The sequence below is a fragment of the Falco cherrug genome, chromosome Z (assembly GCF_023634085.1).
Source record: "Falco cherrug isolate bFalChe1 chromosome Z, bFalChe1.pri, whole genome shotgun sequence".
Lineage (NCBI taxonomy): Eukaryota > Metazoa > Chordata > Aves > Falconiformes > Falconidae > Falco > Falco cherrug.
Window position 1 is genome coordinate 13,296,281 of NC_073720.1, and position 288,358 is coordinate 13,584,638.

The 288,358-nt window shown below is 39.2% G+C and overlaps 6 protein-coding genes and 1 long non-coding RNA gene across 19 annotated transcripts; 3 read left to right on the forward strand and 4 right to left on the reverse strand.

Moving 5' to 3' along the window:
* Window positions 1-5,039: 5,039 nt before the first annotated feature.
* RAD1 (RAD1 checkpoint DNA exonuclease) lies at window positions 5,040-12,244 on the reverse strand. 2 transcript variants are annotated; one of them, XM_055698509.1, is made up of 6 exons: window positions 12,007-12,244; window positions 9,483-9,576; window positions 7,606-7,864; window positions 7,151-7,249; window positions 6,620-6,799; window positions 5,040-5,760 (listed from the first exon to the last, which is right to left on the reverse strand). In XM_055698509.1, the coding sequence occupies exons 1-6, from the start codon at window positions 12,199-12,201 to the stop codon at window positions 5,742-5,744; spliced, it is 846 nt and encodes a 281-aa protein (XP_055554484.1). In that variant the 5' UTR covers window positions 12,202-12,244; the 3' UTR covers window positions 5,040-5,741. The 2 variants fall into 2 exon arrangements, with proteins under 2 accessions (XP_055554484.1, XP_055554483.1); XM_055698508.1 differs by having other exon boundaries at window positions 9,483-9,591.
* A 40-nt stretch (window positions 12,245-12,284) lies between these two features.
* BRIX1 (biogenesis of ribosomes BRX1) lies at window positions 12,285-17,064 on the forward strand. Its single transcript, XM_055698507.1, has 10 exons — window positions 12,285-12,467; window positions 13,323-13,434; window positions 13,818-13,861; window positions 14,495-14,565; window positions 14,928-14,977; window positions 15,077-15,150; window positions 15,245-15,295; window positions 15,593-15,694; window positions 16,254-16,382; window positions 16,688-17,064. Exons 1-10 carry the CDS (start codon window positions 12,333-12,335, stop codon window positions 16,955-16,957), a joined length of 1,038 nt encoding a protein of 345 aa, XP_055554482.1. The 5' UTR covers window positions 12,285-12,332; the 3' UTR covers window positions 16,958-17,064.
* Window positions 17,065-20,134: 3,070 nt separating this feature from the next.
* DNAJC21 (DnaJ heat shock protein family (Hsp40) member C21) lies at window positions 20,135-35,487 on the forward strand. Of its 2 annotated transcripts, none has more exons than XM_055698938.1 (12): window positions 20,135-20,343; window positions 20,674-20,767; window positions 21,802-21,925; window positions 22,844-22,966; window positions 26,779-27,083; window positions 28,359-28,510; window positions 28,864-28,951; window positions 29,194-29,349; window positions 29,732-29,771; window positions 32,434-32,624; window positions 33,016-33,091; window positions 33,794-35,487. In XM_055698938.1, exons 1-12 carry the CDS (start codon window positions 20,247-20,249, stop codon window positions 33,956-33,958), a joined length of 1,611 nt encoding a protein of 536 aa, XP_055554913.1. In that variant the 5' UTR covers window positions 20,135-20,246; the 3' UTR covers window positions 33,959-35,487. The 2 variants fall into 2 exon arrangements, with proteins under 2 accessions (XP_055554913.1, XP_055554914.1); XM_055698939.1 differs by having other exon boundaries at window positions 20,136-20,343; window positions 33,019-33,091.
* Window positions 35,488-35,889: 402 nt separating this feature from the next.
* AGXT2 (alanine--glyoxylate aminotransferase 2) lies at window positions 35,890-49,983 on the reverse strand. 3 transcript variants are annotated; one of them, XM_055698941.1, is made up of 14 exons: window positions 49,919-49,983; window positions 48,447-48,532; window positions 47,843-48,027; window positions 47,403-47,526; window positions 46,213-46,307; window positions 44,987-45,080; window positions 43,807-43,900; window positions 42,668-42,768; window positions 41,509-41,601; window positions 40,554-40,686; window positions 39,792-39,880; window positions 38,152-38,301; window positions 37,692-37,790; window positions 35,890-36,151 (listed from the first exon to the last, which is right to left on the reverse strand). In XM_055698941.1, exons 1-14 carry the CDS (start codon window positions 49,971-49,973, stop codon window positions 36,041-36,043), a joined length of 1,509 nt encoding a protein of 502 aa, XP_055554916.1. In that variant the 5' UTR covers window positions 49,974-49,983; the 3' UTR covers window positions 35,890-36,040. The 3 variants fall into 3 exon arrangements, with proteins under 3 accessions (XP_055554916.1, XP_055554917.1, XP_055554918.1); XM_055698942.1 differs by lacking the exon at window positions 41,509-41,601; XM_055698943.1 differs by lacking the exons at window positions 44,987-45,080; window positions 46,213-46,307.
* Window positions 49,984-51,441: 1,458 nt separating this feature from the next.
* Window positions 51,442-174,311, reverse strand: PRLR (prolactin receptor). Of its 9 annotated transcripts, none has more exons than XM_027811122.2 (16): window positions 138,068-138,338; window positions 120,546-120,723; window positions 119,757-119,847; window positions 79,595-79,661; window positions 74,081-74,194; window positions 72,912-73,044; window positions 70,624-70,793; window positions 69,657-69,823; window positions 67,916-68,057; window positions 66,337-66,469; window positions 64,951-65,120; window positions 63,514-63,683; window positions 62,386-62,530; window positions 61,423-61,522; window positions 60,409-60,478; window positions 51,442-59,779 (listed from the first exon to the last, which is right to left on the reverse strand). In XM_027811122.2, exons 5-16 carry the CDS (start codon window positions 74,148-74,150, stop codon window positions 58,754-58,756), a joined length of 2,496 nt encoding a protein of 831 aa, XP_027666923.1. In that variant the 5' UTR covers window positions 74,151-74,194; window positions 79,595-79,661; window positions 119,757-119,847; window positions 120,546-120,723; window positions 138,068-138,338; the 3' UTR covers window positions 51,442-58,753. The 9 variants fall into 9 exon arrangements, with proteins under 9 accessions (XP_027666923.1, XP_027666916.1, XP_005432945.1 ...); XM_027811115.2 differs by lacking the exon at window positions 120,546-120,723 and adding an exon at window positions 128,757-128,929; XM_005432888.3 differs by lacking the exons at window positions 120,546-120,723; window positions 138,068-138,338 and adding an exon at window positions 174,189-174,311.
* A 17,256-nt stretch (window positions 174,312-191,567) lies between these two features.
* Window positions 191,568-198,194, reverse strand: LOC114016873 (uncharacterized). The gene is made up of 3 exons (XR_003561618.2): window positions 196,726-198,194; window positions 196,182-196,266; window positions 191,568-195,934 (listed from the first exon to the last, which is right to left on the reverse strand). It is a non-coding gene; the product is annotated as an uncharacterized LOC114016873 (long non-coding RNA).
* Window positions 198,195-198,506: 312 nt separating this feature from the next.
* SPEF2 (sperm flagellar 2) lies at window positions 198,507-285,737 on the forward strand. Its single transcript, XM_055699863.1, has 35 exons — window positions 198,507-198,615; window positions 199,382-199,484; window positions 206,752-207,004; window positions 208,169-208,339; window positions 209,922-210,062; window positions 211,116-211,195; window positions 212,069-212,285; window positions 218,647-218,835; window positions 220,014-220,201; window positions 221,911-222,079; window positions 225,646-225,865; window positions 226,296-226,426; window positions 226,642-226,720; window positions 229,323-229,396; window positions 230,195-230,298; window positions 231,153-231,400; window positions 233,190-233,298; window positions 234,111-234,271; window positions 236,481-236,635; window positions 238,085-238,212; window positions 238,321-238,459; window positions 242,593-242,730; window positions 245,163-245,323; window positions 246,105-246,288; window positions 247,048-247,210; window positions 249,516-249,638; window positions 252,368-252,506; window positions 255,124-255,353; window positions 269,280-269,374; window positions 271,242-271,424; window positions 274,818-274,910; window positions 275,623-275,796; window positions 278,876-279,064; window positions 279,187-279,313; window positions 285,730-285,737. Exons 1-35 carry the CDS (start codon window positions 198,558-198,560, stop codon window positions 285,735-285,737), a joined length of 5,124 nt encoding a protein of 1,707 aa, XP_055555838.1. The 5' UTR covers window positions 198,507-198,557.
* The last annotated feature ends 2,621 nt before the right edge of the window (window positions 285,738-288,358 follow it).

Below are 288,358 nucleotides of genomic sequence, written 5' to 3' on the forward strand. Positions count from 1 at the left end.
CCTCTGGCTTGTTGGACCTGGTGACAGGATCCTGAGGTGGTGTGTCACCAACATAAGGCTCCTCTGGTGGTTGGCTTTGCCTCTCTGCACAAGCAGTAGAGGTTTGTGCTCGTAGTCCTGCAGACGCTACTCCTCGGTCCCACCAGTGGCTTCAGGAGGGTCTGTTTTGTAACACAACTTGTAGTTCCTGAGGCATTTTATGGCAATGCATCTGTCACGGTTTATGAACCTTTGGCTGCCCTGACAGACTCTCACTTGATGAGTTTAACACAGGTATTGACACATAACCAGTTTTTCAGTCTATTACTTTAAAAGCCTGCTTGTGTGCTGATCTTTCCAGATTTGCAGCATTGGCCCTCCTCATACGTTTTCCAACAGCCTGAAATGCTCAGACGGTTGGTAATGGGGCCTCCTACCAGCAGCTGGAGATTGGAAACAGGCACATCTGGTGACATCATCCCTTGCAAGGAGCTCAGGGCTGCAGCCCATTGCCCCGTGTCCTGGCGGCAGCTGCCCAGCTTGGTCCCGCACGCTCTGTGCTGGTAACCCCGCCAGGGAGCGATGCTGCAGCTGGTGCCCTGTGCAGGGCACTTCTCGGGAGGCAAGTGTGTTTGTTGCTTCAGTGTGGTCGCTTTTCCCTTCAGGATTAGCCAAAATGCTCCTTGGTGGTGGCTGGGCTTGGACCCACTGCAACTCTTCTGGCATCCCCTGTCCTAAAGCAGCAACAGTCCCATATGCACACAGCAACCCTGATGCACATTTGGAAACCCCGGCCAAAAATGTTTGGATGTGTTTGCTTCTCTGTAAGCATTTTGCTGCCCACCAGGAGGCATCCCCCAAAGAAGAGGCTGGGGAGCAAGGGGGGAGCTGGATTAAGCTGCATTTTCCGGTCCCAAAAAGAAACGTCCCTGAGAGCTAAACCTGGTGTTCCTTCCCCTCCGAGCCTCTGCAGCTGTAAAACAGTGCAGGGGGTGAAGACGCACAGCACAAAGGTCTGCACAGCCCCACTCCTAGGAATAGCTCCTCTGGGCTCCTGCTGTTCAGAGTGCTGCATTTATAGCAGTGGGGCCACAGCTGGGTGTGAGCACAGCTGACCAGGTGTCGCAGGGCCAGGTGCAGACATGCCTGTGCAGATGCTGCAGAGCTGGGTGCCTTGCTGGAGGGTCACAGTGGGGGGACAGCAGCGACCCTGTGCCCGAGGGGAGGGCAGCACGCTCCCCGCTCCCCGGTAGTGCCCCTTCTGCCTTCTCCCTCACAGCACACATGCAGAGGGTGTGGGAGCAGGGCTGCCCCAAAGCTCTGCGGCACCTCAGGGTGGCTGTGTGGTATCCGCAGCGTTTCTAAAATTCCTGCTCTTGCTGCCATGTGAAGAAATCACGTCACCATCCAAAACCTGGCAAGGGGCAGGCTGGCAGAACTTCCCCCGCAGATGCTTTGGATGATGGGTCTCTAGCATGTTCCCTTGCAAGTATCTGCATAATTAAAGCCATGCATGATTGCCCAGCCTGGGTTGTAGCATGGAAAAGGAGGGAGTGCAGCTACACCTGCTGCCCTTGAGCAGCTCTGTGCTCCCCGGGGAGCCTTTCTGCGACCACAGTCACCTCCGCAGAACGGTTCCTTGCAGGGGACATGCTCCCCTGTGCTTCAAGCAGCTAGCAGCCTAGGTTTGCTCCAGCTCCTCTGGGACCAGTTCCAGGCCTCTAATTAGGAGAGTGAATGTCTCCAGGCAGCTGATGGCAGCGTTTGAGACAGAGCTCTGTGTCAAGGTGGACAGCATATTGTAAAACTGGAGCAAGAAAGGTGTTCTTGGTGATCAGGCTACACCTATAAAAGTACACCTCGTAGCATCAGGCTACACCTATAAAAGCGGCTGGGAACATTCTCAGATGCTAGAGTGAGACTACGCCTATCACTGCACCGCTTGGGATGTGCCCTACCGTGGTGCTAGCCCAGGCTCACTAGCAGCTTTTGCAGGTGACTGCCCAGCGTGGCCCTGGATCAGCCCACTCCTCTCTGCAGGGCGCCCTGTACCTCCTAGGGTGAGGTTTCCGCAGTGCACGCCCCGGCTGCACAGTACCCCGACCCCTCCATGCCTAGGAGCATCCCATGCAGTGGGGTTCGTGGGAGCAGCTTTGCACGGAAATGCTTGTTCCTCTGGTTTCTGGACTGCGCTGAGCTGTGCGTGAAATTTGTCTCCTTGGACAACTGTCCAGTTCTCAAGCAGAGGCACTGCAGGTCGGTGTTGCTGCAAACCCCCCTGCAGGTACTGCCTGCCTGGGTGGAATGGCTTCATGCCTCTCGGTGCTGCAGATCCCTTGCTGCATTCCGTTGGCATTCATAGGGTAAAATCCACACATATGTATAGATAGACTTGTCGTATAATTAGGTAAGTACAGGAAATACATTGAACCCAGCTTTCTGCTGGCTTGCTCATTTCTTGGTCAACCCCATGGTGCTATCTGAGCTGGAAGGGTAGGAGGCTGCTGAATTCTCTATGGAGAGCTTTCATCATCCCTTCCATCAGCCTCACACCAGCAGACCAGAAAACCCAACACCCCCTCCAGGCTCGTCTGCAAGAGCCAGCCACCAACAAAGCAAGTTTAACATCTACTTTTTGACCAGTGGCTCACTGGGGTTTTGGTTTGCGAAACAAATGATTGGCCTCAGGGGATTTCCAAAGTGCTGACCCAAAATCAAATGCTTGCTGCGTGCCATTGCTCTGGAGGGAGTGAAATTCCCAGCATCTCTCTGCCCTTCGGGGGGCGGATTTTCAATGGCTTAACAAAAGGGGAGCCTTTCCTGGATTTCTCTGTCGTGCAGTTCAAATCTTTCCAGACTGCCTTTGGGTGTATTTCTCCATGGAGGCCCAGGGCACTTGCACAGAACGCCCTTCACACTCGCGGTGGCCACCAGAGCCTGCCTCTCACTGTCCTGTTGACTCTGCGAAGAGACCAGAGCTGTGTGCACACCCCATCACATTTCTGTGCAACACCCACTCCCTGGCGGAGCCCCTACAACTGGATTTAGCAGGGCTAACACGCTACCCTGTTACTCGTTGGAGCCCAGCTAAGGAGAGATGCTGGGCAGAAGAAGCCTTTAGCTGCCTGCTGTGGCCCTTAGCGTCCATTTATGCCTAAGCACCCCTGCCCCCACTCAAAGACAGTCATATAAAAAGTGATCTTCAACAGGAAGGCATCAAGCCTTTATTCTGTAATAGCTCCACTTCTAAAATAATTCCATACTTGTTCAGTTTAATGTTAGTGTTCTATCAACAAAAGCACTGATTAGCGTTACTGTAATTATTTATACAATTTCTACGGATTTTGGCAAGACCCACCTGCTGGATTCTTAGGGGTGTACAAGCTACTACCAAATGACGTTCAAAACAGACACCTACAGGGAACAGCGTGTGGCTTATCTAAACTTTTCCAACCACTCTGCTAACCTCACCTAAAGACCCGTCTCATCAAGAATACATTTCCTTATAAATCCATATGTAATCACATATTAAACAACTGATTCTTTTCCATGACTAACTTTGAAACAGAGGTATAGAACTCAATCCCTTTTGAGGAATTTTGTGCTCAACAGCCTTTACAGACCCACACGGTTGTGGATAGGCCTCAATGATGTGAAAGCAAGAGAGACACAAGAACTTCCCAGCGTGTTGGGAGGCAAGAGATAATATCAGCACTGGTGTCGTTGCTATTTGGCTGCATAAAGATTGTCAGGACCAGGAGTCAGTCATTATTTTGGCTTCCTGTATCCCAGCAGCCCAGTGGGACCCAAGGCCTATTGGTAGTGGTTTGCAGGTAGCATAAAGAAGTAAGTGCCTTCTTGCAGACCCGAGGTCAGTTCTTTCTCTGAAAAGCACAAATCAAAACAACTGTAGAAAAAGTCACTTGTCATTTTGTGGCCTCTGGATCTGGATTGACCAGAGCCCCCAGTGCAGTAAATCACAGCAGCCAGGCAGCACCTACCACAGCTGTATTGAACCTGGGTGAACAATGCTGGTTCCAGTCCCCACATCCAGGAACTGTTTTTAATTTACACCACCAGTAATTCTGAGTACTTATTCATACCATTTTATAAGAACACAGGTGTGCAAAATCAGAGTCATGACAAGTCCGTTCTGTGATACTACCAAAAGAAAAAATATGAACTAAATGTTTCTTCTACTGCAGGTTTCCCACTATCTGCAAGAGGAAGACCTGTCAAGCAGAAGAGCTAAAACACACTAAAGGTAGTCTCCCAAGTTCTGGATCTCATACAAAGTGTTGTAGGAAATGAAGTCTAACCCAACAGTTGAGGTCTGCAGATTTTAAGCAACTTTCCAGGTCAAAAAAATGCACAGCGATCTTCCAGTCATTCTGCCCATCACCCTTTCTACTTCATAGGTGGATCCTAAATCCACTCCTTATCTTACTGCAAGGAGCCTGTAGCCCAGACCTTCCATGCTTTTGTCCACCTAGAACCATATCCAGAGGTGCCAGGTGCACAAGCCCTGCCCCATCTTTGTGAGCCCAGGCCATGGCTTAGTCCGGCTGGGGCACAGACGTGCAGTCTCGCACAAACCATGCCTCCCGGTCATAGCTATTAATTATGAAATGCAACAGTTACTTTCTGGTATTTTGTGGTCTTCTAACTTCTTAGGATATTATTTCTATGATCACTGTTGGTAGATTACTGAAGAAATTGTTAAAAGTACTATTTTAAGATGCAATGTAGAACATCTGTAGGAAATTATATAAAAGTACAAATGTTAAGCCACAGTAATGTCCTTGAACACAATTCAAACAACTTTGATCCTCTAAAATAAATCACACTAAGAAAGTGATGCGCTTTGCTTCATTTTTGTATTGTCACCAGAGATTGTGTAAGTCATTCTTACCACTCAGTAGTCAGGGATAATATTAATAATTTCCAAGTGAGACCATAGTAATTTTTTTTTTTTTCACTACAGGAAACTGAGACAGTAAGCCAAAAGGAAATTCACCTATACTGAATACTTAAGTTTGAGGAAAAAAAACCCACCACAGTAAACAAGAGTAATTTAGAATCTTATTAGGTATCTTTATCAGTCCTGTAGTTCAAAGATTTGTAATTGTTTTTCAAATCTCAAATTTATCACAATAAATGGATGCGCTGCACAGAAGACAACAGAAATGAACTGCTGACACTGTGTATTCTGAAAGTATACTCTTGCTTACATAAGCAAGAGGTGAAAAATGGTCAACAAAAGCATTTTAAACTTAAAATAAACCCAAAGGACTTGGATTCTGTTGAATTGTGGAAAAATCAACTTCATAACATATGAACATACAGTTTTCCACATGTGCAAAGCAGGACCTCATCTTCTGACAAACAACACAACTCAGCTACAGTCCAAAGCTGTAGAAACTACCCGCAGATCGCCAACGCTTGGGCCACATCCCACAGCAGCAATGCAGGGAGAGTTCAGTCCCTTGCAGTATGATGTGAAGTTTTCTACACCTGGTCCAACACCCAGCAGCTTCAGTGTACCTCCTGTTTTGAGCAGGTTGTTTGCAACAGAGAGGTGTGAAAGAAGAGAGGCAATTTTTGATTCTAAGTACAGCCCACCTCACTGTTTTGCCAAGTTGGCTGCTGAGAAGACTCCCCAGAAACGGCACTCCCTTTTCAGTAAGAGGTTAGGCCCATTGTTAGCAGTGATATGAATACACCACTCCAGGGGACGCCAGCAGGCATTCCTTTACTTCAGTTTAGGAGTCCCTCCTGTGGCTGAAAAAGGCTACTGAGATGAGAAGGTAAACTAATTTCACAAATAATTCCAAAATACAAAACTTTTCCGATTCTTAACAGTGCTAGCAGAAAGTAGCAGGGTAGGAACGGGGACGTGTATGTACAGAAACATTTCAGCAGTGGCGTTCTTGCAGATATGTAATAAATTACTAGATAGAAAACAATAATGCTGCCAGAACAGTTATGAGTAATGACTAAGTAAATCCTGGCTCCTATCTTCATTTACCAATTCATCACCAGTACTGCAGACAAAAGGGTAAATTGGTATCAGATGAAATTCCAAGGAACTGAGCTACATGAAGAATTAATCAAGATGCAGAGAAGCCTAGTGGCTTCACCAGCAAAACATGTTACCATATGCCAGAAAGAAACCACCTGCTGATATTAAGAAATCAGTTTGAAAATGTCATCTGCTTTCAAGACAAATTTGGTTTTATTTTTAAGTCATTTAACTGGCTATCATACAGCTGAATATTCAGATTTTCCCTTGTGTAATTGCTTAGAACAAGCCAAAGACAAAAAAACAAAGCACAAACAAAAATTCTTGGAAAACACTGTAAAAAGCAGCAACATATTACACAAACACCACTGTAACATCTGTGCTGCAATCACTGGCTATAGAAGATCAATTCCCCTTTCTGCTTCTTCAGCTTCAGTCTTCTGAGCCAAGGCTTAGGAATGTTTGCAAGGAAATAAAAAGGAAGCCTTCATATTTCTAATTCCAGAGTTTAACAAAAAAGGCAACACTGCCTATTAATCAGCTTGCACTCAGTTTTATAAAAAATATAGTATTTTATATATCCATAAATATAACACAGACATCAAAACATACACCTACAGTCTTGCTTCAGTAATATCCTCATCAGGGCAACAATAGTATTCCACAAAACAGATCTGTCCGTCTTCATTCCTAATCATATACTGCAACGAAAGAAATCCTTGAGCATCTGTTCGAATGGACACTTTACAAGATAAAGCCAGTGCCTTTGTAGATGGTTTAAGCAAAGAAATCTTGTACCTGCAGGGGGGAAAAGAAAAGAAGAAGGAAAAAAAAAAAAAAAAAAAGTAATTTGAAAAAAAAAATTGTGCAGAGAGGAGCTGAAACATTACTCCCAATTAAAGCCACAGAGTAACTGAAAAACACCTAGCAACATGCTAATTTGATCTTTTCCTGGTAACAGCAGTGGACAGACATTGTTATCGCTTAGCTTTTGATCACAGACAGACTTTTATCAGATGGGAAGTATTTCCCCGCGCCCCCCCCCCCCACAGTGAAATAAATGTTACAGTAATGCAAAATCAGTTTTTTAAACTTTCCAGCAAGAATGCATGACCTGCCACAGAGGGCACTGAATACAGACTTCCTAACCTGTTTGTCTGAGTCTGGCTACAGTGGAATGCTTCCATCAAATCAGAGTCTCTAGGGTAGTCCAGATGTGCACTTCCTGCATTTCCAAAAGTGGATAACCTGGAAGACAAAGGGCACCATCTCAAAATACCTGATCACAGCTCTCTATAAACTCATCAGAATCAGTTACCCTGCATATCTCAATGGCTGCATCACAAAACACTACTGATTTTTTTTTTGCTTTATTTAATTAAAGATGTTAAACTGTCCATATCAGTGTCATACTTACCAGGTTGTGAATAGAGTCATTACTATGTTGATTAATCACATACTGTAATTTTCTATACTCATTACAATTCTTCTTGAAATAAAGCAATATTCTAAAATAGCTTTCCCCTCTTCACTCTGAAAATTTCCAGTTCTTACCAACAGAAGCCAAGCGTGAACATTTCAGTTGAAAGCAAAGTTTCCAGTACCTGAAGTAGGGTTTATCTGGAGATGTGGTAATCTGCAGAACTTCACTGGTCATATCCAGTTCAGAAAATGCTTCTCGTAGCCCCTCTGACTGCAGGATGATTTTATTGACAACATTTGTACTGCAGAAATCAAAGTCTAACAACTCAGCAGGTTCTTCAGTGTTAATTTTGCACACTGTCACTACTCCTCCTTCTTCCAAGAACAGCATCAGTGGACTGCCATAACCACGGTAACACATCCTAAGGGCTGTTGATGTTCCTGAAAAGAAAAATGAAACATACATTCTCCACAGAGCTAGCCAGCACATCTGATCACTTTAGAGAATTCACATTTTACTGGCACATGGGACACAGATCAATCTGATTTAGCCTGTTTGGTCCAGCCTCCAGTACACTAATTCAGTATGCTTAGTGCAGTCTCCTAGACGGCCTATGAAGTGTTAACAAAGTGTTAACACAGCAAAATGAAATAATTTGTAAGTAGACACTGATTCAAGTCAACTCATGTCATGTACCAAAAGGGTAACACTAGCTGTGACAATGAAGCTGGATATGCTACAAGTAGTTTAGTGGAACTGGAAAATCCTCCACAGTCCTGAGGCTCCCTCTGGCTCACACAGTCCTGCTTTACTACTCTTGTTACTTGTGCAACCCGAACTGAAGTTAACGCAGCTTAGCCTGCATTACAGTCACATCCCCCTATTGCTAGGTAATCAAAATCTGAATGTTTCATTTCCCAAAATCAGAGCACCGTTTAGTAGTTGATTTCGGTCTTTAGGTCAATCACAACAGAAACAGCAGGGGAATGTGGAGTTCAACACGCAGCAGTTAACGGTAGAACTGCCCAGAAAAGCTGTCATGGTATCACTCAGCTCCACGCCGAATACACAGCGTGGCCTGTAGCACCCATAGAGTCATGCTAACTTGCAGTTATTTTTGCTTGTGAAATTATGTTTGAACAGCCATCAAATTACAAAAAACCCTAAAAAACTTATTTATAGTAAATAAAATTCACTAAGACCTGTTTTTTTGTTTAAACAAACAGGCTCATGTCGTTCAATATTTGTATGCATGATTGTAAAGGCACCTTCCCATGCACCTCTGTCACTGAAAAGACTACAAACAGGATCAGTTACACAGTCTACTTGGTATTTGTAATTCACACACTTGATAAGCAAGATCTAAAGTGCTCTGATAGCACCTGAGGTGCTACGCAGGCCAGCTTCAGATTTCTGTGAGACCTTAGGTAAGTATCATTCCTCAGCACCTCACTTGCATGCTGGAGATAACACTCACAGAACAGATGCAGGTGAAGCCTGAAGAAGGGAAGGAACAGAGGGTGCCACATAACAAATTTTGCACTGGGAACAGAACAGTGAACTGATGGTGCTACATGGAACCCCTGCAGGCTTCTTCAAGCCCAGTAAATCTGCACCCGAACATTTCCTAATTCACATACATGCTTGTCAATATTTCTGAGGTAGCTGGATGTTCCTGGGTGGCACAAGGCACAGAAACAGTGGAAAAGAGATCACATTTATTATTGAGTTGATACAATCTTTTTTTGTTAGCCATGCAAATTTCAGCCTCTTTCAGCCTCTCCTGCTGCATCAGTGCCTGACACACTGGCTAGGCTCACATCCATCAGCTCCTTTCTTCTCTCCATCAACTGTTATCACAACACACACTTGTATGAGCTTAAGTAAACAGGACGGATCCTGCTCAATAGCAAGAGGTGGGTGCCATGCCCAGAAGGACTTAAGGTGAGGAAGTTAGAACTTTTGCCAAGACTGGAAATCTCCCTATAGCTATGTAAAGGTTTCCCTATGTGATTATATGCAATACACATACACTGTCAAGGTAAATATGCATCATACCTGGCAAAGAACTGGTACCAAAAATGGTCAAGCAGTCAAGAAGAACAGATAAATTGATCCGGAACGTCACTGCTTCCTCCTGAACAGCAAATTCCTGAAAAATTTCTGCCTGTGAGATTAAGAGAGGGGAGTTTCCACAATTATTTTACATTTTACAGTTATTTCCCTAAATACAGCACTCTCACTTTCAGAGATCAGTGCAATGCAAAGTGATTTCTACATGCAACACCGTATCGATTAAAGAAAAACAGTCCTCAAAACTAGTAAAATAAAATCAAGTCACAGCTGAAACAAAGTAGCATGGCATAAACATGAAAACATAGCCACTTGTCTTTATAGTTGAAGAACAAGCTACAAACCTTGAAGTTCAAAGATGCCTACTTTTGCAGCTGGAATGTAAGCACCACCCTTCTCCAGAAATAATACTTATTTACTTTTTCACTCAGAGCATGAATAAACATTTTGAATAATAAAAATATGTAAGAACAGGATAGAACAGTGAGTTCACCTCACTGAAATGTGTTAAAACATGCGTTTTGACTAGTCTGATGGGGGTAAACTACTGCAGGCTACACTGTGTGCCACCAGACACTAGCTGCTTCGTGGTAACTGCACTATTTCAGAAATAAAGCAGGGTGATGTGAGCTGCTTTTGAAAAAGCAGTTAAACATTTTTACTGGTAGTCAAGAGGGCAAACTGCACCCCAGGGTTCATCAAACACAGCATAACCAGCTGGTCAAAAGAGGTCGTTATCCTTCTGTATTCAGTGTTGGAATGACCTCACCTTGGATACTGTCTGCAGTTCTGAGCCCTGCAACTTAAGAAGGCATGGCCTGCGCGGGGCGGCTGAGGCTCTGGGCTCGTCTGGTTTGGAGCAAAGGGGGCTGAGGGGCGACCTCGCTGCTCTCTGCAGCTTCCTGGGGAGGGGGCGTGGGGAGGGAGGTGCTGATCCCTTCTGCCTGGGATCCGCTGACGGACACGCGGGAAGGGTTCAAAGCTGCGCCAGGGGAGGCTCACACTGGACGTCAGGAAGCACTTCTTCACCGAGAGGGTGGTCAGACACTGCAACAGGCTTCCTGGGGCGGTGGGCGATGCCCCAGGCCTGTCAGTGCTTCAGAGGCATTTGGCCAATGCCCTTAGTAACGAGCTTTAACCCTTGGTCAGCCCTGAAGCGGTGTCAGGTGGCTGGACTAGGTGCAACTAGAAGTATTGTATACGTAACAGCTCAACACTCTCAAAGGAACCACCTCCAGTCACTGCTGCTCTGCTCCTGCCCACATGTGCCGACTGCTTAACTTCCACTAGCAGATGCTGGCCACCTCATGAACCAGCTTAACTCACTGAATACCAGAAAGCTAACCTAACAAATACAGCACCAGTATGAATGAGGACTGTGTAGCCAAAGTAGGAGAAAGCAAGGGGACGTGCAGGAACAGGGAGACTCAGGCTTCTCCTATTTCACACACAGCTCAGGCTGCAGTTTCACAGACAGCAAAGACACAGATTCTAAAGGACAGAGGAAACATCAGGTTTGAATTACTACCACAGCACTGCTCACCCCTTCCATTTACATCCCCACTATCATACATGTTTTCAAAACCAGGAACCAGCACAAACTTTGTTCTTATGAACAAAGCATTTATGAGCTGGATATGAGTTAAATAACAAGAAGCAAACAAGCAAAACTACTTGGAAAGGAGACCATAGTTAAAAGAAGAAAAAATTTAAAGTGCAACTTAAAAAATTCAAGTGATGCGAAGCCAAGAGTCACAGCTACAAAAGAGGTGGAAGGAAAGCAAGCACGGGTGCTTTTGATGTTATATTAAATGCAAGTTAAGAAGAAATAATTTAGATTGCTATTTAAAGCTGCCTATATGGACAGTTCAGCATAGTTGAGATCCCCTGTCTATGCGTAAGCTCTCATGCGCCCTTTCAGGACAAAGCTCAGGACAGGCAGGATCAAAGAGCGAAAGGTGCAGAGCACTGTCCCAGTCCTGTGATGAAGCACACACTCCTGCCCCGTGGTGGAAGCTCTCAGCTTAGCCCAGCTGATATGCTGTAGATGAGGGTCTGTGAATTTACACTTTCAGAGCTGGCTTTTTGGCTTTGGGATGAAACATAACAAAAGTACTTAAGGGTAGGCAGATAATTCATGAACTTGTTCACGCATCTAAGAGTGGCATGGTCCGAAGGAGCAGCGGCCTGAGCAGGTGCCAACACATTAAACAAGGGTGCAGGCTCATCACACAGGCATGAACAAACCAGCTACCGAGCTCGGCCTTTCAGCGTCCCATGAATGACCACGGCCTCCCCGCAGCACATCAGCTCCGCAGCTACGCCGCGAGTTCAGCAGTTTCCCCTTCTCCACGGGTAAATCTGCCCTGCGCTCCTCTGCCACGTAGCCGGGACCTTTCCAAGGCCCCCAACAGCTGCCCCAGCCCCCCCGCCCTCGCCAGCGCCGCGGCGGGGCCGCCCCGGCAGCAGCAGCCGGGCCCGGGCCCCGGGCGGGGGACGCAGCCCCCACCTGGATGAAGGCGTTGGCCTGGATGCACTTGGCGTCCTCCACCGTCACCCTGAGGCCGTTGGCCGTGGCGAAGCAGGTGGCGTGGTCCCGGAAGTGGACGGCCCTGAGGAGGCTGGAGAGGTGGCGGGCGTTGTCCAGGCTGGCGGTCAGCACGTACGGCTCCCCGCTGGCGGGCGGCTGCGCCGAGAACGGCATAGCGGCCTCCCGCCGCGCGCGCACCGCTTCCGGCAGGGACCGGAAGTGCGAGCAGCCGGACGTGGGAACAGCCGGAAGTGCGAGCAGCCGGAAGTGCTGGCCGCCGTGGGGCACGGCGTGGTGCGGCTGAGATGGCGGCGGCGAAGAGGAAGCGGCGTGACCCGGCTGCGCAGCCGAAGAAGCGCGCTAAGAGGGCCCCGAGCGCGGCCGAGCCGGATGGCAGGCCGGGCCCGGAGGAGTACAGCATCCCGCCGCCGGTCTCCCAGGTACCTCCCAGCCCCCTGCCCGGGGCGGAGCGGAGTGGGCCGAGCCGGGCGGCCCCGCTCTGCTCCCTGCCCGAGCGGCGACTGCCCGTAGGAAAGGCAGCTCGCCTGCGTGTCTGGCCCGCGTGCTAGGGAGGTATTCTCACCCCAGCGCGGTGCCGGGAGCCGGGGTGTCGGGGGGGTACCCGGCTGCTAAGCGAGGGTAGAGGGAGGCTTATTTATAAATTTTTTTGTAATCCCAGCGCAAATAAAAGCAACGTGCAATGGTATGTTATGTTTATGAAAATACACAAAGAGCGTTATTCTGGTCGATGTGAGTACAATGTGTTACCATCATCTCAGAGGTACGTTAAGGAGTTGGATGATTCTGTTATACAGAGAGATTATATGGAAATTATGCCCGTTTCATTTAAAAATTAACCTGAGGAGGCTTCAGTAATTACCTTGTAGTTTGCTTTAAAAAAAAAGATGAAAGTCTTGAGATTTCTGATCACATGCCCATTGGTAGGAAAAGCCGAATTGTGCTCTGAGACTGCAATTTAGCTCATTTTGCAGGGAAGGAGGGGTGCCTTTTGTAACTAAGAAATGCTATGGGCTTTCTTAATACTTACTGGTTTTGTACAGCTTTGCACAGGAACATACTGAAGTATGAAGGATATTTCTTCATATAAAAAGTGTCCCTGCATTCTGTAGGGAAGTCATCACTCTTGCTGAGAGTGATTCTGTGCGGATGGGCAGATAATGTCAATAACAAATAATGTGTTTTACTGTAATTACACTTAAAACATTTATCGTTGCTGTGTTGTAGTAGCTTTAAGGCTAGAAACATCATGTTTAACTTTTGTGTCTTTTTCTTAGGGTAAATGGAAAAACAAGAAACGAGTGCTTATTTTCTCTTCTCGTGGAATTAATTTCAGAACAAGGCATCTAATGCAAGACTTAAGGACCTTGATGCCCCACTCTAAAGCAGGTAGGGTTGAACATTGTCTCTAACTTATATTTAAGTTTCAACAACCTGTTCTTTTTAAAAATGTGGTACATAACTGTTTTGATGAAACTTTTATCTTAAACAAACAAACAGCATGCTCATTTCAAGCCAAGAAATACAGTGACTGTGGTAACTTGTATTTTAATAGTTTCTAGGAAATTACTCCTATGGCCTCAGTCCTGTAAATGCCCAGATACTTTTGTTGCTGTGTTTACCTGTTGCATAACATGGCTGAAACAACTTGATCGTTATTCCTGCTCTTTCATGTATAACCAGCAAATGTTTTGCGAAAGGACTGACTGTTGAAAGAACTTACTGTGTTAAATTGGTTTTCCAGCCTTCTGAATGTTGTTCTTGTCTTCCAGATACTAAAATGGACCGTAAAGACCAGTTGTTTGTAATTAATGAGGTAATCCTGGATTTAACTGGTGCTTCTTTTTTATTTTCTCTGGAAATCAAATGTGCCAGAGAAGAGGGCAACCAAGTTCAAAGGATCTCATACTAGTTATAGGAGTTGGATAGCTTCATAGATGAAAAAAAAATATTTCAAAAAGCGTTCGTCTTAAAACAGGGAGTTGATTTTTGATTAATAAAACCAAATGAAACCTTTAATTAAATGTAGACGTTTGTTGTGAAGAAATAAAATGGAATGTGTCTTTCTCTATATAGCTGAAAGGTGTCTTACAGGTTATACTTGGAGAAAGCAGGGAACAAAGATGCAGCCAGGCCAAACAATGTAGTAAGACAGTGGCAGTTCCGAAACTAGAACCTAGTGTCACAGCTCCTGTTCTAATGTTTATATACTGGATAGCTTATCAGATTGCTTGCAGCTTTAGCAAAGTTACTGCTCCTCTAATAAATACATGAAATTTTTCAACAAGTGCTTCAACTAGTTTGTGGATCAGTAGGTGTAATTTATTAACACAAGACCTTTGCTTTTGAACTTGCATTTTGGAGGGGGAAAGATACTAGAGATTAATGTGGAAAGTTTTTTAAACTCTTGAGAATTTTGTAAACAGCTAATTTGATGTGTCTTCTGTAGGTGTGTGAAATGAAAAACTGCAATAAGTGCATCTTTTTTGAAGCCAAAAAGAAACAGGATCTCTATATGTGGTAAGGAAATGTTTTCTTACATTTCTATACATAGCTGGGGGTGCTTCCATTCTGTCTAAGTTTTCTTAATATAATAGTGAAGATGCTTGAAACAATGTTGCTTAGTTAAACCTATATTAATCTTGCGCTTCTGTGGGTAGTGCAGGTTTACAGTACATGACCAGCTTTTATAGACTGTTGACAGAAGCGTTTCAAAAACTGGTTTAGAAAGAAAGTATTTACGTTAATAACACTATGAAAGTAACTGAAATCACTTCAGTAAAGACATAACTGGTTGGAGTGTACTGCAGAAATCCAGCATACTTTCTGCCTGCTGTTGACATTTTTGTTTTCTCTTTTCCCCCACTACCTGTCCTCGGCAGGCTTTCGAATACACCACAGGGACCATCAGCTAAATTCTTAGTGCAGAATGGTAAGTTGGTTGACAGTATTATGTTTGGACTCTTTCTCTCTTGTCTGTACAGTTTTCTGTAAATACTAAAATGGTCTTTTTTAAAAAAAATCACTGTAGTTCACACACTGGCTGAATTGAAGATGACAGGAAACTGCCTAAGGGGCTCACGGCCCCTTTTGTCTTTTGATCCAGTAAGTATAGGTTTTATTTTATTGAGTATGCTTTCGTTTTCTTTGTGTGACTGCATTTAGCTTTGCATGTACATTTACATTTTTTTCTTTGTAGACATTTGACAAGGAGCCACACTATGCCCTGCTAAAAGAATTGTTTATTCAGGTCAGTCTGTAGTTTTGCTGTCCAATGTTTCTTCTTCATTGGAAATGTTTTTGGGTTTTTTTTACAACATATTTAAAAATCTCAAGTGTTTTTTTAAGTAGTAGTTCTACAGTTCTGAAATTGTAAAAACTCTTCAAAGCATTAGGGTCATGTGCTTAAAATTACTGGGACACTTGTTCTAAAGTTTTGAGTTTTAAAACGTAACCTGGGATTGGGATCTTAGCAAATTAAAATTAATTAAAAATGAGCCAGTCGTCTTAAATTACAATTATTTAGAAATGCTGCCTTTTATTACAGATATTTAGTACACCACAGTATCACCCCAAAAGCCAGCCTTTTGTAGATCATGTTTTCACCTTCAGCATTACAGATGAGAGGATCTGGTTTCGGAATTACCAGGTTGGTGGTTTCTTTTGACTCTTCAAGAGATGCTCAGTGGAGTCATTTCATATCACATCCATTAACTACAATAATACTAGAAGAATAATTATGATCAGGATATGCCAGCACCTATTGCTTACACAGAATAATTACAGTGTCCTAAAATGACTTACCTTCTCCCGTATCTCTGGAGAGAGCTGGTTTTGTGTACTTCAGCTTGCATTCTGTTAGTTGTGACTCTGTGATGGTTGCCTCAGTAGCGGGAAGCACTAGTCAAAGCCTAAGCTTTGCTTGCCTTTTAACCTTACTTGCTGCTTTGACCCAAAGTGTGCTGGAGCTTACTTTCTAAAGGAGGAAATCACAAATACCTAGTACACTCTAAGTGCTTGCTTGAACCTAAAAGAACTGATTTATATACAGAATTGTGTTTATACAAGTCTAGTTTAATCAGCTTTGGTGGCGTCATATGTTGGGATTTTAAATTCAGTTGTGTATCACCATATGCAGGGTGCCTGCAAGGCTATATACTTTGATTTGATTGATGAGAAATGAAGACAGTATTCTTTTTTTATTGCAGATAATAGAAGAATGTGCATCTCTAGTAGAAATTGGTCCTCGTTTTGTCCTGAACCTCATAAAAATCTTCCAAGGTAGCTTTGGAGGACCAACTCTGTATGAAAATCCCCATTACCAGTCCCCAAATATGGTAAGCAGCTTTGTCTTCTCTTTTCATTTAGCAACTGATTTTAAAACTGACCTTGCAGTCTGTTTGTGGAGGAGAATAATGCATGCCTTTCCCTGGGACCCTTTGTACAAAGGAGTGCCACAGCTGATCACAATTTGAGACAGAGTAATTTTGTAAAAATGGAATGAATGCAAAATTCATGTCACTGAAAAGACAGCATTACACTGAAGATTTTGAACATTAAGCAGAAAAACTACCACCTGTTCCTGTAATATCTGACTTCCTTCTTGTTTATTCGAAACCTGATTAAATTCTTATTTTTATAGCATCGACGGCTGATCAGATTATCAGTGGCAGCTAAGTTTAGAGAGAAACAGCAAGTGAAGGAAGTCCGAATGATTGAGAAAAAAGGGACCAAAGTGCTTATTGAAGAAGATCCCACTGAGGTGGTCTTTGAAACTCCAGCTGAAGAACGGCCAGTGGAAATACAGCTCGTGAAACCAGAGTCAAAGCCAATTGTTAAGGATAAAAGGAAGCCACGCAAAATTCAGAGGAAGAAACAAAAAAAGCTTTTTAGAACTGAAGCATCAGCATAAATGTTACAAGTGATGAAACTAGCTATATTGACATAATTTTGTAAATATTTGTTTTTACAGGCAGAACTTGACTTCAGTTTTAAATAAACAAAATATCAGTCTCTTTATTAGGATTGAGTTTGCACTTTTATTTTCTTCCAGTCTTTGAGAGGATTCTGGGTTTTGAAAACAGCATGGCAGCAGGGAAGGGGGAATAAGACTCCAAATATGTCTGCTTTTGAGAAATGGCCTCTTACATTTGAATACCTCTGGGAAACAGCTCAGCATAACAGGTGCAAGGAATAAAAATAACTGGTCATTGGTGCTCATCATGAGTTGCAATTCAAAAGTCAGCTTTCCTAGTCTTAACAGCAGTAGAAAATCCTTTAAGAGGTTTCTTCTGAGGAGTGGTGTTGATTTTTTTTTTTTTTTTTTCCTCTTCATAGTCCCTAGGGAATGCAAAGAGTTACAGCCTCTTAATTGCTTTTTTTTTTTTTAATTGGTAGTAAAAAAGGCTGCTGCTTTTGACTGTGGTAACTCTTCTGCCTAATAAGATTCACAGGACCTGAACAGCTATGGGGGAGAAACAGGCTAACTTCGGAGTCTAGCCCGTAATACCAAATTCATTGCAGGTTCCCTGAAGACAAGAGGTTGGGTATCAAAACCATACGCAGTGGCCTGAAGTAGAATTGCCCATGATTCTCTGTTACAGGAACAGTGCTTAAAAGCATGGATTTTAAGAAATGTCTGCGAGTCTGCCCTTTTGCCAGAGTAGTTAAATGAGTTCACTGCATTTGTAAGTTACTAGGGCAGGAAAGGAGCATACAGCCATTCTCTCACAGAAAGCCTAATGGCATCAGCCTCCAACCAGACTAAAAAATCAGGTGAGAATTTCTCTGTAGTGCTCAGCTAAAGTCTTGATTCCAAGAAACATTTCTTGACTAATGTTAGCAAACTATTATAGACCTCTTGGGGAGCCTCCAGTTCCAGACCTTATGACCTGGTTCTTCCACTGATTCTAGTGCTGTCTCTCTGTCCGCTCATCCAGCTTCCCTGTGTTTCAAGGTATTGATTGTGCCCTGTTCCTACTTGGTTCTTCTTGGTTTCAGCCTCTGGCATCTTGGTGCTGAACGGGCACAGCTGCAATGAGGTGGTTTGTGTGCCATCTGATTGGAAAGGCTGGTAAATAGAGGCAATTGTTCAGTTCACGTGGTCTGATACATAGAATCAAAGAATATCTCTAGCTGACACTCATGAGGATCAAGTCCAGCTCTGCTCAGAACAGCCTAACACTAAACCATATGACTAAGATCACAGTCCAGATGCTCCTTGAACGCTGGCAGGTTTGGTGCTGTGACCAGCTCCAGGGACTGACCACCCTTTCAGTGAAGAGCCTTTTCCTAATGTCCAGCCTGAACTTCTCTTGATGCAGCGTCATGGTTTAACCCCAGCTGGCAGCTAAGCACCGCACAGCCAGTGGCTCGCTCCCCCCCTGTGCTGGGATGGGGGAGAGAATTGAAAGAATGAAAGAGAAAAGTCATGGGTTGAGATAATTCCAGTTCAACAATTAAAGCAAAAGCTGCGCACACAAGCAAAACAGAAGGAATTAGCTCACACTTCCCATGGGCCGGCAGGTGTTCAGCCATCTCCACCAAAGCAGGGCTCCATCATGTGAAATTGGGAAGATAAACATGGTAAGTCTGACTGTCTCCCCTTTCCTTCTTCCCCCAGCTTTGTATGCTGAGGGAGAAACAACGTATGGAACGGTTCTGAGGTCAGCTGGGGGCAGCTGTCCGGGCTGTGCCCCCTCCCAACCCCCTGTGCCCCCCCAGCCCCTCGCTGGTGGGGTGGGGTGAGAGGCAGAACAGGCCTTGGCTCGGGGTGAGCGCTGCGCAGCTGTAATGCAGACAGCCCCGCGTTACCAGCGCTGTTTCCAGCACAAATCCGTAACACAGCCCCACACCAGCTTCTGTGAAGGAAATCAACTCTGTCCCAGCCAAAACCAGCACACGCAGCTTCACTCCACCCCCCGGTGCCGGCCGCTGCCGCCAGAGAGGGATCCCGGCTCCCCCTCCGCCGCCGGCCCTGGGGAGGCGCAGCTGCCATGAGGCCCCCCTCAGCCTTCTCCCCGCTGACCCAGCCGGGTGCCCTCAGCCGCTCCTCCGATGCCTTTTGCCCGGGAGGCGTTTTGCCATCTCGGTTCACCCTCCTCTGGGCACACCCGAGCAGCTCCATGTCCTTCGGACACCGGGGCGCCCAAACCGCACGCAGCGCCGGTGGCCGTGGCGAGCGGCACGCTCCGGGGCGCGGCTGGCCCGTATGGCTACCGGGGCCCGGGGCTCACCCGGCCCGGCCGGCGGGGTGGGAGGCGGCAGCTGCCCCGCGGCGGGCGGGACCGGGCTCCGCAGCCGGAGGAGCCGCAGAGCGGCGGCGGTCATAGCAGCGCCGGTGCAGGGGAGGGGTCGCTCCTCCCAGCCTGCCCCCGTAATTGTACCCGTAACACAGCGAGGTTGGTTAGTTCCGCCCTAAGTCTACACCTACTAACTAGTTATTGGTTAGTTGCCGTCTCACCTCAGTTTAAAGGTACAGTTCATTTTAAATTCACTACCCATGCTCCCCGAGCGGGCATCCACCGTCTGGGGGGGGGATTTGAGTAGGAGGTCGCGATCTCCCACCACCACAGTTCCTTTATCCTAGTGCCCTTGAGTCTTACCTCTTCAGCAGTTGGTTTTTTTCTAGCGGTTACCAGTCCCTGTCGGAAGGCTCCTTATTTACATTCTCGCGGAGCTCATCTACATCGGTGCTAACCGTCCCTTGTGAAGCGCCGGGTGGCCCGAGCCCCGGGCCTTCTCCGGCAGCCCGCGAGGCTCCTGTCGCGGGCTGGTGTCTCTGTCACCTGTGCAGCTCCTGCCCGCAGCAGTTTTAGGGTTTTCACCGTATTTTCTCGCATCGTTTGCGCCCCGCAGCACTCAGGCGACTCTAGCACAAGGCGCTTGGTTATGTCGCATCGGGTGCCTGCGAGGCCGGCACGGCGGTAGGACGGGCACGGCACCCCCCGTGTGCCCCCCGCCGCCGCCAGCCCGCCGGGTGGTACCGGGTGGGCACCGGGTGGCACCGAGAGGCACCGGGCGGCGGCCCCGCCCCCTCCCGCGGCCTGCGCCCCGCCTCCCGCCCCGCCTCCCGCCCGCGCAGCGCTGCCGGCGGGGGGCGGGGGCAGCCCGAGGCCGAGGGTGCCGCGTGTGGCGAAGCGCCGGCCGGCGGCGCGGTACGGCGCGGCGCGGTACGGTACGGCACGGCCCGGCCCGCCGCCATGAAGTGCCACTACGAGGTGCTGGGCGTGAAGCGCGACGCGGCCGAGGAGGAGCTGAAGCGGGCGTACCGCCGGCAGGCGCTGCGCTGGCACCCAGGTATGGCCGCGCCGCCCGCCCTCCGCGGGCCCGGCAGCAGGCCTGAGCGGGGGGTTCGGCCCGCCTCGGCCTCGCTTGGCCCCGCCGGCCGCCGCCTACGCGGAGAGAAGCCCCGTGTGCTCGCAGGCGGCTGCGCTGGGCGCTGCGGCGGTGGCGGGCCGCGCCGGGTCTGTGGCGGCGGCCGGCGGGGAGCGGGGCCGGGCCGGGCCGCTCGGTGCTCGGCGGCAGCGCTTCCGGCTCGGCGTGCCCTCCGCGGTGGCCGGAGGGGCCGTGGCGGGCGCCGCCGTCGTGCCCTGAACCGTTCGCAGGTTTTCTGAAACTGTCTTGCAGATAAAAACCTAGAGAACGCGGAGGAAGCAGCGGAGCAGTTCAAGTTAATCCAGGCAGCGTACGACGTTCTCAGTGACCCCCAGGAAAGGGCCTGGTGAGTCGTGCGTGTCGGGTGGCGGCCGGGGAGAGACTTCTGTAGTGCTGGCTCAGCCAGGACTTTGAATTTGCTTCTCACTGGGCCTTGCTGCAGGTCAGCACGGGCCTCGGTGGCAGGAGCAGCCGCTTTGGTTCTGGTTTTGAAGGGCCCTCGGTGGCAGCAGCGGCCAGTTTGGTTCTGGTTTTGAAGGCGCTGAGCACCATGCGCAGCGCAGCCACGGGGAGGCCCAGCCGCACCCGCACCTTCCTCGCAGTGCTTTGGCAGGTGGTTGGGCTGGGCGCTGAGGAACACTCTGGAGACAGGCCAGGTTGGCCTCTGTTCCTTCCTCCCAGAGCAGGTGGCAGCTTGCATGTTAGCGTAGGCATTCCCCTGGTCACAGTCCTCTCTGCCTTGAGGGGGAAGAGCCAGCACCACGCCAGGGTGCCTGTAGATGTTTAGTATGCTACTGACTGCTGCAGACTGTAAGCCTTAATGACGTACATGGTGTCGTGTTTCTGTAATAGGCCTCATTTGAAACAGCACACACGTCTCTCAAAGAGATTGCTACTTTAAGTGTTCTGTGTCGCTTGTTTTTCAAACGGGCCGGAGCGTCTACCAGATTATGCAGCCAGAGCCACCTGTACTGAGTGTGCCTTCCTTGAAAGGGAAGTACTGGTTTTCAGTTTTTAAATGCTAACGTATGACGTGGGGTTTTTTGTGTGTGTTTTTAAAGCACGTGATGGTATAAATAATGTCCTACCCATTTCTGAAAGCTTATTGATGCATATTACTCAAATGTGTTTGCTAGCCGCCCATTAAGAAATTGCTGCTATAGATACTGCAGTTAGAGTAAGACTAAGTAAACTGAAGGTCAAGAGAGAGTATTTACTGAGCCTGTCTTTTTTTTTCTCTCTGAAGACTTTGATATGAGTTGCAAATTCCAGACACTGGGCTAAGCTATGCATCGAGGTGATACATGTGCTGTATTAGCTCACCAGCAATGGGAAATGTTCTGTGGCTGTACAGCCTTGATACTGTGAATTTTTTGATAGGTATGATAATCACAGGGAGATTCTGCTGAAAGGAGGACTTGATGGAGACTATCAAGATGATAGTTTAGATCTGCTGCGCTACTTCACTGTTAGCTGTTACTCTGGATATGGAGATGATGAAAAGGTAATGAATTAGTTCATCTTTAATGAACAAGTTTAAATTTCATGAGAAGTGTTGGCATTTGCTTCATGTTGGAAAGCTATGTGTGGAATTGTTTAGCACAGGTAGTAACAATGCTTACGCAAATCTTTCTAGGACAAAACTTATGCTGTATGCTTAGGGAAGATCTAATTCCTGCTTATTGTCCAACAGTTACTTAGTCATAACTTCCAACTATACCATACAACTGCGGAGTGTGTGTATGTTATTTATTGAAGTTATATAGTGAAGCATTCCAATGTTTTGCAAGACCATCTGTTTATTCAGAAATACCTTTTAGCAAGCTAGGATGCTTCAAACTGGGGTGGGCGTGGCATGGGAAAAGCAATATAGCAACAGTCCTCAGCAAAAGTGTGCTCCTATAATTGAATTCCTTCTTGGATTTTAAGATACTCACCGTAACTTAAAAAGGTCCAGGTGATTAGAAAAACCTCTGCCAGAGAAAATTCCTATCTGTCTTCATGTTACTATACTAGGAATGAGTTAGAAATATCTTAATCTAAAAAGATAGGGTATTTAATATTGAATTTTATATTTGGAACTTCTTCAGAACTCAATCCTGTGTAACCAGAAACTTACCAACATCTCCAGCATGCTGAAACTTTTTTTGTGTGTGTAAAGATTTGAATACAGGTGCTTGATATCTGAGAGGGACAGAGACTACACGGAGGAGATGGAAATAAAAAGAATGTGAGAGATTAAGAACTTTGTTAAATAGAAGGGACTTGCTATCTATGGCAAGTGCTTACAAGGCCTTTGCCCTGATTTTTGAGCCACTGTTCCAGAGTTGCGATGTTTATCTAACACTACTGTAGCTAAGCATTTGTACATCTATGATTGAGCTGTGCAAAATGAGTTGAAACTTTTTTTTTTTAATATCAGGGATTCTTTACAGTCTATCGACAAGTTTTTGAAAAGATTGCAAAAGAAGAGCTGCAATATACAACCCAAGAAGATACTGAAGAATTCCCTATGTTTGGATATTCGCAAAGTGACTATGATACGGTAAGAGCAAGAATAAATCTGAACTGAAAGTAATACGGTTAAGTCATTACTTTGTCACACACTGAAATCGAAGGAAAGGTTCCTGCTGATCTCTGAGGTGAATCCAAAACTATGTAGCTGCTGTCTTTTCTACTGCTTACTACTGCTAGACCATCCATTACTATAAAGGAAGTGCCTGTGTTCTGATTCATAATAATTTAGGTGATTTAAAATTGGTATTTCCTGTTGGACTATATTTTTAGCCAAGCTTTTAGGGTAGGTTGTCAGACAAACACTTAACAGGGCTAACCGTTAATTATGCCAATGGAACTTAAGTGCAGCACAAGGCCTGTAAAACAAAAGAACAGATTTGCTTTGCGTCCTGGTGAGAATGATTTACTGGTGTTTTAATGCACCTTACATTACAAAAAAGGATATTGAGGTAATTTTTTTTTTTAAATACCATGTACTGTCTTGTTTCCTTTAGCAAAACTGCATAGCACTGCATAACACAGCCTTTAGAAAACTGGAGATGTGTGTCGCGACGGAGGGAAGACACAGTCACTCAATATGAGTGATCAGCAGACTTTGTTTATTGTCCCTTACAGTCACCTTTTATGCCTTGTTATAATTAGCTCATACATATTACAAAAGTTAAGCTCATTATTGGTTAGTTGCCTAAATACCAAGCCCGCCCCTAGTTTCTCTTCTGTAGTTATCTGTTCCCACCTGCAACATTCTTTTCCCACCGAAATCTTCCTGTTATTGTCTAACAAGAACAGCCAAGGACAGTGTATTTTGCTTTACTTCAGATAAGCTGAGAGCGATGTGCATTTTTGTCCAGCCAGCTGGACTATGTCTATGAGACCTTTTTTCAGCTAGCCAGTTATCCACAGATGTGGTAATTGACCTGCAATGTGAACTTCCACTGTGATGCTCTTGTCACCTACGATTATTCTGTAGTAAGATTTAATTTCCAGAATATTGCATGCTTTCCTTTGGGAAGCAAGAAGAGAAAATGTGTGTGGGGTGTTTGAATTCTTGTTAGCTGGTTTGCCAACTATTTGTTGTATTCTGTCAGGCCTACAAAGTTTTTTGAAGTTAGCGGTATTCCTGTGTTGAAATTAAATAGTAAAGCAATACCACTTACCCCAGTGAATAACTGCACAATATCAAGAGTACTGAAATGTTTTTTGTAGACTGCTGCTTCTCCCTGTCACTTCTAGTAGAATTGTACTGTATGACTAACTATTTATGAAGTTTAAATTGATGCATACCTGAAAAATTAGTAACTTCAATGGTACAAAACAACTCTGGAGTTTGAAACGAAGTTACAAATCAAACTGAAAAGTGTCACAATGGGTGTTTGAATGTCAGGTAAAATTACAGGATGGCTTAACATAATGGAAATCTTTCCCTGGAAGAGAATATTTAGTGCCTCTGAAACTGCTAAAATCCCTCTTTTAATGGGGTTACCTTGAAACATCATTTGGAAGCTGTTTTATCTGAGGCCATGGGATAGATAACGATTATAGATGCAGATTTGTGCTGTCAATAACTGCAAAAATGGCTGGAATTCTAGCACCAGCATGCTTTGACATCTGCCTTGTTCACACTGTTTTGGAAGCAGCACTTTTTTGCTTAAGGGGATTCATAAAGGTATTTCATTTATGAATTCAGTTAAATGGGAATGTTGTCATCTCTGTTATATTCAATCACGAAGACATTACACTGTCAGAGGATCCCAGCATTACAGTGCCTACTTCTGTACTTGGTGGGAGTACCGTGGGAAAAGAGTTTTAGAAGGGGGCTACAAAAACTCTGCAGAGGCTTCAAAATCTGTGATGCGAATGACCTCTGGTTCAGTCTACTGAGTTAATTCGCAAGAAGCCTGAGAGGCAGCTAGATCAGTGCCAGGCAGCCAAGGAAGATATACTTAAGTCTGTGACTCTGCAGGTCTTCATGGGGAGAAAAGACTTGTAGGTCAATTAGATGCAGAAACAAAAGCGATTGGCTCAAGATATAACTAGTAGACAAAACAACCACCTGGGAGTTTGGCAAGAGCTGCTGTACAGTCTTCCAGAGAATGTCAGAGATGCGCTTGTATTTCAGGTAGCTGCTGAGGAGGAGGAAAGTCTTAGCTCATACAGCTGGTGAAGGGGAGAGTGATCCCTGTCATCAGTTGATGGCCAGGCAATTGATCTGCACAGAAGATAACCCCTTCTGAAGCAGAAGTCTGACACAGGGAGTCTTAAGCTCGCTTAAGTTATTGGATTAAATATTCATATTGATTGGTTATTATAGAGCTGGAGTTTTGTGATAGCAGGGAAAAACCGTAGTGACTTAGCTGCCAAAGGCCACAGCCATGAACCTTTGCTTATAGATAGGCCATTAGAACTTAGCGTTGAGGTGTTGATAGTTGTAGTCCATTTGAATACTAGTGGCAGGAGGAGAAGAGGGGATACTAGAAGAAGAGATTTTAAACTGTTAGGTTAAATACTTCTATGAGGTATTAAAAAATACAAACAGTAGTGCAGGTAGAAGTAAGTCATAAAAAGGCAGCTTAATGTGGCAAGTAATGTAAGAAGGGAGTTTACATCTATCTTGCTTCCTGAATATACAAAATGCAGAAGGTTAATAATTACTTGGAGAGGAGTAGAGAAAAAGACCAAAAAAATAATTATTATGCCATTTTATTAATACAGCATTTACTTATGCATAGTAAAAGGAAGGACAATTGTGGATAACTGGCTAGCTGAAAAGGGTCACATAGACATAGTCCAGCCGGCTGGACAAAAATGCACATCGCTCTCAGCTTATCTGAAGTAAAGCAAAATACACTGTCCTTGGCTGTTCTTGTTAGACAATAACAGGAAGATTTCGGTGGGAAAAGAATGTTGCAGGTGGGAACAGATAACTACAGAAGAGAAACTAGGGGCGGGCTTGGTATTTAGGCAACTAACCAATAATGAGCTTAACTTTTGTAATATGTATGAGCTAATTATAACAAGGCATAAAAGGTGACTGTAAGGGACAATAAACAAAGTCTGCTGATCACTCATATTGAGTGACTGTGTCTTCCCTCCGTCGCGACAGAGAATAAGGAAAGATCATTTAGTGTTTCTGTTACATTCAGAGCTAGAGGGCATCATTTTAACCTTCAGTGCTAAGTTGCTAACAGAACAGCAGTTAAGTGCATCTTGTCACATTATTATATTAATGCAATTCATGGTTCCTTGCTATTGTATGTGCCAACAATTTACATGGGTTAATAAAAGAAATATTAAACAAATTAATGAAATAAAAGTCCATCAAGGGCTATTAATTTCTGTTTCGCTCAGAGACGGAGAGAATATACAGAGACAAAATAGCATTATGTGCATGTATTTATTTTATTGCTCTTATTGTGCTGGTCTTTGGCTGCTGTTGGAAACGAATGGCTGACCTTTGGTGTAATTTAGTATGGTGGTTCTTGGGCAATATGTGCATATGCCTGCTTGCAGACAGTAGTGTATCTGATTCAGTTTGACAGGAAAAGTACAGCACGGCTAAGTAACCAAGCACTAGAGTCAGCACGATTCAATCCTATGAGGAGATACTTTGTAGAAGTTGCAGTTTGGAATAGTTTAGACAAGGCTGTTGATTTGGCATGGTTTGAAATTTTAAGAATGATATTAGAGGTTTCTCTAAACCTTCATGTGGTTTACTTACACTCTGAGGGAAAACTGTGGCCTGTATAGAGGACACAACTCCTACAAAAGTCCTGAATTTACTTGGTATGGTTTTTGTCCCTGCTCCTAACTTGTTCAATTTTTTTCTTTTTTTCTCAACAGGTAGTCCACCCTTTCTATGCATATTGGCAGAGTTTCTGTACTCAGAAAAACTTTGCCTGGAAAGAAGAATATGACACACGACAAGCCTCAAACCGCTGGGAGAAACGAGCTATGGAAAAAGAGAACAAGAAAACAAGAGATAAAGCCAGAAAAGAGAGAAATGAACTGGTCCGTCAGCTAGTAGCCTTTATTCGTAAAAGGGATAAAAGAGTACAGGCTCACAGAAAACTTGTAGAACAACAAAATGCAGAAAAAACTAGGAAAGCAGAGGAATTTCGGAGGCAGCAGAAACTCAAACAAGCCAAGTATGTAAATATGGAACAGATCTTTTCTTTTAAACTTGGAGAAACTATCCATGGGGATACTGTGTAGACTTAGATTCTAACAGTAGCTCCATTTGGTCTTTTACGTCCTTGAAAATATTATGTATTTGGTTTTGTAATATATATTAGTCTCAGGTCTCAGCTTTTTAAAACTTGAGTGTCTCTGCATTTTATTGACATGTAGAGATATGAGATAACCAGGGAGTAGTTATCTGTGTGCTGCAGGTAACTGGCTGCAATAGCACAGAATCCAGCATGATCTGACTTCCCCACTTAAGTAAAAGTTAATTGTTATCATTGTTACTTCAAAGAAAAAAGAATGTATGCTTTGAAATGAGGGAGAACAGGACTGTGACAGCCTGGACTTAGATCAGCTTCATCTGCCTTGGAACTGCACCTGCTAAAAAGAAAGTGAAAAAATGAATTTAGTTTTGCCTTTCTTTATAGCTCTTCAGAAATGACCCTTTCATTGGACTAAATGCATTTTTTCAATGCTTTTATTTTTCCCAAAAGAGGAAGAGACAATCTCCCAAGTGTAAGCACAATTTATTCTTCCAACTAGAAGAGCTTTTTTCCTGCAAATGGGAGGAAGTAGCTTAAATTTTTAATAAGAATGCACTTGCAAAATAATTGCATATTGAAGAAAATTATGTAATAATAATGTATATGTGATAAGTTACCTGTATTTTATTTTTACTGAAGGGAGAATGAAGCAGAGCTATGCCTTTACTGACAAATGGCTTGATAATTCTGAGTCCAGGAGCCAGCTGAAGCAAATTCAGCTGTGCTGTGGTGCACTGATTGATAACGCGGGCCACACTTAGATTTGGAAAACTGAGCTGGTACATTTCCATAGCACAGAGTCAAGGAGTAATGTGCTGGTGGCTTTTGTGGTCCTATACTGTTTGTGGATTTGAATCTGCCAGCAGGTAAAAACAGCTATACTGCTTTGAGAATTGAGCTTACCTTCCTGCTGGCAGCTTCATATTGACCATGGTGCATAAGCACTTCCTGCCTGAAATTCAAGCAGGACCCACCTGTGCTAATACCTCTTTATTTGCACTGTAGATGTGCCCATTGACATCACAAATTAACTGCCTAAATTTCCAGGCCCTACAGACAATTTTTTGCTCCATCATATGTTCAGAACTTTCCTCCTGAAATGCCAAAGAACAAGTTTTCTTCTAAGTAATACTGTTTCTGTAATTCCCATCTCATGGACACAACATAGAAGTTACTGTATTATTCTACTTGAAGGCTTGCTGAGCACTATGAAGAGCAGAGCTGGATAACGATGTCAGATCTGGAGAGAGGGTTGCAAGAGATGGAGGCACAATATGAAAAGGAATTTGGAGATGGATTAGATGATGAAGATGAATTAGAAGAACAGGAGACAAAAGGCATTGGAGGTATGGGGTGTAGGGGGATGATCTGTATTGAGTTGTTGCAGCCAGAGTATTGGCTCACTGTACTTAGAGCCCCTGATTCACAATTCTGACCGTAGTGCCACTCCCTGCCTCCAGCTGAGGGGTGCCAGGCTAGAGTCTGACCCTCTCTGGTGCTTTCCATTGAATATGAGAAGACATCAAACTACAATGGTTAATTTATGCTGATGTATGATTTGGTGAGATGGTCTTCTGCATGTCAGTAATATAAAGAAGCTGAATGTCAGTGTTATGACTATTTGCTAGACTTTTAAGGGCAGCTTACTCAAAAATCACTCGTCTGACTTTGTCTTTCTGATCCCCACTGATCTCTTTAGACAAAGTGAATGATGAAACTGGAGAAGCTGAATTTGTTGATGGTCTGTACTGCCCTGCTTGTGACAAACGGTTAAAAACTGAGAAAGCGTAAGTGCTTGTGGTTGGGGATTTGGGGGTGAGGCTGTTGGGTTTTTTAACATTTTAAAAAATGTTTTGTAAAGACTTTTTAACTTCATAACAGTCAGTATTGTCTTTCTAGTAGAGACATTGTCAGAGCAGAATTTTCCATACTTGGTAGTGCTGGATAATGGGCCTGTTGTTAATTTATATGTAAGTAGAACAGTGTTTGCTCAGAGCTACCTGCAGTAACAATCTGCTGGTCTTCACAGCATGAAGAATCATGAAAAATCAAAGAAGCATCGAGAGATGGTAGCACTGTTACGACAGCAACTGGAAGAAGAAGAGAGGTTTCCTGTGTCTTTGGATGATGCAGATGAAATACATACCAAAGAGGAGGAAGAAACAGAAGATGTGTCTAAGCAGAAGTACTTTAAATTGGTTTTAATTTTACTGTGACTGATGATTTAACAAGTCTGGAAGGGCCTCAGAGGGAGTTTCTGATATTTTATAGTTGTGTGGGAACTCACAGTATTGTGTGATTTAAAATATTTCCTAGCATCAGAGTTCCAGTAAAATGCATGCATTAGTATGACTGGATTCGAATGTTGTAGGATAAGTATCATATTTTCTCTGCTTCTTAAAGTTAGAAAATGAAGGTAAGGAAAAGCAGCAATTATTATTTTTCAAACAGGAACTTGCACAGGGCCAGTGTTTATTGATTAGGTATTTTTTGTCAGTTGGATGCTGGCATACATAGAAAATTAATGTGATTGAAAAAGAGATGATTTTAAATTCTTATCTTTGTAGATTGTCAAAGAAGCAGAGGAAGAAACAGAAAACAGTGATGGTATGTAGTCATAATAATATTCAGGGAACTTTACAACCCAGTTCTGTTATCTCCTAACTAGTTTTTTTTTGTCCTGAAAAATAAGAACTTGATATTCTACAGAACTTGAAGAGTTTTTAAATTTGTAATTCTTTGACTGCAAAATAATTTTTTTACACTTACAATCGTATTTTATGATAATCATCTCATAGACTTCACTTTGTTCTGTTTGTGCAGATCCTAATAAATGTGGTGCTGGATCTAAAAAGGCTACACTCTGAAGTGTAAGGAAAATGGATGGAAATGGGCAGATAGGGAGAATGCAAGGAATTGATCAGAAAGACCAGCAATGGCCTTAGTGTGTTAGCAGCTCCATTTTGTGTTGGTGGTTTTCTGCTTCGGTTGCTAGAGTTCGTATAATGTATTATTTGCTAATCTCTAACGTGGGGTGGGCGAAGTAACACAGTATTGGCATCCTGCCGACACTGTAGTTGTTGGAACAAACACATCCATTCCACCTTTCACTTGAATTGTAAACACAAGTAGCACCCATCTGTTGTACTCTAGGTTTTGAGTCTATGCAGGATTTGACAGATCTGTGCTGACGGCAACAGGGTGAAATTCAAGAACTGCAAGCTGTTTCAGGCTTGAGTGGCAGGAGTGCCATAGTGAGCAAAGTTTTCTGTCAGCCTTCCTCAAGTTTGATCCTTTTCAGCTCTTACCTGCCTGCTTACTAGCTTAATCCTAGCCTTGTCCCAGTGAGATTGTCTCCCACGTTTGATCACAAGCTCTTCTGCGGCCCGGACAGTAGGTGCCACTCTTGCCTAGCATGAGCTAGAATCTTGTGCAGCAATATTCTTCTGGAAACATAATCTCTGTCCTCTACCAAGCTTTATGGGGTGCAGGGAATCGCTGTGGTTTTCGTTTTCTTTTCCTGAAGGTAATTAGCCAAGTTTTTTTCAGGTAGCTGAGACTTACAGGTGATAGTGTTGCGTTAATGTAGTGTTAGGCCAAATGTGTTATCCTGCTTTTGAGAGCTGTGTTTTGCTTCAGACAGGCTCAAGCGTTGACCTTTTGCCAAGTCTACCTCTGTCTTCTGGTACATGGAAAAGACTGCCAGTGTTTCTAATGTTAGGGAGGGAAAGTACAGTGTGTCTAGCTTCAGTCAGCTCAGTTATTTTGGCTTAAGTGTCCTAAAGCAGGTATTTAGTCTAAATAATTAACATTTTGTAGAACTGTTGTCTCACAAATGGAGTTCGTTACTCAGTGTACAAAGAGCCAATCTCATATGCAGAGCCGAGATCCCATTTATCGCATGTCTGTGCAGAGGTGGGTGCTGGGTTGTAAATCCACAAAGCTGCACCTCTTAACACTTGCTAAAACATTTTATATACTTTGAACGATTGTTAATAATGACATTTCGTGACATTTAAGTTTCACTGGTTCTTACCAGTCTTGTCTCCCATTAAAAGGTACAGTATTACTTTTTTCACCTGGCATGTTCTGTGGGGAGGGGGCTTTGTTAGCTGGGGGCTTTCTTTGCTCCAGGGTGGATCTTTTAGTATGTTAATTAGGCTGGTTCACACACGGTTCAAGTAATTTTCTGTCTGCTTTCATTAACCATTTGGTTCTCCTTGAGCTTATCTTGTTAGGCCTTAGATTGATGTATTTATGGTGCCTGTTCCTTCTCCCAAGGCCTGTCTTACTATTTTCAAGTTAAAAAACAGACCGATCTGTTAACCATTTACATGCGTATGTTTGATCTAATATTGAGCTGATTGACTACGAAGTTAGAAGAAAAGCCACTATCTTGTCATGTGAAATTGCAGCCAGAACAGAATGAGCCCTGTGTGTAATTTAAAGCTACCTTCATTCTCCTCTTGTGTGGTTTTAGAGGCTGTTTATTGGTGTTTCTTATTGTTGTCTCTAAAGCAGAAGTCTGTTCCTGGTGTGCAACAAGCCAATCTTACACACGGAGACGGGATAACTGTTTTATTCCAGAGTTACACAGGTCAGGATGCTGGCGAACACAGCCAGCACACCGCAGTACAAAGTTACAAACACGGTATGCAGAATCTTACTGCACTTTCCCTGCCCAGAGGGATTTGCTACACATCTGCATATCCATCACCCAACTTATTTTACGACTACACTTGCTCTCTGAGGAAGGGTCTTTTAGTGGGCCTGGGACTCTCCCTTAAGGGGTGTGATGTTTAGTATTGCTAGTGAGGATAGTTCACTTCTAGGGTGAGGCTAAAGACCTTGAGAGCCAACTAACTGGAGTTTCACACGAACGAGGTAATCTAAGTGCGTACGGCTTGCCCGGCAAGGAGAGGATGCTCTTTGTCTTTCCTTAGGCTGACCCCCTTCATTAGAAGTTCTTTCATTCATCGTTCTTGACAACTCTAGAGGGTCGGCCTGACCTAAACTCAGTGCACATATAGTAAAACACTCAAGAGTTCAAGGATTCAGGAGTTTAGACAACATCAACAACAGATGGCTGCATCTTTCACATCTGAACTAAGGTTTTAATTGTTACAATCTCACTGAAAACACAGTAAATTTAAGAGGATCCATGGCTTTATTCTCCCCACCCACCCATTTCAGGTGAACGAGTGTAATACTACAAACATATCACTAATGAACTTGAAGTAGTTAACTTGCGTTTCTTCTGTTTGGACAGACTTATGAGGACTCTTTTGATAGAAGTACTGATGAAGAAACAGCTGAACAAAAGGAGGTGCCCAGCATGGACAAGGACAGTGGCTCAGCAGAGGAGCTGGTAAATGATGGCCAAAGATGTGCCATGTCAGAGGATGCAAGTGCTACAGAAGATGTTGGCCAAGTGAATGAAGCAACAGCTGAAGTAAAAAGGTGCGCTCACTCTCAATACTGCAGTCACTGTTGTGTTCTGTGTTGTTTGATTCTGTCAAGTCTAGATTTACTCACCAACGTGAATGGGGGGCTATGCAGTTGAATAAATGATATGAAACATGGGGTGTTAGGACCTACTCCGGAAATGGTGTTTGACTGCAGTTCCCTGCCACATCACCTACCAGTACCTGGTTGATCATCTAGCTGCATCTTGAGATCAAGAATTGATCATATAAATTAAGTTGCTTTATTTTTTTGCTGGAAGCACTTGTATTGTGTTGTGTGAAGGAAGAACAAGGGAAAGCAGTGGAGACAATATTCAAAAACCATTGGAAGCTCTTAAATGTTGAACGTTCTTGTGCACTGATCTTGGTTTCTGTTTGTCTGTCAGCAGTGCTAAGCTTAAAGGAAAAAAAGCCAAGGATGCAAAAAAGTCTGCTAAGGCATCTTCAGAGCACCCAACAACGGTATGTCAAGTCACATTATTTAAAAGCTGGTGGTCATATTACTACAAACAAGGTTAGCTGGCTGATCACCTCCAGTCCACAAATTCTGTTTCAGTTTTCTGCTTACTTTTTAACTATACAGGTATTTCTAACCATGTAATTTTAATAGAAGCTAGGAGACTGGAACATCAGCTCTTGTTCTCTCAGACGAGCAGGACTACATTTCAGTTCTAGGGGTTGCTAAAGCTCCATATCCAAGGCAGTTCAAAGCAAACAAATTAAACAACTGCAGACAGAGCTGTTCTCATCAGGCAGGTGACAGGCAGTACTGTTTTGCATCTTTCCCGATATTGATGCTTCCCAGAAAGAGCAAAATCTTGCAGTAATTACAACCAAGACATATTAAATTCGCTAGATCCGAGAGCCTGAAGTGTTATGTATATAATCAGGTGAGACCAAAAGTATTATCTTGAATTAGATTTGCAATGCTTCTATTTTTCTTCTGGGTTCTACTTAGTACTCTCCCAAATTTCAAGAAGTTATACTTGTGATTTTTTAAAGCCACATATTTAGTTGTTAATCACTAATGGAGTGTCTGTAATAGAAACAAACAGCTTATTCACATTTTGTTGTCTTAAGAGGAACTGTATGCAACAAATTGTTGTATTTATTACGTGTTCCATACAAATATGAAGCATTGGGGTTTTTTTTTCCTCATTGCAGAACGAAGTTCCCATCTACTGTGTAACCTGCAACTGTGCATTTCCATCCCGAAATAAACTGTTTGAACACCTAAAAGCCACAAAACATGCAAAAGCCACACAAGCACCGGCTGTAAATGGAGCTGTAAACACCAGAAACAAAAAAGAGAAACGTAAGAACAGATAGAACTTTGTTACAGTGACAGTCTTCAGAACTGTACATGAAAACTCTCCCAAAACTGAAGGGTGCACACTGCCTGTGTCCAGAGTTAAACAAGCAAGACTACTTATGGGAAAAAAAGGAAGATGCAACAAAAAGAGTATTTTCTTGTGAAGGAACCTGTGCTTTCTTCTGGTTTTATCTGCCTTTCTTTAATTACTAGATTTGACCTGTCATCTCAGCCGCTTTCACATTGGGGGTGGAGAAACAGTAAGTCACAGCTACTCACCTTGTATTCCTGTAGAAACTTTCCACACACAGAAAATAATTTCTTCTTTTAACACTTGCTGCCTTTCTTTGGAGATGGCTGAGCTCAGCCAACAGAAGGGCCTGTGTTTCTTTGATCATTTATTAAAGACGAAACATCACCAAGACATGGAAAACCACAGGCTTTTCTTCTGCCATCCCCAAGGGCCCTTTCAAATTACTTAATTACATTATAAACAGCAGACAGAAGGGCAAAAGAGTAAAATGACAATGCTGGTTAATCAGTTTTGACAATTCCTGTTGGTTTTGTACATCTACCTGCATGATGTGTTGCGAAAAAACAAGTCTAGTGGAAGAGCCTTGCTGGAATAAATGAAGGTAGAAATAATAAATAAATATGAGTGAATAAATTAAATTTGTTCTGATTTCTAGTGAAAAACACAGGAATTGGTATTGCACTCTGTTCAAGTGCATGATCTACCTGATCTTGAGTAGCACAAAAAAAAAAAAAAAAACAAACATGTTTTTCAAGTGGAAATGGGTTTTACACAGGAATTGTCAGTGCAGTTGGAGAAGGCAGTGCTCAGCAAGGCCTGTATGTTGCTTAGCAAGCCCGTAGAGTGAAATTTTCCAGACTTGATGATCTTGCATTAACTAAGTTCCTCTAAAGTTTCAACTCATCACGCAAAATGGTAGAATATTCTCCTTCACCCACAAGTTCACATGTAATATTTATTTAGTCAAGGAATTATTTAAATGTTAGAATTTGAATGAAAGTGGAATGATAAATGTACAGCTCTTACTGACTGTCCACAATGCAATTTTTTTTTTTTTTTTTTTTTTTGGGAAACTGGAAGAAGTAATTAACTGAGACATTAAAAAAAATGATTATGTGAGAAAGAAACGTGGCATCCTATTTCACCAGCCAGAGTTTTCATCTTTGCTAAATGACTAATAGATGTGCTGTGCAATCACATAAACAGCAGATGGAAAAGAAAAGCCTGTGTTGGAGAGGATGATGACTGGATTAGAGTCCCATGAGAAAAATAATTACTGTAATTAGAAACTTTTCAACTTTGTGAAAATTTATTTTTTTTTCATGCTCTAATTACAGTGTATCCTTGCAGTCAGGGTAAACAGTTTAAACTCTGAAACCTCCAGTTATGTTCTGCTCAGGGTGACCGGCTATGCTTATGCAAGTGAAATCTTACAGACTGAACCCTGCAGTATTACTTTTTGACTTAATTTTTTTTCTTATTTAAATAAAAATAAACTTGTGTGTTTTGCAAGTGCTTGTATGTATTGAGTATATACGGCATGGTTTTGGTTGGTAGTGGGGGTTGGGGCAGCAGCAGTGGTGACCACTGTGGAAAGCCATCAGGGACTACCCTGCACCAGTCCCAGTCAGCTCTGCAACACCCAAACTGGCAGTGCACGGCGTGGTGGAAGGGCCCACAGCCAGGGCAGCAGGAGGCAGTCCCCTGCCATGCTGGTACCAACCCCACGGGGAAAAGTCCAAACAGTGTTCCAATTTTTGATATGAATTTCCGAGATGAAAAGACAGACATATGTTCACCTTTCATCTGATACCCAGTTAATCCGGTCGGGGCTTTTTATGCTGATGGTAGAACAGGTGTGCAGATTAATACAGACCACCACTGTACACCTGAACTACACGGTTACAAAACTGATTAGAGCATATTCTTTATTAAACACTGATCTGTGCTCTTACAAACAAGTGTTTAATCTTCATCTTATGATTTTCTCATCCAGTGTAGACAGTGCTGAGCCAGGATGGCAAGTATCAGGGGTTCTGTATGTGTCTCATGTAAGGAAACAAGCCTATTTTGCAGCTGCTCTTTCCATGTGTCTCTGTAAAGCAGTATGAAATACTTCCACAGCAAAGTCGACATCCTTTTTAGTAATGCACATAGGAGGTTTAATTCTAAATGTCTGATAGAGGGAAAAAAAAGACAAAGAAATCCTTAAAATTGTACGGAAAGGACATTGTTTCTAGCAGCCTATCTAGGTCAGCACTCACCTTCTGCCTAAAAGAATCTAACCAGAAGCATGAGAAATGGTAATGTAGGAGGAGAACAGCAGAGCAGGGACTGAGGCTTCTGATAAATGCACTCCGAAGTGGGGCAATTTTGGACTTGACTACATCCAATTCCCCACTTGACTCCTGTGACAAAGCAACTGCCTCCAAAAGAGACCTGACTAGAGCAGGTCACGCTTGCAGCTCTTACTCCAGACAGCGCTAGTGTAAAACCTTAGATGGGATTGTACTAAGAACAGAGGCATAGATGTATTTTCCTTTCTGGTAACTTTGCCGCAGGGAAAAAGAAATCTCTACTGAGAGTAGCAGCCTCTTGCACTGCATCAGCTGATTTGCTGTTGTATTACAGGCTTTTTTTAAGGCTTCTAAGAGAGCGTATTATGAAAGAATCACTGAATGCCAACTTTCAGTTAGGGTATATATTAGTGTATACATATATATATATACACACTATAGCTTGAATGTATGTTGATCAGGAAGGGATATATGCATAGTTTAACCTGTCAAGAAGGTAGGTCCTTACGTCCAAATGCATGATCAATATTATGATGTTTCCAAGAGTAATTATATTCCGTAAGATTCTTAATCTTTCAGTTTAAATTTTTCTGTTATCATACCACAGCAGTTGATGCAGCAAGAGTGGAATAATGGTCTTATTATTCCATGCACAGCCCCAAATGAAGTGAACACTGACACAAACAGCACTCTTGTAAGACAGAAATTGCATTTTACCACACTTGTGAGGTGCAGCCTGCTACCCATGTTCTGGTCTGTGACTTGCAGAAGAATCAATGAGGTGAACGATGCCATGTCCTATTTATTTTAGCCACTGTCTGTTCATCTCATGCAAAAGCTGCTTCCTCTGTGTCAGAGAGCTTCACTGACCCGACCAGCCCTCAGGCAATTCTCTGCTGTTAGCTCACTGCTGTAAGAAGGCTGGTGACAGGGCGCGCTTCGCACAGCATGCTGCATCTTCAGCTGGTGTGGACTAATGCCTATTCACGTGCGACTCTCACTTCAGTGCTGCGTTGCTGAACTTGCTGTTAACAACTCTGTTTTAATTGCCTATATAGGCAGAATGTTACCAGCTCTCCAGGCTAAAAGAACTAGCAAAACCAAACTTGTTCTGTACCCACAGGTCAGGGAATAACCTGAAGAGCAGCCAAGACTTAGCAAGCCTGAATATTCTTCTAATTTACATAGGCTATAGTACATCGCTTTCCAGGGGAAGTTGTCCTTCTAAAGGAAAACTCCAAGCTTAGAGCTAGTTCAGCATACTTGAAAAGAATCAAACTGCTCCTGCCCAATTTATAAAATAAGCAAAATTTAACAGAGATAGTTCCTAGGAGTATATGTTTTCTAGTTTATTTACTAAACTGAAGTTAACTCGGACAGGAAATAAATACAGTTTATGTATAACCAGAGGTTTGGTACCTGACTGTACAGTCCTCCTCTGCCGATCAGAACTCCCATGTCTTTACAGTCCTCCCAGATCTGATCAATTTCTTCAGCTGGAAGAGGGTGGCGACTGTCCTAAGGGAAGCAAACATCACATTTCACTTGGATACGCTAAATCAGTTCTATGAAAAACATGTATATTCCAGTCTCTCCAATAAATCTTACCCCCATCTCTGGCTGAAAGCATTAACTGAATAATTCACCTGCTTTTTAAGATGGCTTTATACAGTTAAGGTACCCAAGTCACTGCTTACTCAAAACTTGTGAAATATTTGAAATGCTGGAACGTTCTGGCTCATTTTTAGCCACAGCAGTGTTTTGTCACTTCACTAGCTGTTTTTTAATAGAAAATCTTCCCATTATTTCAACTGAAATAAAATGAGATAAAACTTTTGATGGCACTGTAAATTGAAAGGAATATAAGTAAATCACTAACCTTATCTGTCACCATTTCTACTCCAATCATAAGTCCCTTGCCACGGACATCTCCAACAATCTCAAATTTATCCCGTAATTTAGCCAACTCGAGCAGCATGTATGTTCCCACATCCTCACTGTTTTTTTGTAGACCATCTTCTTCAATAGCCTGTTTAAAATGATGTACTATGTGTTGCAGGAAAAGCTTCCAATACAGTTAATCCATATTCAGCTTGATTACATGTTTATTTCACTTCCTTGCAGACTGTGTTCCTTCACCACTATGGTTCTTACATTTTTCTTCTCTTACAGTCCTCTTAACGGTATCACAGTACAATTGAACATAGTATTTCGACGTTGCTGTGGTGTTTTTCACATTTTCCTTATTACTCCATAAACGTAATCCAGTAATTCACACTCACATATAGTCATAACTGAAAAATACCTGACCACAGCATTATTTTCAAAATCTTACCAGAAATATTTTAATTCTTTCTCGGTATCACGAGAAGGACATAATTTGACAAGGCATACCTACGTATACTAGGCAGCCTTTTTGGGAACAACTTGAGTGTTTTAATTAGATTAATCAACACCATGCTTTTTAATCACAATCTTTTTTTTGTTACTTAACCTACTCTCCTTAATATAGTTCTGACATGCAGCCAGACTGACACTGACACGCACAAACCATTTTATGAAATTAGTATCTAACGTAAGAAAATTGACATGAAAAAAACAAAAAATACAATTGCAGTAGTTAAAGTGGGTGTTTCTCCTTTTTCTTTTCTTTTAACTCAATTTTTTTTCTTCCTGACTGTGACAACCTCCTTCGACTTAACTTCAGATCCAGGCTCCATGTTACTCCACAGCCAAAGAAACCCAAAACATGGGTTCAGGCTTTCTTATTTGCAACTGTTTTTTCAAAATCAGTTATGTGATCAGCCATTTTACAGAACAGTTTTTAAAAAGCCCCAAAACACTCAGGAAAGTAACAGGAATAGAAAAAGTATCTGCTGTAATAAAGTGAGATTCAAGGACAAATGATCTGTATATGGTAAAGACTAATTAAATGGTGACCTACTGCCCACGGACTGATTTTCTGCTGGCTATTAAGTGAAATATATTGCAAATTTTTCTATTGTCTTTGTCATGAGGCATTTTTTTTTGAAAGGAATTCTGACCTTAAACATTTTTAACTATCTGGCTGTTAAGGGTTTTTAGGTATAAGGTAAAAGCTGTGGAGGTAAAACAATTTTGTTAAGCACATATGCCAGAGAATAAATGTGGTTTAGCTGAGGATTTGCATAGTCCTATGACAAAGTTAGCTAAGGCTTTTGAGAAAATGCTTTCCTACATTTCTATTAATAAAGCAAAGAACATAAGGGACAAAATGAAAGATGATTCTGAAAACATGATTAGAGGACTCCTATTCTTGCTAGAGGGATGCAAATTTTGCAATGGAACTAATCAGGAGTTTTTCCTATACATGGGGCACATTGGCCATTTATGCACAATACCTGCATATGTTTATGTGTTTCATACAGTTTAAAAAATTGACCACGTATAACTTTATAGTAAAAATAAATGTAAACATTTCTCATCTTTTCTTACAAGAAAAACTGTGAGATATATAAATTTATACAACGTTCACCCTACATCAAGAACTGCAGCTCCGACTACGCAGGCCAAAGGGCTTCCTCCAAATGTATTAAAGTGAAGGTTTTGAGCCAAGGAACTTGCAATCTCTAAAAGAAAAAGAACAACACTGATTACTCTTACAGGTGCCTTATGTTTGGTAACAGTACTTATCTGCTTTAACTTAACTGTTAAGTTAAATTTGCTGTGCTTTAACACTGATTCTGCTGGAGACAATGCCATAGGAAGGTTTTTTTCCCCCCTGCAATTAGTCTGTGCAAAATATTACTATTTCCAAAACCTATACTTTTAGCATCTGCTAGACAACAGACTTTTTTTAAAAAAGTCACACTTCTTACATATGCTGTTGTCCCCTTAAACAGCCTTCTACAAGTTTTCTTCACTAGATTCAGCCAGTCATTTGTATGAATCAAGTAGTTGGCTAACATGCTGCCTTATGTGTTTCAGTACATCGATTAGTGAAACAGTGAATTCAGTGAGAATTTGCAGGATCTATTACCAGCTCTACCAATGACTCACAAGGTCATCCCTGCTTCAGTTATACAACTGACCCCATTTAAATAACACTTTGCACTGGTATAGCACAGCACTTAGGAAAACAAGTGAGTAATAAGAACCCAATTCATTTGTCAAAAGAGATTGAGACAAAGATTATTAATAAAGCTCAGCTGTTTGAACACACATCTCTCCAGTAAGTAATTACTGTATCGTGCATTTTGTAATTGCTCTGTTGTAACTCTTAGCAGAACAGAACACTTGTACCTTTTGTTGTAACAACAGCTGCCATTGGAAAGCCATTACCAATTCCTTTTGCCAAAGTAACAATGTCAGGGACTACATCATGTGTTTGAAACCCCCAGAAATGGCTGCCTGTCCGTCCAAACCCTGTCTGTACCTTTCAAAAGAAAAATCCATGAAAACGACCATCACTTTCTCACATTTTACAACATGGTTTCTTTTTCTTGTCTTTCTGTTGTTACTGATTTGCACTGAACTGCAACTACATCTAGAATCAACTTATATTAGGACCCTTATTCAGACAGCTTTGCAAAATACTGTTTATTGTAACGGGGTTTTTCCTGTATGAAGAAGACGACATGTCACCATGTCTTAGGCATGGCGAGATGCACAAATGAGCTGCAACTTCCATTTCAAAACAGAGAGGAAATGCAGTTGCTTATCACATTTCCAATGCAACCCCACAATCGCTGATTTCTACTGCTGCAATGCTTGAGGTACTATCACCATCACTTTGAAGTGTTTGCTACTATTTCAAAATAGCTTTAGCTAAGCAGGTACTATTTCTAAAATGTATTTGCAGAGGTACAGCGATCAACTCCCTTCTAGAGCTTATGTATGCCAACACCACTCATAACAGTCATAACAGGAAATGTTACTGTGACAAACCTCACATCACAGCTGACGTTTATTAGCTGCATATTTGTGTAAATTTACTGGTCCCAAAAGGTAAGGACTGAAGTCTGCTACTAACATTACTTGCATCTAAAATCAGAATACCACATAGCAGAATAAAGGCAGTAAAAACCGGGAGGCTCCTACACTTGAAAAGATACACTGTGTTAAACTTAAGCTATTAAGTGTGTAGCATTTCATTTAGATTATTTCCAGGCTCCCAGTCTGCCTTCACTTGACTCTTTTAAGATGACTTTCAGAGGTACCCAAACTCTAGAGCTCTTACGTAAAAAACCCAACTCACTTCATCTGAAATACAAATGCCCCCTCTTTCCCGTACTAGCTGGTAAGCTTCCTGTAAGAAACTTCTTGGATACTGAACAGCTCCATTAACACCCTGCCAAGACAAGAAAGACAATGTCTTCAGGAACAGAGAAGGAAACAGGAGTTCCACTGTGTGACTATCCTACAATAAGAAAAAAAGTAGCAGCAGCCCTCAGGTAACAGCAAGACTGTTGTCTCAAGTTTCTGGCATCAGCACTGGAACTGCTTCAGAAAGTTCCTGCTCAGGTCACTCATTCCCATTCCACAGCGCAGTTTGCTGTTCCGTTAGTTGTGCTGGTATAAATGTCAGGCCATACTGTGCCATCACTGTAAGACAGAGTCGATTAAGGACAAACTGCCAAAACAAGTACCTTGAAAACCTACACACTAAGAAACCCAGAAACTGTGATCAACAAAGTTAACAAGAGAATTCACATCCCTTCTTTGGTTAATTTGTTTAAAATGTTTGTTTCCTCAATTTCTGTTCACCTTGCCAGTTTTCATTTGCATCAGAAATTCCACTCTACACCTGGACTGCAATGGCTTCTTAGACTTACATATGTAAAAGCTTAGAAGATAGCAAAACCAGAAAACAGCTCCAATATTCTCTGTTGTCACAATTCTCACTTTTTTTCTTGCCTTTTTTGTTCCTGGGATATATTCTCCATTCTTCCTATTTAAGACCCACATACACAGCAGTTCTGAAACTACAGTGAAGCACCAACAAAATGACTCCTGTGGCCACCACTTGCTGGAGAGCTCCTAAAAATATAGTGGACAACATGGCTGGGAAGAGGTGGAAGGGGGATTGAGTTATGGTTTACAGAAACAGTAAAGAGAAAAGCAGTATGAAATTTGGAAGAAGGTATTAGAAACTAAACAACATGCAGAATAAATGTGTATGTTTAATCATAATTCTGTTTAACTTCACAAGCAAAATTCCAGCTCCATTGAAATCAGTGACAAAAGCTGAAATTTGAAGACTGCATCCATTCTTTCAGATACAGAAGGTGTTTAAGGCATTACCAAAAAAATAATAAAAATCAGAAGTCTATGTTTAGGATGTAGCTAAAGAATATCAGATTTGAGTGTTTCACCCTATTTGTGCTATCACAATTCAGAAGTGGCAAACTACCTACTTGAATTGGTTCAGCGATGAATCCAGCTATTGTCTTTGGCACGCAGGTATTCAGAGTATCCTTGAACTGTTCAATGTACTGGTTGTTTGCATGACATACACCTGTTTACAGGGGAAACAGTTTAAAAGAAATTTACTTAAAATTACACAAAGCTAGCTTCAAAACATGAAATGACACATCTAAGCACCAAGTATTATCTGACTGCATGATAAATACCACCTTTCAAATACACAATAAAAGGCTAAACATTAAAGGAGAGTGTCCCTTACTTTCTCTTAAACTATTTATACTAAGGAACGCCAGTTCCAAAACAGCAAGGCAAAGCTGCCAGACAGTGTTACACATTATACAGGTCAGGAAGCTGTAACTCTGGGGAAGCGTTTGTGTATCACCTACATCAGCCGAAAGAGTAAACAGACATTTTCTCAAGGGTTAATAAACATCAGCATAAGACGTAAGGAATCATCAGGTTAGTGCAGGTATGAGGATTCTGGAGGATACAGCTGCCTATCAGTCTATACTGAAATAAAGAACAGAGCAATTAGTACACCTAATGTTCCCACTCACTACGGAGGGCAAAGCTAAAAGAAAACCTGTGATGTATGCATGTGAACTGAAATACTAAAGAATGCTTGTTGAAACAGTGGAAAAAAATTACTGTCATGGCTGTTAATGAGAGCAGCAGAGAAGTTTTCACATTGTGCTGCGCATGGTATGTTTTGCCTCATTTAAGATTTTCCGCCTATCACTGGCTTCAGGTTGTCCTTACTATTCATATTACTCCAAAACAAAATCTGGAGAGCTGTCAAAACTTCAGAAACAGCAGAAAACAGCAATGAACATTTCTGGTCTTCCAGATGTGCTAAAACTGAGTTCCACAGCTTCCACAGTTGATCATGACAAATGCTGGAAAAAGGTGGGGATTTTAAGAAATCTGACAATATGATGTGGGTGTCACCTGCCCCAAATTTTTCTCTGTGGAAAGCAGGTGCCTGAGATTCTCTGCAATATTTTCTTTGGTTGCCCTTGCAAATCCTAACTAGAGGTCTACCTTTCTTGAGGAGATAAACATAACCTATTTCCATAGCTCTCTAGTATTCTCTAATCTAAAAGCCAAATATTTCTTGCCATTGACCAACCTTCAGAACAGCTGCATTTTCGAACAGTTTGCACTGGAGAATCTCTACAATGGCTGCCTCCCCATATGCCACGAAACACATCTGGTAACATTGTCTGTCAAGCATAAGAGAAATAGCTATGGATTTGATGACACCTTTCTAAGAGATGTTTTGATCATACTTAGGGATGACAAATCAAAAAACCTAAAAAGCATCTGTTAAGAGTCAAAGGACATACCTAGTTCAAGCAATTTCTCTGAAGAACACTTGTGGAATCACACCAAACTTCCCTCCCAATAAATGGTAGAACAGAGACAGTTTTGGAACCAACAAGTTTAGACTACTCCAGCAATAGTCACTTGGCTGATTTCCTTTGTGTTGTTCTTTAAATTAGTCAGCACTTTTGGTTATCTAAGATTCATAGCAACATTTTTAGAGTTGCTGGTAGTACTTCAATAATCCAATGTATGATAAAAATCTGCAGAATACAGGGAGGCAGGCAGGTCTGTTACAGTAATTACAAGCTGGAACTTTGGAACTCCAGCCTTCTAATCCTAACTGCTGATCAACTACTACATGACCTCATTCACTGAGCCAGGCTGAGAGGCTGCTATAAAGGAGCCTTCCTATAGCTCAGCCACAGCACTGGCTATCATCAGTACAGATCAGAGTAGCCAAAGCCAGCTTCTAGCAGACAGGAAATCATTCCCATCTGTTCAAAGGCAGGGAGATAACGTGTTGCCATCTATCCCCAGTGGATCTCCTTAACAGATATGTCTCCTGTTTTGTGTAAATGGGGGCCACCACAGGGTTTTGGTTTCTTTCATTCCAGGGGAGGATCTACTTCAGACCAGCTGAAAGCAGCTTTGCACAAATTTGCCAAAAGAATTTGAGAAAGGGGTTCCAAGCGTTATTATTTTGCACCTTTCATAGACTTCCATGCAAGCACCATGCATGACTACAGAACTGTAAATCATGACCATGCATGTTATGGCTGTCCTGACTCTAAATTAGCAGAAGTGACTACATGGAGAAGGAAAGGGGACTCTGGCTCTTGTGCTTACACAGCAGGAACAACTACACTGCAGTTTAGTTAGTGAACCATAGAGTGCTTTGAGGACAGAAAACATACTAATTGTTGAAATATTCAAAGAAACTGTTTGTTACCCAGATGATTTAAAAAAAATAATAAAAATCTCACTGTTGAACAGCCAAAGCCATTGGCAACACCATGCTTATAAAGACCAATAGATGTCAATCCCAGCGTGTAAGGGCTGCCTCCATGGTATGCTCCTCTGTACAAACAAAGCAAGCACATGAACACCACTCATTTCCAAGAAGAGACTGTAGCAATATTAGTTCTGACAAGGCGTGCTTCTGAGCTACAAATTATTGGGGAAAATTTGCATGGTTACACTAAACCCAAGAAGATTCCTACTGCCATTTTTTGCTCTGGTTCTGGAAGATCCAAGACTGCCCATCTGTACTGGTTTCCCAAAATTTCAAATGTTAAAATCATTAGGTAATGTTTGCAAGGAGAAGAGAACAATGACTGGAACCAACAGCAGTTCAGACAGTGCCTCAAAAAGTTCTGCTGTAGCACCTGAGCCCTACAGGGCAAACATCTCTGTTCTTTGAATCTTGGGAACTGCTGCTCTCTCCAACAGATGCTGCCAGTCATTGAACTACATGCTGGTTTGATGCCAGTTCTATACAGAAATTAAAAGTTCATTAATGAGAATATACAAACAAGTTGGGTACCCAATGTTCTGTGGAACAGAGTAACATAAAAATACAGCTCTTCATAACGAGGCCTTTTATTCTAATATTTGAGGCCACCTGGGATGCAGAGTAAAGAGAGCTGCTTACACTGTCCTTATACAGCACTCACCCCTGCACCACCTCTGTTCTTAGGCCAGAAGAGCTGTCTGTGTACCTGTGAAGTGAACTATGGTTCAGGGATCTGGCAGAAAAACAAGGCAAAAGAACAAACTCATCAAAACAAATTCTTCCACCAGGTTAGCCTTCAGCCAGAGCCATGGTTCACCGCACCAGTATTCCAGAGGTAGCTCTGTACCCTCACAAACAGGGGCACCACAGATATAGAACAACAGAAGAAACTAGGAGTTGCTGAAGTCCGTTCTGCCCATGAATGACGGTCCACCAAAGCACACCCTGAACACAGAGACCAGACCTTTTTCTAAGTAAAAAATGCAAAAACTGCAGGTTGTGTTTTGTATGCAACCTAGTCCTAATATATGTATCAAGTCTTCAACTTCTGTTTTACTCTGCTTTGCATATAAAATAATTTTATAGCATTCTCCTCAGCAGAACTGGCGTTAAAGAGTCCTCTCTTTTTTCTTGGTTTAGGCATATAGACACTGATCACATACACAAATAAGTTTTGTAAAGATCTATCACCATTACCTGAAAGAGATGATGTCGAAGTTACGAGTATATAGCCTTGCCATGAACATAGCCAAATCATTGGCTTCTGACCCACAGTTGGTTAGATAAACCACCTACAGGAGAATGCTTAGGATCAGCACAGTGCACAACCTTCTTGTTTGGCATCAGAGCATGTAACTTGTTAACATTATGAGCTATAACCCATCACTACCACAAGGTGACTTCACCGCAATAAACTTAGTGTTGCCTATACAGTATAGATGAGAACTAAGATCAAGCTGATCTACTCAGTGGGAGTACAGAAAATCTGTAACATTGAGTTGGAGCCTTCAGGTTTTCCTAAGATGGAACAGTGATTCAAATAAAAATGAAAGCACTGGGTCAAACTGGGCAGGACTGAATAGAAATAACCTTAACACAGATAAAAAGGGCTGTACAGTGTCCCTGCATGCTAGTTACTAGGAGTGACATACACAGACACAACTGTGGAACAGAAGCGGTAAGCAGAGTTTGCTTACTGGGAGCAGATGATGATTAAGAGGATATCCTGAATACAAGTTTTCAGATTTGAAAACAGCTCAAATTCTACTGTCAATGCTTTTAAAGTTCATTTTCAGAAGTGACTGAGATTCTCCACTGCTTAAACTACGCAGCTGCTTTACATTTTAATTTTATTTTTAACTCTCCTTCCATTTTTAAGATTGCGATAGCTTCATACTCTTCTAGTAGCCCAATTTTATCACCATTATTTTACCTGAAAGCAAAACAATTATCTTTTCTTCCTGTTTCTGAGCATACAAAACATGATATTTATGTGGTTTATTTATTTAAATGCCATTAAAGCTCACTACAGAAAGTACTGTCAAATAATTTTCACTGTGAGTTTTCATGAGATCAAGCAAATCAAAGTTGGCTACGTGTAAGAACAGTCAACATCTTAGTTCCCTCAGTAATTATTAAGCTGCCAATGCTGCCCCTTCACAGTGACAACTGGAGGGAGAGAACAAACAGAACTTGGGCTTGGGATATTATGGTTGCCTACATCTGGGTCGAAAGAAAAGGCCCTGAGGGTCATTATATTCTCTTTATCGGACAATTTGTAGTCCCCATACACGTCTTTTCTCCATACATATTGTGGCTCTCATTTGTTTATTTAATAAATAAAGACACCCCCTTCACCAGCCCCGCTCCTGAAAGAAGCAAAGTACCTTAAGTGGATCTGGGAAAAGAGAAGTTAGCTTTTCAGCATACTCCTGGATTGCTGGGTGCATGTAGATATTAGTGGTGTGCCACAGGCGAGCAAGCTGTTTCTGGGTAGCCATAGTTACTTTCCTGCACATAGCACAAGAAGAAACACAGGGATTCAATTCTACACAGGTGTGCATTCATACATGCACACACCTATCCGTTATTAATCCTGAAAATGCAGACACTGCACCATTCGCCAGACGGATGAACAAGTAGACAAAACTAATGAATTCTTCAAAACACTGTGGCAACTGACCTTAATATAAGTGATACATGACAATTCAATGAATTATATTTTGGTCTTAAGCTCAGTGTCACAGACTAATGAAGAACAAAACCAAACCAACATAGGTATCGCTTCCTGTATTTTATAGCATAAATCAAATAGTAACACACTTACGGGTGACAATGACCAACACTGACAGTGACAATTCCAGCAAAGAGATCAAGGTATCTCCGTCCTTCATAATCAAACAACCACTGCATATGTCCTTGGTGCAGCAACAATGGCTTCTTGTAATACGTTCGCAGTGAAGGAGAAATATTCTTTTCACGAATCTTCCGCATACGTTCGTATGGATAGGACTGAGCGGAATAAAAGTCAGTATCCGTTTATGCTTTCTAAAGATCCAGACTAATGGAGCTGTAGTGGATCACAAAGATTACACAGTTGCCTACAGTGGCTGTTCACAGAACTAAGATTTTAAGAAATTCTGGCACACAGAAGGTTCTACAAACCTCTGAAACTCAGTCTTTGAAGTAAGTCTGCTGTTCTGCACTTACCTCTTCCTTAAAAGTTTTTCAAATCAACAATGTAGCCATAAGTTTCACTACTGTCACACTGGTACATCTGGAGGTTATACCCTGGTTGTAACAGAATTGGTGTTTGCCCAAACAAGCAAATTTTATAATAATATTTAATGCACTATTTATTGCAGATCAGCCTATCACTCAAATCTAATAATGCAGTCTTACTTAAATCCAGCGCAGTATGTATGACTTACTTTGTATTTTTCAGGTACAAAATCGCAAGGAGGCATCTTTGCTTGTGGGGAGACAGAGCTTTTCCATTTCTGCTGCCTAAAGGCAACTACAAAATAGTGAAAGAATTATCGAACACTTATCAAAGTGCACATATGAAAGAGTTTCTCAATAAACGTGTTCAGAAAACATGACAGCTATGGTCAAAACAAGCTTTGGTTGGTTGGTTGTTTTTTTCTTGTCTGAGGGATTTTCTTAGAGGGTAAACAATAATTAACATCTTTGTGAAGGCAAAATATATGTAGATTTAAAAAAAAGGCACTTCTCTTATTCACTAAAACTCAGTTTTCAGTTTCATGTGGACTTTAATCTTGACAGAAAGAGACTTAAAAAAAAATAAAATCAGTTTTAATAGAAATTCTTTTCTGGGAGCCGCAAGAGCAGGAATCCTCTACAAGGGTGTAAGCCAGGAGCCCAGGGTCACCACCACTCTGGTGGTGCTCGCCGGCAGCAGAGTACAGTCCCTACAGACCCAAACCAAGTGAGCAAAGCAAGGTCCACTGAGAGTGCCCCACGTCAGTGGAGGAGATGATCAGGTCCAGGGTCCACCCAGGGGGTCCAGTCAGGGAGCAGCAGCAGATGGGGCCAGAGACAAGGCTGTAATTCAGGTCCAAAGTCCACGCAGGAGACTGGGTCAGAAGCTGGACTGGTGGCGCAGCTGCCCCTCATGGCACAGCTGGGCCAGGGGCTGGAGGCTCAGGGCTGCGCTGACACAGGGCTCCAGGGCTGCAGGCCTGTGCCCGGGGAGGCTGCTCAGGAGTGCTCGGGCCCTGGCAGCTCCCACCGCCACCTGTCCTGTCTCCAGAATCCTACAAACATCCCGCTGTCCCACCTTTCATTTAACTGGAGGTGTGATTAAGCAGGTATCAAACAAAATTACCGTTTAAACACACTCTCTTTCTGCATCCCTAACATCTCTACCGAGAATGACAGATTTCTTTTTTCAATGTCTTAAGGTTTTAAACAATTTCTAAAACACGTTAAAATATAAATGAATGAAGAATAAAGTTTCCTGAAATAAATGAGACAGACTCACTTCCCTTACAACCACTTTCAGCACTAACGAATTAATAATCATCTGCAGTGTCCGGTCCCAAGAAATAAACTAAGAAGTTAGTAAGTGAGAGAAGTTCTGCCTTCGGACCTACAGTTACACCGAAAGGGCTTCTGCCCGCCCCCCCGCCATGTACAAACATGGCTCTGCAGTCAATCCCCCGCTTTCCCCGGGGGCTACAGGGAGGCATGCCGACCCCCGCCAGGCCTGCCCCGGCCCGCCCAGGGCTCCGCGCACAGCAGCAGACCCGGAGGGCGAGCCCCCGCCCCCCCGGCCGCAAGAGCCACCGTAGCGCCTCACGGCCCCGCGGAGCGGCTGCCCCCCCCCGCCGGGCCGCGGCCGCCCGAGCCGCCTCCCCCCGGCCGCGCCGACGCCCCTTACCGCCGCCCAGCCGGCGCCCGCAGCCCCGCAGCAGCGGCCCGAGGCCCCCCGCCATGCCGCCCGCTCCCGGGGCAGCATCGCCCCCGCGCCTCGCCCCGCCCCTCGGGGGCCGGCCCCGCGTGCCGCCGGGTGCTGCCGTTACCGCGGCCTCGCGGGCGGCCGTTGCCGTTCGCTTTGGTGTAAACTCGGTTCTGTCCCACCCTGAGGCATTTTCTGGAAAAGCTGCTGCGGCGGCTGGCAGCGAGGGGCGCGTTGTACCCTACCGAGCAGCCATGTCCGTGGGGGCGCCGGCGCCCCCCTCACGGCCGGCCCCCCCCTCACCGCCGGGCCCCCCCTCACCGCCGGGCCCCCTCACCGCAGGGCTCCCCTCACCGCTGCCCCCCCCCTCACCGCCGGGCCCCCTCATCACAGGGCCCCCTCACTGCTGGGCCCCCCCCCCCTCACCACAGGCCCCCCACACACACACTGCCGCCCCCCCCCTCACTGCCGGGCTGCCCCTCACTGCCGGGCCCGCTCACCGCAGGACCCCCCCTCACCGCAGGGTCCCCCTGGGGGCAGCGAGTGTGGGGCACGCCAGCAATACAACGGCTCGTCAAGGGAAAAAAACCCAAAAATAACCGAAACAGAAGGAGGTTTTATCTTTAAATGCAGCCAGATGGTTAGGGAGAAACTGAAAAATGTGAGGGGTATAATTGATGACCCATTTCTTCCCCTTTGTTTTTCTTTATTTTTTCCCTTCCTTAGCAAAGAGTACTAGCACAACCTCCTACAAGGGTGGGAAGAGCGGGAAGCTGTGTTGCCTTCCTCCATGACCCTCCAGAAGTTCCCCATAATACTAAAAACAGATGTGTGATGGTGTTCCCTAGGACAGTAATGGGCATACACCTAACTAGATGCAATTGCCAGTGAAAGGTATTTCACAATGGTCCTGGTGACCCTAGCTGTTTCCTAAGGCAGAAGGCTGGCGATGTCACCCACCCTGAGGGGCAGCCCCAGTTTTGCAGCAAAACTGCCTGATCCTGATGCAATGCCTCAGAGATTTGTACTTTCTGCTAGCTAACCACCACAGTGCTTGCATGCTTTAGGAGTCCCAAATGCTCAACCTTTCTCAATCAAACTTTACTTTTTCTAACTTGAAATTCTGAATTTCAGTGATGAAGATAATTTTCATCAACACAAAGATCCATAAAGAAGCGTGACTACAGCAGTTGTGACCTGGTGCATGAGCCATCAGTGCTAATTGGTTCAATTGCGCGGTGCATGCAAAATGCATTAAACACATCTGTCACAGCACCTTCCACATGCAGAACAGGGCGAGCCCAGCCTGCAGACTGTGCTGGATGTCTAGCTTTTCCTATTTATATATTCTATGCTGGAACTGCTATATTTCATGGAGAAAGCTATAATTTGTGAATTTTATTCAAGAACTTCTATTAAATTGAAATGCAAACACCATTGCAAAAAGATTTTACAATGACAAAAGATTGAAAAGCCCATCAGAAAAACGATATTGATCTTACGAGTGAAATTGCTAGTAGATTTTATTAAAGCCAGCATTTTCAATATTAAGAACTTAAAAAATGCATTTTAAAGCATTGTCCTTCAGATACACTTAGAAACAATGAAGAATTCCTGAGTAACTATTCTTATACCAGTATTCTCCAACCAATGTACATACTACATATGAAATCTACTTTCTATAGTTTTTTTTTAAATTTTGGAAATTTACAGAACATTTGGATCTGTTTCATAAAATAATTGTGCTTCAAGTAATTCTGTTGCTACAGCAATGACACTACAATAACTTGAATGTTCCAGATTGCATACAAATTCTGAAACTGTAATGGAAAAAATGCCTAGCTTGTATTGCAAAGCTAGCAATGAAATGATTTATGCAAATGGAAGTAAGTTTGCATTAAATATTGGATCACTTCTTTCTCTGCTGGGAAGTATACCGTTTATTCTGCATATTATTCAGAACATGCAATTTAATTTATAAATATGTTTCTTTGTGAGAATTGCTGGCACAATAAGGCAAGGAGGTTCTACAGACTGTTCCCTGCACTTAATGCCATGACAGAAATTTGAACAAATGCAATTAGTTAATGGCTGGTGACAAATTTTTTCTGGGTGGTACTTTTTCAGATCAGCACCCTCTGTACTGCTGTATTTTACACAATGACTAAAAAAAATATGAAGCACAATATAAAGATTTCAGAAGCCCAGATAGTGCTGAGTATCTCTCAGCAATATAATGCATATATGGAACAGATGGTTGTGTTATTCCAGATGATGAATGTTTTTTATAGTCAGAAAAAAAAACAACTTTCCAAGATGAAAAATAAACAACACTAAAGTAACCCAAGAGCTGTGAGTGTGGCTGAGCAGTAGTTTCCACTTACTTTTGGAATGAAGGACATGGGGATGAGAATTAAGAGTAGTCTACAGCATTATGAACATTACAAAGTACAGTTGGACATATTTCTGCACGGAGAAAAATCTGCCTCTTCCTAGACATATATAATTTTCTGTCCTACTGAAAGGGTATGTTCTACAAGTGACTTCTATGAAGATTTCCAGCTTCCTTTACAAATTCTACTCTGTAAAACAGACCTTTGCAGTCTTTCTAGGAATCGAAGTGAAATTTTTCCGTTTGTACTGATGTCAAAACGAGGTAAAGGTACCCAGCAGCTCACAAAACCAGACCCAAAAGCAGCGTTGGTTTTTTTTTTTTTAAAAAAAGACAAATTCCAGGACAAGCAGCATCACAAAGTAGAACAGGATGTTAAACATTCCAGAAATAAAAGAGGAAGATACAGAAAAAGACTTCCTTATACCTAACTGCTCTGCTCACCAATGTCTTGAGTATAAGCCCAGCTTTTAGCGTATTAGCACTACAAGAGGTCACACAACTAATTCAGGTATTTTTCTTCATTACTTTTGACAGCTATAATAGTTTCTCTTAAAAACTTAGCTTAAATGGGATAGATGTATTTTAAGCCTGACTTCGTAATTTTCCAAATCTATCACCAAGACAGGGACTTTCTGATTAAGGAAAATGTTAACAGATACATTGTCACAGATACAAACTAAACAATGCCCAGAAATGCCAAGAGACCAATTAGTGGTATCCACGAAGTCCTTTTTTCTCTTGGACCTTCTAGGTCATTACATTATCTTTAATAAATAAAAAATAGAAGAATGCTTAAGAATGATAGGCATATACGTGAGACAATGTAAATGGATAAATACCGCTCATCTGTAGATCTGTCTTACTAATTGAAGGTTGCTTTTAAAAACAGTGTAGTACACTTTATTTCTCTTGATTTTTTTCCTTAGAAATATAGGAAATGCAACAGCAGATCGGATGAGGGGTCTAGCTCTCCAAGCATTCTGTTTGCCCAGGACCAGCATCAGATACGTGGAAGAAAGTCCTGTAACTGATAGAAAGTGCATGACAACTTCTTATGTACAGGGCTTTTTCTACACGTATATAATAGCTGATCTGTAGTAGCTGGTTTCAGCTTTTTACCACTCTTTAGTGTTTAATAAGGCTTTACTGCTTATGTGGACCGTCTCAGGTAGCTGTGCATATCCCCACTTCTGATATCACACTATTTTCTTCTCTTCCTTTTTTTTTGCACTGACTCATTTATCACTCCTCTCAGTTCTACTACTCATTTTTTCCTGTCTACTCTTACATTTGATCCTTTTGCTTCCATTTTCCACTCTCCCTCCCTCTGTCCTCAGCTGTAGTGAAAAATGCATGTTTATCTGCTCTGATTTCTCTCATTATCTACCTATGTACCTCCTATAGTGACTGTACTCCTCTTCCATTCTGCCACAGACACCATGTCCCTCTTCCCATCATTAAGCTTTTTCTATCCCCATATATTATGTATTTCTGTATTTATCTTTGATATATATCTTTGATCTTCTGCTTGACATACGCAGAAAAGACAAAGAAATTCCCTTATTTGTTTCAAAATTGTTTTCAAGGCAGGGCACAGGATTGTTCCAATTAATGTAATTCAGTCCATCTTTCCATACCCACAGGAATGTGAGTCTGGAGGGTTTGGCATAGTTGAGAGCAGGGCTAGTCTCCATATTCACTCATTTAGGGACAGAATTTAAAGATTTACTTCTCAGGAACTCAGCTGAAAACAGGTCTTTCTAAATAGCAAGTACGGATAAATGCTTAGTTCCATTGCTGAGTTCCAGAATGAGAGCATCTCTGACAATGCAGCCCATTCAGTCCTAGAGCACTGAACACACAGGCAATGGCAAAAAACTTTTCAGCCCAGGAAAGGAACTGGCACTTGGCTGCCAAGCTGGTTAGTATGGCTTTCCCTGCAAGATGGATTTTTCTTTGTTATTTTTTCATATTAAAATATTTCATCTACACATCTGAAACTTCCCATCCTAGTACTACCAGTGTGAGACAAGTGATGATTCCATGGCAAACTGTTAGTTAACAAAAATAATTTGACCATTACAGATTTTTTAAAATCTTGATAGAATGATTCACAGTTTGACACACAATGTAAAATGCTTTTGTCTGCCTTTTTAAAGGGAGCAAAAAAAAAAAAAAAAATCTGAGGTAGCAATTTTTGAGAATATGATGCCTGATCTGATGACACTTTTTCATTTCATTTGTCTTTATGGCTTTGTAGAAGATGTCTAATATCTATCAACTGGCTTAGATGACTTCTGCTTCCTTGCACAACAACCTCAAATTGTTTACAGTTAATGAAAAATTATTAAATACATTGACGTGAACCCCACATATACAATGCTTCAGAGATCACACATTCTGCTTATTCAGTTTGAACACCTGCTGTCACTACACTTTGAATACTTAAATGACATTTAAAGCAACTGTATATTTTCCAGCCATTTAAACAGAGACAAAATCAGCTATAGCACAAAATTCACTGCTCTAACATAAATCAATTACATATTTGTTTTACAGTTTATTCTATAAACACATACATCCTTTTACTTGTATTATATAAGGTCAGTTTGCTGCATTTTTATTATATAATCTTTGTAGTTACACAGTATCATCATGATCATCCTTCAAGCCTGCATCTTATGTGACAGTGAGTTTTGGGAGCACATGCCCTGCGTCAATAAATCCTATTTCTTTAGAAGTCACTGAGACACTAAAATTATACATCAAGTCTGTCTTTGCTGAGGAAAAAAGTCTTAATCAGAAAATTTAGATAATGAGTCATATTTGTCAATACTGAAGAAAAACTGCTCATAAAACTAGTCTGAGTCCGAAGGAAAGGTAATTTATTAAAAAAAAATTGATTTCATGAATTTTATAAAATCAATTACTTCTGAAGAGCCTTTACGCTTCCTTTTAGGGCTTTTATGCTATGAAAAGTAATTCATGCTTCAAGTGACACATGCATAAATTTGACATTGAAAACATCATTCAAACTTTTCAAATAATTGTTCCAAGTGAGAAGGTTGACTAATAGTGCAAGAGCTAGAGGGCTAATCCCTGTTCCTCAGGTAAATTCTGTTACATAGTTCATTTCTCTATACATCAAAGGAGGTGTCCACAGCCTGTTATTCCCCAGTGGTGTGTCATAATTTTACAATGTGTACAACTGCTGCAAAATCTCATCTATTTCCTTATAAAAAACTATTTCTTAAGAGCTCCAAGCAAAAATATTGTTGCAAACAGAAAGAATGAAGTATTTGAACATCTAAAGGCCCACACACTTAGCTGAAGGTTATTCTGATTTTACAGAACAGTAGTTTATTCCCTTCTTGATGTCCTTTCAGATGTTAAAGGGCATTTTCAGGTATTGCTCCCACCTTGGGAGCAACAAGGTGTTTTGGAAAATAAAATCAGATCCAAGGGAACAATAATCAACCTGCAGATTGGTCCAGCTTAAAGAATGGAATATGTTTATGAAAATTGTGTTCAAATTGTGTTTAGCTAGCAAATCCCTCAAAAAGCTTAGCTACCTGGGAGCAATGAGCAAATGCGCCTTTTCCACTCTGGCTGAATTTCCCCCTTCATAGAAAGCCATGTCTTTGGCATATTGAGACATTAATCAGCAAAGGTGGGAGAGAATCTACACCTCACAATGTAATTTAGGCTACAGCTATTTTGCAGCTTCAGTACCATTTTATGGCAAAGCATAGAAAACCTTCCACTCAGTTCTCTTTCTGTGTGAATTACTGGAGGTATGCTATAGTTACCAGCAGGTAGTCAGGATGAATCACACACTTAAAATCTGCTAAAAGTTGTGTCTGTTTGCCTCAGGTCCAAAGTTATCAATATGACAGGAACAGCCTGCTGCTGACACTTATCCCCTGATTTCTTTGGTTTACAGCATCAGTGTCATCCCCTGTGTTTTGTTTTACCCTAAGAAATCCACTGCATAAGGAAAATCTTTGGGCTGTGTTTTGGTAAGATTCTATAGCCTCTATGCATCACAAGATGCATCACAGAAGGCCTGTAGCAGCATGCCTTTATGCGCAGCATTAGATATAGAAAACAACGGCTTGGCTCAGATATGGCTATTTGTGTAAATAAAGAGAATGTGCCTGAACCGGATCAGCTCTGCCAGATTCAGTCAGAAAACAGAAGTGTAAATGAAGCTCTGTCGGAAAGAGTATATTACCAACTGACATACATGCACGCACACAAGTTGCTGCCCTGCAAAACATTCCTGATTTGTGATAAGTTGGTAGTTTCTTTGCAGTACTTTTAGCATCTGTAGAAAATATATGAGATATACTACAAATAGTATATCTACCGGAAAATTGTCTTGTTAACTATAACTGAACAAAATTTTACATTTGGCTGCCCTCTGGAGTAGCCACTTCATGTCTTCAAGTGTTAAATAAGTGGCTGAATTAAGAATCTAAGACACCTCCCTACACATTCAGCAGAGCAATGAGATTGCTCTGATCAAGCTCTGGAAGTGGGCAGTATGTTGCCTGTGTAGAGGAAGCAGACTTGAAATCTGATGCCTAAAGTAAATGTTATAGTATACACTAACACATATGTTTACAGACACACAGGTAGCTAGTTGAAGTCTAAAGTCCTGCCAGCAGAAGGGCTAGGCAGCTCAGCTCAACTGATCTGTACTTGAGCGATTCCATGGCCTGATGGTACAAGGCAAGAATCTGATTTGCCAAATTAGATTGGCCACCTGGGACCTTCAGAATCTGAAAGTCTCTTTTGGCTGGGTCTGCAGCAGGTTACCTGATAGTGCAGGAAGGCTACCAGTGCGTAAAATCATGAAAAGCTGGAGGAATTTAAAGCTGTTCAGGAAGGACAAGTACAGAAGACAGCTTACCTATAGTAAATACACTTTCCTTCACACATACAGTACCATTCCCTTACCTTATGTTTCCAGTTTCCCCTGAAGCTAGTGATAATGGCTAAATACTTGGTCCGGTTTTAATCAGGCATCACTTGGTCATACTTTCCTGGAGTAAATTAAACTTTTGTTTCAAGAAGGAAGGACCATTGAAAGTTCAGAGCCATTCCAGTATCATTGTGATTCTGCCTTCCGTTACATGGAATATGAGGAATCCTCACTGTTCCCACTGCTGTTTCGGGGACATCTGTCCAGCCCAAGTACATGGACTCCCTTCCTCATTCCCACTGCTATTTCAGCAGAACTCTGACTCAGACTTTATGCCTTCTATCTTTGACTTTGGAGGCTGGATTCCAAAATTAATGTTGATAAGTTCATTATGAAAAAGTTGACTTCAAACTTGCATTCCAGGCTCAAAGAAAAGTGCAATGCCTTAAGGATGCAGGAGAACACCATTCCATTAGTGATTAGCATCAGAGTACAAATTCAGTGGAAAAGAAGCTTTGCTCTCAAAACCGAGATTCTATTCTAATTTTATAATTACAGGTGATAAAAACATGTGAAACAAATAATTTATAATTCAAATAGTAATACATCTGCAATATATTAGAAATATAGTTTAAAAATTACTTCATATTAATTAGTATAAAGTTTAATTTTATGCTTTGTCTAGAAATGGTAGCTTTACTTGTTACTGCTCTCTCAGCAGAAGGGAACAATAAAGTTCCTAAGTAGCTAGATAGCATTGGGAAATTAAAAACATTTTATTTTGCTTTGCTTTTTTTTTGATAATAGAAAAATAGCCATTAAAAATACATTGTTAAACATATGGACTTGTACTACAGTAGATTGGTATATTATGTACACTAAGGCAGTATATAAAATACTGTCCTGCTATTTTTTTTCGAGGTTTGTTTGGAGTGGGATATGAACGAGATGGAAAGTTTTCCGTCAGATTGAAACAAAGCAAAAATATATTTAGAAGGATTTGTTATTTTACTGTAATTTGTTTCTTTTTTATTTATGATTTCTATATGACAGCTCCTTTTTTCTTAAGGATTGAGGAAAATTATAAAGAAAACTTAATCTAGTGTCAGAATGTGTTCAGAAGAAAATACATTGTAGATGAGAATGCTGTTGTGCAATGATTTATCTATGGTGTACTGATTGACTCATGACAATTTTTATCTTTGTTGAATCTGCAGTATTCACTCAAGTTTAATCAACTAATAGAAAACCTGCAGTGCTGAATGATTAGCTTACAATGTATTTTTCATAGCAGGTAATACCCATTGCCTTATTTCCCTGTGTCAGAAATGTTTAATGATTCAATGTTTACTTCCATGATTATTACCTAAACCCACAGTTTGTTTTATTCTTTGTATAATACACATAGGAGGCTAGGCTTTTTTAAGGTACTGTTTGCTATGTGGTTTTGTTTTACTGTACCTAACTACTAAGTACGTACTGTACTAACTACTAATTATTTAAAGGAGGGCATAAAGGAAGATGGGTCCATATACTCTGATCCACTGGCCTCTCTTTTGCACTCGCTTGGAACTGTCAGACAGTAGCTCATATTTTTCTCAGCTTGACTTTGCTGAATGTTCCAAGATGTTTCCATTGCAGGTTCTTGAGAAACAGATGTGTGTTGCGTGCGTGAGTCTGGCATTAATACTAGAATATTATGGTCCACAACTGTTGAGACCTTGGTGTATTCTTTGCTGGTTCCTGGAACAGTGTATTTTTCAGTCTTTCCACTATTTTCTTTATGTTTCAGTACTACTGCTGGCTCCTCATCTTGTCTGACTTTGTGAACTTCTACATAATCCATTAGTTTAGGATTCAAAAAAGGTGACTTGTCATTAGGTCTGCTTTGTTTGACCTGCACTGTGGTTTGGTCAGTTTTGGAATGCAAATTTTCCATCTCTCTTTGCTTTTCCATGTCATCGTAGACAGTTTCAGTGATAGGATATTGTGACTGATGCTTTTCTTCATTTCCCACCAAAACTGGTGCAACGTTCACATTTGTGGTACCCAGTGTTATCTTAGGTGCATCTACAGTACTGTGGTAGGCAAACACAGGAGGCTGATTATTAGGTAACTGAGCTGCAGGCCATGTGGATGATTTTGTACTCTCATTGTTAAAAAGGAGTATTTTCTGTTCTGAGGCTATACATTGAGTTTCCCAGCTCCTTTTTCCTCTTTTATTTTCTTGGATGTCTCTTAGGTCTTGTCTTTGAAGTGTTGATGGAAGGGCATGGGACTCCCTGCACTTCTCAGAAAGAAGAGAAGGGCTGTCACAGCTCCCTCGGCCTGAGTCACTGTCTGTTTCCTTGAGTATCATTTTTGCATTTTTACTGGGATGACCATTGCCATGGCTTGGCATGAGTTGCTGATCCTCACTGTCCTCTACCTCCAGATATTCTATCAGCAGTTCCTCACAGTCTGATGTTGGAGGGAAACCATGGCAACCAAGGGCACTCAGTAATTCTTCAGATTTTCCTGTCTAAGGGCATAAATAAGATATATTTTTTCACTGTTAACCTTAGGGTTTATCTGACTAGAACAATTGTAAGCAACCTACATATTTAATATACAAATACTTCAATAGTTATATCACTAGACCTAAGCTGGATTTCTACTGCTGCAGAGAACAGTGGAAGAACAGAGGAAAATTTCTTTAGTTCCCTCACTGGGGAGCCATAATCCCAGAATTCATGGTTCTAAAATGGGAGGACTAGGGAGCTTTCAGCAGGTAGGAATCTCATGGGTTTAACAAGATGGAAATGGAGAATGATACAGCATCCATGTCCTGTGTCCCCAGCATGGCAAGAGACTCTGGAGAGTAACTTCCATGAGAACTGGTAGGAAGATCACACAGGCGTTGGCTCTTGTGGGGACCCAGGGAACAGCTGAGATCACCAACCCCATTCTCAAATCTCCTCCTTGCTAGTGCAAGCCAAGACTGCCTCACACATACCATCCACATGATCAACCTAAAAGTGTCACTTATTTAACATTGATTAAATTAATTGAAGCTGGTTTATACTTTATTATGGTAATAGTGTTTGCTAGTACATAATTTCGAAAAGTAAGTAATGGTGAATTCTTTTTGTGGTTATCAGTGCTACTCACCTCTAACAGATGTGTATCTATACCTTTTATCTTTGGTCCTGGAACTGGTGGTAGGATAAAGGCTATCATTCTAAAAAAAAACAGAACAAATACACAAGGTGTAAGTATGGCTCTTACCTCTCTATTTTTTCTCCCATTTCCTTGGAATGTAACTGACATTTTAAACACTTCTCCCATATCTGATACCTCCTTGTTGGACCTTTGTTTCCCGTCCACCTCTCAAGCCAGATAATTTATAAATCCAGTTACAGTTCATGTTATGTATGTATCCTTTGATGTATGTATAAGGAAGAGAGCAGTACAAAAGTTATTCAACTGGAAAAGTAACACTGCTAATGTCTTTTTATTATCTTTTGTCCCTTAACCTACGGGTCTCTAGTATCCCTGTAACTTCATCACTGGCCAAGAAACAGCTTTGTGGGGCACAGTTCAGGAGGACTAGTGAGCCTGTATGTACATACTTGACTGTCAACTGACTATTACTAAACAGGATTTATGATCATTGACTTCTGATGGCTTTTCCATCAACAGCTTCTATCTCTTTCTTCCACTCAGCCAGTATTTTTTGCAAGACTTGTACAAAAGTGATAATCTTTGTGACAACTTTCTCTTTCAGATTTGATTGAATTTAGCCAGTCTTCTGGGGAACTGACAGACAGGTGGGCAGAAAGACAATTTTATAATACAACCTTGTTTCCTTTAGGAGATCAGGGCAAAACCAAAAGGCATGTCTTCTACAGGAGCAGGGATACTCCAATGTTTGCAGAATACTTACATAGCTAACCAGGGTGGTCAGAACTAATAGAGACATGTCTTTACCAACCGAGAATTTAGCCTGACCTCCCTAAAGAACAGAAATACCACTTCATCAGTTGTGAATTTGAAGTCAAATAACTGTAATTTATAGTTTATAAGAGAACACAAAACCTATAGGATATTGACTGAAATGTTAGAAGTCTGTTTTTGGAAAGTTTGCTGAGATTTTCAGCTCCAATTGTGAAATTGGTGACTTACCTGTACCCTTTCAAAACCATTGTCCAGCTCATGATTAAACATATAAGAGACGACAAGACACCAACGATGATCCACACAACCATATCTTTTACTCTAAAGTCTAAGAAACAAACAGAATTATTTAAGGACACACATCTAGCATATGCATAGTCAGCATGTAAAAAAAAGTCTCAAATCACTTTTATTTTAAAAATTGATCTAAACTGCCAAATTTGGTATTGAACCTAGAGGCCTTTACTAGCATAGATGGAGCTCAACAGTAATTATAATACCTGGTAATAAATATACTTTTTATTATGGCACTGTACAGGAAATAAACTCTCTTGGAAAAATGGTAAAAAAAATGTATGAAGAGGGAAATTTTGTCACAGCCAGTCATAGCAATTGGGTTCAAACCCAATTATGCCTATACTTCAGTCATTTCATTATCAAATACATATCACAGAATTAATGAAATGACGGGTTAAATGATATAGGACTAAATATTTTTTAAGTATTTCTATTGTAATGTGACACTTTTTACATTGAGGTGTTTATTTCAAATTCATTCCAGATAAAGAATAGTGAAGAGCTGTTACTGTCTGAAGGCAGTCACTCTTTGTTGTCTATGTATCAGTTTTAATGCAGCCACTGGTATTCCTTTAATGAAAATGACTTAATTGAAAACTACTTAATTAAGTACTACCATGATGAGAACAAATGAGGCAATAAACAGAAAGGGCATGCTTTTAATAAGAATCAAAATCGATTCACCTTCTTAACTCCAAAAAGTAATGAAGTGGAAAGTTAACTGGGTGTGGTACAGGGACTCTGAGAATTCCTGTACCTTAGCAATGATGTTCTTACCTGTTCTAGGGAAATTCTGGGATGTCAATCTGCATAGGTGCCACAAACAGCTAACAAAAGTGTAACGTGAATTTACATGTAATAAAACAGTTACTGAAGGGATGTCTGGCCACTCACCGGTAGGGATCTGAATATACTTTTCTGAGCTCCATTCACTCCATGATCCATGGTGGTCTGGTTTGCAATGAATCTGTACAATGTACTTCTTTCCGGGATTTAAACTAAACATTCTATATTGTGTTTGCTGTCCAACAAAAATAGTCTGGAAATTAAATAAAAAGCATAAAATGCACATAGAATAGAGACATTTTCCTAGGAAAAAATCACAGCTAGGTTTAAGTCTTGATATTGAAGGTGGGAATATAGAATGAATCTGGGTAGCTTCTTAATAAATGTTATGGGGTAATCATACATTTATTTATTTCTGTGGTTCAGCTTTCTAACATAATTCAGTGCTAATGAGATCTGGCTCTGATATACTATGCAAATTAAACTACTACAAAACCACATCATTAGTATATGGCAAATAGGAACGAACTGTGGTAATGGTAAGAACTGCAATCGTGAGGAGAAGGAGGCAAGAAAGAGAGATGGGGGAAGAAAATGTAGAGAGAAAAGAAGGAATGTGGAGTTGGTGGAGCTGTGCAGGACAGTAAAAAGTGAATCTTGCAATGGCCAGGGGGCTTGGAAGTGCAGTGGCAGAGGGAGGAGAGGGGGAGATACAGAGATGGCTGGTAAGTATTGCCGCAGCCAAGAAGGGGATGCGCCCAAATACCAATAACTGGAGTCTTTGGTTTGGCGCCCTGTTTAAGTTGCAGATCCTGACTACAGAGAATTATTACTATTATGTGGCAATGCCAACTATCACCTAATGGCCATTTGTACAAATTTCAATGATTTTACATAATGTCACTGAGCTTTCTGTTACCTGAGAAGTGCTTGTGGTTGGGAACAAATTATCACAAAAGAAACCTGACTAAATGAGAATGAACAATTTAAACTGTAATGCCAATATGATTAATGTATAATGGCCACAATTAAAAAGTAGTACTTTATCACCTGCTATTGCACAACAGCATCTGAGATACCTGTATTCTCAGCAGGAAATTGTAGATCACAGAAGTGCTTTTGAAAAATGATGAACTATTCAGTGTGTTTACTTCATTATATTCAGGCATGGGACCTGGATGACAAAATCTAATTGATCAGGAAACATCATCTAGCACAAACTTGAAACATCCTTACTTCCCATTCCTCTCCTTCTTCAGGCTTTAGTCGCAACTCATATTCAAGGGTAAGCCATCCAGATCTGACATCAGCCAGCGGGGGTGGAGACCATGTCAAGACCAGATATGGTTTTCTATTTATTGACTTTTTTAATTCCAGAGTTACGTTCACAGGAGGATCAGGCTGTACTGTTAAAAATCAAACAAATGACAAAAGTCTAAATGATTTTTTCATTGCATCTTAGGACGAAACACAAAATGGTGTGAGTGGTGAGTTGCCACCTCTGTTGCACCTGTCTAGTAATTTAGAACTGGTGCTGGCATACAGGGATCAAGCGTTTCCTGATAAAGTAAGCATGGATTTATGAATTTGAAGAAAAAACTGAAGAACAGTAAATATGTTGAGTTCATGTTGAGATTTCCCTTAATCATTTATCATCAGAAATATTTTTTTCTTGTATTACCATTTATTGTTGCTTTTCCCCACAACAATGTTTCAAAGTTAACAGCTTTAATGCTGTGTTATGAAAGCTGGGGTTTACCATAATCTTATCAAAATTGCTGTATATATTTAGGAATGCTTAAGCCACAGAGGTAGCTGATGAAACTTGCCCCCTTCATCTTTCACATTCAGAAAATGCAACAGCATAATGCCTACATGCATAGACAAGGATGTTTACAAATAAAACAAACCAGTAATATTAAAGACCTGCCTATATCTTAAAAATAAATTGAAATGGAATCCAGGTTTCTGCTACAGTCAGTCTTGCAGCTTAGTTAGTTCAGAGGTAGAGCTTCTGCATATTGTGCATGTATTTTGCCACTTGTCTGATGCAAAGCTTCATTGAGTAGTCAGGGCATAGAGGTAAAATGTAAAACTTGTTCTCCAGCAGCTCTTTTCCAGTTGCCAGACTCTAGGCAGCCAGATCCTCGATAACAAAATAGTTCTCTGTCATAATATTCCACTCTTTCAGAAAAAAAACCCAAATACTTGTCCACAGTCAGTCTGTGGAAAAAGTCTGAGGAAAGAGATTATAAGTACACTGCTATAAAAAGCACTAATTTAGCTTTGCTTGGGTCTGGAAGTACTTTTAGGTAATCAAATTTAAGTATTATTAGTTAAAAGATCAATTTGATTTCAGTTGCTGGTAAAGTGGAAAAAGATTTTAGCTAGATGATGTTTCTTGGGGCTTGACTGAAAGAAATACGGAAAACCAATAAATAGTTATTTGAATGCAGCTTTAAAGCTTTTTGTATTTTTAGGCTTCCTTTGAAAATAAAATGGCAAAGGGATGAATATTGATTTATTACTACAACATATAAGATCTTATTTGTTCTTATGAGTTTTTAACTTGGATATAATACTGTATATGAGAAAAAGCTGGAATTAAAATTCTTGGGTCAAAACCCGTAACTTGAATGATTTGGTTCCACAAAAATACTTTTTATCTCTTACCTATGTAAGTCACATCCACATAATGAGGATCAGAGACTTTACTTCCCATTTCATTAGTTGCCTTCACAGTAATATTGTATATGGTCCAGAAAGATGTATACTTTTTATTGAAGTAGCATGAATTGGGGCCTGCAGTTCTGTAATCTGGACATTCATAAACCTGTTCTTCTCTGAAATGAAAGAATCACGGTGATTAGGTTACACAGACTAAACCACCCGATTTGTTTACCAGTAATTTAGCATTATTTAGGGCTGGATCAGATTTGTCATGCCTAGCAACGTGAAGGAAATCAGAAAACTACTTTCGGACTAAGGAATCATTGGACAATTCCAGACACCGTAGTAAACATTTTACCCCAAAATGAACACTATAAAACCTGAAGAATTTAGGCTGTTGTAGATGCAGCAGTGGGCTGGTAGTGCAGCCCTTACTTTTCTGAAAGCCATTGTCCATTGCATAGCTCTTACAGGTTCCAGAGAGCCAGTACAAGTGATTGCTGAAGTCTTCTAACCTAGCTGTTAACAACTGAGTTATTTCCAATGTTCATTTCACACTTGCATTAGTTCTGCATGTTAGATTAATATGCTTTCAGAATCTATTTTGGTCTTTCATCACCTGTTCCTCAAAAAAATCTACTTTGTACCTGTCCTCCAAATCCATTCCCAAGCTTCCCAAAAGGAGTATGTAGTACTAGTTCCCAAGCTCCTCTGAGATGCGCAATAACAAAAAGAAAGTTGTGGATATGGACCTCACACTCTGTCCTGGGTGGCTGGACCAGTACCTGTCTTTTTCCATAGAGTTCCAGAGAGTTTTTCCTGGCTCTCAGCTGACTAGTATAGAGCTTAACATCCAGTTAGGACAGTGCAAGGTTTACCAGCGCTGGGTGAATGAAAAATAGTTCACAGGACCACCCCAAAAAACTGACTACGTCTTTAAAATGAATGTTTAGCACTTGATCTGAGTTCCAGGACCAAAATTACTGGATGGAGTTAGGAGACATTCATGGCCTGTGAATACTTATACAAAATAAGCATTATCACAAGATGACCCAGTATCTGGTCATTTTGGAAAGCTTTATATCTGGGGCTACATGGGCGAATTGCTACAGGACTGTGCATTTGTATTGTGTCCTATTATGCAGTTGCTGTGCATTGGCAACTTTTAAGGCAGTCTATATTTCAAGGCAGAAGAATCCACAGAAATAGGAACCTAACATAAAGAGATCCTCTTTCAACCTTAAATGTGTTGCTGCCAGTGCTATTCCTGAATATGTCACTTGGAAAAAAACATGTGGTATGGAAAACAACATCTCGTAAATGTCAAACCAATCAGGACTGATTTTCCAGGTCCTCCCAATAAAACACTAATTATACACAGCTTATTACCCTTCTTTGGTGTAAAGCAAAGTGTGGTTAGTAGGATGTCCTCCATCCGCACCAGGTTTCCACCAACAAGTAAATGTTTCTTTTTCTGGAGAACGGCATTTTATTATTGTAGGCTTTTCAGGAAGTGACTCTCCTGTAAGAAATAAAGAAATTAACTACTTAATAAGTTTAATGCATTAGGTAAACCCTGAATTCATTAAACAATGTCAAGCAGAGCACAGGAAAATATTTTTTTCTTTTCTACAAGGAAAGGCAAGATTTTGCTTCATATTAGCATGAGAAAGGAAGAACAGTTCAGTGGCTAGGGCAGAAACTTGCTACTTTAATATGAATTCAAAATCCTTTCCCACTGCAACTATGCTGAGGAACTATGTTTTTGTTCCCTGACTATGGCTCTTCTGTACCCCCAAATCTGATGCGTGCTCAAATACTGTCATAGCAGGTTCTCTGCTATCCAATCTATTTTCTACATAAACCATTTTTTCTTCAAAAAGTGTGTTTTAAGACACTTCTGACTGTTTAAAAATATGCTGTCATTTGTTTTAGCTTTTACAGGAAACAAATGAAGACCGTATGTGTTTGCCTATTTGCTCATGTCCCTGCCAGTAGTTCTCTTCTGAAGTACCTATGCTGATCTGCCCCCAAAGATACAAAGCAGCAGCTCTCCTATTTCCTTGCAAAGCAATGTTATGCTCAGTACTCAGGCTACTGGATTCCTGATGATGTTTTTATAGACTCAGGCAAAGCACTTAGAGTAGGGCAGAGGAAAATGCTTATATTTTCAATAAGATGATGCCAGTCAAACCCTTGATGAGACTGAAACATTTTCAGTTATGTATTTGTGGCAAAATATGGCCCTATTACATGAGTAATAGATATTTTCTACTATGTAGAGTAGGGGCATTGATTTTCCATATTTCTAATTGCCTAAGGCAGATTTGAGAATGTGACATTTAAGAAATATCTTTCTTCAGCAATCTCCCTGTCAAATAATGGACAATACAATTAGTGACAGCAGAATATTTGAGAAAACCTGCCTAAAGTGTCTGAAAAAAAGATATGATGTCATGCATATTTAATGCGTCCACTCAAGCCAAACAAAACACTGATTATTTCCATGTGATGGTCGCTGTGAATGTTAGGCTCTGTTAGACACAGCAGTGCTTTCAGTCCAGTGACTAATGAACAAATGAATGATTCTTATACAAATACCATTACCTGACATCTGTAGCTACAGAAGAAATCAACACGATTTTTAAATAGAGGGATGAGAAGAGTAAATTATTTAGGCACATCTGTATCAAAAGTGACTTCCTAGTAAATCCCAGCCTGTTTGTCATAGCCAGTTTCAAGCAGAGGATCCTGAGCAGGTCAAGACTGAACATGCAATTACACACAAAGGTCAAGACTGAACATGCAATTACACACAAAGTATGGTAAGAGACACTGTTCCTCCAGCACTGCGAAATGTCTGTCTGTGTGAGAACCAGGTTTTCAGGGCTGCCATTTAGGCACCTTTCACAATACTGAAAAGGCGAGACTTTAAAAACAATTAACAGAATAGCAATCATCCACTCACCATTGGGGATCTGAATGTGTTTTTCAGAGCTCCACTCACTCCATTCTCCAAGGTCCAACCTGCAACGCACCTGAACAACGTACTTCACCCCAGCTTGCAGTCCAATCAGTTTGTACTGCGTCTGCACTCCAACAGATATTGTCTGGAAAAGAAAATTGACTGGAAAAATAGTAAAGGATTGTGCCATTTTAACAAATAAACCATAAAGGATTAGGCTTGTGTCACTGACACCAAAAGGCAAGGGATTAAGTTATAAGATGTGAATTACAAAGAAGCAAAGGTAGTAACTTAACAGAAAAACTCACTTCAGTGACACTGAGATTCTGATACTCTAGAACGTATTTAATTGTAGACTTTCTGTAAATTAGTATTCCACCAGATCCACAATGCAAGGAACATTATAGGTAGTTCAATTCACAGATAAATCCTCTGTGTAACGTTTCTTAGTGACTAGTTTTAGTGCTTATTATTAAGTGCCTTCCTCAGGCCCTTTGAATCTCTCTTCAGAAGTCTTTCAAGATGCATTGATTTCTCCATTATTAAGGCATCAGCTGTTCAGGTGGCATTGAGGCCACCTGACTACAACCTCAAGAATGGTATTTTATCCTGTTATCTGTGGAAGTGCTGTGGCCCGCTCCTAGCAAAATGGCAACAGCTGGGAATGCTAATGGAAATGGGGTGTGGGTGTGTGTGTGTGAGAGTAGGACACCCCAGACTTTCTGAGAGGGGGGGTTGCCCTCAACTGGTGATGTTGAAGAGGATGATGACAACTCTTAACCCGATTAGATAGTAATTAGGGAATAAATGAGAGACTTCTGAAACAAAAAGGGTCAGCTTGAAAAGCAGTACCAAAGAAGCATGAAAATTTGTAATAGCTGGGGAAGACTGGAAAAATCAGCAGTAGCCAAAGTTTAGTCTGATGCTGTCAGAAACTTCTCTGGTAGCATCATGGCCTCTGCCTGAGCCAGACAGGGCAGCCTCCCTCTCTGATGCTATGAGAAGCTGCACACCAGACAGGGTGGGCTGAAGCAATCAGGAAACCACACCTGGGTGCATGCATGTGACAGTTTGGGTGCTTTCTCACTAATATGTCTTAGTAGACTGTAAGAAGGGAGGTGGATTCACATTAAGTTAAAGCATGTATGTCCGCTGCAGAAGTGGGTGTAAATAAAGGAGTTTGTACCCTCAGGAGGCTGGAGTGTGGCTGTAACCTACTTTTCCTGGGACAGGGGAATTTCTCTATATAGCTTATTTCTGAAATTAGTTATAGAAGTGTGTTTATAAATTTGTAGGTGCCTATTAACATTTTTAAGTGCCCAGTACTGTGATTTACCTGTTGTATTGCTGATACTGTCCTTGACTGCATCGTTAACTGATTGCTTGTTAATTACATCTTAATGAATCAATAAACTGCTTTCATCCTTGTATGGTTTAAACTGTATGAACTGAGCAGTTTCTTAGGACACTTGGGAACAGATGCATGGACAAAAATTCCAATTAAATATTGTATCAGTAGACTAAATAGGGTTTTTTTTAGTATATGACATTAGCACAATTGTACAAATACCTTCAATTTCACTGTCTCCAAAAATCATTACAATATTTTTCTTTCTTTAGTCAGACTTGGTTACATTAATTTTTCTACCCTTATGGAAACTAGAGTTTTTATAATACTAGTTAAATTCAGACAAGAACACTCACTGACAAGAGCATTTACACAATAAATATACTTTTCTATTACCTCCCACTCTTCCTTTTCCTCAGGTTTTAGTCGTAGCTCATAGTGATACACATGTGAATTAGAGCTGACATCAGACAATGGAGGTGGAGACCATTTTGCCCAAAGGTACTTCATGCTAGCAGATGTTTGTTTTTCTAGAGAGAAGTTCACAGGAGCATCTGGCTGAACTGTATAAATGAAAATTTTTCCGTTAGTGATTTAATTTTACTCTCAAAAAGGCACCTCCTTTATGGTTTTGTATTTCATCACATTGGTTTCGGATCATACATGCACTTCTATAAGGGAACAGTACCATAGCCTTTTTTTTCCTTTCTCCCTAATAATGTTTAACTGGCTACCAATTTACCACAGTATCAGCAAATCTTAGACTTTACTATGAAATTGTCGGGCTAAGGAAATACAAATCATAATTTCATTAGGCCACTTCTTGCAAAATTAGAACATCAGATATTTCATAGCTAAAAAGACTAAGTATATATCATTACAATGTGTAGATTATGCACATGCAGAAAGCATGATGGAGTTAGGAATATGAAATGCTACAAAAAGCCCACAGAGTGCTTAGGCAGTTACTTTTACCCTCCCAAGACTGCAGTGCCAGCATCCAGAAAGATGTTTAAATGTTAAAAATTTAGGTAGCTTAACCTAATTTGAAAGTTTTATAATCTGTAGTGCTAGGAACCTACAAAACGGTCATTGAGTCTAATGGAAGTACTGGAGATAACTAGAAACTGGAGCCATTTTTTTTCAGATAAATAAATAGGTAGTTACTTAATTTATAAGTAAAATGCAGTTTTCACTTGAATTAAAGATGCATATTTTAGATCAACTGTAGACAAAAATTCCCCTATAGCAAGTCAAGTTTCACATAATGAGGAAAGAAATCTCTCACCACTGCTTGTTCTGGGATTAAAAACCACATACATCTCCAACTAGTTTGTTTTCAATTTCATTCTTCTCTTCTTACCTATGGAGGTTAGATCCACATACTGAGGATCTGAACGGTTACTTCCAATCTCATTCATTGCCATTACAGTGATATTATATGTTGTCCAGGGAGTTGTGTGGTTTTTATCAAAGTAGCAGGAATTGGGACCTGATGTTTGGTAGTCTGGACATTCATAGATGTCTTCTTCACTGAAATAAAATTATTTAAAAAGTTAAAAGTTTAGGAAATTAAGCAAATCAGATAATATTCTAGTAACGACCTAGATTCAGCAAAAGAATTTGAAACGTTTAACTTTAAACCTATGTGTAATCCCACCTCTGGGGAACATTTTGATGAGTATTAAATGCTATTATCGTAAGTGCTTCATTGCTATTCTTACTGCAGTTGTTCAGGGTGAGCACTTTTGTCCTTTTTTATACATAGTATGTTGACAAAAGAATGGAAAAAGAAAATTCCAGAGACAGCATAGAGCAATATTTAAAAATGTTCAAAAGCAAGTTAAAAGGCAAATTAAATATTCATTTTGACTAAAGAAGAAAAGTTGCTAAACATCTTCTTTACATATTTCCTGTGGAAAGTAACCTGATGGGACCTATGGCAGAGGAGTGTTTTATTGATTATTTTGTTTTCAGCAAGATGTTAATTTATCTGCTTTTTAACATGATCATCATCACAACTGTCTCAACAAAAATTGATTAATTTGTGATCTCTTACCTATTAACTTTATATGGGTCTTCAGCTTTTTTAGGAGAGGGGTTGTTTTTACTCAATTAAAACTGACCTGGGTGATGTACTCAAAGCCAATCCCAGGTGTGAAGAACTGCACAAACCCAAAGCACCAGCTGAGATGGTTCAAGGATGCACTTTAGTCCCACTGTTATGTTCTATGCATTGCTAATAACAAGGTCTTTTATTTTTTCCAGGCAGTTTTGTCCCAGATCACAAAGAAAAGATGCGAGTAAGGGGACTGTGCCTGGGAGACAATGAGCTAAGAAAGGCAACCTTGTCCCAGATCTGGAGTGCTTGTCAGTACCTGGTGTTCAGCAGATTTAATGAAGTGCTCCTATCCATTCCTAAGCAGGACTGTTCTGGGCTGTGATAAGTATGACTTAAAATGTTCATTAAAATTTCTGTTTTGATTAAGATTTAAGCATTTGGACTTCCATGAAATAAAAGCTCTTTGATCATTGCTGAGCACAGTAGCTTCATTAAAGGCCGCATCTTTCCTGACCAATTAAGAGCAAATGATTTGGAGTTTATTTAACTGATGCAGGGATGTCTGAGGCTTTACCTTATCCATTCTGAACATCACTGGATTTATTCAAATGAATTTAATCCCTGAGCCTCCCTGTTTACTTGGCCCTGTTCAGAGATGTCTTGTTTTCAGGGAGAAAGAGCAGTTATACAAAGAAGCACAGGTTAGGCGAAGTTGCTAAATATACACATATTTTATTCTTGAACAGGACAAGAGAGTCACAGACTTTACCCCAACAGTAACTTTTGAGATGCAATACACACATATGATTTTACGCCATTTTGGGAACCATGAGGCTGGCGACAAATCAAGAAGGGGAAGCCAAGCCTCTCTATGGGTTTTCTCCAGATGAGTGTTTGCAGTGCAATGTAAATGGACAAGCCTCTCAGCAGGGCCCTCAGGGCACCGCCTGCCCCCGCTGCCCCACCAGCCTCCCCATGCACTGCCTGTGTCCCAAGTCCCCATCTGAGCCCACCACAGCAAGGCTGGTCTTCAGCTCCCAACAGCCCTGCCCTTGCCAGCCATGCCCACCCCAAGCCAGCCCCAGTCTGTGGGCTGATGTCCTGTCCTAGCCTGGCATCAGCCCACCCCTGTCCCCCAGGAGGTGGCCGATGCCCCCGGCAGAGTTGCCCCTAGCCTGCCCTGCTCCCTGGCAGGGGTGGGATGGGCTCTGGATGGAGGCTTTGCCCTGCTGCCCCAGGGGAGACCCCGTGGTGCCTTGATGCTCCCCTCCGCCGAGAAACATGCCATTCAGCTAAAAGCTGTCTGCCTCCTGGTAAAAGGGACAATCTACACCTTTCCCAGCACATCTTTAGACCAGTGGGTTTTAGGTCAGATGAGTTTCAGTAGGGACAGGCTGAAGGTTTGGGACTGAGAGCGGTCATCCTTTCTTCCAGTAAGGGAAAGCCATTCATCTCATGTAGCCCTTGCTGGCTATCTGAGGTTTAGCGTGGATTCATAAAATTACCTTTATAAATTAATGTTCTCATTTCCTCATTCTGTCATAATCACCACTTAATCACTTACAGAATATGCTTGCACCAGTTGTTACCTGTCCTTGCTGTAGAACAGGGTGTAACTGGTAGGAAGTCCTCCATCTGAGCCAGGCTTCCACCAACAAGAAAAGGTTTCCTTTTCTAGAGAACGACACCTTATTATCTTAGGTTTTCCAGGGTGTGATTGACCTAGGGAAGTGCAGAAATCCAGCTAGTTATATTAGAGTTGGACAATATTTTTGGTTGTTACTGTTGAATGATAGATTCAGCAAGGAATGCATTTTTGAGGACAATAAAGTTACCTGAAACTACGGACTGAATTCGGCAAATAAATCTGCCTGGAAAAAAGATCAAAATTTTCAGAAAAGTAAATATATTTTACCTCAATTTACTTCTAAAATAGCTACTAAAATTATTTTACTTCCCTTTTTCAAATAAAAATTTCATTTTTACCTAGACTTAAAAAGTGTACATTTACCTCCAAATTAAATTAAGAAGCCTGGAAGTAAATGTATAACCTTTTGTTTGTTTCCTAAAATGTCCAAAATGTTTATCTTCAGGTCATCTTAAAATTAAATTTCAACTTTGCAACAGAACAAAAATTCCACTATTTGCACATATTTGGGGTAAATTATAGGTAAGAAAAGTAATGAAAAGAAGGAATCAATGGGCTGGATGGATGATTTTGTGTATTAGCAACCTGAATGTATTCATTAATTATTTTAATATTCCCTAATAATCCAAATACATTTAAGACTATTCCCTCTTAAGACTACTTGTCATTAGCTTCTATCAAGAACATAGACTATAAATTTGCATACATTTTAACCTGAGAAGCATGTGGCTTTTCAGCCTAAGCTTACCTTTATTTCATTACAGTTCCATACCATTATCTCTAATAGTGTTACTATTCATATGATCCTAATTCCCAAGAAAGTGACAAGCAAGGAGTGAGTGCAGGGATGGAGAGAGTGCAGGGATGGAGAGAGTGCAGGGATGGAGAGAGTGCCTTTCATCATCACCACCATATAATTGTTAAATCAATAATATAAAAAGAAAAAAGGATTCAAGCCATTTTCAAAATCTCCATACAAAACTTAAGAAGAAATTAATTTAAATATGTACAGGCTCCAGTGGTGATCAGGATAGATCAGGTAAAGCCTCAGACTTTTCTAAAGAAAGTGTTTTAAGGAAAAACAAGTGTTTCAGGAAGTGGTATACTTACCAGTCAGACCCACTGCAGCCACAGCGAGCAGCAAAGTAATTTGAACTGATAATGTCAATTTCTGCTTCATGATGTCTGCTTCTCCTCAGGAGGAAATATCAGATCAAGGGGTCACTGAAAAATATACCATCATGCAAAGTCAGTAACAATGCTTAACATATAATAAGCATCACTTTGCTTGATCAAAATCCTCTTTGAATTGCAGCTAACTGATTCTTGTTCTCTCTCAAAAAGGTGCAGAAACACGTACAGTTCCACTTCACAAACAGAAAACTTGAATCACAGAGTAGTTGGTAGGTCTTCCTGAAGGTCTTTGAATGGTTAGCAGTGCTAGGATTAACATTAAAAAATCCTGCGTATTTATTTGGCATCTTGGGATACTGGGTGCTTTTCTTAAAGCTCTAACTTTTAGACTCATTAATCTACCTGAGATATCAGGTTTTTAGTAACAGAAAATACATCTTCGCTGATACAAAGAGCTCAACATACTTGGACTCTGGAACTCCTGAAAAGAGACGGCAAGTAGAAAAAACCAAAAATTTCATTAGAAGTTTAAGATTGTTGTGCCAATGTCATGACCTCTAAATATTTGGGACTGGCAATATTGAATTCAGGATCACCTGAGCTGAAGAATGCTACTCTTTCTGTGCATTCAACTCGCTGTTTTTACTGCATTTGATTTTGCAATTAATTTATCAGGTGAAAATGTAAGATGGGATGCAATTATTCCTTTTTCTTCAACCTGTGAAGGCCAGAGGCAGTGTTGCAGAACTCAGCTGAAATACAAAGGTGCAAGCTGGAAGCCAGCCACCAGATGCGGACTCAGTCCCTGCAGTGGTCTTACACCACCAGATGTCCTCAGAATTCAGGTGTAGCTCAGGGTGATCGGGAGTCCCCGTTGCTGCTAAACCTGTTCGCTCAGTCTAAACACAGAATGATTTAAAGCAAACCTTTAAATTGCGAGCGGTGCAAGAGGACAGGGAAAGGGGCAGCGGTCGGTCCATCGCAGCTGTCCCCGCCGCTGCTGCCCCTCAGGGCCGGGGCTCCTCGCCCCCTGCCCGGCCCGGCCCGGCCGCCGCGGGGGCACCGGCCCTGCCCCAGCCCGGCCCGGCCCGGGCTCCTCTCCCCGCGGGGCCACGGGCCCTGCCCGGAGCTGCCCCAGCGCCGCTGCCCGCGGGTCACAGCCCCCTGCGGGCACCCCCTGCCCCGGGGGGGGCCCTGCCCGGGCTGCGGGGGGGGAGCTGCTCCCCCGGGGGCTCCGCGGGCTGGGGGCACGGCCCGCCCCGCCGGGGGCCGCCCCGCGGGCTGGGGGAGCCGCTGCTGCGGCGCCTGGAGCCCCCCGGCCTCCCCCTGCCCCGGCCCGGGGGCCGCGGGGCTGCTGGGCTCGCTCGCACGTAAATACACGATCTGAAATACACGGTCCCTGCGGCTGCCACCGGCACCGACGGGCTCGGCCTTGCCCAGCACCGGGCCCAGCTCGGAGCCGGCTGGCACGGGCTGCACCGGGCACGGGGGCAGCTTCTGGAAGCTTCTCACAGAGGCCGCCCCTGTGGCCCCCGCCACCAAAACCTTGCCCTGCAAACACACTACATGGTTGGATTTCTCCCTTTTAACACAGCTCTTACAAAGTATTCAATAGCTGCACACTGCACCCCAGAAAACAGTGTGCCTTGATGGAAACTGAAATGATTACTGGCCTTTTCGAATGCACAGAAGTGCTAGATACTCCTGTAAAATAACCCTACTCTGTAATTAATAACTTTATGAAATTGTAGGTTTGAAAACTGTGTTTACAGCAGGGGCCCTCAAACTACGGCCCGTGGGCCAGATAAGGGCCCCCCAGGGTCCTCAATCCTGCCCCCGGTATTTACAGACCCCCCTTGCCCTCCCCCCGCCCCCCCACTTCATCTGTGCACCGGCCCCCTGGTTAAACAGTTTGAGGACCCCTGGTTTACAGTGCTACTGGGTCAAGATGAAAGTTAAATACCAATATTGAAATCAGTTGCAGTGGAGCAGGGTTGAGGTAAAAATATCCTAACAGAGTTCTAGTTCTTAGATTATTTTCTCTGACTTTTTTTGCGCTATGCTGATGGATAAATTTCTTGAGATTGACAGTGAAGGCTACTCAGTTCTGCACAGATGGAAAAATTTCCTACCTGTAATGTTTTAAGGCTTGCAGGAATGGCAACAGCTGTATAGCACCCATGGGCAACTACATTATGTCCACCACAAGCTTTCCTTGTGCTAGAGAAATTTACCAGTCTGTACTGAACAAGATCCACGTTCCCACTAGTTATGACGATAAACAGTGTTTATCTCTCAGGCCTGGGAGAAGGCAGTTTAAGGAGTCTCAAAACACCACAGTTCATTAACATCTGAAAGGCTGAACTACAGCTGTATGAAACCAAGTACAAATAAAGAACTTGAGGCGGTTTCCTCTTGCCCTGTCACTTGTCACCTGGGAGAAGAGACCGACCCCCCTGCCTACACCCTCCTGTCAGGCAGCTGCAGGGAGCCACAAGGTGCCCCCGAGCCGCCTCCTCTCCAGGCTGACCCCCCCCAGTTCCCCCAGCCGCTCCCCACCAGCCTTGTGCCCCAGCCCCGGCACCAGCCCCCTGCCCGTCTCTGGACACGCTGCAGCCCCTCTGCGTCCCCCTGGCAGTGAGGGGCCCAACCTGAACACAGGAGTCGAGGGGCGGCCTCGCCAGTGCCCAGTGCAGGGGGACAGCACTGCCCTGGCCCTGCTGGCCACGCTGTTCCCGGCACCAGCCAGGGTGCTGCTGGCCTCCTTGGCCACCTGGGCACACGGGGGGCTCATGCCCAGCCAGCTGCCGACCAGCCCCCCCAGGCCCTTTCCCCCCAGGCAGTTCCCAGCCCCCTGCCCCCAGCCCGCAGCGCTGCGGGGGCTGGTGTGACCCACGGGCAGGACCCGGCACTCAGCCTGGTTGAACCTCACACAACTGGCCTGGGCCCATCGCTCCAGCCTGCCCAGACCCCCCTGCAGAGCCTCCTGCCCTCCCGCAGATCAACGCTCCCCCCAGCTGGGGGTCACCTGTGAACTCACTGAGGGGGCACTCGGTCCCCTCACCCAGATCGTTGGTAAAGATATGAAACAGGACTGGCCCCAACACTGGGCCCTGGCCACCAGCTGGATGTAACTCCATTCCCCACCTCTCTCTGGACTCAGCCGGCTCTTAACCCAGCACAGAGCACACCCACCCAAGCCACGAGCAGCCCGTGTCTCCAGGAGAATGCTGTGGGAGATGGTGTCAAAGGCTTTACTAACATCCAGGTAGACAACATCCACAGCCTTTCCCTCATCCACTTGGTGGGTCATCGTCTTGTAGAAGGAGATCAGGTCCATCTGCCTTTCATAACCCCATGCTGGCTGGGCCTGATCCCCTGGTTGTCCTGCATGTGCCACGGGATGGCAGCCAGGATGATGTGCTCCATAACCTTCCCTGGCACCGAGGTCAGGCTGGCAGGCCTGTAGCTGCCTGGATCCTCCTTCCTGCCCTTCTTGTACCTACAAGACTGGTGTCACGTTGGCTGACCTCCAGTCTTCTGAGACCTCCTCACTTAGCCAGCACTGTTGATATATGATGGAGCGTGGCTTGGCCCCACCAGCTCCCTCAGTGCCCTCGGGTGGATCCCATCCAGCCCCACAGACTGGTGTGTCTCAGTGGAGCAGCAGGTCACTGACCGTTTCCTCCTGGACTGTGGGGACTCCATTCTGCTCCTCCTCACCCTGTCTTCCAGCTCAGGGGCTCAGTACCCAGAGGGAACCTGGGCTTGCTGTGAAAGACTGAGGCAAGAAAGCATTAAGCACCTCATCCTTTTCCTCATCCTTTGTGGCAGCGTTCCCCCCCGCATCCAATGAAGGATGCAGATTATCCTTGGCCCTCCTTCTGTTTCTCATGTATTTGTAAAACATTTTTGTCATCTTTTACAGCAGTGGCCAGCCTGAGTTCTAGCTGGGCTTTCTCCTCTCCATCTTCCCCCTGCATAACCTCACGACACCGCTATAGCCCTCCAGGGTTGCCTGCCCCTTCTTCCAAAGGTGGAAAACTCTGCTTTTTCCCCCTGAGTTCCAGCCAAAGCTCTCTGCTCAGCCAGGCTGGTCTTTCCCCTGGTTTGTCTTTTGGCACATGGGGACAGGCTGCTCCTGAGCCTTTAGGACTTCCTTCTGGAAGACCGCCCAGCCCTCCTGGACCCCTTGGCCCTTCAGAACTGTCTCCCAAGGGGCTCTGTCAACCAGCCTCCTAACCAGGCCAAAGTCGGCCCTCCAAAGTCCAGCCTCTTCCTTGCTTCTCCGAGAATTAAAAACTCAATCATCTCATGATCGCTATGCCCAAGATGTCCTCCAGCCACCACTTCACCCACCAGTCCCTCCCTGCCTGTAACCAGCAGGCCCAGCAGGACATCTCCCCTGGCTGGCTCACTGACCAGCTGTGTCAGGAAGCTAGGGAGTTCAGACATGTCCTGATCTGAATTTCTTGTGACTGATTCCAGGTGGCTACTTTTAGCATGTAGGTTTTGTGGAGTGCTCTGTGAGGATGCTTAGTTACTGCTGTTGGCTGTGTAGGGGAAGCTAGACATCCAGTTAATTTCTTGGGACCAAGCACTTCACATTTCTGTGTTGCATAAATTGGAAGCACCTACAAGTTCTTTTAGATTTCATGAAAAGCCTGTATAAGCGTTTCTAATATATTTTCCCTAAATTTCTCTCTTAAACAAACCTCCAAATAACCCTTTGTAGTCCTTCCTTTGATTAGCAGTCAACACATGACAATGAATCGAACAACTTCTCTCACACATGGAGATGTGCTTCTCAGTATGAAAGACTTCAGTCATTTTTGAAAACAAAAAATAATGAAACTCCAGATTCTTCAAAGTAGACACTTATTTTTCCATCCAAGTGTTTATGTACTCAACTCATATTGATTTTACAGAAATGACCCTGCAACTTTTAAAACTCTCAACATCTAAACCGACAAGAAAAGCCAAGACAAGAAAGCATCATCATCCCTGCTTTACACATGGGGAACCAAGTCACAGAATGATCAAGTACTTTGCTCAGACTTACGCTAGAAATGTAACAAAAGCTAAAACCTGATCCTTTCATACTAGATTTTTTTCCTTTTTCTCTTCTGAGTGCCATCTCTACTGTTTTCCCAATAAAATATATTCTAGCTAATGATAGCAATCTTCTTCTATCGGTCTCATGGATCCTGAATTTTCTTCCCTGGTGATCTGTATGTTTAGCCATAATTTCAGGATTATTATTTTTATAGCAGTGTTTTACAGACAAGAAAAGCATAAGCTTTAAAGAGTAAAATTTTAGAGTTTGAAAGTTGGAATTCACATTAGAACTTGAAAATTGCTTTTGAAATATGATGGAAGTTAATTTCTACCAACTACCAAGCCCAACTCCACAATCCTTATCTTGCTATAATAATTTTAAGTAAGATTTATATATAGCATAGTCATGAAATATAAAGTCCAGTTTCCTACCGAAAGGATTCATGTGTGTGAGGAAGATTTTTGTTCCTCTTTCATGAATGTCAGATCACTTGATAATCTGCAAGAAAAAAATATTCCAGGGTTAGTATATCATTGCAAGTATCAGTAATTTATTCCTAAAACACAAAGAAAAAGAAATTACTCCTTATATTAACTGATTCAGATACTGACAGTCTAAGTCAGTTACATGTAAACACTGACAGCAATAATGACTATGGTAAAATAGTGTGTTACTGTACACTCTTTATCTATTTCAATAAAAGCATAACATTTTGTAGCAAGTTAGGATGCAGCTTAGACTTACCAGAAGACTGTGCTAGGCTATCTGATTAAAGGCTAATCACCATCTACAAAAAGGCCATGACAGGATCAGATAAAAACTGATGGCACTGGGGGAGGAACCTTAGCAGCATAATGGGGTGCAAGGAATCAGCTATGCCAGACTGCTAAAGCACAGTCAGACCACTGTCCCTTTGCGTCTTGTGTGAAACCTACCAGGAGGAGCCAACCTAACAAACCCCCTTCCCCACATCCCTCACAGAAAAAGCAGGTAGAGCAATCGTTAAGGGAGGAGTGTGGGGAGGAAAGGAAGGGATCAAAGTGGACTGGGGAGACACACGCATGGGAAAATAAGGTGAAAAGGAGAAGAAAGGGGTCAGTTAAGTGTAACTGGTGACTTGTCTGACCGAGGTATGTGCCTCATCACTGCAGCCTGCCCTATATTCTCATTAAGCCCTATTTCTAACTACCTTCTGTCTGGGTGTGCTCCGTTCTGAGTGGGTGCATTTGAATGCTAATGAACTTTCAGCTGGATTAACCACTGAGGAGTGGGACTGCAGGACTGCAAACCTCCAGGCTCCTATGCAGCTCTCCTACAACTGGGGAGACCCCAGATCAGGGGCCAGCTACCGGGTTGTCTGAGCATCTAACACCAGCTACTAGAGTGATCCGGTTTTGGTTTTTTTTTTGGTGTGCAAATACTCACATACGAATGTGTAAATGTCTACATTTTGTCTTTGTTGTGTCTGACCTCTGTGTGTGTTTCTTGTGTCTGTGTGCTTATCGTCAGCTTCACTACTGGCAGAACCTGAGGATATGGACATAGAGCAGCCTCACATACGTGGACTACCTGATTCAGCTCCCTCTAACAGACTGAAAGTAAATGTTTTACCAAAAAAAAGGCCACTACGTCTATGTCATAGTTAACCCCAGGCAGCAGCTAAGTACCATAGAGCCATCTGTTTACTCCTCCCCTCCGTGCCCACCCCCGACCCCCGCCCCTTCCTCCAGTGGGATGGGGAGGAGAATCAAAAAAAGTAAAACTTGTGGGTTAACAACTTAATAATTGAAACAAAGTAAAGTATAAATACAACAACAACAAAACCAACAAGAATTGTAATGAAAAGGGAGATAACAAGAGAGAAAGGAATAAAACCCAAGAAAAACCCAAGCAATGCGCGATGCAGTTGCTCACCACCCGCTGACTGATGCCCAGGCAGTCCCCAAGCAGCGATCGGCAGCTCCCAGCCAGCTCCCCCCCAGTTTATACACTGAGCATGATGTTCTGTGGTGTGGAATAGTTTGGGTCGGCTGTTCTGCTGTGCTCCCTCCCGGCTTCTTCCACACCTGCTCCCTGGCAGAGCATGGAAAACTGAAAAGTGCTTGATTTAGAGTAAGCGCTACTTAGCAACAACTGAAAACATCAGTGTGTGATCAATGTTATTCTCATACTAAACCCAAAGCACAGCACTGTACCAGCTACTAGGAAGAAAATTAACTCTATCCCAGCTGAAACCAGGACAGTTTAACTAGCTGTTCTTTATCATCCTATCTGAATACACTGCTGTGAAGAAATAATTTAGATGAGGTTCAATGGGCAACTTACCTGCCACAGCAAGAAAAACTACACATTAAATTACTAACTTTGAAGTTACTAACTTCATTTTACTATTTCTTACAAAATCTCTCTTTAAACAATTTGAAACAAAGTAGAATATTTTTACAACTAACGTTAAGAATGGTCTGTATTGCCTGGAGACCAGGTGGGAAGCTGTATTACTCAGTTACCAGGGTATTCTTTTGTTTGGCTCCATTTCAGTAAAGCTACTGAGAACAATAAAAATACCATGAAATTATTTGGCAGCTAGACATTATGCTGTTACAGAGGATCAGATTTAACTGAGGGTGATAAATGGTTTCTTTTTTATGTGCATATATAAAATGTCATAGAGAACATACAACTGAATATGGCAGAAAATGTTTGCAGTGAAGTTACTCAACTATGACATAAGGTGAAATGTATTTTAAACACGGAGCTCAATAAATGCTCCCTGTTTTAGAAAGGACAGAAATCTGGTTGTCAGTGTGCATGCTGGGAACAGTTTGTCTCAAGACTGGCTAAATGGAATTCTTCCAAAACACAAACTGCCTTGTAGATTTAGATCACTTCACAGAGACATTTTAAAATTATGCAATTGTTCCACGTTTAAAAGGAAGGGTAGTTCTAAAGAGAAAATGTATGGTTATGATCACTAGAGAAAAATAAACTTTCCCCTACTTCTGATTTCTATTACTTATTTCTACATCAAAACATACAGTTCTAGTCTACCAGCAAATTTTATTCTGCTTTCATGACTGCTTTCTTTGGGAAGTGACATCATGAACTGGTGACACATCTCTACATAATATGACTCACATAAATTGTGGTATTTACCAAAGCTGCAGTAGTGCCGTAAGCACTAGCTTGCTCCTATCGGTGATCAGAATGGATCATGGTAGAATTGACCTTACCTCCTGCATTAACCCAGGCAATCTCTCACCCAAGTATTTGATATGAAATAATCACTATTCAAATCATATTTATTATGACAGTCCCGAGAACAAAGATAGAATACCACTGCTTTAGCTACTATCCAAAGAAGAGCTTCTGCTCTTAAGAACTGAAAAATGTAAACAACCAATTAATAATACAGAGTGGAAGAAAGGGATATAACAAGCAGGTCAGAACTTGAATAGTTTTTGATTGAAACTAAAGATTATGTTCATCACAAAAGATTTTCATAAAATCACACAAACTGGAAGCTGACTATGAAGAATCAGTTTTAGAAAATTCAGTTCATAATGAAACTTTACTGTCACAAATTCTTTTTCAACTGATGCCAATGCATGCAAATTTTCAAAATTCCAAAATGAAGAAATAACACCAAATATCAACATGAAGCATTTTGTTTTGAATTTTCCCAGTAGAAAATCCTCGGAAATTTAAGCCAATAATTGCAGTTTTATTATAATTTTTTTCTAATGAAAACATGTTGCAATGAAAAATTTCCCATAATCTTTAGCTATACACAGAATTTCAATGAGCAACACAATGGCACAAAACGTCTTGCTATTATGACATTTCTGGTGGAAGATGTTGGTGTAGAGGTGAGGAAGTTTATTGTGGAGAGATTAAAACAGACTTTGAAAGTAGTACAGGGAACACAGTAACAGAGAAGTGTGAAAGGCTTATGGAGTCAAACTGAGGAAAAACAATTAGGAAGGACACAAAAGGGAAAAAGAACAAATAATCTGTGGTACTGGGCAGTAAAGAGTCAGATAAAGTTGTGATTTTGAAGGTATTCCAGTACCCCTTTTGAATTTCAAAGCTCTATTCACTGGATGCCATCCCCAAATAACCTTTTCTTGGTGAACACAGGGGATGAGGTTGGGTGGAGGGGAAGCATCTTCCGCATCCTAGTGCCTGCCAGCATCAATCGGGTAATGAAGAAAACTGTGACCTTAGCTTCAGCACAGTTTCCTTATTCCCTCCCACTGAGACAGTCGGTTTTGGCTAAGTCTGTGTCTGGAGGCTCTCTTCAAAGCTTTAGGACTGTGGTAAGACTGTAACAGAAAGAACCTGGCTGCAGTGGAATAAATGTTCTTGTTCAATCACAAGTATGCTCAGCAATTAACAGTATCAGTGGGAGCTGAGAAAATTATTGGACAAATAATTGTTTTCTGTCTCAGTGTTCCCTTTTTCAGGAGGTCCTCACTATGAGGTCATAGAAGTAGCTGTTTCTTTGTCTTTTTCCAAGTACATGTTGTACATTTAGACTTGAATTGCCTAAGTGACTGTAGAATTACTCCATAAAAGAACAATTACAAAAAATTACTTCTCCAATCAAGCTGATATAGACACTCAATTCCTATTATTTGTGAACATGAACATTTCTCAAACATAATCCCGAGCTTCAACCTTGTTGATCGAAGAACTTTGTGGTTGCAGGCTAAAGGCTACCACTAATGCCATACACAGGTCAAGCAGCACACTGGTTAGCTAAGGGAATGAAACAAAGTTATCCAGGTAATCCAAAACAGAGCGAAAAATCTTGTGTCACAATTACTTGAGAGAAATTGCTGACGATAATGGGAATAAAACAATATTTAACCTTCAACCTTCACTTTCCTGAGCTTAAAATGATTGATCTTTTTGGCACTTCTAACCTAGGGCATGATCCTCCCTTTAATATAGAAATATGTGGATATGCAGAGAAGTATCTTTACCATGCCTAGCTCTAATCTTGGTGGCATTTTGTAGAACTCCTCTGGTACCTAATTCCTGAGTAGACTACTGCTATAATAGATTTTATGAACAGATTATTTTCTACAGGTTTTTACCTAGGTGGCATTAATGTCTAATGTCAGTAAAAAACCACACAGCTTCCTTATGAGGAGTGCCTCATTACAGAAAGTCAAATGTTCAAACTACTCTGAACTCTCTACATGCCAAACCAGTAACATTACCAATACTGCTGTATCACAACCCTGGTAAGTTCCACACAGATGCTCATCTCCCAGAAAAAAAAAAAATCTTTATTTAATTACAGTTTTGCAGTGGAAGAATACTGAAGCCCCCAAGAGCTGCAACATGCATTCTGAAGGAACTGAATTCACCCTTTGATCAGGAGTACGACTTTCCCTTCTAATTTCTTCACAATGAATATATAAATTGAATGAAGTGTAGCACTGATCTGATCTACCCCCCATCTTCATCCCAGGCTGCTGTTCCTTGGACATTCTCAGTCATGGTGAACTGTGCTTTAGATTTTTTGTGTTTTGCAGTATAAGGAAATGACCCTGAGGTTGCAGACCATAGTCTGTTATGTACTTGTTTACAGCATAAGGACTTACACTGTGATCTCTGGAGGTTAAAGGTAAATTTATTAATGTATTCATTCATTAACCCACTCATTCATTAACTCACTCACTCTGTTCCTTAGAAACTTCAAGGACAGTATTGTGTCTCCTACTGATGAATCCACTTCTAACAGGTAATATCTGCATCTCTGACAGAATAAATAAAATGTGTCAAGAAACAACTTGAAGAAATTAATTTTGCAGAGAGAAATCTTCATTGTGCAGCAAAGGCAAACACATGGCTTAACGAATAAAGATTAACTTAATATGGGATATTAGGTTTCAGGCTATGGATGTTGTTCCATTTTAACAAACTAAGGACATAAGGATGCCTCTCCCTTACCTCTGCTGTAACACCAAACATGTCCAATCAGTTTTAACATGAGTATTTCAGTTCACCCTACTCCTCTGTGGAGTTTGCATACTTCTTGGTTAAATAATGAAGAAATAGGTACTCAACAGAATTTGGGGAAGAAAAGATTTCAAGGAATAAAAAAATATATTCTGTACTAGGGCAAGATCTATTTTAACACTGTTCTTCAATATGTTCCTGGTATTTGGTGGAAAGACTCAGAATGAAAGGAAGAACTTTGGTTATAACATGTAGCAGTGCATCTGACTACATCTGTTTTTTCAGTAAATGTTCTTGGTTCACTTTTTATTATATAGCCTCAGTGGCTTTGAAATTTTTCTTTCTTTGCACTGAGTCTCAGATTCGATCTACGATGCTTAGTAGCCTTAATATACTGTGTAATGACATCACCTTGGAACACTGGAGTCAACACTGGAGTCCTCTGCCTTTGAAATGGCATACTTCTTCCAGATTATAAAACCACTATCCAATTAAGGGCCAAAGGGGAAGGTATGAAGATGGGGTGTTGGAGTGGTCAATTCAGAACTGCTTGCAATCAAAATCATCTGATTTTCACCTTAAAGAAAACTCTGACCAAAATTCAAAAGTTTCAATAACTGCAGGCAGATAAAGATGACTTTTTATGACCAAGTACCTGAAATGTCAGGTCTGCACATATTTTAATCAGACAAAGGCTATCTAACAAAAATGTCAAAAAAAGAAAATTTGAAGGTAATAAATCTGAAACGTCAATGGGATTTATTTTAGAAGTATTTGATATTTACAAGGAATCAAAGAAAAGGCCTAAGTGTCAGGAACCTTCATGCTTGCCCTCTGTGTGGTGGACTTCAGGGTAAATTGCAGCAAACTAGCAGATCTTACTAACAGTTGAAATAATTTTAAGCATGGTAATTTAAATAATTAGAAAACAATGATCGGCCTCTATAATTAACATCAACCAATTTGATTCTATATCCCATTACAATCTACCTTACTTAGTAATATTTTGTAGGCAACCAGTTACACAATCATAACTCATATAGTAAAAACATGGATTTTCTGTCTAATCCACAATATTTCTTCCACAATCCCTGAAATAAAAACCTTATGCTGACATTTATTAAATGGCAGGAGGAAAAAATGCCATCACTGTAGGAATTACTTTAGGTAATAGCAACACAAGCTTTTAAATCCTTACTTACATAAAGCCTGACCTTTTCACTTGATATAAAAGTCATTTTTATTGAAACTTGGATCCACACTTCAGTTATTAATGTTACCTGTATCTTTTCAAGTTGCCTTTTCAGTGATGCCTTTCACAGTCATATGCCTACACCTTCTTGGCTGTATGCCCTAGGTAGCAGGATATTTTATATAATTTAAATGGAAAAATCATTAAAGAATAATATAGTCATGTTTTTAATTACTCTTTTATTTTAAATCTTGAGTTGCTTCCCTGACAGCATGTTGAATATATGATCTGATGCTGCTTAATAGATACTGGTAACAGCCTTTCAAATCCAATCCAGGTCGATTAACTGGGCATGGTAAGAACTTTGAGCCAGAACAGTCAGATCTCTGCCTCCCTTAAGCTCTTCTTCCACCTGAAATTTGTGCATCCTTCAGAGTGCATGAGAAGAAGATGCTTACATCTCTAACAAGGCCACCAATGTAGCAGTCTTGGGGTGGCTGTCATCAGCATGCAGAACAAAGCATCTGTGAAGCAGCCTAAGCACACAGAAACTACTAGGCAACTAAGAACCAGCCACAAATTGGGTAGGAGAGGCACCTTTCCTTCCTCCTCCCTGGAGTTTTGTCCCAGGTGCAGGTCAGAGAGTGCAGGATGAAGAACTCACTAGCTGGATGAAGAACAGGTTTTGAGGGCTGCCTTGAGATGGTCTTTCAAGACAGCTCAAATAGCAATAGGACCTTAAGAGGGCACGTTAGTTGCAGGCAATATGGATGGGTAACTGGGGCATTTTGAAATCTTTAGATGTAAACATGCATTTTAGAAATAAGTAGACCAACTGAATCATAGAAGTCCACTGGGTTATAAATACTGTTTTTCTGCTTTTTTTGCTCATATGTCTTCAAACTGATTTCTACCTCAGTTTCAGAGCACTAGCTAACTTTAAACATTTGCTGTCTTACTTTTCATTTACATAGCTATCTTTTATGTAGTATGCTGACTGGTATAAAAATTATTAGCTGTTCAATAATACAGATCAATTCTTCCTCATGGTAAAATGCTGCTGAATAACATACACTAATTACACACTCAGTTCAACAGCCACCTCTGACATGTTCCTAAACTGCTTCAGATATCTATAGACAACGAAGCAGCATGCCGAAGCAAACCTCGTTTCTCCAACCCGGACTATAGTGTGAGCTACTCAGGACAGGCATCCAGCATCACAGACTGGGAGTCCAAGTAGTACAGATCTGAACACACAGCTGCTAACCTGACATATGGATACGTTACTGCCCTTTGACAGAAGCTGAAAGTGCAGTCAGAGTGCTGTGCTATCCTATACAGACAGGAGACAGGTAATGCTCCAGTTGTGGGAAGGTTAAATAAACACAGTAACATTTAGCTGCTTGTCACAGCCCATTCTGATGTGAAAACCAGATCAAGAAGACAGGCTTTTTAATAGAGATTCCTCGTACATCCCTCCTCCAGTGGTGCAGAAGAACACTAGATCTCTGAGTTGTTGCTGTTCATTGCATTTCAAAATCTACTCCACTATTTCAGTTTCCAATCCTAATTTCATTGTTCAACTCTTTAACTGCTTAAACAAAATTAATTCTTTGGAAGGTGAAACTGGTACCTGAAAATACTGATGTATACTTAGAAGCACAGGAAAGGAAAAGCTCACAAGCTCTTTTTTACACCTCAAGAGCTCTGATTTGAGCAGAACTGCTTACTTTTTATACCTGCATATGCCCGGAATAGTTTCAAAATTATTGGTATGCAACAGTATAAACAAACAGAAAATCTCCAAATCAAGGAGTGCACGATAACAACCACATTGCTATCCAGAGTATGACCATTTGTTCTCTTTATCTATTTATTAGCTTAAGCTTACTCCTTTTCATTTTAATTCTCAATATTGAATCACCTTGTCCTTCAAGTGTATTCATTCAAATTCACAACATTCAAAACATTCGAAACACAACATTCAAAAACGTAAACAAATGTTGTGGTTCCTTTTACAGGATCACATTCTGAGCAGACACATCTGTGAGACTAGATATACATGAATATTTTCTTTGAGCATAGTATTAAAGCTCTATTACATGTCAATGATGTATTCATGGGACAACTGCAAATAGCAGATGCAAGAAGGAAGCAGTCTTAAGACCGTTTATGTGGCAAAAGCAGGACTCTTCTACTGAGGAAAAGGCTAAGACTACTGGTGATTCAGGAATCATTCATTATCCTATTTTTCCATGTGATGGCTTTTTGTGTCATTAATACTACATTTTCTTCACATGCTCCATATCTGATAATTTCATCTGTTAAAACTCACTTACTTTCATGAGAATTTCACAGGCCAGCAGATCTATTTTTTTGGTGTTATTACCAAGCATTATTTCTAGGCATGAAATGTTTGCACTTCACAACACTCAGCAATCAAGGATATGGCCTTAGTCCTTTACTATGCTGTCTGTATGAACCTCTTTACTCCTTTGAGAGTCCTATATATATCTAAAATTTTTGAGATTTCTTAGTCTTCTCTGTGATGAAGGTAATGGGAGTCACCCACTGCTTTATTCAAAGTTTTCTTCAACCCTAGGTATTGTAGCATCTGAGGATTTTTTTATAGTATATTTTATATAGTATATGAATTGCTAAATGTAAAATATAAAATATTAAGCGCAGTCTTAAAACAATAGCACACTAAATGGATCTAAACTGAAAAATTATATGGAGTGATTCCTGACTTAACGCAATTTTTTCTGAAATTCTTCGGGAAGCAAGTATTTTCCTGCAGGAATCTGAAGGCTTCGTAGCAGCTTCTCAAGGTCAGTTTTGTTAATGGACTTAAATTCACTAGTATACACTCTAATATGAAAACAATTTTATTTCACTGAGTTCATGCATTTTTGCATTCAGTGAATTAAATACTCAAACTAATCCATTACTAGAAACTACAAACGACAGGAAACACTTCATGCTTTTGGCACCATGACACGGAAAATACTCCAGGTTATGGGATAAATGCATTGATTATATATGTAAACAATCAGCAGGAAGCACTGCTAGCACCAGTAATATCATTATTATAAAAAACTGCAGAAATACAGTGGGCAGCTGTTAAAATCAGAGGCATTTCAGCAGGCTGTTTGCAAGTGAAATTGGTAGGAATGTCCTCTCCATTGGTTCAAGAGCTTTAAAAGTAGGCACTCTGCTGCTACTGTGTAAGACCTGATACTGTTTTTACTTTCCTCAGTGAAAGCACAGGTTCTGGAGCCCAAATCTGTGGATAAGAGGAGGAAAAAAATTACCAAGGGCAGAGAATCACGGAGGATACAAAGCCTTCCAGGTACCATCCAAGAAGTGGGGAACACAGAAATAAGTGTCAGAAAGCAGGTGTATGTTCTGCTGACAAACAGGAAGAATTAGAACTCAGCTCCAGAGTTCTGGTCCCATCCCTACAAATAGGTCAGTCTCTGACATCTTGGACATCTCTTGCCAACCTGCAAAATGGGCAGACACTAAATCTCACCAAGAGGTGTATCATTTTAACTACACTTATACTTATCATGTTAATTGAAATTAATGTTTCCAAGATGCTTTGAGGACTTTCAATTGAAGGGATTATCCATACGCAGAATTGCTAGTAGCAATTTCATTATAAATAATTTAAACAAAAAATATCCAAGTGGCAGGAATTTTAGTAAACATTTAAAACGGTCAAAGAATGGATGAGGTTGGAAGACCTTTGGAGATGCTCTAGTTCCACCTTACTGCTCAAAGCAGGGTCAACTAGAGCAGGCTATCCAGGGTCATGTCCAGCTGGGTTTTAAATACCTACCAGGACAGCAATTCCACCACCTCTCTGAGCAACGCTTTCCACTGGTTGACTGCTCTCACAGTAAATAAGTTTTCTCTTATGTTTAAGTGGATTTTCCTATACCTCAGTTCGTGCTCGTTTCTTCTTGTCCCTTCCCTGGACGCCACTGAGAAAAGCCTGGCTCCATCTTCTTTACCCCTGTCAGGTATTTAACCCCATTGACGAGACTCCCCAAGCCTTCTTGTCTCCTGGTTGAATAGTTCCAGCTCTCTCAGCCTCTCCCCCTGGGAAAGATGCTCCAGTCCCTTAATTACCTTAGTGGACCTTTGCTGGACTCACTCCAGTATGTCCATGTCTTTTTTCTACTAGGGAGCCCCAGACTGGACACAGCACTCCAGGTGCTTTAAACTTAAGACTGTCTTAACCCTCCAAGACAACACTTGAAAACCAAAGTTAAAATACATAACTAATTCCATTCATTGAGAAAGGGAGACATTATGAGGCCCGTTCTGAGAAGAACTTTGCGTTCTCTATGCTTATTTTCCACTGGTGAGTATGTATAAGAACTGGCACTGGCGTTCAGGAAATTCTGGTTCTAATCCTGAATCTCTTTTTGTTTTCTTTTATATGATATTTTTCCATTAGTCAAAATCTGATTCCTTTTTTAGAGGAACTGTGTTCATAACAAAACCAGCAGCCAATGACCAAATTCCTTTACAAACCACTTTATTTTTTACTTTACAGCCAAACCATTAAATAAGTCACATAAATTCTCAACCTGGGAACAAACTGTCATTCTTCAGAAAGTTCATCTATTTGTGTTTGGCTAAGTGCATGGAAAATAAAAGCTTTGTCATGTCTTGGGTTGTTGGTTTTTTTTTTTTATTCCCTCCATTAGCATGCAGGTTGGTAACCCGTAACAAGAATTACATGCCTGGTGTTTCTATGAGTGACATTTTCAGTTACTGCACTGAAATTACATCCCAGAGCATTTTAATGATTATCACTTTATAAAAAGCTCAGAGTGACAGCATATTTCTCATTACTGAGGAACACGAGGTTTTGTTCTTTTTAGCATCTACAAAATGTGCAGGTCTGTGTTTTTCCTGCAGCTGTACTCAAAGAACCATGTTTGACATTAAAACCCAGCAAAGCCTCCTACTTACATGATGGAAAGTAGCACTAGGTTATGAGGTCCGGGTGCAGTGCCTGACCGTGGTGGGCTGGCTGGGGCCGGCTGCCAGGAGCCCACCCAAGCGGCTCCATCCCTCCCCTCCTCAGCTGGGCAGGGACAGAAAATCCACGGAAAGGGTCTGGGCGGAGGTGAGGGCAGGGACAGGGGCAGGGGCAGGGCGCTCGCCCGGGCAAAACAGGCTCGAGTCGGGGAAAATGAATTTATCACCAATCAGAGCAGAGCAGGATCATAAGAAATGAAAACTGAGCCTTGACACACCTTCCCGCCACCCTGCCTTCTTCCCAGGCTCAGCTTCACTCCTGACTTCTCTCCCTCCTCACCCCTCGTGGTGCCGGGGGATGGGGAGTGGGGGCTGCGGTCAGTTCACACCTCGTGTCCGCCGCTCCTGCCCCCTCGCCCCCTGCCCGGCCCGGCCCGGCCGCCGCGGGGGCACCGGCCCTGCCCCAGCCCGGCCCGGCCCGGGCTCCTCTCCCCGCGGGGCCACGGGCCCTGCCCGGAGCTGCCCCAGCGCCGCTGCCCGCGGGTCACAGCCCCCTGCGGGCACCCCCTGCCCCGGGGGGGGCCCTGCCCGGGCTGCGGGGGGGGAGCTGCTCCCCCGGGGGCTCCGCGGGCTGGGGGCACGGCCCGCCCCGCCGGGGGCCGCCCCGCGGGCTGGGGGAGCCGCTGCTGCGGCGCCTGGAGCCCCCCGGCCTCCCCCTGCCCCGGCCCGGGGGCCGCGGGGCTGCTGGGCTCGCTCGCACTTAAATACACGATCTGAAATACACGGTCCCTGCGGCTGCCACCGGCACCGACGGGCTCGGCCTTGCCCAGCACCGGGCCCAGCTCGGAGCCGGCTGGCACGGGCTGCACCGGGCACGGGGGCAGCTTCTGGAAGCTTCTCACAGAGGCCGCCCCTGTGCCCCCCGCCACCAAAACCTTGCCCTGCAAACACACTGCACTAAGACACTGAATTGAGGTGATGGTCTCTGTGCCAGCTGTGAATATGGCAGCACAGAGGAAGAGAATACACATTCCTGTTCTTGTAATGATTTATGTACCATCCTTCTCAGGCCAGGAGATGAGGTTTGAATTACAGACAGCTAGTATGAAACAAAATTATCTTCAAATAATTTCATTCCACACAGTGGTATTGACCTACGTTTAACAGTGCCAGGGCGCGATGAGCGGCTTAAAGACATTGCTTATCCCTTACACCCTCAGTTGCATTAAACGTTGGGCACTGCTAACAGTTTGTGCACTTGAATATAAGTCTGTAATTTTGTGAGAACAAAAGCTCTTTCAGGGACAGTTTTGCAATACTGAGTCAACAGGAATGAAGTTCTAAACAGTGGCAATAGCACATGATTAAAGCTGAGACCAGCCTGGAAAAAAACCCATGTTCTCCTGTGAGCAGTGGAACTAATGAAGGCTGATTTTCTAAGAATTTGTTTCACCCTGCCACTGTAGTGCCAGCTTCCCACTTCCTGACATCCTCTATGATGCTCCCTTGACAGAGAGACTGAAAGCCTGTGGTTGGACTGGAGATAAGCTTACAACGATGGGGTGGCTTCTGCACAAGTGCACTTCAATGGCCAGCATGCATATGCTGGTGGTCTAATGGGCTTTTGCCAAATGTTAACTAAATGTAACTAACTTTTGCAATGTTAACTACATTTTGCACAATTTTCCTTCCACACAAGGAGACATGATAATTAAGGTCTCTTTTCTCCATTCATTTGGCAATTTTCAGAGAAATTGTATGTTTCTATTATCTTTGGGAATTCTACTCTCTTTTAAATGTATTTTACACTCGACAACTGGATAATACAATATTGGAAGGAACGGGACCCATAGATTGTGAGATCAGTTAGCCTCACTTCCTTAGTAAACCAAAAGCAGTTTCACATTTCAAAATCTCCAATGATTATTTTGTAATTTTAGATCAATTTTAATTTTATTTTTCTAGCAAGTCTGTAACATTGTTTCTGTTCACTGTGATCACGCAGTTCTCTTCTATGGGTTGCCACCTGAGCAAACAGGGCATAGGCTTCTAAAAAACGTGTGGACTACAAATTATTGCCTCACTTGGATAAAAACAGACCTGCTTGGTCATTTGCCTAGAAACCAGGAGGCATAAATTAAATTACCATCTCATCCTAGGGCAATTCTATCCCAAATCTCTTATTTCTTATGGCATAGAGTAATCTGGGCTAGAATTTTCTCTACACCTCTTGTTTCCATTCAGGCTATGAATGCAAGAGTTACAGGGACAGAAATAAGATAACCAGCACAGAATGGGACTGTAACTTACTGTTTAGGGTACTTGGTTGGGAAAGAATGAGGTTGGCTTGTTCCTTGCCCAATTTTTCTGTTTATTGTACAGTGTCTGCTTAGTGTAAAATACACAAAGAGATCTGGTGGGCAGGAAACACAGTATTTTAGCATAGCAACACAAAGGAATGTGCAAGACAGCTTGGATCTGAATTCAGAAGTGAAAAGTGATTTGCTTCTTAACTGGTGGTGAGGATCAACTACAGTTTTCTACAGTAGTTGAGGAAGAACATGAAAAACAAAGGATTAGCATGACTGATCAGGAATTGCCCTTGAGCCCTGTCTACCTTGCTTTGCTGGTGACAAATACACAAAGAAATGTCAGAGAGATAGGCCAATATTTTTATTTGGACAAAAGGCAACAGGAGAGGTTTGGAGATGTAGATTTATGGATAATCACCACAGAGACGACAGATGGAGTTGTCTATTCAAATGAGATGAAGAAAAAGATGTGGAGGGAAATGAGAGAGGATCAAGAGTAGACACCTGCAGAGAAAGAAGAGAGAAGACATGTGGTAGTAGTCAGGAGAATTATGGAAGACAGAGGTAAATAGGAAATTTCTGTCTCCTGTTGTGTGTGTCTATAAATGCAACACAGAAGGGAAGGGAGGCTGAGATGAAGACAAGAGAGTTGTAGGGGAAAAGGGACAAAGCAACTTGTCTCTTGCAATTATTTTTAGAGAGAAATCAATTATTTAGCAATTTAATTGATATTTCACAAGCTGTGTATTAAATAGCAAAAGTTTGCATAGGGAGAGCTTGTGGAGCCACCATCCTTGGAGACTGAAATTAGCCACCTATCTGTGTTTATCAAATTAGACATGCAGAAGCATGTCCATTCCAAAGAATTATTCTTAAAACAGTCTTGAAGAGCAAAGCAATGGCATTTGCCTGAACACAAGTTAAGAAACTCAAAAAAGCTAGTTGACCTTAACTCTAGAGGTACCAGTATCTATTTAAGTTAGGCAAGTGGAAAACCAAACACCACATGCTTGTTTAGAACTATTTTAAGTGCTCTGAACATGTGGAGCTACCTAGTATGCAGTGAACAAACCTGCAAGGTTTACAGTTAGGAAGCACGGCGTCCACATATTCTCCTGCATGTGTTAATTACCTGAGCTAGATGTGGCAGGTAAGTCTTATCACCATGACTAAAAAGATCAGTTAAGTACAAGCTGCTGAAGTTTTACTCCTTATTGGGGCGCTGCTAGTGAAGAATTTGAAAAGCAGAGGTAACTGTGTGGGACATGCACACATGAATCACCAACTTCAGGAAATGCTGCACACAGAAAGAGACTGTTTCTATGGAGGCAGATTGTAAGAAATGCACTAAAAATGGAAAACAAAAGCAGTAGAAAGACCTAGCAGGGTTACCTAAATTTCATGGGACCAATTAAGGTTAAGTAGAACAGCACTGAATGACAGAATTAAAGAATAATTCAAGTTGGAAGGGAGCCTGGGGATCTCTAATCCATTCTCTGCTGAAAGCAGTTACCTGTGAGACCAGACCAGGTCGCTCTGGGGTTATCCATTTGGAAATCTCCAAGGGTGAAGACTGCACAACCACTCTGGGTCAACATGTTCCACTGCTTGACTGTCCTTAGTGTGAAAAAACAATAGCTTACATTCAGCTAGAACCTCCCTTGTTTCAATATAAAGGCTGTCATGTTTTGTCCTCCTACCATGCACTGCAGCAAGAGCCTGCCCTCACCTTCTCAGTAACCTCCCTGCAGGTACAGGAAAACTCCTATCAGGAAAATGCAGGCCCATCTTTTCTTTTCTGTTTCTAGCACTACTGTCCAGTTGTTGCTTTCTGCTGTATTCCAAACCTTTTGCTCTCAGAACACCTGAAATTTAAGCTGACTCTCTGATGCAATCACTGCATATTAATTCTATGGTGTCTGTGGCCCTTTGCTCCCTCTTAGAAGCAATTGAAAACGTTGTGAAACAAAAACCTGCAGTTCCTTCAGTTAAATTGGCTAAGTACCAATGATCAAGAAAAATAAAAATGCACTTGACCTACATAAAAAAGGGTGTGTCAGCACCAACTCAATATGAACATGTATATTTCTAAAAAAGGAAACAAAACTAAAATATGTCATGAAAATGAACTGTAGTAAGCTACTGCTGTTTCTTCATAGCAGTCTTAACTTGAAATGATAATCTGATTAATTTTTCTGGAATGAGTTGTATTAAATAAAATAAACCTCATCAGCTCCCGTAGAACTGTCAACTGCGACAGTGAACAGACCTAACCCCCCCCCCCCAAAGTATTAAAAATAGGTATGTGTGAGGTAATTACCCAGCTGTATTTTGACACTTGACTTAGCCTTGTTACACTGTGCATTTTGATCATCCCTCTCTTCATGTCTTATGTGTATGGATGCAGTTAAAACCTACTTTGCTGCAAATAAACTAGGTGGTCTCAGTAGGGAGGTAGAGTAAACAGTACCAGGAGTTCAGCAAAGAATGGGAACCAGCCTGAGGGCTCTCACACTCTCAGGAGAAATGGCTGATAGTGAAACAGTCTTGAAATTAGGGATTTTGTTATGGGTTTAGAAAAGGACTTTACATTTTGACTGGTGTAATATTATCAGCCTTCCCTAGCTAGTTTGGGATGATGAACACTCCAAAAATTACAGAAGAATAAGTGGCACAAAAACCCCCAACTCACCGCTAGAACAAAACCTATCCAAACTGTGTGTGAAAGAAATGGTTCAAGCCCATTTCATACTTATGGAAAAAGTACCTCTTGAAGCCGGTTAAGATTAGAAAGAGCTTAGCTTGGTACAGCTGCCTATTGTTTCAGATGAAAAGATTAGTATAGGTAGGAATTAATTTTTCATTGTCATTTTCATAAGAGCTCCATGTTCCCAGGTCTAGTCATTCCTTTCAATGTCACTGCCTCCTTCCCTGCAGATAGAGATACTCTGCAAGTGCTTGTTTAAACCCACAGCTGCAGAATAAAAGACAATTTACTGGGTAGCATTAGCATTTTGCTAAACTGACCTGCATTGGAAGAATGGAGCCTATTAAAGAAAGACTGCCTATTAAATAACATCACTAGACAAGAAATGTTCAGGTTTAAAACTGCATCTATAACTAATAATCAATTTATTGTTCTTAATCCCTAAAATCCTAATGCTCCAGATGCCTATCCATGGCCCTGGGAGCACATACACTATTCTCTCTACAATGGCAAGAGACTGAAGTTACTTCCCCAAGGAGAGATACAATAAAGTTTTATGTGTAGAGAAAAGACATCATCTTGCCTTTATTCAGCAACATAAAATACAATAAGATTTCGAGATTCTCATGTGCATTCCCACTTTTTTTTTTTTTTTTTGGCTTGTGCTTACATGCTGTAAGCCTTGCAAGTTTTGCTGTTGTTGATGGATTTTTTTACTTGTAAGTGGAGTGCAATGTCCTTTTTCTCATGCAACATGCATGTATAAGTAGCTTGTAAATACTTGAGAAAAACTAAAAAATTTGTACTCTGACTCCAAACATATCCTAGATGTAAGACTTTAAATAAACCCATACTCTTTATACGGAGTAAGTCAGGAAATGGGCTCAGAAAGATTCTAATATAATAATGCATCAGGGCTTCAGTAGTACCTTCAGTTATTAAACGGATTTGACAATAAAAATAATAATCTCCCTCTTTTTATGTATAAACAGCTGAAATTAAAACCCAAATGCAAATTATTAGTGTTTCCCCATCGTCTTAATAAATAAACCATTAAGATCCCAGAGCTAATTCAAATTAAACAGAAAACTCCCCTGAAGCTAAAATCAGTGAGATTAGAATCTCACTTGAACAAAAAAGTCATCCACATTGGATTTAATCTTTTCTGATTTGTAAGACAACCTGTTCAATGCAATGGAAAGATAATCCCTGGCACCTTGCACACTCACAGAGCTTTCCCTATTTAACAATTCAAAATATTCTGTACTAAGTGGATATCTTGGCGCTGCTTGACTTCTCCTATCACCTGACTGATGAGAAGGGTCCCAGTGCACTGGGTATTTGTGTTGTTCACATCTGTCCACCCTGAACTGATACAGCTTTGACAGAACACTGTTGACCTCCAAGGCATTCCAGTTCTGGAACAGATCCTCTGTTTGGACAGATCAACATGCAAAATCATTTCAGCTTCACACAGGGAGACTAAACACATCTTCTGTACTCAGATGGCATGAAAAGAACAAAACTGGAAGAAAGTATCAGATCCTTTAATATAATTAAGAGAATTTTGCCCCAGGACTGTTTCATCTTAGCTAGCTGTAAGGTCTGTCCCACATCTTAACAAGCTCAAACTTAACGTAAAACATTCCCTTTACTCCTTGTAGGTCCCTGGGATTCCTCTCTTGACACATCTGCCTAGTCCAGTTTTGAATGCCAGATACATATTCTTTCAGTTCTCTGGCTGCATTTGTCTACTCCGCATTTTCTGAAAAGACGCTGGAAGAACTTACAGTGTCAGCTGCTATAATTCTGCAGGTGCTTCCCCTGGATTCAGGTAAATAAGGAACTATTTATATAACAGCTTATAATACCTTATAGTAAACAGCTGATTTCAACTCCACTGAGGTAATTCCAATATAAAAAAATAGTTGGAACAATTTATAATTTCCCCTGCAGATTTCACAATAGCTTCATAATTTCTTTCACACATCATAAAAACATGCAGAAATTACTGTTATTTCCATTTTCTGTGAGGTCATAGTGAGTGAAATACATTGAATACAGACGAAAATAAAACTTGGAAGATTATTTCACCATCAAAGCTTTATGGCAGATATTGTATGTTGCTTCCTACATAAAAAAAAAGATTAAGTAAAACCATAACATTTCCTTTAAAAAAATACTTGTTTACTACCTTTCTTCAGTCTGTTTTTATGATGGTGTATAATTAGATGATTTTTAAGCATTAAAATGAACTAATGGAAACCATTGTTGAACTACATAATAAAAAAGCTACTGATAAAAATAATTTGTATAACATTGCGTTTTTACATGCTAGTTTTCAAGTTTCAGATTAAGATGCATTCCAATGGCTAATGCCTTACAAGCTAATAAGGATCAAGCAGAAAGTCAAAAATTAGGAAGGAGCTTCTGAAGTGTCGATGAAAGTATTCTTGGAAGCCAAGACCAGAGAGACTAATTCCTCCATAAAAACCTCTGTGAAAGAAGTAAACCTGAGTATCACAAAACTCAGATCATAAATTCAAGCTTTTACTGCCTGTCCCAGAAAGATCAAGTATTAACTTGTCCCTCAATTTTTTTTCATACTGAGGAAGGAAAGAGGAAAAACAAAGTTTACAGTTTACATTACATACATTGACCTAAACACATTTGATTGAAATAGGCACAGAACAATAGCACAAAAGAGGGGGAGAGTGGAGCCACAGGTTAGGGAGGGCTTGTATGAATAACTGCATTGAGACTGTATAGTCCTCGAGGGTGAGGACAAGCTGCTTAAATTCTCTTTAAGGAAATAAAGGGCCTGAGTGGACTGACTCCAGGAGAAGAGGGTGAAGCAGGAAAATAAGATTAGTTTAAGCGGATTCTATGCATGAGCTGCTTTTCAGTAGCTGGATTTGTCTATAAGGAAAAGGAGTATTTATATTTTAAACAATTACTGTATGTATAAATATAGGTACATACATATAAAATACAAAATTCCAGATGTCATTTTTGCAGCTAGAGACGAGGTATTACTGAATTTGAACCTTTACCAGTTTTATGTTTTGCTGTAACCACAAGCCCTAGGAAAAAGTAAGCACTACTTACTTAAAACGTAAGCTGACTGCTCGACTACACATACTCTTCTGTTAATGATTTACACATCCAGGAAAAGAAGCCCTCAGATTTATGCACAGCACTATTGTAAAGCACATTTACAATAAATTCTGCAGTCATGAGGTAACAAGGAAAGTATTTTCTTTTACTGATGTGACTCTACAAAAGCACTGAAAAACCCTGCTCAACCCCAAAACATCTGGCTGTCTGCTCTCACCAATCCAAGCTCCTTTAGAGTAAGGCGAGCACCTCCGCTCCGTCACAGGGTAATGCAAATCAACAAGGTAAGAACAAGAAGAAACCACCAGGTGTCTGGGTAATTCTAACGTCCTACTGGCCAAGAAAGGCCACGAAGACAAACGCAAAGCTGAAAGCAAGACAGCAGACCAAATCAAGGAAGCTATGAGGAAAACTAACAAGAAAATAACTTAGGAAAGACTTCTAGAAAGTAGATCTAGATAAAAGCATACTTGAAACTCAGAACTGAGACTGATCATACTGTAAAAATGCCATGACAAAGTGAATCTCAGCAGCAGAGAATTCTGCGCTGTAAGTGCAAACCTTCACCTCTTTCCACAACAGAAAAGATGACTGCTGCCTAAAGCACAGGGCTGAAAAATGTTACATCAAAAAAGTGGAATGTATCATTACAGGTAATAATTGTTAGGGTTTTGGTTTTGTAATTTTTTATATCCAAAAGATCTCCTGTAAGTTTTATGCTACAATCTGTGCCTGGATCACACATTGAGGCACTCAGCTAAATCTATTTTTTCTTAAAAAAATCACTGAAGACTATTTTAATGCAGAGGAATAGTGTTTGAATACAAGAACTCTTCCAGCTCTGAATACAGACATTTCCCAAACAGGTGAAGGATATAAAACACTTGTGAATGAATGAGCTTGCAATAACATATTTCAGTTTTAATATCATGACATCCAGCCTTTCAACCATTCTTGTTTTCTATACAGACAGCTGGCACACAGAAGAGGAAAAAACATGGGCAAGCTACTAAGAGAAAAAATGTTACTTAAAAATAAAGGAGGCATTATTAGGGGCAAAATACTCAAGTCATTGAATGCCTCATTTTCCTAAAATCCTTAGAAAATCTCAATCAGTATCTTGTTAACCATGGTTTTATTTAAGATTACAAATATGAGATAAACTAGGACCTACTGATACAGAATATGTAACTGGGCTTTAATTAATATAACAAGTGCTTCTTAAATACCAATGAAACAAAGAGCTTTTGTTGGCTGACAAAGCAAGTCTCACACACTCTTGAAGAAGAGGAGATAGCAAGTAGTTTTGGGACTGGAAAATAAATTTCAGTTTCCACTTTTCCAAAAATTTTGTGGACTTTAGATCCCACTGTATTACAGGTTGTGCAAGGCAGAGGACGAGCTGCAGCAAAGGCAAAGCAACAAAGGCTCAGCAGATGGATACAGGTACAGATCAAGCTCATCCTGCATCTCCTGCTGTTAATGCTGCCCAGAAGGAAGAGATCTCCAGCCACGGGCTAGTGAGGCAGCTGGGGCTGCCAGAGGAGTCTTGTATGTGGGGGAGGAGAATTGTGCTTTATTTTTGTTACACTTTTGCATGTAGGATCCAAGGCTTGATCTGCAAACTTCAAGGATATGGTAAGAAATTACTTTGGGTCAAAAGCACTCCTAAATAAAGAATGTATTTTATAAACGAAAAAAAGAAAAGCTATACTGTTGGTATGAATTAGGCATGTTTTCAGCATCATGAATAAAGCCAGTCTAGCTACACCAATGGCACACACATGCAGATGCTGAAGCTTAAACACTTAGGGAACTCACAAAATCAAAGCACAAGCACCTGACAGATTTTGCAACTGATGGATTTACATCCTTTGATTTTGCCTAAGTGCCACATTAAGCACCTACAGACAGCTGGAAGTCTCACAGGAGATGGCTCAGTAGACCCTTCCTATCTGAAGGCAACATAGCCTGTTAGACACATACAGTGCTTTGCACTGCAACTTTTACCTGCTTCTTCCTGGTACTTTCCACAAGCTTGCAATCATCTCCACCTTGCTGGATCTTATTTTTAATTTCAGTAGCATATTAACTATGAAATCTAGACAAACTTCTTATTATCTTGCCTAAAGCCAATTAATTTGTCCCTAGGAATTCTCTGACACTTCATAATTTAGTTACCCTCTTCTATTCTGCTGGATTGTACTGATACCTAATATTGAGATTACCAGGAAAAGTATGGATTCTATCTAAAATAATTATAATTAAAATCGGTGTGACACATGATCAGGATACCTGATCTTAGATGAAGATTTGAAGGAGGAGAAGTTTAATTATGATATTGCTTGGCTGAAATGCCCACATGTTTATAATGTCTTAGAATTTGTCTAATGTAATTTTTTCCACGAATACAACTGTTATTTATTAATAGCATATTTAAACAATAAATAATGTTTATTTCCTGGTTCTGTGTTAAGAATACAGATTCTCCTTCTTGCTCACTCTCTTGCCAATTAAAGCTAAATATCACAACTGCTTCTGACAAAAGAAGTGTTTGCTTTGGCTTTGAAGCACTCTTAGACCAGAATAGTGGTTGCACCAAGTAGAGCTCAGACACACGGTAGTAGTGACACTGCAAGAAGCCTGAGTTGCCTGTAAGACTACTTACATAACTTGCAATACTGTCTGCAGTAACTATTGCTGTCAAAATCAGTGTTAGTGAGGAAAAAAAAGGCAACTCAAGATGAAATAGGAAAGAAAAATTGCTAGTAATATATAAAGTGAATATGTATATTCAGTATCTTCTGACCCAAGATGAAACTCCTTATTTACAGAATTATCCCTTCCATGACATGGCCAGGATCCACTTTTAATGCCAAACACCAATTTCACTATTAAAATATTCTGTGAATCCTAAAAAAGATCTTCAGTTTTAACTTGAAAATAAAACAAATTCCAAAAGAAAAGACTTTGGTGTCTTCATTTTTCCTTTTTATAGTGCAAAGCATTGACTTGATTTGTTTCTCATTTTTAGTTCAGTATTTTCAGTGTCCGCAAATGCTAGCTTATGATTTTTCTATAAGGAGAAGTAGGATACAGAAATGACACCAGCAGTTGGTAAGCATAGGCAATTAAGCCAACTAAAATTTGTAATTAATGTGTAAAGAATCTGCAATACTGAACTTTGGTTTCATCAGTCCCTTGTGAATACAGGGAGGTGGGGGGTGATGAGGGAAGCGGAAAAAGTCACATACATTTTTCTTTTGTAAGTCACTGTACTTTCTCTAACTGGTTAGACAAAAACTCATGAGCCATTATCTTATCTTTAACAATAAACAGTAATAAAAATAAGGCAAGCAGTCCTCAAAATTAAATACTGAGTTATTTTACCTATTACACTAGCTTCATGTACACTTCAAACTCTTCTTTTACTCTACATTGTCCACATTCAGACAGGTATATGCAGAGAAATCTCACTGAATTTAGCGTCGGCTGAAGATACACACAGTACATCTGACTTCCAGTAGCTTTCTGTGTCATCGGGCAAAATATAAAATACCCACAAAACTCAAATTAATAGGTTTTCCATCAAATGGAATGCATCGAAAACTTGCATGATTAAAGAAAAACAAAAGCACAGTGTTTGACAGAAGACCAGGAGTATGTCCCTGATCTCACTCCCACTTGTGCCAACTTTAATTGGAATAATTCTAGCATAGTTAGCAGGGATACATCTTCAAAGAAGACGAAAAATGTGATGCAAGTAAAAAGAAGAATTCCTCAGCAATTAGGAAACAAACGATGTGAAGGCTGCGCCCATATCAATGTGTTCAAGGTAAGCCTTGAAAATGAAACTGTATTTTCTAATTAGAGTGGGATTTCAAGCAGCTTCTTAAGCTTATCAAGTTGTTTTCTATTTTATGGTAATATCATCAAACTCCTTCTCATTCTAATGAACTGTAATTCATAAAAGTTAACTATAGAGGAGTTACTTATGTAAAGGTTTAGCAAGTGAATGATGGGTTCAATTGTTTTCATTCAAGAATGGCAACACTTTGAATATTTGCCATAGTTATCTTGCCTTTACTTGACAACCAAACTGAAAAATTCGTGTCAGTTCAAATTATCAGGATTTGATTTTCCAGATACTGATTTAATGTGAGACTTCCCATTTATTTAATTGTGTTTACAGATACTTCAAATCCCAGCACCTTGATGATTGTCATACTGTGGTCCAGGATCAAATTGTATCTCAAATTCAATTCCACTTTTCTCTAAAGGTAGAGTTGTCTTCTACTGTAGCTCTATGGCCCGGTAAACACACTATTTTCCTTGCTAGCAATGGGCTGCAGGCTGTACTGGCTTTGCAAATCCACAGAACTGAGGGTTGTCAGGCTTACTTCAAACATTTTTTGGCCTGCCTGCACCTTTCTGGGGGGCTTGTTTAGGCATAATAATAATTTTTCAAATTTATTCTACTTTTACTTCTCTTTTTTGTACATATAACTGTTTTTTTTTTAATATGTGGTAGTAACCCATAGTTATTCTGATACATGAAATATTCAATAATGGTATAATGGTGCAGTGTAGAGTAATACAAACCTGGTCTGATAGCAGAAACCTTAAGGATGTGGACACAGGATGTGGTACAGAGAAGTTTAGGCATGGGTTGATGAGTGGGACAAGCTGACACTAGAAATGCAAGGGCTATAAACAACTCACCGATGGTCAACTAAAGAATGCCTACACTGTGCCAAGCAAAATGGAGGTAATGAAGAACAATATTCAAGATATGTAAAACGCACCAAGTAGAGCAAACTTGGATGTAATGTAAACTGGTAGACCAATGAATAAATAGCAAGGTGCAGAACATTAGCAAACATATAAAACCGACTCAAACTGTATCCTAAAGAAGGGGACAAAGAAACCATAAACACCAGTATCACATTCCTCCTAGCGAAGAAAATTACGTAAACCCATCATCAACATTTTACTCCTCTCAGTGAAAGACTTGGAGGACTGATGGTTGGCTGCAGTGCTCCTCCTTCCTTTCTGCTCGAGGCACAGTAGCATTATTGACCTTGGGACACAGAAGTAGCAAAAGGATAAGCAGAGAAAAAGAGGTGGATACCAGGAATCATGTGCGAGATGGTTTCAATTGTATTATTATTTTTTGAGATTTTTTCTGAAATCGTATTCTTTATTTTCTTTTTCTGTAACAATGAGATCTGGACCAGTAAGAATTCCTTGATTAGACTCCTCTATTATAATAAAAATAAATCCACAGCTTTACATATAAGAAGTGTTCCCTTTTTTGCTCATATCAAAATTTAAAACACATTACCCCTTATCTAGAACTTATTTAAACATTCAAATTTTATTTTCAGTTTCCTGACTAGTGCTCCTTAATATCTCATGTTTTTTCTCACAGGAAGGATGTTTTAATAGCTTAAATATTAAGCTTTTAATAGCTTAAATATTAAATATAGATAAAATCTCTCTACTTCATTTTCCTACAATCTGTTTCATCCTATTATATACATAAATAAAAAAACCCCAAACCATCCAAAATACAGCAATATCATGTGATTATCACAGGTACAGGACACAGGCACATAAGTTATCACAAAGAATTTCTGGTTCTCAGTTTTTACTTACCTTTGAAGCATGGTTTTTTTGCTCATTTCATGCATATAAAAAATGGTGTATGTACTTGCATGGACAAAGAGGAGGTGAGGAAAATTTGAAAGGCTTATGTATGAGGCTTAATATACATATTCAATTCTAAACCAAATAAATGGCATGCTTTCTCATGCACATTCTTCCACTGGAATTGCTTATATAGTCAATTATCTGTTTTAGCATTTGTTTCTAATAGTCTTCCTAATGTGTAAACCATGCTTTAGAAACAAGATAGCTTCTGGCCTGGACTACTGACTAATGCGTAATTTAGTGTGATGTTGCTACAGCAACCAGAAAGATGGACTAGCATATCATATATCATTTACACATTACTCGGAAAGCACAGCTTTCTAAAAGCCATTAACCAAGCAGAGGTGCTGTGATGGAGGAGACAAGGATGTCTTAAAGCATTCTGAAATAGTTTCCATTGTTCTGAAGCGCCAGGGAAGAAAATCAAAGTAATAAGCAGCACAAATAAGAGTTTAGTATTTAAGAATAAAACAGCCTTCCGTTTTTAACACGTTATCAGCATTTCTCAGGGTCCAGTTGCCAGAAAACGCTTCTAGATCACTGACATACTACCTAGACTTCTCAATTCAGACTTGTAAAAGTGAATGTTTGTGACCCACATCATGGCATGCAGAAATCTTGTAGACCCCATATTATGTACAGCAAACCAGCTGTTAGAACGAATGCTTGAGAGGTTGGCAAAATGGGGGCTATGACCTTGCTCCAATGGACCTCCTCAGCCTTCATTAAAGGTAGTCATGGTCCTCCAGTACAAGCCGATTACTTTTCCTACTCCTTGCAGTTACATAAACTAATATGAAAACAAAACCAGTGTGTGCTTGCATGGTGGTAGTGGTGGTGATGGTCACATTTAGCAGATTGATTGGGAAAATTTGAAGTAGTGAAACTATTCATGCATTGAGTTTGCAAGTGATCTGGAAAACATGCAGTTTATAGTAGCACTCTGAAAAAAAGTACCCATGATTGGGTTAAAATTTTAGATTCACCAACAGGGTGCACATTTTGGATAAGCAAGTGAACAAAACATCTGGGAATGAGTCTGGGGATGTTTTCCAGACCACAGCAGAAAGATTAATGACTAAGTCTGTCAGGCTAAAATGGAAGCTTACAGAGAGACTGGGTAAGGTTTTGATTTAAGAAAAAAAGAATAATAGTACAACAATCTATAGAGTGGATAGGCCTGCTGCTCATTGTCAAAAAGGGTATAACTCTTTGCTTATGTACAAACACAAGAGAGTTTCATAATTGTGTCAAAAAAAGGAACATTTTGTACTGCCAGAAAAAGGAGAAATTCTGTAAGCAAAAGAGGATGCCCAGTCTTTTTCTACATCTGAAGTACCAGAGAGTTCCTGGCAGTCACATTCAGAGGATGGACAAGTTTCTGCATGTTCAAGACACTCCCTGAGAGCACCTAACAGTGAAACCCCAAGTGCCCAATACTTCCCACAGCATCATCCTGCACAATGGAGAATATGCTGCAATACATCATTTCAGGGCTGAAGACAAAAGCAACACGAATCCAGGTGGAATACAGCACCTTCCTTATTTTAAGATGCTTGTGTAGGTAGGATCAAGTTTTTGAAAATGCTACCACTGGTGGCACCATGGACATCACTGCCTATATGCCATGAATGTACTGGACACGAGCATAAGACAAAAATAAAGAAACAGTGTCTATCAGAAATCTGAGGACAGGGACAACTGGAAAAGAAGTGGGGAGGAAGAGCTCTTGTTGGAGATCCTTACTCCGGGGAGAACTACAGAGCCTGTAACTGTGCATGAATTCATCACCATAATGGGATAGAGAAGAATAAAAAGAGTCTTCAACCAAAAAGGTAGTGGCAAAATTTCTGTTCACACAGCTGTCGGTTTCCTTTTCCCATGGTACACCACTGTTCCAACAATATCTTCCATGGCCATCAACTCATCTAGGTTTACAATTCAGAAACAATGAGATAGAATTACCAGCTAAATCCATCCAGCTGGGACACCCCTTCCTCCTTCTGGCAAGGAATATTGATGCTATTGAGCTTATTGGCCTCTACCCAGACTGTTAGTTGGCCCACATACAAAGAAATCCCCTTCCCTCTGGAAGGATCTGGCTGGCAAAATTCAGCCAATGACAAAAGAGACCAGAGCTCCATTAAGTCAGTTTCATTATCACCTAATACAGAGAACAAAGATCCCAAGACAGTGCAATAGATCATAGCTCTGAAAGGAGTTCCTAAATATGTCACAAAGGAAAGGGCACAGTCCTGAATCAGGACAGAAGCTCAATGCTGTGCCTCATCATGATCTTACAGTGCAATCTCTGTTGCAATGCTTGCTGAGCGTGCTTTGAGCTACTAAGGAAAACCACGTGTGCTAGCAAGTAGACACATGCAAGGCTGTCAAAGATGTTCTGGCCAAACGGAGGAGGCTGATCAGATCAACAAGGACTGGCAGCCTTGCCCCATGCTTTTTCCAAAGAATTATTTCAGATGGAGGGCAGGGATCCTGTCATATCGTGCCATCTTTTCTTGTAAGGCATTCCCAAATGCAGGTGTAATGTCTTCACTCAAACACTGTTATCATACTGCCTGGCAGAGGCAGTCCTGGCTTTGGGTGAATGCATCATGAGCTGAATTAAAGGCAGGCCTGCAGTGTGCTATAGAAGACAGGGCAGCACCAATTGTATGGGCTAGAAATTGCCGTGGGAGAAGGTACAAGCAGCAGAACAGGGTTACACAACATACGGACTGGAAAAGGGGAATCTGAATTGGGTCTCTACTGAGGGTCAGCTTTCATAAAAGCTGCTCATTTGCCCTTGACAGAAAAGGAACACACAAGCAGGAAAAGTCTGGGCAACAATAAAAAGGACTTATTGAAAAAGTAAAGAGGAAAAACTCTGCTGGCCCAAGTTATTGCAGGCAAAATCTCGTTCAAGTACAGCTGCATGTCCTGTGTATCCCATTAGACTATACCTTAGGCTATCTAAGCATAAGTGTTGAATCCAAGCAAGTCCTCTTGCTTACCATAAAAAGGCTGAAATAAAACCCATGAGAAAGCCTTGGTTTTTTATTACCATGGTGGGTTGACCTTGGTCAGCTGCCAGATGCCCACCTAGCCACTCTTACCCCCCTCTTCAACAAGAAAAGAGGCAAAAATAAGATGAAAAAACCTTGTAGGCTGAGATAAAGACAGGCATATCACCTCCCAAGTGCCATGCCAAATGAAACAGATTCAGCCTGGGGAAAACTAACTTAATTTATTGCCAATTAAAAGGATCAGGATGGTGAGAAGAAGCAAAGACAAAATTAAAACAACTTTCACTCACACACCTTTCTCCCAGGCTCAACGTCACTCCTTCATTCCTGATAACTCTACTGCCCATGACCAAAGCAGGTCAGGGGGGACCAGTGGATTATGGTCATTACACAACGGCTCATCTCTGCCACTCCTTCTTCCTCACGCTTTTCCCCTATACTATTCCCCTGCTCCAGCATGGGTCATTCCCTTGAGCTGCAGTCCCTCAAGAACTGCTCCAGTGTGGGTCCTCTCCAGAGGCTGCAGTCCTTCAGGAAAAAAATCTGCTCCTGTATGGGCCCTTCAAGGGCCACAGTTCCTGTCAGGAGAACCTGCTTCAGTGTGAGCTCCTCCACAGGCTGCAGCTCCTCCATGAAATACCAACCGGCTCCAGCATGGGTTTCTACATTGGCTGTAGCGTGGGTATCTGCCCCACTGTTGTCTCCTCCACTAGCTGCAAGGGAATACCTGCTCTGCCACCTGGAGCACCACCTGCCTTATTCTTTTACCCGATGCTCACACTTGCTTCTTGCACTTTCTTCCCTCATTTGTCACATTGCCCTGCAATGTTTTACCCTACACCTATTATTTTATACCTTGCACATTTTATATGTTTTATACCTTATTTATTTTATACCCTATTTTATCCCCCTGCACTGGGCACTGGCGAGGCCGCCCCTCGACTCCTGTGTTCAGGTTGGGCCCCTCACTGCCAGGGGGACGCAGAGGGGCTGCAGCGTGTCCAGAGACGGGCAGGGGGCTGGTGCCGGGGCTGGGGCACAAGGCTGGTGGGGAGCGGCTGGGGGAACTGGGGGGGCTCAGCCTGGAGAGGAGGAGGCTCGGGGGCACCTTGTGGCTCCCTGCAGCTGCCTGACAGGAGGGTGTGGGCAGGGGGGTCGGTCTCTTCTCCCAGGTGACAAGTGACAGGGCAAGAGGAAACCGCCTCAATTTACGCCAGGGGAGGTTTAGATTGGGTATTAGGGAAAACTTCTCCACTGAAAGGGTGGTCAAGAGTGGAGGTGTTCAAAAACCTTGTAGATGTGGTGCTTAGGGACATGGCTTAGTTGTGGACTTGGCAGTTTTGGTTTAACGGTTGGACTTGATGATCTCAAAGGTCTTTTCCAACCTAAATGATTCTGAGATTCTATGATTTCTCCAAGCTTCATCTTTCCCTGAGAGCCAAGGACAGCCTCAACTGCTTTCAGATACTTCCCCAGGCCCTGAGACTGTTCCAGTGAGAACATCACCTGACAAGTACATCATCCCCATTTCTTAATAAAAAAAATTTAAAATGTATTTAGTGCTCTTTTTTCTTATTTTATTCTCAGAGTTGACTATACAAATACGTCACTCTGCCAGAACCCTGGAAGCTCACTGCTATAAGGTAAACATGATCCTCAAACGCTTGTTTGGAAGGTGCTAATTTCAGAAGACAATTATCTTCAGGTTTATTCTTCTCACAGTTCCTATAAAGCTTGATGAATGCACACTCACAATAAATTCTTAAAACCCAATCTATAATAAATGGGTTTTATTATATAAATGGCTAAGCATATAAAGTATTTATAAAGTCATGACATTTTTAGATTGTTGTTTAGCAGTCCTCTAGGTATCACCTTCTTTCCCTGATACAATAAAACTGGAAACTGGGACACTTCATGTTTACACACAGGAAAGTGGAACAGTTGCAGACATGGCAAGGGTTGCTGCTGACAAGCTCATGTCAAATCTGATTGTGAATTTAGAGGATGGCAGCAATGAGCAGGTATTTGCAATTGCTTTAGAAAGACCTTTTTTTTTTCTTTAGAAAGAGCCCTTTTCTTGTTGTTACTAGTGCAATACAGAATAAATCTGATCTTGATGATGCAGTTCCAGATCCCCACTGAAATTAACTTTTTCGGAGTTTATAAAGATTATGAAAGATGTTTCACACTTCAAAGTTTTCTATCCTAACTGACAAAAGCAAAATCAAAGACTTTGTACCTCTAAGTGAGAAGTTATTTCATCCCTGTAGACTAGAGTGAGTTGAGTTAGACAATGAAAGACAATGATCAAAAAACTGTTGCTTACATGAGAGGGAATAGGAACAGAGAGGAGACAGCAAAAAACCACTTACAGGTTAGCCTACCTCTGATTAGAGGTGTTCCTATGGAAATCATAGACAGTCACCATGCACAGGAGGTCTTGTAAATTTTGGTTTTGCATAAACAGGAGTCTTAAAAAACTCAGAATATCAAAAGCTACCTTTGCCCACACATTGAAATCTCATGCACAGGGACAGTGATTTTGAAAAGATGAATATGTTTTCACCTTTAGAAGCACAACAGAGAAGAGGATCTATGTTTTAATTTTTGTTTAAACTGTCTGATCAAATTAAAGCAGCCATTACTAATCTAGCTTCACTTCTACCTGTCTACTAGTGACAGTCTTAAAACAGAACTGAGTGACTAAAGCAACAAGATCCCAGTTTGTACAGGAAAGTATAGAGAGAAGGGAGTTCCTTTGAACTACACACAATTACATATTATTTCTATTTAAATATACTTTTAAAAATTACACACATTTTATAAAATTTTAAAGAAATTATGAAACCTCCAGAATATTTCTTCCTTATAGACATATTCTGATTTTATTCTCGTTACAGAAATATCAGGTGCTTTAACTGTAGTGAAAATTTAATATTAATCACCTACACACGCACACTGCTAAGAATGACTCAAGCACAACCTTTTTATTCTACCATCATAATCTAGCTTTGGCTGACTTGCAGGATACTGGAACAGAATGTTGATCTGGAAACAATCTTACTGAACTCAGGACAGCAGACAGCATGAAAGAAGAATTACATCAGCAATATTCTGTAAGACTAGGTCAAGACCGCTGATGGACAGCCACACAGTTATTTACTAAGTGATGACAGCAGGATTTAAAAACTGTTCTTATTTAATGCCAGCCAAATACAGTTTTAATACGTTAAAGCAGAATAAATATAAGAAAATCTTCAATAACATTAAGTCAGCGGAGAGCTCTGATCACCCAAAGACATTTCAAAAGACCAAGTATATTATTCCAATTTACTTAAGAGAATAATTCCACTCTGAGGACAAGTTGTCCTGGTTTCAGCTGGGATGGAGTTAATGATCTTCTTAGCAGGCAGTAAGATGTTGTGTTTTGGCTTTGTTGTGAGACACTTCAGTTTCTCAGGTATTGTTAGAGAAAAGGCTGGAAGAGCACAAGGCATTGGGAGGGGACACAGCCAGATCAGCTGGCCCAAACTAGCCAAAGAGGTATCCCATACCATGGAATGGCATGCTTGCTGTATATATACTTGAGGGGTTGGCTGGGGTGGGCAGATCATTGCTCGGGGACTGGCTGGGCATCGGTCGTGCATGGTGAGCAGTTGTGTTGTGCACCAAGTGTTCCTCTCTTTCTTTCCCACTGGATTTTATTCTTTCCCTCCCTCTTTTCATTATAACGGTTATTGTCATAATTGTTATTATTGTTCTTTCATTTTTATTCTATTTCAATTATTAAATTGTTCTTATCTCAACCCTTGAGTTTTACATTCCTTTCCAACTCTCCTCCGCATCCCTCTGAGTGAGGGGGGAGTGAGCAAGTGGCTGCGTGGTGCTTAATTACCAGCCAGAGTTAAACCACAACACAAGTACAATCTTCTTGTAAGGCCAGAACATTTTAAATGTAAGCTGTTTGTAAACAGGATTTTTCTCTAAATGTCGTAATGAATTATTTGTCATTCATTAACCATGTCATTGTCCTGGATATGCTAATTGAGTAAAGGATAGAACCAGAAATTACTAGAGATACATATTTTCTTGTTTTATACGTATGATTTTTTAAAGGCTTAATGAGCTTGAATTAGAACTACAGTCCCATATGAACTGCTATAAATTTTGTTGTGTTTTTTATGTCTGTTTTACTAATATGTAAAAGGGAAGACCAGGATCCTATAGCTTAGCTTTCCCATTCATTGCTAATACAAAGCAGAGCACAAGACTTGTTACTATGAATGCATAGCGTAGCTCACCTATGGGAATTTTCCATTTATTGTGTGCGAAAGGACATACCATAAATGATGCTATGGCCCCTGTTCATTGGATAAATCCAACTGTAAGAAAGTGTCTATCCTTCTCCAACACACCATCTTGTTTCTGGAGAAAGCAATGGTGTTTACAGTTAGTGCCCTATTTGATTCTCTATCTACACTATGGAGAACATAAAAATCAGATACTGTAGGCACTGGAAGATACAAAGTTTTGCACACTCACTCCCAGCCCCAATCATAACATCTATTACCTCACTGTCGTTCTAGCTCTGAGCTAATGTGTGTTTTTATAAAGCTGCCACAGCTCTGAGCACACTCCTACCTTCCTCCTGGCCAAGGGTTTGGTTGCTTGGGCTCAGGATCAGCTTCAATAATGGTGCAAGTGCAAGTGCAAATGTCTGCCTTTGAAGACGGGTCTTCCAGAGAAAGCTCTGCTGAGAAGCCTCAGTGAGTGCTCAACCCCATTTTGCTCTGCAGTGGCTTTTAAGGTGAGGGCTTCATGCTTGGCCCCCACCTGAACTACACTGCAGCTGTGTTGCAGTCATGCCTGTGCCAGCCCAGGCACCCCACTGATCTGGATGCTGACCCTGAACATTGAACTTGAGCACCTGGCCTGATGCCTGAGCCATCCCATCTCTGCGGACTTGTCTGGCCACCTGGGATCATGGCAGAACCTGGCTACCATCACCAGGCTTAATCAGGCACTGCAGGGATAAGCTCTTGCACATATTATGAAAACACACAGACTTTTGCCTCTACCTAGTTTATTGCTAGGCAGCATACCATGTGTCTGAGACTGCAGCTGGTGCATTTTGACAATATGGCTGAGTGCATCAATGAAGCAGGGAGGTCTCACTCTTCTCACCTTCCTTGCTTCTGGACATGTGCTCCCACTTCCCCATGTGCCAGCTGAGCTCCAAACTGACAAACAACTACTTTGGACCAAAAACTTCTGTCAGGTTAGAGAGTTAAATCAGTTTCATAAGAGGTCCAGTGAGCACCAACGATGGTGCAAAGGAAGTAGTGCTCACTGGTAGGTAGGAATAAGAGCAGAGGGAGGAGTGGGTGAGCAAGACCTCCACTTTTACAGAATTGTTTGCTAGTTTAACTAAGCTGCAGCATCAAACCCAGTCCTAAAAAGTTATAGCCAGCTGCATGACCCATCTCTGTACAATCAAATTGTGCTATGCTACATTTCCTTAGGTTCATGAAGAGTATGCACAAATGCACGTGTTCTCACCAGGCTTTCTAGTTAAATCCTGCATAATTTCTCCATATTTTATCAATATTCCTGGCTAAGTGAGGAGGTCTCAGAAGACGGGAGGTCAGCCAACATGACACCCTTCTAAAAGAGGGTAGGAAGGAGGATTCAGGGAACTACAGGCCTGCCAGCCTGACCTCGGTGCCAGGGAAGGTTATGGAGCAGATCATCCTGGCTGCCATCCCGTGGCACATGCAGGTCAACCAGGGGATCAGGCCCAGCCAGCATGGGGTTATGAAAGGCAGATGGACCTGATCTCCTTCTACAAGACGATGACCCACCAAGTGGATGAGGGAAAGGCTGTGGATGTTGTCTACCTGGATGTTAGTAAAGCCTTTGACACCATCTCCCACAGCATTCTCCTGGAGACACTGGCTGCTCGTGGCTTGGGTGGGTGTGCTCTGTGCTGGGTTAAGAGCCGGCTGAGTCCAGAGAGAGGTGGGGAATGGAGTTACATCCAGCTGGTGGCCAGGGCCCAGTGTGGGGGCCAGTCCTGTTTCATATCTTTACCAACGATCTGGGTGAGGGGACCGAGTGCCCCCTCAGTGAGTTCACAGGTGACCCCCAGCTGGGGGGAGCGTTGATCTGCGGGAGGGCAGGAGGCTCTGCAGGGGGGTCTGGGCAGGCTGGAGCGATGGGCCCAGGCCAGTTGTGTGAGGGTCAACGAGGCTCAGTGCCGGGTCCTGCCCGTGGGTCACACCAGCCCCCGCAGCGCTGCGGGCTGGGGGCAGGGGGCTGGGAACTGCCTGGGGGGAAAGGGCCTGGGGGGGCTGGTCGGCAGCCGGCTGGGCATGAGCCCCCCATGTGCCCAGGTGGCCAAGGAGGCCAGCAGCACCCTGGCTGGTGCCGGGAACAGCGTGGCCAGCAGGGCCAGGGCAGTGCTGTCCCCCTGCACTGGGCACTGGCGAGGCCGCCCCTCGACTCCTGTGTTCAGGTTGGGCCCCTCACTGCCAGGGGGACGCAGAGGGGCTGCAGCGTGTCCAGAGACGGGCAGGGGGCTGGGGCCGGGGCTGGGGCACAGGGCTGGTGGGGAGCGGCTGGGGGAACTGGGGGGGGTCAGCCTGGAGAGGAGGAGGCTCGGGGGCACCTTGTGGCTCCCTGCAGCTGCCTGACAGGAGGGTGTAGGCAGGGGGGTCGGTCTCTTCTCCCAGGTGACAAGTGACAGGGCAAGAGGAGACAGCCTCAAGTTACGCCAGGGGAGGTTTAGATTGGGTATTAGGGAAAATTTCTCCACTGAAAGGGTGGTGAAGCATTGGGACAGGCTGTCCAGGGTTTTACTTGAGTCACCGTCCCTGGAGGTATTTAAAAAAAATGTGTAGATGTGGTGCTTAGGGACATGGTTTAGTGGTGGACTTGGCAGTTTTGGGTTAACAGTTGGACTTGACGATCTCAGAGGTCTTTTCCAATGTAAATCAACTCTGTGATTCTATGATTAAACATGCTGATAGTTTTGGTAGTTTAGAAAGAAAAACAAAGGCTGCACATGGAAGCAAATTAAAACAAAAAAGACCAATGCCCTACTTCCCATCAGGAGGCAATGTCCAGCCACCTCCTGGGATGTAGGCCCTCAGTATGCTTAGAGGTTGCTCCAGAAGACAAATGCCTTAATAATTACTGCTCCCTGCTCTCTTCCTTAGCTTTTACTGCTGAGCAGACATAATATAGTATGGAATATCCCTTTGGTCATCTTGGTTCACCTCTTCAGACTGTGTCCCCTCCCAAACTCTTGCCCACCCACCGCCTACTGGCCTTTGGAGGAGGGATGTTGGAGAGACAGCCTTGATGCTGTACAAGCACTGCTCAGCAGTAGCCAAAACACTGGTGTGTTACCAACATCTTTCTAGCTACAAGGATTGCTATCCCCTCCTAACTAGACCAAATACACTCACCCAACCCGACCCTCCCTGAACTTGCCAATGTCAAAATGCACTCTGCAGAACACAGACAAGCTGCTTGACCCACCAAACTACAGGATCTCACTACATTTTGATTATTAATGCTTATACAATTTTCTTTAGTGAAGAAAATTATTACACAAGGGCTCCAAGAGGTCTGTGGGAAGTACATAAACACCAGAAGTGTTTATTTAATTACCAGTCCCGCTTGAGTGCACATTGCAGATTTCGACAGTGTTTGACACAGCCAGGAATATTACTGGATGCCTGATTAAAAAAATTGGGTAAGAAACTAAGAGAACAATATGAAAATATCTTCATTGTACAGAGCTGGGTGACAGAAACAAATACGGCACTTCTTCATAGTCCTCTATTTAGTTTGGTGGTTAAGCACGCACGTTTCCTCAGCAAACCTCCCAAAAACCTTTAGCAGAGGTTATACACATGGAAGAAAAGCAATAGTGCATAGAAAGAAAAGTGCAAATTCAGGGCAATTGCTCTGCTTACCAATGTAGCAACTTGCAACAATCTGAGCAGGAGGTCAACAAAACAGGGCTTTATAAACTCAGTAACAGTTACCACTAACATGGGCAACAGTGACTTTGAAGAGGCATCTGAAAGGTGGGATTATACCCCTTGGTCTTTTCCCTCTCCTGCCATTTTTTCCCAAGGACTTCCCTTCACTTGCACACGTCAGGAAGGACAGTCAGGAAAGCAGTGGGAACACTGGCCAGACCTGTCCTGCAGGTGCTGCCCAGCCATTGTAACATCGGTGTTTGAGGGGATCACAGCCTGCTCTTAAGTGCCATAAAGCACATCCTTCCCACCACAGGCAGCACCTTAGCTTCACAAAGGCTAATTAAGCTTTCACATTCATCACTGATCTGTCAAAAGCTCAAGAGTGAGAAAATCTTAATACCCCTGCATACACAAACCAGCTGACAACTGCCCAGACCTGCAATGAAAATATGTGCTGCAGGCAATGAAAATAATAGCTGAACCACACAATTCCAAAAAACTAACATTAGTGCCATGGTCCAGTCTCAAAAAATCATTTTTGAATTAAGCTAGATCTGTAATATGTCAGGGATCTGTCATCCACATACTTCTCTACAGATCCACCCTCACAAGAGCCAACAGCCTGGAGCACAGGCTGGAAGAAACCACCAGATTCAGACAAGCCACCTGCTATTATGAATAACCATATTGCAGAAGCTTGTTAACGAATTAATCAAGATACATTTTAAAAGTAGCTACTTCTTTGGCTCTGACTGTTTTTATTGGGCGGTGATCCAGCCTTTAATTGCTTTAATGGGAAAGAATCATCTTCCCATTTCCAGCTAAAGTTGGTTCTCTATTTTAGATCTACTTGTTCTTGTGGCCCAGATAGTTCAGAGTTTTGTGTTTTCTTCTCCTCTCTGTCCTTAGTGTTACAGTGTCCCATTGGCATTCTTCCTCTATGGTACAATATGTTGAGGAGAGATTCAATATCCCCTCTCAGACAGCAGACAAGTTGAATGGGGCTTTGATGTCCCTGCCTGTGGTAGGGGATGTTGAAAACTGGTGATCTTTAAAAGGTCCCTTCCCACCCAAATGATTCTGATTTGAAGATTTTATTCCTTCTCAGACTTTTTGCTAGGGTAAAGATTATTTTTGAGGTATCTTCTTGTAAGAAAGGCTACTAGAATAGTAAGAATAGAATCTTTCTTTGCATCTGCTCCAATTTTATTTTATGTTTCTTGAATATGAATGAGTAGAACTTCACAACTTATTTTGATGTGTTAACTAGAACTTTGCCTAACATCATTAACACTCCCCTAATTCTGCTGGAAATAATTCAGCTAAGACAGGCCAAAGCTTCTAGGTTTTTACTTGCCAATGCAATTTTCCTGTGTTTCCAAATAATGAGCTTCTGGCTGAAACAGTAATTTTTGTTACTAGTCTATTCTCAGTCCTTGCATTCTGTTCCATTAGATTTGCATTTTGTACTACTGGATTTCATCCTGTTTACATTACTGTAGTTCCCAAGGTCACGTAGTTCTTCCTGTACAGCACTTTGATATCGGGAGTGCGCTTTGCATAACCGGGAAATTTAATCAACGTATTTCTAGCTTTTGTGTCCAAGTAATCAAAACAAGTATTAAAGATTCAATTCCAACACTCACCCTGTGGAATTTCAAAGCTAACCCTCTTCTACACAAGAGCTTTCCTTTCATTGCTAGAGTTATTATCTACTGAGGTACAGCCCTACAAATCCTTTTCTAAATCCCACTTTTCAATCCTTTCAATCCTATAGTTTCCTATTTGTCAACAAAAGGTGTGCTTTACTGAAGTTAGATGAGATGTACTGCACTTCTACATATACAGGTATCAGACTAGTATAGCTCAAACTACTTCAGCATTTCATTCTACTCTCCTCTATTTCTGTATTTGTCTTTACCTTAAAAGAACTGTTCTAAAGTTCTGCATGTTTTCTAAATTACTCTGACCAGTGTATAGCTGCCTGGATCTTGGTCTCCCAGCCTCCCCTTTAATATAGATTCTATGTGCACAACATTCTTGAGTCATCTCGTACTATTGGAGAATGAACAGACTTTATAATTACATGTTTTGCTTTCTTACACCGCCTCCACACAGCTATGTGATGGAGGTTCCCCATTCCTCAACATTAGCAGACAACTTGGGAACTCAACAAATCATTTGCAAAAGAAATCTTGTGTGAAACTTGAAAAACAAAAGTATCAAGTGATTTATAACTGTACAAATGAATGAAGGAGAAATGTTAAACATCTACTGAAATCTGTATGAGTCTATGAAATGAAGAACAATGTTGAAACCGGCCGCTGATTGTTGCTGTGTATTACCAATTTGAGGCACTGTTCTCAGATCCGTAGGCCGTACCTTCTGTATTAGCAGCCTGGCTTTCTGTCGCTGCACCCTTGGTTTTGTGGTTCTCAGATCTTAAAAATTATAATCTGGTCTTGTCTTACAAAGACTGGCTTTAGCCCAGATGCTTGTCAGTTCACTATTTCAGCTGCTTTAAAAATGTTCTGCAATTTTAAAAGCAAATGTGTTGGTTTTTGTTTTTGTTTTTGTTTTTTAACTGAAATACCTCATTTCTCACATACATAGTTTCAAGTTACAAACTCAGGATTGTTTCTTCTATTCAGGGACTAAGATTCTCAGAAAAACCATAAAGTTATACGTATTCACATCAAAATGAAAATGCCAAGCAAACACACAGAGGTCTTTTGAGAACAAACTATTGTAAAAAAAAGTAACATTTTTTGGGTTTTTTTCCTTGTTGATACTGATTTTTAAAGAAATACAAAGTTTTCAGATGGCCTTTCAGTGTTTGCTTGTCCAACTTCATCCCATAAACCTCAGAAAAGTACTTGAAAAGAAATTACTCACATAGATGTTGCACTAAGTCTAGCTGAAAGAAAAAAAAAATAGCGAAAGAACAGTCCTAGTTCAAAGCAACAGAGTGTTTCATTCTATTAAATGAAATTGACTTGAAAATATTCTTTTTAAGTGGACTCGATCCTAAATCTGCTTCTTAACAAAGTCTGAAGTGTTTTTGCCAGTGTTTCCTCTGAAGTCTTTACTTTCTCCTCTGTGTCTCTTTTCCTTAAACACAAAACCTAGTGGGTATTTACTAACATAGCAGTTGCTTATTCCAATACTTAAAACTGTGGGGCATGTATATTATTTAATTTAAAACACTAATGTTCTATGTAAAACTCAAATTCAAAGATTAAATACATTTTTGGTAATAACATGACACAGAAATATTCTATAGCTCTAAACTAATAGGAATTTTACATCAGCAGTATTTTGTCCATGGCGTAAGTTTCTAATGGGATACTCGCAGAAGGGCTCTGTCTCAGAACCCCACATACCCTACTTCTTATTACTTAATTCCCAAGTTATTTGCAGACACAGAATTCAAGGAAAAATCGGAACATCTAGCACCATTTCCACATCTGAGGCTAATACATTCCAGCCGTTTAACCAAATAATTTGAGATAATATATATCATCCTGAAAAAAGGGCAGACATAACAGTGTGACATTACCAGGCTCAGTTCTCAGGCAGCCTCCACTGATTTCAGAAACCTTCTCTGACGCCAGATCTCCTGGTTGAAGTGCAGTGTTGTGGTTTTTCCCCTGTCAATTGACAAAAAATATGTTGTGTTGATTTTCAGCTTATGCCTTGTTTCTTCCTTATGGATATCTGCCACAAAGGTCTTACTTGGACATTATCCCTGGTAACTTATCTTGGGGAGAGAATCATGCTACTGAAAGGGTACTGTTAACTTTCAATTTTAAGTTTTCTGGTTATAGTTTCTGGTGATCTGTTCCTATTACTTTAACACCCAGATGAAAAGGCTTTTAGTCTTCTCTTTATACAGTTACTTAAAGATTAAGTCATCTGCTCTTTCTGAATAACCAGACTGAGACCCTGATTCTCCTCACATTAAGACAGCAACTTCAGCTCCCCCACAAGTACTGCAGATCTCTGCACACCCTTCTATTTCTTCAGCCTTCATAAAATATAGGAACATACTGAATACATGAGAATGCCTCTTGTAATAGTGTACAGAGACACTGCAAACAAAATTACCCTGTCATGGAAGCAAGCTTGTTCAGATCTCATGTTAGCCTACAGCATAAAACTGACAGTACCTAAGTTGCTCATCCTCTCTGAAGCCTCAGTAGTTCTCAGAATTGGTGACACAGTCTCCACTCTGTAAAAATTACCTTCATTACTCACTACTTGCTATCTACTGTTTTGTACCTATCTTTAATGCACTGTATGAATGGCTCTGAGCCAACGTGTGACCAAAACTGCCATATATGATTACCTTCTTCTCATCTTTGTTGGCCACTTTACTTTGGAGTGATTTCATTATTTGTTTCGTCATCAAGAATTAATCATGCAGAAGTGAATACAGCATTGCTCTGTCCTCTAAAGAATCACTGCTGGAGATTTAGCATGTATTTTAATCCATTTTTGAAGCACAAACTGTGTTAAACATAACTCTGGAGAGAAAAATAAGATGCTTTTCAAAGAAAGTATATTTTCCTTAACATTACACCATTAATGCAACTCAGACCTTCAAGAACCCTTACAAAGAAATCTTGCTTTGGGGTTTAAAGTGGTCCCTACAGCTCAAGAAAAGCTTTAGGATTCTTTCCCATTTTGGATTTCCTGTGGTTAACAAGCATCAAATTCAGAACCAACTGATGTAATCTAAGTTTCAGCTATCCTGTGTTAGATCCTGTGACCCATTCTGATCAAGCAAAGCCTGAATCAGCCAAAAAAAAATCTGGCTTGTCTGTGTTCTTACACTGAACTGAGCAGAACCACATCTACACCTAATGCCTCTGCCTGCTAGATCATGTCTATTTTCTGTGGGAGCTAAGATTAGAGGATATAATTATCATACAGAAATATCAATGTATATTTGAAACAAAGAAAAACACTAAAGAACATGGACAAGATGAAACTGTACTAGTACTGGACCCTTTGAAAAAGCTTTTGAAAAGCCCTTTGTCTATTAAAAAATCTGAAATATATCTACATTCAGAAGAAAAGCAGTGTTTTCCTGTGAAAAGAATTTGTGGAAAATTGTAAGACCAAACAGAAATCTTCAGGATAGAATTATTTCTCATTTTGTTTTTCTAAAGAACTAGAACTAAGATCAACCCTCAGAACTGGCCTTTAAGAGTCACCATGAAATATTTTTTAAAGAAAATGTAGTTGTTTAAGTGTACATGCTTCTGACCAGATTTATCCTTGTTGACTTCTGGTCAGTTGTATCAGGATCAGGCTGTTTTTAAGTTTTAGAGATCAGCTGAAGATTATATAAGCTAGAAAGCAGAAAGCATACCTGTAAATAAGTATTAGTTCAGTATGTCACCAGGAGATCTCTATGTTCAGCTTTATTGGACTTTTGAACAAACTGCACTTTCTGTGCACCTGCAATTTTCGTTTTTTTGGTTTACTGTACCATGTACCTTGCCTGTGGAATTCTCCAAAAAGGCTTTGCTTGACTGTAAAATTAACAGAGACTTGCCAATATTTTTAACTTCAGCAGTCTATTTTAGGCAGCAAAGAAGACAGCTTCAGTGCAAGTCATGTCACCTGACTTCAGTTTACGTCTTACATGGTGTCAGATCTGCTTTGTAAAACACCCCAGAACATTTGCATTAAGAGACTCTCTAAAGAAAAATATGACCAACTTTCGAAGCAAATCTCTTCGGCACAGCTGGGGACCAAGTCAATTGGAAACAAAAGGTGCACAGGGGCATGCATACCATGTGGAATGCTGTGCTTGGCAGGCCAGCAAGCTGCAGTGACAGACATGTTGCTGCTTTGCATTGTTTTCACATCCCAGGTGCTGGGAAATGCTCATGCAGCCTTAGCTAAGAACTAATGCTTAAGCTCCTCTGCAGCTTAACAGGATTGTGCTGCCTGATTAACAACCTCATTCTGCAGACAAGGATGCCTGAACCTGAGTTTCAGGGCAGATAAAAAATTAGCCTCCAACCAAGCTAAATGTGAGAGGTTCCCTGTGCGGAAAACCAAGGAGACAGGAGGCAGTTTTTAATCGACCAGTGCTACATCAAACCTGACTAAACTGTTTTTAGCACAGCACTGATTCACAAAAAAGTTTTTTGCTTCAGCTTAACCCTCACTAGTGCCTACACTAGCAGGCTGTGAACTGGATTAGTAAAGAAAAGCAAATAAATTTAACTCTATTAGAATTATGTAGCTAAAATGAAAAACAAATAAATGGTAACAAACTCATTAATTCATTGATTTAAACTCTATAATTTTTCCCATGAAGCAGTTTATATGGGAGGTAATGAGCTGCCAGTCGTCAGTCATTGGACACTGCTCAACATACAAGAGGCTGATTGAACAATATTTCATTCTGGCAGCACAACAGGATTGACATTATTAGTTAGGAAAGAGACTGAATATTTTGAGCAAAGGAGAGGCCATCATTCTAGTTTTACCAGTCTGAAGTTATTCTCATAAAGCTGACTATAATATTAGCTTTTCCTTATATGGATTAGAACAGAGGAAAATACTTAAAGCAAAACTAAAACAGGGCATAAACATGCAGTTACTTCAGCTTTAAAACAGAAAAAGGGGGATCAGCATGGCTAATGGATATCTACTATCTTCTAAAGAAATTTCTGTGTATATACAGATTGTTAGAACAACCTCCAACCTACTTACAAATTACAGATGTCAACCTATGAAAAAAAAAGTTCACATTTTGTAGTGCAGTATAATTTTCTTCTAGTCTTTTTTCATAACTCTATAGCTGTTAAGTCCATTAATATAGTACAGTTTTATAACTTGAACTAACTTCAGCAGTCCTGCCCAATAAAATCCAGATATTCCCACCTTCACTGTAGCATCATTTCCAGTACTCACCTGAACCTGCAATGAATCAGTTCAAGGAACTAAAACCAATCACTCTTCTTTCTGTAGAGCTATTTTTTTGTTATCTTAGCCCTTTGAACAATGCAGATGAATATCAAAGAACAAAGGAGGAGGTGGAGATGGTTTAAAGTCTTATTCAATCACATTTAAACCCAATCTGTTTAAAGTACTCTTGCTTCAAGTGAACACTAAGAATAATCCATGTAGAGTTTTGACTCAAGCTTCCGGATGCAGCTAGAAGTTAACATAAAGGTGACAGTGTAAAAGCTAATGAAAAACTAATTTTTTACTGATTACCACCTAAGGATTATTAAAATATGTCTCACTGTTCTCTGTAGCCATTAAGGCTGGCCCTACATAGTCACTGACCTGTTGAACTTTGTAAGCAGTCTGTTAACAGCAGTTAGCTGAAAATCAAAACACAAGAATGGACATACAGTAAAGGCATTTTTCAGGTACTCATGAGTATCACTTATTACCTGCAACAAGTTTCCCTCATGCCTGTCTGAATGAAGACAGCTCACGCTACAAATCCTAGTTCAGCTGTAATAATATGCCCAGACTTTCGTGGAGCTACTAGGCAAGTCATAGAAAGAGTCCATCACACAACTGAAGAAGAGCTTCCAAGCCTAGGCTCAACCACCTGTCTCCGGAACCACAGAAAAGAGCCACACACACTCCTGTGAACTGGAAAAAGTTACTTATTTGTGGGAACCGAGGAGAGGTTTTCCTGAGAGGGTTAAAATCAGCTAAATACACAAACAGCAACTGTTCTCAAGTATGTTTGTTACAATTATGTAGCAGTAAGATCTCCATCCATGCACTGGGATAGCATGATCAAAGTCTGAGAAGTGAAAAATTTGGGAACATGATGTTGGTCCTTAAGCTGTGGCTATCAATCTTCCCTTAGTCAGAAAAAGAAAGCTTTAAGGTCTGGTGGAAACAATGGTAATGGGGTGTGTGGGGACACAAAGTCCTACAAACTCGGTGAAAATTATCTCCTATTTAAGGAATCTAGTCTGTACACTAGACTGTATCTACCTGACCTTGGATATGTAGTACATATAAAGTTGTGATTTCTTGTATAAATAAATCTGAAATTTCAGGTTTGTGTCAAGAACTGCCTGTTATCAGCGGTCAGAATGAAGATGGCAGTTCCCCAGCTAACACAGTTAACAGTCTTCAGCTCAGACACATTTACCTCAGTAAGCTCATCCCTAATTTACGCTACTGTGAAATCATATTTGGGTTTCTTTTGTCTGAAACACAGAATTGAGGGTCTGTCTACCTGTCAGTATCAGTGCCATCCACAATCAAACTAGTTCTGAGTCAATTAGCTTGAGCATTTAATTAGTATCACTGCATTAATGTAACCCTCCACAAGGGCTACAATATTCTGCTTTTTAGTATTGCATCATGTAGAAAATTCCTCTTACAGTTTTAGTAAATTAAAGACTCTTTTCCACATTTTCTTCCAAAAACTGATGTGTAACATTACTGTGTGCTATAAATAGCTTCCCACTTCCATCTGCTGCCTGAAATGTCTTCTCTGAACTGCTTCAGTTTGTACAGTATTTGTTTTGTAGTTCTTCAGGATAAAACATTTGCTAGATTTGTCATACCGTATCATCTCTTCTAGACTACAGCTGCCACGAAATACTGGGCAGTGGCACGTACATGCTATACTGTTAGTACAAATACATTGTTACTAGTTCAAAACAATCCAAAACAGTACTTAAGAAAAAAATCATTTTAATGAAGACATTTCACAACAGATTGGACATCATTGATTTAGGGAGTATTCCACTTTATCAAAGGGCTGACCCACATGGCCATATTAGTATCTGCTACACTTTTTACGGTAGTATGGCCATTGGTGAGTAGCGAAAAGCAGTAAGAAATCCAAGAGCCCTGGTTCAGCAGCACACAGTGTCATTAATCATCTGAGCTGAGTAACTCTTGCTCAGCGCTCTGGGAGACAGCAAATACTAAAGGCCCCAACAAATATGGGTAACAATCATTCTTGACTTAGATTTGGTTTGTGACTATAATGACAAAAACATATGAAAATGATAAACTAGAGTTTATCATTGCTGGTTTCTATTACAGATCATTTAAATCAAACTACAATTTTTACCTATACCAGTCACTGTCACAGTTTCCAATAAAGTTCAAATTAGCCAAGAAAATTTGAACGATGCTGGGTAATTCTGAAACATGGTTGTGTTGTGTTTGCAGGGCAAGGTTTTGGTGGCGGGGGGCACAGGGGCGGCCTCTGTGAGAAGCTTCCAGAAGCTGCCCCCGTGCCCGGTGCAGCCCGTGCCAGCCGGCTCCGAGCTGGGCCCGGTGCTGGGCAAGGCCGAGCCCGTCGGTGCCGGTGGCAGCCGCAGGGACCGTGTATTTCAGATCGTGTATTTACGTGCGAGCGAGCCCAGCAGCCCCGCGGCCCCCGGGCCGGGGCAGGGGGAGGCCGGGGGGCTCCAGGCGCCGCAGCAGCGGCTCCCCCAGCCCGCGGGGCGGCCCCCGGCGGGGCGGGCCGTGCCCCCAGCCCGCGGAGCCCCCGGGGGAGCAGCTCCCCCCCCGCAGCCCGGGCAGGGCCCCCCCCGGGGCAGGGGGTGCCCGCAGGGGGCTGTGACCCGCGGGCAGCGGCGCTGGGGCAGCTCCGGGCAGGGCCCGTGGCCCCGCGGGGAGAGGAGCCCGGGCCGGGCCGGGCTGGGGCAGGGCCGGTGCCCCCGCGGCGGCCGGGCCGGGCCGGGCAGGGGGCGAGGGGGCAGGAGCGGCGGACACGAGGTGTGAACTGACCGCAGCCCCCACTCCCCATCCCCCGGCACCACGAGGGGTGAGGAGGGAGAGAAGTCAGGAGTGAAGTTGAGCCTGGGAAGGGATGGGTGGGGAGGAGGTTTTTTTAGATTTGTTCTTGTTTCTCATCGTCCTCTGGTGTTAATAGGCAATAAATTAGGTTTTCCCAAGGCAAGTTGGTTTTGCCTGTGACGGTAATTCCTGAGTGATCTGCCTGTTGTTACCTTGACCCACGAGCCTTTTGTCCTCATCTTCTCATCTCCGTCCAGGTCCAGCTGAGGCAGTGACCAGTGACGGAGCGGCTCGGTGGGCACCTGGCAGCCAGCCAGGGTCAGCTCACCACATCATCGACAGCACAGTGACTCACAGTTTTACCATTAGGTTCCAAAACAACATGCTGATTAGATATCATTATCACTATAGTTTCGATAATGACTACAGTCTCTAGCCTTGGATTGCTCGGCTGTGCACTGTACAAATACAAAAGGTATGGTTCCTGTTTCAAAGAATGAGAAACCTAACAATTTAATGCATAAAAGTTTCTCAATAAATCATAGATTAGAAGAGGTCTCAGGAGGTCATCTAGACCATCTAAATGCCCCAAGGAGGAACTAACTGCCAAATACATTCCTGAAATTTTCTTAATCTGTTCTTAAAAATTTCCAATCAGGGGAATTTTACAATCTCCATAGGCAATTTAGGCTACTGGTTTATTATCTTCATTATTAAAATGTTCTTAATATCTGATCTGTATCTTCCCTGCTGCAACTTGATGCAAGTACTTCTTTCGCAGTCTAAAAGCAACAAAACAGAGACTACCCTTGTCTCTCTGCAGTGCTAAGCAATGCTACTTTGAAATCACCCTTGTCTTCTCTTATTCAGATTTATCAGTCTTGATTCATTTTTTTCATATGCCACACTCTCCAGAGATCTAAGTCTTCTTGTTACTCTCCTGCAGACTTTCTGTCTATCTTCCGTGAAGAACCTTGCCTCAGAATGACAAAGTATTTTAGTTGTAGCCTTGAAAATACTGAAGGGAATAAAAGAATCGCTTTGCACACCTCAAACCAGACTTTTGTTGATAGATCCTGGCAGAGTATTGGCTTCTTGCACAGCAGGATGACATTAGTGACTCCTGTTCCTCTTGCACATCATTACAACATTTATACAAAATACCTTCTTGAATCCTTGTTACCTCTTTCATGTATTTGTGCAGTTGAGTATCTGTGTTTAAGAGCAGCACCCTGCTCTTGTTTCTACTAACATTTTTTTTATCAGAAACAGTACAGTGACATACCAAAATAACTGCTTTCTCTTCCTTTTCTCCGGTAAACTGCAAGTCCCTCTCCTTTCACTGTTGTCTAGTAAATACACTTGGTATAACATTATCCACATCACTAATGAAACGCTAATTAGTTGCTGTACCGAGGAGTTAATCTTGTGCACCTGGTTCCAATCTGTCCTTTTACTGACAGTGACTCACTGATAACCACTTGTAAGTGGTTCTCCAAGGACCTGTGCATCCAGCACAGTAGTTTCATCTCGTCTGCTAGCTTTCTAGTTTCTAGGTTTCTAGCTACTTCATGAAAATTTCATGAAACTGTATTGAAAGTCTGACCACAGTGCAAATGTATGACATCACTGCTGATCTTCTGTTCTCAAGACATATTGGCCTCCTTTAGAAGGAAACCAGTGTTTTGAGAAGACTTCCTTTTCAGTGGGAGCCTGTGTTGCTCCTACTTATCTCCATGTTCTCTCATATATTAACTTCAGTGTCTTCCAGCAGTTCGTAATCAATCGGACCACACACGGAGGGTACAAGTGTCTCTGTTTTAATTGCCTAAAAATGGATAATTCAGGGAAATCTGTGTGGTGATCATAAAAGCTGTTCTTCACTCTCCTGCCCCTAAATAATTTTAATTATTAAATTTAAAAATAATTTTTAAAAGTTAAATTTAAGTTTTGTTATAAATTTTTCCTTCTTGTGCCTAAGCTGATCTAACAGTTAAAAAATCTTCACACAAGAGAAGTGCAGAGGTACTAATTGCGAACAGACTACAGAAACTGCTGAATGGGTATTCTGCTGCCTGAAAGAAAAGATCTTGTCCCCCTTTCCCCCGTCCTCTTTTAGGTTCTGGGAAGAGTCAGGACAGTGTCACACAAGGTAAGACAGGGCATGCTTGCCCTCTCCTACTGCCAGTCCAACCCCTTGTGACCACGTGTGACCCCTCTGCCCCACAAACCCTCTCCATTTTCCCATCATCTCTCCAGCTTATCGCCCCTAACTCGGTCAGGCCTCCCCAAACGGCATCATTGCACCCATGTGAGGCCACCATTTTGATGCAGCTGTAAGCCACGTGTTATCAATGCTTTCTGTGATCGCTATAAAGATACACAGAAAGGAGTGTATAAATATGTATAATGCATACATACACAAAATGAACTTATATTTGAAAAAGTTTACATATAAAATATCACTCAGTAGGAGGTACTGAAATTAAGAAAGTTTAAATATGAATAGAAAAAAATTAAATAAGAAGAAAATACAGTTATGGGACCAGCAGTTAACAAGGCTACTGAAAAAACCACCAGATCAACACACAGTATTACTTGGGCAGTCTTCGTGCTGTGCTACAAGATATGGGCAACATGGCCTAGTAATCAACTTTACAGGAACATGTGGAAGGGCATAAAGAAAAGTTCCCAATGGGTTTTCCCCAAAAGCCCACATCCATTGGATAAATGACAGCTGAGCTGCCATTTCTGAAACACAACTGAGTTGTGCAGTGTGACGAGGGCAGGGGACTGTACTTACCAAAAGGCCTCTCTAATGTGAATGGCTCTCCTGAGTATGATGCCGCATTAAACACATCTCCTGTTAGGACAGATGAACTCCTGAAGGCAACTTCTAGATCACCCACACCTTACGTAGCAGACTGTGCCTTACAAACTCAGAATGAGATGTCTCCTAATGTAATATCCAGCAAGCTGAAAGTAGATGCCAATGAGTAACTCATCAGACTCACTCTTGTCTTCAACAATTTTGCAGCACAGATCCAGCATGGTTGTTCAGACCTACACAACCTTTCCCATTCAAGTCCAGGGGAGGGGGTGGGCTGGCAGGTAGCAAACTGAGTTCTAGCTGAAAGCAATGGCATTGCAAGGCACAAGACAAGGAACAAGGTTTTCTTGATGCTTGTCTGCATTTGGGCCACTTCAAATGAATCCAGTTTGGGTTTGGTACGTTATTCTGGTCAGCCATAAACAAAAATCAGCCTCGTTAAAATGTATCTCCTTTTCTAGTAGTAGAATGGGCAGTCTTCCGCTGGAGTTCTTGTTTCTTTTGGACTGTTCAGTAGGGTTTGTTATTCTTTTATTTCTTGTTGTGGCTGGAATGCAGCCTGGCACTAGCCATCCTTTTTCTTTTAATGGTTTGAGGAAGGCTGTCCCTTCGGGGCTGTCTCTCAATAACCCCGGAGACCTCCTCCTTTCCCAGTGTTTGCAACTTGGCCACAACAGCCTGGGAGACACATCTGATCACATCTTTGGCCCTGTTTTCAGCCATAGTTTTAATGTGTTGCATAATAATTCTGAAACTTGTTTAGAAAAATGATACAGCTTTTGAAAAAGAGGCTATAGAATATACCTTCTACTCCACTTGGGCTCTTCAATAATTTATGTACAAAGAAGGGTCCTTTTAATTCTTTTACTACTCCTTTTACTATTTTATTCTTTACTACATGATGGTGTGCTTTCTTAAAATTCCAGAACCTTCCAGGGCAGCAGATGCAACTCCACAACTTTCTTTCCACTGTGAAATAAGATGCACTTATTTTACTTTGTATTTATTTCAGTGCTGCCTGTGTCAATATTAGATTGGCTCACTGGCACATTATGCAGCTTGTGTTGTGTTGCTGTAATAATCTCACTGCTATTACCATTTGTGAGAACAGAGCATGATTATGTGACCAATAAATGTCCAACCGGCTGGTGCTCAGCAAGATTTTGTGTAGAGGTAGATCAAGATAAACCTTCCACACATGTCAGCTGAAAAGAGAAACTTGTCACTGGCACTCCCAGGAGAAGTTTCAAAAAAAATTGCTAGCTTCCCAGATGTACAAAAAGTACAAGAATTTTCAAATGTTTTACACTTTGTTTTCCTAATTGCAGGACTGAGGACCAGGTCAACAGGTAGAGATCTGTTATCGGAATGAAGCGTTTACATATTCCAGCAATATGCATATAGATGGATAAAGGACTTGCTGCAAAGAATAATGCCATGTCTTACCCAGCACCACTATTAATATTATTCCAGCTGTCTGGGTATTGTACTTCTGCAATCCCCACCTCCCACTGGCCTGACAGCTCTCCGGGGCTTGGAATAGCTGTTTGCTAAAGTTCAAATTGTTGAAATAAAGTTCAAATGCACAACACATTGTTTTTGTGGGGAAATGCTGGTGTAAGCATTGTTGGGGAGCATGATGTAAAAGCTGCAGTTTACCATTCTTTTTCTCCCACTCTGGCTCCAACTGCTAAACATCATGGAATTGAGAGGCTTTTAACCAGCTGTTAAATATCTAGGGCCAGCAACACCACTTTACAAACAGCTGTTTCTTCCTTCCTTGCCTTCTTACTGCTAGAAACTTTTCAGTTTTGCAGATTCTGTCCTCAACAGTGTTAACTTCTTAAAGCTCATCAAGATGAATAAAACATCACCTTGATATCCTGGTACCTATAGCCAATTAATCAGCACATGGGTATCCAATTCTTTTTCAGTTTCATCTACTGCCTGTGAACCTCTGCTCATAACTGTTGTCAAATCTTTCTTTTGTTCTAGACATCCTCACATGGTCTTTTTTTCTGAGTAGAAGCATATTTACTCTAATTTTGCACCAATTCACAGACATGATTTTCCTTGCAGAGCTGGGAGGTTTCCCATCCACAGGTCTGACTGACAGTGCTGTGGAAGGTGTGGTTGTAGCTCTTTATAATAAACTCCAGTAACACATTGAGGCAACAAATGGTAACTGTGCTGCAAGACATACCCACATCTTGGTTTCTAGCATCCTGTTAAAACAGTCCATCACAGAAGCCTCCACTTCATTCTTAGTAACAAAGCAGTGAAAATTATTTTAGTTTAACAGCATGTCTAAAGGCTCGTTTAAAAGCATCAGTAATGTTTTCAAAAAGTGCTATAAAATCTTTGTCAACATAAAGATAAGGGAAAGGACAACCCCTGACATGCAGGATAATCCCTGTCATGGTATTACAAGTGGCTGTTGTCACACTGAGATGTAGGCAAAAGCTGCCTCCCACCCTGTCCAACAAACTTTTGTTTCCAAAATCCCAGGCCAACCATCTTCTCTCCAACACACACGGTCTTTTTAGGAAAACCCTTTGGGGTGTAGCTGTCCCTACACACATGTTCCTGCAGAGCTGGGGGATTTTTTGTTCTGGCTTTCTCCTTTAGTGATGCAATGTTACGTTTACTTTTTAGCACAGGACAAAGTCTGCCCCAGCAATACTGTTTGGTGATCTGGGTGGTTTGAAGGTGGGGTGAAGGGGGCCTCTTGGTCAGATTCAGGGGTCTCGTCTGTTCTTTTGATGAGCCGAGGCAGGGCGATGGCCTCTTGGTTAGCTTCACAGGCTCAGCCCTTTGCACAACACATATTCACATTTCTCCATGTCCCCGCACTCTCTCTGACACACTCCCACACCCTTGAGCTGTACTTTCCTTTTATTTAATTTTCTTTCTGTTTACCTACAATTTTGACCTAACTTTGTTATCTCTTACTAACATTTTTATACATGCACTTTAAAAATGTAGTCCTTATATATTTATAAAGGAGTGTAACTATGTATAAACACACATTGATACACTTTGTACACTCTCACATGGATCTTTATATACACACACACGTATTTATGTATGTATGTATGTGTATATATATGTACATACGAGGGCCTTTGACACACTTCTGGGGTAATGAAAAAGACAGAGTTTCAGATGTCAACAATTACAGGGGGTTCTGAGATCACATGGGGTATGGCCATGACCATGACAAAATTGTGATTCTCATGGACAAAGAGATGACTTCCTGGGCCTGAGGGATCTGATACACTTCTGAGCTAAGGGGGTCATATGGCTGGAAAAGGGGCAAGGGCTTCTGGGGACGATGGTTAGACTTTCTGAGGGGCAGGTCTTCCAGCAGAAGTTGGGGGAATGGGGCCTGAACCATCTTGTATCAAAGTTAATGACGATTCCCTCAGTTGTAGCCTTCTTCACCCTTTCCTCATCTATTTGAATTACAATAGAGGTCTATGCTGCTACCACTTAAACAAGGAATGCAGCGAGGTATTTGACATACAGTAATCTAGGGAACAGTATATAATAGTAATTAGAGAGAGGATTTACAAATGAATAGTATTTTAACATGTATCAGGAATTATTACAGGCAGTTTGGGTTGATACGGCATTGCTTAGGCTAAACAGGATATATGATGACTAGGGTATAGTGATGACACAAGACACAGGAGACTGGACTTCTGGAGGGATTCAAAGAAATATCATGAATGCCAAACAGCCAACAAACCATTTTTTATCTTCCTTATATTAAGATAAAATAGTATGATTGTAACCAATTACCTTATATATACAAAGATACTTCATGTTATTACTTAAAACAAAGGGGCCACATGAGGATCTTACCTTCAGATGCCCAGACTTTGTCATTGAACCTGGTAGTTTAGTTAGACTTGGTAGTTTAGTTAAAACTTCCATCTTAACAGGTAATTTCTCCATCAATTAAAACTAATCTTTACTCTTAACTTAAAGCATGTACCTTTCAATTTTTTTTTTTTATTTTTAGGTTTTTTTGCTATTTTTACTCTGTATTCACACCTACCTTTCGTATCACCATAGCACGACTGCCCTATCACAACTGAATGATGTTGTTCTTTATTTCCTCTTTGCATTCGCAATTAAGTAAAATTAATCTTATAAAGGAAAAGCCTACTCTCTTTGGATTGGCTTCCTTGAACTTTCATGATGTCCCAGTTAAAGTTTAGGGGTGAAGAAGCAGCAACAGCAGCAACAGCAGCAATCCAGTTTTTGACCAAACTGTGAGTGGATTTAGATTTGGCTACAAGTCACCTTTGCTTTTCTTTTGTTTCCACCAAGGAAGCAAAGTCACACCACATGGAAGCACCCAAAATGTGCTATTCATCAAATAGATTATTCTGTCCTAAATCACAAAACCTCCATTTTTGTATCATGATTGCTTCTCCTGATTGTTCATGCTCCGCTTAGAGGTCTGAAGTTTTCAGAAATTATCGGTGTCAAGTCTTATGAACCAATACATGCTCACAGGGAATGTTATGTACCACATGTTCACCAGGAGCAGAAACATGGCAATTTAAAAGTACTGCTAATACGGAATGACTTCACCCCGAGGGAATAATGAATGTGTTGACAGATTTCCCACTCAGAAACTCTGATTACCTCAGGTTGTCAGGTGGTTGAAAATCAGGAGATGAGAAAATTCCGCAAGACAAGGAAAACAAATGATATCAGATGTAACAAATGTGCTGAATGAGATCTTTTCAGAGATTATTAACTGTAAAGCTAAAGGGATCATAATGATAATCTAAACTATATACAAAGGGGATAGGACTCACCTAAGTGCAACCCTAAACAGCAGAGATCTTTCAGAAAACATTTTTAGTATTTATTCTTAAACTTTCATTCTTTCACATTTTTAATTCAGCAACCTAGAGTGGGGTAGGTAAAAGAAACAAAAATAACACGGAATGCCTTTGGCACTAGCAGTTTCTTAGAAATATAAAACAATCCCCTAGCTACTTTTTGGGGCATTATGTCAGGCTGCCCTAAGACCTCAGGTTGCTTAGTTGGTCATATGCTGCTGCAAGGTGTGGGTGAGTATGTGGCAGAGGAAAGTTCACCTGGCAGCGCCACGGCTGTGCTGGGCAGACAGATGCTGCAGGCAGGAGAATAGCTGTTCCTGTGCTGGTTCCTGCTGCCCCACAGAGTGTCTGCAGAGTTCATCCAACGGCACCAGAGCACCTCATGCACACTCCACAGGTACAACATGTGGACACAGGAGCGTACGTATTCAAGAAGCTTCTAAGTACTATTCTGAAATGCTCACATGTTGCAAATACTTCTGGAATACTCTGTCCCTCCCAATGCCCATGACACAAGATGAGAAACCTGGACTATGGAAACAAGTAAGTGCTTTGAGATTTACACTTGTCTGAATCTTTGCAAATTTAGATTTTTTTCTCAGTATTTCTTATCATGTTTTTCAGTGAAATATGGAAAAATATTAATGATAAAGAAGCTGGCAAAAATGAATCTGCAGTCCTGCAGTGGATTTTCAAATTCTGAACTACTGCAGATCTCAGCTTGAACTGTTCCGTGGCAGTGAGCAGCTATGCTTGTGTATACTATAATTTAAGACAGAACTGATTGATTTGTCTCCCAGTTTGTCTCCCTTCCCTGTTCTAGTCACTTCAATGTATATCCTAATAAATGCTCATAATAAACTGAGTTGAATGTTTGAATTGGATGGAAAAAAAGGGGTATCTTTTTTTTTAGGGAAAAGTAAACTTATTGTATGCTTCCCCAGATTCAACCTCAAGATACATCTTTCAGATGAATCACTGTAGTTACAAGTAGACTCCTCAGTCATGCAGTCAGAAACTGATACAAATTTCCTTATAGTTGGGTGCTTCTGGATTTTTCATTTTAAGAATTCTGATCCAAACTCTTCTGAATCTTCAACTGAAAATCCTACATAGTTTATTTTGAAATAAAAATTATACAAAACCTTTGTAAGGTCACCAGCTATCCTGTAACTCGAAACACAAAACTTTTTTACTGCAAGAGAAATTTCCAAAAGAACATAGAACATATAGAAAACATCACTAACACTGCAGAACTCTACCAAGCATAGGTGGCTTCTGGGCATATGAAGTTACTTGCTATACACTATGAACTTAAGAAAACTTCTGTTGATCAGCTGTAGAAAACTGCCATGCAATTTGACTGAACTCAAAGCACATTAACAGTTTGTAATTCCTAAACCAAATATGCAGGGTGTGATATCCTAAGTAAGATGAGGACTAGATGATTTTCCTGTTTCTCAATATTCACACCTGAAAAAACAGGAGAAAGATTTTGATGGTTGTTGCAACAGCTGCAAGTCTCATAAAGTCCTTTTGTATTCCTTCTTACTCATAACAGACAAGCAACAATTTGAAAAGTAGTCACAAGATACTCAGAATAAAGTTTGTACTAGTCCAGACCATACAAAAATTGATAGTAGATCTTCAAAAAGGAAAAGCAGAGATTTAATTTACGCTGAGTGAAATTTTTGGTTTGAACTTTTATTTAGACACACAAGTTAGAGTGAGCTGAAACATTTAATGAAGTGTTTCAGAAGAGAAAGAAAACCTAAACAATATCATCACAGATTTTTATGAAGAAAGCTTTTACATTTTTGATGCTTTTGTAATTAACTTTATTTTTTTTCTAAATAAACTGCTCCACAGTGATAACTTGGGGTGGGGGGAGGACTGAAGAATAGGTACAGCTACAGCTGACCTATCAGTAAAAGATATTAAAATGGGATGAGCCGGTTCTTTAAAAGGGCTAAGATCAGCCTCAAATGAGCTAAGTTCAGCCTAGTTGACCATGCAGCGGGAGTAAGTACAGAGTCATGTGACAGGGGATATTTAACTCAGGGCCAAGCTAAGGGGAAACGTGATAGCAGAGGTAACCAAGAATGGAGACCAAACCAGGGAATGAAGGTGTCCCCTGAAAAATATAGGGGACCAGTCAGGAAAAGGCACCGGGAAAGTCATTGTGAGTGAAGTTATTAGAGCATTAGATCAGTCCTGTTAATTAGTACAACCAAGGACTTATGGTACAGGCTGAATTGCCCTTTGATCTTACCCTGTGAAGTCCTAGAGCCTCCCTGAGAGGCAGCTCTACTGGAGGAATAAATAGCAAACAGTGGTGCTGAAGCTGAATCCAGGGAAAACTAAGGTTTTCAGGGTGGAGTAGATGTTTGAAAGAAGGCAAGCACTTGGGACAAAAACCTAACACAATTCTGCCTGAAGGATAAAAATTGTATTGATGTTTATGTATGTACACGCAGGTACATAAATATATAGAGAACAATTCAAAGTTTGGAAATTTGAGTATCTGGAACTGCTGGAATATTAGCTTCAAACAAGACAAAACCAAGAGGTAGTAGGAAGAAAGGATTTCTGTTGTTTCATGAGTCTGTAACTAACCTGCATCTAATTCAGTGAAGAATACAATCCTGGGAGAGCAGAAGTTTGGACTGAAATCCTGATGCAGCTGAAGGAAGTGGCTGAACTCCATTTGCTTCACTGCAGTAAGGAATGTGTAGAAGTCAAACTGCCACAATCTAAATGAAGGCCAGAGCTTTTGAAAGCCACCTTTGCTCCCAAGTACCTGGTTTCTGATAGCAGAGCTTCATTTGCAACAGGTGTTAATTCAGTTGGAACCGAGCAAACCTGACACATTTAGAAAAGCTGTTTAGCTGGGCAACAAAAAACTAGATGACAATCCAATGGAAATAGCTTAAAAAACATACAAAGCTCTTCTTAAACATAAACATGAACATTATGAGACCCAAACTATCCTTCTGAGCTCAGTCCACTGGAAAATGTTGCCTGTCAAAGCACCACATCTTTCACAGGAAAATTTAGTGGGGCAGAGTTCAGTTTTAACAGCACAAAAATTGCTACGGTTACCTATCAGGTTTTGCTCCTCATTGCCTTTACCCTAACTGCATTTATCTAGATTTTGTTTTCCTTCAAGATCTGCAAGCTCCATGCCAAATAAGGGTCCTGTTAATCTTTGTGTCAGGCTTTATCTAGGCTGGACTTCATCACAGAAAACCAGTATGTGCACTCACACTGCAGACCTTGTTCTATAGATACTTTTGGTGCCACGAAAAATGCATATGGTAAACGGCTGCATTCATCACGCAGACAGTCAAGCATGACTTGTTGCTTAAACTTGCTCACTGCCTGGGCAACCCACCTCCCTGCCTTGGTAGTGCCGAGTTCAGCTCAGTAATTGCAAGCCAACTCTGAAAAGAAGAGAAGGCTGCTAGCTGCAGCACAGCGTTTCTGCAGCAGGAAGCTTATGCTGGCTGAGAATCCGTACGCTGCCTTGCAGGCTGCTGCGCTCCCTAGAGGGAACTCGTAGCAATGGAAGCTGTATTCATTAACAGATTATTAATGAATTCCCAGGTGACTGCTGGAATAGTGAAAATATTACAGATGATGATGGTACAGCGTTTCAGCAGAATGCAGGGAAAATTGGCTAAAAAGGTGCTCCTAGGATCAAGTCACACCGTTTTCTTTACTTCTCGCCAGCTCAGTTACCAGCTTTTCTTTCCTTTCTCTCTGTTTCCCTTCAGCATCTGAGTGCCAATTCATGCCAATACCAAAGAATTCCGAAGGTAAGAACACAAAACAGGACCTGCTAACTAGTGAATGTATACAGAAACACAGGAGAGGGTAACACACAGGAAGAATAAAATAATAGCTAAGGAGCATTAGACAGTGGAAAATGTGATGGCAGTTATGGGAGCTTCAGGAGGCTTGTTTCCTGAACCAACATATTTTCATTAATGAATAACATAAATAAGATAAAATTACTTTTATATCTATATTTATATATATATATATTTATATAAAATATAAATGACATAAAGCAGTAATAACATGATATTAGTATACAAAGTGCATTAAAAATGCTTAAAAAAAATAAACGCAATCCTGAATATAATTGTAAAAACACATATAGAAGGAGTGGCATCTCTGTGTCTGGCTTATTTCAGTGTTTCAAAAGAGAGACCACTGACTGACAAGTTAAAAAAAAAATATTTCCAGAATGTGAACCTTACAATATTTAGCATACCATGTTCAGTTGAACTGATTTTACTTTTTTGTAAGTTTTAAATTTCTGCTAACAGAACTACAGTCTACTCTGTCCTTTATGACACAGAACCCTTTATAGTCAGGTAAACATACAGTAGGAACAGATTTAACTGCAATACTTACTTTCGCCTGGTAACGAAAAGTATGCTGACCCATGTCAATTCATGAATGCTTCCTGAACAAGGACTGGAAAATCCAGCATTTGAAAGAGTTTCACATATATTAAAAAAAAAAAAATAAATAAAAATTAAAAAATCCAGAAAGAAAGTGGGGAAAAAAGACCCCAAAGCATAAAGATAAACAAAGAGCAAGCCTTTAAGGTTTACAGCTCTGACTGCAAAATACTCAGCTTGGCAGCTGTAGGAGAAATACAACTCTGTGTACTTGTACACGTTCTCCCCGTTAGAGGAGGAGTCAGTTTTGCAACACTTACGTTCCTTGCTGGAGGCAAAACAGTGATTCTCTTCAGTGCAAGCAATGTTTGGAGCATGACAGCTTTAAATGTGAGAGGTATACTCTGTAGCATAGGAATGCATCAGGAGAAAAAGATTATTTTTAAGCATCAGCTACATACTCTACAGCTTGTTGAGGCTCCTTTTAAATGCTTACTGCCTAGGATGTTTTTTTCCGGTTTGTTTTTTTGTGGGTTTTTTTTTTTGCTTGGTGTCTTTTTTTTTTTAAGAGAAAACTAACAGACCTTCAGCATAAACTGCATCCATAATACTCTGTGTGCCAGTAGTCCTTGTTTGATATTCTAGAATAGCAGAAAAAAATAAATTATTTTTACAAAAAAATGATAGGTGTTGGTTTTGCATCATAAAGCTGACTAAACAGAAGAAAACAGCCTTTTTTTTGTAATTCTGTTAGCTTTCCCCTGTGATTTGCAGGGAGTTTTAAGTTATGCCATAGGGTTTTGAATTTTACTGACATACTCAATTGTTCACTGGTCATCCACCTCTACTTAACTGAAAACATCTTTACATATTCTTATTAATGCTTTCTTTGAATAACATTTTTATCCTCTCTGCATTCATGCCAGTGAACAGAACAGAAAATAAAATGCATGCATGTGTAGTGAAAATTCTTTTAAGCAAGAAGATTGAGCCAAAACATTCTTTTTCTTAACAAAGCAAGATTTCTGTGGTATGGATGTGAAGCTGTTATTAGAGGCAAGTCTCTCCAATCAAGGCCAGAATTTTTCATATCTGGTCACTAAATGGACATTCTGCAGAATATTTAAAATAATCAGCAATCATATGAACAGTTTCTTAGCAAGACAGGCAAACATTTTCAGGTGAGAAACACACACATTTTGATTTATCCACATGGGGATTATAAAACTTCAAGTGTTTCTTCAGCATGGTTTGGGCTACGCTAACTGCCAGCTGCTACTGAGAAGAACTGTTTCAGTTTGCACCTCCACCTGCGTTGCTCCCTTCCATCCATCATGTGTGCTGTGTTATCCATTTGACTCAATGTTAAGAAGATAGTCTAGGGAGCTAAACTGGTGGAAGGCATTTCCTGTTGCAAATTTCTGAACAGGCTCACTCTGAGGTTAAACATGCTGGCGGTAGGGGAATGGAATGCATAGCTGGCAGTAAAGACCCAGCTAAGTGTATCATAAACTATTGATCACATGCTCACAGCGTTCAGCCAGCTCTGAGCAAATCCCACCAGTGACTCTCTGTGTTGAAAGGGATGAAACTGCTCCTGGTAAATAGGGAATGTGTGCTTGAAAAGATGCTATCATCTCAGAAATAAGAGGAGGAACAGAAGGTAGAATGTAACAGGTATTTCACCTGCCAGAAAAGATGTAGCAGGCTGTGGCTGGTGGTTTTACTTCTGCATCTGCTTGTCCCTGCTAAATTTGGGTGGGGAGATCAAAATGGGGAGTGGGGGAAGAGAGAGATAAGATCCTGCCTAGGAAAGAGATTTTCAAAATGAAGGTCAATCAGGAAGTACTGTCTACACCATCACTCTCCTAATTTCTCTAAGAAGAGTGTAAAACCTTAAGGTCTGCATGCACATTTGCCCCCCCTAACCAAAACAGGCTTTGTACCCCGGAATCAAATTGGTGGGAAAAAGAAAACTAAAACCATATCACTAATATTTAGTAAAAGACAAGGTGAGGGATGAGAGTTAAGAACTATCACTGAGATCTGTAACAAAGATAACCTTTCACATTTAAACCTGCGCTATCCAGTCTATAGCTAGCTGATGTAATGCAACCTTGGTAACTGTAGCAGCAGGCAGTGCAATGTGAAATAGTTCTTAAATACTTCCCCAGGATTTTGAGTTCATTTTTTTTTCAGCTTTTAATGAGTACTGTGTGCCTGTGGCTACACTAGTAGCAATATTCAAGCCAGTCAGTCAAGTCTGTACAAGCACATTCAGCCTCTGGTGGAATACTGCCAAGAAGACAACTGTGATCCTAGGAGCACTGGATTAAGGAGAGTATTTTAAGGTAGTAGTATGATCTCGTACACGCAGAACACAGGTCACCCACGTTCAAGAAAGATTTTGTCAAATTAAGACAGGAGAAAAGGAAGGTCACTGCAATGAGGTAAAGGCTCTAAAGCCTATCTATTAAAAAGTAACTGACAGAACGTGGCTCATTTAGTATGACAAAGTAAAGGCTGAGGCAAGAAAATGGAACAGGCACTTACTTGTCCCTACAAAGGTAATGTATGTCTGTAAATACAAGTACTGGATAAGTCTGGTAGCTTTTAGGCTAAGGAACAATGCTGGAGCAAAAACAACAGGTAGAATGAGAACATAAATAAAATCAGGTGGTAAACTAAAAGGGTACTAACCATTGGAGTATGAAAAATTGGAGCAGACTTTAAACAGGGTAAAAAAAAAGCATAGCTACTTTCAGAATAGAGCTTGGCTAGTCTTTGAAAGGGATTATCAACTTGACTCATCCCATGTCATGTAACTGGTGTATCCACTTTAGAAATCTGGTTTAGGTCAGGATCTTAAGCTGCCCCAGTAATGAACTGAGAAAGATTCCTCTGTGGCTGGTCTAGACTGATTTATGTGGAAAAGTTCATAGGCTTGGAATGTTAAAATAGGCTATTAAATTCCAAACAGCCATCCTTAATATCAAAAGATCATTTGTGGAAAAGAAGTTTAAGTACATTAAGAGAGCAATGGTCTAACTTTATTTTTGATTTAATGACATTTGTATCAGTATAACCTCACCAACCTCAGTGAAGTTAATTCTGCGTCGGAGCTCCATCAGAATTCTGACATTCTGAACAGAATTTCACTACCCTCAAAAAAAGCAAAATAGTGTCACAAGAGGAAACATGTAGGATTGGGAGAAAGGCAGGAAGGAAGATACAAGTTGGAGAAACCAGTCAAAGAAAGCAGTAAGCTTTCAGGAAAGGGCTTTACTGGTGAGAAAAATGCTAAAAGGAGCATGTCAGGCAGGGAGATTGAAAGGGCATATAAGAGGACGCTGCAATCCGCCTTTCCCTTTCCCACAGCCCTTATCTACCAAAAACCTCCAGCCTTCTGCAGAGAGTAACAGTTTGTATAGGAGTTGTGGCTGTCCCTGCCCTTCCCTGTGCCCCTGGAGAAAAAAAACCAAAACCCAAAACACTAAAAACCCCAGAGGACAGAAAACAGGGGGAGCTTCTTTTTTTGATTGTAGAGGAAAGAATATATGAAATAAAAGAGTAGAGAAAGAATTCATAGAACTACAGGGAAAATTATATTTTCTTCTGCTGATGTCTACTTCCCTTACCATGACCTCCTCTGAAGAAACAGCAGCCAAACCCCTCTGATGTGAGTCTCTTTAGAGACAGACAAAATAAACTTAGAGAACATTTGTCATGCAAGAGAAGATGCGGCAGGTGCCATGGCTGCTCACTCACATCTCACATCACCCACGTGTCTCAAAAGTCCTGCCTCTTATCACACTGCAGGTTTGCCCCAGAAATACAGCAAAGAGCCCTAGGACCAGGATGTCCTGAGCCCGTTTTGACAGAGCTGTAGCCCATGCTCTCTGTAGCCCGTGATGGGCTGGCAGCTGAGGCCGTGCCTTCTTGTTTACCCGGAAGTACCCCAAGAACAGCAAGTTCAGGTCATTCTGCAAACACTCCACGTCATCAAAAATACAGCCCTTCCCTGTTTCTGGAGTTTTGGTCATGGACAAAAACACTGGTTCTGGTTTATTTTCAAGATCTGTTCTTAACACATACTCCATTTCCAGCCCTTACATTTGTGAGTCTATTTTTTTATCCTTTGCACCTCTCAGACAAAACCACAATCACTCTAATTGCCAGTGTGTTGTGCCACTGTAACCCTTCCTCAGACCTCCATAGTAGTCTGCACTTGGGGCACCTTATTCTTGCACTTCTGTTCTTGGGATACATGAGATTGCCATTTGCCACAGAAATCCTCAGTCTTTTTTACCCTCAGACGTGCTAATAATTTTTGTATGAACATGTAGTCGTTGGTCACACAATGGGATCTCAGTCAGTGTGACCTCTCAGCACACCCACCACTCTGGAGAGCAGACACAGCTTCAGGAGCCCAGTGGCCACGGGCAGGCAGGAGACCACATGGGTGTGACTGACGGTGGCAAAGTGGCCGCTGAGATGAGCAAAGGAAGGGAGGAGTGCCTGGTCCTGAGGGACCTGACACTTTTCCAGGGTAAGCCTGCCATGCGACTGTGGCAGACACGACTTCTGCCAGAAGTGAGGTCACTTACCTTGTGTGAAAGTTGTCCTTTAACTACTAACGAAGGATTCCATCTACCACACTTACCCATGCTGCAGCCAGTGCAACTCCTCATCTGCGTTGGTAAAACAGAGAAGACTGGGATTCTACAAAGTTAGGTACAGTGCGAAGACCTAGCTAGCTCTAACAGTGCTGAAGATAATTGGAAGTCTTAGAGAGCCTGAATGAATTAATGAACAAATGAATTAATCAGATCTTCTAGTTTTACAGAAGTTGTTTTGATATATTTATTTTTGTTTTGAAATTATAAACACATCTTTGGTATTTACATAACTATAAGGAATATGCCTGTCATCATGGAGAGCTGTTCTTCAGGAATCATCCTTGTCTCATGATGTCCAATATACATTCAAAATACTTTGATAATTTTTTTTTAATACAGACTTCAGTCTGTAAGTGTAACGTTATCTAATTCAGCTTTGTATCACTTGCCCTCTGAACACCTGTAAATTCATATTCAGCTGTCCAAGGCCGGCATGTTCAGCTGAGTTGACCTGTTGATATAGATGAAATAATTGCTGTTTCTTGGATGGGGTCATCGCACAATGTGGCAGCTTCCTACTTCACTAAGCCATGCTTGATGACTGTCTCCTAGAGAAATTTGTGAAACGTTCCTATCTTTTTTTTAACTGTGGACTTGTATCAAACCCTTTCAAACAAACCCTGCAGCTTTCATGTATGTCTTCACTGAATATTTCATTCTCTCACAGTTGGCACATAGTTTAATTATGGTCATTATTAAAACAGGATTGGAACATGGTGGAAGGAATGGGGATCTCACCCACTATCTGTATTTGGATTTGTTATATTTCTTGCATTTCTGCGTCAAAAGCTCCCTCCCTCCCATTTAATCATCTAGAGAAAAGGAAAAACAGTAAACTATTGTCTAGAAATATGTTTTCTTCTCATGGGAACATTCATGAAATAAAGATGATATTAATCTTGACTAATTATTTTTTTGCTTAAATTATAAACAAAAATACTTCTGTACCACAACAGCTTGGTTGATGTGAGATGCACATATACAATTACTAGGTTAACAATGTAAGATCTAACTGACAAACAATGATGCCATGAACACAAAATAGCAATCACACAATAACATGGTCTCTGTGATAGACCAGCCAACCCTTTCAGAGTCTGTTTCATCTCTTTGATCTGTAACTAAAGTTACACTATCATAAAATGAGTCATTTCTTATTGGATATTTTTACTGTTACAAAAAGCCTGCTTACATTTCTAACCCAGAATGGGTTTCCACAAAACTCTACATCTAATTAACACAGTATGTCCAACAGAATCTCATGTTGTTTGAAAAGACAAACAGGCAAAGAGGTGGTAATAAAAACAGGCTTTCAAAAGACTTGTTTCTCAGTTATTTACAGTTGCTCTTAAATTGATCTGTCTTTTGAAATATTCTAAGAAACGGTCCCATCCATTATGGTTTTATACATATTATACAGCTTTTAAAGACATTTTAAAAGACACTAAATACAAGTAACACTTAAATTCTAACTTATATGACTGTCTTATTAGTACAAGCTGTAAGAGTGTATTTTATGTATTGCCATCCTTATGTTCAAATGTGAAAACGTTAGAACTCTGCCTTGAGTCATTTGCTCCCTAAATCAGTCAGAAGTTGTTGAAGTAGGTGAGGAGATGTATGTGAAATCAATAAAGTATATAACGTGCAGGAGGCAGAACTATGTAATGATGATGAGATTCCTTCTGATTCTGTAATCTCTTCAGTTATGAACTTGGCCTAACGTACGTCTCCACGCCAGTCTGCTGACGGCCACCAGCGTAAGCCCTATGGCCAAGAGCAGAGCCTCCTGAGGGATGTGTAAATTCAGCCCTGACTGCAGCAGAATGGCTACACAAGGACCTTTCCTGAGGTGTGCCCCAATGTATTCGTGTCCCTTGTTCCAGCACAGTCCCAGGTCTCTGCTCTAACTTCTGGGCCTGGCAGCTGTGCTATCCAACACAGCTGCAAAATCTTTGCCTTCTTATATTAGGAATTTTCCAAGGCATATAATTTGTAGTGTATAATAGGACAGAACACATCATATTATTAGATGTATCTATATTAGAAGAAAACTCTCCCTTAGGGATTATTTCCAGTAAGTGTATTAAAGCCATTATGAAACAGAAAATAACGCTCACTTCCAAAAAAATACAGTTATTGAAAATCATGTTATATGATTGTTAAGAGTCATAGTGCTGTGTATTGCGTTTGCAGGGCAAGGTTTTGGTGGCGGGGGCCACAGGGGCGGCCTCTGTGAGAAGCTTCCAGAAGCTGCCCCCGTGCCCGGTGCAGCCCGTGCCAGCCGGCTCCGAGCTGGGCCCGGTGCTGGGCAAGGCCGAGCCCGTCGGTGCCGGTGGCAGCCGCAGGGACCGTGTATTTCAGATCGTGTATTTACGTGCGAGCGAGCCCAGCAGCCCCGCGGCCCCCGGGCCGGGGCAGGGGGAGGCCGGGGGGCTCCAGGCGCCGCAGCAGCGGCTCCCCCAGCCCGCGGGGCGGCCCCCGGCGGGGCGGGCCGTGCCCCCAGCCCGCGGAGCCCCCGGGGGAGCAGCTCCCCCCCCGCAGCCCGGGCAGGGCCCCCCCCGGGGCAGGGGGTGCCCGCAGGGGGCTGTGACCCGCGGGCAGCGGCGCTGGAGCAGCTCCGGGCAGGGCCCGTGGCCCCGCGGGGAGAGGAGCCCGGGCCGGGCCGGGCTGGGGCAGGGCCGGTGCCCCCGCGGCGGCCGGGCCGGGCCGGGCAGGGGGCGAGGGGGCAGGAGCGGCGGACACGAGGTGTGAACTGACCGCAGCCCCCACTCCCCATCCCCCGGCACCACGAGGGGTGAGGAGGGAGAGAAGTCAGGAGTGAAGCTGAGCCTGGGAAGAAGGCAGGGTGGCGGGAAGGTGTGTCAAGGCTCAGTTTTCATTTCTTATGATCCTGCTCTGCTCTGATTGGTGATAAATTCATTTTCCCCGACTCGAGCCTGTTTTGCCCGGGCGAGCGCCCTGCCCCTGCCCCTGTCCCTGCCCTCACCTCCGCCCAGACCCTTTCCGTGGATTTTCTGTCCCTGCCCAGCTGAGGAGGGGAGGGATGGAGCCGCTTGGGTGGGCTCCTGGCAGCCGGCCCCAGCCAGCCCACCACATGCTGTGGTGTGTGTGTAATATATAGATTATATATATATAATGGTTGTCTAGAAAAATGTTGTAGGTGAGCAGTACTTCATTGCGTACTGAATATTCTTCATCTTAACAAGAAAGCTGCTACATTTTGCATTCACTTGCATGATTAATGTGCTAGTTTATGAAGGAGAAATACATGTGTGCTTGAGATTATTCTCTCCCAAGTAACATTTACTGGCCATGGTTGGAGAAGAGATAGTGAACCAGATGGACCTTTCATCTGAACCAGTATGACCGTTCTCACAGCTTAAATCACGAAATGACAACAACATGCATCTTTTCTTCCCACACGTGCACATTCTAAAACTTCTTCCATGCAGTGAGCCGCAAGGAAGAAGTCTCTGCCATAGTTAACTACCTTGTCTTTCAGGAAACAGTGAAAGAAATAGCTGGATCCCAAATAGGAAATTTTGAAATAGTTCCCTCCTATGAAAGCTGTCCAATTTTCCACTTAATTATTTTAAACCGAAATACTTAATTGTTATTCAGGATTACTGGGGGGGGACGACACGGACACGATGACACACACACACGACACGGACACACTGATTCACCTTTTGTACAAGTACAGAAGTGTACTTGCTAGTTAGAAGAAACCACATAAGGACCATCAGCATACTAAAAGCATTCGAGCTGGTCATTTTAGTACTGACAACTTCTAGTAATTAATCTTTACTTAGCTATTCTTTTATCTGTTGTGTTTTGTTTTGTTTTCTTTTGTCCTTTTTTGTCCTTCCTTTGTGCACTATGAGTGATAGGCATAATTGCAAAAAACTCCAACTTGTCTGTAATGATGATAACTATCGCTCTCCTTGGTAATTAGTAACTTTTCTTCCTAAGAGTCAATCAAGCTTTGTATGTGATAATGTGTTAGCAAGAAACAAACAGTCACAATGCCTAATTCATGTTTTTAACGGATGCTGTTCTATCATAGTAGTTTAAAACTGGAGGAATGTTTTATCAGTGAGGTATACCTACTTCAATTTTGACCTTTTTTTCTGCATATTTGTAAGAGGAACTAAATTCTGCAAAGAGATGAAGATAGCCACACAGTAGAGAATTAGCAATCAAAATGGCTATGAAAATTTCTTACAAACCACAGACCGAAAAGAAGGAATTAACACATGGAACTTTACAATGACACAACCTGAAGAAACAGGCCCTGGAGACTGGAAAAACAGTTACTTCACTGTTCACAATTTGCTCAAGCCATTCATGGGACTCAACACACTACCAGGAAAACTTCCATGGAAAGCAAAAAAACCCCAACCCAAAACACATGGCAAACAAACAATATGATGTACGCTCAAAGCACTCTGACAAGTAGAACTTGGATATGAATTATGTTTGTTTTCTTGGCACTTGAACTTTAATATCCCAGTAAGACTGCCTATCTGCAGGGACAGCAGCTGTTTTTTATATTTTATTGTTTTCTTTAATCTAAAATAAGAATTTTTATTGAGTGTACATGCCTTGCTCTTTGTGCATAACAATAAATGGCTCTTCAATGTAACTACGTATTTGAAAAAACCCTCCATAAATACTTAAAAAATTCTGGGCAAAATCATTAAAAATACAAAGCCTTTTAAGATTATTTATGAATCACTCTGTCAGAAGCAAATATAAAAAATAATGCTAATTTTGTCTGCTCATGCTTTTTCTCACAGAAGTATTCCTAGCAAAGAGTAAGGAACTACCATCACAAAGTCACTGAAAATGTAGTGCACAGAATATAAATTGTAAAGGCAGCAAAAGCAATTTTTTTACATCAAATTACTGCTGTGCTCCCCTAAGGCCAAACACACTCTGCTCAATTTAAGCGCCTATTCGAGGTACTGCTTCTCTAACAAATAATATCCAAATCAACCTTCTGACCTTAGAAGAGGAATGATAGAGGGTAAGTCCCTAATTTCTCATGAGTCAGTGGCAAGAAGTGCCTTTGAGAATTGCAAAGATGGAGGTTTCAATAGCCCCTTTAGCTGAACCAATCCAGTGTTTAACCACTCACTCTGAGTATTTCTTTCTTATGTCAAATCCAAATCTCCCTTACTGCAATTTCTGACCACGGCCTTCTCCCACTATACACTTTTTAGAAGAGTCTGCTCTTTAAGGTAGTTGAAGAACATCAGTAGATCCTCCATTAAGCTTTTCTTCTTCAGGCTAAACGAACCTTCTCCCCTCAGCCTCTCCCTGTCCATCATATGCTCCAGTCCACCAACCATCCTAGGGGCCCTCTGCTCCAATTTATTGACATTTCTGTTGTACCAGGGAACACAGCAGCACAGATGCAGTTACTCTCCCCATAAAACAGCACAATGCAGAGTTGCCTGTTTCACAGTAAGAGTGCACTGTTGTCTCATATTCAGCCTGGCATCCATTCTAAGTCCCGGGTCCTTTCCAACAGAGCTATTGCCCTGACATCTGGTTCCCAGCCTGTGCTGATGTGTGAGGTTACTCTATTTGAGGTGTGGAGCTATATATATATATATATGAGCCTTCTTTTGGCCCACTCAGGTTTATTAAATATCCTCTGACTTGAAACTCCACCACTTCGATCTCTCAGCCTGACCTCACCCCCTAATTTACTACCTTTTGCAAATCTGCAAATGCTGATGTGTCATCTTCCAGGTCACTGATGGAAGTATTTACATTAGACCACCAACAGGTGGTCAGAAAGTAAAACTAATTCTGGAAGCAAGAATGCTACACTGTCTACCAGTGCCACCTGAGCTTTAGATATTAGATGTTCCTAATGGAAGAAAAAGCCACCTCTGCAGATCAAACACTCCTAAACATTTGTGTGAGCACAGCTATCTGCTGAGGGAACTTCTGATGCATAAGGTAAGCACCTAAACATTAGGGTGATGGAGGGTAGATGGCCACACTCCCTGTCGTGACTTAGGTGAGCTTCAGGGGCTAATGTACTAGTTTAGGCAAGATTCCAGCTGACAGTATTCCATTCAATAGGTATAAGGTGTTAGAGGAATAATTCCCAGGTGGAATATTCTATGCCACAATACGTGGCAGCATGTAAGACCCACTCGGATGACCTCAGGAGGGTTTAGGTGCTCAGTAACAGATGAATATACACACAACCATTATGGAATTTGCATGGTAACAGTTAAAAACAGTGTCTTGTAATTATGCAGAAACTTTAGGTTTCTAGATCTGTAGTTTACTGGGAAAAAAAATAAAATTTTAATAATGATTCTTTTCTTGAGAATGTTTCCTGTTTTAAAAGTCTTTTTATAGCTTTCCACTTCAGAGTGGTAAAGCTAACAGTCTGATAGCCTGATCTCCATTTCAATAGGTCAGTTGCACAGACAAGAGAAGAGGTTTTCATCCTATGTATGTCAAATGGCAGAGGAAAACACATTACATAGGGACACACTCTCATTTTCAAATAGTTTGGCATCTAAAGTTTCACTTGTCAGTGCCTGTCTCTGGTAGGTTATGTTGCTTTCATTATTGTGCCATCAGAATCTTTCTTACAAAGATAAGCGAGATTCCTTGTGAAAGCTTAGACGCTGCAGAAGGTGCTTTAATTGTAGAGAATTAAAATACTGGTTTATTAGCAAAACACTTTGGTATTATTAATTTGCTGATATGTACAGATAATTAAATTGAGACAAAGATATTAATATAGTTTTGTGAAAGGTTTGTTTCTTTGTTACAAACCACAGCTTTATATTCATAGTCTTACAGTGTTTTTGAAAGACTGCAACAAATTTTGATGTTAGCACCCTTCACAACAGATGTGCAGCATTTGACATGCACACACTTCATTAGCAGAGAGATAAATAAATAAAGTTATTGAAGTACAAAGTTGACTGCCTTTTCCTCTCAGCCATAAATATAAGTAACAGGAAATCCTTTTGAAATGGAAGATCTAAGGTATAGGCCAAATCACCTTGTGCAAGGCATTTAGGAGCTATCAAGTTCTGGAGAATGCTCAGTTTGATTATTGCTCATTTTCTTGCCAACTTGTGGAATGGGATAAAGTTTTTGATTTTACACAACTAAGCACAGAGTACAGTTGATATTGCGAGGTTCCTCTAAACCACTCTTCAGTTCTAAGATATAATCAAGTGTACCAAAGTACTTTAGAAAAAAAAATTTCTCTAACCTGTTCTCAAACACATCTAGCAATAGAGGTTCTATGTTTCCAAGCAATGTTGAAGACAATTTTTCCCACTGTTCTTGAAAAAGCCTGCCTTTTATTATGATTCTAAGGCATCTGATGCAGACAATTACACTTGCAATTATCTTAAATTATTGCACCCAATACTTAGATAGATAGTCTACATATCTGTGTACCTGACTCACAGGCATAGGAAAGTATTTACATGTCTATGTCAATTTGTAAGTCTGCCTGTGCCAGTGTAATATGCAAATGAAGAGCAATCTGCAGAAAATCTGCATTTTTAACTACATAGAACTGTTCTTATTTATCATTTGTGAATAAATATATGAATTCCTTCTCTGGAGCCACCTATTTAAAATGCCTTACAGAAATAACGGTTAGGAAAATATCATTATTATTATTTCATTTGCTGGCTAATAGACTAGATTGCAGTATCTCCCAAAAAAAGTACTAGAAGGTACTTTGTTCTAGGTATTTTTAAAAAGTACAAGGACACACAGATTTTTCACTGGTCCTTCTCTTTTCTGTATATGCTTTTTAAAAATACAACACTTTTTTTCTAACAGGAATGTAGAAAGTATATGGGAGATTTTGACAGAAGTTGTATTCCCTCCTATAAATTCTGCTCATCATTTTTTAATTTCCCCCACAAGCTGTCTAAGGTAACTATTTAGTATACTGTTTCCCAGTCAACCAGAATAATTCAGAAGGTTCTGTTTAATTTTTATCACAATAAAAATATTTATTTGTGAAATGTATCAGATCATACTAACCAGAAAATACTCTAAATAACCAAGAAGACCAATTTTCTCCCTCAGGATGTTAGTCTGACATTTTTGATTTCTTTGACGTGTACTAGCTGAGAATTATTTTCTACTTCTAATGTATTCCATGCAGTTTTTAAGAAAAAAAAGCCAACATTTAAAAATAGTATCTATGTTAATAGACATAATCTGGTGAAATAACATTGCCTTTTAGACAATGAAGCTTTGTAAACTGACCTAGTTTCCATCTTTTATGTGACTCTGTTTCTCAGGTCAATATTCAGGTTCTTCCATCACAAAGAACTCACAATTTAGCCAAATTGGTCCTTTTATTGAACTGCCTGTCTTTTTTTTTTGTTGAGAGTAATTTGTGTGGGTGCTCTTCATACTATTCCTTCAAGAAATTGTGAACATTGTTGCCGTTATGGAAGTGATACCGGAGGAATTTCACCAGTGTGCTTAACTGTAAATGTGGCAACTAATGTATCCATGACATGGCCAAGCTGAACAACGCTGTATTATGTAGTTCAGCCACTGGCAGAACGCTGAATAGGATAGTTTAGCTACTAAATAGGTAAGAACCGGTCCGAAACCAAGACATGAGCCAAGAGTGCTGAAACAGGGCCAGAAGAAGAGAAGGTCAAGAAAAGGATAATAATAAGAAGAGGAAGATGATGAAGAAAGGATGAAGATGTCTCAAAGGGCCACCAGAGGACCCCTGACCCATTAGGCCACACATGCGTAGTAAGAGTGTAGATATGATAACCAGTTCTTGAAACTGTAATGAATATGCTAACAGTTTCTCAGAAATGTCATTAATATGTATAGATTGGCCATATAAAGATAAATAGTGAACAAAGTCAGTATGTCTGTTGGATGGAAATTATTCCCTGTGCATCCGGTGCTGATAATAAAGAATGCCTGCTTTCTAACACTCCAAACCAGGTATTAGAGAGTCATGTCTCCAGTTTTTCAGTATCAAAAGAATGCTTCCATCTAAATATGAAAGCAAACTAGTAGCCTGTCTGGTCCTTCAGCTCTCTGCAAGGAGGAAAATCGGTGGGAGCTCTCGTTCAAATACTGGTAGCACTTTGCTGTAATACTCCCTTGCCACCCTTTGAAAGCATATTGTGTGGGGTTTGAGATGCTCTGCATGTTTTTGTGTAACTGTATATTTGTGTGCTACATTAGGATTAATTTCCAAGAATGCACGCACACATTGCTGGTACTACTAATGTCTATGGCAAATCCCTGATTGTAGGGCTCTATTTCATTAAGCTATCCTTGCACATCTTTTTTTTTAATACATCCTTGCTTCCTTGTGTAATCCATGTTTACTTAATAGCAAACCTTGTTATTAACAAGGTTATTAAAAGTGATCCAATTCTCACGTTCTTGCTTCAATCAGAATAAAGTGATTTATGACTTCTGCATACTGATACAGCCATCACTGAACCAAAAAACCCAAACATACCCTGGATAGAATTTTGATAGAAACAATCTGAATATTGAGTAAACATACAGAAAAAAACCCCCAGATCCAGGCAAGGGGTGGGGGGGGGGGAGGGGGGGAGGCTAAAGAGTACAGAAATTCAAAGAAATACTAGAAAATATGGCACAAAAATATAAAAATAAAAAGACAGGATACCTGTGCAAGGTGCTTTTTTGTACACAGTCTAAGGTAACCAGAAATGTTCAGAATATTGCAAGTGGAACTCACTACATTTTTGTGGACAATAGCACTTTTTGCTGCATTTTACTATAATGCAAATTTACTTAATTTTCTGCTTCAAGTCAAGGCATTTCACATAGTTTACAGGAAATTTCACTGCACAGTTTTCCCGTATGATAAAAGGTTTGGGACTCAGGTACTGGAGTGTCCATAAGTCTGGGCTGCACGATGGAGAGACCACAGGGATTTGAGAGTTGGCTACTGGAGAGGCCAGGAAGTTCATAACCGCTCATGGAGAAACCATGGAGTCTACCAGGGTTAGTTACCAGTAAGACTATAGGTTTGGATCAGCTTATGGAAAACACCCATTTGAATGTGTGTGTCAGTGTGTAAGGCAACTGGGAGACCAGGGAATCCAGCAGCAACTACTGGGTGGACCTAAGTTGCCTATAAGGGCAGTTACTGGAGGAATCCACAGTACATTTGTCCATGCATGTCTATTTCCATGGCATTGTAAGATCTCTATGTACTACTGTATATTCAGGAAGCAGTATTTATATCCCACACTTGACCAGTGTTTTATACTGAGTCATGCAACTGTACAATTTCTTTTCACAAAACAGAAAATACCAATATGGAAATCTAGGTTTTAAGACATGAAACTTTAAAGCTGTAAGAGAAAAGTGTTATGCTCTAAGATAAGGAATATATCTCTATGTAACTGAGAATCCCTTCTGAAAAGCTTTAGCAGGGAAACGAAATCATAGGGAAATCTTGCCTTTCTTTAATGAGATGAGCTGCCACAATTCTCGTTTTTGTTAAGAAAAACAGTTTTAAGTGATTTCAAAGCAGGTGCAAGCGAAGAACAGAAAGAGCGCAGAACCCAAGTATAAAGTGAAACACTGTCATTAAAGCAAAGCAGTTTTCTTTCATGCAGATAGCCAAGCAGAGGGCATGTCTACAATACTAGGTGCTGACATGTCCAGCTGACCTAGAAAGTGGGTGGACCACACATGATCAAAAAATAGTGTAGTGACAATAGTGTGACATTGAGTCTGAGTTAAGGGGCCCCACTCCTCTGCATGGCCAATGTTAACTTGAGCTCGGGATAACGCTTGCATTTTTGATGTTTGCTGTTCTTTACTGGCCAGTTCTAATGACGACTTCCCCTATTCCACTTAAATGCCTTTGCTGGTGACAAGTCTCGTTTTGCAGTATACTTAAGCAATGTTCTCTCATGTTAAAATTTCCAGTTTCTGACTATTTCTTGTCTGATTATTGTGCCTTGATATCCCTTTCTTTGGCAATATGGTTTTTGGGTTTTTTTTTTTTACATCTGTTCTCATACTCAAGTCTAACCCCACTGCTTTTTAGGACTCTTCTGTTCACTGTACTTGGTATGATTTTCCCTTTTACTTAATTTCTAAACATTCAGTTCTTCTAGCACTTCTTTCTATCACAAGGTCTGGCTACCAAACAACATCTACAGGTCTACATTTGGCTGTAACTTAATAAAAAGGAAAGTTGGAATTTACACAATTTGCCATTTTAAAACAAAGCAATTCGCTATATTTAGAAGTGATGTGTATTTCTGAAATTCTCTAATAATATAATTGAACAAATTAACTGGCTACCACAAGTGATTTTAAGAGGAGAAATATTAATCAGATTTGCAAAAAGTAGTTAAGTGTACCACAGTACTTCGGGATTAAAAACAGAAATATTGCAGCATCTGTGTGCAAGGTTTAAAAAGACGATCAATCAATTTATTTCATTACAAATTTTTTATTGAATTACAACAATAATATGCCATAAGTATAATACAAGATGTGAATAACACCGTTAACAAACCACATCACCCAAAATATGAAGGAGTAAGATACATTCACTTAATCCGTCCAAGTATGTTATTTCCTTATCTACTATCAATATGATGTAGTACTGTTCTCTTTTGCTCGGCCTAGTTTCATGCCAGCTAAAACTTCAGTATGATAGACCACACCTGATCTACGTTATGTATCTGCATTGGCTTTGCAGGCTGTACCTTGGAAATGGTAAAAATGGCCAACATCTTCAATACTGTTTGGAGTATTTTATCTCAAATATCTGAATGAAGATTATATTTCTGTTATAAAGACATGCTTTATAATCTGTAAGTACAGGTTGCTCTTTACCCCATCCCCCATATGCATCAGTTACTGTTAGCAGATCTTAGATGACTATTTCTTGGTTGGTGTTGTAAAAAAGTCAAGATTACTTGTAAGAATATTCTAACACTTAAGATGCACGTATAAATATATATTTTCTATTTTTTAAAAAAATAAAATATTATTCTCATCCAGAGGAAGGACAGTTGAACTAAACTGCTGCTGAAGCAATTAGGAAGCAGAGATGCATTTCTTTATAAAGACAGTGAAATCGAGACAGATCGGAGCGTTGGGCAGTGATTAAGGGGATGAAGTTTAACAAGTCCAAATGCTGGATTCTGCTCCTGGATGGAGTGACACGGGGCACAAACCGTGAGAGGCGCGGCTGGAGAGCAGCCCTGCAGGAAGGGGTCGGGGTGCTGGGGGCAGCCGGCTCAGTGAGCCAGCAGTGCCCGGGCAGCCGAGGGACAAACCGCATCCCGGGGGCACCAAAGGCAGCCCACCCCGCCGCTCAGAAGGGGCGACGTCCCACCGCATCCAGCGCCGGTGCGGCCTCACCCCGGGTGCTGTGCGCGGTGCTGGGCCCCGCCATTTCAGAAGGGTGTGAAGGTCCTCGAAGGCGCCCAGAGGGCAACAGCGCTGGTGGGAGGGCGGGAAGGCATGGCCTGCGCGGGGCGGCTGAGGCTCTGGGCTCGTCTGGTTTGGAGCAAAGGGGGCTGAGGGGCGACCTCGCTGCTCTCTGCAGCTTCCTGGGGAGGGGGCGTGGGGAGGGAGGTGCTGATCCCTTCTGCCTGGGATCCGCTGACGGACACGCGGGAAGGGTTCAAAGCTGCGCCAGGGGAGGCTCAGACTGGACGTCAGGAAGCACTTCTTCACCGAGAGGGTGGTCAGACACTGCAACAGGCTTCCTGGGGCGGTGGGCGATGCCCCAGGCCTGTCAGTGCTTCAGAGGCATTTGGCCAATGCCCTTAGTAACGAGCTTTAACCCTTGGTCAGCCCTGAAGCGGTGTCAGGCGGCTGGACTAGGTGACCGTTGTGCGTCCCTTCCAGCTGAAATATTCTATTCTATTAAAAAATTACTAGTAGCTAATTCTCCAGAGTTGTCCACAGCTGGAATTTCAGTCCCATTGTTACTTTGTGGCTCAAAATTATTCATGTTTGCAACATCTTCAGCATAAAAAAATTAACTCATACCTTCTCAGAATAGCAATGACAGATGCTTTATAACTACTATATGGAAGCATATAGACAGAACATTTTAGATGGCTTGGAAGGACAGGGGTATGACCCCACAAATCCATGTACGTTTTCATGTTGACAGTGCTCATTTTAATGCCTTTCATGACAACATACAGCTGTTTTTTTCCTCCCCTCTGATGCCTCTTTAGTTACATCAGTTTATTTATTCCTATTATAGGAACTAGGCCACCTGAAAAAAACTTGCAAATTTGATCAGATATTCCACAAAATGAGTTTGTTAGTTGCTTGATTCAGTTCACAGTCTCGCAGCACAGTCAATGGTGTCAAAACAAAAGAGCGGCAATGCTCCGTGACTTGAAATAAGCAGGGAAAAAATCAGGATTAACATATGAAGGATAACTAAAGAAAGTGCAATTTAATGTAAGGAAATGAAGACTGAATGAAAAAACATTATATATCTTCAAATATTGTAAAAAAGAAAGGTCTTATGCCAGCGCTGCTATTGAATTTGGAACTTTATACTAAGAAATAGTGCAAAGCAGGGTCAGAAACAGCCCTAAGACAGCATCTGCTCTATCTTCAATATCAAAGTGCTTTCTCATTGCTTAAAGACATGAACCTACTCTTTCCTAACCTACTCTTAATGATTCAGTGATGGATTTCCACCATCTGCCCAGAAATCTACAAATCTTAAAAAAATGAAATCTGCCTTCTCCATAACCTCTCCGAAACTCTTATATGCAAGCCTTCCTAGTCTCTCACCTAAATAACCTGTTGTGCGATTTGGAACTATTACTGTTTACTTTGTGCACTACAGAGAACTGATTAACCTGTTCCCTTCTGCAGCGGCTTTTAAGTACTTGAAAATTGTTATTACATTCCTCTACTATCATCCTCCTCAAGATCAAAGATTTCAAGTTTTTCCCTTATTATGGATTTCTGATAAAGCTTGCTGCTTTCACCTCGATTCTCTGAAATTATTCTACCTCTTCTTGAAGCAAAAGACTCCAAAAATGAATGAAGGACTTCAATTTAGTCATTACCATTGCTAGAGAATAGAAGGAAAAATATACATCTTATGAACTTTATATCTGACTTAATGCTTGCCCTTCTTACCAATGATAGCTTGTCCTAGTAAACAAAGAAGTAGCCATATGTCTAACTCAGATAAAATACATTTATCTGCAAAGAATGGCTGAAACATATGGCAAAACAGTCTTTCTTTTGCAAAGCATGCCTTCAATGTGCAAATAGATTTCATATTCAGATAACTGAAGTGAAACACACCAAAAAGTATTCAACAGGCTTAACTCTCAGCTTGTGACCTGCTATAGTCTATGGCTTCTTTTATTTTCACAGAATTGTTGTTTAGCTGTTCCCCATCCTATTTCTGTGTGGCTATTTTTTCCGACCTAAGTTCTTATGTTTCCATCCCTTCTTGTTATGTCATCCCTTATTTTTTCATAACATGATTTCAATTTGTAAAGGCTATTTTGGATTCTCTACCATTGCAACTCCACCATGCTGATTTTCTTTAATTTGTTTACTTTTTAAGTTGATGTTTAAGTATACTAATAAAAATCCTGACTAGTACTGGGTACAGGACAGATGCATATAGACCTCCACTTGATAAAAACTTTTGATGCTGAACCAGTGATAACTATCTCTGGTCTTACTTTCCAACTAGTTTTGTTTTCATCTTAACATAAATTAATCTTGATCATGTTTCGCTGCTAGCTTGTAAGAATGTCATGTGATACCACATTGAAAGTTGTATTAAAAGCAAGATATCTAATGTTTACTGTTTCTGTATCTATAAGGCCTGCTACCCTCTCAGAGGAAGAAACCAAACTGGTTTGACATAATTTGTTCATGACAAAGCTGTTACTCATCTCTTTGTTCCCCTTGCAATGTTTACAGATAAATAATTTGATTATATTGTTCTATTTCTCCCCTTCATAATTAGACAGACCCCATTAGTTCTTCCTTTTGGTATTAACAGCATTCAGTAGCTCATTTGAGACTGACTTCTTTAATGAAAGCTAATGAAAATCTTTGGCCTTTCCACTTGTTAGAGAACTAAAATTTCTTGGTCTTTCTCTTACTTCTGTCATTGTACAAGAAAGATATTTCACATTTTCCAAATTGCCCCTCTTTAGCCACATCTCATTTCATGTCCTGTGCTTGGGGAGGCTGTCCAAATGGTTATTTGGAAAAATGTAGCTAAACAGTTAAGAGGGCAGCAGGGAAAAATGTATAAATTTTAATTAAGAGTGTCTGTTTGGTTTTGGTTTCTTCCCCCTATAGGGTCTGGCAAAGTCTCTTTAATTCTGAAGCTGCAGAGGTGGGGGTGGAGAGGAAGGGACTGTTCCTTGAGCCTAGTGTTCATCACTGCTATTTGCCATATTTTTGCATGCTGAAGAATGGGATTAAGGGAATACCCTCAGAGTATAAAGTACTCTAATAGGACTGAACAAATAATCTGATTACAGAGTGAGCTGTGCACTGCTCAAAACAGTGAATACAGTACACATGCAAACATGCGCATACATGTATATCACAGTCAGAAAAACTATGTCGCAGTACTGATATAATTTATTGGCAGCCTAATCTAGTACTACTATATTCTTATTAACCCCTAAAAATTCTTTGGGTCTGAAAAACATACCACACTGTCCACTGGATAAAGAAAAACAGGACCCTGATTAATCACGTAATACAGACATATACATTATAAGCATACACTTTTCACTGGTGAAGTGGGCAAAATATTAAAAGGAGCTGAGCCATCCTCAGCTTCCTTTAAAATAATTCCAAACACTAAAACAATGTTCTAGGAAAGAGTATTTACATATATGTAACGAAAATCTGATTAATTTCTCTCAGAAGAAAAAAACCCCAACACTTTACTGAAAAGCATACTTATTAAGTGTATACCCTGTTGGGGTATTAAATAAAATGACAACAGGAAAGACTGTGGCAGATGCTAAATGTATAATATATGCAAAAGTGTTGGTTATATAATGTACAGCTGCAGTGTTGATATAACTGGTACCTGGACTTCTTTATCTACATCATTGTGTCTCAGAGCTGAATTTTATGATATTTTGTAAAGGAAAAAAGATTTGGGACTGGATTTTATTTTGCCTTTTTATGATTTATTGAGGAATTCAGAAGCTGTTCTTTTCTTCCAGCTTAACATTAAAGGTAAAATTGCAGGCAGTCTCAAGCGACACTAGGAAATGATGATACCACATGAGACAACACAATGAAACTCAGGGAACTGCAAGAAATTTTTTTTCCTTTTGACATCAGGAGAGCTGGTGAAAATCACAACCTGACATATTAGCTGACATCTGCAAGAAAACGTGTCATTTAAGACGTATTAACTAATTAAGATAAACATCAGGGAGCTTTGGCTTCAATAAGATTACCTACTGAAGGTTAAAGTAAATGAAGGTAAAAGGTTAAAGTCTTTCTCAGTGCAGTCAAAATTCTGTAAAGCCATTCTTTGTTTGGATAAAAAACTTCCCTCAATTCAAACTCTTACAGAATATAAACAGTTGTCTGAGACTTATTTACAGTTTTATTAAAGTAACTTCTTATTTCAGCTTGAAAGTATGGAAATAGAAAAATGCTTTTAAAATTACTAATGCAGAGTCTAATCCAGATGGTGTATTAGAACTCTTAATCATTTTAGCTTTTGAAATAGAAAAGCATGTTGGAAAGATTATAAATTGAAGACCTTAGGGACATGGTTTAGTGGTGGACTTGGCAGTGCTAGGTTGATGGTTGGATTCGATGCCCTTAAAGGTCTTTCCCAACCTAAACAATTCCATGATCCCATGATCTTGAGATATGTTCAACCCAAATGCCAAACAAAGGAATAAAAAGGGAAGTTTTGATTTTGGCTATGCATTGTACTTTATTTGTGGTCTATTTCGGTACTTTTATATAGGTGTTCAATTGTTTACATAAACTTATAATATCTTAATACAGCCAAAATAAGAATAACCATGCACATTAAATGTACAGCACTGTCAAAAGAAAAAGAATAACAAACCCAAGAAATTAGTTGTAAATGAATATAAGAACTGGAGGATGTTAGGTGACAGTTTCTACCTTAGTGAGCAACTGTCACTTCTTTGTAAAGACATTCATAGATAATTTAGTTCTATGCAAAAGCTGATTTTGCCAGCAGGCCTCTTGTAGGTCAAGCAGCCGGCAGTTAGTAAAAGTAGCCCAGACTGAACCCAAAACGTAACAAGACAATTGGCAGCTGCCACAGTGGTTTATGACTTCTTAAACAAGACTGGAGGAAATAAAGGAAATAGCATAATAGCTCAGAGAAGTAAAACAAATGCTGAATTAAGCAAAAACAGGACAAGCAAGGAACTGAGAAAATTAGAGAACGTGATCAGAACAGCTAACCTGTGAACGCTCTGAATGAAGGAAAGCTGAATCTACTGAGTTACACAATTTCCAAGTTCTCCAGACTCCCAGGACATTTAGACAGCAGATGTAAGATCTCATTAATGGGGATTATACATCACTGGTGAGTTTTGCAGTTACATATGCACTAGTAAGCCTTGTCCACGATATTATGGACGGTCCCAATCCCCAGCACGGCAGTTCAGACAATGGATTTGGCATCCATGGGTGGGCTCAAAGGCTGAGTGAACTGAAGTATTCTTTTTGGATTGAAAGACTGAGACCTTTCAGCTCTCACTGATCTCAAAACCTCTGTTTAATGGGACCTATGAAGCAATTCTGCATGGTTAATATGCTATTCTCTTAAAAAATAACTCACTTTGCTTAGGAAGGAATGACTCTGAAACATCAATTTACATGAATTCTTACTGAGAACTTTCTGTACATAAGTTTTCATTCACAATTGATTCTTAGGGTTAGATGAAATTTCTTTTGAAAAAGAACATTGAGTTATGATCTTGGTATCTAAAATAAAGACAGCTACTATTATCCAGCCTTTCAAAGACATAATTAGCCATTAGCAGTTACCGACAATATCACAACAGCATTCACGTGCAATCACCTCACCAACATACTGATGAGTTTGGATTTTAATGCCAATCAATCATGAAATTATTTAATTAAAATTACATGTCGAATTCTTGAGTTTTGCTTAAACTCCAGATCCCTTCCTACCTACTTAACTTTCCGTATGTTCAGTTTACTTCTCTGAGCATAACTTTGCTTATAGGTATACCCTCTATGTGCCAGACTGTGCACTGAAGACTTTTCAGGCTTGCTTCTTTTCCCTCCTGCTGCTATCTACCCTCCCTTACAACTTCTGTTATTTGAGTCCACCGGGCAACCTCACTCCTTGCAAACAGTATAAATGGGTCCAAATCACAGGAATGGCCACACAGCATAGCTGCTATGCACGAGAGAGTCCGCAGCTTTACTGGGTAAGCTCTTCTGGCACTTTTTCTGTCATGCAAGATAGAAAGATGCAGACAGCTCAGTGTTTTCTGTAAAGCCAGTTTTGCACAGAATGTGCTTTCACAGGGGAAACATCGTGGCAGAGGCCCCCAGCCTACTGTGTATCATTTTCATTTTAAGTCTTGTCGTATTTTTCTGTTTCAGCATTCCCATGCAGACAGGCAAGGTGCAGCTTGGCCAAGTTTTCTAAAACCTCTGTCAAAACAGGAATGCTTGTTGAGTTCTTTTCAACTTTTGAGCAGGCAGGCTAAAATGACTGGTACAGCTAGGGAAAGTGTCCCCAGATGTATGTCCCTGTACTTCAGTCAGGCCACAATTCTATAAAGTATGAGACCATCAAAATTATGGCCATAGAAGAAAGGACTAAAAGCAAGAAAGCAAGCCCCAGGATGGACAAATCCCAGGGACAGAAAAGGCTGGAGATTGTGATTTAAAATACCTACTCTACCAATCCTCATTTTAGCTGCTGGATACAGACCAGCCCTGCAATGCAAGACGAGAGAAATGGAGTGCAAAATCTCTTCTCTGCATTCATAAATATAGTCTGCACAACAAAGGTGTGAGAACAAAAAGGCTTCTTAGCAGGAATATATCCTGCATAGCTGGTTTCAACCACTTCTTTAATACTCTTGTTGGTATTTCTGATTATAACACCGTATCCATGTATCTTTAGGTGCATTATTTCTATATGTTGTTTAACGCCAAATACAAGGTGTACTTAATCTCAGAAAAAAAGAAAAGGGAAAAAAAATCAATTGAGTTTAAATGAAGCAGAAAGAACTGACACACCTTGGAGTTTCTTTTCACCCCTAGAAAGGCTGTTCTCTTTTCTCCACCGCCCCCTTTTTGATTCTGGTTAACTAATTCATCATGTTTCTCTCACATCTAGCTGTAATAAATACATTTTCCATGAATTAGTAACATGCATGCAGTTTCTGGATAGTTAAGACACAGAGTCAGTTGGCACAAGATCTACCTCACCGGTATTACTGCAGCCAAATTTGCTGCTTGAGTCACAGAGCAAGACCACTACTGAACTCAGAAATTACACTGCAAAAGGCTACAGAAAAATGAACGCCACTTTTTTTTTGTTCTCAGACTGAAGCCTTAGCCAGTCTAAAAGCTTGTTACTGTAAAAAACATACTGCTTTTGTGCAATGTCTATGACCATCAGTAGGGCTCAGAGATGATAGTACCAGAAATGAAAGACCTATATCTTCGATACCTGAAGATAATTTTGTAGAAATATTTCATTACAGGTAGTAACTGTTACCTAACTTTACGGTACTCCCTATTTTGCTAGCACAGTGGTGAAACTGGAATTAGAAATTACGAATGTACAACTTTAAGCAAATCAAATGCACTGAAAAAGCTTGCTTGGCCAAAAGCCTATGCACAGACCTAGCACCAAATGCAAATCCTGCATTCTCCACTAAATGCAGGGAAGTATTTCTTTGAAATGGAAACACAAACATTTCTGAATTACTGCTAACCTTCTGAAGTCATGCCAAAGAAGTAATAGCCACACACACCTATATAAAGAATACCTAAATACCTATAAATTTAAGGATTCCATTGAGGAAGGAATTTTCCGTATCAACTAAGCAGTGTGTGGGAAAGAACTGTCTTTATTTTACCATGGTTGCAATCAGAAATAATTCTTTGTTGACATTTACAGAGTTCAACATGCAAACATAAAAATCCTCCAAAAAAGCAATGGAAACAGTTTGACAATCACATCCTTTCAGAAATAAAATGCACTGCAAGTCATTATAATTACAGGAAAAAGTACCTAGTTACCTCTTACATTTTCTGTAATTTTAGTCATTAGCTTGGAGTTCAAAATCTCCTACTCATCCATAAAATACATGAAAACCTGGCATCACTGAGGAAACATTTTCTACTTTGCTTTTCTTGAAGGGGGCAAATCATTTGGAAAGAAATACCTTAGAATAAATTAAAATAATCTGCTTAACAAAATACTATAAGCCTATCTAAATAGTAAGCATAATAAAAGGTTCTTTTGTATTTCCCAGTCTCTGTGAGTTTGTTGTATTTCAACTGGAATTTTTAGAAATACTTCAGGAAAAGATTAAGGAGTCTTTGTAACTGCAGAAACTTAAGATACAGTAATTTAATCTTAAGACTTAAGAATTCTATATGTAGAATAATATCACCATATATTATGCTTTATTTAATAGGAAAAATCTGTATTTTCCTAGAACTGTTTGTAAACCTTCTAGGGATAGTTCGGTTTTGTGTGTAGTTCCACAACTATCCATTCATTTCCCTAAGAGTCTTTAGCCAGTTTACAGCAAAATTTACTAAGAGGTGAACAAACACAAATGCATGAGATAATTCTTAATTATTATTAATTTCTTGCTATATTCATGTAACTGAACACTTATGAATTAAATCCATGCCATGGATAAAGTTCAATATTAACATAAATAGTTATTTCAGGTATACCTTGTCAGTGGCTGTTATTGACAAGACCTAATTAAAAGATCAATTCATTTAAATTACCTAAAAACAGGGGATGCAAATTTAGTCATTTAGAATGGATATGGAATTTCATAAATCACGCCTGAAGTATGGGCTAAGACACAGGTATACATCCTGACAGCAGATATACATCCTGACAGCAGAATATGTAACTGCAACTTACGGCAAAATGCGCTTCAGTTACTCTGTTCGGTGAGGAGCAGCTGTATTAAACCTGTAGATGACAGTTCACTTTCTGAGTGGCACAAATCAGCACTTTGACAATGCTGAACATGAAAAGTCTTGCTTCCTCACTTTTTCCCTGTTCCCCTTGCTTTTGATTCAGTTCCTTCCTTCCCACCCTCAGTAATGCAGTTTCTCCACCCTGTCCAGGATACAGCATCCATATGATCTCAGGATCGAAGGTTTAATGAGCTAAACAGCTTCTGGTTTTCCCAAGCTAGTTTTCTGACATTTTAGTGAGCTGGCTACGCTCATGCGCGAGGTAAGCAACACACATATGTGGGAAGAACCAGGAAAAGAGAAACAAGATAAGAGATTTTCCATTCTGCCCTGGAAAGTTGTTAATGTGCCTACATCTATTTCATGTAACCGTGTCTTATTAGCATGTTTTGAAGAGGAAATATAGCCTGTTTCAAAGTTTCAGGATCTGTTAGTATCTGCAGGGAAACAGAAATGAAGGCAAAAGATTTCCTGTTCAATAAACATAAAAAAAGGTGAACCTGAAGTTTTAGAGAAATCTGTAGGCAGAAGAAACAATCTCAAAAGTATTAGAGGCAACTACGGGACAGCAAAACACAGTCAACTGTCAAGAAAAACACATGCTAGAAAGGTCACTGTAACTTACCTGTCTTGGAACAAGGAAGTAATGTTCCCTCAGTAATGAGTCTGACTGAGCTGAACTTGGAGTTGATTGTGTGGCCCCCACCAGGTAACGCTTCCAGAATGACAAACCAGGACTCACCTCACTCAACCAGATGCCTATAGCTCACTCAGCCTGCAGCTGAGCTCTGTAGGGTCCCTATATGGTTAATGAAGACAGGCTCCTCCAGAATGTGACTCATCTTACCTGTTTTCGTCAAAGGATAAGACAAATTTCTCTGAGACATGCCCATTTTTTCACGGACTGTAAGCAAGCAGTCTGTGCAGGCTGTTGTAAGTATCCACAAGAACTGCAGTCGCAGTAACGCGGGAAGAAGTTGAGGCACAAACAGCAAAAACTCCCCCCTCTCTAGCAATATATACATAGAGTAACGAAGCATCATCACCACAGACAACTGCAAACACCCTCCAGGGGCACATCTACAGACACTGAAGACATCACTCGTGTCTGAGTACAATACCCAGTCTGTCTCCATGAGACCCCACTCTTCTCGCCTAGCCAACATAAAAGTAATGGGACACTCTTGTTCAGCTTGATGAACTTCAGATTTGCACCTAAGCTCTGCATGAGGCATGGGGTTATACTTTCTTTTAATAAAATAGTAATGAAAGACTGAGGATGGATGTAAAAATTAAATATTGTCACAAGAAATAAATACAAGCTGTAAACCCAACACACTTTTTATGATTTACGTGGGAAACTTCAACAAAAGAAAGAAAGGGAAGTTCAAATGAAAATTAAAGAAATCACTGCTAGGCAATATTACCTGATAAAATAATTTAACTATCCTTCAGCCTCCCTCTTACATTACATTTTATTGTTGATTATACTCACTGGAATCTTAGGATGAATATTAAGGTCTCTAAGGCAACAAAAATACTGCATCTACAGAACACCTACCTTACATGTCCAATTTAAAAGCAACCTTATTTTTGCTAGCAGTATTTATTAGTAATTTTTGGCAACTTCCACATTCTGTTCAATTTTGCTTCTCTAATCAAATTCATAACCTGATATGTGGAATCACCCACCTGGGGATGAAACAGCAGCCCTGTTATTTATGATTTGAAGGCTGGGAAAGGAAGAGAGAGAATGAAATTGGATTTACAAGGAGCAGCTCAGTGAGCATGGAGGGCAGAACCAGTCTGAAAGTTGTGTTTACTAATATTTACTAATTTTAACCAAATAAAACAAATCTTAACAGCAGGCACACAATATACAGACACACGCCTTTATAACCTGTAAAAACAATTATAATTTTTTTCTTCTAATCATAGTATTTAAGATTTTTACTGACAGAAAAGAATTTCATATTATTAGGTAAACTGTTTACTGTAAAATGGCACAGATGATACCTTTTATAAATGAAGTATTACTTAAGCTATTAATCCATTTAATATTCCTAATTTCATCGCACTGATGTGTGGAAGGATATGCTAACAGCTTGCAGTTTAACTTCCCCTGTCAATCAGTCCAAGGTCAGGGACATACACACCTGTGAGAAGAAACAGATGAGGGGGCTAGGTGGGAGAGAAACATTTACAGTTTTAGTTCCAAGGATGGACTAGAACAATGCTCTTGTTTTTGACAAATTCTTATAAATATTTTGCTTTAGACAAAAACACCACTCTTCACTTTCTATTATGAAATCTGCATGGAGAAACTTTAAAAAAATCACTATTTCCTTAGTAAACATAGGGTACTATTTTATGTGAGAGATAGATGAATTGAATGTGCTGGCAGACAATTTTGTTTCCTGAAGTGCTTTAGAACAGAAATGATGGCTTTTTCATTATGGTAATGGCACAGAGATTTTTTGAATATGTGCAATTACATAAATTTTGGCTTTGACACATGCAAGGGCTATTGCACTGTACTTGGAAATCTGTTTATAATGAAAATTAATGTAATTTGTTTTTTTCTATGTCTGACAAGATCTACTGTCTTGTATTGATGTTTTCTTTTGTCATGAAACAGACCACAAAACACAACCAAAATCCTTCTCTGAATCCCCTTACCTCTCCACTCAATAAAGAAAAAAAAGCAAAATAATTTCCAGAAGGCTGTAATCAAGCCAAAGAGTGCTATACAAAGGAAACTTTCTGCACGAAGGTATTGAAATGTAACGATAAAGGGTGCATCCAGCACCAGGCTAAAATCTAAGTTATCTTTCCCAGATACTCTGAGTTTGAAATAAAATGGTGACTGTGTGATTCATCATTACTTCAGATCTGAAGTACTGCTAAGCATGCGAAATAAGACTGAGCATGAAAATCACTGTACCATTTAATGCAAATAATCTTAAACCCTCAGAGGAAATGTCTATATATTTAGAAAATACCTAGAAATACAGTGGATATATAGTGAAATATCCTATATGATATCCTGTATGATATTATTGTCTTAACATTCAGTATATCTAAGACAAAATTATCTAATGTTTGATTGCTGTAAGATTAAAAAGTAAAGCAAATAAAAAAATGAAAGGGAAGCAGTCAGATCAGAATTCTAATGTTTTAGAGCCACATAGGTATGAGTATGACCTGTCAATGTATGTTTTGTGGGAGGAGGCTAGAACTTTCATCATGCATAGTAGGGACAAATTAATAATATTTTTGCAGGTGTACTAAGAAATGTAGTTATGCAATAGATCATACATGTTTCTACATTTTTTTCCTGATACCTTGAGTCACTGTTTTATACTTTCAAGAAACTGAGAAGACTATGAAAGGACAGGATTTCCAACATTAAATAATAAAAGGTCTGCAGACAAAGTTACAAGGGAAATATAGGATTATTTTTTTCTAAATATTTATTCATTTCCTGCTTTAATCCTCCTCTGATTTTCTAGATGTTGTAGCAATCCTGAATACTCAAGAACACACCCTAAAGAGACCAGTGGATGAAAGATACATCTGTTTGCCTAACTGTGATTGTGGTTGTTCAAACACTACAGTGCTCCATTAAATACTCTGTCTGCTTTGATAGATACAGAGTTTGTAACCTAGACTCTTGAAAGAGAAATTCTGGGGAAAAAGAAAAAAAAAAGAAATAAAAGTGTGTGTGTGTGTCAGAAAATAACACATTTTCTCTTACTATCTCAAGCAAAGAGGAATATAGTGGGAGAAACAAATGACTAAGTGAGCTAACTGGAAGAACCTCCAGCCCCACCTCCACGAGCTCCAGTGTATCAGATATGCAGGTCTGTGCTTTGCATCTGAGCTCTGCTCTACAACCAAGAGAACATGGACAGACTTAATTTTCACTTTGAAAATCACATTAGCAAATACAATTTCCTTGATAACTACAAATCAACTACTTGTACATATACTGGAGATGCAATCAAATGTGCCTACTAAAAAAGAAGCACCCCTTCTCAAAAAATGAGGCAGAAGAACTAGAATGTAAGAGAGTATTATCAGAGTTCATATGGACTACACAAATCAAAAACATATCCATACTAGTAGTACTGATTTCAGTTCTAATAATCACATATCAAAAAAAGAAGAAAACAGTGAGAATACAAAAATAACAGAAGGAAGTTCAGACAGGAATTTTAAATGTAATGTTAAAAACATAGAAAAAACTACCATAAAAAAGGGAAAAAACCCTCCTGGACAGTAACTTAGAAAGGAGATGACTATATGGGCTTATAAAACAACAAATGATGCAATGAAAATAAATGGGGCTGCTATATTACTCTAAAACCAAAAAAGAGTAAATTCAAAATTGAGAAAAATAAATGCTTAAACCCTCTTTTTTCTCAACCTTGAAGTTCTTGTTTTGTTTACTATTGGGACTGAACATCAAGGTCTTCAGATATCACACAAGCCTCCTATCACTGTTACACATAATAAGCTGTGTATTAGGAAACATTAACATCAATCAGTAGTCTGAAAGCCTCTTCCTTCCCCTTATGATATACCCAAGGTTCTCAATGCACTCCTGACACAGTTAGATCCTCTCTCTGAAACTGTATCCTGAATTTTACCCAATTTCTCCATCCTTGTTCAGGCAGTATCCATCAAATCCTGACTATTAAAAGACACTGTCAGCGACTTGTGTCATTTTCAATCCATGGCTCGCTCTCTTCCTTTTCATACTATCAGTCTTTCCTACCATTCTCCTTTACCCAGCAGCAGTAGGAAGTAACTTTCCTTCATTTTCTTCATCCAACTCACAGAGCACTGTCTTGGCACATAATTCAAGCCTCACAAAAACAGTAACTGAGAGAACCTAACCTGGAATTTTCTTTATTAAGCTGACTATTCTGTAAATGCAACAGATTCTTGCCTTTTTGCCTAAAGAATGGGTTACCAACTCCAATCATAGGCTGAATATCAGAAAAATGAATGGTAGCTTTGATACAGTACAGCCATTTTTATGTTCTTGCATCTGAAATGATTTAAATACTTCATAAGGAAGCACAACAACTTTGTGTTAACAGCCATGTACCTCAGTATAAATCCTAAGCAACAAGCACTGAAATAATCATCAGCTTGGATGTGGGCCTGTTAATACCCTTAAAAAACAGAACTGGTAATCCAAGTGATCCTCTGCGTGTTTTTCCCAGCCAGCCTGAAGGTCTGTTAACAGGACAAACATTATTACTTCCAAAAGAATGTTACATTGCTCAGTGGACACATCATTAGGCTTCACTTGGGTTTTATCAAGATTGCAGACTGGACATGGAGGCACCAAAGAATGTTATCAAATCAGTTGAATCTGTTTTCTCAGTTTTTCTAGTAACAATTTTTTTTTTATTTGGTTCTATCACTTATAAAATATTGAACTGAAACCCTGATGCTTTAAATAAAAGTAGTAAAGGAAAACATGCTTGTTTTGCATTGTTTCAGTAAATAATCTGGAAAGGTGCACAATACTTACCAAGAGATCAAAAAACTAAACAGGCACTGAGGCTTCCCTAAAGGCCTCCTTTCTTAAGGTGTTTGACAATGAAATAATCATGTAGTTAAGTTGCGCATTGCTGGCCAGTATTACACAGCTTCCACAAGTTATGAAGCCAAACCACCTTGGTTCTGAAACCTCAACCCTAATTACAGACAGAAGACAGCTGCTAGAGACACCCTTCGCTTCCCTGCAGTGCAGAGCTACAACTTCACCCTGTTGCACCTCTGCAGAAGCTTCCTTGCTCTCTGAGCTAAGATGTGCACAGGTGTAGAGTAATGAAGCTGGGTTAATTAGCATTGATAATATACAACTGTGGACAGGCTTCAGGGGTGGTGGGTTGGCCGATGTAGATGAGGTGCAGTGTGGCTGGCTAAGTTAAGAGGCAGAGCAGCCAAGAAAGAAGCAGAGAGAACATGCGCTCTGGGTGAGGAGAGATGAGGAGAAGGCAGCAGATGGACTGGCATGAAGAATATGTTGGTATGTGACAGTAAAAGACCTTGTTGCAGCTGGCTAGTTTGGAGAGTGCTGCGAAAATTTGAGTTGTATATTATCAATGCTAATTAACCCAGCTTCATTCCTCTACAGACAGGCACAGGAGAGGGCACTCGGCTACTGCTCACTACTTGCAAGCCATTTGTTGTCTTCTGGAAGATTCAGTGAGCCATAGGGGAGCATCTTAAGCCCAGTCCAGTTTGTACAGTGCTTTTTGTATCACAACAGGCCTCAGCAAAATCATCTTAAATGTGATTAACTACTGTTACCAAACAATTTGAATTTAGGAAGGATATGAATCCAAACGTAATGATTACAGTCTTATAATTGAAGTTTTGGTCTGGTTCTCCATCTACTTTTAAACTGGGTTGTAAATTGAAAATCAGTATGTAAACCATACATACATGCAAAAAACCACACAGTGAATTGATTTTGAAAAATATCTGTAGATCTTAAAGCCGACTGCTGTTTCTTTGATTATTTTTATATACAAAAGACATGTAATACAAATACTAAAGGAGCAAACACAAAATAAAAATGCAGTCAAGCATACAGAGGAACCCATAAATATTGACAAACATTTTGCATCATTTTCTATATAATAAATGTCAATTAGTTTCAGGAAAACAGGGCAAGCAATTTGCAGAAGCATGAGCTACCTCTGACTAGTTGTTAGAGTAGGACCTTCAACTTCCATTAGGTTTATCTACTGCTATTATTGCAGTGACACAAAGATACATACTACAAATGTCTTTAGTTGTTTTGTTCACCAATAGCTCCTGTGACTGACAATCTTTAACTTAAAACTGATGGATGACAGCATATTGCTGTATGCTTTTTTTTTTTAAAGAAACCATGCATTTGTTGGTTAATACACCCATCAAAAAATCTGGACTTCATAGCCTGAAAAAGTGTATTCAAGTCTGAATGTTTCACTCATGAAAACTTCTTCAGAAAGTTATTTATGGCTATTAAGTTACCCTCACAAGAAACTTACTTTTAAATTTATAAAACAGATCAGAAGTCTAAAGGTAGATTAGGAAGAAAAATAAGCATCCATAATACAGATCTGTATATATGTGATATGAACAGTGCACCAAATACAAAATACTACAATACAGTGCAAAAGTAATACAATAGTTCATTCTTACAAACACAAAATCTCACAACAACAATGGAATTAATGTACCACAATGTAAGGAGTTATAATGCACATGCAAAGGATTTGAGAACACAGTACAAAATTAATTTGACTTGCACATTAAACTTTTACTTATTTTTATTAAAACTACAGTCTTCCACAGCCTCGCTTTTTTCTTGGATTTTGTTGTCAATGTCAAATATATGCCAAATGTGAACATTTCAGTTTCGTAAAACATTCTTCCATTTTATACCACTGTAAGCAGTGATATAAAGTGAAAGATGAAGAAAAATTAGACGTGAGTACTATAGGTCTAGTTCTGTTTTCCTCCTTACTGATACTACAGAATTCATCTGATTTCACAGTAATATGTTTCCAATGACTACTCTTGAATTCATGTCTGAATTTGATCAAATAAATTGAATCTCCTTGGTACAAGGCATGTGAATACATGGAACAATGTTACACCAGTAATTTAAAATGGAATGAGAAAATCATATTTGCCAGCACTTTACATTGAAGAAAAGAAATCTACTACATAAGCTGGAACACCTGGACAGATGGTTTTGGGCCAGCACAAATGGTCTGCTATAAATCTACTGCATCATAAATATTGTAGACTTGTTATGCACACACAGATCAGTTGCACAGCACATGCACAGGAGGGCTGACATGCCCTGGATGCATCTAACTCACCCGGTGAGCAGGGAAAGGTTCATCTGCCTATTTGTCCACAAATAACCCAACTGGAGATACTGGCACAGCTCTGCCTGTTGTTCAGGATTGCAGAGTATCCCAGGAAATGGCAAGGTGGTAGGTAACTGGCAGTAATTTGTTGGCACACTGTTAAAGCAATCAGTTGGTTTAAAGGAAAAACGTTGGATTCTACTTGTTGCTCCCTAAATTAGTGATAACTGGTCAAGGTCATTCATATTAGTGAGATCTAGCTTAAATATTAAATTTAATTTACATCAAACTCCTTATAGAATCCAGACTATTTAACAAAAGCATGGATATTAGTGATTGAATACCAAAGAAAAAGGACCATAAAGCTACAGATGGAAGATGCACCATGAAAGAACAGAGATTTATGTACAAACTTAGGAAAAACGCAAGGAGGGGAAAAAGGCTGAGATGCACACAATTAGGAAAAGTATTCAGCTCTTAGCTACCTTTAAAAAAAACCTATTAGACACATAAGAAACAGAGGCAGGAGAAGATGAAATAACATGTGATACTAAAGGGACTAAATATGACAGTAGTACAAAACACCTAAAAACTCAAAGTAAAAAATTAATAATGAAAGAAGGAATGGGAATGAGAAAATTTTGGGGAAGCACAACATATTTCCTAATCCTTTTATTTTGAATATTAATATTCTGTTTCTCTAAGTGTATCTGGATCATAGTGGACTTTTCTCCAAGGACTTAAAGTCACAGCTTTTTGAGCTAACTGCTGCATGTATGCTGACAACTTTGGTGTTATGCTCTTCAATACTTAAGCATTAAATATAATTATATAAGAATTAAATATTTAATTAAATTAAATATTTTCACTAAATATTAAATGTTTTAGCATTAATAAATATTTAAGCATTGAATATGCTCTCATCTCGATCTTTTCTATTGTGTTTTACATTGTTAATAAGACTGACATCATGTTCAGCTCACAGAAATAGCAAAGTCTTCTGTGTCCACTTTGCTTCATTTCTTTCCCTGATGTTCTGATAGAAGATCTTACCAGGAGAGTGGCAACTCTCAGAACTGAAACAATGAAATCAGGTAAATTTCAAGTTTTCTATAACAGCCTTAAACATGCTGCAAAAATGTCTGAACTCTCTTTAATAGGAAATACCTTACACAGAATTTTTCTGTAACTTAGATGAAATGGTAAAAACAGTAATTCTGGGGGAAAAAATCAGGTATTTTAAATAATCAGATATAAAAAAAGAAAGAAGTGCAGAAGCACTGCGAAAAAAGGAGTAAGATGCCAGAATAGAATAATCAAAATCTAAAAAAAAAAAATAAAAAAATAAAAATTGTTGGCTTTGGCAAGTTTAGATTAACATCTGTAGGAAAAAAAAACCAACCACCAAGAAAGAAAATAAATCACAAAATAATGTTAGAAGCAAAATCACTATGATAATCAGATGTATCTTATTTCACAATGTGCTTCAGTTCCTCCCTTCTCTGTACAAGACATGGGACAGTATCACTACTGAAAAAGGTTCATCTAGCATTATCTGCAGATAAACATTGATTTAATTTTTTAAATCGGCATGTAACATTACAAGGGATACTGAAACAAGAAAAATACAACGGTTAATACATGTGGATTAGCAAAACACAGGGCTAATTAAGAAAGACATCACCTTGCCATTACATGACAATATATATAAGCACAATAAACTCCAGAGATTCTGCCAAAGCATGTAGAATTTATTTGCTCATTCAGTCATTCCTATTGATTCAACTGAAGTGTAACATTCTGTATTGTTTTAGAAACAAAAATATTTTAAAGTTTAATCAGAAAACAACTTCTGACAGCAATTGAAACAACTTTCTCAACTTCCTTCCCCACCCAGCAAAAAACAATTAGGCATTTTTCTCTTGCACTTATGTATCTCAGTTCCATTTGGATTTTGACTCTTATAAAATAATGGGATGAAATAACATGTGTATATTGGAATGTGAGTTTATTTCAGTGACACATGCATTAATTCTTTTACTAACACACACTGTGCTTGAAAACTGTTGACAACTATTCTGCATCTCAGTGTTCTTTAAACTTTTTTTCTTCTCATTGGGAAATGAACATTTTTTTATAGCGGAATAGCTATGTGAATTTTAGCCAATTTTAAAGCTACAACAAAGATCAACAAGACTTCCAGAGTTCATTATACCTCAGTTACCTCTTCCTCATTTCATAGCTTACAGAAAAACATGTCACATTACTTTCTTTTCTACTACTTATTTTACATAAACATTCTACTTACACAAACGAAGTCTTTTAATCCATCTAACTGGGAAATGCATTCACATGTTAGAAAAATCCAGGTCTGACATTTACATCAGGTATATTACACATATATTTTTGCATATCTCCCTCACTGCTGAGGGACACCTGCACAGTGAAGAAGAGACAGATCTTCTGATCCCTGATAAGGTCACAGAGGCTTAGCTATAATATAGCCTTGCTTAATGCTCATTGGTTTTGCCTACTGAGCACAAGCCTGTTTCCTTGACAACACAGCTGCAGTTGCCACAGCATCCAGAACCACATGTGATGTCCAGGTTTAGGGTATGGCCCAGCTGAAAATCTGTTATTCAATGCTACTTTCTACAAGCCATTGTAGGCTATAAACAAGAAGACTGAAAATCTTCCATTTTTTCTTTCTTCTACTGATATTAAGCCCTTTGCTACGACTTACTTACAAAGACATTCCTCATATGGGATGGACACTTCTGAAACTCAGGACATGACAGTTCTGGTCTTGGTGAACACACAGTCTAAGGGTGTTCTTTATTCAAGGCATGTAATTTCCATGTGATATGCAAGCAAGAATTAATCATCAGCTTGTCATTAAAAATGCAGTAATAATCTGGAAAGCAGAAACATGACTAATGACATCAGAAACAGGGAGAAAATTTTACTTTTACTTTTTAAAATGTTTTTTCAAAAAGTGACTTGCATACATTGTACCCAGTGAACTAGTTTTAAAGTTGAGAATCATGCAAGACCATGCAAAGCCTATCATACTTTTTAAGCTTCACTTCACATCTTAACCAAGGTAATCAACTGTCCATCCTCTTGATGTGAATCAGAGATTTGTCATCTAACAGTATCACTAAAATGACAGTATTAAAATGACTTATCAGTTTTCTCTGCTGAAATGGCTAATGTGTTAGGAAAAGAGACCCAGAGAAGTTCCTTTCTGTTGTTTTATTGTCACTGAATTTAAGAGAGGTTATCATCTGATATATAAATACGTATGTTTTTCTGTTATATGACACAGTGAACTTGCCCAACTTGTGCTTTTGTTTAATGAATTCCAAATATCCCTGGAGCTCTTACCCGTGACTGTAATTCATCTGGGCTTAAGTGTTTCCTGAAAAGTTCAGAGAGGAGTTGAAACTTCTAGGTGTATGCATGTAACCGCTGAAAAACATCTTGAATTATCTCGTGGGAAGTGGATGCTGGGCAATGCACAAAGAGTTCAAAAGCTAAAGTATGATCAGGTTCTCTGATTAGAAGTTGGAGGCAGACAAATTCAGGTCATAAGTAATGCAGAGAATTTAAACATTACTGACAATCAGGCATTGAAATTACTGCTGTAGGGCTGTGTGGAGTGTTTCATCAACTCTGGATGATTTTCTAGATTGTACATTTTACTTTAAAAAATAATAAATGCATGGAAATTCTACAGCCCCATTCTACACAGAAAAGCTGATCAGATGATGATAGTATTATAACCTATAACTCATTACTGGGGAAAAGAAGAGTTCAGAATAAACCAATATACAGTAATCTGTTACACTGACAATTTTAAAGACGCATATATTCTTGAGTTTCATAGAAATAGAGCAGATCACCCCAATCATTATACATGCAAGTTTCCACTACTCACCTAATTAGATGTGCTTTGTTTCCCTGAAATGCCAGAACACCTAAAATCTGTGTTCCACTAAGCTCTAAGCTTAGCAACACGTATAAAACTTTGTACTCTGAGGTTACAGCTGTACTCAACTGTGCTCAGTATCACTCTCCAGCACACAGACTAACGGCACTAGAACAGAACAAGTCTGTATTATTAATTTCCTATCTTCTAAACCTTCTAAACCTAAAATCTAAATCTAAAAGATCGTCTGCAAGCAAACTGCCAGCTGGGAATGACCCACAACCTGTACAAACTGCAAAAATTCAGAGATTTTTAGCAATGTCCTGGGCAAAACTCTAGCCCCTTGCACAAATAATAAAACAGTATGGACAACTGACTTCCAGTGGGAGGGGAAATTCCCTGGCCCTGTCTAATATACTAACGTTCACATAGGTAACGAGGTGAGACCTCATGTGGCAAAAACCTTCTGACATCAGAGCTGGGAGGTTGACACGATCCCACATTTGCTGTCAGCGAAGCAGTATCTTACCATTGTGAACAGCAGGACCAAGCAACTTGCACTGAATGTAGAACTAATATGAAATCTAGCCTCTTGCAAGCACTGGAAATAACAATAACAGCGATATTATTATAATATCAATAATATTAACAAAATAATAACAAATAATAATAACAAAACCGATGGTGTTTAGTTCTATCCAGACATCCCAGAACAAAATGAGTCTGAGGGAATTTAAAACTGAGAAACAAACCAAAATTTTAACCCCTGAAACATATGATTTGCACAAGTAGAAGCCAGAAATCCTCCATTATTTCATAAGCCATACGTCCAAATCAGTGCTCTAAGTCATGACTAATCGGTTGAATTACCTCTAGTAAAACAAGCTGAGAATTCCAAATTAGCCTGGAATATAAAGATTTCACACAGATGTGGGTTTTTTTTTTGAGGAGCAGGAGCACTGCTGCTACTGTAAATCAAAAGAGCTACTGAGCCTCTGCTATTTGTCCTAAATATTTCTGAATGAGTATGAAGTAAAGATCAGAAAAAAATGGCTGAGATTGTGACAGCTGATCTATAAGGCTATTTTTACTACCAGAAAATACATGGCTGGCAATAAGAAATGAAATATATCAAATTAAGAACAACATGGGAAGGTAGAAAGATAATGGTTAATGCCTGACAAGTCACAGCTGTACAACACTAACTGATAAACACAAGATATTACAGGCTGTAATTTGTAATGTCTCAGCTGTACAACATCAACTGATAGACACAAGATATTGCAGGCTGTAATTTATAATGTTCTATCAGTTTCCATCTGACAATAAATTTTGGATCTTCTGGTTACACCATTTGTTCTGAATGGTTAGATGTAGATGTTTGGAGTAAAATTCTGGTTTCACATAAAACAAGAGCAAAACTACTGTGAAAAACTAGAAATGGATATAGATAGGTGAGGAAGAAGGAAACAATGGACACAGTGATCAGTATTATAGGCTGTAATCTCAGAAAATCCTTGAGCAAACCATTATGAACTTTGTGCAGCTAGCAGAGCAAAAGTGGTAGTAAGAAGCCATGGGATATAAGGGGATAACTGAATATTACACAAATTCCTATCAAGTGGGAAAGACAATATGAAGGAAAGCAAAAAAAACCCCCCAAACATTTGGAAATTTAACAAGTGTGTAATAATGGCTGGCACAGAAAGGGAGGGAGGGAGGGAGGGAGCACTGCAGGGTTTGGAAACAAGTTTAAAGGGGGATATAGAAGTGAGATGGTGACATACTACACATTGCAGCCATATTTTAGATAAAGACACATGGAATGAGGCTACATTTTTCAAACTTTAGAAGTATTTTACAATAATTAAGATAAAGGGCAAAACAAGAGAAAACAAACATATCAGATCTGTACCTGAATAAGGAAGGTTCTATTTTAGTAATAATCTTTAATATGTAGAGGCAAAAAAATATATACACGAAATCTAGCCAGCCAATTCCTTGTACTATGTCAAAGTTATGTAGTACTACAATGCATAGAGTAGATCCTCTGTGAAATTAATTTATTGGTTTAAACTCAGACAATGCCGACATGGTAACTTTCTAGTGGCAGACTTCTTATATGACCAAATATCAACTAATCTAATATAAAATAAAAAAGCTGTTACAATTTTTTCTTATGTGCACTGGCTAAGTTGACAGAAATGCACTGTGTGACCACATGTCTTCTAACCAGCTTGCACCGGGCAAATTCAGTACTATGGATTGTGGAAGAAGAATGGGCTGAATATGGCATCCAGGCTCCAGTACAACGTGACAGAGTGCCAGGACCAAGGCAAGAGAGAGAAGGGGAGAGAAGTCTGAAGAAACAGGAGGAGTTTTGTTTTGTCTGCTTTGAACTGAAACTTCATACTCGGTGTTCACAGAGAGGTGTCTGAGTGATTTCAGTTTAGATGGAGCAAGACTGAAGTAAGTAAAGAAGCAGATAACAGCTTGACTTCATGGTTAATGGATTTAAGGTGTCTGAGCCTGAGTAAGATGGACCTTGTGGTAAAAACACTTAGAGACAAGGATTTAATCAACTGAGAACATAAAAGTTTGTGTCATAGCCACAAAAAACCCACAGTTGTTTTCCTATTGAATATAGCTGAAGTTTTCAGTTTTTCCTTTCAAATATCTCAAGTGTACAATCTTACATGACAGAAAAGATCAGGGTAGCACAACTACAAACCCAGCCTCCCATGACAATGACCTTCCATCTTCAAGAACAGCGGAGCTGAAAATGTAAAGAAAATTACTGTGGTGTTTGGGGGTTTGGGGGGCGGGGGGGAGGCGCTTTGTTTTGTTTTGTTTTTAAAAACCCAACAAACAATAGAAAGTGTTGTCCATCTGCCTGGCCTGTATTGGCCGATTTAACCCTGGGAAGTCAGAAAAACTATGAATTCTATTGCTTCCAGAAAAAAAATGTAGAATATGTAATCTGATTTATTTTCCTACAGTCTACATATTAAAAAAATAACTAATAAATAAAATTGGGAACTTTGAAAGAATTCAGTAAGAGAGACAGTATCAATTTTTTAAGATACTAAAACAGTACAGTGGTAAGCAAGATACAGGAGGCCCAGTAACATAACCACAGTTAATCAAAGTAAGAGCATTTGGTGAATACTGTTTATGCTTTGGTCTCCTCATGTTTCATAAGTAAAAACTCTAAACCCCCAAATTTTCTGTAAACTTGTGAAAAGTGATTTTGAATAAAATATTGCCCATCCAAAACTATTAATAATTATTTGCTCATTTCATTTCTGAGGAAGCTATTACTTACACAGGTGACTGAACCACGCAAAATTTGCATATTGCAGATGAAAGACAGTGAAGGGAGACTAAGTGGCTTTTGGAAAATGATAGGCTATTTAAAGTATTGCTAAAAAGACTCTTCAGTCTGTAAAGACTATGAGCAGCTTGCATTATCAATGCTCTGTGAGATCACTGCTATAAAACATTTTACACATTTCAGAAATAGTGTTAATATACAACCAAACCATTTCAACCCTTAATGATGCAGAAGAAAATTCATCTATGAGTGAGACTTTTATAAGAAATACTACATTTATAAAGACATCTAATGTTATTACACAAAGTAATAGGAAAGCCCCTGAGTTAATTATTAGGATTTTTAAAACAGACAACTGCAAGCAGTTTTATTTGCATCATGTATTTCACATCCATACCAGATTAAAAAAAATCTATAAATAGGAAAGGAACTTAATTTTCTTAATTACCTTAAAAAACATCAGCTTAAACCCACAGAAAATAATAACCACAAATGCTTTAAAAAGAATAATGACCAATGTGACAAATCTAATTTTTAAATTCTTTAAAAAGAATGACTAGTGAATAAAAAGCAAAGATTTCAAGTTCAGTCTTTTTGGAGACTTCTGCACACTGCACAAGATAAAAGCAAAACTAAAGTTAAGTGGATATAAGGCTTTCTGCTATAGAAGAAGGAATAAGAAAGATGAAGACACTAATTAATGGAAAAGGATACAAGCAAGTTCATGTTTATCAACAGGATTCTTACATGGTAGTTCATGTTTACGTTCACTCTAGAAGAATCATGAATCCCTAAACTTTTACAATAATATTCACATAAGAATGAAGAAACAAAGGGTGTTTAAATACTTTTATACTGATTTTAATGTATGGAGAACAATGCTAAAAACTAAGTTACAAATAAAATAACATTGATCACAATTGCTATTTTATTACAGTCAGGACCTTAAATGAATGGCTTTCCTAGCAGATATGATGGTAATACACATCATGCCGACTAAATGAAGGAGTCAGAGAGCTACGAACACCCCTTTCAAACACATGCTACACAGGATTCCCAATACATTCCCCTCTTCTTGTCTTTAGACAACATATTTATATCCTCTCTACTGCAGAGTGAGCTCCACCATCCTAGCTTGCCAATACATTCCTCTGAAACTTCTAGTATCTATTTCCTTATGTTATTAGGAATGTAAGTTAATCAGATTGTAACACAGATCATTGAAAGATGCTGATACTCTATTTGCAAGGCAGATTCTCTGCTAATGCTGTGTTAATGTGGACACTGAACTGAAACTTGTCAGCCTTTTCTGATTCACACAGAGAATTAATTACATGTTCCTTTTCTTCTCAGAACTCTAATTGCAATTTCCCTATGTTCTCTATATCTTACATATCAGAACCTGTTGATTTCTTTTCTGTGAAATCACTTCTTTTGCTGGATCCACTGGTGAATACAACACCTCCCGGATCATTTGGACTCAAATAGTGAAATCATAATTCAACAGCTCCCAAAGAAGTGAAATCATAACTCAACAGCTCCCAAAGAATGAAATTATTTAAACCACAGTCAAGCACATAACAAGATTATAAAACTGCATCTGATATTTGTTAAACATATATATATATAAAAATATATATAAATGCTTAAAACATGGTAAAACCATTAAGTAGCAGTGTAAAAAAAGTAACAAGTCTCACATATGTCAAGCTTAAGACAGCTGGAATTATTTGTGAAAGCATTACAAATCTAACTAATAGTTTTAGCTGGAAAAGTAATGAAGTAAGATTTCAGTTTTTAATTTTTTCAAAACAGCCTTTCTGTACTAAATTAACTTCAATTTTAAAATAAAATTTTCATCATGGTTAGTAGGGAATTTAACCAACCCAAAAAATTCCTAAAAATACATAAACCAGTAATTTTTATCATCTACAGGAGAAAAAATGGACATAAAATGGTTAAATGACTTACATCATGTCGCACGGTTAGGAGCTCAGGCAGATGAACTTGTTTCACGCTTCCTGTTTCAAAACCTCTACAGATTCTTCCAGCCTCTAGTACCTGAAAGGAGAGTCAAGCACAGGTTAAAAAGGGAGCAGCAGTACAGGCACTAAAATCAGACAGAAAATTTTCCATTTCCTAAAATCCAATGTAGCTTTTCAGCATTACAGAATGTATTTTTTAATGCGATGGTGATAGATTTCTCTTTTTGTCATACTTAATGATGCCTTGTCAAGTGTTCTGAGGTAATTACAAGAAGTCTAACAGCAAAATGAAACAACCCCAATCGCCAGTATCTCGGCATAGCTGTCATACAAGTTTTCAATCACCGCAGCTCTAATTTAGATTTTTGTATTGTAAGTATCCTTCACTACAGCAACAACATTAAGACATGAGAGGAACTTCCAGTAATCTTAATTGTCTTACAGTAGTAATTCCTGTTTAACTACCTGCTTGTCTCTATATTCCTTATTTATGCTTCTCCTACGTGACAATATTGTTTGGATTGCATGTTTATAAAGACATTGCATAATTTGTTCCTTTTCATTAAAGGAATGAAGTTTTAAGATGTGGCCAGCACACTGTACAAGGTAACACAGAGATCTAGTGATACCTTTTGACCTTACTGTTCTCTCAGTAAATAAGTTTTCTAAAAACAGTCCTCAGCAGAGTCTCAAACTCTTCAGCGATGGTATATGCCATTTAAAATTTGTTAAATTTCAGAATTGTTCTAGAGGCAAATGCAGAAATATAATCTACATGAAGTTGTACATAGTCTTTAAAGTGTGAGGATCAAGTGATTGTCTTTAATAATTTCAGAAAACACAATAATTCAGCTGATTTAAAACAAAATCTTCTTTAAATAATGAACACATTCCAACCCAGTGCAGCAAATCTATTATAATTTCCTTACTAATGAGAAAGTTTCAACAGTACTAAACACCTTGGGTTTGGTTGGTTTTTTTTTTCCAGAATTAAACAACACAATGAAATTCCATGGCAGAAAATTTATTCTTATATCAATTTCAGTGCTGTTAGCTTAAAAACCAAACAGGTTATCTTGAGATTAGTAGTTAAGCAGTAGTTAAGTAGTTTGGAAAGCCAGGAATGTCACACAATAAGCTTTACTAGGTAGTATATTATTACCTGAATACTCTCAAAGAACTATTAGTCATAACAAATTTACAGACAGTGTCTGCCAAAATGATCAATACAGAAAGAATGAAAGAAAATATTTTTTTTTAAATTCTAGAAATGTTAAGCAAAAATAGCTAGTAGCTTGATAATTATTTGATAATCACAGAATATGAGTTTGCTGGTTGGAAGCTTTCAAATTAATTGCAATGAGAAATGAGATATATTACCAAGAATGAAAAATACTTTAGAATAACTATTTTAGATTATACGCTTCTAATCTTCCAGAATTCTTAGCCTCTGGTAAACCACTTATTAACTACACATTACTTTATACAGTCCAGCTTTTCAACATGCAGTGACAGCTGATGCAACTCCATGGTCATTCCCTTCTATCTACTAACCAACACCCAACAACTTTTTATCTAGTTTTTTTTGTATATTTCTATTTTCCTGTTTATTACTGCTTTCTAGGTCCATAGTTTCTGTGTTACTTCCCTTTCAGATTTTCAGAAATGTCAGTTATCATTAACAGATTAAAGTAATGATTCAATGATCTTAATGATATAAAAGACCTCCTGATAAAACATATAAGCACATATGAATGATTAAAGACCCCCAGCAAAATAATCAAACACATTACAAACAGTTTTTTTCTGTTTTGCTGAGTGTGTAGCAACCAGATTTTTTGTAATCTTGATGTTCTTACTGTCTGTAAAATGCCAGTTGCAATAGGATCAGAAAGACTGGAGCTAATGTATTTTCCAACAATAAATACCTTTCCTGCTTCAGTCTCTGAGTTTTATTAGCCCTTCCTAAGCAGAGGGATAAAAATATTTACAACTGGTCAGTAATCATTAAAAATTAATTTCAAGGATATTTAGGAAAAAGAAAATTTTGTTACTCCCATAACTTAATCACTCTAGGCATCATAAGGAAATACATTATTTTTATGGTTTCTTTGCCTAGGCTGTTCTATTTCAATCTCCACAACTAATACAAATCTGTCTCTTACTCCCTGTCTTCTGTTCTTCCCCCTCAGTTATTGTTGTCTATATCCTTTTATTCTGTCTAGCAAACCCTAAATTCTCCATTCTTCCAACTTCTGTCAGTGCTGCCACTCTCTCAAACCAAGTGAGTCTCTACCATCCTCTGACTTCTTCATTATTTCCTGTCCCCTGCATGGCTCCCAGCCCCAGTGTCCTCATTCACTCTGTTCTTGACTATAAAAATCAACTTCCCAGTTGCATGCAACCTTTTCTGCAGACAGAAATTATATACTTTGAATGCAAAGGGTTTAACATTCATTTTTCAATATAAAGCGGCAGGATTCCTCCTGCCTTGCACTTTAACTTTGGTATGTGCAATACATATATTGTACTGTTTCAGCATAGGTCCTTTTCATATTTTTTTGTTTGTCACTTAATAGTAAGAGGTGAAGAAGTTTTTAGCAAGCGTGATTTTTGCAAAGGTTTGCAGCAATGTCCAAGTCAACAAAACTGTACTTCCAGAAATCCCCATCATGGATTTTACCGGAATTAGCACTGACTGTCTTGGAGGAGGGATGGAAAAAGTGAACAGAAAATGATATATTAATGGAAAAACCCAAACAAGAAGGAAAAAAGGAAAAATCTTCTACTCAGATCTCTTCTTTCTGAAGGGTACAAATAACATATTTGCCATGCCTAGCTGCTGCAAAAAGTATTTAATAATTCATCGTATCAACTGGCTAGAACATATCTAGGGGGCTTGTATTCCCCTGGGAAAGAATATTTAGACTCAGTCTGGTTGAAGATTGATCACATTAGTTAAGCCATGTCATTCTGATGGCCAACAGCCAAATTTCTATCCCAGTCATATACTTGGCAGTGTAATGATGACCCATCTGCTGTGTAATTCACTCACAAACTGTCACTATTTGGTTTATCTACAGTGACACAATTATGAATGCAAATCATACTATCTGCAAAAAGGTGCACAGTTTTTCTCATTCCTGTCTCAAAGACAGTAAAAGCTTAAGCAACCCATTGTTGTCAATGGACAACAAATAATCGAAGATTTTGTGATTACTTGTGCAAAATTTTTGGCTACCCTGGCTGGTGCAGAAAACCTTTGCTGCACCTCAATACTCAGTTGCTGGCACAGTTGGAGTAGCTTTCCTTCTGTGAACCATATACCAGTATCATCAGTCCTCTGGGGGAATGATACAGGGATTTGAAGTACAGCCACCCAACCACACTTCATAGTAATTGTGCTGCTTTTCATATCTGATATTGGCTTCCATACAAGCTTCCAAACTAATTTGATAGGTGAAAAACTTATCTGTGTTCATGGTCAAACAACCACAAGAGTTTAAGCAATCCTGCTGCCTTGCAGTTGAGTCCTCAATAACTTCTCCACAAACAAGAGGACACAAATGTAAATGTCTATGAAAATCTTGCTATGTCACTCAAGCCTCCTTTTTAGGTCCCTATGCCTGGTCCCATATCTATAGTCAATTTCATAAGCTCTCAAAAGCTCATGTTGAATATTCTGAATACTCTTGCAAAATATTGTCCAGACTATATCTATCAGCAGCTGGTTAGAGAAATTTCAGTTGTACTCAACTTCATTTAACTAATTTGTTACAACATTTTAAAGAATGCTGCTTGCAAATTATGTGTTGCTTTGTTTGAGATGTTACAATTTCTTTCTACCATCTTGAGCCAAGACAGGCAAGCCAAATGTGTTACTGCAAAAAGTAATGAAAAGCTGCACTGTACCCATAGAGCTCTGGAAAAATAAAGCCAGGTGCAACATAAGATATAAAGAACAGCCAAGGCAAGCTAAGCTGGAAAATACTTTGTAAAGATGCAGAGAAGCTTAATCCTTTCAAATGGCAGACTAAGATGATGGAAAAGATGCAACTATTTGCTTCATAAGCAAACCTATAGTTAAATGTAATTAAGGATTTAAACTAATATGATTTAGTTTTAATATTAACTGCCACAAAGCTTTAGGTCAGTTAGTAACTGAAGAGCAACTGGCATTATCTACAGAACACTGCTGACATGAGTAGCACATCAGTAAGTTGTACTAAAATTGCCAGAGAGGATTAGTTAAATTATACAATTACTCCATGCTCCCTTTTTGGTTCTGTTGTTACTCCAAATAGACTTCAAGTAGGCAAAAAGAAGGAACTAAATTTAGTGAGAAAGCTATGGTTGTACCAGGTAAACTATATGTTACATAGAATGTGCATCATATCTACCAAAATCATTGTTGGTTTTACACACACTTATTCAGGCTTTCATTGTTTATGAAATAACTCTTTCTTGGTACATTCAGTTCATCACCTAGAGGATACTCTCTAATGTTTTGTAAGGGCCCAGAGGCAGCTGCTCAAGACATAGTGTACCCATATTTTGATAGACCTCTTCAAAATCCAGATCAAATACTTCAGGGATTGAGATCATCATCATGATGTTTTTCTGTTTTCAAGTTTGTTTTTGACTCCACAATTGCAAAGATACTTCTTCAGCTCACCGAATCTCAGCTGATTCCAAGAACAAATTCTGACTCATCACATACGGTGAACAGTTTGAAGTGCAGCAGCAAAATGCCTCTTACTGGGTTTATATTTTATGCACACACCCAGACCCATCTATTGATGCCCTATTATCAGTTATGAAAAAGCCAGTCTTAATCCTGACCACAATTTGCACTTTAACTGGTATTACAGGCCACCAAGTGCTCTATAAAAAACCTAGCACTCAAACCCGTTTAGACCTGACCATAAAAGTATCGAATCACCATCTACTTTGTTCATGTGGATAACGAGTAGAGGGGAATCAATGTAAATTCCTTGTATTGACTTGTATTTCTGTATCCAATTATTTATCTTCCCATTTTGGGACTGCATGGCTTTGTATGTTTAACAGGAATATCACCTCCAGTTACTGGGGGAGGGCAGGAAATACACACTGTACGTAGTGTGTAAGAGCTACTCATTCTGCTTTCAGGCTCATGGGAGGGTAACCCAAAAGTTTTGCAGCTATACTATTACTTATGAATTTAGCAAAGGTTTATTTTTGACGGTTGTGTCTGCAGCAAGCTTTCCCTTGATTTCAAAATCATGTACCTGTCTTCAGAAAAAAAACCCAAATCAACAGCCAGCATCAATTATTACAAAGCTCACATCATCTCTTAGAGCAGGTCACTGTTCTTCATACAGTTAAATTACACAGTACCAAGTTAGTTATCATGCCAGCTTACTAACTTAAGTTAAAATAGTTAAAAGACAGTAGAGGACATTCTTTCTTTCCTAGTATCAATAAAATATTATTTAAAAAAAACAACCCACAAGTTGCAAAATAAATAAGACTTTTATGGCAGTTCAAAATGAGTCTTCCCGCTCCAGTATTGTTGCTCTTTCCTCTTTTGACGGTGACTACTGTCAAAGTGAGGATAAAGTAAAGATTTTTTTCCCAGGGCCAAGAAAAGTAATTGCAAGTTGCATCATCTCAATCCCATTTTCATTTTTTAAATATATTTTTAAAAATGTCTTTCTTATGCACTAAGCAAATGCTATTAAGTAAGCTAGTAATGAGTATTTCTCACAGCTCTAGGATGTATATTGTAAGCAGCTAGTTTCATATAGAAGGGGTTATACTGTGCGTGTATATATACATGAGTTATGTACGTTTACATATATATGTGTATATATAAAAGTAGATATTTTTTTTCTGAAACATAAGAAAAAATTTATGTATGTCATCTATCAATGTTTAAAAAACCCGACCACAATGCAAATAACACCTTTGCCTTTAGCATATCATCTGCTTCCAAAACTCAATTATATATGCAAAAAAGCCATGTTCTTGAAGAAACCACAATAGTTCCTGTACTTTCCATAATAGGAAAGCAAACAAAAAACCCCAAAACAACCCATACAAGGATTATGTAAAAATACATCCATTCATAGTAACATTTAATTTAGTGTTTCATCTAAAAACATTCAAAGGAAATTCAGGAACTTAAGGTATATACAATAACTAATTTAACGTATGGGTAATACGTACAAGGCTGTATAATGAAGAAACCCTCTTTCAGACTGACTGCTCCTGGATCAAAGTGAAAAATAGATAACACACAAGAAGGGACAGAACAGGACAGATCCAGACTGATTTCTCTTAGAGTTTAATTTACTTCAAGACAATGTCTTACAGTCTAATGTAGAATTAAAGAATATTGCTTTAAAAGACTGTAACACCAGATCCACTTTCAAATGCTGTAAGCCATTTTAATATCAAATATTCAGAAGACATGAATGAATTGAGGAAAAACTTGGGATTCACTGTATCTAGCAGAAAGGACAAAGACTTTTGATACACAGCAACAAATATGGTCTACATCTGCTAATTAAAGCTCTGGGGATAACCAGAGATTGTCCCTCAGTTAAATGATAGACTACACCATATTTTCATAGGGACAATAACATATGTGGATAGCTCAGCATCCAGCTGTGGAAAGCATACTGAGAATTAGTCCCAAGTTATGTTAACTGATGAGGTGCTACAACTAGAACATGTTTAAAGTCAAATGCTAAATTAAGCAAGAAAGAAAAAAAATAAATCCCAAACTAGAAAATATGGTTTTAGTCTTCTCTTCACACACGTTCCCAGGCATCACCATCTCTTGTGTTGAAATACTACCACAAATAGATTTCTGAGTCATAGTAAGGCAATAAACAGTAATTACTAGTAATACTGTATAAATGACAAGGTATAATAATTTTCTACTCCATTTAAACAAATTGCCTGCCTATACAAGCCATCAAAGAGCCACACCTGTCACAAATGAGATCCAATATACTGATCATAATGTCAAGTCAGACTGGTTCCTAATGATATAGAAGCTGGCAATTTGTTGTGAGCACTAGTGTTTTGTGTCCCAGAATTTGATTTTATTTTCTTTAAAAAAAGGATAAAATGGATCTATTACAAAATGGATTAATTAACAAAAAAGCCCCCAAAATAGAAAAAAAAACAAACCCCAGCATTTCATACTGCACCGGATTTGAAATTATAAATAAAAAACACTTAATCGTGTAAGAACAGAAATAAAACTGTTCACATACATGAAAAAAAAAATTTCCAAGTTTACAATTTGATTGAAATAAATTTTCAAATTAAAAAAAACAGTGGTACAGTAGTCTAGTCAAAATAACAAAGGAAAAGATAATCCTAAATCCTTTAAGCAGACTGTGTTGTATCTTAACAATAAATTACTATATACCTGTTCTGGCCAGGATCTAGAACAGTATAAGCAGATGTCTTTCTGGAGCATGAAAAACATAGCAAAGTTAAACCTCTAATTGTATGTGACTGGGATATATAAAAGGTAAATTTAGTAATCTTTCCATCAAAAATTACTCATAATAAAAATCCTTTCTTAGATTTTTAGATTACCAACATTTTAAGGATTAAGCAAGGAAATGTATCACATATTCCAGATAAGCAAATAGCCCCCACATCTCCTTTAATTCTCTTTTGTCTCTTGAATCTCTTTATTTTCTTATTGCTTATGAATGCACTTTGAATTAAATGGCCTGTGATTCATCTATTTTATTATTCTACCAGCTTGTTTGTTCTACATCTTGACACTTAAGATACTAGTCAAAATGGTGATTTCTTCTTGGGAAAAAAAATAAAAAATTAACCAGAACCTCTTCCTCTAATTTGTTGCACATTCCAGTTTAGTAGTCATTGCTTGCATTCTCTGGGAAAGTGGCATTCCGATTCTATAAAGCATGTCCTATCCAGAATAACAGCTTTTATGAGAATTGCTTCAATAATGGTTGAGTGATGTCTACCCAGAATCTGATTACTAATGATTTTATCTTACTGCTTTACATACTTGCTAGCTTGAAGGTATTGAAATATTTCCAGTTTTTCAATGTGCCAGCAATACAGCATACATGTTTCACAGTACATAATAGAAGTGTTTATGATACATCAATAGTTTATGAGAACACTGACAAATTCAGGTTCAGTAAGCCATTTGCTAGTTTCTGTTTAACTGAACAAAATTTTAGCAAAGAATGTGGCCAACTTATTTACTGCAATATACATGCCTTTCTAAGCTTTAACTTGTATCTTGTTCAGTAATGACAATATTTCACAAAATCACCTACGATAAGGATGACATTTTAGGGTCTTAAGCTTAACTTCTTTGATGACAAAGTTAAATCTTACACATATTTTTTTCCTACATAAATATATTATTTCTTCTAGCTGCTGGAAATCAGCACATTGTTGAATTGCTGCTGACAGGACTTGCTAGACTTTATAACACTAGGGTAAAATTATTTCCCTTAAACTCACATTTGGGTTAAAACCAAAATGCTCCTATCTACAAATATTTTTTTTTTCCCTTTAAGTGACATTCATACCACCAAATCTCTCTTGCTAAGGTAAACTGCAATTATAAAATCTTGATACAGATTATACATCTCCATTATTTAGTAATTACATTATTTATGTTTCCATTACTTGTCCTGCATTTCTTGTAGCCTATCACCTTGTAAAACATGATTTATTTCTGCTTGTTAAATTTTCACTTTACAGACTAGTCTCATATACTATGGTTGAACCACACCTACACACTCAGAACACTCTAAGAGATCCTCCCTGAAAATGCATGATCAATCAATTAAGTCCTTCTTACTACCAAGGATATCTTCATTATAGACAAAACACAAGCTGTAAAATAAAAATGGGCCACCATATTCAGCTTAAAAATGAAGGGGGAAAACTGGCCATATTTAAAAGTTTCTATTGGGTAACACAGTATAATAAATGGCAAAGCTCAACAAAAGAAAACATTATAATTAATGAAAATCTACACCTCCACAGCAGCTGCTATATATGTGGACAGATTACACACAGGATGGAAATACCTACTTTTAATCTTACAAAAAGGTTGCAAATATAGCTCACAAATAGAGAAGTGATGGGGACAACAGAAATTCTCAAAATATCAAAAACTATCATAAAGAAAGCAATGTTACTTCATTTCACAAAAAGCAAGGCAGAGATAGGTATAAAAACCTGCTATACTCATTGTCTTCTCTTTGCACAAACAAGCAGATGGATGAAAAATTCAAAAGATTAATAGAACAGAACAGGATAGAGTATTTCAGTGGGAAGTGACCTACAAAACGTTTGAAGTTGTGTTTATATTATTATTCAAATTACAAAAATATGTCATGAAGAAATAAAATATTAAGTTAATCAATTACATACAGAATTCATAAAAAAATGTGATTTTATTTTCATTCAAATAAGTAAATTTATGAAAGAAACTACATTGCAGCATTAACAAAGCAACCGCTATTTGTTTATTGGTATGGAAATTTGTGTTTGCAATAGAGCTTTCAAAATCATTAAAGGTTTTTAAAAAAATACTTAAAAACATATGTTCACATGCTTGCATACCCACAGAAAATCTACACATGATTTTTCTTATGAATTTTACAGGTCACAATTTCATTTATTTGCTTTTTGGTTATGCTTGCCATTCCTGGGCTTTCCATATCTGGTTCCTCTCTCCCCATGGAACAGGAAGTGTTAAAAACATTCCTTAAAAGGGTTGTTCAACAGAGGTTCCCAAGGCAGGAACTAATCACAGGCTTATCATCACAGGAAGCAGTTTCATAATTTTAGAAACAGAATTATGTGAATCTTAGGTTCCACGTATGATATTATGCAGTAAATTATTAAATTTCATTTGCATGGCCTATACATATAAATGAGATTAATTTGACACTGCATAAGCAGTGAAGTCTGTCAATTACACTCATTGTTTCAAAATTAGAACTATTTTTCTGTGCTTCACCTGGCCCATTCAAGTAATATCATGCATTAATATGTAAATAAATTTAAAAAAATTTCAAACCAAAGGATAGAATCCATTTGATTTAAAATAACTTAATAAACAGTATGCTGCACTTGCCTTTTATAGGCTTGGGCGTTGTCTGATTCCAAATACTATGAAAAGGAATTATACCCTCATAGAAACCAAAAAAGTACACCTATATCTTACAAAGGCACCTTTCTCTAAATGGAGAATAAGGACTACTCCATTTCTGTAAGATTCTTCTGATGTCTGCAGAATATATAGATTATGTGTCTGCAGCAGGTATGACACTTAGTGAAAGAATTTTCTGCTGTCATCCAATGGTAAACTGACCACAAGATAATAAAACATGTTAATTAAGTCAACTTATTCTATCTACCATGCAGGAGAATTCTTGTCACAGAAAACATGACAATTTTAATTTTTAAAATGGAAACAAAAAAAGAATTTACTAAATTGCTATGAGCAGCAAGATTTCTATTCAAGGTTATATTAAATGTTCAAATCCTCTACTAAATAGAATTTTAAAAAAGAAGAAATTCTACCACCAACTTCATAGTACTTGTATAAGAAAACATTTAATGTAAGTACCCACTCTTAGAACTGCAGTTGAAATAGCTGTTTTGAACAGTGCAGTCTGAGCACCTATATGTGGTATTATAAAAAAGAAGTAAGAGTATGATGAGAGGTAAAATAAGAGAAAGGACAGAATGAACTTTACGAGTAGTCACAAATGACCAGTGAGAAGAAAGAGAAACAGTGACGTGGTGTATCACCTCGAGTGACACTGAAGACAGGTTTACCTGAGTGTATACCTAGAGTAATGCTACTTCAAATTCAGTGAGGTTTTGTAACTGTCTGGAAAGTTTGGGTTTATTAACTTGATTTGTATCTTGCAGAAACACTTTGCCAGAGATTGAATTCAACTGTGCACAACAAAAATGAACCATCTGAACTTTACTTACTACTTAGTTGCCATTTTTCTTCTAACAACCAGCTGGAGAGAACTTTCATTCATTTACACCAAGTACACAACCATTCTGTGCATAAAAGACTGACTACAAGAAAAACATTCACATAATTTAAGTTCTGTGTTACGATATAGAGGGATTTATATATGTGAGTAATGATTAGGATTGACTGAAAACATCCTTTACCAGTATGTTTTACAAAAAATTTCCTAAGAGAGATATAGTGAGTCAGAATTTCAAGGCTCTGTTCAAGCCATAGAGCTAAGGCAATTTGTGTCACCTTGAAGAGGTCAATTGTGTCACCAAGAAGAAGGTTCACCAAAAAGGTCTGTTCCATCCCCAGTGGAACCCTCTTCTTGGTTAGCTATCTTTATCCAGTTGCAGCCTCCAATCTTCCAACATTTTTTACCCCTTGCCTACTGCCTTTCCCAACTACTCCTAGCAACCCACTAAGGGATCACAGCCTGCATCCCAGAATTTTCACCCTTCTGATGGAAAAAAATTACCATACGAGTATTAAAGGAAAGAAATTGGTAATAAAAACAAACTGTTACGAAGAATGAGATGCTAAAAAATAGGTAATCAACTCAGAGGCACGACAGTGATGTCTAAAATAAAAATTTCCTTAATTCCCCATTCCTTTGTTTTACACACTTGCTTAAAGCCATATCTACATGCCAGTCTCTTAATTCCCCTGTAATTTCATTGTGTCCTTAAGATATGTATGTAGTGATTATTCAGACAGGTTCTAATGAGCTTTCTAATTCCTTTTATCTTGCTTATGTGAACTTCCATTTTGTCAAGCAGTTTGGTTCTTTATTTCTATCACTGACACTCATCTTTTACTGTTTTGATGCTTTTCTTTAGCATTCCTTTACTCTGGAAATGGTTAAGAAACACTGTCTACCCTAAAGCCACAGAATCTTTTCAAGAACTTTCAATGAAAGTAGTTCTATACACTTTAAAAAAACAACCAACTAACAAACAAAAAAACCCGCTGCTTTAGTAAGTCTCTAAGTATTATTAGAAATTAAACGAAACAGCATCAATATTTCAAACATTATTCAATATTACATGCTACTATCCACTGTAGTGGATAGCGATTCCTGGCGAACACATCACACTGGAGACACTGAATTCTCATCTGAAGCTGAAAAATTCTTCAGACCTTGGCTTGAATGCAGAAGTGCTGTAACCAAACAAAATGGAATCATAGTGTCTTAGGTACAACATGTGAGTTACAGTTCCGTGCAATAAGTTAAATTATCTTCTTCCTTACTTGGTTACCAGTATGGAAAAAAATAAAAACATTAGGCAGCTATAACACTACACTTGTTCCTCATACTGGAAGCATTTTGCCCTGTTTGTTCTTCACAGCGTCAGAACTGCTCTGCAGCTCTCTTGCCTTAATCTTGCCCAGTAATTTACTGAGATTTATTCAAGTTGAATCTACATACTAATAATCCACTTTTCAGTACAGGAAATAATGCACCCAGTTACAGTATTTTCCTGCACACAGTGTATCTGTAATTTTCCAGACAGCATCACATACCGTCATCAGTATTTGAACACAGGTGCCATGCCTCTTTAAAATATAGAGAGGCTACTTAAGCAGTAACCGCAGCTCTTCAGTATATTGTGTGCAGCCACATTAGCACTGCCAAGTGTTTGTTCTACAGCTACGTAAAGTGGGGGACGTTTTTTTTTTTTTTTACAGTACTTGTGCAGCACCCTCACACCCTAGCATTTGTCATGCAGATAATAAAAGGAGCAGAGTATATCATAGGAACCAGAGTTCCTCTCCAGTGAAATAATCCCCAAGCCCAAAACAAGGAATGAGAGAGAATAAAGATGGACAGTAAATGTACATATAAAATACAGCTATTGGAAGCAAGATAGCACTTGAAACAGTTCAACCTGCAAGTCAGATGCCTAATGTTCTTGTTTAAAAATAACAGAACTACTGGAGTGCTGAAAGCGACGAGCAGAGAATGCACCTTTAAAATACACAAAACAATGTACTTCTTCACATAATGAAGGGTAATGTAATTTGTTCATATAAAGCCAGGTTAAGCTATGGAACCACAAGCCACTGTCCTTTTTAAACATTTATACAGATTCAAGACTGTCAGCATGTGCTCATGGAAAGAAAAGTTAATTGTACTAGTTTATGTGGATGCAGAAAGTCCTTCACCACAATCAGTGATGGCTGGGAGAATGCTCTGCAGGGCATTTTAGTGTATGCCAACAGGTCTTGGTATATGCTTTCCCCTAATTTCTTCCCCAGAATTTGTTATTGATCATTGTCATAGACAAGAGACTGGACTAGAGAAACGTGGTCTGAATCAATATAGCTGGTGTCTTGTGGCAACAGAAAAACCACAGCAGGAGTCAGGACATGGTTCCAGATTTACAGTGTTCCAAATGTCAGCATGGGCAACGGAACAGAGAGATGTAGCTAGCAAACAGCTGTGGGAACATGTGGTGAACACAAACCTCAAGATCATGTTTTTTTGTTTAGGGTTTGATCATCTTCTGTCCTCAGTACAGACATGAGGATCCCAAGGTGACAGGAGGAGGTGCAGGATGAATATCTTCGGAACTGTGATCAAACAGGATCCAGGGTTATTTAGCCTGGAGAAGAGAAGACTGAGAGGGGATCCTACCAACGTCTACAAATACCTTAGGAGTGTCAAGAGGATGGCGCCAGGTTCTTTTCAGTAGCGCCCAGCCACGGGATAAGGGACAACAGAACAGCCACAAACTGCAACACAAAAAGTTCCTTCTGGGTATGAGGAAGAACTTTTTTGCCTTGAGGATGACAGAGCACTGGAACAGGCTGCTCAGAGATGTTCGTGGAGTCTCCTTCGCTGGAGATATCCAAAACACGCCTCCATGCGATTCTGTGCAACCTAATACAGGTGAATCTCCTTTAGCAGGGGGTTGGACTAGATGATCTTTATAGGTCCTTTCCTACCCTGGCCATTCTGTGATTCTGTGACATGATCATGCCAGAGGGACTAAACAACATTATAGTAAAATGACTAATCAAACTAGAGAAGGAAAAGTGGAAAAGCAGCCGTATGAGAAGCGGAGGCTATTTAGCCTCTTTGTAACTTCCCAGGAAAGAGACAAGGCATGCAAACAATAAAGAAAACTACAAAAAATCATACACAATTGTGTTTATACACAACCTTAGTGATGCACCAACAAATTCTGGTGCAAAAAAGGAAACTCCTGAACCCACATAGTCTTTAATTACTCTTTATCAGTCTAGTGCTACTACTGTCTGCATGGCTTCAATCTATATGCAATTTAATTAAAGAATTCAGGTTACTTCTCCATTTGATTTTTCATAATACTGGTTGTATTAAGATGAAATCATTCCTGCCTAATTAATTCCCCCTTCAGTTTAGTATCTTGAACATTTAAAAATATTCTGATTGTCCTTTTGCGATAAAAGCTTAAGTTCGATGATAACAACTTTTTTAAAGTTTATTTTGTCCTTTTATTCTTTATGCATAACACTGTTGTGCCCATGTTATTAAAAACTAATATCCACAAAAGCTGGAGGCTTGATTACATCATAAGCTCTTTTTTTTTGTTCTTCATACACATGGTTTCTTTCAGAAGGGCAAAGGGAATGAGATGTAATAGACAATCCCTGGCACTGCAATTTCTGTGCTCAACAAATTGCTGTTTGATGTCTTCCATTCCTTTGACCATCATAAATATAACCTACAGACAATTCTCTCCTCTTCCAAAGCAAGTCCACAGGAAGATGCCTGAAGTTTAAAATAAACACGGAGTTTTAGGTGAAAAATTCAGACGCATTCCACAGCCCAGTATTAGTGTCTAAAAGCTACAAAATCCAAAGTATGGTGTCCTGTGAAAAATCAGTTTGGAATTTCCAGGACACTCCACTGGCATTTGGAGCAGAAATGCAAGAATTAACAGAACACAGAACAAATAACCTTATTATTTAAAAATATTAGTATTTTCAGCAAGCGCAGAATTAGGAAAACAAGTTACCTTCCATGTTGACTGCAAGTATTTTCCTTTAAACACTCTCTGGACTCAGCTTTCACAGTGCAGAACACGAACAACCTTCCAAGTTCTTAAATTCAGGGAAAGAATGACATAAAAATTGATTATGACATTATTCCATCTTTCCTCAGAATTCTGTGAGAAAGCTACTCAAAATTTGTTAAGAACTAAGACAGATGAAACAGCAAACCACTACTGAATTTATATGAGAAATTCTGCATCTTCCTCACAATTCTAGTTTATCTGAGTAAGATTATGTCCACCTCAGCAGATAGAGCAACCGATGTTATTTTTAAGCAAAATTTGCTGTTTAGAAATACACTGAATATGATAGTGAACTTGAAGGAATACATTCCATAATTAATTCTAAAGATACAGGAACTACCAGCTTTTCAAAGGCAGAGGCGATATGGAGCGAAGTTATAAACTCCATATAAATCAGTTCTGGTTTGCATTTTTAAAATCAAAGTAAACTTCTGTTAATGGCTACTTACAACATTTAGCTATATATGAACACAAATACACTTACATTGACTTTGGGAGCTGGGAAGAAGAAAGTCCATGATGAAGCTAAAATAGATCTATCGTTTGTATTCTGACATACCAGAAACACACTCTGATGGTAGATACTCCCATTCAAACATTATTATAAAATAAAATCAAAGTTTTTTCTTCCCCTACAGTGTGAGTATTTTTATAACGTAACATATACACAAAACTTTAAAGCTTTGAAAGGATATAAATCTTAATTCAAACATCTCCCCTGTAAGTACTTCTCCCATCTTGAAGTTTTTGTGTGTGTATTTTTATAACATAACATATACACAAAACTTTAAAGCTTTAAAAAGATATAAATCTTGATTTAAACATCTCCCTTGAAAGTACTTCTCCCACCTTGAAGTTTCCTGTTAGTTGATGCATTTGTGTGCCACTACTTCTACAATGACCTTCTTAACATATAAATAACTGGCCAGTTATACATTTACTCTTACAAAACTCAGTAATTTATTTTGATTTAAAGCACTCCTGTAAAATCGCAAAGATTTAATCGGAAGACCTCTAGAAGAACAGAATCCATACTATTTGAAGCTGTTTATATCAACTGTTAATCAGTCACTTTTGATCATTATGGTTAGTTATTAACCTGTCATTAACCACTAGATTCTCTTGTTCCTGTCTTTTCTAGATAAATTAATCCTCTAAGATTCTGTTATTACACTGAAAGGTATTGAAAACATAGTTAGATCAACTATGGATATCTTCCAGAAAAAGAAATAGCCAATTTAAATTCCCATGGCATATACTGGATTTTGCAGATAGAGTTCTCTCCTCTGTGGTCTACAGCTCGGTAACACGTTCTTTGAAACAGGAGTACCAAAACTATTATTTCATATGATTATTTCAGTGTGGTGCTAAACCAAAGCTGACCTAACGCAAACAAAAGCTGAGCAAAGACCAGTGCCAAGCCGCGTTACCAGAGCAGCACCAGCAGCTGCATGGGCACACACGTGTTTCTGAGACTTCCCACACAAACGCACTGTTGAAAAACATCGCTGCACATGTGTCGCATGCATTTAAACGGCAGAGATTTTTTCCACGCTTTTTGCTCTCCCTCCACCCTTCACACGGTGCCAACACAGTAATTCGTGCTATTATGTGAATTGTTTCGGGAAAATTACCCAGGATTATTTTTCGCTCGTTTTCGTTTAACTGCCCGCCTGTTTTTTCAGCCAGAGTCCTCCCCACCGCAGCACCTGCGCTAGCACAGGAGCAAACTCAGCAGCGAGCCGCTGAGGCCGGGGTGGAAGGAGGGGCAGCGATTCACACACGGACCAAGCCCGCAGCCAGCGGCTCGGCCAGCAGCCACACGTTGGCGGGGCCAGGCCGGGGCGCGGCTGAGGCGGCAGACCCCGGTCGCCCGCTGAGGCCTCCTCGCAGCCCACAGCAGAGGATCGCCGAACGGCGGGGGCCACCGGCCACCCGTGACTAGGAAGGCCCCGGTAACCCACGCCCCAGCCCCCAGCGCCCCTGCGCGCAGCCCCGCCCCCCGCGCCCCCCGCCCGCGCCGCGCCAGCCCCGCGCAGAGGCCGCCCCACCGCCCGCCGCGCGCCACTCCCCTCGGCGGCCGCGGGGGCGGGCACGCGCCCCTCCCCTCGCAGCGGCCTCACCTTCCTGCTCGCCTGCCCGCCCCGCCCCGGCCCCGCCCCGCGGCCCCGCCCCACCTGCCGCGCATGCGCCGCCCTCGCGGCGGTTGGGCCGCTGCAAGCGGGCGCCGCCGCCTCCCCCGCGCATGCGCCGCCGCCGGTCGCCGTGGCTACGGGACGCGGTGCCGGCTGTCGCGGGGGGCCGCCGCCGCTGGTCATGTCGGTGATTCTGTGCGAGTGGCTGAACGAGGAGGTGAAGCTCTCCCGGAGCGTGGGTGAGCGGGGCCCCGCCGCGCTGGAGGGAGGCAGGGGCGCGGGGGGCGGCGGGCTGCCCTGTCAGCGCGGGCGGCGGCCGCCGGGTCAGGCCTTGGCGCCTCCAGGGGGTCCCGGGGGTCCTCGGGGCCGGCTCCCGCTGAGCCACCGACGAGCCCTCCCGCCTTCTCGCACCCCCGTACCTCCTCAGGCACCTTTTTAACCTTCATGTGCAAGACAGTGATTTTCAAGGTGAAGTTAATTTTCCTCAAGGCACGAGTGCGCTCAGGTGGTACGAGGAGCTCAAGCTGCAACTGCTAATAAGGACTCCAGAGAATAAAAATATTTTAATATGTTTGCAAAGCAGTGCTTTGTTTTGAATGGTAGGTGTTGTGCTAGCTTTGGAGGAGCATTTGTTCTGCAAGGAGGGAGCAACTTTCTATGGAAGAGAAGCATATTAGGTCTAGCCTTGTTTTCATTTGCATTTTTTTATGGCAAATGTAATTACAATTTATAGATTCTGCTATGATCTTAATGACAGTTATGACGGTGTTTACCTTTTAACACTGGAAATGAGAATTACATGACTACCTAAAGCTTATGTTGCAAAATAACTACACCAAAAGCAGATTTATTTTGTGACTTGAACACTGGTTTTTGCTAGATCAATCTCCTAAAATTCCTCTGAATTTAATAAAAGTTAGACTTCATTTTGTTGTTGAGATTAATATATGAATTCTTGTAACTATCTTACTTCTTTTTTTAAACAAACAACAAACCCCCAAACAGTTCCAGGATCATTGTCAGAAGAATTTTCTAATGGATACCTCCTAGGGGAACTTCTACACAAATACGGTCTTCAGGATGACTTTAATCAGTTTTCACAGAGCAGGTTAGTACATATGGATAACATGTGTTTTACAGAAATTAGACAAATTACTTATTTTTCAGTTAGGATTTACTAATGCAGAGTGGAAAAGACATCTAGAATTTATGAAGATTGGATACATTTCCCATTAAGTTAAAAGCTACTTGTATTTGATGCATGGAATAGCTTCATATTTCGAGAGAGACTGATGATACTTCTTCAAGAAAATTACGCATTTTGATTGTAACCATTAGAGTAGCAGGTTAGACCAAAAGTTCAACAAGAACTCTTCCTGATAGAAGGGTGCTTTGAGCTCTTGTCTACAGCTGGCTCCTGTTCAGGGAGGTGCAATTAGTGATGATACACTTCAGCAGGTGCAAGAATAGGTTAGAAACTCTGCTGAGACAGTGTATGCCTGTTCGACAGAGGTGGTGATGCATGACAGGGCATGATCCTCACTACCCACTGGAGCAACTATTTAGAATGTCAGAGGCCTCAACTCAAGACTGCTCTCCGAAGAAAGGATGTAATTCCCCATGTCTCAGGCTGCAGGGAATGCCCAGAGTCTTTACTTAGCCTTGGCCTAAGGGGGAGAGGGTGGTGTTGCCAGCAGATGTGTGTTCTCATGAAATATCTGTGTCACCAAGTCAAGTTGCTGCAGAAGGAGGTCAGTAGACTGTTCAGCATCACAGATGATGAAAAGGAGATTGACTGGATTTTCTTTGAGATGCTGCAGAAACGGGAACCTGAAATCTCAGCTGTGCTGAGGGAGAGGTAGTTAGAATCTGTGCTTGTTGGGTTGGGGAAAAGGGAGACGGCTTGCAGCTTGTGACTTCTGGCAAGATAAGGAAGATTCCTGGTCCACCTGCTGGTCTGTAGCTGCGCAACAGGTTCAGTAGCAGATGAGACCCTGGTGGCTCTGTGCAACAAAGCATCTGAGCTGGCAAAGTCTGAACCACACAGGAACACTAGGAGGTAAAGGTGAGTGATAGCAGTGGGAGACTTTCTTCTGCAGGAGATGGAGGCACCCATCTGCTGATCTCACATGCCAGCCAGGGAGGTTTGCCACTTGCTGAGGATTGGGTTCAGGACTGTGAAGACTTGTCCAGCCCTTGTACTGTTTATCCCTGCTCTTCTGTATGGGTACCAGACATACTGCCAGAGGGACCCGAAGTGTATCAAGAGTGGCTCTGGGGACAAAAGTCAAAGGCATGGGGGCGCAGGGTTTTTTTTCTCAATTTTACTGGTGGGTTGGAAGGCCTTGATGAGAAGTAGTTAGATTCTACAGGTCAGTAAGTGGTTGTGCAGCCGCTGTCAACAGCAGGGATTTATTTTTCACATTTGTGGGATCCTCTCTGAAGGTGGAAGACTGGAAGGAGGAGATGGGATCCACTTGACCAAGTTGGGAGAAAGCATCTTTGCCAACAGGCTGGCAAACCTGGTGGGGATAGCTTTAAACAAGGAATGAGGAGGGAAGGAGATGATTGCTCTCAAATAAGTCACGAAGTGATTGCCTAGACTGGCAAGCAAGAGGAGGAGGGTAATGTGAATAAGAAAGACAAAACAGTGCAGAAGGCTGCTGCTGTCCACTCAGTGGAGTAATGATGGTTCGTTAACTATGATCTCGAAGCGCAAAAATCAAGACGACCACGCCAAGGGGTTATGCTTCAATTAAACAGCAAAAATCTATTATTTGCCCGTAAAGCGGCTTGCAATAGGTAGAAAGACAGAAAGTAAAGGAAACGTAAAGTAAAAAGAAAAGGCAAGAGGATTATAGCCACCACCATGGGTCCAAGGTGTCCCTATGGTCCCAGGTCCAGGCAGCGTCCCACCGGTCCTTCCGATCGTCATGATCCTTGGTGGGGAAGATCTCCAAAGTTCAGTTGCTAAGAAGCCATCTTTTTATGCCAAGCAACACACCTTTCTCCTCTTCTGGTTCATGGAATGGTGCCAGTCTCCACCTTCTCAAGCCATGTTATCATGCATGTCCAAAGAAGAGTGCCCGAGGCGTGGTTTGCTTCAGAGGTGGGTAGCTTCAGACCAGGAGGTGTGTTTTTGTATTGTAATGATATTATAATGAAGAAAGTTCACCTGAAGATTATGTTTTCTGGTTCGTTGTTATGACCACGGTTGTGATCTATCTTCTGGACAGTTGTTATGCAGCCTTATTGTAGTTGTTCCTTTCAATCCCAGGTGGCAGGGAATGGCATCGTACTCCTTGTACCGTGCAGTTCTCCTTTCCAGGGTGTAGTAGTTCCTTTCAGTCCCAGGTTGCAGGGAGTGGCACAGTACTCCTCGTACTGTGCAGTTCTCTTTCCCAGGGTCTTTGTGTCCCAGTGTCCATGAGGAGCACATTCCATCTCCAGGTCTCTGTTTGCAATGTTGAGACAATATTGTTCTCTTTAGACCGACTCTTACAGCTGCCCACTGCCAAATGTATTTATGCAATCAAGGACGTGCTAAGAAGACAGCATTATGGGAGAAGCATTCACACTTTTTCTGGTAAATAACACAACTGGCTGCCTCTCCGAAGTGTCTGTATACTAATGCATGCAGCATGGGGAATGAAGAGGAGGAATTAGAGGCCTCTGTGCAGTTGCAGGACTACAGTATCATTGGAATCAGAGAGAGGCAGTGGGATGGCTTACACAACTGGAGTGTTGCCGTGGCTGGATATAGGCTCTTTAGCATGGACAGACTGGGAAGGTGAGGGGGAGGAGTTGCCCTTTATGTGAAGGTGCAGAGAAAAAGCATGGAGTTCTGCCTTGTGATAGATGATGACCACTTAAGATCTTATGGGTTAGGATTAAAGGAAAAATGAAACTTGGTCATACTCTGGTGACTGTTTGCCACAGATCACTTGAGCAGAAAGAAGTAAGTAAGTTTTTCTTGAGACAACTGGAGGAATCCTCCTTTTCACAGACCTTGATCTGAATAGGGAACTTCAATGAAGTTGGTATCTGCTAGAAGAGAAACACTGCCAGGCACAAGCAGTCCAGGAGGTTACTACGTGCATTGATGATAACTTCCTGAGAAATGTAATTGAGGAGCTGAAGAGGGGAGACGTTCTACTAAACCTAGTATGTACAAACAAGGGGGATCAGATGCAGCTTTAACTCCAGTGACCAAGAGTGGAGTTAATGGTCCTGAGAGAAGTGAACAACCTGTCAGGAGAGCAAACTTTGGCTTTTTCGGGGATCTGCTTGGAACAATCCTGTGTAAAATGATTCTGGAGAGAAGAGGGGTCCAAGATTTTTTTAAACTTTTATTTTTTTCCTTCCAAGGAGCATCATCTCCGAGAATAATCCATCTCACTGTGAATAAAACTGAACAAAGGCAGCAGGAAGCATGAATGGGAGAAAAAGGTGCTACTGACAAAACTCAAACATAGAAAGGAGGAACACAATGTGGAAGCAGGGTTCAGGTGACCCAGGAGGAGCACAGAGAGACTGAGTATGCAGGGATGGCTTTAAGAAAGCCAGCACCCATTAGGGGTAACAAATGGTGAGAGACACAGAGGCCATCATGAAGGGCTTTTACAGGTATCTCCACAGCAAAAGGAAGGCTAGAGAATACATTAGCCTGCTGCTGACTTGGGCACAGGACCCGGTAGAAAAAAAAAATCACTGCTTATATTGAGGAAAACACTACTTGTGCTCCCAAAACTTTTAGTATTCTTCACAGGGCTCTGAAATTTTTTGACTGACCTCAGATTGACTTTTTGTTGTGACATTATTTGTACCCATGTGAAAGAGCAGCAATGGGTAGTAGTCTGAAGGTTGTACTAAGCTCTTCACTCTTGTGGTGACGTTCCTAATTTGGACCCCAAGGAGGCAGAAAACTTTTCAGAAGGCCCAGTCTGCAAATGGATTCTTCCTGGAGGGAATCAGCGATGATCATAACTCACTGTTGTTTCTTCTTAGTGCTGTTCTTTCTGCAGGTTTTGTTGTGAGGGGTTGGTCTCTAACCTAGGCAAGACTGCGTGTGCAGATTCCTTCTCTGTCTTATTTTGTGTTTCATCCACCATTCCCAGGGCTTCGTACCTATTCTGTAACGGTACCTTAAAGGGTAAGGAAGGATTTCTCTTACCACTCCATGCTGTAACCTTCTTCCACCCCTCCCTGTCCCCTGTGACACCGCCTTCCTCCTGGCATGAAGCAAATCCAGGATGTGCCGCCGTAGTGGCCATGCTGAGTTGACTCACGTGCATCACAGATGGCAGAGTATGGCTCCATTGATGAATCTCCCTCTCCTTGAATACTCTTGAATACTCCTCAGTCTACCATGTGAAAGGCTGAGGTGCTTAATGCCTTCTCTGTCTTTATCTACTTTACTGGTAAAACTCTCAATCAGAAATGCCAGGCCCCTGAGACTAGCAGAAAAGTCCGCAGCAAGAAAGATTCACCCTTGCTGGAGGAAAAACAGTTTAAGGAACATTTAAATAAACTGGCAATACACAAGTCCATGGGACCTGATGGCATATACCCACACATGCTGAGGGAACGGGATGATGTTATTGCTAAGCCACTCTCAATGATCTTTGAAAGGTCCTGGTGACTGGGAGAGATTCCTAGGACTAGAAGAATGCAACTGCCGCTCTTTTCAAGGAAAGCAAGAAGGAGGAACTGGGGACATACAAGCCCCAGCCAGTCAGCCTCACCTCGGTCCCTAGGAACTGAGGGAAGGAGTAAGCATGGAAACCATTTCCAAGTACACTAAGGGCAAGAAGACCACTGGGAGTTGAAAGGATGGATTTGTGAAGGGGAAATCATGCCTGACTAACCTGACAGCCTTCTACAATGAGGTGGCAGCCTCAGTGGTTGACAGACAATCAGCACGTGCTGCTTGCTTTGACTTCTGACACTGTCTTCCTTAACATCCTCATAGACAGACGGATGAAGTACAGACTAGGTAAGTGGACGGTGAGTTGGACTGAAAACTGGCAGAACTGACAGGCTCAGGGGGTTGTCATCAGCAATGTGAAGAGCGGCAGAAGGTCAGTGGTCAGTGCTGCACCCCAGCTGCTGAACCTGACACCAATATTGATTAAGATCTTCATTAATGACCTGCATGGTGAGACAGAATGCGTTTGCAGACAGTACAAAACCGGGAGGAGCGGTTGACCAGCCAGGTGGTTGTGCTGCCCTTCAGAGGGACCTCGATGGGCTGGAGAAAAGGGCCAACAGGAGTCTCACAAAGTTCAGCACAGGGAAATGCAAAGTCCTGCACCTGGTGAGGGAAAACCCTATGCCTTCAGCACCAGCTGGGGGCCTTGAAAGCAGCTTTGCAGAGAAGGGCCTGGAGGCCCTAGAGGAGACCAAGCTGACCGTGAGTTAGCAATGGGCCCTTGCAGCAAAGGCGGCCAACAGTGTCCTGGACCACATTAAGATACGGCACTGGTGAGACCCTATCTAGAGTGCTGTGTCCACTTCGGAACTCCCCAGGGCCAGAAAAACATGGATGTAATCGAACAGGTCCAGAGCAAGGCCCTGGCAATTATTAATTTCTGGGAGTATCTGGCATATGAGAGGGAGCAAGACTGTATGTGGTGTTCTTTACCACAATACCCTATGACATTGTAAAGATAATTTAATGTTTTCACCTTTCTTCATTATTTTCTAATAATTACTGGCATTGACCTTTTGACAACTATTGAGAATTGAGGCAATGCTTTCTCAATTCCAAGGTGTTTCTTCTGCACATTAGATCAGTTATTACTGTGTAGTAGTCATAGTATGGTCTTGGAATCCTATAAGAACCTTAACCAGCTAATTTTATTTAATGTCTAAAAAGTAATGGTTTTAAAATTTGGAATGTGCTATTAAGGAAAAGCATGTTATTCGTGGATAATTTAGTAAGCTGTCATCACCTTACTCTGTTTTAACATACCCCAAGGCAAGATCATACCTGTTGGGGTGGTGGTATAGAAGTGTAGATTAATTTTGTAGCATAGGCAGCTGTAATCTAGAAGGCACTAACAGAAAAGAATGGGGGCATTGTGACTAGCTAATTAAATGTATTTGCTGGTTATGTTGCATAGTTCTTGAACATATAAGCAAGCTAATAATAATTAAGAAAGCGATACTACCTTTTAAAAAGGAACACTACTGGAAAACTTTTTCCAGTTTGGCTGTCCATAGTTGAAAAATAAAATATTGTGGTTTTCCCTGAGCTCTTACAATGGACTTGAATTAAGATTTACAACATTTTTGTATTATAAGCTAAGGTTAAGAAATTCTATCTGATCTGATTATAGGACAAAATTTGAGGTGATACCAACACAGCTTCTCAATGCATGTGAGGTGATTCCTGACAACAGGGCTCACCTCAATCTTACCTTAACTCAATGGCAGAAAAATGTTCAATAGTTTTAAGCTGCAGTTATATGTAATTGTGTAAGGAATAAGGCATGGACTATAATAGTGAGAATAATGAGCTCCTGGACTGTTTCATCTAGGAATAAGGTGAATACTGTATTACCAGAAGGTCAGAAGTTAAAATTGGAGATTTTTGTAGAGTTACGCTGTAGCTCAGTTGGCCTCAAAAGCTTGTTGGTTCATTTGAAGGAGCTATTGTGAACTGAAGTGATAGAGCAGTATAGAAAGCATGATGTTCTGACTCAGATTGAAGTTATGAAATTTTTGGATGAAATATGATGTATTAGTTGTGATACAGTGCTAGTTTATTGTTATTGGGTTTGGGCCTGTGTATCTGTTGATCTTGCTATTTAGATTCTCCTGTGAAAACACTCAAGAGAAACATTAATCTGCAATCCACTGCTTCAGTTTTCAATATAAATTGCTCATTGAGACCATAGTGTTTTCAATGCTACTCCAACCCATGCATCCATTTCTTTTTATTGGAGAAAAAATATGACAAAGTGTTGTGAGGGTTAATAGGTTATATAGACATTTCTAATAATCACCTATATTTTGGCTAGTTAGAGCTCAAGTAGATTGATACAATTAATATAGAAACTTCATTCTAATTCTTTGTACTTTTTGTGGATGGTATACAATTAGCTGCAACTGAGGGTAAGCTTTTGCTGTCAGATACACTTTGTGTCTGCATGTATCAAGATTTATATAACCCAGCGTGTTGTCTGTTTTTTCTGCCTAGGAGACCAATGCAGTTACATGTACTACAGTATAATAGCTAAGCCAGAGTGTGGGTTTTTTTCTGCTCCCATCTTGGCATGGGATTAGTGTCATGACCATGCTTGTTGCAGCAAGTTGGAATTGAAAATAAGTTTCTGTTCTGATTGTTGTTGTTGTTGTTTTTAATCTTACAGAGTTACACATGCAAAACTTAACAATTTTTCTCGCCTGGAGCCTGTGCTTCGCCTTCTTGGTATACAGTTTAATGAGAATGTGGCCCAAGACATCATGACAGGACGACATGGGGCTGCAACAAAGCTTTTATATGAATTGTATATTGCTTTAGAAAAAAAGAGAAAGGCAAAGCTCACTGACATAGCCATGGAAGCAGTGAGACCTGCAGGAAGTGCAAAGCTGAAGTCTGTTGAAAGTGGTTTGTATCGAGAGGTAACTATTCCTATTTTGTGTAAATATATAGGAAAAAAGGTATCATATTTACATGTACCTCTCAAGCATGTTGCATACTTCCCCACTTTTTAAATCTCCTATTCAAAACCCAATACTTACATGGAAAAGAAGCAGTCCTTTGCTATGTCTTACACATAGACAATAGGATTACATGGTTTACCTGTGACTCAAGGACATTGATCACCTGTGTTTTGTGTTCCTTCGTTTTGGCTCATTCTGTGTTACCTTCTCTGTTTCTAGTCTTTCTCCAGACTTAAAATACATACAGTAACAAAAGCTAGTAGTTGTTCAGCAGCTGCCATTTTACTCACTTAATCAGTTCAGATTGCAGACTGCATTGCGCTCTAGGTATCAACTTAGACTAATTTCCTCTCCAGGAAACCTCTTTATAGCTGTGTTGAGCTTCATGCCGCAGTGGTTTGGTTCCTTCCTGCTGCATGTCTCTTCATATATTTGTACTGTGCTTCCCTGCAATAACCATATGCTGAGTAATAGGAAGAAGAAAAAACAAGGGGGAAAGAGAGTATCTAAGAGAAGTCAGCATCAATGTAGTAGATTCTGTTAAGGATGTTCTTCTTCAGCAGTAATGTTCAGCATGTGCAGACCATAATTTGTTACCAGGATGAGCAATCTTTCATAAGCTATATGTTGTGAATCAAATTTAGCGGGGTGAAAGTTCATGGGTTTTTTTCTGTCACTCTTCCTGAAAAATAGTCTACAAGCAGAAAGTTTGCCAACGAGCGCAAACCAAACATCCCTTCCCCTGTAGGGGTATAGCTTAAAGAAGATAAAGCGACTGAGAGTAGCTGCTATCAATAGATAGGCTCAGAACGGCATTTCAGTTGTAGAATAGTTGAAATTGGAAGGGGCCTCTGGAGGTCACTTAAATCCACCCTATCTGAGGTCACCCCTCAGCCTCCTTGTCTCCAAACTGGACAGAGTTTGGCATTGTTCAAGTTCCAATCAGCGTGTTCTTTCCAATGGAGCTATTCCTGTTCTTCTGAAAAATATTCAACCATGTTTATATTTTGTTCTGTGTACCTTAAGACAGAAAACCAGTTTGAAATGATTATTGAAAATTTATCGTATTTAAATATATTTCTTACTGTTTCTGACTTCTTATTGCTTGATGTTTAATTTTAGCAATTGAAAACTTCAGTGCAACATCAGGCTGATTTGCAACTACAGCAGATTTCAGAGCATTTTGAAATAAGATCTAAGGCAAGGGAAGGTAAAATAGCACGTACACATATTGAAGAACAACAGAAAGTTCAGAAGCTCCAAGAGGAACAAAGAGCCCAAGACACTGGAAAGGTGACTACTTACTCTTTATAGACTTGTGGAGAAGTATTTTCTTAAGGTCATGTACGTAATGAGTTAGTGAAAGCCAGTGTGAATGCTATTTAATTCTGTGCTAGACAGTAATGTTTATACAAAAACAAACAAAAGCATTACGTATGGCAGTCATTAATATGTAGAAATAAAGCCAATATACTGTTATAAGAACCTTAAAAACATGCATATTTTAAAATAACTTAATGTTAAATTGAGAGTATTTGCATATTTTCATGTATGGAAAATGTTTATAGATTTGAAGACAAAGCATAGATTTCACAGCTGTGTGTTTAAGCTGTCCATAAAAGAGATTTATGACATTTTTCACTTGTGAAGAAAAGATGAAACTGCTTAAAAGCAGGGAAAAGACACAGAGAAGGGGGCCTGTAGTGGTTATGACCTCAGAACACCTTGTAGCTCTGTGTAGCTGTTCTGTTAATGTAAGAAAGAGGAACTTATTTCTTAAGATACAGGAGCACTCATCCAAAGTACATAGCCTGTACTTTATATAGAGGAACTGGCCAGCTATCCAAGGGGTGTCAAACCACAGTAAGTTGACTAATTTGAGATGCATTTTGTATTGCTAATTAAAAGGAGTCTTCTTGTGGTTATTTAGCTATTCTATTGCCACTGCATGAACAAGAATGAAAAAAAAAAAGTCATTTCATATATCTATAAAAGAAAACACAAACAATATTCAAAACAAAATCTTAAAAATTAATAATATCTTATTTGATATTTTACATATTTATTTTTTAAATGTCTTTGGTTCTTTGTAAAAAAACTTTTCCACTCAATTCCACTTTTAACTGCATGTATCTGTAGTGCACTTTTAACTAGTGTAATTTAAAAGTTTATTACTTCTTGATCATCTGAGACTCATTGTTCAGTGGTAATACTACCTAATGGTATTCTCAGTTTCTGTGCTATATTCTGACCTCAAACAGGTACCATACTAGAACTAGAATTTAATGCAAGCCCTTAAATGCCTATTAGGCACTGAGCACAAACTGTTTTTCTTTACACATGTGCTTTTATTGCACTGCACTATTTGTTAATGCAGACGTAACATATATAGATGTACCATTTTCTGATACTGATATTTAAGAAATACATCTTCATCCTCAAATATTGAGAACATATACTACATATTGCTAAATTGTCCAATTGTTCAGAATGTAGAAAGATACTTTAATTTGAATTGCATTTTACAGCATCTACTTCTTGATATAAAAATGGTGATTTATGGGTACTGAGGTGATTTATGAGGCTGAGAATATTCTTAAGACAGAGCTTAATGGTGAACAAAAGATAAAGGATATTTTACTTTCATGGTGTTTTAGTGATCCACTTTAAATTAAAAAAAAAAAAAAGAAAGAAAAAAAGAAAAGTAATTTGCCCCGTCCTGGAGCCTGATAAGCTCTTCTACTTTCTACCTGGAAGATTTTTTTCCTTATGGCTTAATTACATTTACTTCATAGATATATAGGTAGTGTATTAGGGCCATATGGTATATTTTGTTTCAATTCAAGTATTTGAACACAAGATGTTGAACATTCAGCATCACATAGGAAGAAGGAGACAAAATGAAATAATGGCCAGGATTCAAGCAGCCATTATACAGATTCCAAAGCCACCACCAAGCCACACCATAAAAGCTATTGAAGCCAAAAAATTCTTAAAGAAGAAAAGAGAAGCAGAGGTAACTATCATCTATATTCTTTTAATGTTAATTATATGAATCTGCAAAACATGATTACTGGGAGCATTTACATTTACAAATACTGTACTTGCACCATGAAAAGCTGCTGATGTAACTGTTAAAATGATACAGGAGACCCAAGCAGTGAAAATTGGGCTAAATATTAGTATGATTATGATTCTGCATTTGTTTTTTAGTAAAAATTTCTTTTGATATGAAAGTTCATATTGAGTAAATACAATAAGTAGTTACAGTAGTTAATTGCTGGCAGTATTTTAGCTTCTAGTCTACTGAGCAGAATATTTGAAATAAAAGCATTAATGGTTCCTTCTCATTTGTGCATAATGAAGTTTTGCACCATAATGTATGAACTCCTCTGTAACACACTGTAAAACCATCTGCTCTATCGAAGATGTTAGTAACAAGTTTAGATCAGATCAAGAGATGATGGCAATGCAGCAATAAAAAAAGTATCTGTGTTATCTAGTACTGAAAAGTATTTGGAGTATAATCTTACAGTTCATAGATTGTTTTGTTATCAGGAGTGCAAATATTGCCAGTTTTTACAGTTGTGCAACCGCGACAAATGCATTTAAATCTAGAGTGTAGGAACATAATTGCTTGAGTAACTGTCAGGGATAAATTCAAGCTACTAAATCTGAAGCAGATCATAGCCTACAGTATCTTGTTTCAAATCATTCAAATCAAAGTGGGAATTACATAAACTGCTAGAGTTTTACTCAAAATCCTTATTATCCTGCAGAACAAATGGCTGCAAAAGCTTAGGATTTTCTGGCTGGTGGACATAGGTATAGCTAGGCAAAGGGGAGTGGGGAAGGAAATGAAAGCTAAAAAAAGGAAATAGTCATACCTTTTTTCACGATCTAGCTGATGCTTGAAGTATTTTCAGTGTAAAAGTTTCTGTTGTACTAACATGACAATGTTGGTAGACAAGTCAATGGAAAATAATTCCCTAATACTTAGTCTGTTGAATCTTCCTTATGATGCTTTGTGAAGAGAAAATAAACCTTAAGGTTTGTGTTATTTCTTCAGGACGTATTCAAGGAGATTAAAATGTTTGAGAAGTCTATAGCAGAAAAGGCCTCTGCAATATACAGCCAAGTCACTGACAGGTAATATTTGGGTCGTAGATTGTTAAGATTGGACAGGACCCTATTTCTGGTGCCTACTATCCATGTGGGCAGCTACTTGAGGAAAATGTAATGGCTTGTTTAGTTTAAACTGTGATTGTACTTGAAGTGATTGTCCCACCAGCACTGCAAATATTCCAGCTCCAGCACTGTTGCAGTGTTTTTACCTTACCTTTAGTTGTAGTAGGGATGGCTCAGGTTTCCTTTTCTCCTTTTTGCCATGCATGCAGCAACAAAAAAAGACATAAAGTGCACCCCTTCATTCTTGATTCTGCAAGGTCAGTTAGACTCACAGAGAGATGAGAATGGTTGTGGATGTACATGCACAGTAACACACTTCAAAGAAAATAGAGAGAGGTAACCTTTCTCCTTAGACTTGTACATTAAATTGTGTGTGAATAATTTCAAATAATATTTATTCTGTCACCTTCAGTGATATGCATACCATACTCAGAAGAGGTGGCAGTCATGCATACTTCTGTAGATACTTTGTGTATAAACAGCCTGTGATTAATAACTCTGCAAAACTGCGCTGTGTATGGATATATTGAAGAGTAACCCATCTTTCTTTGATATCCTGTGAGCTATCATAATTCCCTGTTTCTGCAGAATTTGGCTTCATATTAGCAATTGAACTAATTGACAGTTGGCTCAAATCAGTGCTGGAGCCCTCCTCTGGACTTAGTGGTCTCACAAGAGCATCAAGAGGTAGCCACAGTGTCCACAGAGTGCTGTTGTGCAAAGAGTTATGTGTCAGACTTGTCCATAACTATACAGAAAACATGTAGCTGTAAGAAAACATGTATAAACCATAATTCTTATGAAGTCGGTGATCTTTTTAATCTTTTCAATCAGAGATATGCAAGAATCATTGCAAACACAGAAGCTGGAAGAAACAACTTCAGAAACTACAGCACGGACAGCAACCGAGCTGTTAAGTATTTATTCAGATGATGAATATATAAGGAAAATCCAAAAACGTTTAGAGGAAGATATGTTTGCTAGAGAGCAACGAGAAAAGAGACGACGAAAAATGCTAATGGAACAGTTAATAGCACATGAAGCTGAAGAGGTGAGAAAATGCAGTAATGTAAATGCGGTACGCAGTAATCTAAATTTTTGCTTACAGCTGTAAGAGAGCAGTATTTTTGATAGGTTGCATAAAATTTGGAGGGTCTAAGGGGAGGTATATATGCTTCTCTCTGAAAATAACTTATGCCCACCATTGTCTTTCCTTGAAAAAAATGGAAGATTGTCCGTTCTTTCTTGTAACCTTTATGTCATACTACATCCTTACCAATCATAAAGGATCAGATGAAGGCAGCAGAGCTAAGATTATTAAAAATCAGTTGAAGACCTGTCTTCTAATCCTCCTCCCCTTAAAGTTAAACTTTAAGTTATTAAAATATGTACTGGTTCTGAAAGAGATACTTTCCAAAGATCTGAAGACCTGAAGAAGATACTATCTAAAGAAGATACAACAAACATGTCTTTCCTTGGTTGAAAACCTGTATTTACAGATGTGTCATGTCAAGTTTTTGATCTGGACTGTACTTCTGAAGTCGTTGTGGTGGGTGATATGAGGAAGCAAAACATATTTTGCAGATCAGATCTTTAATTTTTTATATGTTATGGAATAGAAGATGTGTCTCTGGAGAACGTGTGTTGTGTCCTAAAATGGATGTTGCACGTTACTCCAATCCTATCCCATAAAGCACAAGGCTTTTCAGATTCCTCCTCAGACACTCCTCATTCAAAAAGCAGCTCTTAAGTTACTGACTTCAAAGATCTTTTGCAATGATCGTATCAAAACAGAACCTTATAACTTACTGGGTTTCTGTGATTTCTAGTTGTCTTTTATCCTGGTATTGCACTGGGAGTCCTTAGGTTAGATCATGTAAGAGTGGTAGTAAATGGAGTTACATCCAGCTGGTGGCTGGTCCCCAGTGGTGTTCCCCAGGGCTCAGTGTTGGGGCCAGTTCTGTTTAATAGCTTTATCTATGATCTGGATGAGGCAACCGAGTGCACCCTCAATGAGTTTGCCGATGACACCAGGTTGCGGGGGTGTGTTGATCTGCTTGAAGGTAGGAAGAGTCTGCAGAGAGATCTGAACAGGCTGGACTGATGGGCCAAGGCTAGTTGTATGAGGTTCAACAAGGAGAAGTGCCAGATCCTGCACTTGGGTCACAACAACCCCACACAACACTACAGACTTGGGGAAGAGTGGCTGGAAAGCTGCCCATTGGGAAAGGGCCTGGGGGGGTTAGTTGACAGCTGGCTGGACATGAACCAACATTGTGCCCAGGTGGCCAAGAAAGCCAACAGCATCCTGGCTTGTATCTGAAACAGTGTGGCCAGCAAGACAAGGGAAATTATAGTCCTTCTCTACTCAGCACTGGTGAGGCTGCATCTCAAATCCTGTGTTCAGTTTTGGGCCCCTTCATTTCAAGAGGGATGTAGAGGGGCTGGAGCAGAAGGGCAATGAGGCTGGTGAAGGGTCTAGAGAACAAGAATTAAAAGGAGCGGCTAGGGGAACTGGAGTTGTTTAGTCTGGAGGAGACTCAGGGGAGATCTTACTGCTCTCTACAACTACCTGAACGCAGGTTGTGGCCAGGTGAGCTAGGTCTCTAGCTAACTAGTGGCAGGACAAGAGGAAACAGCCCCAAATTACACTAGGGCAGGTTTAGATTGGATATTAGGAAAAACTTCTCCACTGAAAGGGTGGTGAGGCATTGGAACAGGCTGCCCAGGGTGGTGGTGGAATCACCACTCCTAGAGATCATTAAAAATTATGTAGATCCGATGCTTAGACACATAGTTTAGTGGTGGACTTGGCAGTCCTGGGTTAACAGTTGATAATCTCAAAGGTCTTTTCCAACCTAAATGATTCTGTGATTCTGTATGTGTTGAACCCAGTATAGCTGAGCCTTCTGCACTGCTGTTGCATAATAATAGCAGTTCAGATATGTGGCGTCTCTGAAAAGTATGAAATAATATTATATATATGTATGTGTGTGTATGTAAATATATATCTGTAAGCATTGGCATGTAATGTCTGGAGATGTTTTTGGAGTTCTTAAGAAAAAAATAAATTTGTTGGGGTAGGCATCTAGAAATTTGATGACTTCTCAATATCTATCCCAGACCTATATATTCTATGAAAAACCTCTGCAGTGGCTGAGATCAGGAGTTCATCTATCCGTGTATCCTCTCTGAGCTCTCATTCCAAGAGATTCTACATCATATTGGTATGCATAGACTATGAAGTAGTTTTGCAACCCAGTTGTCTGAAATCACTAGTCCCAAAATTTGTTCTTTACTGTCAGCTGTTGCAGCCCTAGCACAACCCCAGAAGCCTGGACTAGTGGTTCTGATAGCTATGGCTGTCAGCTGATGGGCATAAGGCCAACAGCAATCACTGGGGACTTGATGGATACAGCAGTTCTAAGCCGGCAAAGCTAGCCAGTGCTGTTGAGGAGGAGGTCAGACAGCTGGTCCGCCTGCAGTTGTAGGACAGGCCTTGTCAGTTTGAGATGGAGGAATTGTTGCAACGTGCTGTCAATCAGATTGGCTCCAGTGGGGCTCCAAAGCAAGGCAAAAATAACAATGGTGTTCCTAACCTCCCAGGAAGAAAAATCAGCATTGGTGTAGGAAAAACTGCAAGTCACAGAGTGCAGGTATTGGAAGGAAAGACAAGTGAGCAGTTGATTGGAATAGTAGTCTGACCAGATCAGAGAATCTATTTAGTAGTGTTTTGGTTCTAAATTAGCAGAGAAAGAGAGATGTCTTGACTGGAATTCTGAGATTTCAGAAATTAGATGTTGATTGACGTAAGAGAATTGTGAAGCAAACAGTTTTTTTATTAAAAAAAAATACACAAAGTAGTTGAAAGTTGCTTTCCCCCTCCATTAGGCACTGAACCAGAAAGGATTTGCGGACTGAAATTGTAGCCTTCTTGTAGATGTTAGGGTCAGATTTTTACCTATACTGCATAAAACTTGAACACAGGGCACAGTATCATGTAGAGTCAAATGAATTTTGGCACAGGATCATACAGAATCAAATGAATTTCATCCCTTCAGAGTGCTTTAATGTGTTTCATGTCCATGCGTATAAACCTCTACTGAAAGAATCTTGTTCAAATTTTTTAGTTTTGGCACACTGCAAGCTGGAGCCTGGGGAAAAAACCAACTTTACAATTACATGTTCCTCTTCTAAGTGGAGCACAGGGTGATGCCAGTCAGGTTTTTATAGGCAGGAGTTGAAAGTGTTTGACAGTAACACGGTTTCATCCCAACTGAATCTTTGATCTCCACCATTTCAACAAAGTACTTGTTCTAAGTACTCATTATTTTTAAATGCTCTGTTCAGATTTTATCTCCCTGATTTTAGAAAGTTGTCCAAAAGAAGTTATCATTAGCAATAAATTGAGAAGATGAAAATGGGAGGGGAAATGAATTGTTACTAGGTTATTGCTTGTCAACCAAATAGATTTATGCATGCTAAGCCATAACTTTTGGTCATAAATTTTATGACTACATAACAGGACAGAATGGTTCCATTTTATGTAAATTAAACAAGGAAATAGAAAAATATGATCTAGTAATTATATAGGAACAAGATGAAACATAAACACATTAATGTTGACCACTGGATGCCACTGTTGTCTCAGGTAGGTAAAGTGAAAAAGTGTATTTTTCAGTATGCTTTTTCAGTATTAATTTTTCAAATTATTACTAAGATGTCCCATTTACAGTATTTATGATTTCTTCAGGCACTTCACAGTCCTCTGTGTACTACCATTTTTATTTTGTCTCCTAGAATGCCCAGAAGTTTCAAAACTCTTCAGCTATAGGTTTTAATGTTTTGTCAATTCCTGTTTGTATGAAAGATAGCCACCAATGCTTCACTCCCTTATCCAATAAGCAGCCTTTTTGAAATTATGAGTTTGGTGTTCTGAATCCCAATTTATCCAGGGTATAGCTCTGAGTTAACTGCATTTTCATATGTTCTTGTTCCCTTACAAATTTCCTGCTGGCTCTTTTTAGGCCTACTCAGTATGTCAAAATATTTGATCACTTAGAATATTGAAGTTCTTTACCATTCAGTTAACAAAGAAAAGGTGTCTTTTGTCTGTTCTGAAGTGTTTTAAAGGAGCATCTTCCCATGTCCTTTATGAAGAGTGCATTCACCTAGATGAGGTGCTTTGACTGTGCCAACTATTTGAACCATAAAGTTGATGTTTAAATATGACGAATGACCATCCTGTTAGGGTGACTTTTTAAGTCCCCTGTGAATTAGGATTTAAACATCAGTTTTCTTCAGGTGGAGTAATTACTGCTGTACTAATCCATGGTTGAGGATAAGCACTTGCTACTAAAGAAAATAATGAAGGATAATTATTTGTAATAGGAAGCAAAGTCTGTGCATCCTCACTGTTCTTTGAAGCCTTAATGAAATACTATGTCCAAAGAAGCAGTGGGTAGAACTCAGGCAGCAAAGGGCATCATGTCTCTTTTTATTGTCTTGACTTCATGAATGTAAGAGACAAATGGACAAATGAATTCATCAGTAGACAGTGCTATTGGAAAAATTTTGTCACCTGAAATGTATGAAATGACACATAGTATGAATATGTAAATAAAAAGTGCATAAAAAGTTGTACTATTGCATTGTTTTCCATCTCAGTTGCATGCATGATGGTAATTCTGTGCATAGGAAAACAGTGTACAAACAATATACTACAAATAGAGTACCAAACAAAACACATTCAAAATCAGATCCTCATTTTTTTATAAGTTTTGTAGAGAGACAATACTGCGTGCAGGTGGAGCACTCTGGGATTAAAGCCTGAGATGACTGCACCTTTGCCATTAAAACTATCATGCAGTGTCATGAGATTCAGTGCTAGGAAATGGAAGTGCAACGCTTGCATTCTGGTTAGAATAAGCAAAATGTTGAGTGCTTTTTAGATCAACTTAGTCTTTTCAAGTCACCAGTATTTAACTGGAACATACTTTACTCCCAGCAATTGTAAAGGGAAAGGAACTTAAAAATATGGCAAGAGTTTTGTTTGAAGAATATTGGCTTCTCTCTAACATCAACATTAAAAGACCTAAATTAGTTAGAAAGCTGTTGCTCTTATTATTGCAATTAAAATAGCTGTGTTTTGCACCCTTGTGTTAGAAATCTATTACAGACGTCGTGGTTGCATTGTGTAGCACAGATCTAAACCTCTTTGTAGAGTTCTTTCATAAATAGTATGATAATACGTAATATTTGATTTTTTCATTTGTAGGTGAATTTATGTAATGTGTTCTGCCCACTCTGTCACAGACAGCTGATGAAAAATAAACCAGATTAAAAGAAAAATGAAGTATCACTTCTGTTTAGTGTGGTTTTCATACTACTACTAACTGGCTTTACCCATTCCTCTGTTCTTGGGGAAAAAAATCTTCAGATCGGTTCCCAGTTTAGGTCCTTAAATTTTAATACATTTCATGGCAGTTTTGCTGCATCTGAAATAAATGTCTAGGGGATCAGAAATTTCTTCTAAAGTTCTGCTTTATGAGCAATATTTGGCAATGGGACTTGAAAGCAAGCTGGTGCTTTTGCTTAGAACTCAGAAGTAGTTCTGGATTTTGAAAGTAGTGGAGAAAAACTTCAGGTCAGGTAAGCATTAGTTTAGATACCAAGAACAATCTAGAGAAGTGTGGTAGTGAGAAGATACTATTATGTTTTGACAAGTGCTTTGAAAAGTAACAATTCACAGCCTTCAAAGTGTCTGTGCACACCGATCATGCTTCAAGCAATGGTTCAGAATTACTTTATTATAGTACCAGATAGGGAATTCTCTTCATGTCCCAGTGAGAACACTGAATCTGTTACCTTGAAGTCTTGTATTTTCCTCTGTTCTGAATGCTTGTGCATATACCTGGTCTCCTGAATGGAGGAGAATGGAGGAGGTAATTATCCAAATCCCAAGAAAGAAGGAAAAATTTCAGACCTGTAGAAGAATAAACTAATAAGGATCCAGCAGAGTATGGCTGAGAGTGGGGACTGGTGAAGAGCAGAGATAATGTTTTAAGGAAAGAGTATATCTTTACATACAGAAGAAATTATCTGAAATATCCTGCAGTTTCTTTGCACACAGGAAATATCCAAGTTAAAATAGAGTTAATCTGAACAAATGTATTTTTACTGAATATATCAGTTAAGACATATTAAGAATTCACTTCTATAGTTCTACAATTCTTACACAGTTTAGGAAAATAGTAATAAATAGGTATATTTGTTGTTTCAGATCTATGCATCAAATGAGCAGGTAAATGTTGTTATATGGCTGCATTCATATTTCTCATATGAAACGCTGATGAGTTGTCTATGGAATAATTTATAAACTGTGCTTATTACTATTATTTTTTATCTTTTAGAGGGCTTACCGGGAGGAGAAACTTATCTACAGGCTGATGAGACAGTCTCAGCAGGAGCGAAGGATTGCTGTTCAACTCGTGCATGTTCGACATGAAAAAGAGGTGTTAAGACAAAATAGGATTTTCAGGGAAAAACAGTATGAAGAAAGACGACTGAAAGAGTTCCAGGAAGCTCTTGATAGAGAAGCGGTAAAAGCTTATTAGCTCCCTGAATTGCTGCAGGACTGTAACAATACCTTCCTGTTATAAAATGGAATTTGTGTTGTCAACTGTTAGAATTCAGGACTTTTATAGGGACAGGGTGATTTAACCAATTAATATATTCTTTTATCTATATTCAGAGTTACAGCTAAATTAATAATGGATAAAACTGAGCAACTCTAAAGTCCAATTTTGATCTTTTCTTCCAAATAATTTCAACTTTTTAGGAAAACATCTCTGTATGCTGAGTTTAATAAAGGCACAATCTTGCAGAGGCAAAATGGCAAAAGAGAATGACATAAGATCTTATTTCAATATTCATGTTTTTCATTTCCTTTAAACGTAATCTCTTTAACACCCATTTTTGACAGAGGTTGGAGAAGTTTCACTCATGAGTGCTAATTTCTGCCTTGGAGCTGATTAATAAATTAAAAGGATTTATAATCTTGTGGTAAATGGCCAAGTGCTACACTCATAGTGGGCCATAACATGATGATAGAAAACTTCTTTTTCTCCTACCAAAAACATTCATCAGCTCCAAATCCTCCCAACACAGCTAGAGTCCTATGTAATCAGCAGCTATACCTATTGGTTACAATATCTCTTTACGTAGGCTTTTGGCCAAAAGGAACATCATCACAGGTGCTACTGATAATTTTCTGCCATGACCAGAAATCTTTCTCAAAGATTGAACAGCATCAATAATATCTAATTATTTGCAGATCAGAATCTTTTAAGTTAAATTACTTGTCGTATTCTAAATGTGCATTCGATTGTGGGTATCAGTGGAACTAAGCCTTTACCAATGCATCTGCATAGTTGTTCCTTAGGAAGAGAACATAATTTCATGTTTCCCTGCCTCCTAAGCCCTGGATATGTTCTTAAACTGTTTGTCATGAAAGAAGTAATATATTTCTCCTTTATTTAATTGTATTTTAGTAGGTATAAAGCTAACAAACTAGAACTAATAGAATGAATACAAGTTTTTAGATTTGTTATGTGTTAATCTGCTTGCTGGCTATCCAGATCTGGTGAGAATCTAGCTGTTTTCATTACTTGACTTAAATGAAGAAGTTCATTTTTGTTTCCAGAACTGTGCACTTCTGCACTTTCATTATCTTTGCAATCTCAGATTCTCAAATTTACTCTTTGAAAAAAAATTCTAGGCTCTGGCAAAACAAGAAAAAATTGATTTTGAAGAACAAATTATCAAAGAACGAGAACGTCATGAGAAAATTGCCATTGAAAGAGCTCAGGCACGTTATAAAAAGCATTATTCTGTATGTTGGGAAGTGATTGACCAAATCGTTGACCTGTCAACAAAAGTAGCAGAATATAATCTACTGACAAACAAGTAAGTGTGGTAGCTGTTAGGCAAAAAGAACAGCTGTTAGGTAACTGTTAGGCTTTGTTATTCAGACTGGTTTAAGCACCGTAAGATCTTAGTAGATTCTCAGATACCTTACATGACAGCTCCAAGTAGCTTGTGTGGGAAAATGATGATACTACTTTTGTGTGAGGATTCTCTGATATTTAATACAGGGTGAACTAAAGCCTAAAGACTTAACATAATTTCTTGAAAACTCAGCTGATTTGAATCCTTAGAAGACCAAGATCCAGTGGTTCTACAGCTTGTGGAACTACTGATTTCCCTTTTTATGAACAGATTCCTTAGTTTAAAAGTTAAAAACTGAGTGGTGCTCACCTCATTCTAGGTAGCTCCACTAGCTCAATGCGTCCTTAGTGTAATATAAGCATAACGAATTTCCTAAGATATACCAGCCTTCCTGGATGGTCCTAAGAATACTGAGCAACTCAATCCAAAATCTTCCAAGTCCTACACGCCATGTTACCCTTTTCTGATGTGCCATAGTTACACAGTACCTGAGAAGGTCCTGAAAAGGCAGTAACCTCCAAGTGCCTGTGCTGTGGGAGTGTTTCCAAAACCACAGAGTGGGATGTTGTTGCTGCTGTTCTTTCATTAGACTATGAGGTAGAGCTTATAGCATGCAAAGCGTGCCAAAATCTTAATTGCCTTTTAGGGTAATTGTACAATTGTATTTTATGGAAATTATATAAATTTAGGTCCAGTAAGTACATGATAAAATGGGAAGTCTTGGCGCAGTTTAGTGATGATTTGATGATGTCCTTGTCTGACAGAGTCATGGTTATAGTGTAAGCTAGCGTCACATTTGCTTGTACTGAGTAGTGTACCATATGTTACAGGTATTTGAAATATTTTTCCAATGTATGAATATCAAGGTTGTATCTGCATTTACTGCCACTATAGGTATGCTTTGTCTGTCCTTCCGTGCACTTCATTGTGCAGGATGCATACAATAGGTATTCTGTCATTTTTGCACAGCACATGCAGAGTTTATTTAAAGCTATAACACTCAAATATCTACAATCATTACTAAAAAGAAGAAAGTCCCAATTGATGTAATCTTAAGAAGTAGTAGAAACTTTCATTTTGACCATTTGTTAAATTTAAGTTATTATTTATATTGTTTATTTAGCAGCCTAGAATTCTAATGTCACATATGTCAGCGCCCTGTTTGCGTTTAGCTTGTTACTATATGCAGCTTATCTTGTTGTTTCATATGAATGTTTTCCCTTTCTAAAAGAATAAAAGAGTTTAATTACTCATATAATTATAAATTATTTTTGGTTTCAAGGAAAAAATTCTATAGAGTTTTGGTGAGAAAAGGCTCTACCCCACAAAAGAGAAGAGTATTTTGGAGCCGGGAAAAATAGCTGCAGCAAAACTGTTACAACACAGCTCTGCCAGCCAAATGCTTTGTGATGACACATTTGTGAAAATACTGAAGCCTACAAGTGCCTGTGGCTGTCATATAAGTAACCAAACACTTTAAAAGCTGTAATAATTATAGAAAGCATTATAAACTACATCTAGTTTAACATTGCTTGTTTCATGATTGTGATTATTGTAAATTTGGGTCCATTATTCTCAAATATCTAACCCCTTTAATTTTTGATGTGGAGCTCATTCTTTTTTCTTTTCTTTTCTTTTTCTTTTCTCTTTTTATTTTTCTTCTGCAGCAGAATTCCATTGAAACTGATGTTTGATTGGAAGGAATTTTTTTTTCATGGAAAACCAATATATGAGCAAGCCTCTGTTCAACCTTTGCCAAATGAACTGAGCCCAGAACAACTTGTTGAGTTGAATAAAGTGAATCTGTTAGATGAAAAAGATTATGGTGAATACAAGGTACATCATACCCATAAGATATAATAAAAGATAATACACCTTGATTTTCATAATCATAAACATTTTATTTTGATGTTTCATTTTGTTCTTTTACTAGTTTCTGATACCAGATTTTGACATGGATTGTCTTTTCATTGTCTGCTGTTCTGTATGAAATGTATGGCTACATTTTATGTTAGTCGCACTGGAAATTTTAAATTGCACGGTGCAATTTTAAAACTGTTATAATTTCATTCTTGTATATAACATTGATTATATTTCTCTCTTGAGTGTGTAAGATCAAATTGTTAATTGCAGTGCAATTACTTTTTAGCTAATAGGAATTTGAAAGCTAATGCTACAGCATTTGAAAATGCGACAGAAAGTAGCCAGCAAAAGCAAGTAAAATGAAATTCTGTGTGTGTTACGAAACCTGATAGTCTTGATGTCAGCAATTTTGACTGAAATCTTTCTAACAAGATTTGAGTGATCTGTTTATTTTAAGATGGTAATGTTTGTGAAAATCCTTAAAAATGGCTGACTTTTCTTAACCTTCTGTTAGAATATAAGTAACTATGTTTCAAGGTACCTTTAAAGCTTTTCTTCTTTACATTAATGTAATCTCACAAGTGAAAGACGAAGGAATAATATTTCCCTGCTAAAATGTATTGTAAAATTTTTTGCAAATTTCATTAATGATATTTTTTCTCGTGAAAAAAATATCCTGCTACATATTTATTCTTTGCAAATAATCTGTTTAGCTAGAGTATGGCAAAATCACGCAAAGTTGTTGGGAAATGATAACAATACGTATGTGCTTTTATCCACATCCTGAACCAATTGGTACATTTTGTTTTTCAGTGAGTAGAAACGTTTGTTACAAGTTTTTGTGATTAATGCCTGACAATTCATTTTACTTTGGATTCAATCTTAACATGTTTTTCTGGTTTATCTATTTATAAGGTCCTTGTTCAGACCATATCAAGTCATGTAATTAATTTCATGATCACTTTGTTTAGGTGAACAAAAGGTGCACATGCAAGACCAACAGGAAGGATGTACAGGACAGACAGGCAGGCGACAATTAGTGGGAAGCACTAATGAAAAATTGTTTCAGTCATATTGTTTACATTACAGAGTCTCAGTAGTCTTTTCTCTAGATGTAAGGGCACTGAAGGTTGCAAACATTTAATGGCACGTTTAAAGCCTTTTTTTTTGCTACCAGTCAGTTTCAAAGACATTCACATAATCATTTTTTTCCAAGGTGTTGTTAGTCTTATGCCTTTCTGAATCAGTACTCATCAAAATTTGTTATCATATGACATATGTAAAAATTGTTGGCACCAATTCATACTTAAGTCTTCTAAGAACCTAAGTGAACAGTGAATACCTTCAAAGTATTGCTTCTAGATAAAAGTCTGTTGGCAGGGGATTCTTGCCAATTTTATGCTGACTTTCTTAACCTTTGAGAAAAAGCCCAGCACAGGCAATTTGCATCTCTCAGGAATACTAAATTTACATTAGGAAAACTGACTAAAAGTTGTCAGATATATCTGACAAAATACAAGAACAAAATACAGTGCTATCAGTCTGTTGTACATTCCACATTAGTTTGAGCTTGAAAATATTTGAAAACTACCACATTGTCAGTTGTGGCTAACCACGTAATAAATTGATGGAGTCACCCAAAACAAGCATAGCAGTAGGCACCACTTTTGGTTTTGATCCAGTTTTGATCAAGATTTGACCAGAAATTATAGGACTCTCAGCTGGATACCTGAAAGCTTGTTTCTGACAGGTAAGCTACTTTAGCTCAAGACAGGTACAGTCAAGCAATCTTCTGGTTAAAAGGGCAAGAAATCTGAGAGGTGAGTACTTCAAATGGGGAGCCCATTGGGAATTAATTTTTCCTACAGGTCTCATGGAATTTAAAACAACTGATCTAGCTCTGCTTATACGTTTAAGGAAGAATGGTTCAGATAGGACAAAGATTTGGGTTTTTTAAACATGTCTTTTCAATTACAGATTAAAAAGTATGTTTTCTGAGATGCATTAGGGTGGGGATATTGTGCAACTCACAATACTTTTTTGGTTGTTTTTACTGATTAGAAATAGGTGATATTTTCATTTAGAGTGATAATAAGTTACCTTGTGTTAGTCTATCTAATGCACATATGTTCTAAGTCAACACTGATCAAGTTCTGTTAGTAGAATGTATGCTGTGGCAATATATCATTCGTGATAGTAAGTTTAGGAAAAGGTTGCATATTCTACTTGGAACACGAATTCAAAACAGTATCTTTCAGCAGAACTTTGGTTGCTTCTGTTGATGGTGTTTAAATACTGACTTTATAGAATGGTACGGCTGTTTAAGTTAAAAGGGGTGTGGAGGTCTTTAGTTCAACCTCTGTGCTCAAAGCAGGGCCAACTTCTGAGTCAGATAAGATTGCTCAGCACCTTGTCTAGTGAACTTTCAAGTTTTTCCAAAGATAGAGATTCCATTCTGTGCAACCTATTCCGGTGCTTAACTGCTCCTGTTGTGAATTTTTTTTTCATTTTTTTCCCTAGTTGGAATTTCTTTTGCTGAAACATTTGACTTTGCCTGTCAGCCATTTATTGTGCACCCCAAATGAGGTGACAAGCTAGAATCTAATTGGGAATATTATTAGTCCACATATCTTCCAAACAGCTCTTTAGTGCCCTGCAACCAAATAATAATTAATAAAAATCTAGTATTATCCTGAATACTAAAATATTCTCTTTTAGCTTCTCATAGCACAAACTGCAGACCAGGACTTTTCCTAGTGTTCTAAGATCCAGTACTGACAGAGTATATATTACAGTGGCAAAAGCAGAAGTCTGTGTCTAATTCTTTTCACTAGATCCTTCCGTTCTCATTTTTCTTCCAGTGTGGTTGTCAGCAAGAGTATCTTTACCAGCAAAATCCTATTAAGCCATATGCTGGTAACTCACCTCTGACAAATTTATATTGGCCTCAGAGTAGATGAACTGGAAGTTTCTACTCAGTATTTTCTTCCCTTAAAATTGTTTGAATTATATGGTGGTTTGTTTGTTTCAGGTTGTTGTTTTGGTTTTTTTTTCTCTCTATTTGAGAAACATATATATATGTTCAAGTGTGTAAGGCAAGGATATATATTTGAAAATTTTTATGGACAAAGATTTCAAAGATTTATGTGTGATACTGAGCAATAATATTGCACAGGTTTTGCAGTGCTGAATATTAGGATATTGGGCTTCTATTCCAAAAATCTGCTACTGATTCATACTGTGGTATTGGTAAAATGATTTTTAATGTTTATGGAATTAAAAATTGTCTAGGAATCTATGAAAAATGTTGAAGGAGTACTTGTCTCTCTCAACTAGGTATTAGTGAATATCAATAAATACTTAATGATTATGACATAATTATAGCTTTTAACGAGGGTCTATTCTAAAAATATTTTAATATTTAGTACTATTCAGGTGTGGTTATTGTGCGTATTGTGTTTCTGTATAAATACATATAACTAGAAAGTTGAAAGACAAGGCATATTGACAAATTATTTGGTAATTTGTCATTTATACAGAGTATGACAGGGGAATGGTGCCCAACTGAAGAGAACAGTGAAAACAAACCTCCACTTAATAACAACATATTGGGTCACGTGCTTCATAGACTGATGGAGATTTTCTATCCTCTAAAACCCAATTCTTCACCTCCAGTATTTCCTCCATTTCCTGTCAAAGGATGTATTTTGGGAAAACCTTTTAGTGGAAAAACTACCTGTTTAAAGTTTATTGAAAAAGGTAGAGATATTTTTCCCCCTAAAATTCTTAGAAATGTTTATTTGTGTTAAAATCCCACTCTAAAATGAAAATTGTTTGGGCAAATCCTTGCATTACTAATCTTCGAATGTCAGCTGCATCTCTGTTTTGCGAGAGTTGGCTGGAAGTCATTCATTCATTATCTCCAAAATGAGATTAACAACACCTAAACTTGAATTTAGTGTTAATTTAGTATTCTGCATTGAGAGTTTGGGGATGTTTGTTAATGGAAAAGTCTAGTGAGATCTCTATGTGATTGTAGATGCATGCTGTGCAGCGGTTACAGAGAAGAGACAGTGGAAATAGCTTACATCAAAAGCCCAAATGAAATAATCCAATTGTCAGTAATAGTCTCTCTGTATGTATGCTCAACTGAAACTGTAAACTGAACTGATTTTTTTTTGTGTATTAGTTTGCAATATTCAGGTACTTTCTGTTGATAATCTGGTTCAGGAGGCCATCCAAGCTTTTCTGAAGAATGAAATGAAAAGTGCACACAGTGGGATTCCACAAGAAGCAGAGAGTTCTGGGGAACAAGATGAGGTAAGTATTTTTGTTCATTTTGGGTTTGGCTCCCACAGGGATATGAGAATGAAATATATAAGAAAGAAAGCATGTTTCAATGTTTTTTACTAGATTTCAAACTTAATCCTAAATTTTGACTTACAAGACCAAGAACCAGCTAGAATTGACAGACTTGTTTTTCCTGTAATACGTATGTGCTTTTCTAATACATTTCTTTTCATGATTGATACAAGGTCCAGAAGAACTTACCAAAATTACCACAGAAAGTTCTAAAAAACCTCCAGACACAAACAGCTATCAATGGAACTAAAGGTGTGTATATATTTTATTTACATGTATGGCTATGTATAGTTATAAAATTTAATTTTCATTCTTATCTTATTTGATTTAAATGGCAATTCCCCTTTCTCTTGTACATTTGAGGTAATATCCATGACATCTGAGTTTTCACAGTAGTTTCTGTAATGGATTTCCTGATTCCATACTTTCTTAGTGCTTGGGAGTAGCAAGTGCAGGCTGCTCCATGGAGGAAGGTGGGTTAGGTGACAAGGGTAATAGCAAAGCAGGAAGCGCCAATATTCACAAAGAGTCAGGATACCGACTGAAGTCAGGGCCACTGTCAGGTCCAGAGGCATTGATCAGCATGAGCCTCAGTCTGGTGACAACTATGCAATTCTGACAGTGAAGTAAGTCTGATGTCAAGCTGGGTACTCAAGTCATAAGGTGTGGATCAGGGTTAAAATTAAGGAGATAGTATATAGGGTGCAAACATGGCTGCTACACAGCTGTAATGTACCACAGGCAGGGTCTAGGATGAGAGCTTCAGCTTCAAAGCAGTTTCCAAAAGGAAGGAAGGGCAAGCCCTCACCTTCCCTCACTTTTCTTTACAACAGATTTTACCAAGAAGGGAACTGACAATGCGGGTAGCCACTTAAACTCAAAGTCACAGAATGGATGAGGGTGGAAGGAAGATCATCTAGTTCAGCCCTCCTCTTCAAAGCAGGGACACTACAGCAGGCTGTTCAGAGCTATGTTCAGTTTGATGCTGAACATCTCCAAGGATGGACACTCCACAACTGCACTGAGCAACATGTTCCAATATTCTGTAACTGTTACAATTAATATTTTTATATTTAAATGGAATTTCCTGTGTTTCAGTTCAAGTCTGTTGCTGTTCATTGTTTTACTTGGCTAAGAAGAGCCTGTCTCTGTTTTCTTTACTCCTGTCCCCACCCCCAGATATTTCTGTATACTGATAAGATTCAGGCCTTCTCTTCTTCAGACTGAACAGTCCCAGCACTCAGCCTCTCCTTGTGTGTCACGTATTCCCAGACCTTATTTGTCAGGGCCTTGTCCAGTATATCCATGTCTTTCTGGCCCTGGGGAGTTCCGAAGTGGACACAGCACTCCAGATAGGGTCTCACCAGTGCCGTATCTTAATGTGGTCCAGGACACTGTTGGCCGCCTTTGCTGCAAGGGCCCATTGCTAACTCACGGTCAGCTTGGTCTCCTCTAGGGCCTCCAGGCCCTTCTCTGCAAAGCTGCTTTCAAGGCCCCCAGCTGGTGCTGAAGGCATAGGGTTTTCCCTCACCAGGTGCAGGACTTTGCATTTCCCTGTGCTGAACTTTGTGAGACTCCTGTTGGCCCTTTTCTCCAGCCCATCGAGGTCCCTCTGAAGGGCAGCACAACCACCTGGCTGGTCAACCGCTCCTCCCGGTTTTGTACTGTCTGCAAACGCATTCTGTCTCACCATGCAGGTCATTAATGAAGATCTTAATCAATATTGGTGTCAGGTTCAGCAGCTGGGGTGCAGCACTGACCACTGACCTTCTGCCGCTCTTCACATTGCTGATGACAACCCCCTGAGCCTGTCAGTTCTGCCAGTTTTCAGTCCAACTCACCGTCCACTTACCTAGTCTGTACTTCATCCGTCTGTCTATGAGGATGTTAAGGAAGACAGTGTCAGAAGTCAAAGCAAGCAGCACGTGCTGATTGTCTGTCAACCACTGAGGCTGCCACCTCATTGTAGAAGGCTGTCAGGTTAGTCAGGCATGATTTCCCCTTCACAAATCCATCCTTTCAACTCCCAGTGGTCTTCTTGCCCTTAGTGTACTTGGAAATGGTTTCCATGCTTACTCCTTCCCTCAGTTCCTAGGGACCGAGGTGAGGCTGACTGGCTGGGGCTTGTATGTCCCCAGTTCCTCCTTCTTGCTTTCCTTGAAAAGAGCGGCAGTTGCATTCTTCTAGTCCTAGGAATCTCTCCCAGTCACCAGGACCTTTCAAAGATCATTGAGAGTGGCTTAGCAATAACATCATCCCGTTCCCTCAGCATGTGTGGGTATATGCCATCAGGTTCCATGGACTTGTGTATTGCCAGTTTATTTAAATGTTCCTTAAACTGTTTTTCCTCCAGCAAGGGTGAATCTTTCTTGCTGCGGACTTTTCTGCTAGTCGCAGGATACCTCAGTCTTTTGCATGTCTCTTTCAGCATGCCCACATTTTTCCTAGCCTTCCTTTTGCTGTGGAGATACCTGTAAAGGGCCTTCATTTTGCTCTTCTGACTAGACATAAGATAAGGCCCTTTCCCCATGAGAACTGTCAAGAATTGAAGCATATTTCCTGGAGACATAGTACAGTTTCCATCCTTGGAGGTTTTCAAGATCACAGTGGGTAAAAAACTGGGCAACCTAGGCTGACCTTTAACTCATGCCTCTTTGAGCAGAAGGTTGAACTTGAACTAGGTGACTTCCAGAAGCTGCTTCCAACCTAAATTAATCAATGTTCCTATGCTTCTAACACTTGTAGATCCTGTATTGATTTGTTTAAAGAACGATAATGAAGTGTATACTTTCATTACTTATCTATAGTAAAAGATATTATAGAATTGTCAAACTTCATATTATACCTATTTTAGGCAATTGTCCTCCCAAAAAGGATCCATCTGGACAAGAATTTACATCAGATAACAGTCAGGATGGTTTATCCAAGGTTTGTAATCCAATTTTAGCTTCTACTTTATAAAGATTCATTGGTTAAATTACATGTTGACACCCTTTCATCATTCTGAATTAATTTATTCACCTCACTGCAAGCATTTTCTGTGTGAAATATGAGAAGAGTTTATTATGAAAATCTGTTCCAGTGTTTGCTGGTTAGAGGTGTACTTATTGTTAAAGTTCTATATCTTCACGTTAAACCTCACATTTATGTAAGGCATGATACATTCTGTCATTTCTGAGTTAGCAAAAACATTCCTGATCTTCCTGCTGCCAAGATCATTCATCTTATGACAAGGTTTATTTTCTTTATGTTGAAAAATACTTAATTCTACAATGTTCTCTTTGACTTCGTTGCTCACTGGAAAATGCTTTGAAAACTAAGGTATAGAAGAAACCCTGTAGAACTAATGGAGTTAAATACTGCCATAGAAAACTGTCAGTGGATTTATGGTAGTGAAAATCAGATTAATCTTAGAACCAGAACACTTTATTTTTTATTTCTTGGCCTTCATATCCTTTGTTTCTCAACCTCGTTTCTGTCTGGCATTTTCATGAGTGTAACGATGGAAATTAGTTGGAGATTTCAATTAAGTAAGGCCTTTTTTACATCAGTTAAAAATATTTTTCCTTAATAGATAACAATAAATGTCAAATATAAATAAGACAATAAACATTAAATTTAAATAAATAAATAATATATAATATATGAAGTAGAATCATAATCTTTCTAACAGTGAATGTTGTGAATATTTTAAGCATATTAGTCTTACACTGCACTCTTTCACAGCTATCTGTACGTGCCCAGCTTGGTGCCGCATCACAGAATTTGTTGAAGAAAGGAAAAAGTATTCCCGATGAATTACTAATTGACATCCTATTGGAAGCCATTAAGTATGAAATTGTATAGCTTTTTTCCTCAGTTATTTAGAATGTTATTATCTATCCTGCAGTCAAGATTCAGCCAATTCTCTTTATTAAGGTATTTTTTGAACACTGGACTCTTCTACCTGAAAGGTGGAGCTAATTATTGAAGTTAGTTAATGCTCGTTTTATGTAAGCAGTAGAATGCTAGCGGTAAAGTTTAGCCCTAAACTATGGAAACATTATTGTATACTACTGAAGGTAAGTAAAAATATACACATGACTATAACATAGTCATTAAATATTACTAATGTTTCGATTAGTTGGAAGCTATTCAGCATGTGCTACTATTTTTTTTTTTTAGATTTTGTGAAATGCATAATCCAAGCATTCATACTTCAGCAGTTAGGTTACTTATTTTTGTCTACTCTTGTTTGACAGAAAATTGTCTCAACTACTCTGATGCAATTGGCACTTAAGTTCCCACATGAATATCATTTCAGTTATATTACTCCTATTAGTATATTTTAAATTTATGAATATTTTAAAGTTATGAAACAGATTTTGCTGTTCTTTACTTCAGTACAAAAGTTAGAGAAAATAATGAAATTACACCTCTGATTATAGTCTGTAGAGTGGTTTTGAAAACTTTATTTACCAAGATAGCAACAATTGTTTTGCTTTTGTTTTTCACTTTTAGTTAGGCCTGATGTTATTTTTCTGATTTTAAATCAGCTTTACAGTTTTAATAATATCAGTCATATTCATCAGAATATTTAATACACTGAGTTCAAAATGAAAGACTGCTAGGGCAAGCTTTCCTTTAGGTGTTACTATTATGCTATCAATTCACTGGATAATTCTGGTTCTTCATTTACTTCTAGCCAAACACCACCAGAGAAGGGGTGGATTATGGATGGGTTTCCAATGACAATTGATCAGGCAAAGCTATTTGAAAAAGCCTATACAGGGTTTGATCCAGAAACAAAAGATGAAAATTGTGGAAAGCTCTCACTTGTTACAGATCCTAGAGTCCCTAGCAAGCTTCCTGTTACCTCACCTGCATTTGATGTTTCTATACTATTGGATATTTCAGACACTGTGGTACTGAAACGTGTGGCAAACTTGAAGTGTAAGTTTTTAACTACTTTTAACAAAGTAAAATGACAAGCAGATTCTGATGTATAGGGAATGTAAAGATTATTATAATACTGAAATGACTAAATTGTGCGTACTATGCAATGTAATACCAAGTTTCGTATTTTAATTAAAAGTACTAAATTATAAAATACCTGTCTTTTCCTCTGACAGTTAAGAAATTAGAAATTATTTAGATTTCTTGACAGCTTTCTCCTCCATCTGTAAGGCCCCTTTTAACTTTAGCTGTCTAAAAATATGACTTGGTAGGTATAAGTAACATGTTAATCCCAAACGTTATTTACCAGATACAGCTGTAAGTTGTACTTACTGGGGCAAAATAGCTCACTGCACAATTTCTCAACATCTCACAGTATCACTTTCATTAACTGTTCATTATCACCTTGAATGCTTCCAGATTATTTTAAATACTTTTATTTGTTTTAGTCAAAGGCAGATGGGAGGTGTGCAAGTGCATGTGTATATGCTTGTTTGTGTTTGTACTGAATTCTCACTGGAGCTGAGGTAGTAGAGTGGCTGGTGTTAGTATCACATAAAACAGCAGCTGGAAAAAACACAAGTTACAACAGGTGCAGAAATATGCCTCAATACAAATTATTGTGTGTAAGTAGTATTTTTCTCCAGGAGACACATTTGGAAAGGGATGAAGGAAATTATAACCAAAGGAGTGTGCCAACATTCATTCCCTGGGAGTGCCAGCATTCATTCCCTATTGATTACTGCCTTTGTCTTGTCTTCACTTAATCAGTGAACAATCAGAAATTGTCAGTTTTAGCAAACAAAGGCAAAGACATCAAAGGCTTTTTAAGGGCTGTTTCATTTCCAGACCACACAGTTTTAGTTGCCCTTACACACCTTGGCAAAACTTAAGTTCTTTTCATTAATATGACCCATGTTGTCCAAATTATAAGGAGGTTCCTCTTCATTGTTTTCACTGCAGCACTTACATGGCACATAGCTTTAATTAAAGCACCGTTTAACTTTTTATGTGTAGGTAGGAGTGAGGATAAGGCAAAACCAGTAGAGCTTCTGCTGACAAGGCGGTGAAGATAATATACACTTGAAATATTTGTTAATTTAAAGACCTTGTGTTGCAGAAACACTTTGAAAATGTGATAATACATGATAATGCAATATAATCTCAGAAATCCAAACAGAATTTCTTTCATAAGATGTATCGTGGTGATAGAAAGAGTCAAAAGAACAATTAAAAAAAATGATAAATCTATAAAAAATGGCTTATTCCTTAATGAATTAAAGTCTTTTTTTTTAAGTTTAGAGAAGACTCGGAGAGAAAGAGTACCTTGACTTCCAGTGCAGTGGAATATATACCCACTGCTGTGAAAAGGAGTAGTTACTTCAAGGAAGATTCAAATTAGATTTGGAAAATCCCTTCTAACTGTTAGAATAGATAAGCCTAAAATAGTCTGCCTACAGGAATGTTCCCTCTATACAGCTGGAGATTTCTGTGACTGCAGAGCATCCTTCAGGAAATATTACTGGTATAATTGGCTATGAATTTAAACAAAGGAAGAGGCAAGACACTGTCTTCAGGTCCTTTCCAGCTTAATTTAATATTTGTATGATTTTTTCTTGACTTTTCCTTTTTTTTAAGGAAGTTTGGTACCCAGTTTTTAAATGCAGAAATGTAAGATCAAGAAACACTGAAATTTTTCTTTTAATAATTACCTTACTTTGGGCGAATAACTGCCTGCATAGTTGCCTTTTTCAATATATGCTTATATATGCTGTTTTCCACACAGCAGATAAATCAAAATCATCTCAAACTGAACAGGAGAACAACAATACAAATTCAGATTCTGATATCCTAGAAGAGAAAATTGACTTAGCAAGGGACCAGGTACTACATAGGTATGTTATATGAAGCACAAAAAAATTGCTTCAGACAGATGTTTAGGGATATAATTAATCTGAATCTCATATGATAGTACTGACATGCCTAATGTTAAGCATTTCTTTAGGAGTTTCTCTAATGTGGAGCTTAAAAAGTACTTTCATTTTTGGCACAATATAAATAATCCTAGAAAATAAGAATCCATGTGTTTTGCTTTTCCAGGGAGATTTTCTTTTTCAGATATATATATTGCATGAACAATACGTATACATATGCATATCTATATGCATCTATGCATACATATATCTGAGGTATGTCATACAACATGTGACTGCCTCTTGAGTGAAAGGCACTTGAGTTACAGATTTTCTAAAATTATGTCTTGCACTTTTACATTTATGAAAAACAGTTTCGTATTTTTTATTGAATCATTAGATGTTTAACTTTACATAGACCAAAATCAAGTCAAGATTTGTTTCTAAATATTTGATGCTATTACCTATTGCAGACTATTATTATATTGATTATTATTGTTTTAGTTGTGATATAAGAAAGTAGGTTTAGCTTGTGACAAGAAAGAGTAAGGAATATATGACTAGTTAACAGTAGGATTTTGAAATTTTTCCTATGTTGAAAATGAAGGGGTTGATGTGAATGGAGTATAATTTTGCAAAAAATGTTGCATGGATTTGTTCTAGATTAAATTAGATAGTTTGCTTTTTCTTTTTTTTATTAATTTGGATGGATTATTATTCTATTAATAACATGGAAAAATTTTTGTTTTCCATTAGTTAGATTTTAATTTTATACATTATTATGATTTTTGTAGACTTTCAGGCTTTCTAGACATGTGGCCAAAATTAGAGAAATGGTTTTCAGGCCATCAGAATATTCTAGTGAAAGTCAACGCAGAGACAGAAGAAAGTCTTGTGTGCCAAACAGTTGAAGAAATTATAATGGAAGAAATTGCAAAAACCCAGAATAGAAGTAAGTTTTCTGGTTCTTACTTTTTACAGTTCAGTCAGAAAATACTTTGTTCTTCATAATTAATAACTGACATGTAAAAACTATATGGAAACATACATTTTCACTGGCCATGCAAGACTTTGGGGATGTGTGAGTTAGTGACAAGTGCACTAGAACTCTGAACTTTTTGTTGTGTTTTTACCATTTCAGAGGATGTGGACCAATTTCATATAACTGTAACGATCATTTAAGAAAAAGTTTTAAAATAATTAAAAGAAAATGTAATTTGGATTTATTTAAATTCCATGAAGTAAAGGATTACTAAATCAAATCCTTTCTTCCTGGTTTAAATATTACAGCTAGCATCTACGCCATATGGGATAGCTTAACGGTATAAGAAAGATTAACTTGGCATTATCAACATGTATTCAATTATCATCAGCAGCTTAAAAACATGGATAACTTAGAGTGGTTTTGATATGTGTTTTGGTGCATCTTTATTCCATTTTTCCTCTTAATGACCCAAAATGAAGAATAATTTAAAAATTAAGAAGGAAAAATGATGAAGTATCCAGGGGAAAAGATGCATCAAGTGAACCAGGATTAGTAGACATCTGAGTAACCATTTTTTTTCTTCATAATTATTACATGAAAGTCTTGATGTGTCTTCTGCCACCAAAACAAAAAAACAAAACAAACCAAAACAGAAGTATTAGCTTGGAAAGTACCTGGAAGGCACAAACAGTAAAAAAGGTTAGAGTGCTACTTCTGCACAAGGTTTCCACTTCATGAAAAATTCTTGGAAATACCATACCTGACAGAAAACTGGATGAGCATTTTTGAAGAACTACCTGGTTGGAACTGGTTTTTTTATGTGCTTGTATGTAATTCAGAGTGCTGCTGGAGTCAACAGCAAAATTCCTATTGATGCAGATGTAGTTGAAAATTTGTGGTTAGAGTCCAGCTACCTTTTAGAAGTATTGTAAGGGCTATTTACTTCCTATGGAGAAATCCCTGTGGCCAGTTAATAATGTCAGATTTCATGTTTATTTTGATAGATTCCCAGATGTCCTTCACTACTAGGTTAATATAAGCAGAACAGAGGTGTGAGAAGGTATATTAATTAGTCAGACGTCAGTAGCGTTCTAGGAATGACACGGTAAACCTAAATCCAGAGACAGGTTCTCAAAATGTTTAGCAGAAGCTGAAGTAGTTAACATATTTTATGTGGCCAACAGTTTTGTTCTTTTTATAAACTTAAATCAGGAGAATGAGAACAGTTTTTCCATTGAAGCACCCAGCAAGATAGTGTTTTTCAGATGCATATTTGCCACACTGAAAGTAAAACAAAACACATCTATTCTTTAAATGTTAAGCTTCTTCCAAACAAAAATATAAGACTGTCAGTTAATGCAAGCTTCTTTATTTTCTTTGAATATTTTCAAATCCACAGCAAAACTGGCCAGAATTCATGCACATGATTCTGAGCGGTTAATTAATGTTAACTTAAAACCCTAGTTGTTGTAGGATCCTTCTATGGCCACTGAGGAGACGCTGGTATCTTTCCAGAGGTCCGTACAGATCCTAGGGTTGAATCATTTTCTGAAGCTGCTAACTACATTCAGTATTTTTTTGCTATACTATAAGATAGCAGGGTTAGTTTTTCACTGGGTTGTTCTCTACCACATGACCTTTTCTGTTTCTTTTTTCCCATGCATCATCTTTCATACTTCCCAGCTTCTCCTCAGAGTAAGGTGTATTCTCCATATTAGGTCAGATTTAGCTCAATTTATCTGTTTGTTTCTTCTTAAATGTTGGTTTTTCTTGATTCAGTCTTTCCCAAGTCTGGCATGGAAGTGTTTACAACTGTTCTTTAATTAAGCAGGGAGTCCTTGAAATCATGATAGTTATAATGAATCTCAGAATTGTATCAACACCACTGGCCTTGGTTTACCTGGTAAAGAATTTGTTTCATATATATACATACTAATTCATTATCTGCCTGTTTCTTTCACAGTGATGGTTTTGGAACAGTATCAGTCCTGCAAAATATAAGCTTAACTGGAAAGCAATTTTATAACTCTGACATCACTGATTTGATCAGTGTATTTTTTGATGAACAACACCAAAGTAATGAAATAACAAATCTGTTCTATTATTTTGAACTTGTCAAATACACAGATATCTAATTCTGTATATTGATACTTAGAATACATTTTAAGGTACTAATTTTACATTCATATGCAAGGGTCTGCTCAAGAAATACCACCAGGAGATAAGCTTTTACCAGTTACACCGCAAGATCTGCTTCCTCCCATTCCTGTGGAACTACCACCAATTGAACCAGGATCAGATCAATGGATTTATGTAGATGAACCACTTCCCAAGGTATGTTAGTTTGTGGTTAAAAGTCTTATATATCAAAGTATACTTTTTTCTCATTTTTTTATGCGTATTCTACCTAAACCTTTTGTCCCATTGCATGTTCTCTTTGTACTATTTTTCAATGAAAAATAAACTAGTACTACGTTAAACAAATAACAGTTGCTACTAAAATACATAAAATTATGAAAGTTTAAAATTTTATCTTTTTTTTTTCTAAATTCTTTACAATGATGATGAAGAATAGAGTATGGATGCCAAAATAAGAATGCTTTATAATATTATGTAATACTAGCATAGACTTACCATGTCAGTTTCCTGTCTCTGACAAGGGCCAGTTGTGCATCTCATAGAAGGAGTGTAAGAATGAAAGCATGAACTGATCTTTCTCCTGGGTTACTTTTTTCTAACAGGTTTTCCCCAAGGACATCTGCATAGTTTCCAAGGATCTGAAATTTAGGGGTTTCCTGAGATTACTTTATATCTGCATCTTTGTGTTTAGTAGCTCACAATAGAATCTTCTTCCCTTATTATGTCTAGGTGTTTTCTTTGATGCAGTTTGTTTCCTGATCTCCATGATATAGCCTGAATAATTGAGCTCATTCTGAAAAAGTATTTCTGTTTCTTTGCTTTAAACCTGTAGTTTGCTTGGGACATTTGATGACCCTAGTTCTTGTATTGTGAGTTACAATAAATAATAATTCTATAATCACCTTCTGAAGATAGTTAAGATGTGAAAGGCATCTATTAAATCTTCATTTTTTTCAGTGTTGCTTTGCTTCTCCAATACAGTCATAACCTGTTTAACATTCCTTATGAGGAGCAATTCATATGTTCAGTCACAATTCTTGCCCTTCTGTCTGTCTCTTCCAGTTCTGCTGTAAATTTTTTGAGATGGGGAGCTGGGTCTGCTTGCAGTATTTTAAGATTTGGATTTCAAGGGTGCATAATGATGCTTTGTGTTTTGTTCTGTAATTCCCTTCCTAATATTTCCTAGTTTTGCCTTCATGACTGCAGTTAGCTTGCATATGATGCATTTCCTCTGGACGTGAGCTTTATTTTGCATTTCATGACAGTCAGTCAAATATCACTTCTGCAACACTAGACAGTCAGCTTCTATTTTTAGCAGCTTGAACAGTTGTGTACCACTGAATTTCGATACTGAAGTACTCAGTTTATGAGTATATCCACAGATGCTGGAGTATTCTGCTGGAATTTGGCATTCATTTTGAGTACTGCCACTTGTTTCCAAATAAATGCACAGGATAAAACTGTATGTTGGTACAATGTCTATAATCAGCTGTAAACAGTTGTAAATCAAAAGAAATAACCTAGTGAAAAAAATTCAGTAATATGATTTCATGAAATAATCTTTCTTATATTTGCTAATGCTACAGCTAAACGGGTTATCAAGAAATATATCAAATAATTTTGATGTTTTGAAAAAATTCACAGGAAATACCTGGATTTTTAGTACCTTACTGGGAAATGGTAGAAAAAGCATATATGAATACCATCAAAACTATACTTAGATGTCTAAGGGAAGAACAGCACTCTGTGATACATTACTTAGCAGATGTTAGGTGAGTAGAAATAGTGGTTTATTACATTAACATTAATATTTTGTATTTTTCTTGTGACATTCTATATGTCTTTTAACACCAAAATCTTTATTTTACCATAATTTACAGAAAACAATTCCAAGATTATTTGAAGCGTCCAGATATCAAGCAGGAGTTTGTATCTCAGTGGCAATCAGATTTTAATTCAATCGCTGATGACCTGCGAGAAGATGAGGAAACAAAAGCAGAACTACACCAAAGAGTTACTGTAAGTAAATGGCAAGTTATAATATACCCTTAAGTGTCGTTTGATTGTGTACAAGCTTGATGGAACATGAATGATATTACTATTTATGGGTTTTTTTCTTTTTTACCACTCTTAAACTATTTCACATTCTCTTGTATGTAAAGTGTTCTCCACTGTTATTTCTCTGGATTTTGGCCATATCTTTCCTATGACTTGCTGGGTTTTTTAGATTATACTGTGGTATAATCACATTGTAAAATAAATATTTCTATGCTTTCTTTATGTTTTATAGTTTTCAGAGATTTTAATAACAACTTTGGACATTTCTATCACAATCTAACAAATCCTGGCAGTCATTTAGTTTTTCCATAAATTGTATATGATATTTTCTAAAACTGATCTGTGCAAATACAGATAATTTCTCTGAATTTTTTTTTTGAGTCAAGTAATCTTTGCTAGGTCATACATGTCTTGAGAGTTCTCCACAAAAATAGAGTAAGGTCCTTACAAGTTTAGAGCCAGATTTAACATAGGCAGGAACCAGAGCTATCTTTGAATTTATGGGATTCCCAGTTCAGGACAGACATGATTTTTAATTGACTTTGTATCAGGAAATGCTCCCAGCAAACGGGAAAAAAATGCTGGCAATGTTGTTAGTTGAAGGGAACATTGGTAGAATCATGGATTAATTCAGTGAGATGGAAAAAGCATCAGACCTTCTTTTCTATAGCATTATTTCAATAGAATGAAGTAGAGGACTTAAAAATCATCACCCATATTCCTAATTTCTGCTAAATGAAATTATAAAAAGACTGAAATCACTCTGTCCTATTCTTTAGAAAGCTAAAATTTTAAATATTTGGCCTTTCTTTCATAACAGAAATCCATGTTTGACATTGTCCATTTCAAATTAAGTTAAGAGGAGGTGGCAGTCCCACATATTGCAGTGAGGCTCAGATACTGCGATAAGGCTAAGCACAGTAAGGCAGTTTGGAGCAAATATATGATTTCCAGAATTTCTCTTTCTGAATGATCTGTTCTGGTCCTTCTGGATCCCAAACCTGTGGGTGAGTCTGAAGATGGTACTTCCTCTGCACTTTAAAGGCCTGCCCATTGTACCTCTCTGAATGAGAGAGTTCTGTCATCCATCCTTCCTTTATGCTAGGAAAGGAGAGAGCGGAAGTGAAAAGAGTCATAATTAGTGGAATGTTTTTCCTCAAGCATTTTCAGTTTTCCTAGACTGCTCAACTCTGCCATCTCAGCTGGACTGTTTCTGAAACACTATCCACACTGGAAGCTGACATCTGTGAAACCTGAAAACCAAATTTCTTGATATCAACTGAAAAATGTAAATATCCACCCCATTTTGTGATGGGTGAAAAGCTCCTCAAAGTTGTAAAGCACAAAGGGCAGCCAAGGCTTTGGCATCCTTAAGATCCAAACTCAGAATTACTGGATAAAATACATGTCAGCAGCACATCTCTGTTACACTGTCTTTCAGCAATTTCTCCAACCCCCTTCTCACTCCATTGCTGTCATTTAACACTGTCAGTCACTTGGTCCCACTACTTTTCCTTCCAGATAAGAGAGGACTTAGCAGGTGCAGCGATTTTTTCTTTTTTTTTTTTTTTTTTTTTCACCGAGTACAAGGAAAGACGGAGAGAGAAGCTCTTTCACTTTGAAAAGAGGAAGAGTGGTGGGAAAAAAAAGACACACATAAAACATACTTTTAGCTTCTCCAGAGGAAGATACCTCACTGTTTCCATTTCCCATTATCGCCACTGCTTACAGTAAATGAAAACTGTGATTTGAATAATGTGAGAACAAAGTGTTCCTCCTTACATGTCTCAGGAAAGTACTGGAAGGAGCTGTACATGAGTTTGTACAAAACATCGGGGTTTTTTGTATACTGTTGGGTTTATGTGGCAAGGTTTTGATAGCAGAGGGTTTACAGAGATAGCTTCTGTGAGAAGACATCAGGGGCTGCCCCCATGTCAAACAGAGCCACTGTCAGCTGGTTCCAAGATAGACCTGCTGCTGGCCAAAGCTGAGCCAATCTGTGACTGTGATGGTGCCTCTGTAATAGCATATTTAAGAAAGGGAAAAAAATGCTGCGTGGCAGCTGTGAGAGAGGAGTGACAAAATGTGAGAGAAAGGACTATGCGGTCACCAAGGTCAGTGAAGAAGGACGAGGAGGAGGTATTACGGGCACCGGAGCAGAGATTCCCCTGCAGCCTGTGGAGAAGACCATGGTGACAAAGGTGTTCTGCTGCAGCTCGTGGAGGATGACAGTGAAACAGATATCCACCCTGCAGCCCATGGAGAACTCCATGCTAGAGCAGGTGCATGTGCCCTGAAAGTAGTGGCAGCCTGTGGAGAGCCCACACCAGAGCCAGCTCCCAGCAGGAACTGTGGCCCACAGAGAGGAGCCCTTGCTGGTGCAGGTGTTCTGGCAGGACTTGAGACCCATGGGACACCCATAGTGGAGCAGTGAGATCCTGAAGGACTGCACATATAGAAAGGACCCATGCTGGAGCAGTTCTTGAAGAACTACAGCCCATGGGAAGGACCCACGTTGCAATTCATGAAATACAGCAGCCCATGAGAGGGACCCCAGTCTGGAGCAGGGGAGGAGCATGAGGAGGAAGGAGCAGCAGAGACAATGCATAATGAACTAACTGCAACGCCCCATTCCCATCTTCCCTGTGCTAGTTTGGGGCAGGAATGTAGAAGACTCAGGAAGGAAGTTGAGTCTGGGGAGAAGAAGGGGGGATGGGGGAAAGGCATTTTTAGTTTTGTTCTGTTTCTCACTATTCTGCTCTGTTATTAACTGTCAACAAATGAAATTAATTTCCCCAAGCTGAGCCTGTTTTGCCCATCATGGTAATACTTGAGTGATCTCTCCATCATTATGTTGACCCATCAACTTTTCCATCATATTTTCTCTCCTTGTCCTGTGAGGAGGCAGAGTGATAGAGCAGCTTGGTGGACACCTGGCAGCCAGCCAAGGTCAACCCACCATTGCAAAACAGATATGTTGTATGTTTGTATCTTTTTTACTCGATAGCATATCCTTATGTGTGTATCCTACAATGTGGACAGCCATGAATGTCTGATAGTCTTTACCTTGGCTATCTTCTATCTATGCCGTCACTGATGTATTAGGTATCCCAAGGACTGCTTATTTTTGAGCTTCCCTGTGGCTTTTGTCCAACATAGGACAACTGGATTCTTCTGAAGTCCATGGACAGTGGGAGAGAAACAAGATCTGACATACTAGGCTGAGACTGAGGACTTGTGAATATGGAGTTGGTTATCACTTGAAGCCTAACCTCCTCATTGCAGGGCTAGTAGTCTTTTCTTTTTATCCTGAAACAGATTAGGTGGGGTAGAACTGCTTGGAGCCCAAGAGACAGGTTGTCTGAGCCTACCTTAACACTGTATTTAACAGCACTCTTCTTTTCCTGTCACCTCTTATTACATAGAGGTCTGTCACTCTATTTCCATGCAGAGATGACAGGAGGGAACAGAGGGTTTGCTTGCATGTTGTATACTTAGTAGGTCTTCAGTGCTGTCAGTGAGCCACATAGTGCCGCTATTAGATATAATCACTAGTTGGAGAGCCCTTAGTTATAATGAACATTAAAGAAAAATGGCTTGGAGCTAATTGGAAGAATACTTGAACTGTGACATAATTTTCTCAGAATTTTTCCTATTACACGTCCCCTTAGAGTATCATTCTTACAAAGTATTAGTTAGCAAACCATTCAAGCAGAAAGTTGTTGGTGCAGTTGGGAGCTTAACTATTCATATTTTCATGTCTTTGTCTAGCTTAGATAGGTCTTCTCTGCCTGAGGAAAGTGAGGAAAGCAACCTATACATTCATGTCATATCTTTGTATTCTCGCTGGTGTATTTGTAAAGCTGTTTCCTGTCAGCTATTTGTAAGCACATGACTTGGTGATCAGGCTTTAACATATAACAACAAAGAAAAATCCCCAAATGGGAAGATGCCTTGTGCACAGGCAAAAAATATAATTTTAAATAATAAATATACAAAAGGTATTTTTTCTTTCATAGTTATTTCTCATATTTGATTATTATTAATATATATATAATATATATACGCACACACACACATATTATGTATTTTAGGACCTAAGAAATCGTCTCTGGGATATCTGTGATAACAGAAGGGAAGAAGCAGAGCAGGAACGTACTACTATCATGAATGATGGCTGGTTACAAGATCACAGGGGTATTGCAATGAACCATTTCTTTTCAATTATGCAGGTATGCATCTACTATAGAGTGCGGTGGAAGGGGACAATGAATTAGATTTGGAGGACAGTAAGCCTCAGAGGAATTTTGTATGGCTGTCTCCAAATAAGTGAGGGATTGAGAATTAGATAAGCAACTGTTCATGACTCTTCTGAATTTATCTAGAGAGTTAAAAGACAAAAAGTAGATGGCATTCCAAACATTTAACTGTTAGGCAGGCAGAAATGGTTAATAAAAATACCATTGTTACTGTCCAATCCCCCAGACTTTCAGTCTGTGTTGTATAGTGCTACTTTTTGCAATTTTATCAGTCCAGTAAATCATCTGAGTTTTGTAACAGAACTGTTAAAGCTGCTTATCCTTCTGTGATCATATTTATGTCTACCCTTAATTTACAAATCACATAGTACACTGCTGTTGTAGACCCATTTGCTGTTAAGGTTGTCCTGTATTTCCCGTATCACAAAATTATTTCAGTTCTGACTTCACTGGTGTGGCTGCAAATCTTACCTACAGACTAAAAAAAAACCTGCAAGGTATGTTTCTGAGAATATGCTATCATTTGTTACTTTTGAGAAATTCCATGCAAATATGACCCAGCTTTCACATATCTAACTAAAGTTTTCAATAGATAATCTTCAACTAGTTGGCTCCCCTCTCTCCCGCATTAAGCCTTTCCTTTCATTCAGCCTCACCATTAATTACTTCAGCTCCTGAAGCAGAGATTTCCCTGTGACTGCTGTTCTAGGTGCAAACATTTGGTCTAGGGCTGGACTGGAATAGACTAGACTAGGCTGGACTAGTCAGGCTTTTCTGTAAACTGAGTGAGCATTCTGGAAAAGTTTTGGCAACTTTAAAGAAGACCAATGAGAACTGCTTTAAACACATGCCATGTGATGCTAATTTGGCTGAAAATCAGGCCTAAGCAGCTTAGGGTGAGTTTCCTGCCCTTAAATTCTCTCTCTTCTATTTTTGTATGTTTAATAAACAAGATAACCACTCTTATCCTGTATGAGTGTTGTGGTAATTTAAGTAAAGTTTGTGAAGTAGTCAGTTATGATATTAAGGAAATTATTAACTCTGTTTTCCAAGTAATGCCCTAAATAAAGACTTAAGGCCACCAACTAAAGAGAGAGGTCAAAATAGCAAACTACTGCTGACTAACTGAACCACATTCATCCTGTAATTAGGATATTTACGTGACTGAGTATTTTAAAATATATCTTGAAATTAAAGTAGTATTGCTAATCTTAAATCTTTTATTTTTCTTCTTTTATATTCATGTATAGTTTTGCAATCCTAATTCTCTTCTAGCAGGATTTCATGGTTACATTTGATGCAGTCCAGAGGAGATTCACTATGAATCTAATTTGATCTCTTTTATGTGGATATGCAGAATAGCCATTTAAAATTACAAATACATGTATTAACCATATATAAGCTTTTGTTTTCCAAAAGAAAAATGCAAAGGAAACAATTTTTACTTTCTTAGTATATACTCCTCGGAATACATGAATTATTAATGGTAAAACTACAGAACTAAAAATACAATAACTGTATTGTTATGTTATGGCTTTGTTTGACAACCAGCCAAAAATAGGCACTTTGGTATTGAGTGCTCTTGTCTGTGGTTTTTCTGTGGGAAGTTACATATAATCCCCAGGTGGCTCTGTTACTGTATAAACACATAGATTTGTATAAATGCCGTTTATCAGATTTCTTCCCACCTTTCTGTGTACACAATGTTACGCTAGAACATATTTTCTCCTTAACTTATGGATACGTGCTGGTTTACACCACAAAGGTTTCATCCTTTGTTTTGTGAATGTGGTTTTGTGCATTTTCCCATGAATATTTAGTACTGTTTTGTCAGTTAGAAACTAACACCATACTGTATCAATAAATCAAAACATGACAGGTGTTAAATGTTTTTTTATCTTTTGAATATTGATTTCTTCTAAGATGATTCACACAAAAAAGATCACGAAAAGACACCTAGGTACGTAGAGTCTGTTGGTTTCTTTGGTCCAGAAAAACTGTATGTCTTTTAAAATCACGTAAGCCCTTTTATTTTATGCTATTAAGGTTTTTACTTATTTTGAACAAAAAAAAGTATAATTTATTGGTACTAGTGTACTTGCTACTATAAAATACATACAGATCAAAAAATATTGTAATTAAATTCAGTACATCAAACATTATTTACTGTAGATCATTTTTCCTGTTCTAACAACAATTCTTAGAAACACAGGTATGAAGACATTATAGATGCAAGTATAAGTATGCATTGACTATACTACAAATTTTCAAACAAATATGGTTATGTTTGTTGCTCTCCCTCAAACTCTTAGGATTTAGAATTCCTTCTGCTATCATGTATTTAAAAATGTAATAGAATGTTGCTCTGTCCTGTTTTGACTTGCAATCTTTCTGTCCTTCTTGAGGCTGAAGTGGATCGTTTCCAAGATACGAAGAGACTTCTTCATGACTATTATAGGGCAATGGAAGGAAAAATACCAACAGATGATGGTCAAGATTTTACTAGAATCCCATTGCTAGATATTATTGACATAGAGCAGAAAGAAGACCAAAACAAATCAAGGAGGTAGAAATGCATTAATAAATTATATGAATATCAACAAATAACTAGGGTTTATAGTAAAATGATGAGTCTTAAATCATCTTATAGATGTAATTTATCCATGATTTTTTACTGGTTTACCTATACCATTTTCACTAATACATCACTGAATTATAAAAGATTTTAAAAGCTGTCTTTGAATGAAATCTGCTATAGAAATGGTTCCTACTTCCCTCTGTGTTGCTGACAGTTTCCAGCACAATCTTCACATAAGTAAGTTAAATATTATTATGGAACATTAACAGGTTTAAAATTTGCAACAATAAACATAATTAAATGGGTTATGTGATGACAAAAATAAATCAGAGCAGCCTACAAAGATGCATAGAACTGAATGCCATATTAAAAGGCAAGAGATAGCATCATGTAATTTTACAGTATCAAAAATGCTGTCAATAATGACACCTGCTTTTTTTAAAGTACTTACAGTTCATATAGAAACTATCTGAGTAATGAGGCTGTGCTTCTAGCCCATGTGGAATATATCAGCAGATCACACAGTCATTTGACGTAGTTTTATGCATCTATTGTTATTTCTTAGCTTCTGTAGTTAAACTAGATAGTTTTTTTGTCATCCACACATTTCACCACTTTTGGTCACAAGGAAAGTTCATCCTTTTTCTGTTGCTATGGCAAATTATGAAAATAGTGTTCTCATTCTTCTAGCATATTCTCCAATGTAGTTATAAATTAACACTCTTTATAGAAAGAGGGTTTGAATTATGCCTTATATTTTATTTTTAAGGATCCCTCTAGTTTCTTGGAAACTGCCTTCACCAGAAATAAATATTACGAAGTCAAAACCCAAGGCAACTCTCCAGAAGAGTGCTAAGGATGAGAGTTGTGAAAATGGAGTGACGTCTTTTGGGAGAGATGAAAAGCTTATTACATCTACATGGCAAACAGCGGTAACAGTGCTATCAAACATGGTAAGGAATGTTTTATTTACTTACATATTTCTGGATCAGTCAGTCAAACCCTCCCATTCAGTGGGCAGCCTAAACACACAGCCCTCACACGGTGTATCTCAATTACTTGCCTCTTGCTCCACTCTTGATATTTCTATTGAGTGTGTTTCTATGAGGAAAATGTTGGAATCTGTGTATTATCAGCACCTCTGTATTTATAACTGACCCTTTCCTTTCATTACTGAGAGAAATACTTTGTTGAGTCTGTATATCACCTTCTTCTATAATAAACTCTCCTCTTATCCCTCAATAGAAGCATGAGAAGAGGGACAAGTTTATCCTGTGATGCAATGTTTGCTCAAACCTTTCACAGCTTCAAAAGCTATGGTTACATTCTTTTTTATATATAGGTAAAAGTAAATTAAGTGGGTTTTCAAATGGTTGGTTTCTAAGTTTGCTTTTTTTTCCTCTTTGATCATTTTAAACTAAGTGAATTTTCACACCTTTACAGTGTAACTGTAGACTTGCTTTGCATAGTGTTAATTCTTAACATTTCTCACCTTTTCCTAGAATTAAAACCACTGTCTCCCTGTCTTGCATGTTTGCTGTAGAATTTTACTTTTGATAAATAATTAAAATGTAATCAATGTAATTAGTTTAAATAGTTTTATTTATGTGTGTATGTCTTAGCAATTACTTTCAGTAATTATAAGCTATTTAAAACAGTAGCTGCAGCGTGTTGGTACTATGTACTTTACTATGTGTGACTATGGTGTCAAGGTAACAGCTGAAATACAGTCTAAAGAAATGGAGGAAGAAAAAGAACGTCAGCAGCTAGAACGGAGAGATCTGAAATCTTCACAGACACTGTCAGGAAAAGCTGCTGGGAAAGATACCAAAGATGCCAAAAAGCTTTCTCCCAAATCAGCTACTAAAAAGAAAGGTATTTGAAATGTGGAATTTGTTTTAGAGTGCTTGAAATTACTTAAATACAAATTACATGAGTAATACAGAAAAGAGTAAGCCAAGACATTTAATTTGGATTTAATTTCTCTTTTGAAATGCCAAATGTGACATATCAGTGTGAAAAGCTGTTGGTGATAAAGGAGTGCAGAGTCTTTTGAGTGACAGTTGCATTTATTTAATCATATGTGTTGTGCTTATTGTTATGTGCAAATAAATATTCTAACTAGAACCTAGAAGGTAAGTATTTTTTTTTCTTCATGTGCTGTTTTAGAAGTAAATAGTTAGAACTAGTTTATCGAATTAAATAGAATTCCATTAAATTCTGTCTACTTTCCAGCCATAAGTGTTAAAATAAAAGTACTGGAATAGAGTGGAAAAATTATTCCATATCCCAAGATATTTTGGAATTAATTTATCAGCCATGTGGCATGGATCTATCAAAGTCCGTAATTTTTATATATAACTGTAACATGGTGTAAACAAAGACCATAAAATCTAATGGCACATGTAGTCCTAAAAACACCAGAACTCGCATTGAGGTAGATCTTGCTTATAACCCTGGCAAGAATCTGTCCAACCAGGTAAGAATACAAAATTTATTTGAAAAAGAGGAACAGACCTAAACCCCCCTGTCTTTTTAGTCTAGCAATTCAGGCAGCCTGCTGGAAGGAATGCTGACCTGCAATGCTGTTTATACTTTCTTTTTTTTTTTCATAAATACTTCCTTGACTGGGGTAGTGGTTTAAGTAACTTCCACTTCTTTCTGCACAATGTCATAGCTCCAGCAGGAAGCAAGGCTAGTAGCCAAAACCTTGTATCTTTTGTAAAGACAGTCTACACAGCAAGAGAGGAGCTCAGGCCCTGTGGGTGTGAGGGTAGCCTGAAATGCAGGTACTCCATTTCCAAGCAAGACGTCTGTAACTGCAAGTTTATTATGCATAAAGTGTCTTACTTTTTCAGTTTGACATTTTATTTGCACTGTACTCAGTGTTCTCTCTCTGGCTGATTCCGCTCATAATACAGCGAATAAGTATATTCCTGACAATACTTAGCCATATGGATACCTAATTTGTGAGCCTCAGGCAGCCTTAGGTGTATGCTTAGCATTTCAATCCAGCCCAGAAATCCAGCAGGTTTTCAGATTTCTGGAAAAGCTTTGTGATAAAAAAATAGCAGCTATCATCTACTGTATTTCAAGCGGCTAGGTTGGGGTTTGTGGATTGCTTCTTGGAACTAATTTTTTGTTCGGACCTGGTACTAGATGATTTAACCTGAAATCACAAAACTCTAAGGTGACAGAACTGCAAGTAGAACTCAGCTATGCATTCCTCATGGTAGAAGCTGAAATATCAACTGATGTATCTGTTACTGAAGTATCAACTTTGATTTCTTGCCAAATAGAATTCCTTAGGATACAGCTATAGGCTAGTAACTAAGTGATACAACTTATCACATATAATTTTATCACTTCTAGATTTGACCATTTGCTTCATGACCATATGCTTTATGTATCATGCACGTCATTATTTTTTTCTGTAACAGCTCCATCTGCTCTTCTCGTAACAAAGCAGTTACAAATATTTAAATATTTTTGAGTAATAATCATAGTGTTATGATTACAGAATTTCACACAATCTTTAAAAACATGATAAAATGCTTTTACAATGTCTGTTCATAGATATGTAAGTTAAAACAATCTGCAAAAGCAGCTAACAGAATGGTTTAAGAACATACCTCTTATTTTTTTTTCTGATATTATGATTTTTTTTTAAATAGCATTATTATTCTTTTCACTGTTTTGATGGTAGTCAAGGATATTAACTAACATGGCATTTTTACTACAGTTTGCTAAACCTGAATTTGCTCCAGAAGGAACAGCTATCATTCGAAAGAGGTTTATTTATGTGCTGGTTGTGATAAATGGGTAGATTAGGATCAAAGAGGACATTTTGACCATCTAGGATCACAACAGAGGCACACCTATGCAGTCATGATTTCCATTCAGAAATATATTTTAGGATGTTATTTAACTAATTTTAAGGGTTGTGTATGCTGGAGTAATTTTAGTATTAATCTTAGCGTGTCTTGCAGATGTAAATCACATTTGAAAAAATCTAAAAATGTTATTTTGATATAAGATACCTGAATAACCACCTTTGTATTCTCATAAACAGTTGCATTAAGTAAGGTGGGTAGTGCCATTTTTCATTTTAAAAAACGTGATATCTTGTGATATGTAAACCAGCAAAGTCAAAGACTGTGAGAGTTCTATTTTCCTGCAGGACCACCTTCTACTGCATCTGTGGTTGAAGTCAGTCCAGGTCCTATAACTCCAGAAGAATTAAAGAAACGAGAACTGACTCTTAAAATAAAACAAGAGTATTTCAGTGCCTTGAAACATGAAGGTATGTTACTATTTGATTGCTTGTATTGGCAGGTGATCATTATTCCTAATTTAGGTAGTGTAATAGTCAAAACTAGATGGAAGCTCTAGGTGGAATGGATGGATAAGTAAGAAGAAGGAGGGGAAAGAAAGGAGTGTCTGGAGAAATCAGGAATCTTTTTAGGGTAGTAGTCATCAGTGATTTTGTGGTAGATCTATTTAAAATAAAAATGTGTTTTTCATTCTTCTTTTAGTTTTCTTCTGTTTAATTTATTTTTCCATGACTAAGCAAGTTTTCATCATGAGAAAATAAATTTCACATAGGTGGTCATCCATTCTTCATCTTTCAGTATTTGAAATGTTTTTTGATCTGGGAAAGAATTTATTGGCAATTATATATTTCATTGGTACTCTTCTCTCCGATTCCTTCTTCCTTAAGCTGCATGAGATTCAAGCAGGAAGACACAGATTGTTTATCCTTCCAAACTCCTTTCCAGACAGACCATTCAAAAAACAACATATTGTTCAGTTGGTCTCTTTATCTGTCTTACCCAATAACTTCCAAGCAAACTAGATGTCTGAAAAACAGAAGTCCCACATTGAAAATGGGTTGAAATTTTTTTTGGAGATGGGCTTAGACTGGAAGAAGAAGACTTCTTTCTCACTTAATGGAAGGCAGAAGATCTTGTCAGAGATTCGATTTGTCAACAGTTGGCAAGCCTGTCATTATGTTACCATCTTGGCAGGCTAATTTTTGCATAGTATTTATTATGAAAAGTAGAGGGAAAACAGCAATTAATGAACAAAACACAAATTCTTCTTTAGGCTTTAGGCAAAACACAGGCTTCTTTAGGTCCACAACAGACCAAATGCTTGTACACCTACCACTTCAACATCGTTTAATCCAAAAGTAGTTTAGAAATAAGTATTTTAAGGTTTTGGAATAGTAAGGAGAGGAATGGTAGTAACTTTGAAAATCTTGATTCATTGACAAGTTTTGTTTTCTTGAGTTTGCTTCATTTTCACCTTATATTTAACAAAAAAGCTAAGATAAGAACCTAAAGATGACTAAATCTGCTGAGCTGTATTGGATAATTGCACAGACATGTATCTGGTACATTTGAGGATCATAGTTTCACTTACAGCTATGGTAAGTGGATGCTTGTGCGTTTGGTTATAGAGATACATAAAGACTAGAAAAGTCACTAGTTGCAGACAGTTTAAAAAAACATACCAACTGATTTCATATTCCATTTCTGTATTGTATCAATGTGCCTTGCCTTTTATTTTGCTACTGTTAAGAGAGCAGTTTTATCAGTGAAATGTGCAGTACCTGCTTCTGAAAATGCAGGGAGACAAAAATTGTCATAGACTTATCTTCGTATCGTACTGGCAGCAGCTACTCAAGGAAAATGCAGAGAAGTCACAAATAAGGCAGCCTTAAACCATATTAAAGAAAAGTGACTAGACAGGCACAAAGCATCCTCTTAAGGTACTTTTAGTTGCTTAGAACCTTTAATCCTGTTTTTGCCATCAAATAGCCCTCCATGAGACCCAATGCATTCTATGTTTAAAATTTTGAAAGTCAACTCTTTCTTGCTCAAAACAGAACATGTGCAGAGTTGTATTCTACTGTGGCTGAGAAATAACATTAGAAGGACATGCCTTGTATTTTTCAGGGTCCATCTTTCTACGTTGGTTGCCTAAAGAAAGTTTCAGCCCCAAATTTAAGTGTTTTGAAAACTTAGTAACGTATAGAATAAGGATTATAATGTAAATAATTTTACAGTCTTTAACTTTGAAGTCACTCTACTAGTTACTATATAATATTAATTGTTTAATAGATTCTGGAGTTGAGTACTGAACTTGCCTTCAGGATTGAGAATAATCTCCAGCCACTGGTCCTCTTTTCTTACTCTTCTTTTGTAAGACTTTGAATGTCTTTCAGTTCCTGTTCCATGTGTCTCTCAATACGTTATCTTTGCTGTCCTTTCATCCAGTTGGCATCCTTTTCACTTCAGACATTGCTGACTTGTTCCCCTTTCTTGTCCTTTTAGCTCCTTTCTTCAAAGTATTAGCCTCTCAGTGAGAAACCAGGTTTTTTTTTTCCCTCAGTTCTTCCCATTCTGAAAACAAAAAATCATGAAACTCAAATGTTTTTTATAGTTTCATGAAAATACTCTATGCATTATTTTGGTGGAGGTGAATTATTTTCTTAGTGCTTACTAACCAGACTCTTTTCTAATGCAACCTGAGTATGAGGATATAAAACAATTATATGTAGGAAGCTTGGAGGAAAACCAGTGAGATTAATTTTAAAGAGCTGGGGGTTAGAAACAGAAAAGCAAACTTTTTTTGTGATTTAACATATATAATGATTTAGATGTGTTTTCTTTAAAATGTATCCATAACAGGGTACTCACACTTGCATCATTAAGCTTCTAGATCTGTGGCTGTGTAGTGTCAATTTAGTTCAATGTCACTCTCTAATTAAACATCCCCTGCACCTCTATATTAGTTTTATCAAGGTATTTGTTACATTGTGAATTCTGATGCTTATAGAAGACACACTTTTGTAAAATACATGGTGTAATAGGGGTGATTCTGAAAAATAATTTGTTCAAGAATATAAGAAGTGAAATAAATATTTTACTGCCTAAAAACTGGTAAACATGTTAAACTTTAAATGCTTAAGACTGAGAATTTTCCTCAAATTTTATAATTATTATTACGGTATTACTGTTTAAACAGAAGTAGCTGCAAAATCTCGACTAGAACTTATAAAAGAAAAAGCTTTAGCATTTGTTGAAGAGTTAACAATGAAAACAGAAGAGGCTTATAAAGATATGGAAAAGTGGCTTGAATCCAGATTCTTGGCAGAAATGTCAAGGTAATGTATACCCAAGTTTAAACAGGAACCTTTTTTTTTCCAAACTAGTCTATGCTAGTAAAGACAGTCATATATATAGTAGCAAATAACCTGAAAAAAATACATAGAAAATAATCATTTCATTTCATGAACTGGAATTTAATTGTATCTTAAATACCTCAATGGTAATAACTAATTCCTTGGATGGTTACATGGTCTGATGGCAGCAGTAGAGGTAATTATCAGTTCTGCTCTTTTTCTACACTATGGGTTTAGCAGGTTTACAAGCATCAGCAGACAACCAGTTATTCGATTTAGTAGAAGCCTCTGTATCATTTCAGTGGCTTCTGTTACTTTGAATTGTGGGGTTGTTTTCTTTCTAGTGCTTCACACATGCTGGAAAATTCCACTTGCTATTATTACCATGATGTATAACATTTCTCAACATTATTTCGAGGTCCATTAAAAAAAAAAAAAACCACAACAACTTCTTCTTTGCAAGTTTGCTGTCCTAGTAAATAAAATGTGCTTGGGACCACTCTATGACACTTAGGCCATCTGGCATAGAATGACCTATGTCCATTTCATTAAAGGATTTTACTTTCCAAAAAAAAGGGATCACTGCCTTTTGGAAAACGTTTCGCCTGTACTCATTTTTGAAGCATACCTGGGACTGCGCTGGTTGATCCATGTCAGGGCAAGACCAAGACAAGAGACAGAAATACAGGATTTCATTCATAGAATGATTTGAGTTGGAGGTTTAAAGTTTGGCCCTTAGAGACCATCTAGTTCCAACCCCCCTGCCACGGGCAGGGACACCTTCCACCAGACCAGGTTGCTCAATGCCCCATCCAGCCTGGCCTTGAACACTTCCAGGGATGGGGCATCCACAGCTTCTCTGGGCAGCCTGTGCCAGTGCCTCAGCACCCTCACAGTAAAGAATTTCTTCCTAGTATCTAATCTAAATCTATCCTCTTCCAGTTTAAAACCATTACCCCTTGTCCTGTCACTACGTGCCCTTGTAAAAAGTCCCCCTCCAGTTTTCTTGTAGGCCCCCTTTAGGTACTGGAAGGCTGCTGTAAGGTCTTCCTGGAGGCTTTGCTCCTCCAGGCAGAACAACCCCACCTCTCTCATCCTGTCCACATGGGAGAGGTGCTCCAGCCCTCTGATCATCTTTGTAGTCCTCCTCTGGACCCACTTCAACAGGTCCATGTCCTTTTTATGCTGGGGGCTCCAGAGCTGAACACAGTACTCCAGGTGGGATCTCACAAGAGAGGAGTAGAGGAGGAGAATCACTTCCCTGGATCTGCTAGCCATGCTCCTTTTGGTGCAGCCCAGGATATAGTTGGGTTTCTGGGCTGCAGGTGCACATTGTCAAGCCATGTTGAGCTTTTTGTCCACCAGCACTCCCAAGTCCTTCTCAGGGCTGCTCTCAATCCTTTCGTCCTGTGGCCTGTATTGATACTGGGGGTTGCCCCGACCCAGGTGCAGGACATTGCACTTGGCTTTATTGAACCTCATGAGGTTCACTCAGGCCCACCTCTCAAGCCTGTCCAGGTCCCTCTGGATGGCATCTCTTCTCTCCAGCATGTTGACCACATCGCACAGCTTGGTGCCATCAGCAAATTTGCTGAGGGTGCACTCAATCCTACTGTCTATGTCACCACAAAGACGCTGAACAGCACTGGTCCCAGTATGGACCCCTGATGAGCACCAGTTTTTACTGGTCTTCACTTGGACATTGAGCCATTGACCACAACTCTTTGAGTGCAACCATCCAGCCAATTCCTTATCCACTGAGTGCTCCACCCATCAAATCCATGTCTCTCCAGTTAAGAGACAAGGATGCTGTGTGGAACAGTGTCAGTTGCTCTTCCATCATCTGCCAGTGCTGTAACCGTGTCATAGAAGGCCACCAAATTTGTCAGGTACAACTTGCCCTTGGTGAAGTTCTGTTGGCTGTCACCAGTCTGAAGCATATGAAGGCCCTAACAGGCACTAGCTCAAAGAGGCTGAGCCTCTGCCTTCCAGACAGTTTTATTTGCTCTCCTGCTACCAAAGACACAATATTTACAGGTCGTGTCCTTTGACCTGACAGCCCAGGCCAAAACTATATCTAGTTGAACATTATGGACAGCTGACACCTTTCCCTGTATAAATTGTACTCATTACACTTGAAACAGGAGTTCATAAGTCCCTCCACAATGCTACTTTACAAAGTGCTTTATACATCTAGCATTTCAGGGCAGAGCAGAAGACAAGGCATTGAAATAGGCTAAAGGATGATTACAGATGGAGTATGTATGCTCAACCCATATAACGTTTATGAAATAAAGAAAGTCTTACCCTTTCATATTTTTCCATAAGATCTTTTCTGTGGCTTAGATATGCCTTTATATAAATTTCTCTATCACAGACAACAGGCAAAAGAGTTTTTGCTGCCAGAGGAGGAGTACACTTCATAATTATTTTTCTGAGAACAGAATTCACAGAGAGGATTTGTAATTCTTACTTCAGGAAAGCTCTCAAAGCATAAACATAGTAAAATTTGAACCCAAGTTATTAAGTTAATATTAATTTTAGATTAAAAAATTAATACTAAAAGTACTCATTGTTTTCTGTGTTTACGCTTTCGTAGTGTTGAAAAGCTGGCTGAGGTTTCACGACATCACATTGAGAGTTCTAGCAAAATCCAGTATGAAATTATTTTAGAAGAAACTGATTTCTTCATCAGCACTGATGTAAAAGTTATTCCTGACCCTGTTCCTTTACCACATGTTCCACGTGTAGAGACCTCTGGAAGTGGTACTCTTACTGTTTCACAACTTAATGCACTTCATAAGCAGTTTCTACAGATGGCACCTAAAGGTAAGAAAAATTTTTCCTTTTCACTCCTGAAGGATTGTGTTACCTACTTAAAATTTAAAGTAATTGCTAGGAGCAATTAAACATTAGTTACTTATATTGTTAAAGGTTGTGCTAAAATTAAAGATCTAAATAAAAACATATTTGCAGAAGGTTTAATTACTGTCAGTTTTACATATTGTAATTATAATTTTAGTATGATTGCCATTAAAATAATGAAATACAATGTGTAATCATGTACTAAAAATTTTGGATCCAACTCTTCCAATGTTTTAAGGCCAAGAAAGCACAATTAAGTTGAATTTAATTCCTTATTCAGAGGAGAAATTCTAATTATATTTTGTGCTTTAATCCATTTTAGGGACAAAGATGTTTACAGTTTTCCTTTAGACAGTTGCATAACATCTTACCTATAGTGTGGAAGCATGTGTGTGTGTAAGCAGTCCAAACTCTTCTATAGACATTAATTTAGCAGATAGTATTGCATATATAATGCCATATGAAACTAAAAATCTGCACATTTACAATCATGGTGAGGTGAAACACAGGTAGCAGTTTGACTATTCTTTCCACTTAAAAGGTTTGTCTAATACAAACTCTAATATTCTTGACATGTTTAAAACAGAACAACTATTTTCCTTGTACATTTATAACAAGCAAGAAGACAAAATCTTTATCTTTCTACAATATTGTCCTTTTGATAATAGTATTATACTCACTAAAATTACCCAAGATGATTTGCAGAGCTATGCAAAAAGGTAAATATATTGACTTATTATTGTCACCAGACAGTAAAAGAATGCTGCTGGATGTTCTCTGGGACAATGGTAAAGAGTTACTGTTTAAAATAAGGTCCCAAAGAATATGCAACAGCATTCTTCTACTGTCTGGTGACTATTAAGTCAAGATATTTACATTTTTGGATAGCTGAATTAGGATGGGAAGCACAAGCTGTACAAGGCACCTTTTAAATACTTCCAGTTCTCTTACATACTTTAAGACTGCACAGATCACATCCCAGATTTCCTAAGGCAACCACTTCCCTTCATTACAGAGTCTCCACAGGAAGAGTTAAATCCTTCCTCTCCTAAAACATCAGGAAATCAGGAAATTTTTTCACATCCTTTTGTTTCCCCTTGTTCAATATCATGCCTCCTTAGTAGGTAGTCTCTTACTGAAAAGAGGGAAAAACACTAAACCACCCAGCATGGTGGCAGTGAAACTGCTGGACAGCGGCTCTGAAGGAGATGAAAAGAAACAAACCAATCCCTGTCTTTGAGAACCTCTGAACAAATCTAGATTTGCTGCCAAACATCTTAGTCTTCTAATTCTTACTCACTTGAGCAGCCCCCTGAGCATTCATAATGGAAATCCACACAAATGAGCACACAAGGCATAGACTATAGAGCAAGTCTGAACAGAATAAATCTACCACTCTTCTGTACTATATTAATAGCAAAATTCTGAAAGTTCTTCTGAAAATAAAATATTAGGTTTATTTTCTGTAGCATTATGGAGATTACATGAAGAAGAATTTTACCTAGAAATCCAAGCAAAACAAAGAGTGACAGAGGAGAATGTTGGAAAAAATAAATATATAAACAGATTTCTCACAGGTTATTTGATAAGGATCAGAAAGATGTCTTTTCAAGATAAGTTTAACAAATTGCCAAAATGAAAGCAAAAAGTGGGAGTGCCAATATACTTTAAAATTGCATCGTACTTACAAAAGAAATCTTATAAAATTATAAACAGTTTTGTGTTTCCTAGGAATTTAAACTTTTAAAGAACTGCCGATTATCCTGCACACTTGGATCTCCATGGAAGCACATTATTCACCATTCTAAGCACCGATGGACAAAATATACAAAATATATGCTGGACCTTCCTCCCTACTGACACAGTCTTTAATTTGATAAGGACATCCTTAAATTATTATTTTTTTATTGTTCCAAGTGCCGTTGCCCAAACTGAAGGTGGCTCTGCAGTATTTGTTATTTTCTCTAACTCTTTTGATAAATTTATTAACATTCCTTTAATATATTGCCTCAGGAACCTGCTGCTTTTTTATTTCTAGTTCTTTCTAGAACTGTGACAGGCCTTAAATGGAACTACTAACAATTTTTTTCTTTTCTTTTCTACAGTGTCTTTGGATATGTTCTGTTCTTATCAACAAAATTAAACTAACTGTCTATTAGAACTCACCCCTTTTGATTCCCTGTAACACTGTATTCTTCCTATGACCACATCTGTTGTCAATTCAATTAGCACACATCTGAAATGTCTCAATTTTCTTCTACAGGTTCTTCTTTAGAAAATGGTTTGCATTACCAAACAGATCAAAATAGATTATATTCCAGACTTTTGTCCTCCATCTTATAACTGAATTACACAAGAGAATTTTAGATCTTGGGTTTTTTTTACAGTCATGAACCATTCCATTTTGAATTATGGAACTGATTCTTCCTCAGAAATAAACTTCAGTTGGGTTTAAAAAACTTACATATCCAATATACAAAAAATGTTTAAAATGCTTGTTTATAGAACTAGATATGAGGCAGTAAAACATAGAGGACGTCCTATGACCAAATTGTATTACTATTTCTTTTCAAATTGTAGACTTGTCAGTTGAGTTTTACTGTGTTAATAGATTTGGAAGAGACAGGCATATTATAGTGTGTGTCTGTTTCAGCTGAATTTTTGCCTTTTTAATAGAATACCGTGTTGAGTGGAATAGTCAGAATTATATGCTTACCTGAATAATGTCTATATATTATGTTTTCTCTTGGCGAGCACTTTTGTGTAAGCAATTCAAGACCTTATAGTAATCCTGATGATCTCATCTTGCTGGAAACAAGAGTGTGAAGTCTATACATGAGCACAGAAATAAGTTCATCATATGTAACTTATCTTTTCTAAGACTGTATATGTTTTCAATGTTCTTTTTTTTTTAATTTGTATACAGAGGAAGTATTTTTTTACTAGATAAATTATTTAGGTAGAAAATGCCTAAACTTTTGGGATATAAATCCTTTAATCAGAAATCCAGAATAGATACAATACCTTTCCCTATAGATAATGCAACAACTGACTTAGTTTGACTTACACCTCCTGTTATGTCTCTTATGATTCATGTATGTTGTTTAATTTCAGAAATCTGTGACTGCTTATGGTGTTTAAAACTCTACGCATCCAATTACTTTTATGAAATATATTTAACGTGTTTGTATGTGTTTCTGTGCATTTGAATATATACACGAGTATTAAGATTTTAGTCAGCATGGCAGAGGAACTCTCCTTTCTCCTCACTGCGTCTGTGCAGCAACAGTCATACCCTAGTCTGTGTGGTTCTAGATTTAAAATTCCAATTCTTGCTAATTAGTGAAGATTAGACATATTACATAGCAGAATCGATAACAATTAGTGAGTAAACAAGGTGAATATTTACAGTGAAATTCACTTTCAGGGTGCGATGCTTATCTCGGTGTCTTGGAGGGAATTAATCATGTTTGAGACTCCTGTCTTTTTCATCTAAGGACAGAAGTACCCCATATTACTAGCTTTTAAACTACTAAAATTAAATGAATATAGTTCAGCCTTGGGGGTTATTTCACTTATTCATCTCTTATAGCATTGCTACAGACTCTGGTGCATAACTTCATAGATTTTCATCCAGACTTTTAGTCAGAAATTGCTATGGAAACATTTTTTTCGGTGAAAATGGAGGGGAATAGAAATCTGCTTAAATGTTTTGGTAAAATTTGATGAAAAGAGAATAAAATGTTTACAAAATTCGCATCTCTGGTATAGGTTTACAATCTCTTCATATTTTGTTGCGTGTGTAAAGTTTTAATCTGAATGTTTACTACAGTTCTTACGTTTAGGGAAATATTTTCATACAGGCACTGTATGAAAATATTCTGCTAACTGATGTGTCATTAAGAAATAGTCTATTTTGTATATCTGTGCCTTATAACTGAAACGTGAGGATTGTTCTTTATGTCTTGTCCCTTTAAAATTTCAGTCTTGGTTCGCAAGGTACACATTTAGTGTACATGTACACTGCTGTCATTGGTAATGATCCTTTTTGAATTTTTATTTTTCTGTTTTCAGTTTCACTTGTCATAATCTTAGTTTATTCTGTAATTTTTTTGCAGTTGTTTATGATGTTTCTGCACTGTTTATTGAAAATATAGATACCCTTGTCTGTGTCACCTTGTGTATCAGTGAATGATACTAATTTTAAAAAAGATTTTGATGAAAAACAGTTCTGCCCTATGCAGCTTTTTCTACATTAGTTTTCATTTTCATTTTGTTGATGACAAAAATCAGATGTGAAAAAGAGGTTGCTTCATAAGTAGTACAGGCTGGTTTCCTTTTGTATCCTGTGTTCCTTCCATAGTAGCACTGCAACAAATCCCGCTTTTTCCCATGTTCCCAGCTTCCTCCCACTAGTCCATCTCCTGTTCCTTTCCATGTCTGTTAGCCTCATTTAAAAAAAAAACAAACAAGACAGACAACAACCAGCAGTTGTCTTTCATGTCATCTTACCTGCATGTTTTGCTTGCACAGAATGCTGTGTGTGGTCTGGAACTGCGTTTAGTCTGACTTAACGACTCTTGGCCACAGAGTGGGTAAAAGCTGGTCATCTCCCCAGTTTTTCCTCAATGGCAGTGTTATGAAGATCTTTCTCTTGTACCTCAGAACAGATCTGAAAAAAAATTTGTACGACCTTCGTAACTCTACCATACTGATAAACTTGGTTCAAATTGGCCATTCTGAAATTATCAATGGGGAAACACAGGAAGACAGACAAATTGGTATTTGTTCTCACAAACTGTATAATGCACATACAAAAATTTGCCCCTTCTTGTAAAACAGGAAAAAGTGGGTCACAAGGACTTTATCTTAAGATCTTTTAAAGCACCAGAAATGGCGTTTCTTTCTATGATTAACTTACTGTAATTGTTAATTCTGCCTGTTGAAGTACACATACTCCACAGTAAGGAGGATGGGGAGTCAAGTTGTTCCCAGGTCATTTCCTCAGCGCTTTAGTTCTGCTATTTCCCAACTAACAGATTTCTTGGTTTACTGTCTCAGTTCTGCATGGAATTTGCCTTCATGGAATTATGTGACTGCTTTCTTTTCAAAGTTATGACCTTATGACCTTATGGCAACAGCGTACTAAAAGAATCATAAACTTAAATGCAAAAAGTGGGAGATTCACAAGCTCTGAAGACAGAATTTTCAAAAACACCAGCTTATAGCATATGCTCCTACAAAATGTAACAATGACCATCTTGAGAACAAAATGTGAAGCTTATGCTGTTCTTTCTCAAAGCAGTACTAAAATAATTTAATGGTTGGACTTGATCTCAAAGGTTTTTTTCCAACCTAAATTTTTCTATGATAAATCTATTTTAAAAAGATCAGGTCAAACATCTGCCATGGAACATCTTATGCCTGTAACAGCTATTTGATTATGTATTTATGGGTTTGCTCCAAGTTAACTTGTCTGTTAGTGTTAGGTGTAATGGGCATCTTAATAGGTTTGTGACTTCAGTAGTATCTTCTGGAGACATTTTGCCTGAAAGACCATTCTGAATTCCACTCCCTAGCTCCGTTTTTCTGTTTCAAAAAATCGTATTGCTGCTGTACTTTACTGGTTGCATATTCTGACAAACTTCTGGTAGTCAAAAGGAAATTAGAGTCAAAACGAAATTAGAGTCAAAACTGACCATTTCTTACAAGGGTCCTGGGTAGCCTCCAAGTGATTTAAGAGTAGATCTGTTTTCTTTGTTCTCTTTTATGGCTGTTCAAGTCACAGTCTAGTCCCAAATTAACAAAATAAATGTGGATTAAAAAAAAATACAACTGATATTTATTAAATAAAAACTATTTTATATTTAGTTGTTTCTTTTTAAATTATAGCCATAAGAGCACTGAAGCAATTTAAAAGCAAGACTAATTCTTCTATCAAGAGAGAAGGTGGTGATGGAGGGAAAGCGAAGAGAGATCTGGAACATCAGATAACAAAAAGGAATCGCCAGTTTCCAAAAATATGGCTAACAAAATACTCCTGGTTAAAATATGATGACGAAAGGGGAATAATGTTTTGTGCACCATGTCGTAAGCATAATGTAGATTTGGGGGAAAATATTCACAATTTTTGTTCTGGCACTGATGACTTCAAACTTGAATTTATAAATACACACCAAAGTAGTGAAGCTCATGCCTGGGCTACCTGCATGGAAGCTGCCAGTACTGCTTCACCAAATGCAGCTTCTGCTGAGCAGATGTTAAAGAGCATGAACTCCATAACATTAGGTAGAGTAGAAAATATTTTTAGAACATGCCATGCTATTGCTAAGTCTGGTCGTCCCTTTACAGACCTTGACTGGATGTGCAAACTAGATGATATGAAAGGAGTGGATATTGGTTCTGTGTTTAGAAATGACAAATCAGCAAGAATGTTTATACATTTTATTGCTGAAGTAGAAAGAAGAGCTTTGAAAGAGAAACTGGAGAAATGTAAATTCTTTTCTGTTATTAGTGATGGAGTCACAGACAGTATACTTAAAGCAGCTGCAGTTGTGTACGTACGCTTTGCAAATGAAGGAAAAGTCCATTGCCAGATTGTTGGGGTTCAACCTGTTCACAAAACCGATGCTTCAGCTATTAAAAATGCAATTGAGGAAACGTTGCAAATAAATCTTCAGCTTAGTCTGGCAAGCCAAGACTGGTCAAGAAAATTAGTTGGGTTTGGAAGCGATGGGACAGATGTCATGGTAGGAGAAAACAGTAGGGTAGCTAAACTTCTGAGGGAAATTCAGCCTTGTGTACAGTCTGTGCATTGTTTTGCTCACCGGCTAAAGCTGGCTTACAAAGGAGCACTGAAAAATATTCAGCTATACAACATCTTAAGCAATGTCTTGAGAAGTTTGTATTACTTTTATCGTAACTCACCTCTAAATAAGAATAATCTCAAAGCCACATATGAAACCATCAAGTTACGCCCAGCTGTTCCTTCTCGAATTGGAGGCTCCCAGTGGCTTCCTCGCCTACAAACAGCTCTACAAATTCTCCTTAAAGGTTATCCTGCAATTGTTCTACATCTGAGTAAGGTAAATGATACAAAATTTGGATATAACTTCAGGAAAAATTAATTGCCATGGCTAAGTTTGGTCTGCATACCTGATCCTTTCATTTTCTGTATTGATTTCCAGATTGAAAGAGATTCAAGATCCTCAAACCAGCAGAAAGTCAAAGGCCTTTTACACATCCTTCTGAGAATGGAGATAGTAAAATTTTCTCACTTTTTGTTGGATGTCATCAATGTCCTCAACATTCTGTCACGTGTTACTCTGGATCATGACTCTTCCATTGCAGACATATTTGCAACCATGCAGTCAACACTGGAAACACTCCACATGTATCAAACAAGGTCTGGCATTTCTAACAACTGAACAATGATCCCTTAGAATATAATAAAAGAGTATTATATGTTGTTTTGTGTTCTGTACCTTTCAGAGCTGGTCCAAAGGAGCGGCTGATAGAGACCATTCAGCATTTTCATGGCTACCAGCTTGTTGGAAATAGAAATATTTCAGCAGTACGAACAACAGTACTAAGGAATTTGGTAAAGAGGCTACGCGATTGTTTTTGCGATGCAAGTCAAGATGTTTTAAAAGCAACTACTATTGGAAGTTTTAAACTATGGCCTGATAAAATTAAACAAGGTATAGAACTGTGATAGTGGCTATTTGAAGAGCACCTTCTAAATGTTTTACAAGCATAAAAATATTTTTGTTTTGCCTCTGTTATAGAATTTGGTGAAAAGGAAGTGTCTGTCTTGACTAAACATTATGAAGTCATTCTGGAAGCTGCTAGTGTGAAAATAGGTGAAGTAGAAACTGAATGGAACATGTTGAAAATAGAGTTGTACAACAGGTAATAAGAAAACTGCATTTGTGTCCGTTTATTGATTTACTCAGAAGGATGATGGAAATACATTTAGTGATAGTTGTAATTATACTTCTTACCATGCTTTTTAGATTTCAGAACATCCAGACCTTGACATGGGATGTGGTGAACTCATATTACTCAAAGAAGTATCCCAACATCCTGACACTGGTAGATTTGATCCTAACTCTGCCAGCAAGCTCAGCTGAAACAGAGCGAGGCTTCAGTCAAATGAAACTCACCATGATGCATTTGCACTCTAAACTAAGGTCTGAAAGTGTGACGGATCTTATGATAATTCAGATGAACTCTCCAGATATCAAGAGATTTGACCCCCAGAAAGCTATTCATTTGTGGAATGTTACTTGGCAAAGAAAGAGAAGACTACAGGGAGGTGATATGATGACAAGTGAAAGATCAGACTACTCCTCTGAGTTTGATTTGGAGAGTTTCTGTGGAAGTGACTAGATGAAAATTGTTAGTTTTTATTTCAAAATCTTCTTGTAACGTACATGGACACTTCAACAGAATACCTTGCAGGGTTAATAAGGGTCATATTTTTTTTTTTTTCATAATGTATTGTAATGTTAAAATATGTCTTTTCTTCAATTGCCAGTAGATGTTTGCATTTGCCCATCTCCTATTTGCCTGACTTCTATGAATCTGAAGACAGTGAACAAAAATAATGTACACTGTTACCTTGGTGACATGCTAGAGGGGCAACTTGTAAATTCTATCTGATTGTATATTGCACTTAGCTGAGTCATAATATATTATAACCGCTGGAGTTAACCCTCATCTTATTATCAGTGTTTAATAGTTCAAGAAGCTTCATGGATTCTGAAAACCCTGATTTTTTTTTTTATAAGCGTGTGGAAGATCAGTGCTTTATATCTGTCAAATGACTGCTTGACCTCTGTAGCCTATGAATTTTGGGTCATACCTTCTCTCCGTATCTGTATGTGTTTCTATTTTTTATTCTCTTTTGGATAAGGTTTAACATGACCTTTCACAGATTGTTGTCAGACTTGTCCTTCAGAAGACTTTCCTACAGAGGTAGAACAGGTTCATTTTCCATTGCTGATTATTAATTGCACAAATCAGTCTTCCCATAGGTAATACTCTTACAGCCAGCATATCACTAATTACTTCACAGCTTGTACCACTTTTTTTCTCTGTAAAAATATTTGTGAGCATTGCAATAAGAATACTGCATCTTGATTTTTAATGTAGGAGCTAGAATCAGAATTGTTCAGCGAAGTATCTGATTTCACAATTTCATAATTCTACATGTTCTAAATGCAATTTTCTACTTGATAATTTCCAATCAAGGTAAAGCATACCAGCAGAATCTGTATCTACTATGAAGGAAAAAGCAATGATCTATAACAAAAGATAGCTAAAGTGCAGTCATTAATGACCCTTCTTAATTCTTCGAATAGTGATGAAGATGAAGTAGAAATAATTTGGGAGAAATTAATGTGTGGTCATTCACCTTTAAATCAACCCTTTTCTAAATCAAGATCAAGTCTCTAATTTCATTTTAGTTGTTGCCTAGTAACTGCAGAAGATATATACATACATATATATAGTCTTGTTTTGTGTGTCTTGTATATATTTTCATGCTACTTCTAGGTCTAAACAGGATGTCAGAAATAGAGCAGGTTTAGAGTACATGCCTCATTAAGGGATGTTTGTCCACTCAAGTAGAGTTGATTGGTAGGGATCAGAAAAAGAGATCAGTACTGTGCATTATATAGGTGACTATAATAGATCCATCATTGAAATATCTTCATTTGTGATTTCTGTGGTAACAAAAATGTTTACCTAAAGTAAAATACTTTACCTAATAAGCAACAGGATATATGTTCTACAGGGTACCTTATTAGATATACAACATTGCTAATTCTAAGGATTTTCTCTTAAGTCACATAATACCACATTTTAACTTAATGTCTTCAAATAGGAAGATTTTGACTATGATGACATTAGAAAAAGTTTGAAAATGTGTCCCCAGAATGTCCAACAGTAGAAGAAAAATACTGAAGTAATGAACAAAACTGTATTTAGAACTTGTAACACTGAAGTCAATTCCATGATGCACAAGGGCAGCATCACATTTTTAGTGTTAGGTCTGAAGATAATAGGTATATTGCCCTTGGAAAAATTGTAGCAAAATCTTATTGTCATAACAAGTAGTTGGAGGGGGATATCAAGAAGTCATCCGTATCTGAATATGGGGTCTGGTTTAGTCAATCTATATCCAGTATTTATCCTTGTTCTTCTTTGATAAGCTTTTAAAATAGTCCACTGTAGAATGTGTGGGGTTTTGTCCTTAGTGCTTTGATGTCCTTATTATGTGGGTTTTTAGTATTGTCTGAAATGTTTTTGATGCAGATAAACTTTATGTCCTATCATTCTTCCTAACTGGAGCTATGGAGCGGGTGTTATCCCTATCCTCTTTGTAACATTGGTTTTAACTGGAAAACTACTGTGTTTTCTCATGATCTTCCTTTCGTAGATGAAACAAGCAGAATTCCTTCAACCTTGCCTCTTAGGTCATGCTTTCTAAGCCTGTGATGATTCTTACTGCTTTCTTCTGGGTACTCTTTAGTTTCCATACATCCTTCTAGATCTGCAAATTCCAAAATTGTATGCCAGCAGAAGCCTTAACATCTGAAAAGAATGCAAGTGATTATATCCAATATCTTCCTGTGTACTTTCTGGTGATATTGTAATCTTCCATAATCCCTGGAGCTTTTTCTACAGAAATTTCTTTGTCAGTAAGATTCCTACTGGGACATTTATGCAGTTCATTCTTTCAGCCCAGTGTGGCACTTGACATTTATTCTTATTGGATAGTGTCCTTTTTATCCTAGACTATATCTCAAATTTGTAAAGTTCACTGAATTCTAATCCTGTTCTTGAATGTGCTTTAAGTGCTTTCCTGATTGGTTTTGTCTGCAATGTAGTAAGTGTATTTATTTGTGCAGTCTGTTTCCTCAAAGTACTTAGATCTGTTTCCAGTGAAATTTACTTACTGATCTTGACCATCTCTCCAGTTTTTCAAAAGCTTTTGAATTCTGATTCTTTTTCAAAATTGCATGCTATCCCTTCTAATTAAAAGTGGTTCTGCGCATTTAATAAGTTCATTTTCTATTCAGTCTCCTACATCAATCAACAAAAACCTGTTAGGTATGGTTGGGGGGTTTTTTTGGACTTAACAAAAAGGTCTTGTAAAGAGCATACCTGTTTTGAAACCAGTCTTGTTAAGTGGACAAAGCCAATTCTGGGAATTGTTTTCACATTCTTTCCCAGAGGACGTTATTTCCTTTTACCCTTGCAGAGTACTGTTTGCAGATACCAATATTATTCTCTCAGCACCATCTGTGTAGCTGCCCACTCATATCATCTTTCCATGATTAAAAGCATTGGCAACCCCTGAATTAAATTGATGAATCACCTTTTGTCTTGTAGTATGATCAGATATTTTAAACAGTTCCATGCTCTGTAGCATAAAAATACATTAAATCTAGACAAAATATCTAAAAATACATTGAGAAAACTTATTTGGTATCTTTTGTATATGCTTACAAGGGATTTCCTCTCTTTCTCAGACTTCCTCATTCCTGCTAGGTATGTCATGAGGAGGATTTAGGTCACACTCCGTTTGAAGTTTGTGAACTGTTATAACTTTTTGACAACACTTTGGAATTCTCCCACTTCAGATGTTTCAGGAGGAGGTGGTAAAGTAAAAGGAATTACCCTACAGCACATCAGCAATTCTGCTATTAATAAAGTAGCTTAGCTCTGAATGAAAGAGAAGGTTGTTTCTCCATATTTGTCACAGAGGAAGAAAAATGGGTAGACACTGCAGGTCACCTGGCAGCGCATACATTATTTCTTGATTCAAGTTCTTTAATATCCTTACCCCTCAAATACTTAGGTACGTTTCTGAAGTCATGTAGCCTCACAAAAATGACATGACGATATTAGTATCCTTTTAGAATTTTGTGCAGAAGACCAAAATTAAATTTCTTTTTAGGAAGCCAGAAACTCATAGGGAATACAAGAACAGCATTTTTTATGGTCATATAGGGAAACCATAGTAGGAATTGAACAATTTAAACCACAAGATAATGTGAGAGAAAGAAGCTAGATTGCCAGATTACTGGGGATCAGATGTGGAAAGGGAAATGTTTAATAAACCATGAAATAAAAATTATAATACCTGGGCTTTTCATCATACATCACTAGAAAATTTGAGACTGCAAATAAGATGTTAGAATTTTTCCTTTTATTTTAATATAAAATTTTCAGTGGCTCCTTAGTGGACTATAGGTTGTTATCCCCATGAACCCCTAAAAAGTTACCTGGTTTATTGAATCTTCTGTGAAGTCTCCAATAGTGATACTTCTGTGATGTAGGCTTTATTGTGCTGCATGGTAATAATCTGATTTTTGGGACTTGAAGCTCTTGTCAAAATACAAGTTTCTGCTTACCTTAAAATTATTAAATCAGCAATCCAAGAAGCTTCAGTAAACAGCCTAACACATGATTTTTAAAAGGTGTTCTTTCTCAAAGTAGATAACTCAGAAACCCTCAAGAGACTATGTCAGAGCACTGTTACCAGTTTACTGATAGTTTTTCCCAGCTTTTGTGTTCATGCTGAAATTTGTTAGGACACAGGGCTTCAAATCCAGATTTTTCACCCTTCCTTTGTCCTGTCCCAACAGACCCTAAGCTTCCCAAATCTACTTTTTTCCTTTTCTCTCTAAGGTTATATGATTTCTCTGCTGTATTAAGATGTGCTGAGGGCATTACTCCTGGCTGCAGAGGTTGTAGGCTATTAATTGAAACTGACCACTTGATTTTGAATGCTGACATTATGAAATCAATATTTGAACACGTTCTTAATATTCCTACCACTTAAATCTTTCTTTGTAAACTTAACAAATTTTACTTCACATTTTCTTTTCAAAGAAAAAAGTTGTTAGCCATAGAATGTGTGCAGCTGTGCCTTTTTAAAAAGAAAAGAAATGCGACTGTAAAAGGAAAAAAATTTAGTAAGTCCTTCTAGTATTTCACTGATTGTATTTGCTTTTAAAGGTAATCTGAAAACTTACTGTTTAACCCTATGGAAGTGATCATAACCTGGCCAAATCAGCTTCATCTCTCAAAATTTAGATCACCTGAATCTTGGTTAATGTAGAGGTTTCGCAGTGAATCCTTACTGAGCCAGCAAAGTTGTTTCTGAACGAAAAGACTTGTATATGTCTGATAATTTTGGTATACATAATTTTGTGTTGTAATACTGTGCATGAAGTTCGAAGTTTCTATTTGCTTATAAGCAAATCCATGCCCATTAAAAAAAAAAAAAGAGGTTTTGTTGCACTTACTTATTTTTATCTGATTTCTTTAAATAAAATTAACAGAGATATTTATAAATCCCACAAACCAATTCTGGGAAGTTCTTTAAGCAATTCAGTTTGTTTCAAAGTTTAACAGACAATGATCCGAGTTTCCCATCCTATTCTCTAATGCTTGCTTTCAAGAGTAGAGATAGATTTATGACTGATTAAAATAGCGCATAGTGAAGGAAAAGGTTGATAGGTGTTCAATACACAGAGTATGTGTGTGATTGGTATTTGTGTACTGCTCACCAAGTGTCAGTGTAGACTAAGAGGATTGGTTAGTGATCACAGTGCGGATCAGGGCAAGCATCAAAAGAACTGCAATATATTGGAATATTAGACATTTTGCTTTTAGACAGGCCACATGGTTTATTCTGAATGAGAAAATTTTACATTTGACTTGAAAGATATTACCGCTATTAATAGTACATAACAGCAAAATAACTATTTTCCCATATGGCCATTAAAATAAAAAAATATATTTCCTTTAACAAAAGAAGACTATTTTAAATGGTAAATAGTTTTTTTATATGTATTGACTTTCTTTTATTAGGTTTTATACAAAAGGAAGTATTTATTGACTTGATTAATTTGAATCTTGGAACAAATTGCCTTCCTGATGTATGGATGAACTTAACACTTCCAGATGTAAGTTAACACCTATTTTCATACCAGTTAACTACTGGTTTGTGCAGAAGATGCAGTGTTGTCCTTACTGTGATAAAGTCAGGAGTGTAACTATTAAGGGCATTGTCAGTTTTCCCTTAAAATTCTTTTTCTTTAGAGAAAGGTTCTGGAAGCTACTGTGCCAGAAATAAAATGCTTTTGTCAGCACTGTATTTATTTATTATTTTCAAATTCTATCAGTTCCTTTAGACACCATTGAAAATTCATTTCCAAGAGTTAAATTAAGACTGTTTATGTTCTTCGTTCCAAGACAGGAGAATAAAATCTTGAGCTGTATGACCTTAAACTTACTTATCCAAGATTTTCAGATTTAGGAACATGAAAAATTATTAGTCTTTCCAGATCTTCCATCACTGAATTGTCTGATTAATTTTACTTTCAAATGTTGCTGGTAAGTCTATGGAATGAAACGGTTTACTTGTTTTAGCATATTTTCATTATTATTTCTGACAGTAAGCCATGATTTACATTAAGATTTTAATTGGATTTTACATGAGGGAAGCAGCTTTATTCAAATATTGTTCACACAGATGAAATGCATTAATAAACATTGTAAAGTTTCTGAGTGACGGTTTTCCACTGTTTAGTGAAAATTAGACACAGCTGTCATCATCAGTATATAAAAATCTAATCTTAGCACAGGAGATTAATTATATGTGGAAAACTATGAGTCAAACATTGTTTATTAATAGACCACATGTGCTTGTATCCCATGTTCTTTACTCTTTGAGAACTTTTAAGTGCTTGTAAGTACTATTTTAATTTTAATAACAGAATTTCCTTTCCTTAAGAGCACTGTTTTAAAATTATTCTTTTATATTTATAGTCAAAGCAAGAATTTATATGCAAAAGGAAATGCATGAAGCATGAGCTAAGGTGTATGTTCTGCAGAAGCTATTCTGAACTGAACTCACCATTTCATCATTGTGTGACTTAATAACATTTCAAATAAGTTTTCAAGGTGTAGGAAATGGTACTGTACCTGCCAGTGTTAGGGCAGATGACATCTACGGCATTACCAAATTGTCTGTCTCTGAGTTGCCCCAGACCCTTATTCTCGTAGACACGTTACCTCCTTCTTGAACTCCATCCTGGAGCAAACGGGACACTTCACAAGGAAGTCTGGGTGTGGGGCAGAACATAGCGTACAGGTACACAGCAGGGTCTCGCCACACCAGTAGTGTAGAAATAAACTGTGCCTTTATTTCCTCTATCAGATACAGCCTTTGCAATGCCGTGTCAGGAGATTTTACACGTATTCTCCTGTTTGTGTTCTCTGCCCCACTCTGCTATCCACATACAACATCGTCAGTGGTAAAAAGATACATGTGGCAAGCTGCAAAGCAGCTTTTCTACTACAACATTTTTTAACTGAAAATAATGCTGGAACAGAGAAAAGCCACTTGGTAGACAGCTGTAAGAGTAAGCAAGATAGGCCCAAGGCACAGCCCCGAGCATTTACTAGATTTTATACGCATGCTGCTAAATTGTCAGTTCAGGTCTTAGCACTCTCCCAGATGGAACTTGGTTCAGGGGTTAGTATGTACTAAGAGTTGTTATGTCATAGCACTTTACATACAGACCCCTATTTAGGGAGTCAAAGTATTTATTTAGACGGATATCAACTGCACATGCCAGTTGGCCTCAGTGACAGACAGCGGTCTGTGGACTGCTTTGGTCAGTGACACATGTCCTTTATACATCTTTGAAGTCGCACTGCAGAACCTTGTCCACCCTAACCATGAAAAAGTCCTAAGGTTACGTGGTATATAGAAAGTGTATGTTTATGTGTGCATATTTGACAATATTTATTATTTTGTTTTTATAGTTACAAAATCTGGCATCTGCATTCACAGTGAACTCAGAATTTACCGACTGGCGCAGGTTCTTGCTAGCAGCAGCGCAGCCTTGGCCAGTGCCGTCTGTGACACAGCTGCTTGAAGCACTGCGTGGCTTCCAGTCCATTGACGTAGCTGGATCAGGCTTTGTTACACAGGAATACTATATGCAGGTTATAATTTTTTCCTGAATAATATTCTTTTGTTTAACTCTCTGAAATGATTGATGTATTGTTGGGTTTATTCACATTCAGAAATCCAGTCTGAATTTTAAATGTATGGGGTTTTGGGGGTGCTTTCTAATGAAAATTGTCTTCAGGAAACTGGAGGCCTAATCTTATCCATAGTCCCACAAATCAGGCTAAATAAACTAACTCCTTACTTCCATTTCCTACTTTCCCCATAAATTAATTTCAAATTAATATCCTTCCTGTTCTAAAGAAACTCTTCTGTGAGAGCTTTGACTTTTATTAACTTGTTTGACACTATATAAAACAAAGAATTTGCTCCAAACAGAAATAAGTATTTTACTTTGGGCTCACCAGCTCTACTTTAATTAGATATTCCTAGAATGTTTCCAATAAGGAATTCTTTGCAACTGAAGATTATTTTTCAGATTTTGAATACAGGGGAAATTATAAAATTATTTGATCTATTCTTTTCTCTAAAGGTGTCTTCTATTTGAACTGTCACATAGTTTAGCAAAGGTTTTTGGGAAGCAAGTTTCATGAAAGAGTATTGAGAATACATTCTCCTTTGTTTAGCAAAATTCTGCTCATTAAATTTTCACTTCCTTTTACTTAGGATTCTTAATTATACTTAGGATGACTTTTAATGTGTACTAGCCATATATATGTATGTATACAAATATATAGGTAGATACATATCTGTGTGCATGTGTACATAAAAGTTCTACAGTTCTGTATTTTTTGGGTGATACTAAACTAATTTTCAAACTGTTTCAAATAAATTTCATAGAGCCTTTATTGCAGTGTGTTTTCCAATCACCTAGTATTAGTTTTCCTCAAAAATCAGAGGCTGTGTTCCTCCAGAGGCCTGTCAGTTTCAGAAATATTTTGATTAATTTAAAACTTCCAGGAGTGTCTGCCAACCCCTACCCACGCCAGACTTGCAAAGAAACAAATTCTGCAAAGCCATAAAACCCACATAATGTGCAGGTCTATCTGCATCTATTTTTCTATCGATGTGGTAATTTTTACTGAAGTGTGAGAATTTAAAAATAAGCTAACAGTTACAAGACATGCAGACTGTGAATGTACATTTTTAACATGGGATCCTAGTTCAAATAATAATATTAACTGAGCAATTAATTTACTTCAAGATCGGAATTGGCTCACATTCAGTAAATGATAGTAAATACACAATGGTGTACACTTGTTTGTAGACCTACCTCTTGGTAGTTCTTCCAAACTTCTGTGAAAGTGATGACTCTGAACCTACAGTCGTACAGTTCCTTAAAAACTTAAAAAGGACTAAAAAGTCTGGAGTAAACACACATATAACTCCACTACTGAAGCTCCTTTCTTGGAACAGAACAATTTGGGCAGGCACATAACTTAGGTGCTCAAGAGGATGTTATAGGAAGCTCCAGAGACTATCCAAACCAATTCAGTTCAACAGTCTGCATTGCTCTGAAGATTTTGCTCTTTAGCTGATTCACATTGCAAATAAAAGTTGTAATGTCTGTCGCCACTATTTCATGTTTGTAAATCTGACCAAAACTTCGTTCACTTAAAAACCACACAAATCCCCTGTATACCTGCTCTATATGAGGTGCTACAGTTCATGTTACTGACAGCACTGTGGTTTGAATTTTTTGCATATTCTGTTTATGAGAAGAACAAGAACAGAATCTTGCAGGCTTGAGTAAAATTTAGTCCTTAATTGATGAGGAACATCTGACTTGGTTTTATTGAAATGTTTGTATTGAAATGCTCCTTTGGGAGCAATTTGTGGCAAATTTTATGAGGTCAATACTTGTTCCATTTCTTTCTCATTAATTTCTTTCTTGAAGAAAAAATGATTCATGTTCTGTGGAACATGGTGCACTAGAGAATGTATGAGTCAGTGTAATCCATAAAAATAAGGAAAGAACAATAGCAAAGAGTTAGTAAAATAATTATATATCATTTTTTATCATTAATATTATAATTATATCATTCAGAGCAAACCATCTGATATCTTTCTGGGAAAGATCTGAAGGATAACGTTAAACCTATTTTCTTGTTATTATTTGCTCAGTTTTCCCAGCTTACTTACATGGGGAAAAAAGCAGAAAACAATTTTTTCTTTACTAATTTATTATTTTATTTTACTGGCTTGTTTTCCTTTCTGAAAATCTCTTCAAACTTCCTGTTTTGTCCTATTTCATTGTCTTGCTTTGAAAAGAAAACACATAATAATAAAGCAATATTTTATGCAATCAAAAATGTAGTAATTCATCTGAAATGTGGAGAAGGATGTTGCTAATGAAATTTGTAACTTTGTTACAATATTTTCACTTAATACCTACAGTGAAAGGCTATGGCATCTTTCAATAACATCTGAGATTCGTGAAGATTTCCAACTATTTGAAATCTTCCATATTAGCCTATTAATGTAACACAGAATATACTGACATTTTTTTCAAATGTTATAATCTTTGAATAAAAAGGGAAACAAATTTTGTTCATGCATTCAAAATGTCATGAAACTTTTATTTTATTTTACTGTATTCACAAGAGACAATGACAAACAATAGTCATTGAGAATTGCAGGAAGAACCTTCCACAGGGAATCTGAGGTGCCCCAGCTGGCCCCTCTGTCTGTGCCTGTAGTAATAAACTGTGCAGTACTAGGGAACATCCCCAGGTAGTGGTACTCAATTGTCTATGCTGTGACGTTTCCCTAACCTGGCAAGGTTTAATAGGGGTCACTTCCAGTCAAGGGTTTCTTTCTGTAGGGGGTCTGTTCATGGCCATCCTGTTTTAGAAGGTACGATTTAGCTGGTATGTCCTGTGGATTGGGTCTAGTGTTGGAGAGTTAGTTTTGGGCATTTTTAGTTTGCAGTTGCAGGTGTAATTCTGTAGGCATTACAGAACACTTCTTGTCTGTAATGTAAGTCTTCTTGTTGGGAGCAGGCAAGCATGGGAAAAGCCATGCCTCTGTCCTTCATTATACTGAAGTGTGTGGACAGTTTCTTCCAAAAGTACAGTTAGGACAAAAGCTATGGTGTAGCAAAGGATAACCTGAAAGCAAGAAGCCAGAACACACATAGAAGCTCTGCATTATGTTCTGCTTCTTGGGCAGTGTAGGTTTACAACCACCTAGTTAATTCACACTTTCAAGAGCAGAGAGTCACTTCAACTCTATTTTCAGTAATTTCCAAAGTATGTATTACAAACAGCTACTTAAATTATTCTGATGTCATTGTATATTAATAACAAATTCAGCTTAATTTAGTCCAGTGATTAAGCTCTTACTAATCTGTCTGTTAAACAATTATAGAATGGAAAGACCACTTTATTTTAATGTGTGAAAATAAATTACTTTTTTTTTAAAATCAGGTTGGCTTATGGTTTAATGGAAATGAAGATCTAAACACAACAGAAAGTTGCATGGATTCTTTGCCTTTAGATAGGCTAAGACATCTCATAAAGGTAACTTAAAAAACATTGGTATTTTGAAGAGACTGTTCACTGTTCTGTAAGACATCTCATAAAGGTAACTTAATGGTATTTTGAAGAGACTGTTCACTGTTCTGACCTGAGAGGTCTCATGCAAAAGATTCTTGGGTCTCCTCTTTTTTTCCATGTTTGCTGCAATGTTTCAATGGTTTTTGAGGTCAGGTGGTGCTTCAGAATATGATTTCCATGTATAAAACCCTCAAAGTTAGCAGTAATGTAGAAAGGAATCTAGGAATTTTCCTTCAGTATTCTAAATCATAGCCTACTCAGACTTAATTATTCCTGTTCTCCGTTGAACCTCATTAATTTTGCTACACAGTAACCATCTTTGTAAAGAATGGGAGGCAAATAATCTCTGCATCTAAGCTGATGGAAATCTCCATGGAAAAGGGAGGTAATAGTGTGATCTGAATACAAGAACATGTTCTGGACTTACTTGCATGATACAAGATTTTATTAATTTCTCCTTGTTCTGTGAAAGTCCTCAGTCTAGAAAAGAAAATACTACAATTTCTGTTTCCTTGAATGACTCAGACACACTTCTGATTTACCTTGATTTGCACAACCTCAACACATTTTTAAAGATCAGCAGTTGTTATTTTATCCTTTTATATACAGTCTTTAATTTGTATTTTATTAAATCCCACTTGTAGAAATTAATTTACGTATTTTTCTTCTTTTATAGTTTTTCTTCAGTTTATTTGCTGATACCAGTAAAGATCCTGCTCTGGTCAACTATACTGAGATGCTACTTTACTTTGCCTCCCACTCTGATCCAGTTGAAGGTGTTTACAGAGCACTTAGCATTGCTACTGGAACATATATTCATAGAGAAGAAGAAGCTTCTCTTCCATGTGTGGTAAAATATTACAGTAAAATATTAAAGAACAATAGAAAAGCTTGAGAATTATATATTAGCTAGATTTCTGTATATTTTCTTATCCTGGGTAGTTCCAGTCCTTACAAGTTGTCCCACTGACTTCATGTGGGCTCTGCAAATAGTTCCACTGACTTTGGTAATAATATTCAGAAGTATTCTTCCAGAAGTCTGAAAATTTGCTTGCCAAATAATAATGAAAGTTGAAGGCATTTACTAGTAACTGGTCCTTGTATAGGTAAATGGAGGGCATTTTTTGACCTAATTTTAAAAATTAAGTCCAGCTATCCATCCCCAGGAATTAGACTGTGACTTACAGTGTTGTTATCTAAAGATGTAAAACCTGGTATTATTGCTGATCTTTCTTTTCCATTGTGTTACTTTTGGGTATCTAGAAGTATATACACCTTTGTTATTATTTTCAAGTGTTTGTGTTTACCTGTAAATCAGAAGGATTAATAATTAATAATTTGTTTCATATGAAATAAGGTTTTCAGTTGTTTTTCGAGCTATGATGAATGTATTGTCACATCAAATGATGGGCTTTTGAACACTGTTAGTATTTCTGGAGTATGCTGTTATTTTTAAAGTCTAAAAACTGCCATTAGTGCACTACATGCATCAGTTACTATTGAATTATAAGAATTTTTTTGAGACATAAAATATATATCTGTACATACCTTGGAAAGAGCTCACTCTTCTAGGTAACAAAACCTTTTCATATACTTTCACAACCACAATGACTGTAGCATTTGCCTAATACTTAAAATACAGTTGTGCTCACTGGAAACAGTATTGAAAGGGCATTATTTTACCACACAGTGTAAACCTATACATATTCATAATTACATTTTATTACTTCACATGGCAAAATGTGGTATTGTACTTCCCTGTGTCTGCTTTTATTTGTCACATCAGAGGTTTTGTCCATGTGAGAGACTGAATAAGACAATTGCCTTCTTATATTTCATAGAAAGGAGGAGAGCACAGAATGCTCCTAGTTAGATACAGTACATCTGAACTTAATTTCCCATATTTCAATGGAAAGTTCTAACCCCCCATCATGGGATATAAAGCAACACAGCCTGTTCTCCTCCGCAGTGTTTTCTGTTTTGTTTGATCTGTTTGGTTGGGACTTACAAGATTGTAAGTAACTACACTGGCATTATCACCTATGTCAATGATTCTGAAGGCTGCGAGTCACAGTGAATGGACACGTTTCCCTTCAGTCTAGAATTAACAGCATATCTCTGAGGAGCACAGTTATACCCTATGCAACCTGAGAATTTCCTCATGCTTAGTTTCCCACCTAAAGTATTGTCTCATTAAATCAGTGCTATGTCTGATGCATGTCTTACAGTGTACTATACAGACAGTTTGTGTGCCTGATTCAGCTTGGGGAGTCCCATGGAAACTTAGAAACGTCTAAGAATTAGATGCTAAATGAGCATCTTGCATGTATGGATGCTCTTTGACTTTGTAGTCATCTTTCATAAATTGGTGGTCAAAATTGCATGGCTGCTAGAACATCATTCTAATATTTCCTTTCTTCTGTAACATTGAATACAGAAAAAAGAGAACAAATAAAATCCTGTTACACTGCAGTGAATGAGTTTTCACCAGCATTTCATGTAGGATATTCCACAACCACACGGGGGCAAAAAGTAAATTATGAGTTGGTATGGTGGTATATCTGAGTCAAGTTCCATCAAATAGAAAGACAAAGATCCCTGAAGATGTCCAAAGTGGTTTTCAGCACCAAATTAAGAACCTAAACCCTTGTCTACCCGTGGCAGTTTACATGTGACCTAAATATCTCAAGTCTCACTACAGGTACTGGAAATCTAGTAAATTCTATCAGTGGAATATTCATCAGTGGGGACAGCTTATAAGTAGGCGCTTAACAGAGCAGCACCTAATTTGTCTCTTCTTTTTTTCTTGTTCTGTGCTGATAATTGTAATGACTTCTCGTTGATAGCTCCCTACAGAAATATGCCAGAAATTCTAATGATGTTGATAGCAGATCAAACATTATAGGGACTTTTGTTACTTTTACTAAATCCACAGCAAAGACCCTTTCACTCAAAATGCTTAGCTTTTAAGTCTCAATAATTTTGTTATTGGCTATGTAGAACTTATAGCTAAATACAAACCTACAGTGGGAGACAGAAAAACCTATGTGCCAGTATTTCTGTAAGTCCACTGTTGAGTGTTAAAAAGGCTGTATCAATGACTCCGCTCCTCCTGTGTTGAAAAAGGCATATATTAAGGCCTAAGACATGTAACACAAGTGCAACTTAATCTCAGCAGTCTCTCCCTCCTCCTAATGAAGAAAGAAATGGTGTGTTCAATTAAATCCTGTTGTTGTTAATGGTTAGTCTACACAGTGGCCTAATCCGGTCCAAGCATTGTTAATTTGTGTAAGGTTCTTTCTCATCATTGTGCTCACAAATCTCTAAAGCAGCTCGTTTTTTGTTTGGTTTTTTTTCCTCATTGGCCATCTCTGATAGCACTGCAGATACCTCATGGCTTGTTTATAGTAAACTTCTAATTTTTCTGCATAAAGACTTCCTTATCTTTTTCTGTGGAGTGCTGGTCAGCCTATGTTAGCTGTTAGCCAAAATAAAGTTCTTGCAGTGATTCCTTGATCTGGACTAGAAAATTCATACTGCTTTTTTCATGTGAACATCCAGAATTACCAAATTTACTACTTATACAGACACAAAGTTCTTGGTAGAGTATTGTAGTTTGTAACTATTAGGTATTTTTATGTTTTGTTGTTCTGAAGAATAGTAGTTTCTCAGTGTAATGTTGGCCATGTCCCTGGAAAAAACTGTTTATTGGTGTTCTACTAACACCAACATTATGGATATTTCTGGGCTCTCATGATCTATTCCTTCATCCTATAGTTCAGTAGGTAGTTTTGTGTGAGCTGGTGATTTTTGTTTTATAAGAACTGAAATTTGCAAGTATAACCCACTGATCCTTAATGAATATCTTACTGAAACAGATGACCTACTGATTTATCACTAAGTATTACACCTATGCTTTATTTGCTTAGGCTTTTCCTTATATCAACATAGTACCACATGAGAAAACTTTACCAGAAGGTGAAAAAGAAGTCTTGAATTACACGGGTGAAGGTATAATTTCAGTGGAAACCCTACTCAAAGTGTTTCATACTGGAGGAAGTAAAGATACAGATAGTCATAGATTTAGTTATCTGGAGAAGGAAGGCAGCTATGATAAGGTAGGCTGGTAGACTTAAAGAAGATTTATTTTGTATTAATAAATACCTGCTGCAAGCTTTGCTTTTCCCCAGATTTTTTAAACACTTAATAAATTGACCACTTCTTTTTTTTTTTCTTACAGCATTTAATCAAAATTTACAAAGAATTAGGCACCGAAGATCTGAAACCCATTCCAGCTGCACTCCTTTTGAAGCATCCTTTCATTCAAGACTTGATCAACAAGTATCAAGAATACAAGCTTCCTGTAAGTATTGCTTTCTGGGATGAAGAACTTTTTAAGTACACATATTGAAATTCTGCCAGTTTCCAGTATAGACCAGTTATACAGCATAGCAGATTGTAGAGAGATCAGTTGATTCGTTTTCCATGAAAACTTTGTCTATTGAAGACTGAACTGCCTTCTGGCCTATTTTTTCATACCTGTCATGCTGGCCTGTGGCTGCCTACAGGTTTCCTACTGCATTGTCACATGTGGCACTGCCTTTCCCCCCATCCATGGGAAGAAGCGACCTTGAATTATCTTCCCAAAAGGATCTTACTGCATGACATTATGGGATATGTGTTAGAACACATTCCATCCCAGGCCAACCAGGCTGTAGAAAAGGGCATGCAGAGGTGGTACAGGTTCAAATGTTCTTCCTGTTACCTGCACATGTGTTTAAATGTGCATTAAAACACAGAATAGAATCACAGAATCATAGAATCATTCAGGTTGGAAAAGACCAACTGTTAACCCGGCACTGCCAAGTCCACCAATAAACCACATCCCTAAGCACCACATCTACAAGTTTTTTTAAACACATCCAGGGATGATGACTCAACAAACTCCCAGGGCAGCCTGTTACAATGCTCGACCACCCTTTCGGGGAAGAAGTTTTTCATAATACCCAATCTAAACCTCCCCTGGCGTAACTTGAGGCTGTCTCCTCTTGCCCTGTCACTTGTCACCTGGGAGAAGAGACCGACCCCCCTGCCCACACCCTCCTGTCAGGCAGCTGCAGGGAGCCACAAGGTGCCCCCGAGCCTCCTCCTCTCCAGGCTGACCCCCCCCAGTTCCCCCAGCCGCTCCCCACCAGCCCTGTGCCCCAGCCCCGGCCCCAGCCCCCTGCCCGTCTCTGGACACGCTGCAGCCCCTCTACGTCCCCCTGGCAGTGAGGGGCCCAACCTGAACACAGGAGTCGAGGGGCGGCCTCGCCAGTGCCCAGTGCAGGGGGACAGCACTGCCCTGGCCCTGCTGGCCACGCTGTTCCCGGCACCAGCCAGGGTGCTGCTGGCCTCCTTGGCCACCTGGGCACACGGGGGGCTCATGCCCAGCCGGCTGCCGACCAGCCCCCCCAGGCCCTTTCCCCCCAGGCAGTTCCCAGCCCCCTGCCCCCAGCCCGCAGCGCTGCGGGGGCTGGTGTGACCCACGGGCAGGGCCCGGCACTGAGCCTGGTTGACCCTCACACAACTGGCCTGGGCCCATCGCTCCAGCCTGCCCAGACCCCCCTGCAGAGCCTCCTGCCCTCCCGCAGATCAACGCTCCCCCCAGCTGGGGGTCACCTGTGAACTCACTGAGGGGGCACTCGGTCCCCTCACCCAGATCGTTGGTAAAGATATGAAACAGGACTGGCCCCAGTACTAATTCTAAGAAGTGAAGTGCCCATCATTTGTTGTTTCACTTATAATCATTGTTAGTAAAAAACAAGATACAAGAATTAAAGGATATATTTACTCTGTCAAAGTAAGGGTTAAAATTTTATTTGCTATGGTAGGAAGAGTTACAAAAGGAAAATTTAAGACAATACAACACAACTGAAGATTATGACTATTAATGAGTATTTGTCCTGACTATCTTAATGTCTCAGCCAAGGAAAATAAACACCATGGAATGTTAGGTCATTCTTCCCTTACATTCCCCATTCTTTCTTCCAGACCCTTATTATTTAATCAAGTACTTACTGCATCTCCTAATTTGATCGGTTTTCCAATTTCACTGAATTTCTTGTAGACTAAACCATTTTTTAAACTAGCTTTCTGTTCTGTACGTGATCCATGTCAATAACTGTTCTTTACACAAACATTTCACTGACTTTGCCACGTTCAACGTAACGCAAGCTCCCCAAAAAGACCAAATGTCATGCAACCTGAAGTAACACTTAACTAGCGTTTAAACTGGGTCATGCTATATGCACATACTCTGCTATTTACAGAGAGAGGGATTTCTTTATTAAAACCTTTTCACACTAACCAGTAGCTGAATATCAAAAGCACAGTTTATATTCTTTGTTAAAATTTCTGATCTTCCTGTACCACTTTCAGGAGGAACTATGTTATATAGCTTAAAGAGTAGATTCTAGTATATGTTTGAAATGCATTAGCTACCATCAATCACCTATGTTATTTGTGACTGGTAGGGTATTTTCAGGGAAGTACAGTTATAAAAATTGTCAGTCTGTGAGAAAAGGGGTAGGTGTGAAAATATATATTATGAATCTTGGCAGTAGCTGAGGATTTCAGTGCACATGCTGTGGCCCAAAGGAATTTCCACAGCTTGTTTATCAAAGATACTTTCATATAATTGGATTTAAATAATACATTTTTCTACTTATTTGGTAGATTCGTTTGATGCCTGTAGCTCCTGACTGGACAGATAGATGATGCAGAACTTCAGTTTTCATTTGTAATACTTAGAATGTCCTCTTGCAAGGGCTTACACTGACTGTATCTCTATTTAAATAGAGTGCTCTGCGTTTTCTATATTCCTTGACTGTACTGGTAAATACAGACTGCTGTTTTATGCATGAAATCAACACTTCACAGTCTTACTTTGAAATTCTGACTAACTGGGAAAGAGCTAAGACCACAAGTTCTTACTCAGCTTGACAGCAAAGTATTATATTCACCAGCAAACAGACAGAGACCCAGTGGCCATTGTTCTATGTCAGTTAGGATTCGGGTCACAAACTTATGAACCCCAGGAACAGTTTTCCTCTGGCAATTCTATACTTGGTGAATAGGTGAATAGGTGAACTTTTTTGTTCCCAAAACATTTCCAAAGTAAGTAAAGAATATATTTAGCTTCAATTATTTTTTCAGAAATACTCCAGAGACTGTAAGAATCTCTGTAAAAATGAAATTCAACCACAGTACTGTTACTCTGAGATCTTTTACAAGATAAATATAGCAAGGTAGGGTGTGGTTTCTAAGGTTAAAATGTTTCTACTACTGCAGTCATAAACAGTGGAAAATAAACTGGTTTGCTGAAAACTATAAATGGAATATGTAGTTTAAAACATTTTACATTTGAGTTAGGGTACCTGATTCCTTTGGCCTCTTGATGAACTGTTCAATTTTAACCAATACTATCTCTGATAAAAAATATTTTCTCCAGATAAGAAGGGAATTTGTTTTATCAATTCATATACCAATGGGCTGGCAACATCCGACATGATGATGGCCTTTCTGTTAGCCTCCATACAAATGCCACCAAATGAAAAAGGTTGGCAATTCTATTACTTTTCCATTTGATCTTTTCTGTCCTGATTAGAAGTCTTTGGTCCTGACTAGAACTTTCAAGTGATTTGCTATTAGCAACACACGTTTTTCACTTATCAAATTAAAATTGTTCCTTTAAATAGTTAGACCACACCTATATGTGATTGTGTGTTTATGAATGCACTTCATTACATTCTGAATTAAACTGTCTTTAAATACATTTAATAATGAGATAATATTTTTATTACATCAACTGATTCAGAAGAAGCAAGCAATTCTGCTTTTTCCATCACATAGGTTTGTCTATTAATGTTGGTCTATTAAGGGATCTTCAGGCCTGGCATTATTTCTTGTTACAAATTTTGCCTTCCATCCTGAGGCTGTTGCAGATACAGTAATACAAAAACAGCCATACAATTTAGTAACTCTGCATTTTGATTGTCGATAAATTTCAATAAAGAGTCTGGGATATATTCTATCTCTATAACTCTTAATGCTTGCATTAATCTGTTATTCTGAGTGGACTACATTCATAATTACTCAGGATAACAAGGTAGTTTGATAGTTAGCATTCAGGGGTTTTGTATTGAAACTAGTATGCATTTGATAATGTTATGTTACATTTTTTACCCTGCTTTCAAATCCTGAATAATCCTTTTCAAAAAACTCTAGCTTTGAAGATAGGATTATCACATTGTATTTCTGTGCATCTGTGTTCTGAATATATGTAACATAGGCCCTCGCATCAAGCTTGTTCCTTCTAAATTAATTGTCATATTATTACTGCTGTTGTTGGTTTCATTAATCGTTTCAGTAGCATTACTCAGATATTCATTCAAATAGGACTTCTGCTGAGATAGGTTTTCTAATAATGTGTAGTTAACATGTCTATATGAAAAAACCCACTTCTTATATGTTGCACGATTATTAAAATACCTGTTTATATTCACAGCAGTCATTTCATATTACACAACTGAACAAGCATTCAGAACCCCATGTATCATTTAACAAAGTAAAAATGCTCTCTGTCTAGGGACACAGTTACTACAGATTATATTCAGTAAGGCTTATGAGGTGGACCATATACTTCCTAGTCAATGCTTTGGCAGAAAAAAGCACTGCTGAATCACTGTCTACTCATAGCCAGTAGTTGTAATACTTATGAAACCTGAGAAGCCTTTTTCATGTGGTGTTTTAAATATCCTAATGTGCAAGAGAAGGAAAATGTAACTCAGTGTTTAAATACCTACTTTTAAAAAAGAGACTGATGTTATGCTTCTCTTTTTCATATATTCCATTAAAAACAATCTTATGAAATACAAACATACATGAAAAATACTGCTTCTTACCTTAAAAGTGATAAAAATATCAACTAATATAGCAGAAACAGTAAGATTGCTTCATTAGACATGGTATAGTAAATCTGTAGGAGTACTACTTCTCCAGTGTTTTGAGGTTGTTTAGGTTTGATTTCCTCTGCAAAACTGGTAGTTACATAAGTAAAATCTGTCCAGATAAAATTGTTCTCATTTTTAACATTCTTAAATGCTGTTCTTACATTCTTTTTTCTGCATCAGATTATAATTTTGCAATCATACCATTCTTCCTTTTAGACTTATATTTAACATATACTTCTGTGGCATTGCTAAAGCATAAAATTTCCACTTCCCACACACATGAACACAATGACAGGATTGGATGTGTCTCTATATTTGCTCCAAGACAATAAGCAGTAGCTCTCTCAAACTTATTCTTTACAGGAACATAAACTTGTAGAACTCTTATAATAAAATTCACGTACTACCATGCCAGAAGCACTACAGTTTGCTGAGATCCTCATCTGCTTTGTGTGGTAATGATAAGTACTGATAATGAACTTGACGAAGGTTCCATTTGCTAACATTTATTTTTGTCAAACCAGAATTCAAACTCCTTTTTGTGACCTAGTGTGCTGGAAAAGGCATCCTTAAACTGAAGTATTTCTTAGAGCCAAAGATAAATGTTAGTACTACCTTCAGAAACAAAGGACTGGCAAAATTATCTTTAAACATGGTTATTCTGTATTCATGGAAATGCTCCTGATATTTTCCAAGGCACGTGAGGCATTGCTACATACAGGCTGCTTCTGCTTTTGAAAATAGGCTGTATCTTCAATATATTTGCACAAAATACATATTGGAATGTATGTTAGAATTTAAATTGATTTATTTTATAAATATTCTGTTAGTTATTCTCCTAAAGGAACATGTGTTTACTGACAATACTAGAAATTGCTGGAAAGTTAAATTGCTATTTATCTTTGTATTAAACATCCAGCACATTATTTTTTTTTAATCAAAAATTCCTTGTTCATCCTACTTACACAATGGATAGTATCGCTGAAATTGGAAATAGAGGAGATTGTGCTAATACAAAATTATTGAAAATCAACGAATCAAATATAAATATAGATATAAATATAAATTATAAATAATATAAATATAAATATATGTGTGTATATATAAAGTTATAAAAAATGCAGAACTTCACAAAAAAATAACTAAGTGCAGGTATGTATTATTCCAAATGTTAGTTACTTGTTTTCTTTTATTTCCATTTTCTTGAAGTGTTACTTAAGTTTGTCTTGAAATATAGCATATAAAAAAATAAACTTTATTGACGAATTTGTCTCTGCATGTTTTGAATAATATTTGCCAGTTTAAACAACACTTCTAATATCTCTCCTTACTGAGAAGTTTAAGCTGAAGCTGAAGATCTCTGCTTACTTTAAAAATAACATTTTAACACTGTAGTTTTTTTAAAACTGCTGAAAACAATAATGTATAGATAACATGAAAACACCATCTCAGTGATATTCCTGATACATAAGGAACTCTTTTAGCATTTGCCATGAAGAATGTTCCTTCCGCAATTGTCACTGTATGTTTATGTTTTTATTAGTGCACTGAACATACATAGTGCTTAACCTGAACCTAAACAACAGCGCCCTTCACACATCTTATGTAACGTAAGGAAAGTGTAGTTTATAGAAATATATCACCACTGAAGTTAGTTTTCCTTCATAATCTTATAGTCACTAGTTAGACAGCTCACCCCATGGAAAGACAGGTGTTATTATTGAAAGTTTTAAGGTAGATCAGGCTGCAACATGAAATGACCTTTTAATGTTTCATTTTCCTTTTTACAGGATATTAAATCTTTCTCCAAAGATCTGAACAAGGACAGTCAACTGATGGACAAAACATGCCATTTAAAGACATAAATGAATGAAAAATTGTTCTTCATGAATAATAAGAAATTTTTTTTTTACGTTTGTAAGAAATGTGTCGCGTCTCCAGTCCTCCCTTCCATGGGGAAGGATTTTTTGGTTTTTTGTTGTGAAAGCAAAATCGCATTGCAATTGCACACATTTTCTGTTACTTTAAATTGAAAGAAACACAAACAAACAACAAAAAAAAATTAAGCCTGTTTCTGAACTTAAATAGAGCTGATAGTGTGTTCATTAATAATTGGTGTAAGAATAAAATATGTCCAGTTCTTGTCAGTATGCTAAGATACCTGGTCACCTTTTTTTACTTCTATAGTTTATTAATTCATCAATTTTTCATTAATCAAATATTATAATCAATTAACTTTTAAAAACATGTTGCAATTCATAGCTAATAAAATAACTAAATGAAAACACTGTTCTCTAAGATCAGGATAAACTAGCAAAAGGACATCACATACGTGAAAATGAAGTGCTTGTTGACAGCGTATAGGATGAATTTGTGTTATCCAGCCTATTTCTAACCTTCCATTAAAGCTCAGCTCTGCTGCTACCCACTGAAATCCTTCCTCCGGAGCATCCCGGGCCGCAGCCCAGCAGTGCGGGGGGCACAGGGTGCTGCTCCCCACCACTCCCCTCACACCGCCTTGCACCGAGCGGGCCCCAGGTGAAGCAGTAAGGTGGGTGCCACACAATCTGTCCACACCAGTAGAATTTGCAGTGGGGTTCCACAGAACTGCTTTCAGTGATCAGCTGAAAGTCCTTTTTCGGTCCGCGCAGTGTATCCAAGGACACCAAATACTGCAGACACACGCGTCAGGTTTTCAGGCATGATGTTTGTCTAAAAATCTCCATGGCAGACGGTGACACCTAGAGGAGTTGCATTCTGTGGCAGATTATGCTGAAGTGGTTGTTTCTTTTTCTATACCTCCTCTGACCTTCACTGGCTTTCCTGGAAGTTGTTCTGGAATAGTTTTCATAGAAATTTCCCTGTTAATAAAATGTTTGTGTTTCCCTGCAGTTTTATTCATTTTTTCCACTGTCATGTGGCTAGTGATGCCTAACTATAAGATCATAGGAACTATTTTTTCATGGAAATTTTTATCATAAATTTTAGAACATGCTCTGTAATTAATTCCTCTGGAATTCAACATTGAGATGTCAACTAAATCTGAACTAAAGATATCCAATAAATTTAGATGTCAACTAAATCCTCAGTTTTCAGTGGTACTCATCCTTCTGATCTGCAGTTTCAAGTTTTCTGAAGACTGAACACAGCAAGTAGGTATCTGGTTATCTGAACTCAGTATACCTTCTGATTTGCAATCTGTCACCTGCACAAGATGTTAGCAAACCATGTGCATTCTACATTGTCTTACTAGCTTAGAAACATGGTAAGTAAATACTTCCAGGATGCCTACTCATAGCTGAACACTGCTCCATCATTTTGGGTTGGTTTTTTCCTGCATTTGGCAATACCCTGATAACAACGCACAAAACATTTAAAGAACCCTTTCCCTGGTTTGATCAGCAAAATACTCAAACGTATGATGCTCTCTAAGAATACAGATAGTCTCATTGAAGTCAGCTAACTCATAGGGAACCACAGACCTTTGCTCTTTGTTGAGAAGTGCTATCTGCACAGAAAACTTCTACGTTTTTAATGTATCTTTATTATTTTTAAGTCAAGTATGTATAACATAGTATAGTACTTGCATAACATCTTCTGATGTTCCTAATGAGGTTTCTAAATTACCTGCTTGAGGTATAAAATAATTATGTATCAGAAAAGCAAAAGCACCAAAGAAAAAAGAGAAACTGGCATAGTTATAGTTAGACAATGACTAGCAGACCTACCTGTAAAATATATTCTGTTCTTTGTTGCAATAAACTATTAAACATTTTGTCACATTTTTAGAATATGCTGTCAATAATGGCAGGTTTGTTTATTTGTTGATTAAAGACAGTTAGATTTTGAAAGGAAAGTGGTAGTCCAGCAGGAGCAGATCAAAGCATCTGTATGTGATATGTGAAGCTCGGAATAGAACACAGTAGGCTTATCACTTCAGGCAAATAATGTTGTGTCTCTTCACTCTACATATTTTGTGCTAACCACACCGGCACATCGTAGCTAAGTACTATCTTAGAAACATATGTAACTTTGTTGTGCCCCCGCAAACCATGGTAAAACCTCAACATCCTCGTTTTACTTATGACAACAGACTTCATGATGCACACAAATTAATCTGCTTTGCTACCTGAATCATTTCTTCACATAGCACATACAACTTTGTCAAAATGTCATCCCCAATATTCTCGAAACATCAGTATTGGTAGTTATTCAATAGACTTGGGGTTCCCGGCCTAACGTTGGGGCCCAGACATGAAAGACGTCCTTGTATTTATGAAGGGGGAATACTGAACAGATTTGCACTCATATTTGCCAGTGGAGTTACAGTAGTATCATGTTCAGTTTTTGTATCTGCACTTCAAGCAGGATGTTGGAAACTGGAAAGTGTTCCAAGAAGAACTGCAAGAATGATGGGAA

What these genes read in the sequence shown, in the direction of transcription:
- RAD1 (XM_055698508.1), bottom strand. Translation starts at nt 12,201, where the DNA reads ATGCCGTTCTCGGCGCAGCCGCCCGCCAGCGGGGAGCCGTACGTGCTG. An exon ending in AGGCCAACGCCTTCATCCAG is followed by an intron (nt 9,592 to 12,006) that starts GTGGGGGCTGCG and finishes TTAATCTCACAG; the next exon opens with GCAGAAATTTTTCAGGAATT. An exon ending in CCAGATAAACCCTACTTCAG is followed by an intron (nt 7,250 to 7,605) that starts GTACTGGAAACT and finishes TTTGTCTTCCAG; the next exon opens with GTTATCCACTTTTGGAAATG.
- DNAJC21 (XM_055698938.1), top strand. Translation starts at nt 20,247, where the DNA reads ATGAAGTGCCACTACGAGGTGCTGGGCGTGAAGCGCGACGCGGCCGAG. An exon ending in GATATGGAGATGATGAAAAG is followed by an intron (nt 21,926 to 22,843) that starts GTAATGAATTAG and finishes TTTTAATATCAG; the next exon opens with GGATTCTTTACAGTCTATCG. An exon ending in GCAACAGCTGAAGTAAAAAG is followed by an intron (nt 32,625 to 33,015) that starts GTGCGCTCACTC and finishes TTTGTCTGTCAG; the next exon opens with CAGTGCTAAGCTTAAAGGAA.
- SPEF2 (XM_055699863.1), top strand. Translation starts at nt 198,558, where the DNA reads ATGTCGGTGATTCTGTGCGAGTGGCTGAACGAGGAGGTGAAGCTCTCC. An exon ending in ATTTCTTTTCAATTATGCAG is followed by an intron (nt 242,731 to 245,162) that starts GTATGCATCTAC and finishes GTCCTTCTTGAG; the next exon opens with GCTGAAGTGGATCGTTTCCA. An exon ending in CAGTGCCTTGAAACATGAAG is followed by an intron (nt 249,639 to 252,367) that starts GTATGTTACTAT and finishes CTGTTTAAACAG; the next exon opens with AAGTAGCTGCAAAATCTCGA.
- AGXT2 (XM_055698941.1), bottom strand. Translation starts at nt 49,973, where the DNA reads ATGGCGGGGGGCCTCGGGCCGCTGCTGCGGGGCTGCGGGCGCCGGCTG. An exon ending in GCATTTGTATTTCAGATGAA is followed by an intron (nt 40,687 to 41,508) that starts GTGAGTTGGGTT and finishes TTCTTTTGAAAG; the next exon opens with GTACAGACAGGGTTTGGACG. An exon ending in TCGGAGCTGCAGTTCTTGAT is followed by an intron (nt 38,302 to 39,791) that starts GTAGGGTGAACG and finishes CATTTTAAACAG; the next exon opens with GCTATTGAAGAAGATGGTCT.
- BRIX1 (XM_055698507.1), top strand. Translation starts at nt 12,333, where the DNA reads ATGGCGGCGGCGAAGAGGAAGCGGCGTGACCCGGCTGCGCAGCCGAAG. An exon ending in AGTTGTTTGTAATTAATGAG is followed by an intron (nt 13,862 to 14,494) that starts GTAATCCTGGAT and finishes TGTCTTCTGTAG; the next exon opens with GTGTGTGAAATGAAAAACTG. An exon ending in TAAATTCTTAGTGCAGAATG is followed by an intron (nt 14,978 to 15,076) that starts GTAAGTTGGTTG and finishes AAATCACTGTAG; the next exon opens with TTCACACACTGGCTGAATTG.
- PRLR (XM_005432888.3), bottom strand. Translation starts at nt 74,150, where the DNA reads ATGAAGCAGAAATTGACATTATCAGTTCAAATTACTTTGCTGCTCGCT. An exon ending in ACACATTCAGATCCCCAATG is followed by an intron (nt 66,470 to 67,915) that starts GTGAGTGGATGA and finishes TATTTCTTACAG; the next exon opens with GAGAGTCACTTCCTGAAAAG. An exon ending in AAGAAGGAGAGGAATGGGAA is followed by an intron (nt 62,531 to 63,513) that starts GTAAGGATGTTT and finishes TTTAATTTCCAG; the next exon opens with ACTATTTTTGTTGGACAGCA.